At 43.4% G+C, this 288358-nt stretch overlaps 6 protein-coding genes across 11 annotated transcripts; 4 read left to right on the forward strand and 2 right to left on the reverse strand.

Moving 5' to 3' along the window:
• The first annotated feature begins 30619 nt into the window (after positions 1–30619).
• LOC108930919 (probable carboxypeptidase X1) lies at positions 30620–48911 on the forward strand. The gene is made up of 13 exons (XM_018746411.2): positions 30620–31097; positions 36346–36455; positions 36775–36914; positions 37363–37447; positions 38590–38740; positions 39270–39358; positions 39479–39602; positions 42717–42913; positions 43255–43434; positions 44965–45259; positions 46562–46701; positions 47538–47640; positions 47724–48911. Exons 1-13 carry the CDS (start codon positions 30752–30754, stop codon positions 48023–48025), a joined length of 2262 nt encoding a protein of 753 aa, XP_018601927.2. The 5' UTR covers positions 30620–30751; the 3' UTR covers positions 48026–48911.
• An 899-nt stretch (positions 48912–49810) lies between these two features.
• LOC108930887 (probable N-acetyltransferase CML1) lies at positions 49811–52483 on the forward strand. 2 transcript variants are annotated; one of them, XM_029252432.1, is made up of 2 exons: positions 49811–50095; positions 51152–52483. In XM_029252432.1, exon 2 carries the CDS (start codon positions 51164–51166, stop codon positions 51854–51856), a length of 693 nt encoding a protein of 230 aa, XP_029108265.1. In that variant the 5' UTR covers positions 49811–50095; positions 51152–51163; the 3' UTR covers positions 51857–52483. The 2 variants fall into 2 exon arrangements, with proteins under 2 accessions (XP_029108265.1, XP_018601884.2); XM_018746368.2 differs by having other exon boundaries at positions 49811–50031.
• Positions 52484–55381: 2898 nt separating this feature from the next.
• Positions 55382–83698, forward strand: LOC108930908 (dynactin subunit 1-like). Of its 3 annotated transcripts, XM_018746391.2 has the most exons (29): positions 55382–55458; positions 59798–60049; positions 60547–60625; positions 61968–61999; positions 63149–63166; positions 64030–64086; positions 65360–65533; positions 65989–66186; positions 66892–67096; positions 67520–67598; positions 68023–68182; positions 68843–68947; positions 69174–69365; positions 70142–70252; positions 70412–70564; positions 70774–70934; positions 72733–72901; positions 73812–73880; positions 74587–74799; positions 75747–75908; positions 76417–76548; positions 76953–77081; positions 77374–77516; positions 77905–78071; positions 78488–78609; positions 79524–79710; positions 80320–80393; positions 80676–80765; positions 81436–83698. In XM_018746391.2, exons 2-29 carry the CDS (start codon positions 59822–59824, stop codon positions 81571–81573), a joined length of 3747 nt encoding a protein of 1248 aa, XP_018601907.2. In that variant the 5' UTR covers positions 55382–55458; positions 59798–59821; the 3' UTR covers positions 81574–83698. The 3 variants fall into 3 exon arrangements, with proteins under 3 accessions (XP_018601907.2, XP_018601908.2, XP_018601909.2); XM_018746392.2 differs by lacking the exon at positions 63149–63166; XM_018746393.2 differs by lacking the exons at positions 63149–63166; positions 64030–64086.
• A 1591-nt stretch (positions 83699–85289) lies between these two features.
• fam113 (family with sequence similarity 113) lies at positions 85290–90758 on the reverse strand. Its single transcript, XM_029251905.1, has 5 exons — positions 89913–90758; positions 89335–89414; positions 88711–88943; positions 86569–86787; positions 85290–86482 (listed from the first exon to the last, which is right to left on the reverse strand). Exons 1-5 carry the CDS (start codon positions 89989–89991, stop codon positions 86221–86223), a joined length of 873 nt encoding a protein of 290 aa, XP_029107738.1. The 5' UTR covers positions 89992–90758; the 3' UTR covers positions 85290–86220.
• Positions 90759–92636: 1878 nt separating this feature from the next.
• Positions 92637–190130, reverse strand: adam19a (ADAM metallopeptidase domain 19a). Of its 3 annotated transcripts, none has more exons than XM_029252215.1 (24): positions 189827–190130; positions 173276–173355; positions 147943–148019; positions 129403–129481; positions 121964–122040; positions 115386–115569; positions 113134–113199; positions 111404–111475; positions 110537–110703; positions 109147–109231; positions 108350–108492; positions 107623–107800; positions 106141–106230; positions 104481–104676; positions 103890–103998; positions 102941–103145; positions 102462–102539; positions 100418–100526; positions 100098–100242; positions 99747–99846; positions 97991–98239; positions 97453–97631; positions 96483–96500; positions 92637–95750 (listed from the first exon to the last, which is right to left on the reverse strand). In XM_029252215.1, the coding sequence occupies exons 1-24, from the start codon at positions 189945–189947 to the stop codon at positions 95699–95701; spliced, it is 2859 nt and encodes a 952-aa protein (XP_029108048.1). In that variant the 5' UTR covers positions 189948–190130; the 3' UTR covers positions 92637–95698. The 3 variants fall into 3 exon arrangements, with proteins under 3 accessions (XP_029108048.1, XP_029108047.1, XP_029108049.1); XM_029252214.1 differs by having other exon boundaries at positions 147943–148022; XM_029252216.1 differs by lacking the exon at positions 96483–96500 and having other exon boundaries at positions 147943–148022.
• A 17535-nt stretch (positions 190131–207665) lies between these two features.
• LOC108930876 (tetratricopeptide repeat protein 31-like) lies at positions 207666–220507 on the forward strand. The gene is made up of 18 exons (XM_018746355.2): positions 207666–207878; positions 209845–209888; positions 210164–210209; positions 210556–210722; positions 211268–211351; positions 212161–212223; positions 212394–212609; positions 213663–213785; positions 214563–214617; positions 214877–214967; positions 215338–215479; positions 215682–215786; positions 216018–216108; positions 216739–216856; positions 216978–217052; positions 217806–217908; positions 218063–218163; positions 218574–220507. The coding sequence occupies exons 1-18, from the start codon at positions 207851–207853 to the stop codon at positions 218695–218697; spliced, it is 1776 nt and encodes a 591-aa protein (XP_018601871.1). The 5' UTR covers positions 207666–207850; the 3' UTR covers positions 218698–220507.
• Positions 220508–288358: the final 67851 nt, after the last annotated feature.

Genomic DNA, 288358 nt, shown 5'->3' on the forward strand with positions numbered 1-288358 from the left:
TGTCACCTTGCTTCGTCGGCGTAACTCCGCTTTGTACTCCGATTTGCGGAGGCCCGTAGGATGTGCCGGCGTTCACGGATCGACATCAGGGCAGAATTGGTGATGGCGGCTCGCGAGCGGGAAGGCAAAGAGGGAGCAGACAGCATTAAAAAATGATGCATGTCATGACTTGGGTCGTCCGGCTTCGCCCTGGAGGGGGAGACGGGTTTCGCGGCTTTGTTGGATAATGGCTCCTAATGGGAAGTGTTCTGTTGTGTCACAGCTCCTGCGCGGGCCCGTCCGTGTCGACGGGGAGCGACGGCCCACAGCCCCCGGGGTCCACGAACATCTCCAGATGTCCGGGACACAGAGAGAACGGTGTCCCATGGTTTATTTACCGAGCGGCCAAGCGACAAGCAGCTGGCACCATGGTTTGAGAAGCAGACTGCAGACACATACACTGAGAGTCGAGGCCTCGGGCTGGGAACTCGTGTTGGATTTACGTGAAAGAATTTGAAGTTTGGAACAACAAAGCTGCTCGGATCAGAATCCCTGGGTCTTTTTGTTGATGTCTTTTCAGTGTGAGATCTCCTTGTTGCCACTGCAGCAGGTCAGGTTAGGAATGTGCGTTAAACACAGGCCGCCAACCCAGTGCCCCCCCGTCCAGCTCTCAAAATTATGACTTCCTGGTCACAGATCCTGTGGCATTGCAGCCTGTGTATTGGTGTCCAGCTCTTCAGAGAAGGGAACCTCTCGCTCTGTGTTTCGGTGCATGTGTGTCTGTAGGTGTGTGTGTGTGTGTATCCAGGTGTCTCGTCACATGCCGCTCTCCAGTTTACCACAAGAAAGTTGCAGGATGCAGGACTGTTTGCGAGGACGTCCCAAATGCCCCCCTCCCCCCCACTCGCGTCGGCATTCCCCTGACAACGACCGGTCATTCTGCTCCGACGAGGGACCCATGTGTTAATTAAAGACCCATCTGCAAGGGGACGCCATCTTCACACATCAGGACACTGGGGATAGACTGCTCTCCGAAAGATACTCCCCCAAAGCTTGTCCAAACCAAAGACATATAATAAAATAACACCGAAGGAAAAAGTGCCATTCTGCAATCCGCTCTCTATCTGTGATAGAATCTGTCCACCAAAATAAATTAATCATATTTACAGTCGCAGTGAAGGATAAGCCCGTCAGAGATTACCATACGCAGTCCTTTCACCCATCATCACTTAGGTCTGAGAAAATCTATTCATAGGTTAGGTTATGTGAGCTTTTCGGATAAGGCTATAACAAATGAAAACACTGACCTTTTATTTTAATGTTTGTAGTAAAGGTGGTGCGGTGGTGCAGTGGCGCAGTGGGTTGGAGCGGGTCCTGCTCTCCAGTGGGTCTGGGGTTCAAGTCCCACTTGGGGTGCCTTGCAATGGACTGGTGTCCTGTCCTAGGTGTGTCCCCTCCCCCCAGCAGCCTTATGCCCTGAGTTGCTGGGTTAGGCTCTGTGACCCTGTATAGGACAAGCAGTTCAGAAAGTGTGTGTGTGTGTGATGTTCTTTCCACACAAACTTCTATTCAGTGCCAGTTGTTTACATTTATTCATTTCGCAGACATTTTCTCCAAAGAGACGTACATCTCACAAAAAAAATACAATTTGTGCATTACATTAGGAGAAAGAGAGACACAGTTGCAGAGGTGTGATTCTTAAGTATAGTTAGTTGTTTCATTCACCATAGGCACCAGTGTTCATCACACGAGTAGCTGAAAAAAAACTTTCAAAATATTGACAATTTCTGATCACCTTCCTATTATTGTTATTATTATTATTATTTTTATTTTTATTGTTATTTTAAATGCATATAAACATTTACTTACATTATGTTAAATAATGTTGATTAATTCATCACGTAAACGTCCAGTCTTCCTTGTCTTACTACTGACCACCAGCACCCGATCTCCCAGCCCTACATTTCGTTCTGATCAGATATTTTACTGACATCTATCAGTTGGCTGTGGAAAAACAGATTGGTTTCATTCCCCAACATACAAACATTTTTTAGAATGGATAAGCAGCAATTCCACCTGATGAACTGACACCTCTTCCAGGGTGTACCCTGGCTGGCACTCCATTTACATCTACTCGTTTAGCTAATGCTATTCTCCAAAGCAACTTAGAATGTTAAGTTGCTTACAATTATTTACCTGTTCAGGAGGGTGTGAAATTTTACTGGAGCATCTTAACTTAAGTACGTTGGTCAAGGGCAATACAGCTAGAGAGGGGATTCAAACCTACAACCTTGGTGTTCAAAGAAAGCAGCCCTAACCATTACGCTACCAGGCGTCCCCCGTCTGTTCTTCCAGGACAGACTCCATACCACTGTTAGCCTGTAATGGTGGGTAATGGAAGAATGGAAGATTAGTGGGGGAAAATGCTGTTAAAAATTAATACACTGGAAAATATTTGTACCCTTGAAAATTCCTCACTAGGGTATATTTAGTGGCAGATACAGTTATGGCGTGAGCGAGTGCAGCTTTGCACCCAGGTGAACACCGTCGATATGTTTCAAGCGTTGTGAGAGTCACATCTAATTTATGCGCAACTCAGAATTAATGAGCAAAACCTCAACGAAGGGGAAAACAGTGCTTCCCACAAGGGGTGTCTGGAGGGAGTGATCACACAATAATTCCCAGCATGCCCCTCCAGTCCTCGTAACTGACCGGTTTCCCTGGAAGGCGGACTCAATCTCTTTCCCGCCAATTTTCGACCCCTCTCCGTAAGCCTGGCCTCGAGGAACGCGTACGGCACTACGCTCAAGGGGAAGCCCTTGAATAGCCGGTCAGGTCTAATTACACGAAATACTACGTGTGTGATGCCAAGCTGAAGTCAAACATTGGTTCTTAGCGGTTTCATTTAAAGCCGTCGCATATTAGGGTGCTCACAGTAAATCATGTGGAATGAAGGGTATTAATTCATGCCGTGGCAGCTGCAGGGTGTGGAAATAATTTGAGGCATACATCATTTCATTCAGACGCCTCGGAAAATAGTCCACTTGTTTCAGGTAATTCGAGACCGCTCATTAAACGCAAAAGGTGGGTCGAGCGCTTTTCGTTCTTTTGTTTCGGCAACGTTCGGGGAGCCGCGGAGAGGAATCGTTCAGTTGATGGGGTTCATGGGAGCGCAGGAAGCTTGGAAAAGCTATGTTTTTTCATAGCGTTGAGCCAAGCTAAGACAAAGAGAAATGCACGAGGATGAATCCAGGCTCTGGAAAGCCCTCTATGTTGTTTTCTCCTTGGACATCTGTTTCTTATTGCCTTCCCCTATCTTCCGCCCTTTAACTGCGTGTTAATAGTCTTTCGGATGATACATGACCGAAAGAACAAATAAAGGGCTGGCAGTTGCTAAGGAGGCAGTCGTTCTATGGGTGTGAGGTCAGGGATTAAGCCATGTCAGAGCTATGAAACCCAGATGGAAACGCACGGACTTACTTTACATAAGAAACATCCGCAGAAATATTAACTGTGCGAAAGGTATCCCACACTGGCCTTACCTATTATAATGTTGCAACTCTTGAAAAGCCACTTTTATTATTTTTTTATGAATTTTCTGTAGTGTAAAGAGAACAATGGCACATATTGGCATTTCACTGTTGACACTTATCTAAACTACCATTAGATTCTGCGTACTGACATTGTACCGAAGGAATCCTTCACTTTGTACCTGACAGACAGAGAAAACCTGCTGTTCGGCTTGTCATGGATGGATTACTGCTTGAGCGGAAAAACGGCAAATTTAGGGAGAAAACATTGCAGCACTTGTTCTGCTAATTTAGATGTCTATCATCCTCGACAGGAAACATGTTTACTTCAGTATGTAGATTACTTTTAAATTAGCTTATTCCCACTTCGGGTCGGTAGTGGATTTCTACAGAGCAATGGCTGATTTGGAATAATTTGTTTTGCCATACAGGAGATGTATATGTTTTTGACATACTTCCATAAATTAAAAGGTTCGACACCGTGCTTGTTGTGGCTCAAATTAAAAACATTAAGCTTACGATTGCCTGGAAAAGAAAATGCTAAAAAGAAACAACGGAGAGCATAGAGACAGTTTTTTATGGTGTGTGCAAATTCTGAGACAGGTATACGATGAACATTTAATCCTCAGGTGTAAACTAGCTAATAACTTTATTTAATAGGGAACACTGCTATGTGCAATGTAAGGCAATACTGAAAAAAAACACATTTCTGCTGGGCTTATTATAAGGGAGAGTTGGGAGCACAATCACAATTAGAGAGGGTTTATTACAGATTCTCCATCTGCACAGGAAAGTCTCATCATCATCTGCATTAGTGCTTGATGGGAGCTCTGTGATTGGAGGACTGGATTTACAGGCAGGTGGAGGTTTCTCGATGAGATTCAGAGACACGCACCCTGGTGGTTTGAGGGCAGCACTGCGGAAAGGAGTAGATATTGAAGCGACCTTTCTGCAAAATCCGTGGAATTCGGCTCCTCCTATTGTTTTGTACCGCTGTCCCTCCTCTTCAAACAAGTGCACTTTTATAAACGGGCTACAGCTTAAAACTACTTTCTGCTTCCACCGTGACTGGGGGATGTTAGCTAAGGGGAGCGCAAGGCTGGGTTGAATGTTGGAGCAGGTTTCACAGTTACGTGTAGGGGGTATTGTCCAAACTCCTCCATTCACTCCCAATCTGTAGTGATGCCCCCCTAAAGTACAATCTCTCCATGGGCCCCCCAGCAAATAGACAATAGCTCCTGCAAACCAAACGGCTGATCTAAAGAGATGCACCTGTGCGGGGGTGGGGGATGAAAGGGGGATGATGAGACCTTCTGGCCGAATGCAGACCTTCGATATTTGCATACCCAGAGTTCCCTCTCTTTCTCGGCCTCTCGCTGTTTAATATTTCACAAGATACAACAGGGAATCGGGCTAATTACCTTTGAAACGACTCTGGTTCTGGCCTGACCTGCGCTTGTAGGAGGGTACATTTCTATGTATCGCCGCTATGCAAATGAGCCGGGCTCTCCGCGGCTCACCGGCGTTATTAAAAAATGATGACCTCCAGCTAATTATTAACGAGCGGGCCGGCTCCTGGGGGATGAGGCATTGTTCCTGCGGCAGTCTCTACATTAAAGATGGATGTCGAAGGCAGAGGACAGTGGCCCTCTCCTGTCCGCCAGACAATGCCCCATCCGCTGTCAGTCGCGTGTGATGGGGGGAGAGGAGAGTCCTGGGGGGAGCCCGACCATGAGGCCGGATGGCTCTCTGTTAATGAAAGGCACCGTGTGCGTGACTATCAAAGCCAAGTCACAGGTTCGACCGCAACTGTCGATAATTAATGATGCTGTCAGCAGCACAAGAAAAACAAGAAGCGGTCAGATCAGAACAAGAACCCCAGTATACATGACGTTATTTAATCTACTGGCTATTTCTAAGCAAATCTACAGACAAGTTATCACTGGCCAAGACTAGCCCTCAGCTTGTATTTTTTTATTTTTTTATCATACTTGAAAACAATGATGATAGTAATTTATTATTTTTAAGAGCTGTTTATACAGATAATCCTTGACTTATGACTCATGTGCCTTATGACGCCCCAGACTTCCGATGGCCATCCCATCAAGTTTATTAAATTATTTTAGACATTTGATCTTAATGTCTAACATCTCCGTGAGCTGTACGATAATACTGGCTATTCTCACTGCTGCAATGCACCATATTTCTTACCAACTCAGTTTTATTTACAAAAAATATTATTTTATTCACAGAATGTTTTGTTTCTGATTACATTCGAGTAACTTTTCTCATGACTAGCAAGCGAAAACATGATTATTCCGGTGGTGCAGAAAAGAAAAAGGGAAAGAAAACGGGTTTCAAAAAAGACAGTGAACATAATAGTACTGGATCCATATACAGTATAAATATAATATTATACTGTATTTATATTATAACTATTCTATAATAATTTTAACAAGAACAATTCATGAAATTATTTAAAAAATGTAACAAAGCCCTATTATGCAATGCAGCAGCTGTGCAGGGATTTGTGTTAATTGTTTAAGTATCCTTCTGGTTTATATAGTACAGTAAAAGGAGATTTGTGACTTAGGAGGTCATAGGAACGGAACCCGTCTTAAGTCAAGGTTTACCAATAACGCAAAAAACAAGTGTCCGCTGTAGAGTCAGCCTTCATCTCACCTGATCTGTAGGTTTTAATTTAAATTGTGAGGTTCAAAATCAGAATCAGTCCAGAGTAGCAGCGCAAGTCAAAAATGTGAGTGGTCAACCAGTACATCTAAGATGGGTTGGAGGTGGCGCTATGGTGCGGGAGGGAGTTTGGTACTGAAAGATACAACAGAGGGCATCCAGCCCCAAGGTCACAGAGGCCTTGAAATATTAGTAGAGGAGTCTCGTGCTGGAAAGCATGAAAACACATGCTGATTGGATTCCAAGCCAAGCCCCCGAAGGCTAGCGAACTCAACTCAAATGGGACAGAGAAACAACAAGCGAGAAGAAGAAAAAAACAATCAAAATAATTGAGCGGGAGACTTCAGGTCTGCATTTGCCATGGAACGCACCATGAAGATTATTTATATGCTCATTAATAATTAATGGGATATACTGGCATGAAATTCGAGCCCTTGGAAGGCACACGCAGTCCGGCCTCATTTACGACTGGGTTTGTTCGTTATTCTGGAGGCTGTGGAGATCCTGCAGCGGTCAGGGCTGGGGGCTCAGGCTTCTGGTAGATGAGGGGGTCCTGGGACAGAAGGAGGCCTGTAATGATGTCCCCAGCCTTCCCCTATTTGAAAAACCAAAATAGATTGGTCGGCACTGAATCTTAACATTAATCCAGCTCTAGCGTTGAAGACAGAGTTTTTGCTTTTGGTGCCAAGGACTCTGAAACAGAATCTAGAGTTTTTACAAGTTTGGATTGTTACAGTGTTTTAACAACATTTTACATGGCCAACATGTCTCTGATTATTAGGATTGCCCCTTTGTGCTTGATCTAACACAAACTATAGGTTTTATTTCCCAAAGAAATGATACCTTCTTCTTTACCTCGGAATCTCTAAAGCAGCCATTGCCTTAAACTGAAGGTATGTCAGATTAATATCGCTGTCAAGCGGCACTATATTAGGGTTTGTCATTGCAGCTAACAGTGGAGCTGCTGTTCATACGGAGAGTAGACTCAAAATATGGAAATAATACTGTGCTGAATGATTTTGGCGCATCTCATTGACAAGAAATAGAAGCAAACACTTTCTTTAGATGTTCAACATTTAAATAACATCAGAACTGCATTATAGCTGAGCTGCAAACACATGGAATGTTAATATCAAGCCCAAGGACTGATATAAGTACACAGAAAAACTCTGAGTCTCTTTCAGGACGGCACCGTTGTTCTGTTCTATTCATGACCTGGCCATGCTGCCACCAAGGATCTCATGGTGGGCTTTTAATTAGACCGCAGCCCTCTTTAGAATACAGGAGTCGGTAGGCTGATTGACAGGCTGGCCCGCAGTCAAGTCATGAGGTGGTGAAGGCAGTGGATCTCATCGGGGGTCGGCTACTCCAGGCTTCGAAAAGAAGCTTCTAGGACGTTCGGAGCCAACTGGTCCTCCAGTGGCTCCCCGCTGCACTGGAATTCCCGACGCTGGGGAAATTAATGTCTGAGTTTGGTAGGGGTGGGGGAGAGAAGGAGAAGGGAGGGCAAAGCGGTGCCAAGTCATCAGAGATTTTTTTTTTTTTTATTTTGTTTGCTTCGTGAAATCCTGCCGATTCCCAGCCCCACACTTTCGGCTCTCCGTCAAATCCCAGCAGTGTTTATGGATTCTCTAGATCTCATTACAGTCAATGAGGCAGCAAAGACTTTCAGATCAAAGGAGAGACTTTATCATTGGTGGAAGTGAAAATAAGATGGTGAGCCAAATCATGTGAGGTTGAGCTTCAAGGAAGCACAAACCAGGAGATGATATACGGCACTGGTACATAAAGTTTAATTTAAATGGCCGTATATAATTAAAGTAGTGCATCTGAATAAATCTTTAAGGCCTCTGTGTTAACATCCTCTATTATTCAGGAAAAGATGCAAAATTGCAGATTGGAGGGAACTTTGAGCCATAAAGTCATGGAGCAGAAAGACGAGGCAGACACCTATGCATGACTTTGAATAAATCGGCCAGACCTGGAGAAAATTCAGAGAACAATCAAAAATAACACGGAGCTTCGACAAGTAATTAAAATGAGTAGTTGTCTGCAGGCCAGTGTCTGGAATTACTGATGTTGCACCACTCATACTATACATCAAGTAATTTGTGTCGCATTATGCATTTAGTTGCTGTCATTTCTCACAAATTTGTGGAATTTTCCTCCATGCCTCTGAACAACAGGGGATGGGTGAAGGTTTTATTAAACAAGAGCAACATTTCTCATTGTCAAGTTTTTTTTTTTTTCCTTTGGAAAGTTTTGCGTTTCACTATTTTTGTATTGTCTAAAATTTTGAGGAGGACGAGTTGCTTCCGGAGTCATTCTCTACCAAAGCCACTGAAATGATTGTTGTTCTTATTTGTAGTCCACCCACTGATAATGAAAGTTCACTTAGTTATAGCCATATGCATTTTAAGTTTGTAGGTACTTAGGGCTTGTATGGGACCAATTCAACTGAAGAGTACTGAGTGAGAGTGAAGAACTGTTATAGCTGGTAGTGTAGCATGCAGACCTACTAGAGCTACTTTTGGATCCAAAGGTTATGGGTTTGATTCCCAATGCTGGCTGTCATACGCTTGAGCAAGGTAATTACCCTAAATTGCTCCAGTTAAAAAAATATATACCCAGCTGTATCAATGGCTAAATCATTATAAGTTTCTTTGGAGAAAAGCATCACCTAAATGAATAAAAGCAATGCAATCCACAAGTGTCCTACATCTCTGTGAAGAGTTGCGGAACATGTTGCATCATTTCCTGATAAAACTTTTTAACCCCATGCCTGGCAAAAATATATGGTTTCCAGCATCTGTGTTCAAAATTTGACTGGTACTGTAAAACAAAGACAGAGGTGGGTGGTATTAGAACCACTGCCAGTAGATGTCTCATCCTGGTAGAGCCATCCTGTGTCGGGACCTTTCTCCTGAGATAAGAATCAGAGCACAGGTCCAGTCATACTTGAATATTCCCTTTCTGGTCCAGACATCTCCAGGATGGAGCGCTCCACTGCTCCTTTGACCTCATTTGCAACATGTGGAGAAGTGGAACTCTGCTGGTCTTAACTTGGCCAGAGTTGTGTGGTGCCACGACATTCCAAGTTCACTCTGGTAACTGGGATTTTAAATGCTCTGCACCAGCAGCTCCCAGTTTGTGGGGTCTGTGGCCCACTTTCGAAACGAAAAACTTGCTTGCAGGCCCCAAGCTGTCCATTCGAGCGAGAACCTATGGAAATATGTTTATTGTACCTTTGTAGATTGTTAAACCCTATGCACTGTTATGTTAAAAAAAAAAACACGTTTGTTTTATTTTTTGATATCGTGCAACATTTCATACCAAACTATTTTTCACTGTGTGTCCTTGCTGCTGTCTGGGGTTCGAGTCCCGTTTGGGGTGCCTTGTGGTGGACTGGCGTCCCGTCCTGGGTGTGTCCTCTCCCCCTCCAGCCTTACATCCTGTGTTGCCGGGTTAGGTTTCGGTTGGCTGCGACCCCACTTGGGACAAGCAGTTTCAAACTCTGTGTGTGTGTGTGTGTGTGTGTGTGTGTGTGTCTGCTGACAGTTTCACTGATGCCATGCAATGCTTTCATGATCCCTTATGGTTGAGTGAACGCTGGGAATGAGAGTTCTGTATTTACAGTTGGTGTTTACAGTGCCAGTCTCACTAACGAAGCCATGGATGCACTACTGTTTTAGGGATGTTTGCTGCAATCAATTTTCTCATGATGCATTAGGAAACAGAATTTGTACAAGCTCTAAATAATCTCCGAAACGGGGTGGCTTAGCCGGACAGGTTGAGAATTGTTATTTTTTTAAGGCAGACAAAGTTAGCGGCCCTCTGTTTGAGGCGCTGCCCGTTCACCTCCGATGATGGATTCATGTTGAATGTAGATTTTTGTTGGCTAAAGGAGAGGAAGTAGGAAACCCAGGGCCAGACAGGTGACGTGGAAAAGAAATGCACAAACTCCGATAAAGGAGACAGCTTTGGCTCCCTCAGCTCCTGCAAATCCCTGGTATCTGTTGGACAAACCTGCTGGATGAGCTAGTCTCTCTTCTGAGCAAGCATGTGCCAAACTGTGTTTTATAACAATAATTGCATTGCTTTGGCTTTTATACTTTTATAGAGTGACATACAGCTTAACCCACGTGTACTGTTGACTGTTTAACTGAAGCAACTCGGTTCCCGTACCTTTCTGAGTGGTGCTACGGAAGGGCACAGACCAAAGCATGAACTGCGGAATGTAGTGTGTCTACAGTTAGTCATATATTCAAGACAAAGGTTGTGAACCCACTAATGGAAAATCTAGAGGTAGATTACCGAAGAGCACGTGTAAAATGCAAGTGTTTCCTATGCCTGTGGTCGGTGTTTGAAAGATGAATGTGTCTTTCTTGTAGTTCCCATTGTCAGATATTAATAAGCAAGCTCTGTTTCCAACCTGGTGATGTGAGCCAATCTGGCGCCTGTCTGGGGAACTTTGTAACTTCAAATTGAAGGTGTATTGCTCGTATTTGGAAAGTGTGATGCACTGGTGTTGCAACGGGACTGCCAGACAAAACAAGAGGCAAACCTTTAAATGAATGTGCAAGTCATTAATAACGGCTGACAACAGCCCTCAGCAAACGCGGTGGGGCTATTTCAGAGAAAAGTGGTGGGTGAGAAGGCCAGGAATGTGACACGGTCTGACAAATGGATCTTGAACAGTTGCATCCAATGGTAAAATGTTCAAAGGAGTCAATAATCATTTTGGTCTACGCATCGAATGTCAAGGCTGGGTTGATGCTGGGCAATGCAGCACTTAGGATGAGCATGCAGGATGAGGCATTGTTGTAGGCTTGTTGAGTTGAACTTAATGGGGATTTCAATGGTTATAGACAAATACGCCTTGATATTTACTGATAATGAGTGCTTTAGGAATTCCAAGCCTGCTCTGGCACTGCGAAAGTGGTTTCTCAACTGTATTAAGTTGAGCCAGAAGGGTCAAAAGTCACTGGATGGTCTCACAGGTATGTGCTGGTGCCGAAGCGCTATTGAACGGCTCACCAAATGATCTCCTGGGACCTTGTGGTGTTGAAAGCAGTTCTCCACTGACAGGCCAAACGTCAGTTAGTCTCATCAACTCCAGCAAACTTAGACAGTGCCAAGCCACAGTCTCTCCCGGAGGACAGCCGTGATTTGGGCGCTAAACGCAGCTTAAAAAAAAAAACTTCGGTTCACGGACCCGCCAACGTGTAAGATACAGCTCTCTAAGTCCTCCCCACCCGCATTGCTGCACCTTCCGCCTTCCTTTTGTTTTGCTCTGCTTTGTTCCACTTATTCACAGGGGTCCATGAAAAATCCAAAACCATGAAAAACACAACTTTGCGAAGAAGCTTATGCAACATTCTACCCACAACCCCCCTCTCCAGCCACCCCCCGCCAAACCCCGCTCTGCGTTCCTTCAGATCCCTCTGCTTTCTCAATCCCTCCATCCAACACCCCCCCAGCCTCCTCCACATCCAGCATCTGCTTCAAGAATGAATAAATTAAGGCCTCAGTGGTTGAAGTCCCCTGACTGACAGAGGCCTGTCTTAATTGTAGCTGAAAGCCGGCTTTCTCTTTGCTAATTAGCAGATTGCGCTGTTAAATGATTTAAAAAGTCAGGGCTTATTCGGGCCGTGCCGATCATCACTTATTCACGGGGAGTGCTGCACTTTGTGCGAACACAGCGCCCGAGGTAAATTAATTTACTCCAATTAGCAGGCCCTGTCGGCGCACATCACTGTCTCGCTTCGGAGCACGCCGTTAAAAAGTAATGGATTTGTTTAGTCCCCGGGTTCGGTTACATCCGAATGTGGCCGGCGCAGCAGCAGCGGAAGGTGCAAGGTGTTAGGTGCTATCCCTCATCCAGGGTGCCCTTGCAAGGGCTGTCGGGACTTCCCGCTGACCATTATTTGTCCCTGGTAAACGAGAATATGGGTAGAAAGCTCCTTCCAGAGAGTGCCCTGAGGCGAAAATTCTTGTTGAGAAGCTCTTGTTGTTCAGCAGCTACGAAGTTCACCTGTTTCAAGACTGAAGAAGATTGTGGAATGAAGAATTCTCAGTGTTGTTTCATCTTTTGTTTTACTATTTGACTTTCAAAAGTGAGTGGGCATCATCTTGACCACGAATAGCGTTATTTCTGCTCGTTGGCAAAGATGGATCCCAGTTGCACTGAAATCGTGACACAACAGCGCACAGCACAGAATTCACTGCAGCTGCAAAACATCTGTAGGATTTCTCCGGGATCCACGTTTGATCCAAATATTCATTTTTCTTTCACTCAGAGGGGGCAGTGCTTAGTCGAAAGCAGGCGCTTCACAGACAATAACAAATATATGTTGACTATATAAAACATGCAAATTTAGAGAATTCCACATATCATGACAAAGGTTAAGATTCTCCCCCTCCTTTCTCCTGTCAAGTGAAATTAAAAAGTTTTCAAAATCAAGTTCACCATTTTCGAAATCCCTTAGTAGTAGTGTTGATACTGATTTGGTGAATCCTTGAACAAAAAGCTCTGCTGCAGTTTGATGATGTCACAAGCAGCTGCCTCAAGGCTAAATGGATAGTACGAAACAAAGACAAGGGTTACAGGGAGCAGCCTTGTAGGTGCAGACAAGAGCTAAGCCTCCCGAGCATCAGACCAAGCTGAGCTGCAAGCACTTCGTTTAGTCGAAAATGGTCAGGAGGAAACCTCCCAGGACAATATGCCATAGTTGATCTGCCATGCGCAGACCGTTCAGAACACCTGGCAATCCCATCTGTGGGCCCAGCGGTGCGAGCAGTGTAGCCAATAGACTGCTGAGCAGTGCAGGAACAGGAGATGGTCTGCTGGGCAGTCCTTCAATGTGCTCCTACATCACAGTCTAAGTTCCGATTCAAAAATGCCAAATTTGACAATATTTCTTCTATGTAGATGTAACGTGCATTCAGCAGTCTCAGTCCACTTTTTTCATTGAAAAGGCAAGGCAACTGCAATGTAACATGTTACAGTATTGAGCAATTATTGCATCCCATGATCCCCATCGCTCTCCTATCTTGAATTTCTAGGCATTAATGTCTTTATCTACAAGAAGTATGGGGAGATTAGGCTATGACCACTAGAAAAGCTGACACTACTCCCATACATATGTACGGTATGAGGAACTTAACAGAAAACAATTTTACATGATCATGCATTGTCGGGGGGGGGCACGGAGGCGCAGCGGGTTTGGCCGGAGCCTGCTCTTTGATGGGTCTGGGGTTCAAGTCCTGTTTGGGGTGCCTTGTGACGGACTGGCGTTCCATCTGGGGTGTGTCCTCTGAGCCCTGCGTTGCTCCGGGGTTAGGCTCCAGTTCAACGCGACCCTTCTTGGGATGAGCAGTTTCAGACAGTGTGTGTGTGTGTGTGTGTGTGTGTGTGTGTGTGTGTGTGTGTGTGTGTGTGTGTGTGTGTGCATTGTTAGTAAACCTGAAAATAATGCAATTGTACATCAGTCTTGAGTGAATCATGGGGAGACTTTGTGCATCTTTGTGGCCTCTCAAGGAAGAATAGAATATGTAGCAGTAGTTTGATACTGAAACATTTCTGAGCTATACCATCTTCTACTTTTGCTACACAGAACACCCTATAAGGTGATTTGTGTTGTTATGCTTTAACCATCATATTTTCCACTTCAGCAAATTGCTGAAGACTTCAGCTCATAACCGTGGTGAAGTAAGGCTAAGAATGTCGGAAGAGCAGTCACTCTACAGACATGGTGAAGAGTTTTTGAAACAACCAAACCTGCAACAAACCATTCTCCACCTTTAGCACTTCTCTCAAAAAAGTATATAGTTGTGTTTCCCTAGTTCTGATTTCAGTCTACACAGTGTTTAACATGTTCTCCAAGGCTTACAGTATCTCAGAAAAAAGTACATTATGGTTTTAATCAAAACTGTGTCAATCGGTTCATGTCAATGTGTTACATATGCCAGCAAACAAAAAATGAAGCATGCTAAAACACAATGAGTTCATTATGACAAATGTTGATGGAAAAATATATATTTTTTAACTTGGATGTCCACATGAGGGATCATGTGTCTCCTCAGTGAAACTGGCAACAGCAATAAAATTCTGTAAAACCGATTATTCTCATTTATTGTCTTGTGTGGAGCTTTCTCCAACTAGTCAAAGTGACAGTCAACATATCACACTTTCTAATTTGTAATTCATCTCTGGACATTAACAGAAGAATTATGAGGAAACTGCAAGCAGATGCTTTGAATATAGCATACCGTGCAGGTGTAAATTCTTACAAATGCAAAATATATCATTTCTAATCTGATTTTTTTATACTGCTGGGATTTCCTAAAAACACCTGAAGCAGTTGACCTTCATACCCTTTAGGGAAATCTGCTTCTGGCAATTTAAAGTTAAAATTTGCACACTTTATTAAATAGAAATCCTTGGGGTGAATTGGCAAAGAACTCTCCTGCAAATGGCATCATGTAGAACTTCACCAATTTTCATTCAGGAACTGTGAGACAAAAGTCATGAGTTGCAGATGTAAAAGTTCTATGTGACATAAGGGTGTGTGGGAACCATATCTGAAACACATGACAGCAGATGGCAGGTTGCAACTCACAGACTATCTCCTGGACACCACCATCCCCTGGAGTTTATGGTTAGAAAAAGAGGAAATGCAGAAGTCTCCGCTGACCTGTGACTGGCCCTGGAAAAAGGCATGGAAACAAGAGACGCACCCAGCAGCTCTGTCCAGCTAAGTTCAAGCAAAGACAAAGACGTTGGACAGGTCTGTCAAATGCCTTCCGAATGATGTCAACCTGTTGCTCGAGTGAACAGGCAGAATGCCGTCCTGCAGATTGCTTGTTATTTATGATTCCTGTGCTATGAATCTTTTGGTGAGGCGGGGGGGAGGAGGGGAGAGTATGGTTTACGGGTCCCAAGGGCCTCCCCAACCGTGTGGCGTGTCCTCTGGAAGAAGCCTTTTGTTATGTGGGAACTGTTATTAATACAGGAAGAAGTAGCAGCACTGAGGCGCAGCACACAAGCCGAACAGCAACAGGATCGACTCGCACCTCCCAGCAGAAAAGATTGAGCCAGGGACATACAGTATGTGTGTAACTTAAATCTGATGGGTAGATAAATTCTTTCTGAGTCTTGACAGCATTTAAACCTCTGGGAATTGTTTATTATTCCTTCATCTAAAAAATGGGAAACTTTTCAGCTACTTAACTAGTCCAACAGTTCATCTCCCACCCTCAATCCCACACACATGTTTTATCTATAAGGTGCCAAGGTTGTGCTTCTTCTTATATCACTTTTAAAGCCATGTCCACTATCCTACGTTAAGCATCACCTTACCATCACTGCAAATCCACTAAAAGATTTCAATAATAACAACCTCTCATTAAAAACAATTTGACGGCATATGAAAGAAGCACCAGCTTCCCAGGTTGTCTGAAGGATACATGTTTTGCTGTGACAGATTAGGCAAGGGATGATCAGCAATGTTGTGGATGAAAAGTGACTTAATATTTATTCATTTCAGTCATGAAGGTGCAAAGTAAAAGTTATTTATTCATTATTTTTGTGCACATATTAATATGGATTATTTCAAGTATTTTGAATTCTGAAGAACTGATAATGTTCAGTTTGTGTTTTTATTGTCACATGCATTCACAGGATTGTGAATGTCCATGGGATTCTATATTCTTTAACTTGGAAAGGGTTTTTATTCAACCTGTATTTCACGCTTCGGGTTTTAAACCATGTCAGATTCTCACCTGAGAATTTTACGAAAGTCAACGTAACTCAGAACAAGCTTTTGGATCTTGCTTTTCTACAGCTTTAAAAGGATTTGTGGAAGTGTCATGCTAGTCACACATAGTTCATTCACCCAGCAATAATAAGACTGGAAACACAAATGTTCATGCAAACATTTATGTAATCTTCTTTGTCAAAGTAAACAAACACTCATGGTTCATGGGTCAGGCATCCCAGAGCATTAACCCAAATTCAACATTTCAGCATTGGACACAATACAGGAACAGGAGGGAAATTCCAGTTGCTGAGTTAAGGGCCAGAATTGCAGACTGGGCCTCATTCTTCTGTGGAAGTTCACTCCGGTCAAGGCAATGGGGCCTAACATGTCAGTCACAAAACTGATCAGGGGAAAGATAATGGCTCAAGTCATGATTTCATAAGTATCTCCAGCTGGATAAGGGCTCATATTACAGGCACCAGAGGATTGGCATCTCGACAATAGCTCTGTGAACTGTAGAATAATGGCTAAAGCAGCTTCAGGAGAGACTATGGTTAGTTATTATTTCATTGTTATTTAATCCATTATGATCTGGGGTTCATCTCTGCCAGTTTTCCAGGAACATTTTTCCTGAGCAGGAATTCCACCTCTAAATCCAGACACGATGCTTTGAGAGTCACTTGTTTTATTGCGAGACATTGCGGAGGAGTATGTTCTGCATCAAGCACCTATGTCCAATTACTTCTACACTGCAAACTCCACCTCCACCCTCCACTACCAAACCCCTCTCCGGTACACCCACATCTGGTTTCTTCACACACAGATATACAGAGATTAGCGTGAAGAGACCTTGAGGATATATAGCTCTGTTAGGCCATATTTGAATTTGTTTAAGTTTTAGTGAAGATCGCCTGCTTACAGTCCTCCGAGCACAACACATCCAACCTAGAGTCTCTAGGTCACTGGGGTCACTGTCTTTTATTACTGTTGCCCTAAAACAAAATGCAAAATTTGTTTGTTTCTTCATTTTAAACATAAGAGAAATATTTTGGTTGGAGGTTTAACACCGACACTGTCTTACAGTAACCAAACAGCAAAAACTTACACAAACTCAGCGCTGTGGCAGTGCCCTGGAAAAATCTGATGAACAAATTGATAAACTGATGAACAGACTAAGAAAAAGCATGACTCATGCTAAATATGTGTAGCTGAAATGTTTGTTTATTCAAACATTTATTCACCACTCAATCAAAAAGTGTCAAAAATGAAAGCTCTGGCACTTCAGACATGCCTGTTATCAGCATGTGACATTTAATTAATGCATATTTGTGCTTGATGCATACTCAGTTTACATAAATTATGTAACTCGAGCACCCCAGTGTCCCAAGAAGATCTGATTTTCACAGAAATCTAAAGCAAAGTTGAACTACCCTGGTCAATTTTTGGTGTAACACAGTAGTGCAGCAGATAGTGCTGGGGATTTGAATACAACTCAGGGTGTGTGAGGTTTGCATGTTCTCCCAGCATTCACTGGCATCCCATTCAGGGTAAACATTGCCTCACACCCTAAGCTTCTGGAATAGGCTTTGGACAACTGTCACCCTCCACGGGACAAGTTGTTGATGAAAATGAAAAGAAACCTTTTTTTAAAATTCAGAATTGGTGGAGCTCTCCTAGGTGCTGAAGATACCTTCTCTGAAAAGTCACCCTATTGGTTAGTCGGTTTCCATAGCGATGCTGATAACATGTACAAATTGCTGATCATTTAGAAGTGAGTACAGCACATTGAAACATATTTATTCACTTAGCTGACACTTTTCTCCAAAAACAGCTCAAAATGTTGAGCTACCTACAACTACTTACCCATTTTTACAACTGGAGCAATTTAGGGGCAGTTCCTTACTCAAAAGTACTACAGCAGGAGGTAGGACTTGAACCTGTGACCTGAGTTTGAGGGAACCGCTGAAACTACAATACTACCTACCACCACATGTAAACTCCCTCTACAGGCAGACTTCAGTACACTAGACTTTCAATGAACAGGAAAAAAAAAAAAAAACATAATCCAAAATCAACTCAAACCTTAAAAAACACGCACAGAGAATTAATTGAACAAACAATTTTCAAACATGGGCTGCCTTTAAAAAAAAAAACAAACCTTTTCAAAACAGCAAGCTTCAGAGATTAAGCCCTGTAAGACATGTTGCATTGTTTTGAAACCCAAGCTCATAGTGGGAGTTTAAGGAAGACTATTAAAGTAATTATATTGCAATGATAATGATAAGGAGGGCTGCATCAGTTTTGTTAACCTTTGTACCACCCCATGTAATTAGATTAGCGAGTGGAGTAATTCTGATGCATTTTCTGCTAACTTCAGGTCACCCATGGTATTTAATTCTATTTTTTAATAACAGTCCTTGATTTAATTCAATTACTCAGACTTACGTGCATGAAAACCCTTTTTTATTAGGGCATATCAAATCAGGTATATCAAAACAAATAGCTTTATAAGTAGGCAATGGTTCAACAATTTTCCACAAGGAGTTTTTAGAACTCATTATGTTACAGTTTCTTTTTTTTTTCCAAAATTACAAAATTAAACATTTCAGGTGGGGTGGTTAATTTTTATGTTATAATTTTTTGCAGGTTATAGACCCTGCACAAACAATCAAACAGGTTAGGTTAAAAGCTTCAAAAAAGATTGCAATTATGATTTTATAACAGTCTATTAAAATTAGGTCATGTCAAAAAGCATTAAAATCATAATGGCTTTTTTTTTTTTTTCATTTGCGCAGCAAGCACTTAGGGCAAATTACACTTCTTGCAATTCGAACCATGTATTTTGTAACCAATTTGCACAGCTAAGCTTTCCTGGGACAATTTCAGGAGAACCTGATTTTGCACTTAAGGGCACAACAGTGTGGTCAAATCTGAGACTGAAACTCATAACCATCCCATTCAATGTTACACACCGGCTTAAACACAGCTTCTGTAAAACGAACAGAGTAATTCCATATGAGACTTGAACCAACAACCACCTTGTCCAGCACTGAACACCTGCCTGCACACAGCTGCTGTAAGTACTTACAGTTCCACCTGGGATTGAAACCCATGTCCAGTTTATCCAGTATTGACCCCTGGCCTGAACACAGTTGCTATAAAACAAGCAAAGCTTGCACTGGGGGCATGTTCTGTGAGGTAATCTGACAATGCGTAGTATGACAGAGCCAATGTGTGGGCACCCAAGTGCCGGAGGTCACCATGGCCTCGGTCCCGGCCTCAGCGGCACAAGGAAATGGGGCACCCGGGGCAGAAGAGGGACGCTTTCATGTTAGATTAACAGCTTGTTAAAATGCAAGGAATCCCAGGACTCGGTTCCTCTCGTTGCCAACCACCCCCAGACCACCTCCCCCCTTGGGGGGCTTCGTACCGCATTTCACCTTCATTGGAAAGGAGTGGCTACAGCTGGTCGCGGGCCGTTTGGTGTCTCCCAGGGAAAAGGTTTGCAGGAGGATCAGGCCTGATGGTACCAACAGGGTCAGTGTGACACCCCGTTTGTCCGTGATGTCAAAGTGCAGAGCGGAAGGAAAAGCCATCAGCAACGCTACTAGAACCGCTGGCTTAACAAGTTTACCTTTTAATAGAAACCTTCTCACTTCCATCCTCAGGGTGCTTTTCATCCCAGCAGTATTAACGAAAATGCATTTACATAACGGAGTGGCAAGTCATTTCCAAAAGGTCATTTTATAATTCGGAACTTAGAGGGATGAAAGCAGGTTCTGCCGGATTTTGCGACTGATGGCTTTCAGATGCGGCTCGGAAAGCGTTCGGAATCCCACGGTTATTAAGAGAGATCGACAGCGTAGCGTACACAGGCCGTCACACGCGTTCACCGCGGGAACGTGGCCCACACCTCCGGGTCACATCCGCGGGTGTGGGAGCGCCCGGGCGGGAGAGGAAGAACACACCCTGAGAAAAGCAGCCGAGGTTAAGTAGAGGAAGTGACACGCGAGCACCCGAATTCCAGAGCCACCCCCGGGGTTGGCAGCAGCATGGTGTCCCTCTCTCTCTCTCTCTCTCTCTCTCTCTCTCTCTCTCTCTCTCTCTCTCTCTCTCTCTCTCTCTCTCTCTCTCTCTCTCTCTCTCTCTCTCTCTCTCTCCCTTGATCCCGATCTCACTTCTGCACGCCCGCCACCTCGCCGGCATTGCTGACCCGCAGCAGCTGGCTCCTAATATGAAGATTAATAAAACTAACATGGATGAGATTAAGAGAGCCACTCACCCACGCCGCGGCCAAGCCGACTCTGGGGAGAGACCCCACATCCTAATAGGTTCAGTATGTGTACACAGAGACATGCACTTAGTTACTCGGCACCTTTCAGTCCTGTAGCGTTCATGCTTGTGTGAAAGTGAGTGTGAGAGTGAGTGGGAGAGAGAGTGAGTGAAACACAGTGGCGGGAAAAGCAAATTTGCCTCTTCTTCATCTCTGTCGCAGGACTTCGGCGAGAACCACGTGAAACTCGACTTGTGTTTCTAGGAGCCGTTAGGAAAAAAAAAAAATGTGCAAAACACATGACGCTCCGCTGACAGACACAAAATGCGACGATGTCCAAAAAACGTTTCGCGTTCAGCTAGAGATCCGATGCGTGTCAGGGACATTTTTACGGCTTTACAATTTAGTTCCGTTCAAGCACAGAAGAGTTAAAAGTGCAGGGATTCATATCTGAATGAAAAATGACAGCTGGTTCAGAGAAACTGTTACGCTAAACAGACATTCTGCGTGTAACGTCGTGACGGTCACGTGACACTCCCATGATGATGCCAGCTGCTCTCCGCAACCCTTTTTCATTCCGCATTTCGATGAATTTTAACATATAAATGTGCCATATACAAGAAGAACAAAAACGATGAGCTATATAGCGGCGCCTGTAGACTGCATAGTAAAATCGGAAGGGATGAATCAGCTCCAAGGGACTTTATCCAACCCAAAAGGCATCACGTAGCATCAAAACAGATTTAACTCCGCCGCTTTTACGGTGCAGTCTGTGAACCAACCGGATTCTGCTGCTCTTTCTGTTCATTTAGCAAAGTGAGCGCCGGGTAGACGGCAGTTCTCACACGGTGCGCTTTGACCACAGACGGAGACACCTGAGATTAGAGGGGATTTGCACCTTGGAAGCCCCGCGCAGCCGATCTAGAACAGGGAGATCCCGAGTCTCATCAATATTCATACGCGAGAAAGCCTGGAACATGTTTTGGTTCTCCAGCTCCCCGCGGGTAGAAGGAATCCACACGTATTGACAGCGAATAGAACACGAACCAAACAGGAACCGGTCTCCCGGCTCATGAATATGCACGTACACCTGCCTGCACCGGGACGTCTTGGGTTCAGCGGGGGATATGCGGTCTCGTGTAGCGGAGAAGCAGACATCTCTGCAGGAAAACAAAGCCGACAAGAAGAGGAGGCCGCGGCGGCCTTTGAGCAAAATTCCACCTCTCGGGTCGAACAGGAAGCAGCGTTCAGCGGAGCGAGCTTTCCAGCTCCTCCCGGCCGTTACGGTTCGAGACGCCCTTGGCCTTGATCAATGCCGCCCGCGAGGGCGTAACCTATTTAGAATATTAAAATAATATGAATGTTGTTGAGCATTTCCATCGATCATGATAAAAAAACAAACGCGACTCATTACGGGAAATACACTTACGTTCCAGCAAGGGCAATTTTTCCTCCGAAGACGTGTGGGAGTTTTTAATAATGTGGTGTGAAGCACGGCCCACCCGGGGAATACTAAAGCTTTTCATCAATCTGCTCCCCTCTCTCATCCCACCCCCCCACCCCGTGGACGCCGATGGAGATGTACAAAGTCACGGCGCATCCTCTTTTAAACAGTCCTCTGCAGCATCGCAGGAGAAATACAATGTCGGCTGAAGTCGCGGAAATCCAGCAGGACCTCGGTGTCGGAAACACGACGACTCGACATGTGTCTTTTCCCCAGTTAGCATCTCAGAATAAAGCGAGACACTTTATTCATATTTTCTTCCTTATCATAAGAGGCCACGATCCGAAAAATAAGCATGTAACTTTTTTCAAGAAGCCACTCTTTCAGAAAACATCCCCTCGGACCTGATGGTGGGATTCCTCCGAATCGTGTCCTTTGGATGTTCATTTCATTTCAAACAACAATTTCGGAAACAGCAGAGACAACATAGATGAAAACAGGGCATGCTTTTTCAATGGCACACATGCATATTGTACTGGATAATTTGTGATAATTTCGTTTATTTAGACATGTGGCCAAAAAACAGCGTTATTGTTTGAGGCTACGCAGGGATGATGACATTTCAGTTCAAGGCAAATGTTTCCGTTTCAGTTCTGCATGTTTCCATGGGTTTCCTCTGGATGCTCTGGTTTCCTCCCACAGTCCAAAGACATGCTGTTCAGGTTTCCCCATAGTGTGTGAGTGACAGAGAGAGTGTATTCCACTGATGTATGGATGAGTGATCCAGTGTAAGTAGAGTATCTACCAGTGTAAGTCTCCTTGGTGAATAAGGTATGTGGGCTCATAACACTACATAGAGTTCATTGGAAGTCGCTTTGGAGAAAAGTGTCTGCTAAATAAATAAATGTAAATAAGTGTAAAGTGCACTTCTTGTGCCCTTCCTTTACTATGAAATGCAAAATAAGTTGTGTTCGGAAAGATGCTTCGCCACCGCGTGGCTTATTAAGTCGTTTTAAAGAAAAAGTAGCTGTGATTAGTAGTGAGCACTGAATGAAAATGCACGAACAAACAGAAGTGCTGCGAAATGCTTCACGCCCAAACAACCGAAATGGAGACGGAAAGAGTTTTATTCCGGGAGGAGAGGAGGACTTTTGTTTCCCACCGAAAGGACGTTTGCTCGACCCCGCAGCCTCTCCAAAACCATCACAGCATTCCTATCACAACACTGTGGAAAATTGTACTGGAAAGGGATGGATTATCAAGTCTTATAAAAAAATCACTTCCATCTGGACAACGGGGGTTGGAGGGTTGGGTTGCAAGTGGAGGAGGGGGGGTTTCTTCCCAAAAAAACATCTGGAGAAGCAATCTGGTGTAAATAAACAGGCAGCGACTCATTGCCCACCCAATAAATAACAAAGGCAGAGAAGAATCGCTTCAGTGTGCAGGTTTCTGTGGAGTCCTACCAGGCCCTGGATGAGACCTGCGATCAGCGAGCAGCCGCCTCTCTGGGAAAGTGCAGTGCTGTGATTTCACACCGGGGCTGCCATTGTGTGTGCGCGTGGGTGCGTGCGTGCGTATCAACAGCAGGGATACAGAAAGAAAGCTTTCCTGCCAGTGTGTTCACATTCTTTTTCACCATCAATTTTCTCATTACTGCACTTATTAAAGCGGAGATGCTTTCAAATAATTATTATTATTTACTCATTTAACTTACACTGTGGGGCACACAGGACACACACAAATACCGAATGAAGCATAACACACAAACATTACTTTGGCACCATTTATAGAGCATCTCTCTCACACACACACAGACCAAGAGCTACTCCTGCTTACCATACTGGTAACCATATCGCTCTAACATATACACCTAGGTACCGTTAAGAAACACCTAGTCGCCATAACTCCCATATTTAAAGCCCGGATCAACAGTGAAAAAGAAGTTGTGCTGATGTGAGAGACTGCAAAGGGATGCTGGGTTCTTTTTACTGTCTCAGACCAGGGCAGGTGCTTTGATCAAGGCTACTACAGCACGAGGTGGGATTCACAGCATGGTCCTAAGACTGCAAAGTGACACCTCTAATCACTGCAGCGCCTGCTGACCCTATCATTATGGGCATAATTCGGTTTCTCTCGCGTCAGCCCTCAACACAGTTCAGCCAGTCGTTCTGGTCTCTGCAGTGGCTTTCGACCTCCAGCGGGTCGGCGTGTGAACGTACGTATGCGAACATGTACTGTATGTGTGCGCAGCGCTCAGAGCTCTGGTGCGTGTTACCAGTGTCTTTTATGTTCGGTATGAATTTGCGCAAGTCATTTTGCTGTGCGTCTGCCTCTCTGGATGCGTACATGCACATGTGTGCCTGCGTATGTGCGTGAACGTGCGTGTGCATGGTGGCGTTTATGTCGGTGACATCACTGCTCCCCCCACAGTCCACACTTGGCTGCCTGTCCCTGTCTGTAGAGGATTAGGACTTTTTATGTTTGTCTCTGAGAGCAATCGACCCACCGGATATGCATGGATGGCGACATGTTTGAACAAATACGGGCAGACAAGCACAGCACTGTAAAACAAGGGTCTTTCACCGCATTTCCCATAGGGACCTTTGGGTTGCTTTCCATATCTGATTTATTTGCAGACGCATTTATTTATCTGTCTTTCGCTTTTTGGATAGTGGTCTGTGGCCGCTGCACGTGCAAACATGTGTCAGCCACGATCCTCTCGATGAGGGATGAACGAAGTTTACAGACAGACGTGAGGTTTTGCAAGCGATCTGCGCGGGATTTCTTTTTCAGTCAAAATCCATTGACCAACTGCTATTGATTATTTGAAGCATTATTGAAGTGTGGAAACCTCGTCACAAAAATTCCCCTTTGTTTTGTACTGGGAAACACACAGGTCTTATTTTTATTACTTAACTGTGTGAGCAAATCTTTTGCAGAATAACTTTTAAAAATTGTTTTAATAAGGGCGGACAAAGCTTAGATCTCACAAACTATTATATAGTTATTAATATTTTCTGGGTTTTTGTTTCAGGCTTGGGGGGGCGGGGGGTGGCACGGTGGCGCAACGGGTCCAGCTGGGTCCTGCTCTCTGGTGGGTCTGGGGTTTGAGTCCCACTTGGGGTGCCTTGCGACGGACTGGCGCCCCATCCTGGGCGTGTCCCCTCCCCCTCCAGCCTTACGCCCTGCGTATTGTCGGGTTAGGCTTCAGCTCGCTGCGACCCTACTTGGGACAAGCGATTTCGAACAGTGTGTGTATGTGTGTGTGTGTGTGTGTTTCAGGCTTTGATAACAGTGTTTTTGGGAGGTGGTCTAGAGATGTGTTTCACTGCTCACCTGGGGGGGATTTAGCAGGTGACAAAGGTTGAGCACAGGTGTGAGGGATGCCCCGTGGTAGTCTGTGTCCCCAACCCCACATCTGCAGCCCCAGGTTCCAGGTCTGGCCCCCCTGCTCACCCCCCCACACACTCCCCCCGGGGCCCCCAGGCCTTGCCACCGGCCTCCCTACCAGAGGTGGCACAGTGTGGCAGATGGTGCGGCCCCGAGAGAACTGGCCAGCGTGCCTCGGCAGCCCCTCAGTAGCGTGGGATGGTGCTGGGGGGGGCTACCGTGTGCTCCCCATGCCTCCAGTCCTCAGCTGTCAGGGAAGACAGCTAATGAGAGGCAGGGAGAAGGAGACAGGGGCCAGGGGGCGGCACACTCCATTAGCAATAATGATGGAGCCGTGGGTGGAAGTGAAGCCCAGGGAAGTGCTGAGGGGGTGGGAGGGGCACTCGAAAGGTGGCGATCCAGGGGGCACCATGTTGGGATGCGACATAAACTCGGCAAAGCAAGGGGATTCTGGGAAATGGAATCAGAAGGAACACGGAAAACAAGGTGTTGTAGAGACCAAAAGGCCCGAGTCTGGAGATTTGCCTCGCAGTCACAGTAGAGCCGAGGGGTCCAATGTAAGGACTGGTTCCTAAGCACTGGGTGTGTGTGTGTGTGTGTGTGGGAGGGGAGTTTGTGTCAAAACTTGCTGATCAGCATTCCCCAATGACCCTGATAGAAACTGGACTTGGAATTGGGACCCCTGATGGGAACAAAGAGGTCAAAGGCCCCTCCCTGAGGGATGGACCCTACAGGTGAACCCAGGTCAGCCTATCACCCCCCACCACCCCCAGCCTACACCTCAACCTGTTCCATCCAACCAACCCACACAGAGGAAGCCCAGAACCCTGCTGGGCGGGTGGGCGCAGGGGTTCGGTTTATGAATTGTGGATGAAACATGAGAGGGGCCAAGCGGAGGTCATCTGGAGATGGTGTGTGCCATCAATATTATATTAACCTTTTACTTGCACCGCGTGGGGGTGCTGCTGCTGGGAGCCGGACCCCAGAGTGAGGGTTCACCTTCCTCCAGGTCGTCGGTGCATCTTTGGTCCACTTTGGCATGGCGCCCTGGTTGTCTCACTGTTCCACTCAACACTCACTGAATTTTGGCTCCTGATGCAATGTGTGCGTTAAGGAAACTTCTAGAGCAAGTTGACACAAACACATTGACACTGATATTAAATATTAAACAGAGTGACAGGTTACCGGGAGGTTAAATTGACTGTAAGGGGCACAAATTCTGTATATGGGTCTCTTTTTTCATGTATGATACGTTCAAAGTAAATTCTAGAAGGATTTCTAATTCCACATATCAGTCAATTATATATGGTATTATAGGTACATCACACTGAATCAAAGACATATTCAAAATGAAACTGTAGCACTGGTAAAATACCTCATTAAATTTAGGCACAAAGGAGGTATAAACACTGGTCAGAGCCGGTGGTTTAAAGGTATCTGAAACGTGATGGCTTTTATGAGCCCTGTGCCCTGGGGGTGTTAGAAAGCAGGTTGTGGGCAACTCACTAGTGCACTTGGATTTACTGTATTCCGCTCCACAATCTGAGCCTCGGCAGTGTCATCAGCGCTAGCTAATAAAATACTGTCTTTTGAGCTACGCTACAACAGTTCTTTCTAATCTGAGCACACTTCCTATAAGGCATCCTGCCACGGAGGTCCAGTTATACCAGCATTCATTCACTGTGTGTTTTCATTCATCGGTAACGCCTGCTGTCACAGTTATTCACAAAATTACTGCGAATTATGTGTAGAGGTTAAAAAAAGAGAAAATTAATGAAAACTTTCTGTGCATGAATTCTATTTGAAATATTTCTGTGTTTATATATATGCATCTATACACACACACACACACACACACATATATATATATAATACGCATACACACGAAATATGTTTTATATATTGCAGAACATATGTTCTTTCATACCAGCTAATTTTACGGTGCAAATTAACCCAGAGTTGCATCACTAACTTTTCCACTTCGAAGTTTCCCACACAAAATTTTCCATGAATTTCCTGAACATTACTTAGAAATTTGTATTGCATTAAAAAGGAAAAGTTGCCTTCACGTTGGAAGGTTACAGCGACAGAAATGGGGTTTTTGCGCCCTCTCGTGGCCGCCGGCGCAATTGACGTCACATCAGCTCGAAACTTCCACGCGTTACATCAAATAATAAATTCAGACGATGAACTCAAAAATTAAATAATGTCGCGCTTTCTTAAATTTTACATTTTACGCGAATTTTACAGTAAGTTTACTTACTGTATTCCTCGGGTCAGTGTGACTTAAGAAATAAGAAATAAATCCAATAATAAAAGCTACACAGATTTCATGCTTGCCAAAATTTTAGGGGAAAAAGACTGGAGCTTCAGACCGACTTATTTAAATTCACATAATCATATAATATATTTCAGATAATTTGTCCAAAATATTACTTTTCAAATAGAAAAATATATAATTAATGCGAACACTGTTTTTGCACATGGGGTCACTACACACTACTGAATGCAGCAGAAAAACAGCCTTTTTCATGAGGTTGAGCACTGAAAAGTATCCCATCGTTACCCTTTTATTTACATCAAAGGAAAATAACACTGAATTACGTTATTCGCAGGGTAAAACAGATACAACTGTCGGTTTGGACGCTGAGCAAACAATAAAGGCAATAGAGATGAGGATGTAATACAACACAACAGTGATGTGCGGTGGAGGTTCAGCCACCCGATCCGGCGGAACCGTTATTTGATTTTTCCCCCAACGCAACGAAACCCCCCCGCTGACCGCCAGCGATTCACTTCGAATATGTTTTTAGAAGCATTAATAATACAGAGGGCATCAAAGAGAAACTTAACTTGCGGGTCACGGGGCGCAGTGGTTAAGGGGAATGGCGAAGGGGGCGGGGCCAGCGCGGGGTCACCCCACTGCATTCGGGCTCCCTGTCCACTTCTGCTTGGTTTAAACTACATTTCTGTCCCATGGGAATCAGAACATTCTCTGGGGGGGGGCTTTCTCCTTTTCTATACGTGCGGCACCGCGGTGCGCAGGTGCTCGGGGGGAGGGGGGGGGGTATGGGTTCTGCGAAGGCCGCACTTTTATCGCGCAGAAAGACTCCAATGAAACGCGTGCAGGAACTTATTTAATTTATTGCATTAATATTTATGATCTCTTTTAGTGTTAGTAAAGCACCTAAATTATTCAGTATACATATTTGAGGAAAAAAGGCATTAAACGCGAGGAAGTATTTCTGCGTGTGGTCAGTTGTGACGCGGGTGCTGCTGGAATACGAATGGAAAAAGGGCCTTTGTTTGTGTCATTATTTATAAGGTACGTGTGATTCAAATACTCCAGAATTCGGAATTCTTCTCTTGCATTGCACAAGTAAGTGTCCCATCGGTGAAGCTTTGACGTAGAAAAGATTTAAAATAACCAAAAAGCTGCTTTCGAATGTGTAAGTCTGCAAATTAAAATTATTGGGTTATTAATATACACTGTGACAATCTGAGTGATAATTAGAGCGCAAGTCTGATATTGCTCAAATTAAAACTATTTTCCTGAACACACTCCGCTGTCTGACGCGTTTTTTTTTCCTTTCTTTCTTTCTTTCTTTTTTTTTTTTAAATTTCTGCGTGTCGCACGCGACCCGGCGCTCGCGCGCTGCACGGCCGCCGAGCCTGCGCGAGGTGAGCGGCGCGCGCGGGGGTCCTGACGGGTCGCGAGGGCGGGAATGAGACGCGAGCCGAGCGACCGCGAGCAACGTCAGTCGCGGCCGAGGGTGATACGTCATCGTTTTTCGTCAAAATTCACAATATTAGTCACAAAATGACACAAACAGAATGCAGCTATATTTGTACTGTAGTTTAATATTTGCAAGATTCTTAGGGATGCAAATTTTACAGCATTTTGACGAACCTCTGCCAACTATTGTGACGCTAATAATTTAATTTCCCCGCATATTTCACTCATAGACTAATTCGTCACGTCCCTCATGTCGCACCAGAAGGGACAAATAGAAGCAAACAACCCGTGTGGACATTTTCCAGCGCTCATACCGGACCAAATAACGATGTTTTCTTCTACTGTTATTATTTTATGTCTTTGCGTGTCCTTTATTATGGTGTTTTTATGGCTTTATGGGCGGTGATTACAATTAGCCGTTGGATTTGTGGAGTTCAATCCCCCATGTGGGAGCCATGTAGAGGATTCACTGAACCTGGGGGACCGCCGCCATTCATCCAAAGTTCCCACAACAAGGACACGTTTTTTTCCCCTCTCTTTTTTCCCTTTATTTCCTTTCCCCCTCTCCTTCAGAAAGTGAAAAACCGAGGTTAGATAGCTCGCACCCCTATCCGACCCCCTCTTGCAGGATAGGCTCCGGACCAGCGCTTCCCTGATGTAGGACTAGCGGTCAGACGCAGAGTTACTGAATACTGCGCATGTGCGCAAAAGCAATAACGCTTTCAAGGACTTTATTCGCGAACACAGTAAATATCGTAACGGGGGGTACATCCTAAACCCCTGTTTGTTTTTAACTCGCCCTTAAGGCCTTATTTCACTGAAACATACAGTACGATCTGCCCGAGTATGTGTATATATGAGGCATGTTAAATCTAAGGCTATGTAGATAAAGACATTTAAACCAGGTAACACCAACACAGATCCATGGCTGGATTATTCTGCCTTGGTTTTGAAAGAAGAGAAAAGTTTGAAGGACTTGAGGAGAAGCAAAACTGCGTTCCCGAGGGCAACAACGGGCCGCCGCGGTTCTGACACCACGGCGATGGGCCCACGTGTTGTCCTCTGGCGCCATCTAGCGGAGGACATGAACGCAACATGTCAATTTAAAACATGGTAAATTACACGGGATTCGTCACGATACTGCGCTCAAGGTCGGGTTAGTACAAACTCATAAATCTGACCTTTATATTTTGCGAATTCATGTTAAACTTCCGCAATAACATTATTATACGTATTCAACACTGACCAAACGTTTTCAGTATTTAAATAGTTCTATGCAGTGTTGCATGTGATGGCAAAGCTTTCAGTCATAATTATAGATTCTTGCGTTATTATTATTATTTCCCCTTGCTTAACTGACGCGTTTATTCAAAAGCGATTTTCAGTTTCACCGATTTATATTAACTGGATTGCGTATACAAGATTTTGAGTTGAATCTGCACTAAATGTGTGATTATCTCGGCTTGTGTTTATTGCGATGGGTTATAGTGAGATATTTATTCTTTCGGATACAGAATCTGGCACATTTCTTCCGCTGTCAATGTATCCTATTTAAGAATCCAACAATCCGCTTCATGTAAGGTGGCGCAGCGGGCAGAGCATAGGTGCCGCACAGATGACTGAATGATGTGAAAGTGTGCTGTCCGCTGATGATCCAGTGTGTACCCTGCCTCGGCCACGCGGTTATTGCCGATGGATGGATGGATGTACACTTCCTGTAGTGGAACGTAACGTTTAAACACGAGTGCCACCTTCCCTTTCCTCTCTTGCCTTCTTCTTACCTCCTAGTTTAAGTATTACGGTAAAATATATGAACGGGCCGTTCGGCAAGATCCCAATTGCGCTTCTTCTCGCAACATTACGGGGGAGATTTAATGGGATTTATCAGGGCTTGGAAACTTTATTGTACCGGTTGACTTTAACGCAGAGGCTCAGAGGAGCGGAGAAATGGCACGGCTTGGTGCGTCCCTTCTTCTCCTTATTTTTATGTTCGTTGTAAGCGATGCTCTCCCCACCAGTGATACCGTGACGGTCAATAATTCAGTGAGCGCCAATCCAGGTAGAAGCATCGCTGAGACGACCTCCAACCCGACTCGCGCAAGTTCTCCCCAAAGCACCGCTGAGAGCGCCGGCCGTCCCGCAGCCACAGCGCAGCCGAACGCATCCGCCACCGCGAAGCCCCCAGGGACCGGGCCGTCTCTGGGCTTCCACACTGAAGACCTGGACGAGAGCATCGACAAAAGTGTGGAGAAGAAAGTCTGGAGCAAAGAGAACGAGGAGCCCGAGGAACAAGGTGAGGTTTGTGCACTCACCTGAGAGGTGTCAGATCTCCCCCTCCTCCAGGAACCTCCTGTAGCCTACGCTGTAATTAATTAATTGTCAAAGTCACGTGTCCTCTCTTCCGGACCATTGTTATGCAAATTAGGTCACTTGCGCTAAAGGTGAGCGGATGGGGAGTGATGTGTCTGGTGTGCTTCACACTGGTCGTGTCATGTAACTTATCACCGCTGCAGCTCGAGTATGCATGCATGCATGCATGCATGCAGTAAGGTGTGGATGTTTTACACTGGCTGCAAAATCATCTATTGCAGAGTGCAGTTTACCTTAGCAGCTGCTAAGGGGATGAACTCGCAACCTGAAGGTTTTGGGTTCAAGTCCCATTCCCCCATGTCTGCTGTGGTGCTCATGATAGAGGCACACACCCACTACCTATATAGTAAGAATAACCTGCTGTGTTACTTACTGTATTGGTAGTGGGTGTGTGCCTCTATCATGAGCACCACAGCAGACATGGGGAGTGGGACTTGAACCCAAGTCATGTGTGTGGAAGAGCATTCACAAGCCGTGCGCTCCGCTTGACACAAACCAACAAGTCTCCGCTGCCTCTGAGACCATTTGTATGGTTTGGCAGAATTGTTGTTTGAACACGGAAAATGCCGTGGGTTTCGTCCAGACCCCACTGTTTGCACAATCATGTTACTCTTGGCATTTCATGTTTTTGCACCCATCGCAGCTAGTAACTGTACTTAGGTTTATAGATACCGGTCCGTTCTGATCATATGAAATGATCCAGTTGTTTGCGTTCCATTGAACATCTTGGAGAGGCATCGAAGAAATAGTGCTGCTTACTGAGCACTTTTCCAAATTCTTGCCACTTAAAACCTATGCTGACATGCAACCCATGTGCATTCTGGGTGTAACAAGCTGCAATGTACACACTGACAATGCGGAATAAACTCAACTGTATGTGACGAATAGGAAATGAGTGTACTATTTTTAGTTTGGCATTTGTGCAATTATTTGTTCGTAAACCCTTTATTACAGAAGTTAATTGTAAGCATATTAATTCTAAGCCAGTGATGGTCTAAATAAAGTTAGAAAAATAGTTATGAGTGGAATAGATTGGATTTTCAATGCAATACAGCTTACTTATATTTTTAAACCTGGAGGGATATTCAGTAACAATTGAAATCCGTACATGGTCTTTACCACGCTGCGCATTTTTGGCAAAGCGATATTAACCTCTGAGTCAAAAAAGGAGCCACAATTATTTCTGCAGAATTTCCCCTTTCATGCGCAGCCAGCAGCCCAGCGTCATACACCACATCTGGTGCAGTTCCTTGATGCTGTTAGTTAGGCAGTCCCAGCTCTCCTGTTAAAACCTCCAGCTCTGCTACTTAAGAAAACCTTTCTTTTACAATCTTTTACTGCAAAAATCCTGAAAACAAGTTGGATAACATTCCTGATGTATTAGGGTAGAGGGGTGATGTCATCCTTCCCTTACTCAGCTTTTTCTGATGGAGCATTCCTTTAGATGTAGGTCCCCAACCTGACTCTACAGAGTCACTGCCATGTCAGCGATGTCACCTGACCTTTTACCCTATTTACACACTGTCAACCATAAGGTCATGACATCTCTTACTAGTGACCTTAACAGCAAACCAGCCAAATATGATCCTTTTCAGTTATTTTTCCACGAGTCTCTACTAAAACTTATTCCAGCAGCTGATCCAAGAATAATGCAACTAATTTGTGGCAACTGTGCCAAGTTACATGAGAAAAAAATGTGAACAGCACCATGACTGGAACCTTTCTATGAAATGCATCACAATCCAGTCATTCCAAGCTCTGATTTTTGTTACTCTCACCACCAATGGCTTTTGTCCTAATGGTCACTGGTAGCCAATATGGAACTAAACTACTACCTCTTGATTAAAGTAAACCTCTGTTTCACAAGGTGGTTTGCCTTCCATAGCCAGCTTAAGGTGGCGGTCTCCCAGGAGTGTCTTAAAGAAGGTAGGGAAGAAACCAACAAAGGTTTTGAAGAAACCTAGAGTCCAGCCCAAGAAGGTGAAGATCATTAGGAAAAGCAAGCAGGAGAACTCGGGGAAAGGCACCAGACCAGTGCAAAGAGTGACACAAGTGACACGTATGTATGGCGAGTGGCCATGACTTATACAGTATGAAAACTCAACTAGGGTCTAACCTCTTCGTTGGGTTTTGGTGGTTAAGTTAGTCATACTGTATATTTCATTTTAAAAAAGTAACTCTTGATTTCCGTTATTGTGTAAATGTGCGAGTGAATGAGTGTGTGTGTGTGTGTGTGTGTGTGTGTGTGTGTGTGTGTGTGTGTGTGTGTGTCTGTGGGCTCTACCTTGCCTTGCACCTTGTCTTTCAGCAATACTCTCTAGACCGCTGCGACCCTGCATCTGGCAAACAGTTGATAACGGATGGATGGATATATGATTCATGAGTTGTTTGTATTATTTTACTACTTTTACCTATTCCGTTCAAATAGCTGTACCTTGCTCACAGGTACTACAGCTATGCCCCTCAAAGGGCTTGAACAAACAACCTCCAGGTCATAAGTCAATTTTCATAAGTTACTTTACCCACTGTTGGTGTTGTGTTTTGTAGGCAGTTGTCTACTTTATGTATAACGAGAGCGCAAACCAACTCGGCACCCAGAGCGACATGCTGGGTTATTGCTATGCCGTTGAGGAAGGTTCTTCTAATGTGTTGATATCCACTAAGAATACCGTTGTAAAAATGCGTTGCAGAGTGCTGAAGATGCAAAACTGTAGCTATTGTGATTCACCCCAGACTGGGAGAGACTCATAAACATCCCAACACCAGGAAAGGTCCCTGCTGGGATTGGGGTAGGATGGTGAGCTAAATGGACACGTCCTGCCTGGCAGATAGTCTCCGCGCATTTCCCTCTTGCTCAACGTGAACTTTTCTGCTATGTCTCTGTTGTGGTTTGGCAGAACTTTTTTCATCTGGAGTCTCAGCTTACTTCGAGGCCTCTTGTAGTTAGGGAAGAAGGGGGTGGGATGGGGGAGGGAAGCACTGCTGGTCCTTGACCTGAGACCCCTCCTTGCTGAAGTGTTGCACTGGAATGGGGAGGGATTCCGTTCCAAGAAGTCTTGACTCTTCTTTTGGAAGCCAGAGGCCCTCGGTCCCGGGGGCTGGTGAACGGGGTAGGACAGTACAGCATGGGATGTGGGGGAAGGGGAGAGTGGAGCAGCCAGAGCAGAGAGTTTTGTATGTTTAAGATTGTGGAGCAGAAAAGCGAGCACACAGTGAGCCCATTCATCCAAATGGAAGAGGCCCCTGGCTCCGCAGCGAATCAGATGTCCACTGTTTGCTCTGGATCGATGTCTCGGGGTGATGGTTATACTTCCTGGTGGAGTTTCCACCTCCATGTGCAATAGCCGACTTAGAGCAACGCATCCTCTATGTAGCTGGGCTCAGCGGTTGGTTTGTGAAATAGCAGCATGACTTTTTCACTCTAAAGGCTTTTTCAGCACTCAATGTACTGTCGACAGTAAGTATTGTGTTTTCTGGCATGCTGTGGTGTAGAGCTGTGTGTGTCTTAGCTTCTCAGTGGGGACAGCTGGAAAGAGCTGAAAGTGCTTGTGTTCACTGTGGTCTAGATGATCTGTATGGCTTAAGGGAGCCAGAGACCTCACCCTTCTACCCCGACTCATACGCACCACGCCTGCCAGGGTGCCAGAACAAAGATGATTGAAGAACTAGTCCAACTTCAAAGCGGCTGGCAGACAGATGGCGTCCAATGACCAGAGCTTACAGGGAAGGAGATCTCCGCTGGAGGTCACTGAACTTGCAGTGGGCTTATCATAGCTCCAGAATGCCTTCCCTGTCATCACTGTGCAACTCAACATTTCACACCAACTACATTTTGTACTCATTTTCCATCAGGTGCTAATAAAACAGGACGTCACCATTCACTGTCAGAGCCAGTACTGAATTCTTAGGAGCCCATATACCCATCCAACAATGGACTACATATTTGCCTATTACATTATGGTTTCAGCTTGATCTCCTCAATCTACTGATGTAACTCTTCAAACTAATTTTTTTTTTTTGATGCTAAAGTAGCATTGCTGAGAACCAGACACTCTGAAACCAACTTGGTCTGTCATTGCTTTCTTTTGGGTTTAACTCTTCCAGCAGCCTGCATTGCTTATGTGGAATGTTTTATGTAAACACTCATGAGCGCTGCTTGATATTTCCCATGGATGCTCCATCACTGCTCTGATAACCACACTGTACTCATTAGTTTTTCATTAGGTCTGCAATCTGTAAAGACAAACACTCCCCTATTGTTAAAGTGGCCCAAGTCGGCTGGAAACGGTACAGCTTTTGGTGCATTGTGATCTGCACTGGCCTGGGGCTTACATATGATTTGTTTATAGATTAGCATGTTTTTGTTTTTTTTATTTTTTTTAATAAATATAGGGATTTCAAGGATTGAGCCTGAGGTGAGGTGAGGATTCGAGCAGCCAGAGGGGGAGGAAGAGAAAGACCGGGGGATTTGCTGGGAAGTGAGTGGACTGAGCTGAACCTCTCCAACAATCAGTTGCTATCAGCGGTTTTTGCCACGGACAGAGAACCTGTGTAAACTTGCTCACCACCAGCCATAGCATTTTCTGCTTGAACATGGAGAATCAAGCTTTTTCTCACAGCAGGAGTGGCTTCAGTCTCGCTTCCTCTGAATGATATTCCTTTGTTATAATCCATTGAGTGCATTAACTGCAGTCGTCGAATTCAGTATTTATTCGTGCTAAGAACATACGTGGGTGAGGCTGAGGATAATCCTTTCTAATGGTGCATCACAAGCAGATGGATGTGTATTATGCTACTTAGAAATGAATGTTCTTTCCTTGAAATAATTTTTTTTTCTGGAGCAATCACCACAGGTTTGTGCAAAATCCTATTTGCAGGTTCAGCATGCTCTACCCTCAAGTTGTTCACTGGAGTTACTTTTGCCCACCTCAACTTTTTGAGATGAGGACTTGATGTCTTGATGACACAAGGCATCAGGTTATTGTGTCTCTACCTCTCTATCGCTTTTTTCCCCTTACTTTTCTTTCACCAGTTTGACTTTGGCCCTGTTTTCTATTGGCTTATGTCCCAGACTGGTTTACGCATGGCATAAAATGATAGTCTCTCGTTCACTGAGATTCAGTCTAAGATCATTGCCAACCCTTCAGTCTTTCTCCTTTCTTTTATCCCAGAATGTCCGCCTCTTGGTCTCGAGTCCCTTCGAGTCCAGGACACACAGCTCCGTGCCTCCTCCTTCCAACGGCATGGACTTGGTCCCCATCGGGGGCGCCTCAATATCCAGGTGGGTTCAGTTTGAAATCACAGACAAATCTCTATCATGATATATTCAAGTTGAAACCACATCCAATGTCAAAAACACACTTCCAATACAAGTGTAAATCAATAAAGAATACACAATCTTAAAAAAAAAACAATGCCACCAGTACACAAAGAAACAGCTGGAAAAGAATGGAAATGAAAACAAAAAACAAACAAAAAAACTCCCGAAGCAAAGAAATGGGAGAAAAACAAATCCATTAGGGTCCAAGTAGTCCCCACCCCGCTTGGGGAGTTCAGTGAAAAATGCTGATTATTAGTATATACATTTTTTTACAATGTAGTCAGGCCTTGAAGATGGAGATATCTACGATGGAGCTTGGTGTGCCAAATATGAAGATCAGAATCAGTGGCTGGAAGTAGATGCCCGGCAGCCAACTCTCTTCACCGGGGTCATCCTGCAGGGGCGAAACTCTATTTGGAGGTTGGTTCTATAGTGCTTGTTTCTGTTGCTGTGCTGCTGGGGCCTCTGTCCCATTTGAGATGGTACAGCTTTATTTCCTAGGTCCATTTAAAGATTCCTCAGTTCCGTACATATCTGAGGATTGCCCAGTTGATTTTATGTCCAGGCTACCGTAGTTGTAACCCACACAGGAGGAGTAAAATGGTCACAAAAAGAGGTAATTAGATTACAGCTCTATGTTTGTGTCAATGTCCTTAAATTCCCAAAGTTATATTTATTGAAGAATTTCATTTTCCCAATTCATCTTAGTCTTTTCTGCTCCTGGGATTTGGATTAGCAACCATTTGAGTGGCTGCTCACTAGACCAGCTTCCTACCCACTATGCCATCTGCTTTCTTCATTCTCATCATTTTTTTCTGCAGAAAAATGCTGGTAGAAAGATGTTGAGTATAACACTTTGTCCCTGCAGCTGGGACTGGGTGACGACCTACAAGGTGCAGTTCAGTAACGACTCCATTGCGTGGAAGCCCAGCATGAATGGGACAAAAGAAGCAGTGAGTTGTTCCTGCATATCTGGTACAAGTGATCAGAATATTACAGTTTTATTGGTGTCACGGGTTTATTATCAGGTTTTTTTGTTCCCCAGCAAGAACATTAGTGACAAATTGGTGCAGTGCCTAACACTGGTATCTGACAGTGCCTGAGCTGTACGCTCATGTGTAAGTTTGAATCCTGCTTAGGGTGTGAAGTGTTTGTATGTTTTCCCCATGTTCTCAATCCAAAGATTTACATGGAAAAAAGTAAATGGTAAAACACTTACAAACCCTGTCCTACTATACTATGAAAACCATGGGAGTGGTCACCATGATTTGAATTTGACTTGACAACACTTGACAACAGTCTGTCTTAACAAGAACATTATTCTGCAACAACAAGGACATTTTAGATTTGATTCCAAAAGTTTAATCTGTGAAAATACTGCTCTTAAATGGAAAAAGGTATAAATTACTGCAGTTTGCTAAAAATTATAGTTATTATAAATTGAGTTATTATAGCGCGGGATACCAGACCTTCCCCCAATGTGCCGCAGTGAAGTGCAAAACAGTGGTACAAGCTGTGCTTGCGACCCTCAAGCAGTGTTTGACCCAGCATGAGTTATTAGCCTCTCAGATGCTGGAGTGGTAAATCAAAGGCTGGTCTGTGGCCCACCGTGTTCCACTGCCCTGGGTACACTGTGCCAAACCATAATGAAATCAAATGTGGCAAATGCTGCCTATCTTTGGACAGACCATCCCAGCCGGCAGCTGTGCCTCAAGCGTGAAGGTTCAAGGTCACCTTCCTGGGTGCGAACCCCCTCGCTCTACAAATGATTCTGTTTGTGGGCGTGCAGTGTAGTTGGGATTGTCCCCTATCCTTGGTGGACTGACATATCTACAGAAAATTAAAATATCTCCAGGCATTGAAAAGTTGGACACTGAAACAAGAGATGTGGTTAAATGAAATCGTGGATCGCACATGTTGTTTTACTTAATGAAAAAAGTACACATTACATCTAAGAGGAGAATGTCTTGGAGTTTTATTTGCTATGACCTTGGAGCAGAGAAATGTTTGACTTTGTTTCGTATCAACATTTCCAAGAAGTGTTTTGCACTGATGGAGACAAGTAGCTCCTGAACTCAGCTTTTGTTGTCCTCAGGTGTTTGAGGGCAATCAAGATGTAGAGACCCCTGTCCTTGCTGTGTTTCCTGAGCCCACTGTGGCTCGCTACATCCGCATCAACCCCCAAACCTGGTTCGAGAATGGGACCGTGTGCCTGAGGGCTGAGGTTTTGGGCTGTCCTCTTCCAGGTACATCAGTATTACACTGATACTGTGGCATTCTTACTTCTTGCATCTGCACTGTGACCCTTAAGTAAAACGGTTTTTGTAGTCCTGTAGCATTGGACAGCTATTACACTAGAGCCGTTTGATTCACTCAGCCTGACCATTACTCAAAAGCTGAGCCTCAGGGCTTCTAACATACATTTTCAGGGTCCTGTGGTGCTGTTTTTTCTGTTAAGAGTGCTATTCCTCTGAATCAACTCTGCCCATATGTTTCCTGCTAGGCATGTCCAACTTAAAATGAACACAGGAGCCCCCTAGATAGCTGTAAAATTAGCATGTTAGACTATATCTTACGCCTTTTTATAGACTCCTTCCACTTTTATAAAATTGTGCAAGGCAGGATTTTTCAGAGTAACATTTCACATATGTCTAATGTAAAAGCTATGCATTTTAAGAAAGTGTAGTAGCTAAAATTTAATGATACTGTTTCATCTCTTGTTCCATATGATTTGACTGTAGCAGTAAAAAATAATCCCCTTCTGACACCATCTAGATCCTAACAATATTTATACTTGGGGCACTGAACAAGAATCCACGGATAAACTTGATTTCAGGCATCACAACTACAAGGAGATGAGAAAGGTAGGATATTTGTACTAAAACGCTGCAGGCTCAGATATGACCATGTTGTCCCCAGTGTGGTCAATAATGAGCTATCCCCATAGGATTGCTGACAAATAGTAAGATGTCTTTTCCTTACAGCTCATGAAATCTGTGAACGAGGATTGCCCTGACATCACACGCATTTACAGCATTGGGAAGAGCTACATGGGCCTCAAGCTCTACGTCATGGAGATTTCAGACAACCCTGGCAAGCATGAACTGGGTGGGTGGCCAGCTACAGGGTACTGGTGTGAGGCGAGGGGAGGGAAGGTGGTAAGTTCTGTACCCTGCTGCTCTGTGCTGCTGGAGACAGATGTGCTATTGTCTTCCTTCAGTCCAAGTGTGAATGGACAGCTGTTTTCATTTTGTATCATTACTGTACTGGTCACTCTTACAAGTTACCGGGGTAGTGGTAAAAGACATTGTGGTGATTAAAGGACATGTTTCTGTAACCTAAAGATTGCTGAGCCCCAAGAGAGACCCTGATGCCTGTAGCTTAACTTCAGTTGCATCTGTAAAATATCCGACTCTATAAATGGGTCAAATTATTAGTCAGCTTACATAAATGCACAGTGTGAGGAAAACATAATAACCTCCAATTTTTCCAGAGCTGTCACTTTTACCGCTAACGTCCAATTTTTAGAGGACTAAAAATCACAAATGTTGCGTGCCTGCTTATATTTAGTTTGACCTTCAACTGGAAATCTAGAGCTGGATTGGCTCTCCTTCATATTTATGCTAAGAAGAAGTATATTCATTGGCCTCAGAGGCTGATTTTGGCCACTGATAGCACATCTGAGTGGCCATGCCAGCACTGGCAATGTCCGGGTCACTGTGGCCAGGACCCATAATAGGGCTTGGCCTCATTAGAGGAGAACTGTCTTGGCTTCACTGGCAGAATGGAACAAATCTGAACCATAGAGGTAGCACAGCTCCTTTTTTTAGCTAAGAAATTGTAGGTCATATTGTAAAGCAATAAGCTGTGTGACATATTTTTTTTTTTTTTTTTAAGGCTTTTTATCCAATGTCTTGATACGATATTGGTAAGTCAATCCCAGGTGATCATGCTGATGTCTGATTTTACATTTGCCATAAGGGTCTCATAGTAAAGTTTTTTCTGCTTCTTTAACTTCTGGCTTGTTATTTTAGTACCTATTTAACTCAACTATTTTAAACAAAAGGCAGGTAAACTATAAAACAGGACATGGTAGGCGGTGCTTCATGGCAGTTGCTGCACGTGTTCATTTCCAGGTCTGTCAGGACTTATCTGCTCTCTTATAGTGTTGTGCTTTCCACACAACTTTGATTCAGCAATCAGATCAGAAGACAAAGTGCTGTTGGTTATTGAAAGGTGACACAAGAATAACTAAGGAGTGAAGAAGGATTTTTATGCCAGGATCTAAGCAGTCCCAGATTGCCTGACATGAATGGGGTCGTGTGTCCGGATTTCACATGGAGCAAATGGAAAAACAAAACCATAACGGCTGCTTTGAACCTCTAGAAGACTCTTTGCTTTGGAACAGGCTTGTCTTGTATTCAGCTTGGCCTACGTTACAGAAACTGGACACCAGCCAAGTGGGAATACACTTCAGGCTACTATGGTTTTATGCCAAGCTGTCAAAACATATAGAAATTGCTTGTAAATATCATACTTCTATTTCCAGGGGCACTTTTGCACAGGGGCGCTATTTAAAGTGTTGCACATTGAAGTTATTGCAGTTTGTCAGATACTAAACATTCAAAACAAAGGTGAAAAATTGGGATGAGCTTCATTTCATTTTGGTTCTGCAAGTTAATTTCTCAGCTTTTCCTCCTCCAGTGAAAAAAACTCCCTGTGAGGACAGACTTGGCTGAGGAAAAACCAAACTTCAAAGTTTGTTCAAACTTCACAGCTTTACTGTATGGCAGAACCATATTTACATTTATTTATTTAGCAGACACTTTTCTCCAAAGCAACTTCCAATGAACTCTATGTAGTGTTACCAACCCACACACCTTATTCACCAAGGTGACTTACACTGCTAGATACACTACTTACACTGGGTCACTCACCATACATCAGTGGAACACACTCTCTTTGTCACTCACACACTATGGGTGAACCTGAACAGCATGTCTTTGGACTGTAGGAGGAAACCAGAGCACCCAGAAGAAACCCACACAGACACAGGGAGAACATGCAAACTCCACACAGACTAAGCGGGGATCAAACCCATGTCCTCTCTTACCACCCAGGTGCTATGAGACAACAGCGCTACTTGTTGTGCCACCTTGAAAAACTGACCTACAACGTTAAGGTTACAGTTATTGACCCATTTATACAGCAGGGTAATTTTACTGCAGGAATTCAGAGTAAGGACCTTCTTCAAGAGTACTGCTGCTGGACAAGAGGTGGGGATCGAACCTGCAACCTTTGGATCCAAAGGCAATAACTCTAATCACTTCATTACCAGCTGTCCACAGACCCATATGTCACAAATGTTAGTTATTTAGTTATAGAAAATTTCTGCCTACAGTTCTGCTCTTTCTATTTCAGGGTAATGAGTGAAATGTAGTCCTAAACTGTAATACTGTATTAAATATAAATTTAATTTCCCAAAATACACCAAAATGTTTTATAACATGACATCATGAATCATGCACTGATAATGGTATACTGACTAAAAAAATGTCTGCAATTAAATATGATATATATATATAGTTTTAAACAGCACTTCGGGGTTTTGAACAATGTGTTCTCCACCGTATTATCGAAGGTCCTGAAGTGCCGGACAGGATGTGTTGTTTTTCTCTCTAAACTTCATGTTCTTGTAAACTGCGCCATCTGTGAGCATCACAGACATTCCTTCAGAAGGTCTCCTCCTGGGATAATCACTCCTGAAACAAACACGAGAGGCTGTTCTTAAACGCAGATCAGAGAGACAGCTCATTGCCCTCCAGAGTCCCCAGCCGTTTCGTCATAAACCCACAAACTTAGTAAACCAAAGCAGCTTCTTGTTCCTATATTATTGTCTTTTTCTTACGTGACCTTTCTCATTACACAGGTACTTAGCCAAAGCTTTTTGTCCAATTCCTTCTGCAGTTTTAGCTGCTTTCTAATAGAGCACTATGGTCCCTTTTTAGGAGCTTTTAGGTTGCAAGGCTGTGTCTTTAACCACTGTAGCATTATTAGACTTTTGGATATGCTATTGGAGTGTTAGGGTGTGCATTAAATACAAAATTTCTGATGAAAGCTGCATTTTGGTTTCTTTAAAGTGTTAAACATAAATGGTTGAGTCTTTGTTTAGGCTGAAGCTTATGGTGTGTGTGTGTGTGTGTGTATGGTGCACCCCTGCAGGTGAGCCAGAGTTCCGCTATGTGGCCGGGATGCACGGGAACGAGGCTCTGGGTCGGGAGCTGGTCCTCAGCCTCATGCAGTTCTTGTGCCACGAGTACAAGCAGGGCAACCAGCGCATCGTCCGCCTGGTCAAGGAGACCCGCATCCACCTCCTGCCTTCCATGAATCCCGATGGCTATGAGATGGCCTACAAGAAGGTGGGGGTTGGGGTGCGGGGGAGTTTGTAAAAACAAGGGACGGCGGAGGAGTTTATTCAGCATGTTAGGGAGTCATGGGGGTAGGAAATTAGACAGGCCCAAGTTACAGGGGGAGGTTTTGGGACATCGGTTAAAGTGGGTAAATATCTAACCACAAGTTTCCAGAGGGAGCAGCAGTTGTGTTGTGTAACACTCCTCTTGTTGAACTATTTCATTTTACGCTTTTGGTTTTACCAGCCCAGTTAGGCTACACTCTCACTCTCACAGTGCCTCGGGTTGATGAAGATGCTGCCCGCAGGATGTGCGTCTCATTTCCAGCATCCCCCACCTCCCATTTCCAGGGTTCAGAGCTGGCCGGGTGGGCAATGGGTCGCTACAGTTACGAAGGGATCGACATGAACCACAACTTCGCCGACCTGAACTCGGTCATGTGGGACGCCCTCGAGTTGGAGACGGACAAATCGAAACTGATCAACCACTACATCCCCATTCCCGAGAAGTACACCTCCGAGGAGGCTTTTGTGAGTGCCGGTGTCCTGAAAGCAGCGTCGAGGGTTGAGCTGATCTGGGTTCATGTGTCAGCACTGTGCATACTTGGAGTCTGAATCAGCTTCAGAGGTTTCTTCTGAAATTTTGGGGAATGAGTTCCAAATGTGTGTCAGCATTCTGTAATTTCAGAATGAGGGAAAAAAACATTGACTCCCAATACACTCCACTTCAGCAGAAAGCCTGGAGCCTGTTACGCTAAGACCTCCTGTGACGCTGTTTTGCTATAGCGCTCTTTTACTTTAGCCATTTAAGTAATTTATCACAATACTGTGCCATATTTTTAACATTTTAAATATACATTTTAAACACATATATTTTTAATTTAATATTTGTTATCAGTAAAATGCTGTTTTCTGTGTATAGTAGTGCTCTATTTTATATTTTGTTGCCCATTCGCTGTTTTTGAACTCCAGAGATAGAGCAAGCTACAGGGATATAGGGAGCCATCACCTGTAGGGATGGACATTATTTTTCTAGAAAACATAAAAATAAAATTTAAATCTTAATAAATAAAACTTATAAAATGAATAAATAACCATGACTTACACCCCTGATTCTACTTACCTGCTTGGTTTAACCAATGAAACTTGGGCGTCACTTATTTTCACAACCTGCACTTCTTGCGTGTTTCTACTACACACATGATTTCCTCGAAGTCGACATGTAGAATCGGTCGTTACACACCTTTCATGTCACATAAGAAAGACTGCCTCATTAAATAATGATTTTGTGGTAAAACTAAGGGAAACTAGCAGTACACATACTTTCAAGCAGCACTGTACATGTCCTATATTAATGTATTTTCCCTCCCCATTTATAAAGAATTCATCTAGAGTAGGAATGGAGGTATTAGTGTAATTTCTCCACTCATACCAAAGTAGGGCCACTGCTGTGGCAGTGCTGCTTGCCCACCGTCGAAATACACGTCTGCACAACCGAAACATCGATTGCAAAACCAGCTCTTTGCCGTGTTTGTTTGAAAGGCGCTTGTGGTGATCTGATTAAATGTCCACTGGGGTTATTGTTTAGAAAACAGGACAGGATGTCCATGCTGCTGCAATGGTGGGGCGGTGGGTGTTCAGACAGAACCACAGCAGCAGTGTGTCCTCTCTCCAGCTGCACAGTGGGCCTCGAAGGGAGGAGCGGCTGCCTCTGCAGAAAGGAATGTGATCTGTTCCCCGCCTCCCCAGCACTTTTCCAACATGCTCTACTTATTTACTGGGAACAAATGGAGACGGGGGCACGGAACTGCCAGGCCCTGCGGTATTTTGGCCGAGCCGATGGGGAAACGTGGCATGTAGGGATCTGTGGTGGCTTTCAGCTATATAAGGGAAACGAAGCCTTGCAGAAAGGGTAACTGGAGCCAATCCAGGGAAATCCAGAACAGATGTATGGCATCTCCAGTGCAACTTGCAAATTAAAATTATGATCTTACTGTGCATTAGATATCTCATTTTTGTTGCTCTCATAGCCCAATTTGATTGCTTTTCTGCTCATTTAAGGTCGCTCCTGAGACACGGGCCGTGATCAGCTGGATGCAGAACATCCCGTTCGTGCTGAGCGCCAACCTGCACGGTGGCGAGCTAGTGGTCACCTACCCCTTCGACATGACGCGTGACTGGGCCCCCAGCGAGCACACCCCCACCCCAGATGACAGCTTCTTCCGCTGGCTGGCTACCGTCTACGCCAGCACCAACCAGGTCATGTCCAACCCGGACCGACGACCCTGTCACAATGAGGACTTCCTGCGACACAACAACATCATCAATGGCGCCGAGTGGCATACAGTACCTGGCAGTGAGTTTCAAATCAGGACCCCCTCCCTTACCACACATGGCTTCTTTTCACAACATTTAAACACTTCTAAACACATCCCCTAGTAGGGGATGTCAAACTCCAGCACTTGAAGTACATTAAAGGTATTCCCCAGCTTACAATGGCATTGCATTCTAATGACTTCACTGTGATTTGAAAATCCCCTTATATTATACGAACCATCAGGGTATAAACAATGAACATGTATGCATGCTACATTGTATAATTTTTCCAACTAATTTCACATTTTATCCTTGTTACAATATAGAAATATTGATTAATAAAAGTAATAATAATATAAGGTAAGTATTATAATTATGTTCATGCTGCAGCATTTTTTCTTTATTTTCTAAATATATTCTAAATCTAATTTTGACAATTTTTTTCTCTACAGCACTACCAGAACACTCACTTTTTTATAAGAACTATGATGCCTCATGGCATTGCAGCCAGCTGATGTTCTCACACAGCAGACTGAGCTGTCATCCTTAGATGTTACGGCTAAACGCACACGCACGCACGCACGGTGGCTGAGGGCGTTTGTCCCAAGCGGGGTCACGATGAGCTGGAGCCTAACCCGGTAACGCGGCACAAGGCTGGAGGGGCAGGGGACACACCCAGGACGGGACGCCAGTGCGTTGCAAGGCACCCAAAGCGGAACTTGAATCCCAGACCCACCAGAGCGCAGGACCCAGCCAAACCCACTGTGCCACCATGCCCCCCCATTATGGCTAAACATCAGGACTCAAAAACAATATAAGGTTAATGGGAGTCCCGTTGTAAGTTCAGGTGGACATAAGTCGTTCATGTAATTAATACACACAAATTAAGCAACTTTCTGTTCTACTCTACTGAAGTATTTATACTGTGAAACCGTGCATGGAAACTATGACAAAGTTAATTTGGGGAAGCTTTGGTAGGCTTTAGTTCTCATGGTTTTTTTTTTATAATTATTTTTCCTTCAAGGTTCTGTCTTTGGGGGGTGCGGTGGCGCAGTGGGTTGGACCTTGTCCTGCTTTCTGGTGGGTCTGGGGTTTGAGTGCCGCTTGGGGTGCCTTGTGACGGACTGGCGTCCCGTCCTGGGTGTGTCCCCTCCCCTTCCAGCCTTACGCCCTGTGTTGCCGGGTTAGGTTCCCCGCGACCCCGTATGGGACAAGCGGTTCAGATGATGATGGTGATGATGACATGGGTTCTGTCTTTTCTATTCACCAGGACACCTATCACCATGAGACATGTCAATATGAAACATAAGATGGCTTCACTGTCTCTGTTTCCTCTACACAGGCATGAATGACTTTAGCTACCTTCACACCAACTGCTTCGAGGTGACTGTGGAGCTCTCCTGCGACAAGTTCCCCCACGCCAGTGAGCTCCCCACCGAGTGGGAGAACAACAAAGAATCACTGCTGGTTTACATGGAGCAGGTCTACATCGCATCCTCCACCTTATCCAGTTTACCTGACGGCCTTTCTTGTGTCACTTCACCACTTAGAAATGTGTACGACTAGAATAAGTACAACTGTAAAGTAAACATTTTATTACATGGATTTTTTGCATATTCCATTCAGTTTTGTTAGATTAAACATACTTTTGGTGTTAGTTCGTACTATATGTCAGTTTTTAGAAAAATATTTCACATTCTTAAAATTAGCAAATTCTGGCAACGGCTTCCAAGCACAGAATATTCGTACCTTTTAGGATCTAATGCTTTCGAGAATGTTTTTGTATTTTCTAGAACATTCTGGTACCTTATTGAATCTTCCAATGGCTGCAAGATTCTGTGGCTAAAACTGACACTCTAGAAGAACTATTGGTATTTTTATAATCTGTAAACTTTCATCATAATCAATGCAAAAATCGACATAACTAAGAACTGTAAAAAATGTTGTTACACTGTGTTATGTATTACTTCAACCTTTAATGCAACAGAGCAGTGAAGACAAAAAATATATCCCATTGGTTTGCAGAAATCCCCCATAAAGAGGGTTTACATCCCAACCTGGCAAATCCGTCATAAACCAAAGTAGGGATCTTAAAGGAAACTCTTTGTAAAGTCAAAGTCTTGAAACCTGAATGGGTGTATCTCAGGGTAGGACCATAACTGTTACACTCTGTGACCCAGTTCATACAGTCAGCCTTAGAACTTAATGACCGTACGATGTAGGAAGAGATCTGATGACACTTGTTTATTAAGAGGATGATAAACTTATTTGTTTGCAAACAAGTTTAATTAACACCTTGTGGTTTGACCTTGTCACAGGTCCACAGAGGAATCAAGGGGGTGGTGAGGGACAAGGACACGGAGGCTGGAATTGCAGATGCTATCATCAAAGTAGACGGCATTGACCATCACATCAGATCAGGTGGGTTTCTCGGGTGTTTTCTAGTCAACAGGTCATGTATCATCAAGGGGGAAACTTGATTATCAAAATGTGTCCTCCTGCAGCCTTCGATGGCGACTACTGGCGGCTCCTGAATCCTGGTGACTACGAGGTGACAGCGAGTGCCGAGGGATACTTCTCCAACAGGCGCATGTGCCGAGTCGAGTATGATCACTACCCCACCATCTGCGACTTCCTCCTCACAAAAACACCCAAGCAGAGGTTGCGGGAGATCCTGGCCAAGGGGGGCAAGATACCCAAAGACCTGCAGTTGCGGCTGCGTGCTCTGCGAATGAAGAAGCTGCGCGCTACCACCAAGGCCATCAACAGGCGTCGTGCTCGGGAACGCAGAGCCAGGGCTCTCTGAGCGAATCCCTCTACCTTCTTAGGCCACATGTGTTACTCCTGCTCATTAGCAGCGATGTCAGATAGCTGAAGGCTGATGCTTTTTACTGTAGTGCCTTCAGGTTTTCTTTTTCTTTTTTTACACCTTGAGTAAGTAGTAGGACTAATATGAGGGAACTGAATGGGAAATATATCGTATTATTGAAATTATATGTTGTGGTAAAGAGATAACAAGGGGTGATGAAATAACAGATGAACTTCTAAAGAACTTTGACACACTTTATACAGAACGAGCCATAGCAGAACATCAGCTATCTATTGTGAGTTTCTGGACCTTGGTAAAATATCACCAGTCTACCCACAATGTGAGATGTTAAGTCAAAAATCAAAAAGTACCTTCAGTATTGTTCTAACTTTTTAAAATCATCTTTGCGGGTACTTTTCGGCTTCACCCTCATACAGCACATGCTGTTGTATTATTTAGGATGGTGTTGCAACCCGGAAATGAACGGTTAGATCATAACTCGACACCAAAATAATTTAAACAAATCAGTGCTACTTTAAGGCAAACACTTTATTTTGTTCACAATGCAACGGCACCAACTCGTTCACTTTGAAACAATCTTTTGTGAAGCACCAAGCAGGCCTCCTTTGTAGGCAGAATAAGCACCAGTTTTACAGAGAGGTACTCCTGGTGACTTTAGGTTTAAGATGTAAACCTAATCTGAGAAGATCTGAGATCTTACAGTCTGGAACTCGTAAGTGCAGGTACACGTCTTTACAATATCTTTTGTAAAAATATATATGTGCTTTAGATTTATATGAGCCTTGAATATACTTCTGTCCTCAGCAAGCTGGAAAAAATGCTGGCATTGTCTGGTCCTTGCAAGTCAAGAGACTTAAAAAAATAAATTTCAAATAAATCTTTGCTTTACAAAAAATTCTCTGGGTTCTCTTTACTTTCTGCTTATTGTCTCTATAACAACTGATTTTAAAAAAAACAAAATGCTCATTCCTGAAGGTGGCAAATAATAATGTTAATATTATGTAGATTTTTTTCCAGCCTTTTCCTGATTTTTTTAGGTTTGCTAAATGGCTTATTGCAGAAGCTATTGACTCCTCCAATATTCACCCGTTTCCCATTTTCTATCTTTTGTATTCTCTTATCGCCTAATCTTGATCTTGCCGTGGGAAATGATTGTGTATAGTGTAGTACCAGGCTGATCTTGTGTCAGAGCACACAAGGTCAGTGCTTTTGAAAGCACTTCTGCTTTGTACTCAACCTGGTCAATCAAAAAACAAAAGTATATAGTTTAAAGTATATAGTAACCTGCTTACTTAAGACATTAAGCAGGTTAGCAAGTAAGTATATTGATGTAAGTATAAATGATTTTTATAGTAATAATAATAATAATAATAATAATACTCTTGGAGTATGAAATTTATCCTATCTTAGCTATACTTTTTTGGACCCAGAGATTGAAGAAAAAAAAACACATACGTAGGTTTCCGTCATTGCACACTTTATATACGTATATAACCTCGTTTCTTGGATTTTTGCACTAATAGTAATTTTAGTAATTTCTGTAATTTTTGTAATTTGTGACCTTGCACTAATAGTAATTTTTGTAAATTTGTGATTTACGCCTTCTGTTCTCCTTGTGTTTTTCTTGTGTTTTTCTTTCCTCATGTCATTATAATTTATGTGATTGGCTGCTGAGAGGATTCACAGAGTAAGAATCTCATTGTACGGTGTAACAAACTGTTTACTGTACACGACAATAAACTCTTGAATCTTGAATCTTAACATAACCCTCTGCACCGTTTCTCCCATGGTTTGCGAAAATCCCCCATAAAGGGGGGTTTGTACCAACCTGGCAACCCTCTCTGTAATCTCAGACAGAGGGGAAACACGTGAGTCGCACTTCCGCCACAGACACACACAATAGAAGTACGCGGAAGCACGCAGGGGTACACGCCAAAGGTTGGGACCATAGATGGGAGAGTACGTGTCTGGAACACAATGGTGTAAGTCGCACTTTGAAGGCTGCTTCCTCTCCAGATCTCATTCAGAACATCGGGGATTGGACGGGTCGGTTCCTGTTTACTGCCTTAGCTCCACTATGTCTGCAGTGTGTCAGTGTAACACTGTTTCATTGTAGTGCTTCAGTGTGACAGTATGTGTCTGTGTAACAGTGTGTCAGTGTAACAATATGGCAGTGTGTCATTGTCACACACTGCTACCAGCTCACTGTCACATTCCAATAAAGCCCATCTTTTGTGTCTCTGGGGTGATTTGACTGATATTTTCGCCCATGTTCATATACCAGCACTTATATCCATGTTTTCATATTATTGGGTTCAGATACAATGAATGGTAACACCCCTGTGTGCTCTGTGCATAAGAGTGTGGTAACCTGATTGGAGTTTTAACCAGAAACAAAAATCAATCTCTCATAAATGGCAAATGCACATGAGATGACAACACTTCAGTCCCCCATCGATTTGTCTTTCTCTCTCAAAAGCAGAGTGTTAAATCCCAGCCCAGTTTACCAGTTCTTACCTGTTTGGTCCACAGATGGTCATTACGGCAGGTACAATAAGCTGAACGTGGTGCAAAAATAATTATGAACTAACAGTGTTTGCTATTATAGTTATGCAGGTAGTAGATTTTACTGTAAGGAAATTTCTTCATAATTAGTGAAATTCCCATTGTTGTCTTCTTAAAAATTTTTGGCGGGGGTGGGTAGGAATGTGGTTAAGATGATGGAACACTGAATTTCTGGGAGGGGATTTCAAACTGTACCCTTCATAGGGGTGTTATTCATTTCTGTATAAGTGCATTAAGGTGCAGGACTTTTGGATAAAAACTGACACTTAATTTGCAGAACATTAGTGATGAGGACATATAGTCTGACATCACCTCGTAACCTGCAGGTTACCAGATCGAATCCCCCTTCCTGATCAAGGATCTCACCCAAAATTGATACAGCAAGAATACCCTGCTGTATAAATGAGTAAATCAGTGTAAGAAACTTGTTGTAAAAAGTCAAACCAAATAAAGGTTAGGAACAGATTAATTTTTTAATAATGAAATTAACAATAAAAAAACTGCAGAGTAGAAGTACTGACATTGTCTCATTTGTAGGATGGTACCAATATGACCAGCTTTCACGTGCGGAGATACCGGCCCGAGGATGCCGAGGCGGTCAAGAAGGTGTTCACCACGAGCATGGGCGAGCACGTTCCCTCCACCTTCTTGCACATGCTCAAACAGCCCCTCACCCAGGCTGTCGCCTCATGCGTCATTGGCGGCCTGCTGCTCAGCTCCAGGTCACTGATCCTGCCGCTACTGGCCTCTGCCCTGCTCGTGGCGGGGAGCCGCCAGCTCGTGGGCTACATCTTCACACGCTACATCCAGATGTGCCTGAAGAAGGACTTGGGTCGTATCCAAGAAGCCTACATGGAGCCCGAGGATCGCTGCTTCTGGGTGGCGGAGAGCGGGGGCTGCGTGGTGGCAACCGTGGCCTGCCTGCCCTCCTCGGTCAGGGAGGAGTGCCTGGAGCTGAAGCGCATGGCCGTTCTCAGGAGCCACCGCGGCTTGGGCATTGCCAAGGCCCTGTGCCGGACCGTGGCCGACTTCGCCCGCCAGAGGGGCTACCGGGCCGTCATGTTATACACCTCGGTGGTCCAGAGTGAAGCTCAGAGGCTATACGAGGGAATGGGCTACGCGAGGGTGGGTGAGGCCCTCGTCCCAGAGATGTTGGCCAAGCTGCTGAATTTCACGCTTATCGAGTACAGGTACGAGCTCCCAGAGCAGAATGACAGACGAAGCAGCTGCTCTAGGAAATGACATTTGTATTATTTAGTTGTCATTATCAGTCGTTCTCTGCTATTGGCAGAAGGGGCCTCCAAAACCTTTTCTGTCTAGGCTGCACTCAAGCAGTGCATTTCATAAGAGAACACGCTGCCCTCCACTATCCTGGGACACACTGGCCTGTGCTCACCTGCATTTTACCCTATTATTAACGGGAGCAGCCTTGGTATGGGTTCATACTGCACCAAGTGCATTTATAGATTTTATTTTAAAGACATTTTTGAGCACAGCATATGTGTGTTTGTACGTCGTTGTCGACAAGGACCATCTAGTCAGACTGGGGTAGGGGCGGGGGTGCGATGTGCGTGCGCAGATGGCTGATTAGACCGATTTGCACATGAAATGTTCTCTGACACTGCGGACGTGTGATTGTGCCCTTTTGTTGGGAACAAGCGTCGCGAGATTTCCAACAGCATATGCACTGGTCTAGGAGAAGATGAACCAGATGAATAAACGCATAAATATCCAGGCCCATATAATTCTGCTCAATATAAAAAAGCAATGTAGTGTTTCATCAGCTAAGAATAACTGAGGTGCTGCATTTTTCCCACCACTTTCTTATGTAATCTCTTTCATTACCTATTAAATATGTATTTTTGTCACTGCTGTTAATTTTTTAAACATATTTAGCTACGCACACTGTCCGAAACCACTTATCCCAAGCGGGGTCGCGGCGAACTGGAGCCTAACCTGGCAGCACAGGGCGCAATGCTGGAGGGGGAGGGGACACAACCAGGATGGGACTCCAGTCCATCGCAAGGCACCCCAAGCAGGACTCGAACCTCAGACCAGCCAGAGAGCGGGACCCAGCCAAACCCGCTGCGCCGCCACACCCCCACATATTTATCTACTAAATTAAAATTACATTTGACCTCACCTCTAAAATCCAGAGCACAACTTTTGACTGCGCTCCATATGAAGTGTTCCTTGTTGCAGGGTGCATTTTTTTTGTCTCATCAAGATATACACAGAACTCGAAGATGCGGAACAACTCCGCAAATATCATTTGCTTCTGAAAAATAAGAAATGAAGAACAGATTGCTGAAACCATTGAACTTTTTTATTACCACACTCACTGTTTCCAAACAAACAAAACCTGGAAGCAATTTGACTGTGTTGTGCAATAGAGCAATATTTTTTGGTCTTGAGGGCATCTCATAAATCCAAATGGTTGAGTATCAGACTCACAAATGCTGGCAAGAGAATACAATAACATCTTAACTTGCACTAAAGGCTAGAAGTCATGGTTCAAAATAACCTTTTTTTCTGTCTTCTTCCCCACACTCAGAACAGGCACTGAATTCTGTATGATGTTTGATAAGGATCACATGTTAAGTTAACCTTTCCCATTGTCTACACAACGTGTATTCTAAGGCATTAAAGCTGGTAAAGTACAGTTCAGCCACTGTAATGTTCTAGAAAAGCTTTAAATTTCAGGGCATTCTAGAAACACAGGTGAAATTATAAATAAGCATTAAAGCCCCTTCATTCCCATAAAATCAAGTAATCCAAGTTATTTACATTGTGTGTAGTGCTGCTTGAAAGTATGTGAACCCTATGGGGATGGACATTAATATTAAAATAAACCTATAAAATTCAAATCTTAAATTTATAAATGGAATAAATGATTAATTTACACACCTGATTCTAATTACCTGCCTGATTTAACTAATGCAACTTGGGGTTCACTTATTTTTGCACTTGCACTACCATTTTTTCTAGAACACACATGATTTCCTTCCTTGATCATTACACACCTATTATATAATGTATTATTATATCAGATAATAATGACTGGTTCCCATTAAATAACTATTCTGTGGTAAAACTAGGAGGCACAAGGGGTTTGCATACTTTCAAGTACAGTGTATGCATTATAATACATATAATTGTATGAGCATATACTTGTGATCATTCCATATACTCTGAAATTTGCCCTGAATAAAAATTTCCAGCTATATAAATGGATAAATAATTGTAGGTAACTTAAAATTGTAAGCCACTGTTGAGAAAATGGTTAGCGAAATGAATACATCTAACTGTAATCACACACACAGGCTGAAGCCGCTTGTCACAAGCGGGGTCACGGTGAACTGGAGCCTATCCCGGGACAGGATGCCAGTCAATTGCAAGGCACCCCAAGCAGGACTCGAACCCCAGCAGTACCCAGCCAAACCAGCTGCGCCACTGCTTCCCCCCATTAACCATAATCACACACACACACACACACACACACACACACACACACACACACACACACATTTTCAGAACCGCTTGTCCCATACAGGGTCACGGGGAACCGGAGCCTACCCGGTAACACAGGGCGTAAGGCCGGAGGGGGAGGGGACACACCCAGGACGGGACGCCAGTCCGTCGCAAGGCACCCCAAGCGGGACTCGAACCCCAGACCCACCAGAGAGCAGGACTGTGGCTCAACCCACTGCGCCACCACACCCCCTAACCGTAATCATCTTAACTGAAAACTACATTCTGACTGTACAGGTATGATGCTGTTGTCATAGGTTACTGCAGACTATGAAATTAGCTGATGCTTTTCTCCAAAGTCACATACAATGTTAAGGTACTTACAATTATTTTCCCCTTTATACATCTGGGTAATTTACTAGAGCAATTCAGAGTGAGTACCTTGCGCAAAGGTAGTACAGGCAGAAGTGAGATTTGAACCCGTGAGTCCAAAGGCAGCAGCTCTAGCCACTAGGCTACTAGCTGTCCCTAGATTAATGTGAGTTGCAAGTAGTTGAGGTTCTGAAGGGCTGCGCCATGGACGAATATGAGGAATTCACCATGTTCTCGATAAACTGACACCATCCGAAGCACCTATGGCATTCCTAAAGATCTCATTCCAGCAGCGAAAGGTCCTGGGGGCTCCATGAGGGAGTTTGCCCTTATTACTTGGGAGGCATTCGGGAAATAGTTGTAGGGTACCCATGAAGGTTGCAGAAACATTTCTATTTATGTTTCATTATCATTTCACTATATACAGGTGTACAGAAGAATGACATGTGGTTTGCATAGGTTCATAATGGAACACAAAGTGACCCTGAGTCACACGCCCCATTTGCCTTTCCTGGGAGTAGGGGGGTGTTAATACGTATCTAAAAACAGGGATGGAGTTACACGTTAATATTGAAGTAAGTTATGTAAAAATAGTAAATAAGTTATTCCCAATACATATTATAATATTATCCTAATCTAATGCAAATAGTTTCAGCAAGTGTGTGTGTGTAATGCTATCCTAACTATAGTTAATGGTTAGCAATATAACCATTAACTATATGGCAATTAATATACCATGACAATGTGTGTTTTATATTATGCTCATATGAATGTGTGTAATTTTGAAATAATAAATAAGTAAAAGAAAACACTGATATACGACTTCTGTAACAGGACTTTTATGAAACATTTATTTTGTTCTTGCTTTGTGGGGGCCTTTTAATTTGAAATTGACACTGCCAAAAAACGGAAATAGAACTGCGAGCAACATCCGGGTTTCTCGAGACCGGTTTCCTACAGCAAACTGAGGAGAACTATTAACTTCTCCACCTGGCAGTTTGGTAAGTAGAAAATGTCCACTGAACATAATCTTATTTGAAATCCAAATACAGAGGGGCAGAAAGCACTACACAGAATATGTGAAATGCCCTTCAAAAGCCCGCGAAGCCTGAGAGGAGCGTTCATGTTGGCAGAGTTCTCGACCGCCGTGCGGAGGAGGCTAGGCCGCTCGATGCGATGATGATGGGTTCCAGACACCTTATCCACTCCGATTTCTGAAAAGTTTAAAACGAATATCTGAAGTATAGGAACTTCTTTTTTTTTGTGCCGCTCCAGCGTCTTTTAAAATACATTTCTTTATACACACATTGATTGAGTCGGAGTTGTGGAAATATGACGCTGCCGGGCGGCGTAAACGGTTGGAAGCTGGGAACGTACTGATCTGATGTTTTATTTCGTAAGTCTTAGACTTGATTAACCGATGTTAGAAATGTCAACCGATTAACTCCATCCCGTGGTGTACCAGACAGTCTAGCAGGTGGTGTAAGGCCAAAAATTCCTAGTTGCAAACAATCGCTGTGCCGCAATTAGAAGATTAGGGAAACTAGACTAGTGAACTGTAGTGCTAAAATCAAAAATGCATAAAAAGACAATACTGAGCGATATCTGTGATGCCACTCGCTGTAGAGATTTTGACCTAAAGTACAGCTGTTCCGTCTCTAGGGGGCGCTCTTTGCAATTTTATGGGTTTTTTTTAAAGTACAATACTGTATGATAAACTACGGTTCTGAGTTAAAGTTCTTAAAACTAATTGTTTGGCACATTATGAAAAACAGTTCATTATCTGTGATATTTTTAATGAAAAGTTTTTTGGAAGCTGAACAAAATTACTTCTCCCCCCCTCTTTTTCCCCAAAGCAACAACATAATTTACCTGTTTATATAGCTGTGAAGTTTTTTTTTTTTTTTTTTTTTTTTTTTTTTTTTTTTTTTTTTTACTGGGACAATTTCAGGGTAAGTAACCTTGCTCAAGGGTACTACAGCCAGAGGTGGAAATCAGACCTGCGACTTTTGAGTCCAACAGGCAGCATCTCTAACCACTACGCTAGCAGCTGCCTTCTGGATGGTGTACATATTATGAACATGAATTCAGAGCATTTGTGAGAATGTGATGCACAAAATCATTTTTATTTGAATCTGTTTTGAGCAGGAAGTCCATTTGAGGATGTATTTATATAGGAGAACAAAATCATACGTTTTACATTAAAGAATGTACATCATCTCACATACTTAGATTTATAGAAAATATGAAGGATAGGGTAAAGCTTTGTTAATCCCTACACTGTAGGGAAACTCACAGCAGCTCAACATGACACGTAACAAGGTGCAGTTATACCAACAGAAATGAGGAAGCAACATGAAAAAGATAAAATTAGCATTGGGGTTAAACTATAACAAATGTAAAAGAGATAAACCAGAGCAATGACTCAAAGTACTTAATGCACGTCCCTGCAACACCACTGACGTCGCTAACACGCACTTTACTAGCTTTACGGAGGTGGGTGGCTGTTGAAAGGACCCTCAAAAGTGCCTCTTTGTCACTGTAACTGAACAATCCGGTGACTCACGGAGATTGCCATGTGGAGGGGGGTGTGTGCGCTATTGTTCATAATGGACTCTGAATTCCTTCTCATCCTGATCATGATGGAGCCTGCTTTCTTCACAAGTTTGTTGGTGAGATGTTTGACCCCAGCAAACACTATTTTGCTACACATTAAAAAAGCTGAGATCACTAAGAACGAACTGCTTGATCTGTCCTTTCTTGTATATCTGTGCCCTCAGAATCAGAAAATCAGCAGCAGGTATATGAAAGCATTTGTGAAATATTATGTACTGTTTGTTTTAAGCCAGCCAGTGAGTGAGGCTTCTTTGGGTGTCACTGTGCATGTGGTTTAACACTGACTGAGCTGGAGCAGTGTTAATTCAGAGAAAGGAGTTGCATATATTTTCCTGCTTTTGTTTAACATGTTTTGCAGTGAAAGACCTAAAATGGGGAAAAATCTGTCTGTTTGGACTCAATGGCTAAATACCAACTGAGATTTTTGTAAACTGTTACATGAGTCAAAGTTGCAAATGTTTTTAGTCACTTTTTCCAAGAATCTTAAACAGAATCTGAAAGTCACCTTTCAGTGTCTGCAGTGTCCCCTTTCTGTTGGACAGCTCACCCCCTCTCCCAGTCCTTTCATTATTCATAAGTGTACAAACAATACTGGGGATATCTTACTGTGTTAAGTGCAAACGAAAGCTGAGAAGTACCTTTGTTAGCCTCCTGGAGCTTTGTGTCTGGAGGGGAGGGCACTAGGACCAAGTGCTGGTTCAGTCTTCACCGTACTCTGTCCGGAGCTTTTAGTTTTGCATCGTGCTTTGTTGCTTTTTTCCTACTCCTCTGTCCCCTTTGGTGGAAGCATGCCTCTGCCAGCCTCAGACTCCCCCCTCAAATTTCCCAGGAGCCTCTGAGGCCAGAGGGGGAGAAGAGGTCCAATCTAGGCAGCTCACAGGTGGCTTGTGATCATGTATGACTCTCGATGGGAGAAACTGCAGGCAGTGTAATTGAATTCTCCCCACCCACCCGTTTAATAGAATTGAGAAAAGGACTAGAACTGTTTCAAAGTGCAGAAGCTTGATAATAACAAGGGACACCATGTCAGTGGGTAGGAGGCCCTCGCTTACCCCTAGGGTGAGTACCCAAAATGATCTGCAGGGTTGTCAACTGCCTGGACTAAATTGGTTCTGGAAAAATGGTGAAATTGTAGCTGCTCCTATGTTGTTCAGAACTGACTGAGTGACTGATACTGTCTACATAAATGTAATCCCTGGATAAACTGTCTGGGTTTTTTCAGTTTACTTAAGTACTGTTGCAATTTTATGTAGACACTGAGGCAGGACTTAAAGACTAAAGTTAAAAACAGCAGTTTCACTTGCACTGAAATATTCAGTGTATAATACATGGATTGTAAATCATTTCATTTAAAATGGCTTTTTACATATTGATTTTTTTTAAAGTTTGTTGCTCTAATTTCTGTGCACCATATCCATGCAACAAAGGAACAAGGGATTAGTGTTAGACATGTCCTCACGGTAAGCTCTTAAATAATCTGCAGTTTGAACCTACTGCATTATATATCAACGTTTACAGTTTTGCTCAGTGTTGTATAAAATTGCATTGAATTAAAAACTAAAAGTTAAACAATAATAGTTGCCAGCTTTCCCTAACATTGCATTGCTGTACTAAGAAGTGAAAAGTTGGCTATGTGATTTGGTCTTTGCAACTTAACTTTCATTTTATGACTGAGAATTATTCTTTTATGTGTCAGAACCCTTCATGACCTTTGAGGTCCTGGTTAAGAACCTCAGTAATCCTCTCAATGGCTTACTGAGGATTGCTTTAGAGTGGATTTGTGAATGGGTATCAGTGCTGAATTGTTTTTGTTCTGATATTTTTGTTGTGCTGTTGATAGCCTAAAGAAGAAAAATGTCATTGTTGACGTTATGGGCTGATTTATGCTACAAGATGTAATTTGAATACATTGGTAAATGATTTGTGCAGGCTGTGGGTACCCACGGTGTTCAGTGTCTACAGGCGCCAATCCAACCTTAAAGCTCCAGTTGACTTCACATTCCACTGTGTCCACGACAAATGGCTCCTTTGTGAGCTTCATCACATGTTGCTCCCAAGCTGAAACCGAGATGCCATTAATTTCAGAAAGCTGCACAGGCATTCATGGGCTGTTGGGATGTTCAGGATGGGTTCTTCAGCATCCATTGTCCAGATAGACACACATGATCATCAGTGTCTTCTAACCATACTTCACTTTGAAATGTGATAAATCGGTCCACCAGTAAGAATTTAAAACCTTTTGATTTTAGGCAGATATGAATCTGATCACAGGCATCAACTTTGCTGGACAGGTGCTTTTGCTGTATATTTTGCTTTTACATATGCATAAATGGATTTTTTTAATACATTTTTTACATTTTAGTACTTTTTTTTTTTTTAAACTTATGTCGGACAGCTATACAAAGCATTTCGCTGCACATCGTACTATATATGGTTGTGTATGTGACAAATAAAATTTTAATTTGAATTTGAGGTGACCCTTTGATGTGCACCAGAGCTGTTTATTGGATGATCAGAAGCTGAAATTGGCACATTAACCTTTCATTATGCTTAAAAACAACTCTAAACCACTAGTGTTGATGGTAGTCACAGAAAAGTAGTGGTATGGTACATCTCCTGCAGTGTGAGTGTAGCGATTAGTCCCCCCCCCCACAGTTCAGTCCTGCACCTATAACTAGGAATTGATGATGCTGAGATACTGACTGTGTGCCTCTCCCTGAACAGCTCACCAGCAGCCTTGTTAGCAAGATGAGCTCAGATGGTGGGGGCAAGCCTGTCAAAGTGGGCTCCCTTGTGGAGGTCATTGGAAAGGGCCACCGCGGCACTGTGGCCTATGTCGGCGCCACGCTCTTTGCCACTGGCAAGTGGGTGGGTGTCATCCTGGACGAGCCCAAGGGCAAGAACGATGGCACGGTGCAGGGAAAGCGCTACTTCACCTGCGAAGAGAACCACGGCATCTTTGTGCGCCAGTCCCAGGTATCCCTGAGCCCCGCCGAATGGCCTTTCCATCCATAAACAAAATGTTCCCCATCCCCACTTGTCAGACAGTCCCAGATCATAGTGCTGCTCTGTATTTTGTGGTGAAAAGGTTCAGAAGAATTGACTCAAATTATTTGATATAAATTAGTAATTTCAAAATTTATGTTGGAGAAAACCTTCTTCCTTCAGATTGTACCTTATGGATGGTCTGAAGGCAATTAAAGTGTAAATTAGCTACTGACTCAAAAGCTTTCATTTTAATGAAGTTTCTGTGTGGATTTACATTTTTTCATTTAGTAGACACTTTCCTTCAAACCTGCATACAGCTTGGAGAAAAACAAAAGTGCATTTCTTTAACAGATTGACGGATATAGGTGCAGACAAGCTATTCTCAAAGTGCAGTCAGTTAGTCTAATACCACAATTTAACCAGTTCTTAGGTAAAGCATTAAAGGGAATAAACAGTTCACTTAAAATTGTCATTTCTTCACCCAGATCCAGGTTGTTGATGATGGCTCTGAAAGCACATCCCCAGACATTCCTGAATCTGCTGCCTCCAGGCTGCCTAAGCGAGGTAAAGTGGGAGGGCAGGAATAGATTCACCCTCAACATAACCCTGCCACATTAGTCCTTTATGCCACATTAGTGGATTGACAGAGGCTGTGATATATTGAATAGATTGAGTGCAAAACACTGCAGCTCATTAATCAGCTTTGTATTGGGATAGGTATTCTTGGGTAATAATAGCACTGTGTGACTGGATGTTTTTGGCTGTGTTTACAGCAGTTATCTGGAGTTTTTATGCTCTAATAAAGGTGTTAGTCTTGTTCAGTAGATCATTTTTACATGTCACAAAGCATAAGTTCAGATGAAGTAAATGCATCTTCTTATGAAGGTAATGATCCGATGAATATGCTACTTTCAGAACTTATTTCCACTGTGTCTCTGAAGTTTAATGCTTTGGAGGCCTAAAAGTAACAATCCTTGATTTGATCAATATAAGTATATTAAAATATGGAAATACTTTTGGAAGATTCTTTTAAAAAGCTATATTTGGTTAAATTGTGTAACATTTTACTGGTAGTAAACACCCTGGACGAGACACAAGTCCTATACAGGGCAATCGCACACAATCATTTACTCTCACATTTGCACGCTTAGGGCAATTTAGAGTCACCAGTTTGCCTGACACATCTTTATACTATGGGAGGAAACCCCCCACGAACATGAGAAGAAATGGGGAGCCAGGTTTGAGTCAAGGGCATCAAGGATAACAGTTGCTTCACCATAAAAATTTTCCTACCAAACAGCACATTGTATATCCTGTTTGATCCATCTGTGTTATGGATCTGTTTTAAACTCCTATTTCTGATAAATAAGCCTTTTGTTAACTTTGTATTTGATATCAGATAATGTGTCCTCTTTTTGTAAGAGAAAGCTTCCATTGTCAGAAATCTGCTGATGTTTTCCTCCAGGCTTGTGAATATCTTTATAATAAACTCTCTTTGACCAGGACATCCAAACAACACTCACTTTAACTCACCCTGACCATCATCTGATAACTTGGTTGCTGTCTCATGGTTAGCTAAAACACACACACACACACACACACACACACACACAGGCTGAAACTGCTTGTCCCAAGTGGGGTTGTGGTGAACAGAGCCTAACCTGGCACCACAGGGTCCAAGGCTGGAGGGGGAGGGGACACACCTAGGATGGGATGCCAGTACGTCGCAGGGCACCCCAGACCAGCCAGAGAGCAAGACCTGGCCAAACCCACTGCGTCACCACACCCCCCCCCCCCCCCCCCCTTTGCGAAAACGGTTGTTTCTTTTGATACTTCCGGCCCTTGTTTATTAAAACACCGCATGCTGTTTCACTTCTGATGCTTTTTGTCTTCACTTTTCTTCCAGAGATTCTGGAGACTCCAAAGTCAACAAAGCTGGTGAGTTATTGAACCGATAACTTCTGCAAGCAGTGTCCTCACTGACCCCACCCACCTAAATGGAGAAACATTAGTTCCTCAAGCCCAGCTGCAGCACTCACACACCTTTTAATCTTCTCAAAAAATTTCTGGCTGCTACACCTCTTGGACTGTGAATATTTCCCAGTTTTATACCAGGTGCTGAGCTTGGTTTTTGTGGTTTGACCCTTGTTTCCCAGTTGGCTTCCCTGTCCCCCACTCAGAGGTGGTTTTTATAGTTTTGCCATCGGATTCCCTGCCACAGCTATGCACTGGCTGTCTGTCCATCTAGATGATGATCTGTTTTTTTGAATAAACTCATTGCTGACAGAGGAGGTGGTTCAGGCAACAATGCAGTCACCATTTCTCCTTTTGAGTACACAGTGCAGTTCTTTAGAATCGGCCTGTATTGTCGCGCAGGCTGTGTGCATTAGATTCTAGATACTGTGAAAGTCAACACATTTATTTTTTCTTCATTTACATCATGATGACCAATGAGAGCACATGCAAGCTTCTTAAAACCAGTTTTATGTTTACGCAGCATCTATGTGCATGCGTATTATGTAAATGACAACATATATCTAATACAGAGACGTTGTGAAATATCGTGGCAATTCTTGGTCCGACTTTATAGGTTAATTCAGAAATATGGAATAGGCCAAATTCAATGATTAAGGAAAACAAACCATAGTTTAGTGATGGGTTGCAGAGCTCAAGCTGGTATTTAAGTTCGCTCTGTAGTGTCTCTACATACACAGAGCTAAAGCTAGCTGAAAAACTGGCACCTGTTGCTACCCTGGGCGGCACACAGCAGCCTCGGTTGACTGCGATCACACTCACTCACAGATACACGCACAGATAGTGAGCATTTGGAAGAAGTTTGAAAATGGTACAAGTTGCACTACAGAGTATGGGAGAGACTGTGAGGACCGATCCCAACTGGCAGTGGAGCCGAGACATGTAAGGGACTCTCAGCAAGTGGCGATGCTCCCAGCTCAGGCACCACCTTGCTGAACTTGCTCTGCTCTTGCTCTTTTTCCTGCTTACATCCAGAATTCACTAGTAACCAATTAATTTCTCTGTATGTATTACTTTGCATATGTTCTCTTCCCTTTAACATGATGAATGTAGACTCCGTCAACTAAGAAGGTAGTTACCTTTGGATTGTTTTCACAGAGCCTTGTGTTATTGTCACATTTATTCTTATTTTTGTTTGGTGGATGGTTTGCACCATTTGTTTTAAACTGTTCTTACCACGACTCACTGGGTGTGTGTCACTGAAGCATGCTGCTTGAAGTGACTGAGTGGAAAGGTCTTTGGTCTGGTGTAAAGTCACAACCATTTTTGGTACAGAGGCACAATATTTTTTCCCCACATTTTGTAGACTGGAGTATATTTCAGGTTTGCTGACAAGTCTCTATGTTCTGTAATTTGTTTGCCTGAATCTATGAGCAGTTACTTCCACGATAAAGCATTTTTACACTTGTGAGATGTTGTATTGAAATTCTTTTTTGCCTTTGATCTTCTGTTAGTTTAACCTACTTGTATTTTAATTCAAAATATGTGAAACATCTGAAAAAGATGCCTTTGTTTTTGAGAGGAAAAAACTTTTGTTGTCATTTGTTTTAATCCAGCACAGGCCAGCTCTTTTCTCTGTAAGCCTGTGTTTTGATGAAACACTTAGTTTTCAGTGCAAAATCCATACTAACCAAGAACTGTTGCCAGTTCTAAAAACCATGCAATATACACAATTTCCAAGTGATTTCCATGCAGTAAGTGTGAGAGTACAGATTTTTGACCCCTTGAGCTCTTTGATTGTATTTAACATCACCTCTTAGGAAAGGGTACACCTATGTATTGCAGTATGTTGGAAAAGGAATATGGGAAAATGGAGAAAAGAGCAGGTTTACATGTTCTTGAGCAGGAACAGGGTTTTGGATGTAATGGACAATGGTCCCAAGCCGCTTCCTTTCCCTGTGCTTTAATCTCTGTCTGCCCTTGATTTCCCTAAGCAATTCTCTTTGAAAACCCCCTTCCCTCTCCACCAGACTACCACTCGTCCCACAAAGGTGAGCTTGCACCCATGTCCGTGGCTTTCGCTGTCTGCAGGGAGGGTCTCCAGGATACTCAGTTTATCCCGCCATTAAAAGATTTAATTTTCACATTTTAAGTACATTTATAAGTAATTTTTCTTTTTAAACCTATTTGTGTAGTGTATCATAATACAGTCTGTGGTTGGTCACAGGATTATATAAAGAAAATGTTTTTTTTTTTTAATACAAACACATTCATACTGGCAAATTGACATTAATTTGACATTTTCATCTGTATTATAGAATACACAAAACAAATTATGCAACTCATGACTAAGCACAACTTGTAGTATCATTGTACCCACAGTAATTAATTTTTACTTTACTCTGACTTTAAACTGAAATGTACCTAATTTTAATTAATATTCTTAACCAGGGGTAATTACAAGTATAGTGACCTGAGGTAGAATGTGTAGAAATGAATATAGCTGAAGAACAAATTCCTCAGTTCTGTTATTCTGAGTACTGTAGGTTTACAGTAGGTAATACTGTTCCAGGATTTTACTTCTGGATGTGATATGTTAGGTTTGGCACTTGAGACTGAAACAGTCTATGACAGTCAGAGTAACCTGTGTACAAGTGTGTCAAGCTGTAGTGTCATGGGAGTAAACTGCAGTGATGTAGAGGAAACCGTAGAGCTGGTGTGTCTAACACACACTCTGCCATACATGATAGCGGAACGTTCCTGGTCGCCTCACTACTTCCTGCTCCCTCCTGTCCCTGCTCCCGGTATGTCTCCAAGGCTCCCGATTCCAGATCAGGGGTCACGAGTCCATTTCTTGAGAGCCTTTCAGTTAGTGGGCACTTTGCCACAAAATCACCAACGGAGATTTGTTCCTGTACAAATCGGGGCACTGGGGAAACTCTGATGCCAGGGCTGGCCTCGTCTGCCCCTGGTCCAGGTGATGGAGTGTCACTGTGACTGCTTCAGTTGCAGGGGGGGGGGTTTGAGGGGCACAATGGTTGTAGGTGTGTGTGGAGTTTTGTCACTGAGGTGTCGTCATTGTCAAAGTAACACTGAACAGATTTTGGGGACAATAGTGGTTAAAAAATATACCTTTCAGCACCTTTGAGTTTTTGGTGTATTGTTATTTCAAAGAGTTTGACATTTAACCCCAAAGTGTTGATTCAAAGGTGAAAAGGTAAGTTCAGATTTAAAATGAAAGATTGGTTTGCTTGACATTTTGGGAAACGGTGTTGTCTGTATAATGTTTTGGAGTGTTCTCTTACTGACGTTTCTCCTGTGTAGACACCCCGGGTCCTTCCAGCCCCTGCTTCCAATTCATCAGGCTCTGCCTCACTTATGGAAATGAGCACAAGCAGTAGCAGCCCTTCCCAGACCCTGCTTGCAGCACCTGTCATCCCCTCGCCCAGTAGTGCAGTTGCACCTTCTGGAGCCCTGCCCCAAGCCACACCCAGCAAGGTCAGCCCCACCTCTCCCTCAGCCAGAACAAGGATTAGCATCAGACCAGATTTCAAACACCTACATTTGTAGATGCTTCATTTATTACCTGAAGGTAAGATCTCTGTTTGGGGGAGTTTTCTAGAGTGTGTGACATTAAAGCAAGAAAACAGGCTTTTTTTTGGGTCTTCTCTAGAAAACATAACATGGACTATCGCTGTTTGGTTCTGTTTGGAATCCTATTAGATGTTCTGGACTGTGTTCCAAGTCCCTCCCTCCTTGTCACTTTACACATTTACAGGCTTCCACACCAGCATTTAACTCTCCCAGTGCTGATCTGAGGTCAGCAGTTTAATGAGGAATCTGGAGCACGCCGGCTGTATCTCGTATGGGAGATGTTCAGGGTACCTGCACTCATTGGTGTGGACACGGAGAAGGGGCTTGCTAACTGTGGTCCATCCTCAATCTACCCCCAGGAGGAGGACACCCTGCGGAGCCAGGTGAAGGACCTGGAGGAGAAGCTGGAGACGCTGCGCATGAAGCGGGCTGAGGACAAGGCCAAGCTGAAAGAGCTGGAGAAACACAAGATCCAGCTGGAGCAGCTGCAAGAATGGAAAAGCAAGATGCAAGAACAGCAGGCCGAGCTGCAGAAGCAGCTGAAGGAGGCCAAGAAGGTACCGCTCTGTTCTTTTAGATGTGTCATCTAGCTATCCAGAGCACTGAACCAGGAGCAGATTAACAGCACTAATCTTACCCCGTTCCCTTTAGACTAAAGGCTGAAACTGTTCCTGGATCATTGCTTGAGTGTAGGTAGTAGCCAGATTAACTGAAACATGAATCCATTATTGGATCTTAAACACATCAGATTTTTACTTGATAGCCCTGAACTGCTGTATAATCGGTACAAGGTGATTTAAGGTACTGTAGTAATTCTTACAGTTCAACCTGACTGAAGATGAAATTCATTCAGTGTCTTGCAGCCAAAGAATGCAGAGTGAAAACAGGGAAACTATGGTACTCCCTCCACACTCTTCACAACTGAAGCGAAAGAATCGGTTACAGTGTAATTTTACGGGGAATAAACTCCAGATTCCTGGTATATTTAAAGGGGATTAAATATCACAAATATCATGCAATGAATATTACTTAAACTTTTTATCTATTAACATTTTCAGTAAAAACCAAAAATGTGTGGGTGATTAAATTATTTCCCTCTCTATTCTTGTCCACAGAAAGTGTGGTCTTTTTGTGTACATAGTTTTAAAGCAGTCATTTGCTTTCTCCAAAACTTGGTATCCCATACAGTTGTCACTAAATTAACCAGTTTAGTGTGGGTAACCCAACATGAACCATTTGCACCTCTCCCCCATCTCCTGTAGGAGGCAAAGGAGGCTTTGGAGGCCAGGGATCGCTACATGGAGGAGATGGCTGACACCGCGGACGCCATTGAGATGGCCACGCTGGACAAGGAGATGGCAGAGGAGCGAGCAGAGTCTTTGCAGCAGGAGGTGGAGTCGCTCAAGGAGAAGGTGGAAGAGCTCACCATGGATCTGGAGATCCTCAAGCATGAGATTGAGGAGAAGGGTAAGCAAATGGTCCCCAGTTACTGATCTTAGATTCTTCTGTGGCAGCTGTACACATTTAATGGCAGGTAAAACTGGTGGAAAGCCAGATGCAGGAAAATTGATTTTTGAGAAGTGGCTTCCAAGCAAATTGGCGAAATGTCAAAATAATTATGTGGACATCTCACTTTTATGTATGATATTTAAAGCCCCGGAATCGCACACAAAAGTAATTTGTTCTTGGTTGTTAATCTGACAAGGTGGCACATTTTAGTAAAAGGTGCAAATGCTATATTGTTCTACAAACTGTGTTGAAGTGAAAAGAGAAACCAGGTTTTCTGACAGGATCTACCACACAGCAGTGGGATACACTGAGAAGTGTGTTGCAGTGTATTTCCCCCCAATGCTGTACTCTTTTGTAACCACCATGGTTGGTCCACCCCAGGCTCTGACGGCGCCGCCTCTAGCTATCATGTGAAGCAACTGGAGGAGCAGAATAGCCGACTTAAGGAGGCCCTGGTCCGGTGAGTCTTCCCACCCATTACCCTCACAGATATTTACCCCTGCACAACAGCTTACTGTCATGGTAAACTTGTGTGTGTGTGTGTGTGTGTGTGTGTGTGTATATATATATATATATATATATATATATATATATATATATATATATATATATATATATATACTGTGTAAATAAAATTATTTTTTCTATGAATCATGAGTCTTAAAGACTAATAGATGTGCAAAAACCATTTTCTACAAGTAGGGAGATTAAACCTTGCTAAATATGTTGCTACTTGTCACAGAAATTGTATTTTAACTCTGTTAAAATGTCAGCTTTTGACTCTTGCTGTGAAAGACCCTTGGCCTCCATGAACTGGACGTTCATGGCTGAGAATGTGGTCTTCCAGCTGTAGTGAGCCTCACTGACATTCAGCCTGCCGGCAGGATGCGAGACCTCTCAAGCTCAGAGAAGCAGGAGCATGTGAAGCTGCAGAAGCAGATGGAGAAGAAGAACGCAGAGCTGGAGTCTCTGCGCCAGCAGAAGGACAAGCTGATGGAGGAGATGAGACAGGCTGAGCAGACCATCGATGAGCTCAAAGAACAGGTCAGGTGGCTGAGTCTGCAAACTGCCCGGAAAAATTTGTTTGGTTATTTTCTGAAGTTTGACTCTAAAATCTCTTGCTATAATTGGCCATGAACTGAAGAACTGGATTTTTATAGGATTTATGATTCTTTCATGTCTGTGCAGTTGAGTTAATGTTTCCAAGGTCCACAGATTTACTGTTAATCTGTTTAAGGCTTAAGCAGGATGTGTGGTGGTGAACTGGATGAGCCAGAGATTCACTGGAGGCCTCTGAGGGAATTTTATAGATAGATAGATAGATATATATACTTTATTAATCCCACAAGGGAAATTATGTTACAGCAGCAGAATACAGGTCTTAAAATATTTGCAATATTAAAAAAAAAAAAAAAAAAGTAGAATGTAAATTCCCTTCTGTATCCATCCACCAGTGTTAATGGGGGCAGTTGGACAGCCACATCTTTCATTTAAAAAAATAAAATAAATAAATAAATAACAATGAGCAGATGACCAAACTACAGTGTCTGGGTACTGAAGTAAATGTGCTTACAACTGGCTTTTAACATATGTCTAGGGTGGTGAGGACTTTGTTTCTGACAAAGCTAATCGTCAGGGCTATGACCACTGTGTGGCTCTTGGCTTCTGGGGTTTTTGGTGTTCACCTTTGATCTCATGTCCTAGGTGGATGCTGCACTGGGGGCAGAGGAGATGGTGGAGACTCTGACAGAGAGGAATCTGGACCTGGAGGAGAAAGTTCGGGAGCTGCGGGAAACAGTTAGCGACCTGGTGAGGGGTTCATCCACCCCAGGAATGCTACCGTCTATTCTTCATGCAGAAAAGTACCCCCTAGGTGCTAAATAACAGTGAAAGCTCAGCAGTCAGTGCAAAAATGAGTCAGAAGTATCCAGAACCCTTTTGGTTGAGGGTAGAGGCGGAAGTGTGAGTGACTATGAGTTGCAGCCCAGTCATGGTTAAACAGCACCATGGGCTGTGTGACTTCCTTCACACACAGGAGGCAATCAACGAGATGAACGACGAGCTGCAGGAGAATGCACGTGAGACAGAACTGGAACTGCGGGAGCAGCTGGATCTGAGTGCAGCCCGTGTGCGGGAGGCTGAGAAGAAGGTGGAGGCGGCCCAGGAGACTGTGGCAGACTACCAGCAGACGATCCAGAAGTACCGTGAGCTGACTGCACATCTCCAGGTGAGTTGTGAATCTGTATGTCACAAAAGGTAAAGCACGGAGGTTCTCAGTTCTGGCTCCGTTGTGGTGGAATGACCTTCCCCTCTCACTCAGAACTGCGGAAACTCTGTCTACCTTCAAGAAGGGTCTGAAAACTCACTTTTTCCAGACTCATTTCGCCCAAGATCTCTCCAGCTCATGTATGGTGTAAATGTTCATGCACTGTAACTTTGAGCACCCCCAGATAAGCCTTTATACAGCTGCTACTCCAGCATTGTATTTGTGTTTGTATGTTACTGTAAAAATAAATTTGGAAGGAGGTTATCAGGATTCATCTATCCTGCATTTTATGCACCTACTTGAGCAATGAACATTGGTGCGTCAAGTGGAAGGTAACAAACTAGGTTTACTTAAGTCACATGTCTGCAGCCATGTCTGTTAATGTAATGCACAAGTAATATTTTTGCTGAGATGTACGTCGCTTTGGAGATAAGCATCTGCTAAATGAATAAATGTAAATAAATGTGTGGTCTGAAGAGCCTAGCATCCATGGGTTCTGTACAGTATGTTTATTATCTAGAGTGTTTTAGATCTGTCTCAATTCTTTTTCAACAGTAGTTTTTATTCTATAGAACTCTTTTAATAGACTTAAAGCCATATTTTTATTTGTTCTTCAGCATAAAAGGCTCAAACTATTTCTTCAAGGTTGTGTCATCTGAGGCTCCTATGCTGTGGTAAATGTGAATCTAAACATCATCTTAGGTTGAAAGGAAATGTACTCCTTCTGTCGAATGTAGGAGGTGAACAGGGAGCTGACCAACCAACAGGAGGCCACGGCAGAGCAGCAGCCCACAGCAGAGCTGTTTGACTTCAAGATCAAGTTTGCTGAAACCAAAGCCTATGCTAAGGTACGACCACACCCAGAAAAGGATCTGGCATTGTATAAACTGTGGTCTATTTCACCTTCCAGGCTTCAGCAAAACTTGTGAAAAGGACCAGTGTCAAGACAGCCTTCCATGTGCTACATTTGACCTTGAGCAGTCCTGTCTCTGTGTTGGTACATGCAGGCCATCGACATGGAGCTCAGGAAGATGGAGGTGGCTCAGGCCACCAGGCAGGTGTCCCTGCTGACCTCCTTCATGCCAGACTCTTTCCTGCGGCATGGAGGAGATCATGACTGCATCCTGGTGCTGCTGCTCATCCCCAGGCTAATCTGCAAGGTGGGGCTTCGGTGCGGATCTGTGCTGTTGTCCTTTTCTCAAAATTCATTCATGTGAATCCATGTTGATATTGCTGTTGGAGCCTTTAGTTTAACTTTTTGAATACTTATAGTTCACATTGTTATACATTGTGCAAGAATGTACTGTACTGTGTTATGTTTGCAATAAGGTCCAAGCCACGAAGAGCGTGTTCCTTGTTTTGTTTGTAGGCAGAGCTGATCAGCAGGCAGACACAGGAGAAGTTTTCATTGCACGAGGGCAGTGTGGCACATGCCAGTTTGCGGGGCAGTGCCGGGGAGCAGCAGAGCTTCGCCGCTGGCCTTGTCTACTCCCTTAGCCTGCTGCAGGCCACCCTGCACAAATATGAACAGTACGTTCACGCCGCTTGCACCCCACCTTTGTCACATTAATGCCTGCCACCAGATGGCGATCTCAACCCAGACTGGGAAAGTAGCCACTCAGGCCTTTCTCAGACAACCACTGGCGATTTTGCAAGCACACCACTCTCATTGTGAGCTTCTCCAGATGTTATTACATTGCCATGAAAGTCTGAAATCCCTCCAGATCTTCAAAGTGATACCTCTGTTTTTGATTTCATCTCGGGATTAATATTAATGGAGTTGTCGGTGCATATCATTTACGGTGATATCAAAGTGAATTGGATTTTTTTCCTCCATATAGATAGAGGTCAAACTGTGTCAGCATCTTTCCAAGTGGAATTTCTGACAGCACTAGTCTTTTTTTTTTTTTGCTTACAAAGCATTTGGTGGAGCAGAGCACATTTCCACTGATCCTGTTCTTGAAAAGGAAGTGCCACTTGACCTCTGTTTGTCTGTACATTTTACATTTGATGTTTAAGATTTCAAAACACGATCCAAGGATTCTTAAATTATTCAAAAAATGTGGGATTCGTCAAGCAGATTAAAGTTCAACATATTTACACAAAAACCATCCCTGCCCTTGTGTAGTTTTTACATACATTGCTTCCTTAAAAGTATGTGATGCCTATAGGGATGGACATTATTCTTGTATAAAATTATTAGAATTAACAGATAAAATGAATCAATGATTAACTTGCACATTCTATTTTAATTACCTACTTGGTTTAACCAATGCAACTTGCGGTTTATTTTTTGCACCTGCACTACTTCTGTTTTTCTGCTACACAGGATTCCTTCTAAAGCAGCATGGAATGGGTCATTACACACCTAAATAACCATTTTATGGTAAAACTAAAGGGCACAAGGGCTTCACAGGCTTGCAAGCAGCAGCAGTGTGTGAATGTGTAGCCAGACAAGTGTTCTGTGTAAAAACTTGCCCTCTTTTGATCAGTAAACTGTAGTTTTGTCTTCAGAAGGCCATCTGCGTGCATAGTTTTGATCCCAGTTCTTTTTGTAATTACCAAGTCAATTTGACATTTTGGATTTCTGGCAAGACAATGTAATTTGCATCTCTATGTTCACCAGATCTAACAAAATATGTGTTGATTTCTGTGACTTTGTACATGTTTGTGGGAGTAGATGTTTAACAGGTTTAACTATTAATTGGCCATTTAGGCCACGTAATGAAGCAATATATAGATGGGGGAGTTGTAGAATTTATAAACAGCCATGGCTCTTCTGACTCTGCTGCTGCTGAGCAAGGTTGATTGCTCCAGCATACAAACGTTGGTGCGTTGACCCAAAACCGCGCTGAGAGCATGATGATTGAGTGCTTGAGATTTTCTACCGGTGAATATAGGAGAGTGAGGGATGTACTCATTGAGCAGAGTGCTAGAGAGGCCTCAAATTTAGATTGAACTCAAGAGTACCTTTTATTGAACTTCTCCTGGCCTCTAAAGAGAGTTTCACAAAGAATCGAAGCTCTGAATACTCTAGGTTGTGCAGAATTTTAAATGAGGTATCGTATTTAATTAGCTTTTCACCAAGCACCACATTATTTAGCTGGGTTGAAGTGAAGTTTTCATATCATTCTGAAGTTTTTAGATCTGAGGAAATCTTTTAAGAAAGCAGGAAATCATCACAAGGAGGAGGCGGAACTGGGCTGCAAGACTATTATTATGGATGGAACATAAAAGAAGACCAAATATGACTCATGCAACTACCATCATTCCATGTTCAGTGGTTTAGTGTGCTGTTAGTGTTCAGCCTGTGTGTTTTGTGGCGCAGTGCTCTGGACCAGTGCAGTGTGGATGTGTATAAGAAGATGGGCACCCTGTACCCAGAGATGAATGTGCACGAACGCTCACTAGACCACCTCATTGATCTGCTGCACAAAGACCAGTTGGATGAAACAGTGAACATGGAACCTCTCACCAAAGCCATCAAGTACTACCAGGTACAGAGCAATGCCTAGAAACTGCCAAGTTATTTTTCCACAACCTTCTTATTAATCTCTGTTGGTCTTTGTGGAATTTGAGGAAAGGTGTAGATAAAAAGAAAGCTTATCAAGGCAGCGCAACATCATGTTCAGTTTGCTTTTCTCCAATTTTGTTCCTTTCTACCCTTGAGGTGGGGGGGGGGGGACATCCGGGTGTTTGAATGCCTGTCAGCCATGTTGTGGATTTTGTCAGCTGAATTCACTACAAAGTCAGAGCTTCATGCTTGGATGGGAAAAGCATTAAGTTCCTGGTTCCCCTTGAATCACCCAGAGCCCTCAGATGCGCACGTAAAACTCATTACTTTAAAATCTAGTTTACAGACACGGAAAATTCAGCAGCATGCATTCAGCAAGAGGCCGGTTTTCAGCAAGACGTGACTTATTGAGTGTTTGAACAGCTCTTGTATCGCAGTCTGCACCATTCCGATTTGCAAGTCATTTATTACACTTTGCACCAGGAAGGTGGTTGTTGTCACTTGCTTTTGTATTCACTTGACTAAGCAAGCACATTTGTGGAATACTTGGGGAAAATGAAAAACTGCAGGCAAGCACACACTGGTTTGAGTATTGCTATTTTAAAAGTCAGGGCTAAATGAAACATCCAGGTTGGTGATTCTGAAAACCAACCTGTGTTGACTTTGGTTGACTAAGCATGTTTTTTTGTAAATGTACTGATGACATGGGGTCTTGAGAGGTGAAGTAGTGTTTAACTGAGCTCTGCTTTAATCCCTCTAAACCATCAGGCCCATCGGGGTTTCCTGTAGAATGTGCGCTGCTTTTTTCAGTTGATTAATCATGCTTAGTTGATCGGGTCTGGCCATTTAAAGCACGAGTATCATCTGTATTGTCTCATCCCTTTCCTTCAAAGCAACTGTACAGCATCCACCTGGCTGAGCAGGCAGATGACTGTACTATGCAGCTGGCTGACCACATTAAGGTAAGCAAAGAGAGCAAAGTTTCTGTAACTGCAATCTTCAGTACAATGTTCCCAGTCCTGTTTATTGTGCCCTCTTGCAGAGTGACCCTCTTATCCAGCTAATTTAATATGTTGCCTGTGCCACGACTCAGCATTATCCAATAGGAAATTGGTCTACTGGAACAATACTGAGATATCCTGACAAGCCAACTAATGATCATATTGTCAAATTCCCTTGTCACTCAGATACTTCTATTTATTTAGCAGAAGCTTTTCTCCAAAGTGACTTCCAGTGAACTCTGTGTAGTGTTATCAGCCCACACACCTTATTCACCAAGGTGACTTTCACTGCTAGATACGCTACTTACAATGGGTCACTCCTCCATACATCAGTGGAACACACACTCTGTCACTTACACACTATGGGTGAACCTGAACAGCATGTCTTTGGACTGTGGGAGGAAACCAGAGCACCTGGAGGAAACCCACACAGACACGGAGAGAACATGCAGACTCCGCACAGACTAAGCAGGGATGAAACCCACATCCTCTCGCACCACCCAGGCGCTGTGAGACAGCAGTGCTACTTGCTGTGCCACCGTGCTACCCTATACTTATGTCTTGTGATTTAGCCATGATTGAAAACTCTGTTTTATTAACCTTTATTTTCTGATTTATGTGTGACGTTTTGGTACAGACCTCTGTAACCCCTGTTTACATTCTGCAGTTTACCCAGAGTGCCCTGGACTGCACAGCAATGGAGGTGGGTCGCCTGCGAGCTTTCCTTGAACCCGGGCAGGAGGCCAGTAATCTGGTCATCCTGTTTAAGGATGTGGAGACCTTCTGCAGTGATACCCGTCAGTTCTGCAAGAAGATCCGTCGCAGAATGCCCAATGCTGATGTCCCTGGAATCCCAGCAGCTCTGAGTTTCAACCAGCAGGTATGCTGCACCCACTTTGAGCTGGAAAACTTGGAGCAGTTAAGTTTTTTGTAAATTTCCACATGTGCACCTTTCATGTTCTTTAGTTCATTCATGTAGTTACCACTATAACTAGGTTTTTTGAAGAAATCACCATGAACCCATGGAACTACAGTCTTCAGTTTTTGTGGCGTAAAAGATCAAATGCTTATACGTTTTACATACATATTCATTATGTGCGTTTAAAAACCTCTTAGTCCTGTGGGTCTGGCAACACTAAGGAGATTGAAACCTCTAAAAAATTTACAGCAGTCACACAATGAGTATCTGTTTTGGAGGCCATTCTGCACACAGCTTAACAGAATGGCACTTTTAAATACTCAATTCTGCCAACAAAAACATGTATTTTCAAATGCTTTTTGATCGTTCCCCTCCTGCCCTGTTAAATTCCTGCCCAGCGCCTCTTGGCTGAGCTGCCGCAAAGCACAGGTGGGCCTGGCATACGAGCTCAACCCTGGGGGTCCACACTGGGGTAGAGGTTGGGTCACAGACGGCTGGAAAGCTGGGCCAAGTTGGACTACACCCGAGATTATAGGTCACAGATCCCTGGAGGAGAATCGGGGGAAACTTTAGAAGAGAAGTGGAGTCCCCTTGGCAAAGTGATGCGTTAAACCTGACTGACCTTGTGCAAGAGCCCAGCACATGTCAACAGAACCGCTGCACAGCCAGCACCAGATTGACTCCTAAAATATACTTTTAAAAACTGGTAATTTTGTTGTAATTACCATTAGATGCTCCACTGGTTATAGTAAAAATATGATTTGTAATTCTTTCCCCAATGATGTTGACTGTAACAAGGGGACAGTGCTATGTGCCAGTGACAATGTCACAAAGCTGCGATGGGCGTGTCTGCATTGCAAGGGGGCAGGACTGTGCCAGTTTTAGTGATTCGCTGCCATCTGTTTCAGGTGTCGGACTCCCTGATTGACTGCCGGAAGCACTTGATACACGTGGTGGCTGTGCTGCAGGAGGTGGCGGCTGCAGGGACCCAGATGGCGGCGTCCCTGGGTGAGCACGAGGGCCTGTCTGCCCTCAAGCTGGAGGACGTGGCCTTCGCTGCGGGAGAGCAGGTATGTGACCGCACAGCTGTCTCCTTTTAGGCTACAAACACATTCCCTGGATGTGTCAAACACTGATGCTGTCATGACTGCATTGTTACCGCAACCTTTCACAGTACAACACCTTAAGCATTGCTAAAGAGTCCAGGGATGAGTGTGTGAAGTTAAATCACCAAGGGGTTTAACCCTGGAGCCAGGATTCATGCAGCCTTCGGAGCAGTAGGATGCCATCTGTGCTTTTCATGTACCTGAATGAGATTTAAAAATCGCCCTTTCTGTCCTTCCTATTTAAAAAGCCATTTATAAATCCAGACCAATAATAATCAAGGATGTGGAATCCTTCACCTTGCTGGCATTATAACCTGGCCCAAATTTCTAAAGCAGTCAGCAAAAATCGAAGGCCAAATCAAATGTGTTTGAGCAAAATTAATCCCCAGGAATCTCCGGCTCTGGATCAGTGTGTTTATGGTGTGGATCATGATGGTTTAAAACACACACGCCATCTGCCTTGTTCTTCCAGGTGTATGGCTCCCAGGGCACTCACCCCTACGAGTGCCTGCGCCAGTCCTGCAGTGCCATCATTGCCACCATGAACAAGATGGCCACTGCCATGCAGGAAGGAGAGTACGACGCAGCCAAACCGCAGAAACGGGTGAGAGAAGCACTTCAGTCTGCATACGCCTTCATGTGCCAGTTGGTGGAAATATCTGGTGCCGGCAGCATAGACATAGTGTAGAGAGGGAAGCCATTTTTGTTCAGTCCAAAGGTTTGAGGATATACTTTTTTGCCCTCAGGTGTCTTTATTTTTATTTAATACCAGACTTCTGTTGGATAAACCTGAGTCTTTGCAGTAAGCTTGAGCAACACAGACACACACCTCTTGGCTGAGGAGAGAAAGATGAACATTGAATCAAGTTGCCTTAGGGTGTTTACATTATTCATAAGTGGCTGAAAACCTCCCACCCTCTGCTTCCAGATTTAAGGTATGTACGATAATTTAACTATGCTTCTCCAGTGCTCAAACCTATGCTATCACTCTCAAACTGTCCACTCCAGAATACTCCACCAGTGGAGCTAAGGGCGGCTGCACTGAGGGCAGAGATCACAGACACGGAAGGGCTGGGGGTCAAGCTTGAGGACAGGGAAATGGTCATCAAAGAGCTCAAGAAGTCACTAAAGATCAAGGTAAGTCAATGGAAGCACAGGTGGAGCAGATCACCTGCTGTGACCATTATCCAGAGTATGGTTTAATTTTGTAATATTTACTTGTTAGTTGTCATCTGACGTTGCATGATCTAAAAACGTCTAGATTAAATGCAGTGTGCTTCTGGAGCTTAGCACTAGTTCACTCATGTATCCAAAATGTTTTAAGCTTTAAAACATGTTTTTTAATTAATTTTGATACCTGATTATTAAGTCTCTCAGATAAATGGTCATCTGTGTGTTTGTGTGTCCGTCCGCCCACGGGGTCTTTCAGGGCGAGGAGCTAAGCGAGGCACATGTTCGGCTGAGCCTGCTTGAGAAAAAGCTGGACTGCTCGTCCAAAGATGCAGATGAACGTGTGGAGAAGATCCAGACCAAACTGGACGAGACCCAGACTCTGCTCAAGAAGAAAGAGAAGTAAGGAGGCAGGGGGTGTAGAGTGAGGATAATGAAGGAACTCAAAGGGAGGAGAAGGCATCTTTGGCATGGAGGTTAACATTAATTTGACACTTTGTGTGCATTGCCAAATTTGGGTCCTTCATTCAGTAGTGTTAATTTGATGTCTGGATGTAGTGGAAAGCTAGTGGAACTCCAATTAAGACAAAAAATTGGATATTGTTGGCGTGGGTTTGGTATTCAGCGAGCAATTTGGTTTGAATTTGTGCTTTGTGGCCATTGGAACGAGATTAAAGTCGACCCTTTCACTACTAGCGCGTACTTTCCTGCCAGATAACAACCTTTTGTTCTGTCTCCATGTGGAGTCTTGAGGCAAACAAAGTTCACCACCAGTCCTTCCCTCCTGCAGGGAGTTTGAGGAGACCATGGATGCCCTGCAGGCCGACATTGACCAGCTGGAGGCGGAGAAGGCTGAGCTGAAGCAGCGCCTCAACAGCCAGTCCAAGTCAACTGTGGAAGGGCTGAGGGCAGGTCCAGCCTCTGGCATTGCCTCCATAGTCACAAGTGTGACAGGAGGTGAGTTTCCTCATCCTTGGTTCCCTTGTGCAAGTGTGAAGAAACACAACATCTTGGATTATATGTATTCTGTCTCAGCAAAAAAGAGAATGGAGAACTTTAACTCAAAATAATGTCTTATTTCTCCAGTGTTAACCAGGAGCAAGAGGCTATGAACGTAAAAAGCATTTCCAAATTGTAGTTTCTTCAATTTGAAGCTAGCATGTGTTAAGGCATCAGTGTGCTAACTGCCCTGCTGAGTGGTTGATAGGATCTCAGCTTTGTAAATGCCACTCATTGACTCCGAGGTCCTGACTAAGCGTGACTCATTGTTTGTGACCACTAGCCAGACAGTAGACGTCTTCCCTTGGTCTTGCTGGGGAGCCTGGAATTCAGCATCGTTGCACTCTAACCATACACTGCTGTGCCCCCTCCAGTGCCCAGTCTAGGCACACTTCCAGGTCAGGTCCAGGTGGTGGACTCTCCTCTCCTCATGCAGCAGATCCAGGCTCAGCGTCTCAGCATCAAGCACCTGAAGAATGAGAACAACCGTCTGAAGGTGAGGAGTGTTGCTGAATCAACCATTCATCCTCCTGCCCTCCTCCAGGTGGTGTTCTGTGACTAAGTTTTCCGTCCCGGTTTCCCATCCATCTCTTGAGAAACAGGAAAAGGGCCATAATGTTTTGTATAACTGTCTTTTATGGGCTTTGTTTTTAAAAGAATTTAAAAGCAACCCCATTGAGCTGCTTCCTGTTTTCAGTGTACATGATTTACAGACTTCTGGGAAATGTGCTGGCCTCAGTAAATGCCACCTAACGGATATGCATGGCAGCTCTCCTGGACTGGAAATCATCACCCTGAGCAGATGTTTGCACAGCTCTGACAAATTAGCCAGACCTGGGAGAGTGTCAGACTGAATTTTGTTGGCAACAAAACCCTGAAGCCCAGCTGGAAGCTGGAAACCAGTATCTGGCTGAAGGAGTGCGGTGTGGGGTGGGGGGGGGTCCCTGTCATCGCCACCCAGACCTTTCATTTGGTCACACCCTGTGAGATCTGCAAGTGCCCTGGATCTGCAGCTTCATCTAACAGCCGAGTAATTACTCCCAACTGCCAGAAGAGGCCTCCAGCAAGCGCTGTCGCCACGGGAACACACAAATTGGTTTAGGTCAGCAGAATCCAGGATTAACGCTCACTTAATTTACTGCACTCTGGGGGCCCCAGTTGTGAGCCTTAGCTACCTGACTGTGCCTGGGCTTCTATTATGTCCGTCACCAGGGTTCTGTAGTTCTTTCCAGTACTTGAGCATCTACACAAGCACAACAATGGGAGGTTGTCTTGAGAGCTGAAATAGTTGTGCTACTGTGTCCGTAGTTGAGAACAGGTAAGGTGTGCTCAGGAGTGGAGAAATGGCTGTTTTTGGTTGTGGTGCCAAAAAAAAAAAAGAAATCAAAACTCTGCATTTTGCTCCCTCAGGCTGAGAAGATGAATGCCCAGCTGGCTTCTCTGCCTCCACTCCATGTCTCGAAGCTGCCCTCACCAGAGAGCTCTCAGCCTGCTGTGGCCTCCAGCGCCCTCTACCGCAAGACCGACCAGCTCATGGAGACCCTGCTCAAAATGAGCGCAGGCATCAAGGTGGTGGATGTCACTGGGAAGACCCCAGGTCAGCTCAGCCTTTGGCTTTGGGGGGGGCAGGGGAACCCCTTTTTGGTTTGACTGAAACCACTGCCTAGGTAATCTGCCACCAACTGAACAAGGCAGTGGAATCAGCTTACTTATCCCGTGGTGTTCCTGTTATGGCCATTTTTTTTCTACATGCCCATTGAAGTTTTCTTTCCTGTAATTGTCAAACTAATCCATGCTTTTGTGGTGCATAATACATGCTGTCATGTGAATGTGCTACTCCCTAATTATAGAGATGGTTATACCTACAAAAACTCTTAAACAGTATAACTAAAAGCAACACTAGTCAAACATGTTACTTCTGGACAGCGTGATAATAAAATTTATGTACTTTAGCTTTAACATCCAAATGGTAAAAATACAAGTTTAGCTATTCCATGTCTAACAATAATTGCCCCTTACTCAATATAAGGAACAGCAGAATTATAAATTTCTCTTGCCTGCACTTTGAGCCAAATTCCTATTTTCACATCAGTCACTCAGTGGAAAGTAGTATAGCACGTAATGGTCTTGCAATGCTTTGTGTGCCGGAGGTGGGGGATGTAATAGACAGGCCGGGTGGGAGTGATCTCATCTCTGTCTGTTACAGTGAGCCCCAGCGCACAGCTCCTGGAGCAGACTGCACGCCTACGGTCTCTGAGCGAGGCGCTGGACCGGCTGAAGGTGAGTATGCTGACATCTCTGACTGTCCCAGATGTGGGAGGGGAGAACATGGGAGCCATACAGCCCACTGGCACCAGCCTCAGCAGCCATTCCAGACAGACATCCTGCTTCTCAGTCCTGTAGCAGATGCAACTGCTCACCTGGGGAAATGGCCTAGAGCAGCCAAGCAGGGACTTTTTTTTTTTTTTTTTTTTTTTTTTTTTTTTTTTTTTAAATAGATTGCCATCAGTTCATCTAAAACCACAGCTGTATGTTTACTAACTATCGTTTACTCTTTCCCAGGATGAAGTGGCTGACCACGTAGTGAAACGGCAACCAGGTGCTTGCACTCCCTCTGATTTTGCCACATTCCCCTCAGTGCCCTTCATCAAGGTGAGCCTAGCCACTGTGATTCCTGCTTTGCCCATTATTTCAGTGCTATTGCAGCCAATTACCAGTTCACACTGTAGCCCCATTTGGCTGCTTGTGGGGTCCATAAATATAACATTTTGCCTAAATGATGTGTAATTCAGCCCAGATGTGAAATACTTGGCCTACATTTTGTCAAGCCAAAACTAGACATGAAATCCTGGGAGCATGAGGGGAAGAGAGATCCAGGACATACTTCCCCACCCAACATTCTTAAAGGATACTTTGAATCTGGGATGGATTAGTCAAACTTTGCTCTCTGTAGCATTGCAGCTCAAGAAAAAAAGCTGTATTTCTGGTCCTTGCAGATAGTTTGTTGGCCCTGCTAATGTGATCACGCACATAGACGCGTACCTGTTTTATAGGGTGTTTTTCAAAATCATAGCGACACTGATCATATCTGCTTGAGAAGACATGCACCTTTTTAAGGGGGAGGTTAAGCTCCGGTGTGGAAGTTAAATAATTGCATATCTTCCAGCATGGACTCTGGACCATTGTACTTCTGTATTGGACAAGTGGTTATTGAGACTATTTGAGCTCTAGTCTAAGTGGTGTCTTAAAGATTGGTCAGCAGGCTGTTACCCTCCTCCCCTCCCACCACCCAGTGTCTAACATGGATCCTTTTTTTCTACAGGCCACTGAGGAAAAGAAGGGGGACACAGTGTTAGTGGGAAAGGTGATGTTTCCCTGCAGCCGTGGAGAAGAGCAGGTGCATCGCCTTGTTTTGTCCCACCAACATCTACACAGAGTGCACCACCTCCTGATGACCTAGGCCCTTAACTTTTCCACAGCACTTGGACATCTGAACTAAGTACCTTTCTGAAGGAAAAGCACAATTTGATTTGACTATCTTGTTTGGTTAGTGAGTTGTTTGTTTTTCCCTCTAGTTTCACTTAAATTATGGGATGATGTAGGTTGTTTTGTAATATGGGGAAAGAGGTACCTGGAAAGTCCACACTGTGCATGGGGTGAGCCTGTTCCTACAAGAGAATAATCAGTGACCAGAGCTTTTCTTCTGTATGCATCAAATCATTTGCATGGAGAACTAGGGTGTACATGAGCAGGGGCTGTAGTACGAGGTAGAAACAGCTTGCAGCCACCCTTACGAGCAGGAATGATGGCCTTAGCTGTGGCTTATCCAACCTGTGCACTAGAACACTGATGTAACATTTGTAAAGGCTAGTCTTCATCCTGAAAGTGCAGTTGATTGGCAGGAGTAGCGTTTAAATTGACAATCAACCCCTCCCCCTTGACTTTTGTACTTTCACACAGTCTTCAATAACTTTCAAAATTGGTATGTAAGAAATCTTTAGCTGAGAATTTCTAAAGTGTTCTTTTGCTTTTGTTACCTCTGGAACCAGCTTTAGCAATAATCCATTTAACTGACATGCTACAAAAAGTTCCAACTATGTTTTTAAATGTATACTGCAGGTTGTGGGGGTCTGACATGGCATAGAAAAATGTGTGTGTGGGAAGATAACAACTATACACTACAATGTACAATGTTGTTTATGAAGGCCACTAAGGTAGGACATGGCAAACTAGGAAGGGTTTAACTCATGTTAAATTACTTTTCTAAAACTAAATCTTGCTGTTTAAAAACTACCACCAGTGGTGGCATGCTGTTGAAGCTGCAGCCTGAAAAGTGATCTTGTCAAGTGTCCTTCACATGGATGGAGGAGCCCTTCAGTCAGTTACAAAAAAAACTTGTGCATTCTTAGAAATTGCTTGGCCACTGAATGGTCATTTTCACCCAGTGCAGCACTAAAGTCCACCTACCTGTTGTAAAAGCTTTTGTTGATTTTAGTTTTAGCATTCTGCCAAAGATGATCTTCCTCCTACTGTTGCAGACCAAGAGACGTGTGTTGCACGTCCCCTTTACCTTCATGCAGTGAAGGAACACTTTAGTACTGTAGCTGTTTGATTAATAAAGCTTTCTTACAATTTACACCCACTGTTTGAAGTTTTAAAAAACTTTCTAAAACATTGACTCCCCCCCCTTGCCCAAGGCCTCATACTTCATTGCAACTTAGAGCTGTTCAGAGCTTATGCTTGGATGTAAAGCCAAGGTGAACACAAATATAGCACATTAGCCTTTTAATTCCTATTGGGAATTGAGTGTTCATATTTGAACTCAGATCCTTCATGAAGATCTTCTGCACCCCCTGGCTCTTCAGAAGGAAATCCCACCGCTAAAGACAACTAAACCCCTGTAGTTCATGTGCTATAGTGCAGTAGTTCTCTAAATAGTACTGTTTCCAGATTTCAGTCTAAAGTTCTGCAGAAACCAAGGCTGCACTTTCTCTTGTGATGAAACCATTGAGACCAAGGTCTTAGCAACTCTTCTTACACATTACACATCTGAGGACACCCTACATGAACACCACTACCATCTGTCTACAGAATGGGATTGGAACAGATCACTGTACATGTGACTGCTCTCTGTATTAATAGGTCTAATGGCTATGAAGCGGGAGAGGGGGCTGCTGGCAGGCAACCCTTTGCAGAGCATCCATTAGTGATCTGACATGCATAAACAGGTACAACAGGCCACTGAGATCCAATCTCTGTTTTAACGAGACCTAGGGTCAGTGAGAGTATAATTACTTATGCCACTCATTAATCTACACTTTAAAAAAAAAAAAAAAACCAGACTCCAAACTGACTATATACTGCCACAGAAAAGTCTAGAGCTGCTTCTTGCTACACACTCACTAGCCATTGAAGGGAGCATCTGTGTGACACATTTGCGGGAGGTCTTAATGGGAGCACCACTCCCCCTACACACCAATCAGTGCAGCTACTTAGAATTCCACATGCAGCAGGTTCCTAGAAATGAATCCCAGACATCTGAAGCACACCAAGGGCAGTTTAATTTACTTCAGTCTGAACATAAACACCAGATCTACAGTTTAAAATCAGTTAAAACAATGGATTTAGAAACACCACCTAAAAGGTGAGCAACAGTTATTCTAGTGTCAAATAGATTATACTCTAGGGTACACACCAGATCTACAAAGCTGGTAATTACTGTATAACCAAATATTGACTAGTCCTAAAGGATGACTTTGAAGGGATTTCCTGCATTTCATTAAGATCATGTTAATTAATTATCAGGGGATTATAGGTAAACTGCACCTTTCTACCTGATGTTTGCCCAGCAACATTATTCAGCAAAAAGGACTTGCTTGTGGGCACTAGATTTCTTTGAATGCTTCTGGTTTGGGGTTTCCCATCTTGGAAAGTCCTTGCAACTTCCATGCTGCCACCTAGGGATACAAACACCACATAGGGCAGTTTGACCTTACAACGATTGGCACCGTTACACTTTGGCACATAAAATGAACTTGGAATCTAGTTTGTGTGATGACAGACACCTTAAGAGCCATAAATACTTTCAGGCAAGCATTCATCAGATCCTTGATTCAACCCAGTGACCCAGTAATGGTGAGGCAATTCCTTTGGCACGGACACCAGGACAGATTCAGAACCTTGTTCTGTTCCAACAACTGCTGTGCTCCATTTATCACCAAGTGCCCTTGTGTCACCCATGTCCAAAGGATCATGCTCTATATGAAGCGCATACAGGACAGGATCCCAGTTGACAGAAATTAGACATGCAGCTAATCTGGCTTCAGATCCAGAAGAAGCCTTCCTTGTAATACCCCTAATTTGGCTTAATTCAGACTGATGCAGAGAAAGCGTCAAGGGGTAAAACGTCCTTACGTTAAAACAGCAGCAAACATGTCTAAGCAGTAAGTAGCTATTCTGTGAATTCAGATTTTCATACAGCTTAAATACATAATGACGTCAAAGAACTGTGCAAATGTGCTCAAATTGTTTGGAAGAGATCATGAAAACAATATTGTTCTCCATTGTTCTGAGCAATGCAGACCTCCCCTAGGATGTGATTACCTGCAATGGTGGAACACTCCCAACAAGCTGCCTCGAAGTTTGAACATGCTTGATGCGTGCATTGCTGGGTGCGCATGTAGTATGGGATGTTTATTTGCAAGTAGGGCCTGGGAGCTTCATACAAGGGCTGGGGGTGCAGTGGACCAGGCCAATGCCATGGTGGATGCACAACAGCTGGAGAAGGGAATGGAAATCATTTTCTCTGGTGCCCTTGGCCTACTTGAGCTAATCCAGAACCATTTTAAATACTTAAATTTGACCTTTCAGAGGTGAAGAAATGTTCAATGCAAGCATGCAGATGAAAGCCCAAGTTACTCTTGACAACACATGTATAGATAAGTGAAAAAATATTTTACATTCTCAATAACAGGCTTTAGATTTTTCACTATATGATAGCAGGCAGCTCTACTTCCATGCTGAACACCAACATCTGGATACATCTAGAGGCACTTGAGTTATTTTGATGCCAATACACTTCAGTTGAGATTAATGGCTTTATTTGCACTAGAAAATCTGAAATGCCAATTTCCATTTAATCAAATTCCTGTCAAAGACCCTTTTCACCAACAAAAGTTTTCCACTGATAACTTGAGTCCTAAATGCCTATATCAATTAACCTACTCTTGGGAAATGCAACTTTACTCAAGAGTAATGGACTCTACAAGTGAGTAGGAGGAGTCTAGGACTGTCATCTTCATGTGCTGCTTTCTTGGGTCCCATTAAGCCTACAGTAGAGCTGGTGGGGAACTTTGAGGTAGTACAGAGCAGTACCTGCTGGAAAGTTGTTTACCTGAGCAAATCCTATTAAGTTAGCTTGTGTAACTAGTATGAGCAAGGGCGCTGTTCGACACTTTACCTCCAGATTGATAGGGACTCATTGCTGGAGGTTGACTGAAATTCAGTGGCACTGGGTGTAAATGTTGGGGTATGCACTGGGGCATCATTCTCAACCTGTAATCTGGTGAGGGAGAAAGTGTCTCTGATCACAAATGTCAATCAAAATGGTCAAGTACTACGAAGCCCACACTAGCAGAGCTATGTTCAGCACTCATTCCAAACAAAAGCTCCACAGCATGCATACAAGTAGCTACACAAAGGTGGTAGGTAAGCTTAACCAAATGCTGGCAATGGTCACACCATAGCTTCAAGTCTGGGATACTAACTAGCTCTCATGCAAGTTTAAAAGCCAGCAGAAATATCAGTTTCCTACAGCAAATCTCCAGATATTCTGACAACATTAACATACCTACAGGTGGTAGGGCATTCGCAGTGAGTTCAGGTGCTTGGGCAGCTTGCTGCATGTGTTCACTGAGGTCTGCTAGAGGGCAACATTGTCAAAATGTAGGGTCAGAGGGAATATTCATCTGAATCTCAACTAGGACTAATTTCCTTCATTAAAATATAAACACCAACATCCTAATCTCTTCTACAAGAATTTGCATTGTCTCCCTTCTACCACTGATACTAGCAGCAATCACCCTACAGTCCTGCAATGCTCACAGAACTAGCGGTGTGGCAGGTACTGTTCCACATCCCACACATGGGCAGCATGTTCAAGAAGCAGGCAGGTGATGCGCTGATATGCGACAGCGATTGTTGGGGGCCCATCCTTCATAGACTGCACAGCCTGGCGGATGTGGAAGTGCATGTCCACCATGATCGTGCTGTGGCTGTTTGCTACCATGCCGCTGTAGCACACATACTGCCAAAGTCTACTGCAGCCCCAGTTACTAAATTCAAAGTCAGAACAATTACTTAGTTTTGCATTTTATACTGTTCAGTGCAGTCATGACTACCTGCACCACATACTGCAAAGAAGCTCATCATAGCTGGAAAATGTTTTCATTTTAACTAATGGGCCACTGCAGAAAAGAACTTCTTTGAATGAGAAGGCATGGAACAGGTCTGGCCTTCACCTACCTGAGGCTGGAAGTAGCCACCAACAATATTCCCACTTACAGGCATGCTCATGTTCCACATCACTATGCATTCTGGAGGGAGGATCTCCTTCAACTTTGCCATCGTCTTGTGGATATTTTCTCCATACTTTGGAACCCAGGACTGACTGAACCTGCAGTAAAGCCAATTCAAGCTATGGTCTAAGCTGGATCTTGGACAACTACAGGTCAAAACCACAACAGTGCTGACTGACAAGTACTTGAACTACATCCTAGAATGTGGGTTTTCACTGGTTTCTCCAAGTCTTGTTTGAAATCCAACAGATTGGATTTCACACCAAACTTAACGCTTTCCAATACGTTAAAACCCTCTGGCATAGAGTTCCACAGCATTCCTCCTTCACTGCATGAAATGGATTCCATGCTTGTCACCCTGATGTGTTCAGCCTTTGCATTGATGGGGAGAAAATTCAATTAAAAATGTAAGTGGTAGAGAAAGTTTTGCAAGGCTAGCAAGTTCAGCTCTCAGCACAATTGCACTCATTTTAGAAGTGAGTCAAGTCGCTTCTGGAAGCAGTCATGAGGCGAGACCATACAAAGACAGGAACTTGGAAAAGTCCCAGTTCTGACTGGCTGACTGCACACAGAGCTCAATCCTGGATCAATAGGACTCATTAACCTTGATCAATAAGCAACAATTCCATCTACAGTTCACAAAACACTGAAGAACCCATAAATACTAATCTGCTAAACAATTGGTGGCTGGATCACCAGTGCTTCTGTGATTACAGAAAGAGAGCAGAAAATGTGCTGAAAATATAACCAATCATTCTTAGATATCCTTCCATTCAACCATTCCTACAAAAACAAATCGACCAATATCAGTATTGAGCAGTAGACAGCAGGTGGGCCATAAGAAAAAATTAAGGCAAACCAGAAGGTACCATGGATACCTTCATTCAAACCAGACCGAAATTAACATTTACAACAGCTGGTGGTGAGCCATGCTCTACAGTTATTCAATGGCAGCTTTTAATATCTATAATAGGTTATATAGCCACTTGTTACGAAGTGTTCGTGATGCAATTAAACTTTGGTTTTACGCAGGCTGGTTACTTCTGACTGACAGACACCAACTATATGTCACTGTTCCTCAAGTTCTCTAGAAATCATGATCAGTAATTGATCAGCTGTTAATGAATGTATCATTGAATGGTACAGATGGTCCTCGATTTACAATGGGGTTACGTTCCGCAAAACCCATCGCAAGTCGAAAATGCGTTTAATATACACCTCTGCGTGACAGACTGGGAGATGCGGGTTGCTGCCGCTACCTTGAGTATCGCCCCACATATCACTTGCCTGGGGAGGACCAAAATTGGAAGTACGGTTTGTACTGAATATCTAGCACCACCTCACCATTGTAAATCAGGGGCCACCTGTATAGTGATCAGTCAACCCTGTCTGGTCTTGAGTGTCTGGCATGATGCTACTTCTTTTTTGCATGGCACAAAAATGGAAGATTCAATTATTGCTCAAGCTGATATTTTAATGTGCAAAATTTTTGCTGATTCCTGCCAAATATAAGAGCAAAACCAGTCTTCCACTCAAAAACTGATGCACCTCCAGTAGCACACAATTTACCTCAGTCAACCATTTTATGGAATTCCTTATCGTTAATCAGTGCAGTTCTTAGAATTATTTTTGTCATTCACGTCAACGGCTGTGAGGTTTTCTATTAGTCATGGAAGGTTACAGTGCCAGTCAAAAGTTTGAGTACACCTGGGCACCATCTGAATGGGACAAACTGGACAGAGGAGTGAAAGCAAAGCAACGCTGATGTGTCCTACATATCTGGAAACTACCGCAGCAAAGCTGGGAAGACATGGCTCCTCATCTCAAACTTAACCAAATGCATTGTGGTTAAAAATTAGTTTGCAGCAAGTGTACTCAGTTTGGACCTCCTCAAAACATTTCAATCAGCTAGCAGCTTGAGTATATTTATTCAAACATTATTGCATGTAGCATTTTCTTTATTCCAGTGTGAGTCATGTCATTGATATGTGCTGATAGTTTCAGGTATGTGCACAAATTACCTGGACAGGTCCCACACACAGGAGTTGAGAATGATTATGTCCGGCTTCACTCCACTGTCAATGGCCGCTAGGACATTGTCTGTGTAATTAGAGATGATTTCCGTGGTATAGTACAAACGGATCAGGTTATGGCTCCCGCAGTACTGCCGCACCTCCCGGTAGTCCTCACTGTTGGTTGTCTCGCATAGAAGGCTACCCTCCAGCAGGGTGTCGCTCTCGAAGCTCATCTCTCCCTGTGTGGTCAATGGAGAGGGACTGGAAATGAGCGCAGCGGTGCAGGAACGGTTGGGGGTTGCAGTGGCACTTGAGAGGTACAGAGCAGTTGAACATCTCACTACTCTTGTCTGAAGATGCACCATGGCAAGATCAAAAGCAGTCAAACAGCACCAAGATAAATCTCTGGCATCTTGGGGTCCCTTTGACTAGAGTGCACAGAAGTCCACCAGCTACACATAATGCCCAAACGTTAGTCTCCACGCAGCATATTATTAGGGCTCCAAAGCCAGCTGTATAATGGATTGCCCTGAAGAGCATCGAAAAGCGAACATTGCCCTTCAGGACAAACATGGATGATATGCCATTTGAATATCAAACCATGAGGACCAGCTGAGAGATCCCTTTAACCTTGAGCTTGAGTTGAGCCATGGTCAGGTACGCACCCTTCTCTAGGAGCAGCACGAGATCCTTGTAGACAAACCGTTGTACGGCAGGTCAGTGACAAGAATTACATTGGAATGGCTGCTTTTCTACTACAAAAAATAAAAAATTGCTGCTTACCAATACAACTGAAGCTAAACCTTCAAACATTTCAATTTGTTTAAATTTCCTTCCCAATATCCTGTCAATGTAGTTAAAGTACATTCTTTGGTGCAAACATTCTTAATTTCCCTTTTCATTATAATATCAGTGTCTACTAAAAACAGATTTTTTGCCTCAGAAATCTCAGTTTTTGTGAGCTGAGCTCATACAAACTGCTAAATTTTTCCTTTTTAAAATGAATTAAGCTTATTTATTAAATTAATGAAATAAATTAGCCCATTATGTGGGCCTAACTGCAATATTTATCGTGAGAATTCCTAATAGAATAATTTAAGGATTAATTCCAAGTAAAGTAGGCAGCCCATCAGTCATTATGTACTCCTCCAGGCTTACAGTTTACATTGATACTGATTCTCTGTCTTGTACACAGGGATCATATTCATTGGAATCCCCTTTAATAAAGACAAACTTGTTGCGGAGAAGCCTATCGGCTTGGCTTTGGGTGATACAATCCCTAGTCATCAATTTGACCGGGAGGCCTAAATCAGGTAAAGAAGTGCAAGGTAAAACAATCCAGACATTAACATAAATACAAATTATTGCTAAATGTAATTATTGAACCATCAGTAAAGTTCAGTATGTGTAACAATGATCACCCTATATTTTTCTTAATTTTTGACATTTTCTCCCTCATTACTTGTAGTCATTCTTTCAGCCAAATAATGTATTTATTGTACAGTTAACATTTTATAATACATCCTTATTACTTCAGGTGCAGATTTTGAAGTAACAGGGCTTTTGGACCAATTACAGAAAAAATGACCTTAAATAAAACCAGATAAGCTGCAGTCTCCACCACGTTTAGAAGAAACAAACACTTTTTTGAGAAGAAACAACCACCTTTTAATTGCTCCTTATGATTTTATTGCTCTGTGGGTGAACCCAACACACCTGTGGCTCTTGAGTTAGGAAACAATTGCATGTGCTCTAAATACTACCTCAGTTACAAACTTGCTGGTTCATACTTTCTGTCTTTTTAGTTCTGCATCAATTTTCTGCTGCAAGTAGGCTGCAGGCACTATGCTGTGAAAATTAGCTGTAACATGACAATTTGTGGTCATACTTATTTTCTTTTACTTATTTCCATGACAATGCCTAGCACCTGGGACACTGCTTATGCAAAGCTGGAAAAAAGTTAATTAAAGAGGTAATTATGCCTCCTTTATTGCTGAATCTACTTCTCGGCTGTAGCGGCACCATGTAAAAACTTTTAATTTGTTTTCTCCTGCACTGGCATCTTTATTTGTTAAAAGTCTTTATTCCGAGAGAAAATTATACAAATAAACTTCCAAAATTTCCTTTTTGGAAAAAGCATGCTTTGTGAGCACATGGACTATCTGCTTTAGCTCTGTTGTTTATTTAAAGACAGTTAAGAAAGCACTTGAGATAGCTGCAGATAAGCTCACCATTAATGAGACAATTAAGAAAAGCCCAGTTCATCACTCGTTTAGCTTACGCCTTTTAAATATGGATCAGGCCAAGCCACCGTGGTAATTAACAGGCTCCTGAATTCACTTATAATTCTCCACAATTAAAATAACAATCAGTTCATTGAATGCAGAAGAATAATAAAAACTTCATGCAATTTCCTTGATTATATTTATTTATTTCTTTATTTATGTTGTACCCAGCTGGGCTTTAAAATTAAAGGGAAAAAAAAAGGCTGCCAGTTCCATCACAGGAAGTGCTCTGCTGTAGTACCCTTGAGTGAGCTACTTATCCTGAATTACTCCAGTACAGTATCCTGCAGTGGAAATGCTTGGCATTTTAAGCCTTTTTGAATATAAAAAAAAAATCAGCAGAGCATCATAACAATGACAACAATGATATCAAAAGGGGACTTCAGTTTTCCTGATGTGGAAATGACAATACGGGTAGATTTTAGCAATGCTGAGTGAAGAATCCTTGTTAATATGTTTAACAAAATATCGGTGCTTCAGCTGCTCCATCCCTGTTTGAGTAGGCCTTTGATTTGTTACTAAGTCCTACCCCATGTCCAATAACTAAAGACAAACAAACAAAAAAACCCACTCCTAATGGTACAAATCCATCACGGTGCAAATAGTGGGCGTCCTGCTTTTCATTACTGTTTCTACTGTGGCCTCACTGTAAAGTTCAACTTCTAAAGTGAGAAGGAAATCATTATCACTAAATATTGACATTTCCCATTCGAGGTTTTGATGTGTTGGGACAGGGAAAGAAAAAGCTGCAAGAGAGTCAAACTACATGTACATGAGTAAATCACAGGCATAATAGAGGATGGCACCCACTCCAGTGCTAAAATAAGAAGCATTTAACTGATGCTTTTCTCCAAAGCAACTTAGAATGTTAACCAACCAATGTCAATAACAGCTCGTCCCAAGTGGGGTTGCAGCAAGCTGCAGCCTATCCCGGAAACACAGGGTGCAAGGCTGAAGGGGCAGGGGAAACACCCTGGATAGGACGCCAGTCCATTGCAGGGCACCCCAAGTGGGACACCCAGTGGGCATCGGCCAAACCTGCTGCACCGTCACACCCCCTCCCCCCTTAGAATATTAAGCTACCTACAGTTATTCACCTGTCTATAGAGCCAGGTAATTTTTACTGGAGCAATTTAGGACAAGTACCTTGCTCAAGGGTACTACAGCTGGACGTGAGATTTCGACCCTGCAACCTCAAAGTCCAAAAGTGGCAGCAGCAATCACTACACTGTAAATACATTTTCTACATATATACAGTTACTTGTGTAATGTAAACCACTGTCAATTATGAAAAAAAGTTTTCAGGAAGTCTTCCCAAACTTTTGACTGGTACTGCCTGTGGACCTGAGGTATTTCCACACGCTGATTTATTACTAAACATCAACTTACAATATGAAATTTGTACCCTAACCAACTTTCTGTGGCTTACCCATTTATACAGCAGGGTCATTTTTACTGAATCAGTTCAGAGTAAGTACTTTGTTCAGCGATACTACAGAAGGAACAGGATTCGAACCCCAGAGTTTCAGGCCACAAGGCATCAGCAGCAGTCGGCATGCTACCAGCTGCTCTTAAGTGTTAGTAAGAATGGAATTAATGGAAATTGAGCGAAGCTGTCACACCACATAGTGACAAGACTCTTCCCACCAAAGTGTCCTACCAACTGTCGCCTTGACCTCAGTGGCATCGTGTGTTTAGATGACCCGATGAATCTCGCGTAATCGGAACGGCACACTACAGACACTCAAAGAATGGAGATGCACAAGGGGAGTTTAAAGCAGTGTTCTTTATACAACAGTCAAGTTGGCAGTGCTTCCATACATTTTCCAAAAATGAATACAAACATCACAAAAGGACTATTAAATGCTTCTTCCCAAAGCAGAGCCCGACACGTGATTCCACAGTCACCACCCCCTATCAGTCAAGTATAAAGGAAGGTGTGTGCGAGCACTTGATGGTGAACAGGAGGGTGACCTGTTATTGCTCTGTTAACGTGTTTCATACAGTCCTGTTGGCTGTAACGCAGAGCCGAGTCACACCCGTATCCAAGGCGACAGATCAAGTCCGTGGTCGGGTTCCATGTCGACGATTCCCCTCAAGTGTACCCCAAAAACGTGTGCCGTGTCTTCCGATGCGCTCCAGGTCCAGCACCAAGGTTTCGGTCACACATGATGGAATAAAACGTAAAAAAAAGAAGTAACAACTAAGAATGAAACGGATTCAAATAGCTGGGAAGGATGTTGAGTCGCTCTGTCTGCGTCTCTATCTCGAGACTGCGACGGCACGTTGTGAAAACGTCATTATTCCGCCGCCCAGGAACACGGTGAGCTGCAAATTAACGCGTACGCGGTATCTCTCGAAACCAAGTGCGTCTCATTTCAGCTGCGTTGCCCAGTCAGCATGAAATTCTGCCTCTGGCTGTTTTTGGCGCTCTGGTAATGGGCTAGAAAGTGTCTCGATTGATAAATCTCCCCCATAAGCCCATTCCTCTTGGGCGATAGTGCTACCATTCGAGGCCTTGATGCTCTAAACATATTACCCCCCCAAGATAAGTGCGCTGGGTGCAGATTCCTCATTCGCAACAGGCGAAAATCCATTACAGGGCCGAACGCGAGTTTGCTGGACTGACGTCACCTGATGTTTATGCATCAGCAGACAGGAGCTCTATAATTCTGTCAGGTTGTGTCCCAGACTGCTGTCTGGACCAGCTGGTGTTCCCCAAGGACGCCTTAACGATTGCCTAACAAATTATATGGACTTAGCTCAGGTAAACTCTTCTGCGAAACAGAACAAGGTGCACTTTGTTGTTTTTGTCACTTACAAAAAAATAAAAAAAAAAAAACAAATGTACCGATTTAATGGTTCCTTTTCTTGTAGATGCGGGAAGGAACAGCGCGAAGGATGCGTCGCTATGGTTCTCAGGGTCATTTAATTCCCTTTGATGCCCAACTGAAGTCATTACTACATTTTACTCTGTCATCACTGAGCCCTATGGAAGAAACAATCATTGAATGTGCCTGAAACTTTCTTCTCAAGGTTATTTGAACATAAAGTCTTTCTTCCTCATATCTATCACACTCGTACCCATGTCCGCAGTGTTCTGGGAAACAATTTGCCAGGTGATTTGTGTACGACATGTCAGGCAGAGGGGGTAAGAGCTTGTGATACTCTAAGGCCCCAAACAGCAAGCCTTCTGCCGTCTCGGATGAGAGAAGAGGAAAATCCGAACCGTGCATTTATGACTTTAAGATGATAGCGCTGCAGTGTTTGAGCTCTAAGCAGAAGGGTTCAAAGCAGTGCAGAATAATGTCTTGACAATACTGAGAACTAAACGTGTGACTGTTGACCAGGCCTGTGGAGCCATTTTGAAGGAATCCAATTAATTCAGGCTCAGCAACTGAGAGGAGACACCATTGTGTTCTTCCAGATCACCACAACCAGTACATCCTTTATGTCCCCTGATCTCAATGGTCAATATGAAAACATCATGATTTTCCCACTGATTACATTGGTGTCTCACCCAAGGTGTACTCTGCCTCACGTCCTCTGTTTCCAGGACAGGCTCTGGACCACTGTGACCCTGCACTGGACAACTGGTTATTGATAACAGATGGATTGATGGAGGTTCTTATGCCATCAGTCTAGCTGTAGTTAGTATAATTTTGTTGGAAATTGGTTTGAGGTACAGACAGACATTGTGCACTTGGGTTGGAACTGGTCCCAAAACAGGATCCCTAGGTAAATTCGAAAAAAGTAAGGTTGAGCTCAGGCTGAACATGGAATGGACTTGGATTTATGGGGGGATCATAAAGGATTTGAAGCAAGCTTGTTAGAATGAAAAAAAAATATCAGTAGAAGACCTTATCTCGTAACCATTGCGCCACCTTGGAAGCCACTGCAGTGCTTATTGTTGCCAACACTCAAAGAGGAGCGCATCTGCACTGAGGTAGAGATACTCGAACAATGCAGGAAGGCCTAATCGATGTTTATTTCAAAAGGAGATCCGAAATGTATTTGTCCCAGAACGTAGTGTTGTCACACTGCACCAGCTCCATTAAACCGATGTAAAAACCACTACACAGACGTAGCCTGATTATAACGTGGCATTTTTCTAATCTGCTTCCTGGAACTGAAAACAAACTGTAGTGAGACAGTTTAAAAAAGAAATCCCAGATTTTTAATCTTTGTAAACTGTTTTTCTTTCCTATATGGACATGATTGGGACAGGTTCTTCACGGAAAAACATAAATAAAGAACTGAAGATTCAGTGAACTACAAACCTTAAAAAAACACTGATCTACAGAAACATTATGAGGAAATGAAACCAAACAACTAGTCAACTCTTTGGCACTTTACATATACAGTATAAAAACAAACAAAACAAAGCTTTGAGAAAAAGGAAAAAAAAGGAAAAACAATGAAGTAAATAAGTGGAGAAGTTGGATTTCCACGAGACCTTCACCCAGCTACATCCCAAAGGCCTGGTCGGAAGTCTCAGTCTGCATGTCCTCCTTGCAGAACCGCGTCGTCTTGAGAGCTGGGCTCAGATGTCTCCGAGAGGAACATGTGACACCCAGGAGGGGTGGGACTACAACTCGCACGGCATCTGTAGGCCCACCCCCTCCCCCCAGGTGCTTAGCCCTTCGGTAGGGGCTCCATAGTGCAAATAAGCTGTCTGCAGTCCCTTTGATCGGCCTCTCCTCTGCAGGTCATTTTTGGAAAGGAGACGAGGCTGTATTGGGCTTCACCCCGGGGGCGGGCCTGGAGAAATTGGGAAGGCAGGGCACGCTTACGACTTACAACAATGACCTTGTGCTTGTCTAGGATTTCAGGAATGCATCGATTTCCCCCACTTAACCAAAAACACTGCAGGCGGGAGCAGTTTCTAAAGCATTAATGCAGTAGAAGGTGGAGGATCACACCTCCTTCACGCTGACCACCCAGGACCAGAAGTACCAGTGCTGTAAACATCACCAAGTCTCTAGAACTGAGGACGGCAAGGAGACATTTTGCTGCTTTGACTTTGAAACAAAACGCTGGAGATGGGCCCCCCCATGGAACGCGGCTACGGGTCGACAGATTGATTTCTGGTGAGCTGCAAAGTCAAAGATTTGTCCACCGCAGCACGGGGTTTAACCGTAGCTTCGCGATGCAGATTTATACCTGCGAGGTGGAGTTATCGGCTGGCGATTAAGGCGGCCTGGGGTGGAGAGCACTGCACACGTGAAAGCTTTGCACGCTGAGTCATAAAACAGAGTACTTGGACGCACAGGAATGCATCTAGATCGGCCGTTTTTTTTTTTTATTACCGGGATGATGGCTAAGTTTGGAAAGGCTGAGTTTGTTCCTCGGCAGTCTCCGGAGTAATTACCAAGTGACGTTTACAAGGCAGATTAATGGTTTAGTGAGCAATGAGTTAACGGGTTATCACGATGGGATCATTTGCCGCTCAACACTGAACAAAAAAAAATGGCTGGAAAATGATGGACTTACTTATGAGGTGGAATGGGTCTGGAAAAAAAGAAAAAAGAAAAAAAAATACACAGAAAACATGAATAACGCAACAGGCGGCAATTAGTAGACCTGTGTCTAAAATTCACTCAGAATAAATTCATAGCATAATGTGTGAAGGTATACTGAAATTTTCACACCTTTTAGGAACAATCCAAATGATTTATAAGGACTCGGCATTATTTTGACAGCAAATCGTGAACTTGACTCAGTTTAACACAATCCAGACAGAGATAATGGTGACGACCATGACAAAACACAAAACACTGGTTCTATGAAAAAATATCAGCATTTTTCTGACACTTTTCTTCAAAGTAACTTGCAGTGCTAAACAACCTATGCAGGTCTATACAGCTGGGCAATTTTACAGGAGCAATTTAGGGTAAGTACATTGCTTTTAGTACCTAGGATCCAAATGCAGCAGCTCTAACCGCTACGCTACCAGCCGCCCCTGTAAAGGAACAATCTACCCACAATGCTGTTCTCCTTTTGTTAGGCAATGCTGAGTGAACACTGTCCATCATCTTACTGGAGCGGTTAGGTAATCTTTTTATAATTACTGTTGCGCAGGAAAATTGCTTGCATTTTACATATGAACAGTTCCTAATGACTTTTAGTATTAAGACCTGTAATTAACATAGTTAAAATACCACTGATGCTGCTATTAGCTGAAAGCCATACTTGCTACATCCTTGTAATACTGGCATAGAGGTCACGAAAGGTATGAATAAGTCAGTGAGAATTAATGCTGCAGTACATTTCAATATTAAACCCAAGATAAAGACCCTGATCCTTACAATGATGCATTAGTAAAGCACACATTCCAGATGTTTCTCTGGAGTATTTCGGATTTATAGTGCGGATGGAGCTCTATAATTAGTTCCTTTAAAGACTCTCAGCGCCTGAACGTTAAGTCTGATGATTTAATGCGAGAAAACAGGTGGTGACTCACTTGAGGGCTTTGAACGGAGAGACGGCCGACACCTTCCCCACCGGCTTGGGCCCAACAACAGGGGGCATCATCACCAAAAATTCACCAGTGGGCTTCGGGGGTGCCGTGCGGGTGGGGTTCAGAGGTAGCGGCCTCTGCGGTGGCGAAGGCGAGAGCCTGGGTCGCAGCTCCGAGACCAGCTGCGAGGAAGAGGAAGTACGCGTCAGTGCGGCGGTGCAAACGGGCCTCCTGTCACCGAGCGCTTCCTGCTTTTCGTGAGACAGAAATCAAAGCTGACCTCTCACACGTGGACAGTGAGCGCCAGAGTAACCATCTGCTGGGCTCTCGAGCCTCGAGATGTCCAATGTGAAGTCAAAACAGTGCTGTGCTTAGCGAAATTCTCTATCGCCCTTAATTAAATATTCTTCAGCACTGAGCAAAAAATGCAATTCGGTGAACAACCTTTCATATAAAGTCAGAATATTTATTTTTTTTCTAAAAGTGAACGAGTTTCACGTGCACGCACACAAAGATGTGTATACGCATGTGAAATGCTTACCAGTGGGCTTCGAGATGGGACGAGGGGGAGGGGTTTCTTGGGCGGAGTGAGCTTCTGGGGGACCTCCGGGGACCTGGGCGGAGCGGCCGGGGGTTTTGCCAATGGGATGGGGGGACGAGGAGCTGCAGGGTCCCGCCGGGTGCCAGGGGACGGTGCAGGTCGCAGAGGTCGCACTACGTTGATGGACTGATTGCCGTTGGGAACGGGAGGAGGCCTGAGCGGCAGGACCTCTTTGCTGGTGTAAGGAAGCTGCAGGGACCACAGAGACACATGGAGCATCAGGACCCTGGGCATTGTGGGAATGTAATGGAAAGCCACACAACCAATGGATATGACAAAACATGCACTTTGAATGTAAAAAAAAATACATATTAAAAATTGAATTAATTGTTAAACATGTTTTAAACTTTTAATACTAAAAATATTTAAAGTAAGACTAAGGTAAAACTTTATTGTCCAAGTACAAGGGTACATACTGTATAAGGAATATGCAATTTTTGATTTTGACATGCTTATACACACAACAATAAATGAACGCGATACAATAAAAACAGACTATATATTCTTTTTGACTGTGATAATTCCATATATAACAAATACATGTTTTTTCAACTGATGAACAGTGTACTGTTCATTAAAATAGCATTTTATGATGTATTAAAAATACATGATAATTTTCATATCAGATTAAATATTCCGTTTAGTCCCTTAAAAGTGGTTTGCTTCAATGATTTCTATTAAAATGCATTTATTTATTTTTTAAGTTAAAATTCTGTAGCCCAAACAACAGCCTTTCGCAGCTCAGTGGATAACACAGCACTGGCATTTTAACTCTGCTCTTAAAATAACGCAGGCCGCCTTTACCATTTTAAGCCACCGTCGTCATACTGCTGCCTGTGCAGCTAATGTTTTATTAAAAGAAAACATCCTGAATGCACTTCAGAGGAAGAACTGGGAAGCTTGCCCGAATGTGTTCTATATTCCTCAAGTATTCATAAAGCCAGATGACCAAACACATCCAGCAAGCCGGTTCTCATATTGCTGCTGCTCCCACAGCCTGACTCTCGTATCTTTAAGAGTAACTACAGCGCCCTTTGCAAATAAAAGTTATTTATGTCTGAGTGCAAATGTAAGCGAATAAAAAAAAAAAAACAAGACGACATCGTTGTTGTGTAGTTTTAACTGTAATCTGCTTTCCACGCTGCCTGTCGCAGCTTTGTTTATAATGCTCCGTCCCTTATCTCCCCGCGCACATTCCGCACAGCTGATTTTAAATTACCTACAATCGGACCCGACTCGACTTCCCCGCACTGCTTCTTGTCCAGACGGAACACAAAAAGAATTAATGAGAAAAAGATGCGACAAAACCGGGAGGATAAACAAAAGAATGGAGCTCAGCTGTCATGTGGCACAAACCTCCAAGAAAAAGCACCCAAAACTGTTGGATGTCTTGGAAAAGCCACGTTCTCCTGTGTTGTACAGCACTAGTAGTGCTGTCAGAACAACTGAAATGCACGAAATTCATATCACGCGACTGGGATCCATACTTAAAAAGTGTGTGGATATTAATATAATTGTGATCTACAAAACCAGTCAAAAGTTTGAGGACACCGGAGAAACCTGGGCAATACCCATTTGGGACAAACTGAACAGAAGAGTCCTACGTCTCCGGGAGTTTGAGCGAAAGAGCCGGGAAGACATGGCAGAGACTAGCTACAGAAACTAGGGACCATGGCAACCTGGGGTTGACGCTCACCTTCTTGCTGTTGTTGCTCTTGCCAGATGAGCCCACGACTTTGAGATGAAATGCCGGGTTCAAATGGCCATTTCGAACCTTCTGGTCAGGAACCTCCTTCCTGTGGGATCAAGCAGCAGATAAGTAGCAGAAGTCAAACATACACCGTTCAACAAGGGTCCACTCAAAGTAGATTTCTAAGGGAGCTAGCTGTTCAGTTCTGCCCAAAATTTATTTGCTGGTCCCAGCTGTGGCAGGTGTCAGTGTCCGTGGCCCGCAGACAGTTCTTAATCCTGCAAGCCACTAATGTGTGACCACTGGTTCGCAACAGTGACTTTCCGGCAGAATCTCGAGAAATGTGGGGCCACTCACCGGCTCCCCTTGAGACTGTGCTCCCTCTGCGATAACCACTTGTGGTAGGGGGACGTCTTGACCTTGCAGCAGTAAAAGACGAGGAGGGTGGCAGGCAGCAGCACCAGGAAGGCAAAGAGCAGCCCCACAACCAAGCCGAGCTGACCTGAGAAAAGCAGATTGCAGCGCTCAGCTGGAGGACTGAAAAGAGTGTGAACAACATAGGTTGCGGACTCCGCAGCAGAGGACCTGGCAACCCAGCAGAGGATGATGGGAGGAGACATGTAATGCGAGGCCTAATGCGAAGAAGCCAGAAGGTCAGTGGTGATGCGTGCACTCACTGTCATACTGGACAGGCCCACTGTCCACGCTGCCCCCCAGTCCTGGCTTCTCGCAGAACGGAGGAGCCCAGCCACGCTCGCAGTGACAATTCCTGTTGCTGTTGCACACCTGGAACATACAGCAGGGAACACCACATGAAAATGCGCAAAAACAGGTAAACTTGAACATTCACGCCACACTCTTATTCAGCGGTTTGATTCAATTAGCGTTGGTAATTATATTTTGCATTATACACAACCTTTGGGCACAGCGAATCCACATCGGCCATAATGCACTGCAACAACTGGAACATGTGTACACGACATAATTAATCAATTAATAATAACTCGGCTCATACGGGGGCGCTTATTCCAAACATAGCGCAGCGACAAACAGAGCCAATGGGTGAAAACCCTACGTTTGTCGGTGACAGAACTCCTTTGCGGCTTTTGTGCCCTTTCATCTTCGCCGTTTGGTTCCATGTAATCCAAGGGATCCTTGCAATCGCGGCAGCGTCGGCTGCACCAAACCTCAGACTCGCCGCAGAAATGGCGCTCGCTTTGCTAACTTCCCAGGCCACGCGATTAAAAAGGAGTCAAACAAATATGCAAATGAAATGTAAAAGGAGCAGCAAAGACAAAAGTGACGACGACGACAGCAACAACAACAACAACAACAAAAACAACAAAGAAAGAGACTTCGACTAAGCCTGCCTGAAAGGCTCGCACACTCTAGGCCCTTTGAATGCTAGCTAACGAAGGAAGCAAACACATGAAGACGTTCAAACCGATTAAGGCAACGGATTAAGGGACATGGTGCAAATGTCTGTGTGGGTGCAGGGGGCTCAGAAGCGTTTTGGAAAAGCTTATGGCATATCAAAAGGCATGGCTGGGCTAATGGGGAGTGCTCGCGGTTTTAATATGCGTAGCTAGTCACAGGGAACGGAGCGACCTGGAGGGGCGCTTTTAGGGGATTTATGAGTGTGAAATTACGTCTGTCTAAACCGAGGCAGGAGAACCCGGCGGCCTGCGTTCAGAAAAGAAACTTCACACAACCCTTCACGCAATGTGCCTTCATGGGATACACCATCTCAAACCTCCAGCTGGGACAAAGTGACTCCAATCTCCATGGGAAAAAAGTGCTGTGATGAAATTAAACACATCGGTGTGATCTGGCCCCAGTCCACCCCTTTATCTCTGACTTGAAGGCTGTGGTCGGCGGGTGCAATTAATGGTTCGGTGTGATTGAGTTTGACGAGATCGTGTTCAAAGATCAATGGCTCTCGGGGCCTGGTATTACAGAGAGTCTGCATGCTTGTGATAGGATGGTATGACTAGATTCCGGAGCTTTGGTTCAAATTGAATTTCCACAGAGCTGGTTTGTGAACTGAGGCTGATACCCATTTCATCATCAAAATGATGTAGATTTCCTTTCATACAATAAATTAGGAAAGGCACAAAAAGAGCCTGTTCATAAAATGGACAGAACCAGTCAAAAGTTAGAGTACACTTCATAAAGGATAATGTTTTACATCCAGATCATTTGTCTGATAGTTTTTGCACAGCTCTGAGGTGTTTTTCAGTATCTTGCTGAAAAATAAAGACTTCCCAACTAGACGTAACTCTGATAGAATGATGGGCATCAAAAGTATGATAGGATATTCATGTTGGTTGAGACTGCCATGGACTTGGTAAAGTTCATCAACTCTATGGCAGCAAAGCAGTTCCAACATCATGACACTGTCACCTCCATGCTGGACAATGGAAACAGCATAGGCACAACCCATGAGTTTATCCTTCCTGTCTCTTACAAATACTCACCAGTTGAACCTCAACATTTCACATTTTCACAATCCGTGACTTCCAGTTTTTGGGTTTTTGGCCCAGGCAAGTTTGTATTCAAACAGGAGCACTAAAACTTTTGGTAATGCAGTACTTCCAATATTTAGTTGTTTTTTTATGTAAGTACTTGCCAAAAGGTAAGAAGACAAGTTAACTAGGAATCATTCTGCAAAAGAAATAAGAAGTAAGTTACTCAGCAGCCCCTTCTTTCAGTGTTACTCACCCCATGGCCATGACAGCGAGCGATGCAGGCCTCCAGCTCGGTGAAGGACGCATTCTGGCAGCGACGGTCCCGGCACACCTGGCCGACGTCAAACAAATGATAATGCATTGCAATTTCGTTTGGACGGAACCTACTAGCATCGCCCGTTCCCTTCAGCTGCACTGTGCATTTGCTGGCACTCCGCGAACACTAGCTAATTAACCAGAACCCTCACTGCATATTAAACAAGCAACAAGAGATGATGAAATACGAGAACACTGGGGTCTGATTTTGTGTGCTGGTTGTCTCAGAGACTTTGTTAGCAGGCAAATTCAAGAACTAATCGAGGAGATAGTGGTGTCAGTAGGAATTTGGTGGCTTCCGGGATAACAATCAATTCTGTGTCAGCACTACAACCTTATCAGTGAGTAAACACATCCCGGAACATGGTATATGCTTCACTATGCAAGGTCGGCACTGCGGCTGATGGGGCTACATACCTTCCCGTCGCCACACTTGGTCCCAGTCATGACAAGCCCCGGGTCAGGAAGATCCCCCTGGCCGTCCTGAGTGGTATAGACATAGGTGCCTCGGCACTTGACCTCCATGCCGTCGGTGCGGATGGTTGTGTCAATGGACACAGCATTAGTGCCCTTTGGCTTCTTGGCAGCGCTGTGGCACTGGATCTTCCCACACTTAGCATCGCTGGTCAGGAGAAGAGAAACAAGAGCTTTCACTACCATTTCATCAGCCTGGACTGGAGGCGAAAGGCAAAGATATACTTCGGGTTATAGAACATATGGGAATGAAAACATGCATCCTAAAATGTTGAATCAGACAGCCCTCTTGTCTTCATTCTATCCTGCCAGAAAGTGGAGAAGTAGTGAAGACCACTCTGCTACAACAATCTAAAATATAAGTACCAAGAGGAAACTTATTTGGCTAATACAGCGATCCTAAACATTTCCATTAAAATACCCAAGCATATTAAAGGTTAAGTTGTGTTTTTCAGATAACATTATTGTATATTATCTGATAACATTGCTAATAAAAATGTACATTTCTTCTGTCATCAACCTACAGCATCATGGATCACTGGAAGAATGACACCTAGAAAGGAACCCAGTCTCTTTCATTCTGTCCTCAGAAGTACACCAAACAAAATAACGTAATTAGGGTTTTAAAATAAAAGCTTCTTTGGTATTATTGTTAGATATTTCAGATCAATGCTATAGTCTGCAAAGCTGGCAGCGAAAAGTTGATGTTTTCAGGCTCAAGAAAATCTTCGGCTTTCTTCTCCAACCTTGGAGCACTACCATGGCAACATACCCACACGTGCACCTGACAGGAACGTGGCCTTCAGGTGAATCATTCGGGGAAGAGCCCTCGCTCTTGGTTGCGATCAGACAGGTGTGGGATGGAAATCCCCGGATGACTCTTCCGACTCACCTCTTGTCACACTTCATGTAGTTCCCCTGCCCATCCTTGCCACAGTTCCCAAAGGCGTTTCCTGCCGCATTCACGTCTTCGAAGCAGGCGTCATGAGCCGGTCGCGCCCCTGGGCCACAGAATTACAACACATTTGAACACATCAGATTTCTCAAAGAACTTGGTATGGTGTGGACCTACATAGAACACACCACTGCATATAGCTTCCCTTGGACCACGTGTGAAAGATGCATGTAGAGAATAGTGCACAGGCACAACTGTGACAAGAAGGTTCACAGCCTCAGGAGCCCATAGGAAAATAAATACAATATGAAATAAAAGAACGATCGGTAACCCAGTTCAAACAATTATACCCAATTCACTCATGTGACTGTTAGGAGCAAAGAAGAAACTAAAGCTCGAGACGGTTTGACTAATTTATTTATTTCCTGTGTGCATGTCGGTGTGTACGGTGCGCACACACGTCTGTGTAAATGAGTGCTCATTTTCGTGTCCTCTGCTTAGAGCGAGAACGTTCACGTGTGTGTCATAAGCGCGCTTCTGAGTGAGTCTATGTGTTGATTTATGAAGAGGAGTGCAAGCAGAGCCTACCGTAACCCCACAGCTGCAGGCACTGCTGCTCGTGAGTCAGGCACATGCCGTTGTAGCAGTAGGCACGGCCGTATTGGCAGGGCGAGCCGTCCAGCAGGTATACATTGGAGGGGCAGTAGGGAGATGCCCCCGTGCAGTACTCGGGCAAGTCACATGCCCCCGCCGGACCCCTGCACATGGTGCCCGCCTGCTTTAGCTGCAGAGAAACCACCAAAGAACAATGGCTCATTTGGGCAATATATAGAAACTCACTATAATAATACATAATAACGATCTGCAATAGTAATAAAAAAGTTGATTGCATTATTATTAATTCATATTTTAGCTGATGCCTTTCTCCAAAAGCACTTTACAGAGCCAGATATATTGAAGTATTTGAAATTATGTACCCATTCATACCGAAAAGTAATAAAACACGCACCATGGCCAGTTTATAGTCACAAATCCACTTTAAACATCTTCAGATTGTGGGAGGAAACACACGCAAACACCTGGAGAACTTCACCCAGACTGAGTGAGATTGGAAGCAACAGCCGAGAAGCTGTGAGGCACCAGTACTACCCGCTGTGCCACAGTGCTGTCCCAAACAGCGAAAACACAGGTGTCATTTGCAGATCACTGTGACGCTGAAAGAGCGAACATTAGTCTCACTTGAAAAAAAAAAAAAAACATACACTGACTCTGCTTTTAAATACTTTTAAATAGGCAACGACAGCTTGGTGAGATGGCAGTGAGACCTGGGATGTGACCAGATGGAGGAGAAAACAAACGTTCCTGAAAGGAAAAAGAACTGGTGTCCCTGCAGGCTTAACACTAAGCACTTTGCGGAGTCTGCGTTGACTTTGACAAACTACATACATACAAAGGAGTCAAAGAGGGAGCAGGTGTGGAGCTGCAACCATTTCACTAACACGGTCCATCTTTTATCCAACGACTACGAGTCTGTGGGTCTGAAATTGCATCGGAGGGTTTTTTCTTTTTATCCCACGAGTCTAGTAACAATACAAGACAGGATATGTTTGTTTAACTGTACCGCCGCAATTTGATTTCACAAATTCAGTTTTTATCCTTCTTGTTTGCTTCATGTTCATATAAAAAAAATTCACATAGGAAGATCTGATCTGACTGTCTGTCTATAAACGGTCTAACATAATTTGTTCTTTCCCGTTGAAGCAGACCATTTGAGGGTAATATGATGACTGGCGGAGAGTGGATTCTGCTAAGTATACCATGGGGAGCTCCCGGCGTCGGGATGGCTCCAGGGGCCGTTTGAACCTTTGGAAACTGATCTGGGGTCAATGGCAGAACCATGGACTGCAGTGCATGGAGACACCAGCTGATGGTACCCCACTGATTATATTAAAAAAGGAGGATGTATTCCAATTCCAGCAACTGCAGGCCTCTGCAGGCAGTAATTGTTATTAGTATTAATGTGCACAGTAATATTGTCACTTAAAGGGGCTTCAGAGAGCATAGTGTGGGTGGGGGTTAAGATTAGGTAATCCATTTCTACTTCCTTTGTCCTGCTGGCTCTCCAGTTTCATGCGGAGCTTCCATAAGCTACATTTATACACAAAGTGATGGCACTGTGGAAACGGAGCAAACCACGGTGCAGTGACCTGTGTAGAAAACGGACAGCTCGGGGGGTGCGTATCTATACCTTGCAGTCTTCGCAGCAGACCCCATGGGCACACTGGGCATCCTCCTTAAGTGTGCAGTTACTGGCGTGGCAGCAGGTGTTGGTGCACTCCTGTGAACAAACACACACACGCCACCGAAACCCTCGTGAGCCCGGTGCAGCCATCACCCGGCCGTTCACCCCCGCATTCCTGCCACACTGAGGCTCCATTAACAGCCCCTCCACCTCGATGTAAGGACTATTAGGGGCTACGGACGAACTGTGTGTCAGAGACCGGAGAAGGCCAACAATGGATTCTGTCGTAGGGTCTGAAATGACACGCGCCGTTACCATGGTGCTCTCCAGAAGCGCAAACGCTTTAACCTGATGTGGGAGTTTGAAGAGGAGAACCTGCAATTAAACCTTGTGGAGAGAATGTACAGCAACGGGGAACATAACAAGGCCAATAAACAGCCAGCCAAATTCGCCTCTTATTACAGGAGCTGATTTGCACTCCGCTTTTTTGTTGCATGTAGGGCGCCTAGGCGAGCCACTAACGCAGGTTCCCAATTTTATCAGCCTGTTGCCTACGAACAACCGTGAAGGACAAAGGAGAAGTAAGCAAAATGGAATGTGCTCACAGCTTTTTCTCACAGCTTCCAATGAAAGTTTGCTTAATGGATCCTTTAATGTGGAATAAGAAACATCGGCATCAAACAGGCATTAGGAGAGGTAGGAACCAAAACAGTAAATGGAAATGCAGGGGAAACTCATATACGCCTCAAAAGTATACTTACATTTTTGAAAATGTGCTAGAGATATTGCAGGATATACCACAATATGTTTTATTGATGGAATTATCATTTCCTCATGGTATGTTTCACTCAAGCAGCTTCAATGTGAGATCTATACTCTAACCCAGTTATATATATGAGATATATACTCCAACCACTATCTACCAATTTACAATTGGATGGATGGAAGCACCACTGAATGAAGGTTGACTAATGGCGACCACTCACCTGTTTTCCATGACAAGGGAGGAACGGAAGCGGTTCACCAGTTTATACATTATAGTAATTTTAATGCAGTAATTTAGGGTAAGTACCTTACTCAGAAGCCGGATTCAAATCTTAAACCTTCAGATTTCAAAGAAACAGCTCTAACCTGTACTCTACCTGCTATAACGACTTTGTAGCTCTTCAGATACAAGGGTAAGTCAGCAAATATCTGCAATAGATATATAAGAAAGCTAAAACATTATTGTAGATACCTTCTTGCTTACGCTCATATATTTATACATGCTACACTTAATTTTTGGGACAGATTGGTTGGGTTTACAACAGTTTACAGATATTCGAAAGTGTATTTAACGTTCCAAAAGTCCATGAGAATACATAAATTATGGGCATGGGCATCACCAGCCATTGAGTAGCCAGCAAATACATGGTTAGGTGGGACAACAGGTGGAACTGTGGTGAAATGACCTAGAAGATGCAGCTCTCCGAACCAGGAGGGACTGACCTCAGGCTCCCCGCAGTCACACTCCTCGCCCTCCTCCACAAAGCCGTTCCCGCAGCGTCGGCCCCCCACTAGGTCCTTCATGTTGGGCATGTTGAAAAGGCACATACCACCGCCCTTCTGGAAGTAGCTGTCCAGGTCCCTCTTGCTGCAGCGGCTGAAGACGCGTGGAAATGGGTGCCTGCAGGGGGCAACATGCATAGGCTCTCAGAGAACTGGGGCACCCCCAGGGACTGGCTTATTATTCCTTGGCCTCCACTGGTCTGGGACCATGTAGGTGGAGGGGATCAAGTAAGGCAGGAAGATTTCCAGGCGTTTTTCATCACATTATCTGGAACACTAAGTCATGACATTGTACATGCACTAAATAATCTGTATTCAGAGGATTGAACAAATGCTGACACTGTTTTCCCTCGAGGACTTAAAGTGTAATGCGTCTTAAAAAAGAGTGATACCCTGCCTGTGAGTACAGGTTCACTGTGTAAAGCAGCCAACGTACACTAACAGGCATTATCAATGGTAAAGAAATACACCCGAGGCAACCATTTTGGCTCTAAGACCATGGGGATCAGCACCCTTTCATCGGCATTAGCCATTTTCGCTCTGAGAACCTGGCAACCTCTGCCGGCATTGGCGAGTTGGCTCTAAGAGCAGGGCATCCAGGACCTTTCCCTCAACATTAGGCATGTTGGCTCTGAAATGCTGCTACCCAACTGCAGCCTGCTCTTACCCAGTAGCGGCGGCCATCACACAGCCACCCTGCTCGGGTGTTGCCTCCACACAGCAGCCCTCGTTGTCGTGACTCATGCCAAAGTTGTGCCCGATTTCGTGGGCCATGGTGGCTGCCGCCCCGATAGGCAGCTCTGAATGGTCCTGGAGGAGATCAGAAGAAAGATGTTCATCCACTCTGTACCCATTAAAGCAGCAGGCACTTCCAAACATCTGAGTCTACAGGATAAAACCACCCAATGTTTAAAAATACTCTTAATATGGTATCTATACAGAACTAATCGTACGCCAGTGATGAGGTGGGAATGTGAGGAAATGCTCACACTGTCCCGCTTTAGGGGTTTTCCTTCTATTTTTAAACTGATATTTATATTTATATATAATATTCCTCCTGCCTGTTGAGTCAACATGATGCACTACATGTAAGATCCCTTTTTCATCACAGAGTGTCACCATGGACAGGTTGGGAAACGTGAGTAATCATCCAATAAACGGCTAAAATAACATTACTGATACTTCATCAAGGATCATGTCAGCTATGTCCATTTGACATTAACCTTTTCCCATCATGCCATCTCTGCCTCCGGCTCCATTTACTTGAGTGACAGGCTGGGGATAGCTTGTTAGACTCTTGGCAGAGCTCCCCCGTTGTGGACCAGTAGGTAATAGAGGCCATTAGAAGCTAATCAAGTGAGGCCAAGGTACTGGGTATCGATCTGCACGACTGCCCCGCTCCCCCCCTCCCCCCACTCCCCCCACCCAACCGGCACACTTGCACGCAAACCAGGATATACGCACCACGTTGATACCTCCGGAGTTCTCGTGGCTGCACATGCCCTCCAGCGGTGCCATCCCAATAGTGGTGCCCTTGAAAATAACTCCCCTGCAAGCAGAGGAAAAGGAATGGGCTGCTGTCCCTAGAGTGCTGTGGCAGGGTGTGTGTATGGGTGGGGGGGGGCGAGCGACTCTACAACCAAGACTCATGAGCTTATTTCAGGTGGATATGCGGTTATAGCTTAGCTGGGGCAGCAGGGAATGTAGACATTTGACTAATTGCCTTGCAATCCCAAGACACCGGTTTGATTCCTCATTCCTGCTGTAGACTCTTGAGTGAAGTACCTACCCAGCTGCATAAATAGGTAAATCACTGTAAGTATCTCACTGTACAATCCTAACACAGTAAGTTGCCTTGCAGGAAGGCATTACCTTCACCCTTGGGTTGTATTTGGAACAGCTTTCTATTTCTGGTGTTCCTGGGCACCCACAGAATTGGGCAGCCCATAATAATTATAAAGCAATTAAGAAACATATGTGATCACAATGTTGTGATACACCTTTTACCCAACTTCACTCCTGGTCATTATCATAAATTCTGTGCTTCCTTTTAGAATTAATAGCCTATAAACCTCATTTACCTGAAATGATACCACTTGCGTGTGTGTGTGAGAGAGAGAAGTGGTGCATGTGGCATTTGATATTCTTTGCTCTTTATTATAGACTGACCCATTCATTTCCTGCGGTCAGCCAGAATTGACCACACGCACCACAGATGTACAAAATGTGAATAAAACGTGTAAAATGTGGTGAAACTGGTGATCATTCATTTTATGTGTTCAGGTACATAGTGTGGAGGATGGCATGAAGCCTTATGGCCATCAGATGAAAGAAAACATATTTATGATAGATGAAAGTTGGAAATGGGTCAAATTTGACCGGAACACAACCCGAGGGTTAATGGTTAACAATAACAGTGTTTATGACACGGCTCATTGAAAGATCTAAAAAGTCAGGAAATGGAACGCAGTTCTGTCCCAGTGCAGATCACCCCTTCATCTACGACTGCACTTCGTTTCTGCAACTTGTTTTCGAGCAGCCCCCCACGTTGCGCATGCCGAGTCAATAATTCTGGGAAATGATTTACATAAGAGACCGCACAGTAGAACTTGTTGATTAATGATGATGTAAATACTGCTGTCTTGATGGATTCACGAAATCAGCCGCCGAGGAAATCAACATTTTTTTTCAGACTGCTCTTAATGATTTTGAAGCACTGAGTGGGAGCGTGTAAAAAATTATCTGACACGTGGAATTGGCTCGCAGAGATCAACAAGCTACAGCATGCTCGTGGAACTGCTGCTCACCCTTATGGAGGCGTGACTCAACCATACGTCAGGCCGACGTGACTCACGTGAGCAGCTGGGCATTGTCGTGCTTTCTGCGGGATTTGAGCTTCTGCCTCCACTGCAGGAAGGACCACAGAGTGGCATTGGGCTCCTCGTTCACAATGCACTGGTCCCGGTCGGTCCAAACCTCCAAGCCGATGAGTGGCACTCGGATGTTCAGAGCCCTGTAGAACTGAGCCGACGATATGACTCATAAGGACAGCAGAAGTACATGAGGGTCACGTTGCCATGACCACTCCTTCCTTTTCACTTTGGTACTTACATTAAAGTGATTTATTTACTAATGCCGGTCAAAACCCACAAAAAGACCAAAAGACAAGTGGATCTTCCATAAGCGTGCAACCAGTGTCCAGTGGACATGCATGTGGCTATGAATAATGCCGCAATGGAAGTTTTACATTAGGAGACAGAACGTAGCATAGGGGTGACAGCTGTCACCTTGTAATCAAAGGACTTGGGTTTGAGTCCATACTCCTCTTGCATCTCTCTTGAGTAAGGTACTTACCTTGCATTCCTACAGTAAAAATTACCCAGCTGTACAACTGAGTAGATCATTGTAAGCAGCTCAGTGCAGAAACCCAACATTGTAAATTGCCTTGAAGGAAGCGTCAGCAAAATGGCTTTAGAAATAATAAAGGGGGTGTGTTTATGGACTGAAAGCAATCAAACAGGCCTGTATAGACATTTTTTTCATTTCAGACAATGGCAAAAATATGGAAAGATTAAGCTGTGGAACAAGATAAAGTTATTTGTGGCAATATAGAGCCACGGGCCACTTTCACAAAGAGAAATGGGTGCAATTACACCATTACAAAGGCGGTTCTGTTTGCTCTCAGGAGGAGCAGCAATGGTGGGACGAGAGGCCGCTTTACCTTATCGACGTAGTTGGCGATCTCCATGATGCGCTGCTTCGTCTTGCCCAGGTCTCTGTTCTGACGTCTGTACTAAATTAAAAGAGGGCCACACGGGAATCTCAGCACCATGAAGGAAACAAGAGACTGTCACTCTCAATCAGGCGCCCACAATCCAAAGACAATAGAAGATGATTTATGCGAAAATTGTTTTCTCTTAAAATCTGCAAAGCAGACGCACACTCATTGTTTCGTCTTCTGTGCCTCCTAAAGACGTATCCCTCTTCACTTAAGTAATTCACAGTAAAGCGTTTTTTTTCTGTAGATCTGGACACTTTTAAAAACTTGCTGACCACCTAGTGAGATAAAATGACCTCTGCCAGCTCCTCATTGTTGTTTCTTCATAAACAAAGGCAGAGAATGGAGAGCTGCAGTCTTTGGTTGCCAACTTTATCACAGATTTCATTTTGTTTTGGTTGAAAAACGAAATAGCATTTGGGACACTGTGGGAAAACTGCACGAGACAAACCTTGAAAGGTCTTTATTGTATTAAACGACCGATTTACTGCTCCAGGGGATACGTATTTAGGTTTTATTGTGTCCAGAAATTCACATTACGTGTGAATATTTAAAATTGTCACACGGAATTTGTAGTTAAGATTCCGATAGATCAGCCGAATCATAAATAATGCCTTCTAAACGGGATTTTGCACTGAACCGTTGATTTTAAATATTCTGTCTTGGTATTTAAAATCTTTGAGTTTCTCCCAACACAACACCGTGAACTCCGGGGAAGCTGGTAGTGTAGCGATTAGCACTGCTGCCTTTGGACCCAAAGGTTGTAAGTCTGAGCCCTACCTCCAGCTGTAGTACCCTTGAGCAAGGTACTTACCCTAAATTGCTCCAGTAAAAATTACCCAGCTGTATAAATGGGTAAATAATTGAAAAGTACCTTAACACTGTAAGTTGCTTTGGAGAAAGGCATCAGCTAAATTAATAAATGTAAACTTGTAAGGAAACAATCACAGCTGTTCTGTGTCAAAATGCATCATTTATCTGACTAGAATTGAGATCTAACAAATAACTAAATTGTCAGTTTGTTTTCATAAGGAAAGGTTTGAATGAGAAAGGAAATTTATGAAATCCACAAACAATATATTACTTCTAAAAAACAAGACAGAATTACTCAAAGGGAACCAAGCGACCTCTTTCACAGAAGAGTTAGTATCGCTGGTGTGAATCAATGTGTATTAGTCAAACAGAAAGGAGACACTAGTGCTTTGAAAAAGGTAATAATTCTTGATATATAAAATAATTGTCTGTGGTTCAATGGAACATGACAAGCATCGGTTCTCTGATGATCAATGTGAATCTCTCAACGGAAGACTACTCTTTTCATCCTGCCGCAGCGGTCAGATGCAATCTAGCAATGTGGAAACTATGAGAGCGACAGACCCCGTGGTCTGTTTCCTCCGCTGCCATTCAGCAGGCAGAGGGCTCTTGGCCAGCGGTCTCAACGGCGAAACATCATGGATCGGGAGCAGGGGGCACGTGGGGAGTCGGTGTGGGCGAAACGTTCAGCTCCGTGCCGGCACATGAGGATGGATGAGGACCTTGGATTATCACCTAAAGCGCTTGAAATCCCAGGGTAGGCCCTTTGAGAATATTACCTTGGCGCATTTAACCAAGACCGATATTAAAAGTTAGCATGGTTGGCCCCTTCCAATATTAGCACATTAGTGATGGCTTACCAGTGCACTGTCAGCCACGATGTAGAGCTCCATGTACTTGGTGGTGCCCCATGTGTTGCGTCTCACCTGCAATGAAGTACAGAGACACAGCGGGGGTCACCTGTCTGGTTGGTTTAATGGAACGACGCTGATAGGTCTCCCCGTGGCTGTAATGACATGGTGTCTTTACCGTGGTAATCTGATCTTCCGTGACACCGTTCTGGCTGACCTGGCAACTGAGTGGGATTTGAGAGCAAAAACTGTGTGGCTAACACACTTAAAATGCCATTACATAATGAAGTCCACCCCAGCTCACCACTGACACGATCATTCCCATCTCTCTCTCTCACACACTCATACACAGACACATCAGAGTCATACACATTTTGTATTAATCTACTACCTTCCCTACTGTCACTATAATTTGCCAGTATCTGTGCTGCTCTTTATAACCTTTTGTTGAATTAAATGCATTTCCTGCTATGAAGATCCATCACATTTTTTTCATGTTTTCACTTTTCATGCAATAGTTTCTGCCTTGTTATCTGGAATTAACCTCCATACTGGTTTATGCTGTGGCCTTATGAAGGGTAACACTAATAAATAAACTAACAGTGAATGATGTCACTCACAGTTTTGGAAACAAATGCTGCATATTTTCCCATAATCCTCCAGTCTATTTATAGGGGCATGCAGGAATGGCCTTAACAATTGTGGAGCCCAGTTTGGGCTACTTTATAGGGACCTTCAGGATTTAAGTTCATTTCATGTTAGCCGCCAAGAAGATGTGCTGTTACATTGTATTAAAAAAAACAAATCACTATTTATGTGTACCTTCTATTTTGACATAAAATGCTTTAGAACAAAACAATCTATAAAGAAATCATTCTTTTGTTGTGTTTGGCAAACTTGATATTTTGTTCAACTTTTTTGCTTCATTTTATTTTATGATAATAGTGTGAGGTTGTTGAGTCTATCTTGGAGCATGTCTGACCTTAAATAAGATTTCATCAACTTTAATTTGGAAAAGCTCTTTCCCCTCAACCTCTCTGCCTCCCTCTGTCCTCCAACAACCTATTCTGTTGGGTGTTCCTTGTTTTTCAAAGCTGGAAGTATAAACCCTAGTGCGGGGGCCCTTGTGGGCATGGGGCCCTATTGAGCCTAATAGGTTAATTTGGCCAGAGGGTGGCTCTGGGGCCAGGAAATTGTTTCTGAGATTCTCAGTTCTGGCTCCCCCACTGTGATTGAATGAGCTTCCTCTACCACTCAGAACTGCTGAATCCCTTTCTTTTGGGAGGTGTGGTCTAAAGAGGGAGAAGCAGCGGGGGTTAAAAAGATTAACCATCTTTGTATCATGGCACTTTTATCAGTGAGTACAAGTACATCTTCAAGGGTGCACTGAAGCAAAATGGCAACCCCACAGACTGGACTCCACTTTATGCCCCGGACTGTGATGGATCCATCAGGGAACAGTTCACACAGTAAAGCGCAAAGCGACTTCACTGGGTGCTTCTGTATGCTCAACGGTTAATGCATTCTAAAAAAGGTTATGGCCATAATGCAATTTTTTCGTGCAATCTGAAAGCAGACAAGAGGCCCATTTCCGCTTGCTGAATGCGCTTGTTGAATAGAGGAATGATCATAACAGCAAAATCTGCACTCTCCAAGGTCTTATCCTTCAGTTCAAATTCAAACATTATTTTTTTTTGCCAGACAATGAGATATCCTTCAATAATTCTCACAGGGTAATAAAAATGTTTTATAAATATGGTTTTCCTAGACTTCAAAAGCGAGGCTTTCTAAATAGACTGCAGTCTTCGGAGACAGCAGTTTTGCCTCGTTTACAGCTGATCCATTTAAAACGGTTTAATTGAAATATTAATGTTCGAAAAAGAATTCACTTTACAAAAGATTCAAGAAAGTACATTCCTGTAATATTACTGTACACCGTTAGAGTTGATGCTGTTCATAATTGTACATCTTTCTAAAAGGTTTCATTAAGAGACACATTTGCATTCGGTGTTTATGCTAATTTATGTATCAGCGTTTGGATGCTGACTTCATTTAGTTACAAGAATTCAAACATATTTTCTGTAAAAGCCAGCAACGGAAGTTTTGATATTTAGTGGGAAGGAAGAGCTGAAGAATTAAAAATATGAAAGAACGTGGATGTATGAGTCTGCATTTCTGGCCCAAGGTCCACGGTGCAAAACCGTCTGAAGGTCTGGATCACATTCCTGTGCCGAAAGCGAACGTGATGCCTTTTCCCTCACCCTTTGATGCAAAGGTTTAATGAGACTGGAGAAGAGGCCCGGATATCCAGTCTGATGCCCGTGTCCGCAGGTACCCCCTTTGATGGCCAGGTGCTCTGTGTGGTAGATCGTATGATGCAGAGAGTCCAGCCCTTGGTTTGGCTCAATGTAGTAGCTGTCGTTCGTGTTCAACACAATGAGGCCCCTACAACGCAAAAGAGGGTGATAACAATGAAACAAAGCACTTCCAAATCTTTTACAGGCAGAGATTACATTATTCAGCGAAGTAGCCTTTTATCATATGTTCCTTCAGCCTCTTAATAACTTCCCTTAATTGTACTTTCTTATCTTTCCCTTCAGAATTCTTCGGAAGCCTTCTTGTAGCCTGGTAATAATTAAAGTTGAGAATACATTTTGATGTCCAGCTAGAAGAACTTGAAGGACCCTTGATCTGAAGGACAGGGCTCTATCGCAAAAGCAAAATGATAAAAAGAGGGGAACAAGATGCCACATTGCCCCCTGGTGGATCGGAGGTCTACGTGAGGGCCAACCTGCCCAGCCAGCATGGCACAATGTACAGGCCACGGAAATGCTGCTGCAAGGGGAGCCAGACTCCAGTCCCCACAGTGGATTGCTGGGAAGGATCCAGCCTGCTGCCCAGACTCCCTCCAGGCTTCTGCTTCTTGCTAACTGGTGGCCAGCGCTTATTCCTCTCCTTAACTTTGCCGTAATTGGACGAGCAAACTCTGGAATCACATGTGCCATATGCTCCCTCGCCAAACACAAAATGTGCACATATTACCCACAGAGGCACCCGTGCTCATATAAAACCAACTGCTATTCAGGGCTTCGGTTGCAACGCGAGACTCGCTCTTCTCCACATTTTTCCTCTCAGTGTGGAGCAACAGCGGTCTAAGAAAATATTTAGCTTTAATACTTCTGCTCTGTTTAGTTTACGTCAGATGTGGCAAACACAGCAAGTCTGAATTCTAATTCCAGCATTTTCCAGGCTGTCAAAGGCTTTTACTCTTGGATTTACGCTGATTCATTTATCACACTAGCAGGGCTGTCAGGGATGCAATAGCAAGGTAAAATATACCCTAGGAACAAAAGGTAAACAAAAGGATAATAACAAAATAAGGAGGAAGACTGTTAAATCACAGCAAAGCCTTTTCATAATACTGAAATGTGTTTATGTAATTGCACCACAAGGGCCAACAAAGGGGAAATTCAGCATGACGGGCAACAAGTTCACAGCATCAAAAATGGACAAAGCACTTTTGTTTTCCTAAATAACACAAGGAAGAGCTTTCACAAGATCCCTCATTCCATGAAGCCATTAAAATTGGACCTGCCACATAAGCCGCCATTTCCAGCACAGGAGATTTTGGTTTTGTGCCTTTATTAAAAAAAAAAAAAAAGATGTGATGAATGCAATGAAAAAGAAGAAGTCGTGTGCTATGCTGAAGACCATGTGATGGTATGAAGACAGAAGTATTGGTTGGCTTCTGCTGAAAAATAACCTAAAGAGAGCTCTGTAGAAGCAAAAGTCAAACAACTGTTTAGTTTTCTCACCTACATTCACAAACGCTTTGTGTGCGGCGTCCTAACAAAAGGCGCCCGAAGTTCTCAGCAGAGCATCCTTTTTGTTTCTGCCAAGGAGCAATTACTCGAATGACAAAGAATTGAACCCTTTACAAAACACAAGCAGGAAGGTTCGTTTTAGGGCGCTGATTGAAACTGTGACTCGAAACCATCCATTAACCGAGCTCACGCACGACTGAACATATTTCACTGTTCTTCCACCACACAAACCATTGCAAGCCAACAAAGGCTCTTGCTGCATCTCTGTAACAACCCCATTTCTAGGAAGAGTGCAGCTGGTCCTGCTGTAAAGAGCACAAAACCAACTGCGATTCTGGAGAAGGAGATAAGAGCCAATTCAAGACGGAACGAATTCGGCTGTCTTTGAAGAGCGAGGCCGGCGCAGGGTGATCGTCTGAGCCCGGCTCGGCTCATCGAGCCTGGAGCCTGCGGCTTGGTGCTTGGCTGGCAAGGAGTCACGGGAGTCGCTTCGCATGTGACTCGTGGAGCTGATTACTGTCGGTCTTCTCGCTGCTCTGAGCGTTCCCACAAAGTACTGCGCGCTGCTCTTGCTCAGACCCAAGCGGCCGATCCATTACTGCAAACTTCCAGCTCCATTTCAGACAAGCCCCAGCCCTCACACACAAGTCAACTTCCAAAAATCAGCCCCCCTCAAATGTCACCAACGGCAGCTTTTCACATCTGCATTTATTAATTTAGTGTGTGAGTGAGAGAGTGTGTTCCACTGATGTGTGGATGAGTGACCCATTGTAAGTAATGTATCCTGCAGTGTAAGTCACTGCAGCGAATAAGGTGTGTGGGCCGGTAACACTGCACAGAGTTCATTGGAAGTCGCTTTGGAGAAAAGTGTCCGCTAAATAAATGTAAATGTATTAATTTAGCTGAGACTTTCCTTCAAATGGCTTACAATGGTAATTTACAATGATTTACCCATTTATAAAGCAGGGTGATTTTCACTGGTTTCCACTTTTAGAAGGTAATTACCTTGATCAGGAGTATTACAGCAGGACGGGGTATTCCAGCGTAAATCCTTCGAGACCAAAAATGGTGGCTTTGACCTCTTTGCTACTTGTATTGCACAATTACTGTACCGCACAATTACTGTACCATAAGTCCTACCTCCCTTACATAGTGATATGAGACAAAATCATCGAGGCACATTTTCACATAAGTGTTCCCAGCTGTCATGATAAAACTCCGTCAGAAGATTTTCTGCTCCCTTCCCCTGTCCCTCTCAACATATTATCCATACTCCTTATTCTACAAATGCTCCAACCCATCATCCAGATGCATGTCATTATTTATTCACTTAACTGATGTTTTCTCCAAAGGGGCTTAGGTTTGTACACTAAGCTACTTAGAATTCTTTACCCTTTCATACAACTGGGGGATTTTTTTATTGAAGCAATTGTAGGTAAGTACCTTGCTCAAGAGTACTCCAGCAGGGATTCAAACCACATTCATACAATTATGAGGCAACAGGTATAACCATTATGCTATCTACCATCCCCTATCCCCTTTCACCCACTTTCTCCTGCCCATGGTTCAAATACCCTTCTCCATCTGCCATATTGTCCTCTCAGAGGAAAAATCTGCCTCCCCATCTGAGTCCATTTGTGTCCACATTTTCATGTAAGAAGGCATCTATCTTTTTTGATAGCAAGGTCTTTTCACTGAGTGAATTCCAAGTGAACGGACAGGTGTTGGGGACAGCTGGTAGCATAGTGGTTAAAGCTGCTGCCTTTGGATCTCCAGGTTGTAGGTTTGCCTCCAGCTGTAGTACTCTTGAGTAAGGAACCTACCCTAAATTGCTCCAGTAAGAATTACCCAGTGTTATAAGTGGGTAAATAATTGTAAGCTTGTAGTAATTGTTACCTTAATATTGTAAGTTGCTTCAGAGAAAAGCATCAGGTAAATGTAAGCAAAGAGTGGAATATGCAGCAGGAAGTGCTGATGGGTTCCAACACTCTGTTCATGACATCTCAGTGCCATACGGTGTGAAAGGGTGCTGAGGGGCTAAGCTTGTTGAGGAGCCATTCTCTATGGCTCTGTGCAGTAATAACTCAACAGCAGTCTGCTAATGCCGGCAAAGCCGTTAGGTGTTTACTTTCATAAGAACAGGACAGGATTTGCACCTTTTCAATTACTATGTTTACCAAAATGAGTGTAATAAAGGCCTAGCAGAAAAACTTCTATAGGGATCGAGTTAATACAGGTAGTTGGAGTTTTTTGGATTCTGAGCCAAGGCAAGAACAGTACAGTTCAGGAAATAAGGCATACTAAACATCAGCTCTAATCACAGTTGGATACTAACACCTGAATGGCTTACATAAGGCTCATGTACACAGCTGCACTCAGGTGCCTGTGATGTAGACTTCATTTTTTACAATAAACCCACTCAGGGTTGAGCAATCAGAAGATTGTGAATTCTTTAATCGTGTTAGATATGGCATAGGTTGTGGAAAATTAAAGACAATTAAATGGTCTGGAGTGTGAATACGGCTGTCTGCTGTCTGCCAGCAAAATGAAAGGTGACCGTGTCAAGTTCTACTTGGGAAAACGATCATGACACGGGTGGGTAAAACCAGTATGCTTTTGAGCTGGCTTACTTTTTGTTATTTTAATTTATTTTTTAAGGGATTGAGTGATCAATATAGATTCCATCATTTTATCAAAAACATAAGGGCTGTGATTTAGTAGATGAAAATCCTGCTTGTTTTCAAAATATACGTACGGCATCCTTAGCCACATGAGACTGCCAACATCTGGGACACTGCTGACAGATGAGTGTCAAACTTTGGTCAGGGAGGAGTATCAATAAACAGGCTACTAGGCATGTCGTCAGGGCAGTGCTAAAAGGGTTCGTTCTAAATTATTTATCGCATCTTTCCTGAGAATAACTTTGCTTGCTTCTTCACCATGCAATGATATTTAAATAAAAATAAGAACTTTACCCTGTAATGGAAAAGTACAGCAGAAATTCATAAAGTGTGTTTTTTTTTCTCTTTTTTCTGAGAGTGGTTGGTATGTAAGAGTTGTAGTGATTAAAGGTGCACACAAAGAAAATCTTTAAAAAAAGGGTAACGGCAAACTTATTAAATTGAAGGCCCCTGAGACAAATCATAAAATTTTTATTTGTCGAGATTTTTGCTGAGTTGGCTGTTTGGTTGAGTTTTTAATAAAGACAGATTGAGTTCGTAATGTTTGAGCGAGCGCGAGTAATGAGAAATGTCTACATTTTCATCCATAAATTTCAAATTTCAATAAAGCACCCTGACAGCTTCTTGAAGATATCTTCGCTGGAGGGAGGTCGCATTGAACCTCACAGTGCTTTATATGCAAGAACGTTTCAGTTATATGCACGTTCTAGATTTCTTAAGTATAAAAGCGAAGCCTTTTGAACAAACAACCACTTTACAGAGTCTACAGACTGCAGGAGATTACTCTTTAGGAAAAATGCGATAAAGAAGAAAAATCTGGATGGCATCACTCTGGATGTTTTCATGATCATGGGAACTTGGGTATTCTACACACCATAATGGAGGTAACAGTAACCCGCCTAGAAGGACTACAGAGACTTTTACTTCCACCTAAACACTTGTTTATTAAAAATTTTGCCAGTTTTTTGTCTCTTTCCTTAGGGCAATGGCTTGGTTAGAATTTAAGACTGGCACACAGTTTGCGTTTGTGGATTAAACTGTTAAATCACCCTTCTGTTCACTACCTAAATAGTGTTCTCTGTGGATTTTTGTTCTAACAGACGTAGCCATGAGATGCTGTGCAAGTGAAAAAAAATGCACTATGCACTATACACTGAACTATAATTTGTACTGCGTCAATTATTTAGTCACTTCCCTTTATGTTCTAGGTTAAATCCAACGTAGTAGATCGAACGTGTTCAGCTAAGGAACATGGAGTCATTCGTGTGGTTTGACACGACATAACTGATGATAAAATAAGGACCTGCTGATGTTCCATTCATCTGCTTTCTTACTGGTTTGAAAACAAATGACTGCAGTTGTCTCCAGAGAAGTCATGTAGAGGGAGGTGATTTCATTCCTGAGGGGAGGAGGCGATGTAGCCCTCACTCTGCATGGCACCCAGGCCTCGAATTCCACATCTGCTTTCACGGTCAGATGTTCGCCCTCCCCCTTACTGCTTTCCATGTGAGTCACTGCAGCTGGAGTATCAGTGCTTCAAGGGGTTTACACCACACCACCTTACTCATAGTCAATTGATAAGGTGCGTTTCATCAAAAATCCAGATCAATGAGAGCATTACCAAAGTGCAAGCAACCATATGAGCCCTTCTTTGGTTCCCCTTCAGCATTCACATTCAGATTATGCGTAGATAGTCAGCATCCATAAATATTAGAAGGTAACACGGATTTTGTTAGATGGCTGTCTTTGAGACCATCTTCCATTTTCAGACCATCTTCCATTTTCTTACATAGTCTTACCAGTCTAAAGTGCTGTACATATGAGAACATGTGCTGTGTAATGGTTTCCCCAGAGGTACTAAAAAGGGACTGCCTGTGGGCACATCATGCTGTAGTAGTTCATTCAGCCATGTCCATGTGAACCCTAGTACACCCCGTCAGAGTCACACCTTCAACAAACCAGAATCTGGATCAAGCTTCAACAAACAAGATTCTCGAACTTTCAGCGGGCATACTGGATTCTGAAACACTAAATCAATACCCTTCATTCCGGAATAGGTTCCAACCGACTGTTTGTGGAACAGACACCAAAGAGCCACATTCTGAAACAGGATTTCACAAACCAGATTCAAGAAGAGGTTTCAGAAAACCTGATTCCAGAACAGGCTTCAGTGGACCTGATTCCGGAACAGGCACCATTGAACCGGAATCGGCTCAGACAAGCCAGATTCTGGATTTTTGATGAAACACACCTTATTGTAGAACATTGAACAAACATACTTGATTCTGAATAAAGCACCAGTGAACCAGATTCCAGAACTTTGATTCAACATACCTGATTCCAGAACAGGTGCTTAGCGCTACCCAGGAGTCTGAGTGCCCAAAGACATGCCCATGGTAGTAGCAGTGCTCCTGGATGGAGAGAAAAGAGGGAAGCGGCGAGGGGGGGGGAGAGAGGTGAAGTCAGTGCAGACTTTTACATTATGCATGACACTGGAATCACTTTTCATTTGCGCTGCGGCATTTACAGAGACAGATGTCTCCTCTGAATGCAGCACACTGTACATTAGTCACAATAGCGGGGAAAGTTGATCCATTGTGTAAATAAATTGATGTATTTGAATTCTCCTGTTGATGCAGGACTGTCATATTACTCGGCTTTGATACCATTACAGTAATGAATAACTGCTGCATCCTGAAGCTCGAACCCGTGCCTGGTCTCCAGTGTTAGTTTCACATCAAGGGCATTCCTCTGCATGCCAGTGAGTGGAGTTTTCCTCCTTTATCCGGAAAAGGCAAGTGACCCATTCAGATGTTTGGGTTTGTTTTTACGCATTACACACACACACACACACACACACTTTAGGGAAGGGCTTTCAGGAGGACTAATATATGGACTTCCCAACAGTCCTGCAGCTCTTTTTCATTATGTTACCTTTTAAAAAAAATTTAATGCAGACTGGCACAGAAAATCAAATCTAAAACATATCTATGATTCAAACTAAATGAAAGGTGCATGATTTTCATTTCTTTTCACGTACAGGCGATTCAGTTGGGAATATAAACCCCAGGACAACTGATACGAGCATCTCACAGAATCATAGCTACAGCTGTCAAAAAACTCTACAATACACTGTAATACTTCAGTAATATACAAAACATTGGTTCAGAATCAGGTTACAAATGACTTTGCTGGCAACTGAATTTCAAAATGTAACCATGTGAGTCTGTAGTGAGTTATACTGAAGTAAGCAAACAAATCCCTGGGCTAAATACACCTTTTACTCTGGCCTAGGCTTCATCCAACATATGCTACCTATATTGGCAGTAATTCCATGATTCTTGACATCCCTTCAGGGGGTGCATTTTTATTTCACTTAGGCTTTATAGCCTTCCCAGTGGATAGGGGTGCCTACTAAAAGAACACATGAATAATGTGAACAGCCAGAAGGTTATTCAAACGCAAGGATGGGACAACTGGTGTAACCCTGGGAAAGGTACTTCAGCTAAATGGCGCCAGTAAATAACCACCTGTATAAATGGATAAAAACGTGAGGCTCTTTGTTCATAGGCATCTGTTGAACAAAGACGTACTGCAGCTATAATAGTCGAAATGCAAACTGCTCTTTCAATGATTGCAAAGGCACTGCGTGAGAATGATGGATAAAGTCTGAACACATGTCAGGAAAGAGTGAAATTTTCTAGACTTTGTAACGGAAGTCCATCGTTGCACATGAACACATCCTGTCCCAAGTTTCCTGTTTTACCACACAAAGTATCGCCACTGAGGCTTGACATGTTGTGCTCGCACCACCACCCAAGGCCAAGATGCTCTTGCAGCTGATTAGTATTCCAGAGATTTCTCCACTTTTAATCCCAATCACCCTACAGAACCCAGAGGGTGTGTGGGGATGAAACAGTCGTGGCCATGCAAAATTCGTCCATCTTACTGGCTTTACTGACAGGAAACTGGGTAAGCAATACTGCATGAGGGGACACTGAACAAGACCAACGTGGAAGTGTACCTTTCGCAAAAGAAAAAGGGAAATAAGCACAAGTCCAGTCTCATAACTGTAGTGTTTTCTGCCCTTTGGGTCTGTTTGCCAGAGTCCATGTGCTTTCAGTTTAATCAAGAGTATTGTAGAACTGCTAGACACTATTCATACTGAAATATTTGCCAAAAGGAGTGAGGAAGGCCATAGAATAATGCTGTGCTGTAGTGTAAATGCCAACATCCAGTCATTAGGTTACAATAACAGCTGAAGACCAAGCTGGACCGTGGGCCTACAGCAGCCTGCTTTTGTTTCAGATTGTTGATGCTTGTTCAGTCTCCAGGGTGTAGTTCTCCTCCTTATCTTCCAGCTGACCTCTTATCAGGAGTCCCTCTACAGCCATTTCTATAGGTGAGATGGACCGGGTTGACCGCTTCTTCTGGCCGTCCTCCAGCATCTCCTCCCTGTGCCCATGTCTGGGGAGTTATTGCCCACCCTCGGTGTCCTGTACGCACTTTGCTCGCCGCTCAAGTGACATTTCCCGACTGCTTAGGGGGCTCTGTATGGCCACCAGACCATGAAATTAGCTCATTTGGTCGAGCAGCAGTAACACGGAATGTGAAGAGAAACAATATTGGAGCCGACCACTCAAGCTCTGGGGACAAGCCTTAAAAACCGCAGTCCAACCGAGGGGTTCTCAACGCGCGTGCGGCCATGGGCTTTCCCATTTTCTCTCCCCTTCCTTACTCTCACCTCATCCCAGGGAGAGGGCCACAGCTGATTCCAATCCAGCAGTAGCTGTCCCCACCATGATATACCGTGCTTGTAAAACTAGCACAAAACATTCTTGCAGTGCTTGTGGGGAGGTTGAGCTGCGGTCTTCCAGTGGCTCCGAGCTGTCCCACCTAAAAATATCTGAGCAACAGTCCAGGCACAATATGCATTTATAGGGGTTCATGCATGTTTCTTTGTTTGCTGGAAAGTTTGCGCATAGGGTTAGGTACTCAGTCTGTTGCAAACTGGTAAAACTACAATAAGGGGAGGTCCAAAAGTGTGAAATCTTGTTGACAGTTGCACATTGTGTGCTACACAAATAGGAAGAGTTCAATTCAGCAGTGTCAAAATCGTGCCCTGAAAGTCTGCCATGTCTGATGGTTTACCCCTTTCACCTCGTAGCTGTTTTTACCCTCGACAAAAGCAGCAATTACACTAAACTGTTTACCCTGCTGGACCCTGCTGGCATTTCATGAAAATTATTTTGCTGTCTGTTATCTCTGGTTCTGTTCATTTTACATAGGGGTCTACATGGGTGTCCAATTAGTCAGTTACCAACCATGCTGGAGGGTAATTGCCTGGAACAGAACCTGCAATGTCTTTTACCATTAAAGAACCCTGGATTAGTTTAAGGGTCGAGGCGTGGTATTCATTTTCTGTGGCAGTCTGCATCACATTTTTGTCCTGTAGCTGCAGTTCAGCACATGTCGCATGTGGTGGAACTGAATGTTTGACTGAATTTCTCATTTCGCTTTGTCACATTACAAAATATTGTAATATTTCTATTTTCTGCATTTTTTTCTTGTTTTGTATTATCACCATCTGTTAATCCAGTTGTTATAATTTTCCAGTCACAGAACTGAAATGCAAAACTATCCATCCATCCATCCATCCATCCATCCATCCATCCATCCATCATCCATCATCCATCATCCATCATCCATCCATCCATCAGTGCAGGGTCACAGTGGTCTGAAACATACAAGTGTGTATACAACGAATGTACGTAACATGTTAAAACTTACTTTCAAATTTTGATGAATATCAAACTATATTTTGATTTATATCAGTGAAGCATAAAGTAGAAGAGAAATGTGGTCATGTGACTGAAAGTGAAAGCTGTCCTACTTCCTCTTGCTCTCACGTACTATGTCTCCTCATGAACCAACGTATACATTGTGAAGTTCAACCTTCCCCCATTGGAAGGTTCTGATTTGCATGCATTCATATGTGGAATTGTTTGCATGTAAGAGTATGTGTAAGAACCAGCACATTGTCTTCTGGCGCAGCCCGCAGACGACCTTAGTCTCAGAGTCTGTTCATTTACTTTAAACGTGAATGTGCTCATTGGATGCTGACATTATGCAAATAACTGCTTTATAGTTCACCACAATACAGAATTATTTCTTTGCCCTGCTCACATTCTTGGCTGTTATTTCAAAATGCACAGTTGAACACTTCAATAATCCTTTCTCCTATTCACACTTTGCTTGCAGCAGCAAACCAAAACGTACGGAAGAAGGAAAATGCAGTGCAACAAATAAAAGGGGCGCCATGTGGGGAACTGGTTATAGGACTGAAATCGTGATAATTCTAAAGCAGGGCCCAGCTCACGAACAAGGTACTCAAGCTGAACATCTTCTACCATTCCTCTGCGGTTCAAAATCTATTGCTATGGTGTTAGACGTGTCCATGTTTCATATTTCACTGTGTCTCACAGCTCATAACTAGTGTGAATCATAGGAGATTTCCAGGGAGAGCTCTTCTTACCACTAGGGTGTTCCTCATAGTTCTGTTCTTTTCCCGTTTTTTTTATTTCCCCCCAAATCTGTACAGTTCAGTAAGGCATGATGTAATAAAGCATGCTTTTCCTAACTGAAATCAGGTAAACTGGCATGTCTGACATATTATTCCATGCACATCAGCTACACAAGAGCAGAGGGTCAAGTTAAAGCAGGTTTTACGTATCCTGTGTGTTTTACAATAAAAAGATTTTAAGGCAGAAAAAAAAAAATCTCTTTCAACAAGAGTCATGGACCTGATGTCATTCAGGTTCTGTTCATGTTATGTCTCTTGGAGTCTTGTACCTATGACTGTGAACGCTATATTGAGAGTAGGGGAGTAGGAGAGTGAATGGGTGTTAAACACCTACCACATGGGAATCACAGTGAAATGTTGTAAACATTGCACATAAAGAGATTTATTCAGGACCAGACTTACATTTAAGTATTCTGGCAGATGCTTATCTTCAATACACACGTTTTTCGGTTAATTCTGCGTTATTCCGGTTCACACCAGTTTGATCTCATTAGCTGAAACTGCTCCCCACAGTCGTTCAGTTCAACAGCTAAACGAGAGTTTAAACCCTCAGTGGCACCTACTCTACTATTCTCCAGTTTTTTTCATGAACCACTTATAACTTTCTAAATTCATTAATAATTAAAATTGGAAAATAAATTAAATCTCCCCTTTAATATATCTCAAAAAAATTCACACATTGAGAGCCTGTCAACCCTTGCCTAATAACTGCCCAGCAGTAATTTAATCCAGAGAGTCCTCCATAGCTATAATAATACAGGAAATTAAAACTTATCATTCGATTACATTATTGAATCCAGTAGCTAGGGCCAGAGAAAGCACCTCCCGTTCGGACTGAGCAAAGCCGCAGACAACAGTGATATTGATGAGGCTCATGGGCCTTGTTACTATGCCTGGACCATGCTCCACACTAAGCCTACTTTGGCACAAATTAGTCCTATGTCAAGATGCTAGGTGACATGTTTAAGATGAATCTAAAACAGGTACTTTATTTAAAATGAGTGTTTTCTGAAGAAGCCATGCTGCTACTTTCACAGTTTGCTTACACCAAGAGTGTATAGATAGCTGAGTAACCATCAAGGTGGAATGCGTAGCCAGCTATCTATACACATTAGGTATTCCCTAATTACAAAGATGACCAAAGAGGTGAATGTCATGTCCAGCTGGTTATACCCTGAAAAAAGAGCTGCCCAGTGAAGGGTATGTGCTCTCCAGCTAATTATACCAACTGACTAAACTCTATTCTGGGAGCTGACCAATAAAGAGGAAGGTGTGTTTAGCAGGTATACCAACTGCATGTGGCATATCAAGAGAGCTGACCTTTTACGATGAATGGTGTGCGCAGCTGGCTGTCCTGACTGGATAAGACCGACAGATGAAATGACCATTAAGATGGATAGTGTGACCATCATGACATAGCAGGTTGGTCCTAATAAGTGAGCTATCCAATAAGGTGGCTTGCCTATTCTGTTGCCTATACTGATTGGCTGTGTCCTAATAACTACTCACCAGTAAGGTTTCTTGCTTGTTCTGCTGCCTGTATTAATTACTATTATTAATTAATTACTCACCAGTAAGGTGGCTTGCCTGTTCTGCTGCACATAGCGATTGGCTGTGCCCAAAGAAGAGCACCCAATAAGGTGACTTGCCCCTTCAATTGACTATGCCCTATTTAAAAACTACCGAATTAGGTGGCTTGCCTGTTCAACCAATTGGCTATGTCCTTTAGAGGATGCTGACCAAAACGGTCAAAGCTGTGTTTAGCATTCTAGTGGAAACACGGGGCCCTAATGAGGACCGGTGGATTACGCACATCGTCTGACACGTCAGCAAGAGCACCGCCGAGCGACTGCATAACTCATGCAGCAATGCTTGTGGGCGACTTGTAATTTTTCATGCTATTCCTAGCGTTGCGATAAAATATTTATAAAGGATGTACTCAGTCATGAATAATACAGTTCAACAAGCATCTGCATTTTACAACGTGGATCAATCATGGAGGGAAAATGCTTCTTGCAAATTGCAAAATGCATGGAGTGACTTAGTAGGTGTTTTTTGGTCAAGTGAATGATGCCTTTTTTGGAGGAAGAAAGTCAGACAACCCGAACATCTCTCGCCCATCAAGATTGAGCAAGAACTGGGGTTCAGGGAATTGCTGACAAAAGTAGGGAACAACAAAGAGCATTTCAGATTTCTTCAGAAAATGTATGAAGGTTAACTTGTATGATCTTGTCTCCACTCTCTCCACTGTCAAACAAATATTTCCGGCTTGCAAAATTATCCTTTTTTAATTGTGCAAATTGTAGACGCAGCGGTAATTCCTGACAACATTCAGATCAGGATCAGGACCAGGACTCACCCCGCCTATCATCTGCTGACGACTTTGAGAGTCCTTAACAAATGTGCACCATCCTAATCACAGAAAATGCAGACGCCATGGAAACCTGTCGTCTGAGCAACTGACAAACTTAATTTGCCGAATTCCGACTTCTTACAGACGGGGGAACAATTAAATATTCATCAAGAGCTCAACAGGGCAGAAAAAAAATCGATTTGCATAACAGAAATCTGGAGGTTGTCCTTTGTGGTTGTTTAGGATGTCATGCTTCAGTTTCAATACCTTTGCTCTGGTAATTTCTGGCTTCCGTAGCATTTTTAATGTGCACTAAATTGCACGGGATGACAGATGCATCATTCAATAATAGGGCCCGGAAATAAAATTAACATTAAAATAAATATCACACATCTGTAACAAGCAACTCCCGTAAGGGTGAGGAGCATTTATGTTACATCTAAAAAATGCGCGACCAAAGGAAGTCCCGTAAACGGTGAAATGACGATCAGATGGCCGCTGAAACATTCCTGCATTTCCGGAAACTTCTGATCCTGTCCGTCACACGGTGTTGTTAAATTTATGTGTACAAAAGTGTCTGCTCATCTGCTATTTCGTGCGCAAAGCCAACAAAGGACGCGGTCATGCAGCGTGGCATGTGAGGGCGTTTTTCTTGTGGAGACACGCATCATGTGATAGAGAAGTTTGGAAAGCTGGGAATCAGCCACGGTTGGGCAAAATAAAGAGCGTTTCAGTCCAGCGGAACAGAGCGTCGAGAAACTGAGAAGGAGAGAGGGTGGAGAAGTGCATTATGGGAACAGGCCCCAAGTTCTCAGGTTCCTAATGCAAGAGGCTCACCGTATAATTGGGTCGGAGGGTCACGGGCAAGCCCTCCTCAGTGTAGTGCGTCTCTGTGAATTCCTGGCCCAGCAGCATACTGTGGGATGAGGAGCAGAACAGGATAGGACACATGTCAGTTATAGTGACCACGTCCATATTATCTTAGACACACACTGAAGATACACCTGGACAGCAGGTAGTGTAGGGGTCAGAGCTGTTGCTTCACCATCACATGGCTTGAGTTCAAATTCCTGCTGTAAGACTCTTCGTCAAGGTACTTACCTTAAATTGAAACAGTAAAAATTACCCAGCTGTACAGATGGGAAAATCACTGCAAATAACATTGTAAATAACTGTAACTTAATAACCGAAGCTGCATAGTGTGCAAACATTGCATTACAAGTTGCTTTGGGGAAAACAGCCAGATAAATGAACAAATAAAAAAAACAAGCAAATAAAATATAGTAATAATACAGTAAAAGAAGTAGCAAACATCGCGGTTCTTTTGTCTCTAGTCCAAGTCCGTTGAAAACGAACAACAGTGGCGCTGGTCTGTTATTTTTGTCTGTCTGACCGGGAGAAAAAATGACTTGAAAATGCCATGAATGCTTATCCTAAAAGGTCTGTCACGGCACACTCAGCTCTGCTACGACGCTCCTTGTCTGATCTGCTCAAACCGAAGCCACTCCCGAGCTTCTCTTTCAAATACGTTTCAAACGACGGCCGAACGTACGAAGCCTCATCGAACAGTAATCTCTCAGCTGAGCTTTTTTTAAACAGCGTGGACAAACAACGCATATTCGGTAGGTGTTTAAGTTCTTGTATTGGTGGTATGGCAGTGCAGTGGGGGAAGGGCCCCTGCGATTTTCTTGGTCTGCAGAACAGCAACGATGAGCCACTGATGATGAGCCACTGATGAGACACTGCAGGAGGGACAGATATGGTGTCACATGTCACACAACATGGGCAGGAGAGGTTGCTGGGTATGGATGGCCCTCTGGGCTGAGATCACCCCACTTCCCTCTCTCTCCCGCAACCTTGACAGGCAGCCCTGGGATCCGCAGTGACGTGGCAGATGGCGGCGTAGACCCAGAAGGCAAAGGACTTGAAGGGAATGAGTCCTGAACTTAATGACATCGTTGCAATTTGCATGCATACCCTCAGGCTGAAATCTCCCCAGAAAACTTGCACCCAGGATGCCAGCACGTAATCATAAATACACGGCCCTCCTTGGACATCTACCCCGACAGCTGGAGTCGGAGAGCAGTGGCATTTGGAAGGGGATTGGCGCAGGCGACCGAGCATCTCCTTCCCAGCAGGCTGTGTGGCCGGTCTGGGATGAGGACGCAAAGCCTCCCGTGTGCTGCGTCATCCCTCTTCCTCCGGTTCTAACATGTGCCACCAGGGGCCCAGTGATGCGGGACACGGTGACGCGGGACACAGTGATGTGGGACACAGTCTCGCAGCTCCTTTCCAAAGACAAACCGCACTGTCGGAGAGCACAAAGTGTGAAACGAAGTGCTTTGTAAACACCGCGACTTTGATAGACACGGAAAACAAGTGACGAACGGAAGGAAGAAAGAAAGGCCTTTGATTCATATCTCCTATTTGATTTCCGGATATCAGCCGTCAGTCATGCTTATTGGTGAGAGGGGGGCTTTACTCTGACATTTACGTTCATCTCTTTTCGCCATGTGGAGAGAACGCCAGCGCACAAAAGCGCGTCTCTCCTACAATGGCGCGGAGGGGGGGCAACCTGCTGTCGCTATCGGGAAAGGAGCGACAGAGGCGCAGACAGGGTGTGGGGCAGCTGGGGAAGGGGGAGGTGATGTCAGGGCACGGCTCACCGCCCAGATCTTCGAAGCTCGAAACCCTACGTCCCCACAGCTGTGGGCCTTGTGTCTACAGCAGTCCCTGGGCAAGCAGCTAATGAAGCGTTCGGCACACAAACTCACGGGGAGGACGCGTCCGCTCAGCCAAGGAGACTCATGACATTCATAAAAAGCACTTGGACCTGAGACCCAGTGCGTGACGGTGAACAGAAATATTTATCACCATTATAGACAAAATGTTAGTGCTGCTCTTGAACTTACCTACAAAGTATGGACCGAGAATCCGTCTATTTTTCATTGGAGCAACCCAGAGCGAATTCAACCAAGGGCAGGAATTCGAACCCAAGTCCTTGGATTAAAAGGCAATGGTTTTCTCCTAGCAGCTGAAAGACCTGGGTCTGAATCCTTACTGAAGCTCTAAGTAACCTTGAGCAAAGTATTCGCCCTGACATGCTTGAACAGAAGTTACCCAGGTGTATAAAAGCCCCGGTTTTGCCATATACAAGTTTCCTTGGTCCAAAGTGTCAGATAAATTATTATCATTATTATTCCTAGAACAGCATCCAGACCACCACAACCCTGACTTGAACAAGCAGTCACTAAAAAACACTGAATAATGATGACGATGATCATGATGATGATGATTATTATTATTATTATTATTATTATTATTATTATTATTATTGTTGTTGTTGTTGTTGTTGTTGTTATTGTTGCTGCTGTTGTTGCCAATTGGATTAATAATAAAGTGATAATAGTAACAAATAACCGAGCTGCTTAGTGTACACACCTAACACTGTAAGCTGCATTGGAGAACAGTGTCAGAAAAATGACTAAATCTTATACACTGAGATATATGTGTTGTGAATTTTAGTATATATATATTATATATATATATATATATAATATATATATATATATATAGGGGGGTGCGGTGGTGCAGTGGGTTGGACCTCGGTCCTGCTGTCCGGTGGGTCTGGGGTTCGAGTCCCGCTTGGGGTGCCTTGCGACGGACTGGCGTCCCGTCCTGGGTGTGTCTCCTCCCCCTCTGGCCTTACACCCTGTGTTGCCGGGTAGGCTCCGGTTCCCCGTGACCCCGTATGGGACAAGCGGTTCTGAAAATGTATGTGTATGTATATATATATATATATACTTTATATAAACATTTATATTTTACATTTAAAAGGGGGTGCAGTGGCACAGTGGGTTAGAGCGGATCCTCCTCTCTGGTGGGTCTGGGGTTCAAGTCCCGCTTGGGGTGCCTTGTGGCGGACTGGCATTCCATCCTGGGTGTGCCCCCTCCGGCCTTACGCCCTGAGTTGCTGGGTTAGGCTCCGGTTCCCCGCGACACGCGGTTCAGAAAATGTGTGTGTATTTTATATATGTACATATTATAAATATATACTGCACAAAAGAACAAAAAGCAATATGACATATATTAGAAATATACACGCATAAATATATGTTTTATATTGCTTTTTGTTCTTTTGTAGCAGGGTTGCGGTTCAGTAGATTTACGCATACAGTGGGATGCTACTCCAAATACACTGGATGCGACCCTACCCGCGTCCCTTCCTCTCTGCTGAGGTCCTTGACGGTAATAACAGATCACATGTGAACGTTAAATCCAGATTTAAACAATTAATCCTGTTTAAAACTTCAGATAGAGCTTTCATTGCCTCATTAATTTTTTTTTTAACCAACGATTTCTTGGGAGTCAGGCGTTCCCAGATGTGTCTGGGAGCTCCGTTTACGCTGCTCCTGAAGGGCTTTTGCACAGATGGACGGGTCTAATAACAAGTAATGTGAGGGATGAAAGAACCACAGCGAACGATTAGCCTCATAAAGGCTGAAAAGGGACGAATTAGCCGATACGGTTCTTTACTGGGGTAAAGGTGGCACATCCTTCATCCTGGGAGGGACCCCACAGCCGCAGCCTCACCTTGGCCTGACAGCACATGGGGAACCTGCTGGAAGACGAGGACATTTGGACGGTGTTAGGTTATGAATGCTAATGTCCCCTCTAATCACAGGGCTGTGCGCACACACACACACACACACTCCCCCCCCCCTTCACGATGTCTAACTTGCGGGGACCGCGCCGGGGAAGTGGAAGTCGGTGCGCCTCCCTTCGGGCTGCTTATCTCGAACCCGCGCTCGAGATGGGAAACCGAGTTGAAGAGCACATGAATAAGTACAAACAAATTAGACTATTTACCTGGGAGGCTTTATTTACTGTGTGTGTGCTTTTGGCTGTGAGTGCGTACGTGTTCAGTCTGATGTCTCTGTGTCTGTAATTAGCTTCATTAAAAGGGCTCGGGCGAGCTGATCTGTATCAAACCCCGAACGGTTTCACGCGCAAAACGCGGCCGGCGAGTTTCCTCTTCCGGAAAAAATACGGTAAGTGCCCCCGTTGCGGCCGATGCCGAGGACCGCGTCCATTTCTGGATATTTCTCATACAAAACACAACAGAATTTTGATACATAAATAATGTGGAAAGTCATTTGAGAACAAGAAAAATTAGTTTTGTGAGAAAGCATGAAAACGCAGGGCAGAAAAAAAAACCCCAACAAAAACACGCATCCAGCGAACAATAGTCCTCTTCCATAAGATTGTAACCGCATATTAATCTTTGTGAATTCCACGAGATAAAGGCAGAAAAAAGAACTCGGCTCTGTGCTACTTTGATCAAAAATAAAAGAGCGGCGTATTTCCTGCAGAGACACGGCCGCCTCTTTCCCCTTTTAACCGGCGGTCCAGAAGGCCTAGGGCCAGCATATCGGCGGGGGGGGGGGACGACATCATATAGAAATGCAACTATAGCAGGGGTCAGAGGTCGCCAAGGATCCGGCGCACACCTGTGAAGGGTCCACGGATCAGGTGGGGGAAGAAAGGGTCGCACGGTCAGAGAAGACGGAGAGATGAGGCCGGGCCGGTACGAGGCCTGCCGTCCCATGGGGGACGAGGGGTGAGTCACCAGCCCTGCGTCATGAGGAAAGAGATGGCGACTGGAAAAGGAACATACTGTTTAATAAAACAAGCCAGCCTTTGTGGGTAAAACAGGCAGCTGCTCACTGGTCGAATTGATCTTTAATGCTATTCATACTCAGCTAACGGGGTTTTCGGGTTGCAGAGCTACATTTGGAGCGAACAACGCAGCGGCCTGTGCTAATGCTAAGGCTTACCGGATGACAAACCGTAAAATTAGTTTCATCCCACAAACTTCATGCATTTCTCACCCATTTGCTCACTGCTTTCCTAGCGAAACGCACAATTTATCAGCGTATATGAAGCCCAAACTGCATTTACTGCGTACGGCAGCACTGTACTGGTACAACACTTAATGGTATATACGGGAGTATTCAACCTGGGATTCAATACCACAATCGCCAGCGTATTACTCTAACTATATCGAGCTCATTACTTGGAAAAATAACTTTAGTATTGATATCCCAGGGAGACATGGGCAACGGAGTGATTTTTCTATAATAGCGTGGCGCTGAACAAATGCGCTTGTTATCGTTACGATATAAAGAAAAATTGCAGGCCATTCTGTTGATCGTGTCTATTTTTCAGAGCGCCGAATTGTTAGTCGTGGACTAAAACGCTGTTAAAAGTTCTGTTTTTTTAATTGGCCCTGTTGCCTTTGACAGAACATGGTTTACAGAGGTGCCACGAGCAGAGCTGCACTCTTCTCCACCGACGGCCCCTACACAAATATCGGGCTCGTCTGTGCGGAGGTGTGCTCGTCGAAACACAAACAAGCTCGCACCTGTTGACTGGACAACAAAGTCACTCATTTCAAAGCTGACAACACATGGGTGTGCATTTTTCACTAATGCCACCTTCCCATTTTGTGTTCCATAACTTCAGTAAATATTTTAAAACGTTCATTTTCAGTAACTGCTTGTCCCGATCAGGGCTGCGGTGGTTCGGAGCCTAACCCCGAATGAGCTAGTATAAGGCTGGGGGGTACACCACTCCATTCCAGGGTAGCCACACATGGGACACACTCACTCAGGCACACACTATGGGCAATTTTAGCAACACCACTTCACCTGAACTAGATGTGTTTGGCAGGTGGGAGGAAACCAGAGCACCTGCAGGAAACTCACAGAGAAACCGGAAGAAGATGCAAACTCCACACACACACACAGAGCCAGACTCGAACCTACACCTAAAGAACTCAGGTGCTATGAAGCAGCAGAACTACCTGCTGCTCCACCGAGTCACCTGTAGAAATAGTCTGATATTCATATATTCAAGCTGCAACGCACACAAAAATTTCTGTACGCATTGTGCATGATACCGTTTCCATTTTAGGATGTAATTTAAAAGAGAGCAAGTAAATGCAGGGTTTAAGAAAAAAAGACCTGCATTCCTTAATTGTCCATGAAATGGGTATTTATTATGGGGTTGCTGTGTGACACAGTATATGGTTTCTGAGCTGTCGATTATGAACACAATATCCAACACTGGGGCAGAACAGCAGCGTAAGTGGACCGTGTCTACAAAGTACAGTGGTATTAGAAACACACCGGGGCTCCGGGAACCGTGATCTCAAGCACTTCTGAATGAACTGACAGCATCTCAGGTTTTTGTAAAATGGAAACGGCAGCGAATACGGGACGCCCGGAGGAGGGGAGGGGATTTTAACACCACTTGCTGCCCAGAGATCTGAAAATCAACTTAGAGACCCGTGAAGGAGAGTGTAATTTCAGGCTTTCAGCGGTGAAGGGTGAAGAAATTCTGCTTTTGTAGTGTCTGAAGTGCCACGATGGAGCACAATAACGAGCGATTATATTAGATATCCAGATCTTCAGCGGAACGCATGAGACGATTAGCCGCCGAGCCCACGCGCTTCAAAACGGTACGAAGGACATCGCTTCTAGCTCCTAATACCAAGACTCTGTTGGAGATGCAATATATCCAGGTGTATAATTTTTTGAGCAAAACCTATTATTTCCAACCCATCATTTCTAAGGACAGAAAAAACAAGGTAGAGAAGCAACAGCTCTGTAATCAACAACGGCAGGAAATGATGTGTTCTCATTCGGAGAAGTGCAACGATAAACAAGCCCATGGGATGGGAATGGGGTCGGTGGGAAGTGGGGGGCAGCCAGGGTCACATCTTATGGAAAGTCGCCGCTGCGACGTGGAGGCTGAGCGCTACGGCTCGTTACGTATCCACGGTCACCTTAAAATGCTTCGCTGAGCGCCGAGTTGTCGGAAGTGAGCCGCTCGCTGGGTCTATTGGCTCAGCGACCCGCTGTGAGCTTGTGCCACTTTTTCCTTTCCTGCCTCCTGGAGCAACAAACTTAAAGAAAGGAGCTGATTTCCTGTTCATTTAACCAGCATTATGTTCTTTTTCTCGTGACATTTTCAGGCGGCGTTGAAGCTTAGCGGAAGATAAGGGAGTGTCAGTCTTTGGGTTTTTTGAAGAAAATTTTCCCAGTACTATACATGCTTCGAAACTTTGGAGGTGCTCCTGTGTCGCACCATCTCGATACGCAGGCTCTCGAGATGCAATAGAACGCTGGGTTGAGTTTCTTTACTTTGGATCGCGTTTCAAAAGCGGGATTTGAATTCCGCCCAAATATCCTGGCCTAATTATCTGTTGTCATTGCATATTTTCTGATCGATTGGAATTAACCAGACGAAGGTAAGTGAACAGTACGAGACACGCGCGCACATGGCGCACGCGCGCACACACACACACACACACACACACGCACAAACTCCCGGGAACGGAAATCATAATCCTGATTGTATTCTGCACTTCTATTGTTAAAACAAACATGCATTTCCAGTATTTATCCACCAAAATAACCAAAGGCAAACCAGCTGTCAGCCTTCCCAGGTTTTTACCCAATCCCAGGCTCTGCTCTTCCTGGTCAGGGTAAACAATAACCTGGGTGCCAAACGAATGACCTCCCTCCCACCCTAGTATCCAAGTCGACCACCTTATTTGAACCCGCATCCACTCGTCTACTCCCAATCTCTCCAAAGCCGGCGCCGTGACCCGAAAACCAAGGCTTGCGACAAACCAGGACGAAAGCAGAGAGGAAAGCAAACAGCGTGGTGACCAAAACAAAGATCCCCAACCCACCGAAGCGGCGACCCACATGTCGCATAAACAGGCCGAGGGGAATTCCTCACACCTGCACCGCATCGAGACAGATGGGAGGGAACGCCGCTTGGCTTCCACACGAACGCGGATGAGAATCACTTCCTGCCGGAGAATACAATAAGGACCAATTGGCCTTTGGTGACATGTTATGAGAAAACATCCGCCAAGCTCAGACTGCGGCCATGTAAATCGGCTCAGAAATAAGCAGGAAGGTAACACACGCAGCACGCGACTGGCTAAATTCGGCTGTCAAACAACAACACCAGGATCTCGCCAGAGGAAAGCAACACTTGCAAGGAACCATCAGACCGGTTGTCTTGCTGCTCCCGCCACATGCAAATATCTCTCTGGTGGATTATTAGGGTGGTAAAATCCACAAACTTATTCTGCACTAGTACTATAAGAAGAAATTAAAGCACCACGGTTAATATTTAACAGGCTGATGGAGCTCCTTATAGTAAGGAAGGGATCCTCGCATGCTGAAACAGTGATATATAAACCAATGTCTGTGACCCTTTATTGGTGGAAGGTCATCGGGTGCGAGTATGCAGCTGAAATGAGAAACGATGCAGGTTCGGGTCCTTCTCGCGTTAGTGCGAAGAAAAACTGAGCCCACTGGGAACACGCAGTATATCGAAGGCTAATTGGTAGGCAGCTCCACGAACTACTATATAATCATTACTCCTCCCCAATAAGATTCTTGAGAACTTACTGACTCGGGAGCAAAATGAAGCAAAGACAAGGCGGAATGAATAAATAATGCTTTGTGAAATATTTATCCTCGCATAACGCTGCTTCCCGACCCACAATACAGGACAATGACTGATTTGATTTGCTGCTACGACGGCTTCGCCGGCGATCCACTGAGAGCTCATTATTGCGAAGACCCGAGACGAGTGCGGCCAACGTCGGACGCGTGTGCGGGGAGCGAGCGTCTGCGAGCGATCAGTGTCGGACGACTCGTCCGCCGGCTCCCACATGGAGTCCATGACATCTGCATTACTCTGCAGACACACAGGCCTGCTGTTGCGTTCCTCCACCACAGACTCTTTATCATGACTCAAGGACGTCTGGCAGACTGAAGCTCATCGATCTGTTTATCGGGAGGAAAAAGAAAAAAAAAAAAAAAAATCGCACCAAACAAAATACCATGGTGACTGAGATGCTGCAACACTATTATCCGTTTTCAACAGTCAATATGAGGGCTATTAAGTTATATTGCTTGACATTAATTGATTATCTGCTGAGATCTAGGCAAGGTGCACAAGTGCATCCCATGCCATCCAGGAATGATCGTGAGAATGTCCCAAAACCAAATTAATACCGTTTTCATAAATTTACTCATATGTATAATATACTGTATTATACATACGGAAAAATAAAAATGACAAGAAGCAAACTATATATTACCATTTTAAAATGTAAAACAACTAACAGTAATTATGCCACTTCATACATTTGCGAGCAAAAACAACCACGGATATTTAATGAAAAGTGGTCCATTAAAAGCAGATCGGTGCTTTACATATATTAGAGATGTGATGAATATACCTGCCTTAGAGTGAAACTGCTGTCATTGGTGCTTTAATAGTTGTCATTTTCAGGTGGGCGAAAACTGTTTTTAAATCTGCACAAGTACTTGATTACCCACCGCTAGTTAAAGTGTGTGCGCAGCTCAGAGTTTGACCGTGAACTGGGAAGTGGAGGAATTCTGATAGATCAGAGACAGTTTGGTCTTTGGACACACCTACTGAGGGCAATACAGGTAGCTGTGTTAAGAGTCCAGGTTCACATCAAGGGTAACCCGATATGGACTCCAACATGGACCCCAACATGGACCCAGCGCATATGTGTGTGCAGCCCTCACGGCTGAATAGGAGCAGTATGTTCCACCCAAGACAAGTCCATTTTGTCTTCCAGCTGGACATGGTCACCCGAAGAGTTTGCGTACAGACGGAGGATTGTCACTGGCACTAACCACCATAAAATCTAGGTTCAGCAGCAGTCCCATACAGACCAATCCCTAATAATGGCTTCTTCATAAGGAACAAATAAAAGTCCAGTTTTACAGCCTAATTCTGAATTTAAAACCCTCCCGCAGCAAAGGTTCTCACCAGATTCAGCCCAATTAACACCCAGCTGATACCCTCAGACTGAGCACTGGAATATGCTGGACAGTTTCATCCCATTCTGCTCATTACTGACTTTAAAGTTATTCTTCACACGTTCCTCTACTATACTTACATCTTTTCAGCATTAAAAATCCTACAGCACACTTGTAGAGCACAAGGCCGGATGAAGTGAGACATATGCTTATGCACTTTAGGAATAATTAACTACAAATTTTTTCTAAAGCATCTCATGCCTTTATACTGTTAGGTGGATTAAAATTAAGAAAGCATATTTAGAAAGATACTTGGAAAAGAAATTTTGAAAAAGAGAAAAGATATGAATACATTCATATACATGTTAGATATTAATAGCTATTAACTTTGAAAAAGAGAAGAGACATGAATATGTTCATATACATGTATAAGTTAGAGCTTAGTGAAATGCATGGCATGAAATTGCATACAGAACTCATTAAAGGGTGACCTTAACCCTGACAGGGTTGAGCATCCAATGACCTTTGACACCTCAGTGCTGCTTGACCCAGCAGGTTGAGTAGTTTGATGCCCTCTGATCCGATGCCCCGAGGAGGGCAGGATCTCTAGCTCTATCAATTATTGACCGAGTTGCCGCCCATATCCTAAGAATACATTGGCACTCAGAATTATACGTACACCCAGAGCTCAAATAAAGAGGTTAGTGTGTTTCATAAAATCATGCCATTATGTAAATTTTCTGTTGTGAAGTATAGCTTAAGAACTATTACTGCTTTTGGACAAAATAATGAGTTCATGGACATAAAAATTATAGTGGTGATTTTTTTTGTTGTACAGGACCCCAGTATGAAGATGACTGTATACATTCATATAAGGAAGGATGCTTATTGAGATATGTCACGTTAGTGTGTCTTAGCTGTACTGGAATTCAAACTTGATGTCCTCAACTAAAAAGTACAGTACTCTAATTACCCTACCATCATCTGCAGAGGATGTCCTAAACTTGCCAAGAAAGAACAAACTTCTGCTTTCGTGAGAGTGGAACAGCTGTCTCTTTATTCTGGTCTTCCTTCCTGTGCCAGGTATCCCAGTTTCGAAGCCCTTAGAAGTTATCGAGATCGAGGCTCTGTATCTCACTGTTTTCTCCCTTTGAGGACATGGCCCCTGGGTCGACCATTGCCCCTCCAGCAGGAGTCCATTGATCGACTATTGTGGGATCCCCCGAGCTAAACAGATTTATGGAGTCGAGGAGGTTCAAGGCATGGAAACGGAATGACACAGATTGACATGGTCTTACATCACGAAGAGACTTCGGTATTTTGTATTCCTTAAAGGGTTTTTTTTTTTTTTATTTTCTTTCCATCATATACCCCCATCACCCTGAACTGCTTCCATCCCCCACCCCAACCACATCCTCTCCTGGCCCAGGTCCAGTCCGGCCTCATTTCCTCAGTGGACTCCCTGCCAGCTGGCCCTGAGCAGGAGAACAGCAGGGAACATGTTTAAAAAACCCTACTGCACACATACAACCCCCTCTTCACTTCACAGCCCAGTTCCTTTAGTGGGTTCTCGAGTTTGCCGGAATTCAGCTCCACTGACCTAGTTTCCTCAGGCCAGACCGAGCAGCGAGGGTGCTCCGCCATTCCCGAGGACCGGCCAGGGTTAACACAAACAGATCAGCTGCCAAAAGGCATCCCATATGTCGCCCGAGTCCCCTGAGCCGCTGTCATGCTCCCCCATTAATAGCGTCAGTGTTTTAACTCACAGGAATGTCTGGTCTGGGGTTGAACTTGACCAAATTTTACTGCTCCATTTGTGCAAACTATGTGCCCTTGACAAACCGAACTCTGTGAAGGACCAGCATTCTCTGGGCTACTGACAAATACTTCTGCTTAAGCAACCGGTTTGCCGTCCTTGAACGGAATTAATTGAACTCATCAGCCTTGCAGCCGACTTCAGCGTCACTGAACACTGGTCTTCTACTCTCAAGGTTAGTTGAAGAACCAACTTGATATATGCTTGTAAACCACTATCAGGACAAAAAAAAAAATGCAAATAAAGACGAGTTAAGCTCATTGTGTCTTTGCTGGGCAGTGTAAGGGCAAACTGACCTCATACACTGTAAGGACACACACCAGTGTTGGCTGTTTAAGAAGAGCAAGCTACATGACTTATAAATGGGCGATGAAGCAAATTTGATAGGAAACCGACCTATCCAGTTGGGCTCTCTTAGGCTGACCCTACGCTTCCCTGCATTGTGTCTGTGAATAAACAGAAGAGGGAATGGGGCGAAGTAGAAAAACACTAGTACTACGCAGTTATCCTGCTCTTCCTGAGCTTCATTTCCACTGGCTGTCTTAGGTGTGTTTCACCCTCAGCTTCGAGTTCCTTTAGAAAGCCCCCCAAGTGATACTATTAACTATTACAGTATTTATCTCACACCTTTCTCCAAAGCAATTTACCATGTCAGGTTTCGCACACAAAGCTTCTTACAATTTGCTCTTTCATATAGTACCACAATTTTCAATTCAATTATACTGAAGTGAACAGCGTTACTGGGGAGTGTCATGTTTGAGCGGGAAAATGGGTTTATTGTAAATAGCTGAGAACTGTGGGTAAAATGTGAATTAAGTGTTCAACCGCTGTGGGGGCTCACAGGGAATATAAGGGGGTGACTGTCTGCTGGGCAGTGTGAGGAAGGAAAGGAAAGCTGGGAAGGCTGGTTTGAGGTGCAGGTCCTTGAGGAAAAGGGGTCCTCGAATTGAGAGCATTACTTCCTTGTATTCATATCTATACCTCTTGCTGTGTGCTGGTGTTGCAATAAGCCTTCATAATGAAAACTGTCTGTGTGGACTTCTTTGCCCCATCTGAACCCAGAGCGCATCAATTCATATTTAGTGCCATATTCAACGTACTACAGCAAGGGCACACATTCAAACCCGAGTTCTTCAATAGCAAGGCGATGGCCCTACACATCAGACTACCTGCTGCCTCACTAATATATTCTTAAGATGAAAGCTGACAACTGCCTTTTCACGCGGAGGTCTCGTGAAACGCACATAAACGGCCCTTGTCCTTTGATGGTTAAATAGCTTTTCACAGTAGCTCATGTGTACTTATCATATCAATAGCTCACTTGACCTATTTATACTGTAACATATTTCTACCAGACCAATTTAGGGTAAGAACATTCCTCAGTGGTACTATAGCAGCAACGGGGAGTGGGCAATGAACCTACACGCCTCAGGTTCATGTGTTTAACTACTGTGCTGAACCAAGGTGATCACCAATCCACAAATTCAAACTCAACCTATCTTGCCACTACATGCATGTTTTTACTACATTTATCTGACACTTTTCTCCAAAGAGACTGACAATGCTAAACTACCTTTGCCTATTTATTTATGGGCAATTTTACTGAAGCAATTTTAGGGTAAGTACCTTGCTAAAGGGTACTTGAGATGGAGATCATATTCAAACCTGTGAGTCCTAAGGTTGCTGCTCTGTCCACTCTGCTACCAGCTGTCCTACTGAATTGCATGCCCCGAATTCAAAAATGAAATCGAGAATGTTACATCATCTACTGATTCGTCTACAATAAAAATTAAAATTTTCTATTTAAAAAAAAATACATTTTACAAAAGGGGGTGCGGTGGCGCAGTGGGTTGGACCACAGTCCTGCTCTCCGGTGGGTCTGGGGTTCAAGTCCCGCTTGGGGTGCCTTGCGACGGACTGGCGTCCCGTCCTGGGTGTGTCCCCTCCCCCTCCAGCCTTACGCCCTGTGTTGCCGGGTAGGCTCCGGTTCCCCGTGACCCCATATGGGACAAGCGGTTCTGAAAGTGTGTGTGTGTGTGTGTGTGTGTGTGTGTGTGTGTGTGTGTGTGTGTGTGTGTGTGTGTGTGTGTGTGTACATTTTACAAAGTCACAAAATGCTCTTATATGAATTCAAAGCTGCAGAAGATAAACATGTTAAAAATGCATTGATATGTAAAATATATTTTAACCATGCTGTTGCATGCATGCAAGGCGCCAAGTCAAACCTGACCCATAGTGACCACTCGCATGGTTTCAAGGCAAGTCAAGGGAGGAACAGCGGTGGGTTGAACCATGCTGTTACAGGTATGGAAATGGTTTGAATTTCTTACACTTTTAAAAACCCTTTTTAGAAGCCTTCAGTTTAAAACTCGATCCTGAGCTTCTTTGTGGAGATTCCAGCAGAAATCTGCTAGTGTGTTAGGCGGCCTTCTCTTGTATGTCTTTTCTCCATGGCAGAGATACCCTCATGGTATATGTCTAGATGTTCATCATTCACAGCACTCAAATAAGGGGTAAAATCCAAACCAGAATGTAAAAAATGTATCTTAAGTGAGATATTGCTTCCCGAGGCTTTACAGGTTTAAATGGCATGTCCAAGAAATTCACAATAATTTTCAACCCTGACAACAACAAGAGGGACTAAATTTGCTTATAACAGGAAAAAAAACTTCAGATGACAGATTTCTTTCAATAAGCACATCCAGTTCTATAAGAATTGGATATTTTGCGTAATGGTAAAATTCCGTGTTGTACAATGTAATCACCACAGAACGAACCAACAGTTGCGGTATCTTGGTGGAGAAGGAACTACTAAGAGCACTGGAGCACGCTTGCAGTGACAAACGGAGCTATACCAACACAAGGGCTTCACTTCAAGCAAACACTGCAGTCTGCTTTCCATTTTTGTGGTTGACCCCTCAGCTCCTCAACAGAGCGGGATCTCCAAGGTCCCCTCCCTCCTTCCACAGATGCGTGCTGCCAGATGCGGTGCGACCGGGACGAAAGCTTCGCTGCCTACTTTGCAGTTCCGAGAAGGCGTTGACAAAAGTGACAGTGACAGCAAGAACTCCCTCATCTGTGAAGCACATCATCTGTCAGCGCTCCAGAATCCCGGAAATTGCTTGACTTCACAAAGGTTGCGTTCCAGATTCACCGTGCAGATGATTCTCAAGCTTCACGCTTGAAATCTAAAGCGCTCACGACAGACTGCCAGCTCATCATTAAAAAAAAAAAAGAAATAAAAACAATGCCGAATTTATTCAAAAAGCAGCCCAAAAAAACTACACTAAATAAAGTGAGAGAATAAACTGCATATAGCAGTCTGCCTGAGCTACAACCCAAGTGATCTCCAAATATCACAGCTAATCCACTGTCAACACACCTGATTTCACACAAAATCAACAATTCCTAATATTCCCTTCCAGTATAATATTGTTGGTTCCTCCCTTTGTCATCGGGTTAATTATGACAACAGAAATACCACCAAAAGTGCCAAAGTGGCATCTAACACTATGGATAACAAAGCAACCCAGTGAACTGAAGGTTGCTGGTTCAAAGTCCTACCCTGTCACAGCTGTGGTACCCATGGCCACTTAGCATGAATGGCTGAAAAAAGAATACCCTGCTGTACAAATGGGTAAAGATGTGTAAGATGAAGAGTATTTGCTAATAATACTCTGCATATCCTTTACTTTTGTAGAACTTCACTATCTTAAGATATTAAAGCCATCGTATGTATAGATATTACTGTTTATTTATTCATCTAACATTTATTTCCTTAGCAACTTACAGTGTAAGGTTTGTCCATTAGCAGCTTACACTGATTTACCCATTTATACCGCAGGGTGATTCTTACTATGTCAACTGAGGGGCATGTGTGGGTGGAACAGCGAGTAGTGCTGCTGTGTCATAGCGCCTGGGTGGTGCGAGAGGATGTGGGCTTGATCCCTGCTCAGTCTGTGTGGAGCTTGCATGTTCTCTACGTGTCTTCGTGGGTTTCCTTGGGGTGCTCTGGTTTCCTCCCACACTCCAAAGACATGCTGTTCAGCTTCCCCCATAGTGTGTGAGTATCACAGAGAGAGTGTGTTTCACTGATGTATGGATGAGTGACCCAGTGTAAGTAGTGTATCTAGCAGTGTAAGTCACCTTGGTGAATAAGGTGTGTGGGCTCATAAATAACACTACATAGAGTTCACTGGAAGTCGCTTTGGAGAAAAGTGTTCGCTAAATAAATAACTGTAAATGTAAATATCTTGAGCAAGGCAGCTACAGCAGGCGTGGAGATTTGAACCCAGGCCTTGTGACTGCAAGGTGATGGTTCCAACAGCTACACCACCTGCTCTGCAAAAGCGCTCCTTCTGCATCACCCAGAATGACTTGCAGAACAGTTTCAGTCACTCACTCCTCACTAGTGAGTTGCAAGCCTTCTTTGCATTTCTTTTTCACAATTCTCCCGCTAAACGCATTGTTTTTGTGCCAGTTCCTCGTCCGGCTCAGTTCATCCAAAAGAGCTTTCAATCGGGGCAGATCGTCCGGCGAAGTGGAGCCCCTCACTGGCACAACCTGGCAGGGAGAAAACCCAATTGTTTGCCCTGACCTTCAAAACTGGCACTATCAATATCGGCCGCTTTATTTAATGGACAATGAGGTGCCCTTTTGCCGTAATGTCAAAGTCAACACCGCAGCTCGCCTTATCGAGGAGTCGGGCGTTCGAGTCTACCGCTGCTCTGCATTGCAACCTCCCAGCATGCAACTGTGGCAGTACCAAAACAGGCATTTCACAGAATTCTGCTTAACAAGAAGTGTTCTTGTAGCTATGAATAAACTGCCTCCCCCTCCACCCCCTGTCCCTATGCACGCACACACACACACACACACACACACACACACACACACACACACACAGACAAACTGGGCAGGACTAATGTTATAACTCAGTGAGGTATAGTTTGGCCCATTTATACAGCTGCATATTTTGCATGAATAATTCAGGTTAAACACCTTCTCAAGGGTCCTAGACTGAATCCCTTCCTGACATTTGAAATGGAAAAACTTCATTCAAAAGTGCCTTTATTTACTTATTCATTTACCTGACACTTCAAAGCAACTTACAATGATTTACTCATTCATTCAGTAATTTGGATAATTTTTGCCATACAATTCAGAGTGTAGAATTTTAACATATATATATATGTATAGGGGGTGCGGTGGCGCAGTGGGTTGGACCACAGTCCTGCTCTCTGGCGGGTCTGGGGTTCAAGTCCCGCTTGGGGTGCCTTGCGACGGACTGGCGTCCCGTCCTGGGTGTGTCCCCTCCCCCTCCGGCCTTACGCCCTGTGTTACCGGGTAGGCTCCGGTTCCCCGTGACCCTGTATGGGACAAGCGGTTCTGAAAATGTGTGTGTGTGTGTATATATGTATAGGGGATGTGGTGGCGCAGTGGGTTGGACCGCAGTCCTGCTCTTTGGTGGGTCTGGGGTTCGAGTCCCGCTTGGGGTGCCTTGCGACGGACTGGCGTCCTGTCCTGGGTGTATCCCCTCCCCCTCCGGCCTTACGCCCTGTGTTGCCGGGTAGGCTCCGGTTCCCCGTGACCCCGTGAGGGGCAAGCGGTTCTGAAAATGTGTGTGTGTGTGTGTGTGTATATATGTATAACATGAGGCAATATACCAAACTGCAGACACAAGCTAATATATTTTATATATACACAAGGTACTATGCAAAAGTCTTAGGCACTATGTTTCACAAAAATATTTGTTTTAGATGATTATTTAATGTCTTCTGCATTAGTGTCAACGGGAAAGAGCATATTTTAGATTTCCAAGAATTCCTTTTGCAAAAAGTTACAGTATTGGTTAAAGAAAGAAAATACATACACCCACTGTCTGAAACCACTTGTCCCAAGTTGGAGCTTAACACAGCAACACAGGGCACAAGGGGACACACCCTGGACGGGACGCCAGTCCACTGCAAGGCACCCCAAGCAGGACTCGAACCCCAGACCCGCCAGTGAGCAGGACCCAGCCAAACCCACCGCGCCAAGCAGTTGTTGATGATGGATGATTACTGAGCTTTGTAGGAAGTTCATTAATTAAGAACATTATTTTTGGAAGCATTCTCACTTTACAGCTTTTTTCCCCATGTGCCTAAAACTTGTGCACAGTACTGTATATATATATATATCTATATATATATATATATATATATATATAGAGATAGAGAGGGGCGCGGTGGCGCAGTGGGTTGGACCGCAGTCCTGCTCTCCGGTGGGTCTGGGGTTCAAGTCCCGCTTGGGGTGCCTTGCGACGGACTGGCGTCCCGTCCTGGGTGTGTCCCCTCCCTCTCTCCAGCCTTACGCCCTGTGTTGCCGGGTAGGCTCCGGTTCCCCGTGACCCCGTATGGGACAAGCGGTTCTGAAAATGTGTGTGTGTGTGTATATAGAGATAGATAGATATATATATATATAGAAAGGTGAATGTGGTGGGCTTGACAGTATCAGGATACTCAGAGCTTTTTCAGTACTAGGGGGCAAAGGCTTCTGGCCAGCAGGGCCCATGCAGTGGGGGGTATCCAGGTGACTGTGAGCCAGAAAGGAGCCTTATCTTCCCCACACTTGGTGCCCTGGGTGACGGGGCAAGTGTGTGTCTGTGTGAGCAAGGAATGCGGGTTGGCGACTTACTGATTCCGCTCCAGCTGCAGCAGTAGGTCCCTCCCGTCAGCTGTGAGCACAACTTCTCCCCTCTCCGGGAAAGCGCCCTGCTGGGGGGAGAGGCAGCAGTCAGGCATCTCACTGTGACCAAAGTCTTACATGCAGACACACGCTGCTGAACCATACATCTCCATACTAGGTCACACACACACACACACACACACACCAGTACCTTAATGCTTCTATACTATTCCTAGAGAAACCATCACTTCCATAGTTTCATTATTATTATTATTATTCTTATTATTATTATTATTATCATAGACATTGTGGCATCTCTCTCTAACTCAACCTTTTCTAAGCCATCGATGGTTTTGAGAATCTGATAAAACTAAAGATCCCTCCTAGAAAAATTTCCGTCAGCAAATTCCAAGAAAATATTGCACTGAATTTATTCAACTGCCACTTGATTATCTTCACGGAGAATTATGTCATACAAAGTAGTATTTTTATGTTATTTTTATCTTTTATTTTTTTTGGACATTTTCAAAGCAAGCCTGCACTTTGTAGACCCCAGGTTAAGAGCCCCTGGTTATTTACGAAAAGCTGCAATAAATCATCACTGCAGGGTCTTGCACATGGAATTATGTCTGGAGAAGTGATATTCACAGGATATTGACAATCAAATCAAGCTTGTTTGCAAACGTGTGATTATTGCCCTTATCATCCTTACAGGCAGCGGCGCACTTTATCTGCAGATACACGACACACGAGCCCCACTGAGCGGAGTTCTCAGAGAGATTCGGAGGAATTGCAGAGCTTGCTCACCAAAACATCCCCTGAAGATGACAGATAGCCGGGTCGCAGAAGCTCTGCCACCTCCCATTGAGAATTAATGTCTTTGTATGCGAGATAAGTTCTTTAATCAATGGAACACAGTTGGATCTTAACCGGTTCGTAAATTTAAAAAAATAAATAAATAAATAAAACGCACTATTCACCATGACAAATTACCCAGACCCACAAATACTTCAGCCTACATGCAACGCGGACAAATAACTTAGGAGGACGGGGGAGGGAGTCTTCCGGGGAATGCGAATGAAGAGAAAATAAGTGTTTGGCGGAGACCTTGGTCACGGCTGCAAAGAAGCGTCTCCATGAATACAGGACGCTCTCTTTAAGTGCAATACCTGAAAAGGCATAAAGCGCAATTTAAAGAAGTCTTCACATCACTAATCTGTACATCTCTACCTGGAACTGCATGTGCATGTAGAATCATCACATGTGCATCATTAAATTGCATTTTATGATATATTCCTTCAGCTAGATTGAAAGCATCCAGCGTTACTTACTGTGCCACCATACACCTTGACCAAGGGTACGACAGCTGGACTGCGAATCTGAAACTGCACCCTTTCAGTCCAAGGCGGTGACTAAAAACATTAAGATGCCTGTTTTATAGATGGGAAACAGATTTTTACTGACTTGCTGGAACTTGACTCTCACTCGTGCTCTGGCCAGATTCTGTGGGTTTAAAGCCAGACATGTTTGTCCAAGAAACCAGAATCTCCCATCTCCAGTAGAGGCTCTATGAAGACCAAGGTTTTGGAACCAAGCATCCAAGTGCCCAGGACTTTAAGAGGTTCTTCTGTACTGAAGGGTCTCAGTTCAGTGTTTTAGCATTTGTTTGGCCCTCTGAAATCAGCAGAAGACAGCAGAAGGTCAACTGACTGAAGGCTGAGCACAGAGAAGAGGTCACCAAACACCAGTGGAGGTGCACATACCAACTAAGTTGCTCCCATTTCCCCTTTCACTTTGTGGCACTGGTACTGCTTTCAGAGGATCTGCTGTGGAGAATGTGGGTTGCTGAGCTCTACTGAGCTGATTTCACAGCCTCCTCCTTGGAAGGTGCTGAATAAAACAACATCAACTCCCTGATCTTGGCAGGCAGTTGTATTTCGTTATTATGCTTTGTTCCTATTGGTAGCGTACTAGAGCACTAGTAGGGTAAAGAACGAGCCAATGCGGAAGCTATCTGATCTGGCCTGGAGAAAGGCTGATGTCCATCAAGTGATCCTACCAGTTCCTCCAAAGCCAATGGAGCCCAAATTCTAACCATTCATGAAAGGAAGGGACCACCGCACAGTATGAGTGGGAAGCACAAGCAAATGATTTTTCAGTAATAAAAGCCACAGACTGTTTGTCATTTATAACAGAGACATTCTGTTCATCCAGTCTGATGATCATGAAGACTTCCTGTTGAATGACTCAACTTTTCCTTGTCTGACATCACCAAAACTGGCAAATTACCAAAACTTTTCTCTTACTTCTAGATTTGCGAAAATCCTAGCAACAATCCTCAAGAAATAGCTCCTAATAGAAAAAAAAAAAACGTAAAACAACACTCCAGCACCGTTAACCCCGTCCGTGACACTTAAATGGCTTCCTGAAGATTTTTAAACATAATTGGGGCCTTATTGAAAAACTCGAACTAGACCCAGGTAACCTGTGCAATCAAAAACCAATTTTCTTAAGTAACATTTTTATAGGGTTCTTCAGAACACAAATGCTGGATGCCTGATATTATTTTTCAACACAAATAGCATTTAATAAATCCCATGACCCTGAAACAACCTTTGCTGCAGAATGTTCTAGGATCCTTCAGCAAACAAGTGTCAGTCAGTCAGTAGACATGAGTGATGCCTTTTATACTTTTCTCTATTATTTTTAACCATTACCTGTCTGATGCCTTTGTCCCAAGCACCTTGTTAAGTTTGCACTCATTTACAATGACTTGCCCATTCACACAGCTATGTGTTTTTACTGTATCAGCTCAGGGTAAGTACCTTGATCAAGGGTACTAGAATAGGAGTGAGATTTATAACCCATCACTTTTGAAGGTAAGGAAAAAGCTCTAAAGTCTCTGCTAGCTACTGGCTATTGTGATATGAACAATTCAGCCAAATGAGATAATAGCCCAGACTAAGGTAACATACCTTGGTATTTGGTTTGAGATCTATCCAGATCCCTTTCACATTCCACCACTTAGGAATCAAACAAACATGGGTGGCATGGTAGCACAGAGAGTAGTGCTGCTGTCTCACAACATCTGGGTGGTGTGAGAGGATGTGGGTTTGATCCCCACTCAGTCTGTGTGGAGTTTGCATGTTCTCCCTGTGTCTATGTGGGTTTCCTCCCACAGTGCAAAGACATGCTATAGAGGTTCACCCATAATGTGTGAGTGACAGAAAGAGTGTGTTCCATTGATGTATGGATGAGTGACCCACTGTAAGTAATGTATCTAGCAGTGTAAGTCACCTTGGTGAATAAGGTGTGTGGGCTGGTAACACTACATAGAGTTCATTTGAAGTCACTTTAGAGAAAAGTGTCTGCTAAATACTTGTAAACAAGTAGCCACAGTGGGCCTTTTCACTGTTGTACTGGTGACATCTCTACAATGCTACACACCCTCTAAGGGAGCTGGTTGGAGCTGCTGCTTTTTGAGCCAAAGGATGCAGATTTGACTCCCACCTTCAGGTGTGGTACCCTTAAGCATGGTACTTATTTTCAGTTGTGCCAGTAGAACTGCCCAGCTCTATAAATGAATAAATAATTGCAGATAGCTTAATATTATAAATAAATAATGAATAATAAATGCCAGAAAAGAAAGTGAATAAATGTAGATGTCGCTGTTAATCAAGCTGAAACTGCCTAATACAATAAGCAGACCTATGAAAGCCACCTTCCTCTGCTGGAACATATCCTGTGTTCAGCTATTTCATGACTGCTGTATTTTTACTTCTTGTAAATAACTAAACTGAGCCCCCTCTGTCATCTTAAGGAAGAAATGAACACTTATCTCTGCTTCTCCAACCTACCTTGGAGCTTTACTGTAAGGTCTTGGTTGTGGCTGCAACATTTACCACAAGGGCAAAGCATCGGCAAAACCCAACAATGACCACACTGTTCCTCTTTTGGCATCATAGCATCTGTTCTCTTTCTGACCCTTCTGGATGGTAGTCAGACTCTGACTCTATAAACCCACCGGTAGCACCTGATGTTGGTTCCGTTTGCCTTCGCAGTTCACATAATTATGTTGCTGAAGTTGTGGGTCTGTCAGGGTCGCAAGTGTGAGAACTCCATTTCCTTCTTGTAGAATATCTGAAATGTTAAAGCAATGCCCCACAACTATGTTTCCCTCAGGGGAGGTGATGGAAGCACTGGGATTGGGGGGGTCACTGATGATGACGCAGCTCAGGTCTCTAATTTATTTTGACTGAGGCTACCAGTTGGCTGACATCCTGTCTCCTACCATGGCCTTTGACAACAAAAACCAGACAGTACCAGGATCAAAATTCTTCTCTGGGCAGTTTTATCCATATTTGATTTATTTAGCTGTCTTTTTCATTTTGTTGTATAGCTTGAGCTCTAGTGTGGCTCTTTCATGTTCCATGCTGGTACTTTTTTCCATCATGTTGGTATGTCAGACTTCTTTTTTGTTCTGTTTTATTCTCTTCTTCTTTGTAAGGATTTTTTCATCTTTCTATTTCAAATGAAAAATAAATCTGGAAACATTTCATTATAAACACTATAATCTACACTGAGCAAAAACTTGACAGAAGTGAGTGAAGTTGATGGAGAGTCAATGGTTTCAGTTGTTTTGGGGGGGTGATTTTGAGCTTCAGGGTTTAGCAATGGAATAATAAAGATCTTGCTGTACAAAACGTGTAAAATATATTACGATTGTCTGAGATGGGATGTGTTGTTCTGGGACAAAGCGAAACTGCAGTTAGTCAGAAATGTGAGATAAATGTTAGAAGCCAATTTATGTTTGGTTTCTTTTTTTTTTTTTGCGAGCTGTTGCATAGGACTCGACAGAGAGAGTTTTTGGTGGAAACGATTTGCTCTCAGACACCTTGTCTTATAACCCACCGCCAGTAAGCAACACCCTCCTCACAAAACACACTCGCGTGCATACACACAATCCCCAACCATCAGCTTTGAGTATCAACAGAATCTTGTTACAAACAGTTTTCTCAACGGGGTCCTTATTTTCAACTGTCTGTGTAAGGCTGGTTTCATTGCCAAGACCATCAACTAGATCTCCTGGATGGCAGGGATATACTGAAAGATCACTAGACAGACACTCCACCCTCCCCTTCCCGCTTTCCTCCAAGCACTTCACAGTGTGTAAGAGGCAGCCTGGGTGCAAACAGTCCCCTGATGGGTTCTGGATGTCTGCCTCCAGGTAAGAATGGGAAAGGTATATCAGATAACAATGGGAATTATTTCTGCTACCGTTGGTGCGGCTATGGTTCATCACCTCAATAAAATACAACCAACAAACCTGCTCCTGCTTGGACTTAATTCTGATGGAAATCAAATGCTTATGGTGAAGCTGGAATACATTCATACACTGTAAGAGTACATTAGTTCACTTAAGGTCACACCGACTGAGAAATTGCTGAGCTACGCTCAGTCAAAACCAAGCATTATGGGTTTGTAATGAGGGCCCGTTTTGTAATCAGGTGTTTAGCATCGCTGTTGGGGACTTGCTTCATTTTCGGCAGCAGAATATACGCGTCACCTCCAGCTCCTCTGCGGCGCCAGTATGGTACAATTCAAATAGTTGATAGGACGAAATTTTAAGCAACTGGCACGATAGCTGCGTTCTTTTGGAAATCACAACAGCGAGCCGGACACTGATCCTTCAAGCCTGTCTACGTTAAATAAGGCCGTGATTCATATTTATGAAAAGACAAATGGTTTTGTCAGGGGGCTGAAAGAGGGAGCGACACGAGCCTGAAAACCGAGTCGAGCTGCAGCCGCATTTTTCATTAATGTATTTATATTGTTTGGTGGTGGGTGAGTAGGCCTGTCAAACACGCCACAGTAACACACGGGCACCGGCGACAGCCCAATGTGAAAAAAACGGCATGCGCTCTTGATTATTAAGGGCGCTAATGACCGTCCGCGGAGCGTGCCCAAAGCTCCCCACCCCGACCTCAATTTCGGGAGAGATCAAAGTTTGTGCCGTTGGCGCAGTCATCTCGGCAGTGGGGCTGAGTCTGAAGAACTTGGGCCAAACCCGGCACCGGAACGTGCTGGGGACAGGCTCATGCCCCTTCCATGAAGATGCCTCCCTAAAGAAGATTACCCTCTTGCCTCCAGGCACATCAGCATGTATATAGATTAGTGGACCGCATACAATTTACTTTTAATAGATGAAAAGACCCATTTAGCACACACATCAAATATGCATACAGGCGACTCTCTTTCTCTGGTTCGGAGGGTCGTCTCTGGCTGAATTATTCGTATTCTCACGAGGCGGTGAGACACAGCTCTCTGAAATAGTTCAAGGGGACGTGGCTTGCTCGGTGTTATCTCCTGCCATCGATCACCACAGCAACCATGCGGGAGTCCGTTCGCACCATGTGTGAATGCCAGCCCTCGGCGGGTGGGTGCAAATGAGCCGCCGGGGGTCCCAACGACCGCTTTCCTCCCCGGTACGCAAACTCCTACTGAGTGACAGCATGGAGGCTTTGTGATTAATCTCTGTCGACTGGACGTCAGGCTGATTAAAATCAAACGAGTGGTCTTAAAGGGGCAAAGACACCTCAAGGTGGACCGTGAAGTAATGAGAAACACAGAGGCAGATTACTGAAAGACATCTAGCTCAGGTGACATTGGCTTCAAGATGCTCACCTGTCCAAAGCTCTACCCAGCGACCAATGGGCCCAGCTGTCACAAGGAGGATGAAAAAGTGTCCATTAACTGCACATTTTGATACACTTTCTTTGAGCACTTCAATCTGCATGTGGTGTAGGAGTTGGAGCCTTTGGCTTGCAACTGAAACTGTGCCATTTGCAATGATCACTGAGGATGAAGAAGAGGATACTCTAGTGAAAGGTGTCTTTTTAGACAGCACAAGCAGCATACTGCTTACAGCCATAACTTTCCAGTTGAAAGTCTTGGATTCAAATCCCGACTTCTGCCGTAGTTCCCTGAGTAAGGTACTATGGCTTTGTGACCAGTAAAAACTACCCTGCTGCATAAATGGGCAGAAAATTCTAAGCATCATAGCGTACAAAACTAACGTTGTGAGTTGCTCTTTAGAAAAGTGTCAGCTAAATTAACTGATAAGAACAAAATCACAAGTAGGTTTTCAGATGATATTCATAAAGAATGCAACAATCGCACTCATTACAGTCTGCAAACCCGGTTCCTTTATGAGTTTGATCACGAGAACTACAAATCGCATTAAAAATTACCGGGACAAATTTTAAGTGAAACCAGTGCTTGGGGGGATCATATGCTCACTGATGATCCAACACAAATAAAATCATTAGTAATGTTCCGCTGTGGAGGCTGCAGACAACAAGGGCAGAAATCAGACGGTGCAAAGAGTCACAGCGGCATAACTCAATTTCCTCTGACTCCTGTATAACAGAAAGGCAATGTTTTAGCTGCAGGACATTTTCCCAGGGAGAAGGAATATAATGTGACCAGTATAAATCATATGCCACACAGGCTGTTATCATTTCATGTAAAGAAGGGCAGAGATGCATATAACTGAGTTTTGATGTCAGGCCATTCATTCATTCATTCATTCATTCATTCATTCATTCATAATCAATAACCGCTTGTCCAATGTAGGGCTGCGATGGTCCATCATATTTGTAATTTTCACTGTGCAGTGACCTGGTTCTGTCCATAAAAAGTAATATATAAAAATTGTTATATGCAAAGTTGTGCTGAAAGTGTGCGATACAAGAAGAACAAAAGGTGATGCCACCTGGATGGATGCAAAGCATGACTGAGATAACATGGCCAATAAGAAAAAAGCTCCTTCCATCAGTCCACTATGACTAATGACTTATCTAAAGAGGGTCACAATGATCAATCGGAGGACGAAGGGGCCAAAGGCAAGGACACCTTGGATGGAACTGCAAATTAGACACCCTCCTTTACTGAGTATGTCCTAAAGGAAAATTATGTAAGGAAAAAATCTTAGATGCAGTTCTTCTAAATGTGCTCTAAAAAAAAAATGAAAAAAGTAATTCTGCAATAGTAAGAAAGAAACCTGTTACTATACACTTTGATTTATGTCACCAAACGCGCGTAGGATGTCTGAGGAGAAAGCAAGAAAGTATAAAAAAGAGAAAATATTTGCTAAGAGATTCAAAACATATAATGCCACGTAATGCGATTATACATGCGCTTGTTACGGTCACTTGTATTTTGCCACATGCATTTGCATATTCATAGCTATTATAATAAGGCCATTTATAGATACCAGAAATATGCCTTTTGAGTTGCACCAGCAGCCTGTGTGCCATGTGCGATTTCCTTCTGGTGGTGTTGACTTTTGATGTGTTTTTAATCTAGCCAAGAGCAACCCTTTATGAAGATTTAGCAATAGCAGACTAGCGCACACAGCAGGGGTTGTTCAGTGCGTATGACTAACACTTTTTCAGCGTGGCTCAATGGCTTTTCGTGTGCACGAGTGGGCTCCCGAACTTGGGCCAAATAATAATATTTCGACTGAGCACAGCCCAACAAACCCCAATCAAAATCCTGGGTGGAATTCTTCTAGATCCACTGCTACCAGCCAGGGTATAAACACTGAACAACATTTTAAATGCAGATCTTATTTAAAATTATTGTTTAACTGAATGAATAAATAAAACTGTTAAAGCAGCAGATGAATGAATAAGCAAAACTAATAGGGTTTATTTTTTTCTGTAAAATCTGCTAATTCATACGCAGCATCTCTGTGAAATTGTAATAAGTTCTTTCACCATCAGTGTATACCGTACCCAAAAAGACACAGACACACCCGCGCTGCACTGCTGATTGGTTTGTATGGAGATGCGCCGTCTGTAGAAATCCAATCAAAGCTAAAATGTAACACATGATTGAATGATGGGGTGTTCTTCCCAGCCAGGGAAAGACCGAGATGTGAAACTCCAACTCATTTCAGTCACTTGCAGTAAATTGCCCACATTAAATAGCACAACGTTTTGTGTGAATAATAAGACGGTTGGTGAATACACGATGTGTAAAGTCCCTAGTTTCATTTATTTGTAGCTAGGAAACCAGTAACAGGGCCATGTCCAATGATACTTGTTCCAAACGGAACCCAATGAGCAGGTTTCATTAAAAAAAGGCCAATGACTAAATAAATAAATAAAACAATAATAATAACAATAACAACAACACACACGAAGGCAGCATTTCACTGCTACCCCTTTTTGCTCCCACTTTGTCCAGATACAACAAGGAACATCTGGAGCCTGTGGAACCAAACAGGCAGAGGTCAAGGGTACGAAATGGAACCAGCAGGAGGCCCCTCCTCCCAGTCCACAGCACTAAATAGAACTTTGCTCCATGTGGCCTGGCCTTCGTGGCATACCTTTGTCCATAAAAAGCTCAGCTCAGTGGTTCAGGAAGAAGAAGAAAATTATAACTGCCATTACGTGTGTGCATCTCGGTTTTTCAGTTTGCAGCGAAGCATTTCAAAACGGATACAAATGGAGAGGATCTCCACGCTCCCAAGAGAAATTTAATTCTTACATTTATTTAATTAAGGTTTACTGAAGGAATGATGGAACAAGCTATTAAAGCAAACTGGAGACGGCAGAAAAAACACTACGCGCATGTTCCCAATTAAATTAAATTAATTAAACATTATCTGGAATACCTTCAGAACACCATAAATGGACAGCATTGTCGGAGAAACAGTACTTAATCCTTGCTCTTAGGATACCCATGTACCTTATAAATGTGCACTATTTGGATTAAATCATTTTTTTTCAGCACTTGTAGGGCTGAGCTACAGACATTATATGAATAATATTATTATTACAGCTAAGAAACTTTATTATATATATAAAGATGGAAGACATTCAACAATACCATCATAAGTCATTTTAGCTGTTGGTTATGATCAGTCGACCCCTTACACACTTCCTAACATACAAAACAAAATTCATGCCAGGAGTAATTAAGGGAAAATCACAATTACTTTTAGCAGTATATTTCTTAAGAATGATTGAGATTATTTTCTGTATGACTGGCTGCCATGAATTCTGAAAACAGGAACAAAAACTAAGCCGCTAGGAGCCTTGCTTTTGTTTTCAGAAAGCCCCTTCATGATGCTGTAGTTGTGCAAGAAGAAACGTCCCCTGTTGGGAGCACAGCTGGTCATGTTATGTGCTCTTTTGGTGGGACTACAGCTGGTCATCTGTCTTTATCCACTTGAAACTCAACACCCAGTGTCTCTGGTGGCACCACAGCCCATAGCCCACTGGTCTCAGTAAACCATTTGGCCTTCATACCAGATAACTTACACCAGTCAAAGACAAGTCATACCGCAAAAAACAGCCCTATGTCCTGAAAAGGATGTGATACTTCACAAAAAACAAAAACTTCCATGTGGTTAAGCTGTAATGTATCACATTTCCTTCAAATTCTACATCACTCTTCCTCTGAGAGCAGAAAGAATTATGCACAGTTTACATTCATGAGAAAAGGACCTCGGAATGCCACCAACATATGACAGAAAAACCCAGTGAAGGTACCCATATAATACAACAGAAGGTATCAATTAGAATAGTTTAAAAGAGTTACAATGATTTTCTTCCTGGTAAAGCTGTAAGGGGAAAAAAACACCCAGCCTCACAGGCCAGCTTTATGATGCAGTCCCTTCTTTATTATAGCGATGGGGCCCGATGAAAGTCCGCAGCTAAGCGCTTGGCTTGGGAATGCCGAACAGTGGTAAAAACAAGATGATGCCTACACGGCTTACAATAGAGTCACGACTGTTGCACTCTTGGCTCAACGGTTCTGTCTGGCTGAATTACTCGCCGCTGGAATGCGTAAGCGTTCTGGCAATGTGACGAGTTGCCCCGACGGGACTCGAAAGGCAGACACAATGAATGACACAAATGACCGCTAGCGAACCCTCCAGAACACTCTGGCTTGTTGGATTGTCATGCACTGTCCTCTTCTCCAGCCCTCTCCCCTGAGAAGCGCCACAGGGTACACTGAGACCTATTCATCATCCGCTCAGAGTAAAGAGGAAGAGTTACAAACTGACTGTTTACCTCCTCTGCAGGGCACTCCCTAACTCAACCTAATGTCCTGCAGATTTCACACTGCTGCCTGGTGTTCATCAAGTAACACAGTTGGGAACCATGCATTTTTGACTCACTGCTAAGCCATTAGTGTTTTCTATTTTCTGCCATAATTATACAAAGTCATAATATGATTAATTGGAACGTTTCTTTCTTTCTCTGGAAAATGCAAAAAGCGGCAGGGTTCTGTTTCATAACTATCCTTTTGTGTTTATTTTAATAATGTCAATACATTAACCGCAGACCTTCTCCCTTACCGCCACGCCAGCTGAGATCACCGGGCAGTGGTCGGATGATGAAAGCTGAGCCAAAGAAACAACAGAAAACTTGACTGTGAAACGGAAAGCATCAACACAGAAAGGAGGAGGGAAAGGAAGAGAGAGAGGCAGAGCAAGAGAGATGGAGAGAGAAAGACAGAGGCTAATTTATAGTATTCTTGCCAGTCTTTGAGCCTCTCTTTTTGTTTTCTAGGCCTTTCCCATAACCTTATTTTCTCCCTCCTGTAGCTCCAGAGCTTTCCCCCAGCGTGTACCTTATACTTCATAAAAACAAGATTCCTCCGCCGAGAACTCCTCTTGGAAATAGCCCGACAGGGAAAAAAAGAAAAACAATCGCTCATTCATATCGCCCAGTGAAACCTCCTTTCATTTGCTGGTCGTCTAATGAAAAACACATTTGGCCCAACGGCTCTGCCATGAGCCACTATATGATTCTTTTTCTGCCATGTTGTACGAAAAGCAAGGATTCACATATTTTCTTATATTAGTCCATACCGTGAAAAGCAAAATGTAAAAACCCTGTGTTGCAGCAAATGCAAGAGTGTAAATTAAAAGAGATAGTTCAGCATCTCCCCCTCAAACCGCAAAGTCTTGAAATGATTCACACGTTAATGTATTTTAAATGAAAAAGCAAATAAATTTTTTAAAAAAATCTATCTATCCACACATATAACTATATTATTTTCTTGTGTGGATGAAGCCAGCACAATGGATTCCTTTTGGAGAGTTACTGATCTCTCACAATCTGCAAGATGTTTATTCCTGAGATTCATAGGGAATTTCTTATTCGTGTACACAGCGGACATTTGCAGTCTTCAGATGTTCCAATGCTGCTCATAGCTGGGCCATAAAGAGCCAGTTCTCCTCGACAGGGACTTGCCGAGGATGTTCTGAATGGGGACGACCGGTACCTTCTTGTCAACCCATGATCCAGATGGGATGCTTCTGCACATGTTGCACAATCCCAGCCTCCCAGCACTGGTGCAGCTTGACAAATGGAGCCATGATTTGTGAATTCTGGGCCTGAATGGTACCTAAGGTCCAGGACGGATTGCAGCCATAGTACCTTTCAACTAGAAAGACTTTCCATCTTGTTAAAATCGTAAATAAATAATCATATCACGCTGTAACACAACCAGGTTAATACAGTATGTGGCAAATAAAATGAAATGGCATTTGTGATGTTTCCAATGCGTGAATCCCTCTCGCATGTTTCAATATGCTCAGGCATATATCACATGCTCAAAGCAATTAGGTCTCAGGGGTCACTACTGCACTGACCTGGTGGATCCCTCTCCCAAAATTCTGCCAGCTTGGAGACTTCGAGGAGATGCACTGCACTACATGGGTTGTTTACAACCCCGGTTCATGAATAATGAAAACTCGAATCCTGTCATTTTTGTAATCAGTATGTATGCTTCTCTTGCTCTCCATTCGGCTATAGAGTGTACTGATAATGAGGTTGCTTTTCTCCTGCCTAGGTGTCAGTTGTCTTTAAAGACGGCCCACGCGCCGGGCAGCTCTCAGCCAGCCCTTCGTGCTCTGTGACCATAGCAGGGAGATGCCCTAGTCGTCACACCCCATCGACTGGAGCAGCAAAAACTGCCAAACTGTGGGATCGCTGACCAGTCTGGAGACAGGCAATGATTATCACATCCCCTCCCCAATGTTTTGTCAACAGAACCCCAATTGTAGTACAATGCATGTTTTGAGATTAATCTTAATGAGAATCCTTGTCCACTATAATCACCCACCCAGGTATCCAACCATCCATACATTCATGAATTATAAATAACCATAGGGTCACAGTGCTGTGGAGTGTATCCCAGAAGCCAGTCCATCAGAGATCAGTTGAATGACTTTTGATATACAATATGCAAAGTATTGGTTATGAATATATGCTTTTGTTGTGAATTTTGTGCTACAAGCCATCTAGTTTGGTAACTTCAAAGATGGACTTTAAATCACAACCAGGTTCAAATAGCGAGGTAAGGACCAGGTGGTATAGATTACAAGCATTAAGGAACACAATGGTCAGTAGAATAATCTAAGCTCCAGGAGTTGGTTGGGTGTTGTGCCTTTGATCTAAATAGGCTGTTGCACGTATCTGTGTATCCAGCAAGGCTAAAGCTATTCAGAAAGTCCAAACAATCTGTCTATCACCAGGGCAAAGTCTGGTGGCCTGGGGTATAGTATATGGTGTAACTCAGAAAACTTTCAAGATTTTATTACCGGAGTAAACATTTTGAATTGGAAAACTAAGTAAAAGAATGCAAACATTACGCTTATCTAAACTTTATAGTCACTGTGACACAGGGAGCCCTAATGGCACATGACACAGCAGGTTAAAATCACACTTCAATTCGAAACAAAGATTGCAAGCATCCAACATCTGTATAAATCAGGGCTGTGTTCCCCTGCCAAGGTTGATATCCTTTTTTCACAAAAACAAATTTGAGCCATTCGCCCAAAAATGAGTCAATAAATTATAGGGAAAAATATGTGCAGAGATTTACTTGGTACCCACTGTGCTACTCCCTTGCAGAGGTTCCTGAAGAGGAAGCAAGCTAAATATTTGGAGAAGTTTTTAAACATAACTTGGAATTGGTTTTACATTCATTCTGACTCACCTAATGCCACTCAATCACTCTTTCAAACTGTCCGTGCAATTTTATTACACAAACAAATATTGACCAAAAGTCATCAGTAGCTGTTTTTGTTAGTGGGTTCAAACTGAAGTGCAGTTGGATTCTAAGGTCTGCTGGACACATTCATGTTTAATTATTTTAATTGCTTTAATGGAGAAAATAGTCCTAATTTTAACTTGGCTTTGTTTTCACCTGGAATCTTAATGGGGCAATTCTGAGTAATTGCAGTGCTCAACTGGTCAACAGAAATGTAACTTTAAATATTCAGAATTCAAAAAATATACCACCTCTAATTATAAGGGCTATAACTTCTCCTACACACTCCTGTGAACCTGTTAACTTTTGGCAGTTAGCATTTCCCTCATTGCCCACATTTATCTGACGCAGGCAGTATAGTAGTTGGCATTGATGCCTTGCAACTGAAAGACCTGGGTTCAAATCCCACCTCCTGTCGTATTACTCTTGGTCAAGGAAGTGGGATTGTATTAACTTTGACTTGATATGGTAGAAACTACTCAGCTGTAATGGGTAAATAATTAGTATGTAGATTAGTGCACAAACTGTATGCTGGGAGGCACCTCAGACAAAGGGGTCAGCAAAATAAATGTTAATAAAAAAGATTCAGAAAATAAAATGTAACCCTATGACCTTGCAACCACCGGAGCGTATAGAGTTCAGGCCCAGTCCACTCCATTGTGGATTATTGTCATGAAGGAAAAGTGTGTTAGAAAGTTGTAGACACGACCATGATAACCCTTCTGTCTTTTCTTCTCAGCACTGGCTATGGACTGCGATCTGAACCCGAGCGTCCAGAACAGCTTTGGGAGCTAGTGGCCAGGGAAGGACAGCATAGGCAAGTAATTGTTCCACCCCTCAGAGGTACTTTCTGTTGACTTTGTCGTTGTATTTGCTTGTTTCTTTTCTCTGCTGTTGTTTTTGGTTATTTCCTGTCAGGAGAACACGTGAAGGGGAACGGACAAAAACTTAATTTATATCGAGTTAATTCACTCGGAGATGGTCGTAAGGCTTTAATAAGTCTGTCCGTCGCCCACATCCTATTTTCCTCGCTCGTCATACCGTGTCACAAGCACTTATTCAAAAGCAATTAGTTTTGTGAAGCTCTGATTTGTAAACGCCTCAACACTATTGACTGTTTTTCTGTTGTGACTTAGCTATTCGGTGGCACGTGCTCACGGGTTCACGTGTCCTCCACCGTCGAGATTCTGCATGTCCGGTCTAAATCAGAGCACAGTGTGAGATGGGTAGGTGAAAATGATGCCCAGTGGGAATCAATGGAAAGAGCAAACTGCAGGCCCTGTTGAGGTGATTATCTACCAGATCTACTGGATTCCTTTGGAATAGAAAAAGCACAGAGCCTTCAGCTGTCTGAAGCCCCGCAGCTTGAGGACACAGAAAACCAAGCAGCCATGGGAACGCATACAGAGCAATCAAATGTTCAAGGCAATCAGATGTACTGGCCCACAATGTTGTGACACTGTGCACAGCTCTCACTGCTAACATTCATTTCCTTGAGGCTTTCTATTGAAAGTCACTGAAAAGGTGCCAAAACGGCATTCATACAGCATCAGAAAAATCAAAATGTTGAAAATAACTTGGATTGTTACTGTGTCGCTGTCACCAATTAAAATATGTCCTGTGATGAAAATGGAGGTCTAAAGACACGGAGAGGTTCAATTGAATTCTGCAGAATAAACTAAATTGGATCTGCAAAAATATGTCAGGTATGGGAAACAACAAAAGAGGCTTCAGTTGTGTTTGGGTGGGTCTTTTTTTTTCCCCTTCTTTACAAACATGTCCACTTATTTTTAATTTCATATGTGAGTGTCGCCATTCCTGCTGAAAAGCTGGGGAAGCCAAAACACGCTGCCCGCATCCACAAATACCTCCTACTCCCACAAAAAAACGGACTTGGTGCCTAACAATAGCATCAAGTAGCAGAAGAGCTTCCGTTTCCAACACCATCTAGCCAGCACCCACTGGGTTCCCGGAACAGTATACAAAAGCAGAACAATGCTCTCAGCAGGCCTTTCGTCAGAGGAGCTGAACTGGGCTGGCGGGTTTCACTGTAGCTCAAAAGAGACTGCAGTAGGTGGACGCTTACAGAACTGAGACACCAGCTCTTGTCTCCAGACCTTCACACTACTAGGAATAGCAACGGCGGCTTGAAATAAACTGACAACCATGTGTCCGCAAGCATCTGCGCAACTGTGTTGGTGTCAAATTCCACACAGCCCTGGAACACCTTTCCGGCGAGTCACCGTCTCCTCTCGACTACCTGTCACTTCCAATTAACGACATGTTACACACTTGCCTCCTTGCTTCACCTGTTGAGGTAACTCCAAAGAATACCTATAATGCACTGTGGAGGATCCTTTATTGTCAATTTGTGTTTGCCTGGCAACAATTTTCAGGGCACTGCACACATGAAGGGGGAAAAATAAACGAAAATAGCCGTCATGTTTGTTCAAGAAAACAGGTTTTCCTATTTTTCATATGCCTGCTGATATTCAGGCAAAAAGCACATCCTCCTTTATTCCTCTTCAACTTGTATAATTGCTAAAGGTGAACTCCTTTACTGAACTCGACAAAGTATTTGGTTACAGAAAAAGATAAGAGGACGTTTGGTTTACTGCTGGTTAAGAGTTAATTGAGGACCTCCAGAAATTCAATAATCCTTTTTTCCCCATTGGAATTAATGACGTTAGTACTCTTTCATTGAATTGACAGGTACCCATTTATAATTCCATTTCATATACCTCCCGATGGGCTTGGATGTCAAAGGACCAGCTAATAACTTGTCAAGTGTCAGAAAGTCAGCAATGCCGCTGACACTGCTCATATCACCTAGACAACCCACATTTTTTTTTTTTTTCCGTCCAGAAATGGCTTCCAAAGAGCAATCATGTGACCCAGAGGAGTTTCTGAAGGTTAGATAGGTGTTGGGCCACAAAATGACACCACGTTGTCTGAGACCAGCTCGGCATAAATCATTTCGTGTTGTGTCCTTTTGGAGTGCATTCTGCAGCATAACTTTGGAAGAGCCAGGTTCTCCTCTCTCAAAGCATTATGTCAGAAGATATGAACTCCAGCGTTGTCCTCGGGGTCACAGGCACACAGCCACAGGAAACAGACCCCATTAAACTAACAACAAAGACATTGTACGTGTCCATGCTGATTGCTGACATGAGAACTGTGTGACTGCTGCAAGCCCCTTAGCGGCAGAGTGTCTTAAAATGATGAATCTGGGAAATATTAAGCATGACCAAATTTAGCAGTTCTCACATAGCTTCATTTTGGTTACGTCACCTTTTGGAACAAGGAGACAGACCACTGGGTGGGAGAACCAAATAGGTCTGTAAAGAATGTTGAAGCTCACGGACGTTGGAAGAAATGCGGTAATAAGTTTTAAAACATTAATTTGCTCTTAGCAAATCGAAGAAGAGTTCACTTCTTTGTTGCAACTTTTTACAAACTCCCAAGTTTCTTCATGAGAACAGAGAAAAAAAAATGTACCATCTCACATCCCATGCTTCTGCCATAGGCTCCGAACCACCACGGCCATGCCCTGGAAAAGCAGTTAATAATAAATTAATGAATTATTAATGCAGACACAGGTAATTTAAGATTTCAAAGTGCAGCCTCCTCACTGTAACCATGTCATAGTGTGTGAATTCACCCCTGTATTAATTAAGCCTCTTATATTTCTTGACACTGACATACTTTCCTATCTGAAATTACTTCCTTACCACCCCTCCGCCCCACCTCCAAAAACCTACTACGTGTAAATGTCAAGAAAGCCTTTATCATCATTCACTTAAATTAAGACCTGCAACTTCCAAATAGGTCTATTTTTTCCAGTTTATTTTTCACCCTTGAGCATGCCTGTGGCATGTGGGCAGCAACGCACCCAGCACACATGCACACCAACATTAACAGACAAAAATGCACTGTTTTACATGATCTATATATAGTCCCAAATCTACTGCACATTGCAATTATACTACGATCTGGTTCCATCCCAGTAACTAACACCCACAATGTAACAGGGCAGTGAAACTGGGTCCACATGCATAAGGATTCTAGATCCTTCTCCCGGGTTCTGTCTTTGAGATTCAGTTCAGTGTCTCCACCAACCGCAACCCACTTTCTGTCAAAAGAGTCTGGCTGTCGTCCATGAAGCCTGTGGCACTTTCCTGAAGCCTGCGACCAGTTTACCCCTAAGCAGCCTGTGTCTCCTGGAGCGTGTCCACCGCTCCCTTTGCTCACGGGTCCGAGCTGCCAGAGTAGGCGGTGAAGCAAAACTCTGGCACCGCACGTGCTGGAATGAGAGCACGGGAGGAGCCAGCCATCTTCAGCTGGTTCTCCTCTCCAACCTGAGTTCTCCACATAGCTGAGTTTGACCCCTTCTCTTCGTGCATGGATCTTTTGGGGTCCATCACTAGCACGGAAGCCCAGTAAGAAGCTGCTCATTGTGCCTTTTCATATCTTCTGTTCTGCAGACATGGAGCGAAAACCAGGGATTTCAATGGCCGACTGATGATAAAGGAGAGATGGTGAGAATCCTGGATCACCCATTTCTGGATTAAATGGCAAACCTGCAGCCTGTTGGCATGATTGTTTACAAAGAAACAATGGAAATGCCAATCAACTATGAGTCATATGCTAAACCGCTTTGTGGAGTTAGATCTGGTTTTCCAACTCTCCGGAAAAAACCGTCAAGGAATTAATACGCATTCCATTAAAAAGTGATATAATTCGTCACATGGCCAGAAGGAAGAGGAACTGGAATGGATTGAGGTTGCCAGACATTCAGTAATTTTTTACTGCAGGTGGTAAAAAACTCCCTAACATCCCTCACATCTATAAAGGGCTCCCATTCTCCTGATGCCGTTTCCCTACGTCCCATCAATCCTGCAAGACAAAGCCAAGGTTTAATAACTAGGATATAAATCCAAAAGCAACAGTCACAGAGGATATCTGAGAAGAACATTTCTTGGAAGGCATGTGTACTTCTCAAATCCCTCCTCTCTATATCTGACTTTCATCCCTATCTGTGGGAATTCTCTCTCTCCAAAAAAAAAAAAAAAGTTGTTAGAAAGCAGACAAAGATCTGACATTTTTGGCAAAGCAGAAGCATCTCTGCGGCAGCCAGAACAACATGACGAGCATCTGGAGAAGTCAACGAGAGGTGATGATTCCCGGCTCAGGGACACGTCCAATAAATCTGACCCACTTCATGGAGACAACGCTCAGGAGGAGCTGCGACAGGTTGAAGAGCCTCATGGTTTATCGCCTGGAGCGTTCCATCAATCGCTGTGTAGCATCACTTGATGTTTATATTTCGGGCCTTTTGTCTGGGATGAAAAACAACAATCTGGTGGTGTTAGAGGACAGGGGACCTGTTCTTGCTGCTAGTGATCTAAAAAATGCTCCTGCTCTTTCTTCATGGAAATTTGCTCGTTATTACTATTTTGCTGTTTGTTGTCACTTAAGTGGGCAGCAGGTGGCAAAGTGCTTAATTTAATTTCAATACCTTGCAGTCAAAAGGACTTGGGTTTGAATCCCCCCGATTGCTGTAGCACCCTTGATCAAGGTAGATTTGCTCCAGTGAAAATGACCATTTAGCTGTGGAAACAGGTAAATAACTATCCCATGATACAAACCTAATGTTGTAAATCACCTTGGAGAAAAGCATCAGATAAATTACAAATAAGTGACATTTTTTCCCTCATTAATGAAATTCTAATGGAACCCTCCAGAAGTGTACGATAACAGCGCCCCTCGAGACTTTTACGAAACAGCAACTTTAAGGATACTAGTCCAAGTCCTAAACCATTAGGCGACCAACTGCACTTTGTCTAGTAATGATGCCATCTTGCCTGACACTTGCCTTTCACAATTTCTGTCATAACTAAAGGGAAGTGCATTTCTCCAACGGTTCTAGAGGGAAAAAAATGACTGGAAAAGAATTATGTCACGCAGGACCATCCATCAATCAAGTTCCTATCTACAGCAGATGAAACTATAGAGAAGACTAAGTGCTCTGCATTTTTACTCTGAAATTCAAAATCAGGCAGCGGAGAAGGGTGAGGCGGTCTCCGGAGACCGGGAACGAACAACTTCCTGAGGTGCCTTTCAATTAGCATCCGTCTTGATCCCAGACGTCTTCTCCTGATATTGTCTTTACACAACTATCATGAGAAGAAGTGGAAGTAGAAGCAGAATAGAAATGACAGCCCCTCGATCATTTGCACAGCGCCTGGTAGCGGGAGGAGAAACTTCTTAATTTTCACAGCTCTGTGATGTGAAGCAAAAGGTCTTTAAATGTGGTGAAACTTAGCTCCAACCGTGTGTGTGTGTGTGTGTGTGTGTGTGTGTGTGTGTGTGTGTGGAGAGAACCGTGCATACACGGCCGTGTGTCGGAGCGAGAAGGAACTTGTCAGAGCACAAATTTGAAAGGGAGTCATTTATGTTGTGAATATCTTAAAATATCACACGTCCTGGCCTTGACACCCGTGACAGCTGCTTCTTCTCATGCATCTGTCATAATATCTCCACATTCCAAAATCGACTAGGTAACGCGAAAGAGTACAAATGAGACCGAGGAGTTCACGGCTTGTAGTTAACTCGGTCAAAAGCAAACATGGCTCATGTACAACAGCAAATCCCCGACCGATTCATCCACTTCTTTTACCGCCAAAGGAAGTCGGTTTAAGTTCTCCTCGGAGGTAAGGCAGAACGCCTTTTGTTCCGGCTATACCCACACATTTCTTTTGACAGCACAAAGTGACTTACACCTGCAATGTAATGGCATTTAAAAGATGAAAATTTCTAACCACACACTCTCCAAGGACCTTGAGGAATATGTTCTCCATTTGAGACAAAGCTCTTAGTATAAATTTTTTCTATAATAAAAGAGATTTTTTTTTTTTTTTTTTAAAGAAGAAAGGTTCCACACAATGGCTACCGATAACTTACAATACAGCACATTTATTTTGGCCCATAGAAAGGGATGAAAAGAAATAGACTTCTCTGAGCAGATATTTGAGTAATGGATACAATTCTGTTTGCACCGGTTACATTTCCAAAAAACTTTTTTTCCAGTCTGCATTCTTACAGACATTACACAATCCTTCTAGCATGAGGAAATATTCAGACCATGCTAAAGCTCATTTGCCATCTCCCAGTGCACATTCACTTTGTTTTTTGGAAATTCAGTTCGAAAGACCTTGTTTACCACAGTTGCCCTAGGTAAGAGCATCTGTCAAATGAACAAATAATGACAGCAGCTTTCTTTGGTGTTTATATAGTTACAAACTGCCATTCTTCAGGTACAGACAGTTGTGTTATTCAAATGTTAATGTCTCAGACTGGTTTATAGGGTCTGATGTGGCAGTTAGGAAGCAATCAGGGACAGGTGAGAGGGAAATTGGTACAGTTAGGAGCTATTCATACCCATCTCTACACGGCTGCTGGTTGTTTAAAGAAATGATACTGGTTCGGGTTGGTTGACTGAGCTTTGATTCCTGTCAGCAACTGGCCTGACAACCCCAACACCGCCTCCACCGCCTACAGCCTCTGGCGAGGTGGCCCGAATTCCCCTCAGCTGTCGTACGAGTCAGCAGGGAAACCAAATGTTCCTTAAAATAACACATCTGTTAAGACAAGTTCCCCAGTGTGCTAGTTTGTCACCCAGTGACTTCCTGCTTTTTTTCCCCCCAAATCCACATCCATAGTAAAACACTTCGCAGCTAACGCGTAATGTTCAGGATGGTCCGTTTAAGTTGCTGTAGTGGTGTTCATTGAATACATGAAAAATCATGGCACTCAGCTGTAAGCACCTTTTTCTCCCTTTAAAACTCATTTGAACTCCGTCATGGACAGTCCCAAACCCGGCTGAGAAAGGAGGAGGGTTGGGCATGGGCTAGCTACCCCACACCATAAAAACCTTGCCAGGCACAGAAACGCCAACAGGGAAACTTCATGACATCTCAGCTATAAGGGATACCCGGACAACCCTTGTTGGCAGCCTATGCCCCAGGAGGGGTGGAAAGCATAAGAATAAGAAGAAGACTCATTTGCAAGAGCACAAACCAAACCTTGTAAAATATTCCTTGACTTTGCCACATAACCAACATTTCAAAACAGAGCCTTGACACTGCAACAGTTTTGGCTCCATTGTTCGAGGTGACCCTCATGACACCTCCACCCTAGGAACAATGTGCTATGCCTTCTTGACTGTCTGGTTGAAGGACAGCTCTGATGATCCACAATCAATTGTGTAAATTGTGACTCCTTGCTAACCTTATCTCGGAATACTGCAATGTGAAACCCAGACTGTCCTGGCATTTGTGGCATTTACCCTGACCCTGCTATATCTATCAGTTCTCACACGGGTTGACAATTGTGTCCTTTTAAAGGGTATCAAATCTCACGCTACAAAGGCGCTTGAGCCCCATTGAGAAGTGAGACATTGCACCATCTGCCTGACCTCACTGAAGGACAAAAGACGCATCTTCCAAAGTTCGGTTTTCTGGTTGACAGTAAATAGCATAAACCAGCTTTGTGCCTTATGGAAGATACGGAAGTAATCAGCTTGATGCACTTGAAGATATACAATGGGTGTGTAATATATTTTCCATCAGGGACAGTGTTAGGAATGAACACATTAGACTGATAATACTATGACTAACGTGGTAAGAATATTAGATGCATATAGTGCTAGAGGACACAATCTTCCAGTACAGAAAATAAATCAAGAACTTCAGAAGAAAGGTCACCAACAGTATAAACTTCAGGCACAGTGTAAAGACGTAGCGCACACCAAGCAAAATGGTCTCAAGCAAAAGAGGGAAATAACAGCAGGCGTAGATTAGTTTTGTCCTTTGCGTCTTTCTTGCTTTGCTCTTTTTGATTGGCACATAGATTTCGTTCGCTGCCAAACCTCATTCTTAGAATGCCTCGGATGACTGGAAGCTAAAGTCCCAGGTGCCATTTGGCATCAGGACATCGATAGCTAATCCACGGTGAAAACAAACAGCCGTGGGGAGAGGGTAGGCCAGAACCCTTCATATCCGAAACACAGCCTAATGGTTCCCAACAGCAATCTCAAACACTAATACATTTAAGGGGTCCCTCGCATCCTTCTTGTCGATGGAACCTGATAGCTGCAATTTTTCCCTGTATTACAAGGAGAATACAAGTTTGTTAGAGGACAGAAAAGTGTTCTATCAGCCCACGAGACAAATGGCAACAACAAGCCTGAACAATACCAAAACAAAAAAGTCCAGACGGCCAAGGGCTGCTGTGATTTTGTCAATATGATCTTTATTTGATGTAGCTACTGTGTCTTTCCCTCCAACAGTTCACAGATGCCTGCAGAGCAGCAAAAACACTCTGGATGCTTGCCACTTAATTTTAAAGATTCATTTCAAAGTCTATTTTACTCACCTTGTGAACCAAAATCTAAAAATTTTACCACGGTGGGCACAAGCTATTTGATCTGCTACCATCAGAAAAAAATCTCCAAGGGCATGACCCCGTCATCAGGAACAGTCCTCACTCCCCCACGTCAAAAGCCGACATCCCGAAAACGGCAGCGAACATCTGCTAGCTCTCGCACTCTGCTACCACAGACTCCTCAGTATGCAAATGGCCGCGTGGGGATGAATGAGCTGTGAATGCTTATGTTGCCTTCGCCACCACCATCCAACCCCCCCCCACTCCCCCATGGGAGCGCTCCGTCTGCGGCTGCTGTAGATTCCCAACGCGTGAGCGGACTCGGAATTCCGGAATGATCACAGTCAATTAGGTGCCGTCAACTGCGACGACTAGTGCTCCCGCAGCTCGTGGCACCACAGCAGCCTTATCCAGGCAAAAGTGGGATGGGTGCTGAGCTCAGCCTGCGTTAGCTTCCTTGGGGACACCCCTGACCTGCATTGACAATATTTTGCCACCAAAGATCTTCAAACCGGCAATCTCGTCTGTGGGATAGCCGGAGCTCATGGTCCCATTGCCTGGAGAGTTAGCTAGAAGTGAGCACTTTATATGGGGACTTCCTGCCATTCTAACATGTCTTTCCTCATCAGCCAGGAAACCCCCTTGTGACAAGTCTTATTTTCATTCCCAGCATCCAGATTCATGCACACACAGCAAATCCGCATTCCCATCCATTCCCAGTTGGCTGTGCTCCGTTTTGTTTTTGGGAAGAGAACGTTTTTCTCCTGCCAGTACTGAGAACATGAGGGGATTAATCGGAGGCCAAGTGTAAAGCTCAACGGCTTGGATGTGCTCTTAAACAGCAACGTTGGGAACAGATGCACGGTGTGATGCTTGGAGCCGCCTGAATGCCTATCGCGAGACTGTGGGAGGGAGGACAGCCTGTTTACACTTGTTTTAAGTGGATCAAAGAACAATCCTTGCGCTTAGGTCACTCAGGCCTGATCATTGGAGCATAACTGATCAGTTATAAGGAATGACAAGGAGCACTCTGAACTCCGGGACTCACTGGGAGTGAAGCAAAAAGTTGTGTTTTGCTTAGACCTTCGCTGATTGCCTGAGGCTTACCAATTACACACTGCTGATTGATTCCCTCAAACCTGACTATCTATGTAGGGGGTACACCCAAAGGCAACAGAACCAGTGCCATGAAATACAGGGGCACCCGGAAGAGTTGAGCACATCATTGATCTGCTGTTGCAATGCTCGTACGCCTCTTTCTAGGCTGGCTGCCACCATTCAGAAGTACCTATTAGGACACTGCACTGTGCTGTTTATAGTAAGGATGCCCTAGAGGTCAGCAATCACTTGTGGATTATAAGCCCCTATGTAATGGAGTGAGACTGTGTCAGTCCATGTTGAACAGTTCAGCTGTCTTCTGCAACATATTTCTTGTGAATCTATCAGGGCCATGGTCCTCTGGCCAGGGCTCACCATTCCCAGACTCTGAAAGGCAACATCCATCTTGGGTTTTCATGACCCGTCAAAGTTAGCCAGCCATCACAATCTAGTGTTTGTCCTGGTAGTGTAATGGGAGAAGAGCTGATAGGAGTTTATCCAACACATAAAGCTCCCAGAAACGCTGGTGTTGACCCCAAGCAGTCTCAACTGACAGTTCCGACATACAGACAAGTACACAAATGCAAACACTGGCACATTCAGTAACAAAACAACTTAAAACTTACTTTTACAAATTATTTTGTTCCACTGTGATGTGGGTGTAAGAAGGAGAAGATGGTAAAAGACATCAGGGAAAGAGAGGACCTAAAGAGAGGCTCACCTGTGGTGGAGCCACAGCCTCCCGTCTAGCCCGGCCTCTAGAAATCCAGCGTGGCACTACGGTTTGTCCTCGGAGCTCCCCTGTGAAGACACAAACATTGTGGTTAGCGCACTGGAAAGTGCCAGGTCCAGTAAGGCAGTAATGTCAACTGGCGCACCCTGCTTGCGTTGCTGTAGCAAGAACCTGCACCCATGCCATAAATAGACCAATGATTATTGGCAGATTTACACAGTATATCTAGCACTCCAGGTCACATTGGACAAAGACCACAGGTAAACAATAATTAACAGCTATTCATCGCTGTGATACGGGTTCAGAAAACAACCAGGCATAAGATGGTACAGGGTTGACATATAAAGTGTTTTTACTAACAAACAATGCAAAAATATAATGAACCAAGTGCCTTTGGGCAGAAAACCCGAACACCACTCTGAACTCCAAACTACGATTCCTGTCCTCCAACTGCCAATTTAAATACTGTGACCGCACCTGATGTTCTTCGATCAGGTGTGGCCAATCATTCCGGAAGTGGGCGTGGCTATGCTCCTGTATGCCATAGTTGCCTTGGAGAGATGTATCTGCTAAATGAATAAAGGTTTTGAACTGCAACTTCACATCCTATCATTTATTTTCCCTCACAAGCTACAGAGATAAATTTACTTTGCTGTATTAGACCCTGACCACACCAAAGACATGACAGTTTAAGGAGGTGGAGTAACTGGGGGAAAACAAGCCAACAGAGTTCTACACCAAACAGAGCATGATGGAAACCACATGGAGAAAATTATACTATATAAGGAAACACTTTTGACTTTCCACATATTTGTCCAAATGAGAAGGTCTGCGGTAATGCCGAAACCTGGGTGTGCGGTTACATCAGCATAAAGGCACTGTTTTTCCTTTTTTTGTAATTACCACTGTTGTTGACAAATTGCCCGTCTGCTCAAAGTAGACAGAAATAAATTGCTGAGAATAGATGAAACTGGAATTGGAAATGTATCCACCTATATTTGCCAAATGGAAATGAAAGAAAACACTAAAAATAAAATGTCAGTCCATTATAGATTTTTGCATGTAGATAATGTTCTGCTATTAGTAAACTGATGTAATTAACAAACGCAGAACACTTTAACACTGGCATTGCATTTGCCAGTTTTATTTTTTTTTAGTTTATTGACTTGTATATCACATAAATAGGCAATTCATTCTCTTCAGTACACTCTCAATTGTTATTCATGACGTTAGAATCACTTGGAAAGCAAAAATGAGCTGCGAAAGGCCCAGCCTAAAAGAGCTTTGCTCAAGATAGCCTGTGTGAAAGAGAGCAGATTTTACAGAACCCTTTTCACTCATTTTAGTCATTTTTAATTAGAGCAGTGGCTAGAAAGTAGGACTTGTGACAAAAAGCCCTCAGTGTGACTTTGGCATGTTAAGCTGTTAGGCTCAGAAGGCAGACAAAAAAATGTATATTTTCTTTCTTTGATGCTATAGCTGCAGTACGGACAGCAGGTGGCATAGTCACAGAATTTCTAAATGCACTCTGAAGACCCAGGTTTGAATCTCACCTCATGTACTGTAGTACTCTTAGCCAATGTACTTATCCTTAATACACTAAAAATGTAAACAGATAAATAACTGTAAGGCTGTTAGATGCTTTGGCGAAAAGTACAAGATAAATGAATAAATTACTGTGGTTGTTGAGTGTATTTCGCTGATTTAGTATCTCCAGGAGCAGCTGAACTTCCTTCTCACTCACGAGCTCCTCCACATCAGTTGTAATCCACACCAGTGCTGGAAACTTGAAAGGAGGGATCAGGGTGGAGATGTTTGGACATGCACCATGGTCTCCTTACTGTCTTGCAGTTTTTCCCCGTCTGATATGCACCATCCCTGAGGTAAGGAGGTAATCGGTCCCAGGGAGCTCAACATCAGAGCATCACTTGGCTCCCTAATCCGGTCAGGCCAATGCAAGGCACGACCGTACACTCCCAAATCCAGTGCACACAGTTATCACTGTGGGCCAGGACACCATACCCCCCTCGACAACCCCATCACCCCCAAATCCCCCATTCACTGGAACCACAGCTGTTCTCTCCCAGGTCCTCTGTGCACCGATGAAAGTCTACGGCTGCCCCTGCACCAGTCTGCCAGTTATCTTTATAAGGAATGAAAGCACAAAACTGCCATGTTTCCCCTTTAGGCAAATTAACCAGAAGTATAAATGTTAAAACTGAATCAAAGGAGCGTGCTGCTCTATCCCACTCGGGATCCAGGGTGACCTTACTGCTTTCCCAGTGGGCAAACCAGCAGTGTTTCTCCTGTGTTTGGCAGATCCCACAAACATAGGCTGCATACCAAACATAGGCGCCACCCCCACCCCAACCCGTCCGCAATGCGGCCCAGTACCAACCATTTAAATGGCTCACAATGCTAATTGCTAACTGCCTTGTTGCTGACTGAGGCTTGCACAGAAAAGAATGGAATAAAGGGCATAATTAATATGTCACATTTTGCAATAGTAGACGCTGAAAGGACAAGTTAATGTGGCACTGGGTGACTGCGACAATTGCATGCGCTTCCAGCTCACTGTGCATGATTGCGCTGTCATGAGAGGGAAGCCAAGGCTCCGAGACCAGGCAGATTCAGGGCTAAGAGAGGTGTCGTGCTTCATACAATAAAAAGTACACAAATGGCCAAATGTACAGCATGAAACATTGACATCAAAATCTGTGCAAGCCTCTGCTTCAAAATTTGTAAAGCACTTCATAGTGTTTTTAAAGCATTTTTCAACTTGACTATAAAATGATAATTTTCATAGAGAGGGCTTTGTTAATCATATGCTTTCTTTAAATTAAATGCAAGAAATTTTTACTTCAGTAAAACATCAGCAGAATCGGGAAGTTGGAACCTCTCTGGGAAACCTAGTGGAAAGCCAGCGGTCAATGAGCTAGCCTTATGTGCCACAATGTGCCACAATTTCAACTCTTTGATGACCACTCATGGTTCTCACAGGAAGAGAGGGTACGGAAGTGGTTCATCATCGTCTTCTTTCATGCATGTCTTTGGAATGTGAGAAGAAACCCGTGGAAGGATATGCAAACTGAGCCAGATTCAAAGCCATGTCCAACTGCACAGCTCCGGAGCGGCAAGGCACCAGCACTAGCTCCTGATCCACCATGCCACTTGCTCTTAGCTAAGCGACGAAAATTCAAAGCAACCAGGCACACTGGAGAGCCACATTTCCATACTGATACAGGAAATGAGCCTTAAGATGTGGTGTCAGCTGAGGGCAGCCTTTTACCATGCTAATGAATGAAGATACAAGGGTGAAATGATAATTGGGTTGTGTCTCCATTTTCATTGGCGTTCTGTTACAAGGTAAAGGTCCCAGTAAAATACTTGTAACCCACAGTCAGCACACAAGCTCTATAAACCCCATTTGCCACGAATTCACCCTAAATACGTACTCACGTTCATAGGAACAAAAGCGTTGACACTTCGCCTGCATTGCAAATTCACTCACGCTAAACCAACTTCAGAAGAGTTCTTCTTAAACACTCTTGCTCTCAGACAAACTCTCTGGACTGATTTAACCAATTATTCCGTGTGGGGCTGAATCAATAAATTGTCGGCCAATGTGAGTCGACGCTTTTTTCATTAATCAACTGAGGTGCCTTTTTTTTCTGTTCAGTGCCGTAACGTTGACCGAAGACAAGATTGAATCTAATTTGGAATCACTTTTTGCTGATTGCAAACATGCAGTTGCTATTATGAGTTTCTTTACATTTCTGGGAACAGAGACGTTCCTGCGGCAAGTCATAATGGACTTGCAGGTCTGACACGCAGGTGAGTCACCGCTCTGATGTACTTTGTCAGCCTTTTAAAAGGTCTCCGCCACAGCCATCTGTTTCTGCTGCAACATTTAATGGCAGAGATTTTATTGATCAGAGCAGGGAAAATGCATTAGGGGCCACCTTAACCCATGTATTATTAACCTCTTATCCATGTTCATAAGGACGGTAAATGCGTGGTAGTGGCATGTTCTCAGAAAAACTGGACAAAAATTTAAGGCTCCATCTCATATTAATAAATGCAAAACACTGAGGCTCAAGATAAGCCTGCACGACTAAAAAGGGAAGTTCTCTGCCGATCGTTATTTTTCTTTATTGTGTACCGGACAGCAGGCAGAAGTACTTGAACTGTTTGTTTTCTTTGCTGAGAGCGCTGATTTATGTGTTTGGTATGACCATAGCCGAGTGCCTCCTAAATGAGAGACTCCTAACACAAAAGCAAGTCGGAGAGTCGATCTTCCAGCGTCTTGCCCACAAGAGCATTAACCTGCACCTAATGGGTTTAACAGAGGTATTAGGAGAGTCCGCAGGCCCTTAATCATGGACTCCAAATGGGCCCCGGCCTGTGCTCGGGGTCAACCTTTAATGATGAAGGCTGTGACACCCTGGAAGGAAAAATAAGCGCTCCCAGTCCGCACATCACCTGGCCTGTTGTGACGGCGACATGGAAAAACCTTCAAAGGTCCACTGAAATGGGCTTAGGGAATTTGTGGGGTTCCTTTCTCTCTGAGAAGTGTTGTGCCACAACTCAAGCCCACTCCTGGCAAGAGCTCATTGGACACGGCGGCTTATCGGCTAGGCCAACACAGACCCAAAGGCCTTGGAGCACTGTCGAGTGGGACTCGCTTCTTGAACGCCACCATCTCTGCTTTTCTCCCTCTACAGCTGAGAAGGTCCATTCTTCTGCGGTTCATTTTCACGTTGGCAGGAACCCTACGGTGGGTCGCCGAAATCGCGCGATCTTTACAAACAGAACTCCCAGTTGGGCTTGTTTCATTAAGCACACTCCGCTTACTCTACCGAGCCCTAGTGCAATGTGTGAAGTAGCTGGTTTATGTTATTTGTTCTTGCACTTAGTGTTCAAATATACAGTAGATGTTATCTACAGGGCCACGGGACTCATTATAACATCATGCCCACGCAGCAAAATCCACATTCCATCTTCCATTATTCATTAATTGATCTGGAAAGTTGGTGCAGTTTCTAAGCTCCTTCTTCGCCTTTGCTATTGTTTCTTTTCCTTTCTGTCTGTTGAGCCATAGAACATCCCTAACACCCAAAGCCGGCTAATGGAACGAAACCGGGCCGCATCTGCCACGCGAAGAAGGACTGATGCGACTCAAGGTGACCGTCATGGCTGGTCGTGTCAGGTCGAGTGAACCAATAATGGCAGATTGCTGATGCCACAGCACAGCTCGAAGCAAAGCCTCATCTCCGCTTGAGCTCGGAGGAGTAATATCGCTCGCCAGAGCGTCACACCTTTTCCCGGAAATCTTCGTCAAGCAATGGTGGCCCTTCTCTCAGCCTGTGAGTGTGACCTCTGACTAACCTTCCACCTCTGAAGACGAGACGGAGCTGAGAGAAATAAGAAATAAAAAAATTTGGAACAATGGTTTTGTGCGTTAAATTTACTGGGAATTTCAACAAATTACATTTATTTATTTTTCTGAGGAAAAACTTTTCCCTGAAGCAGTGGACAACTCAGAGTAAACAAAACTGCATTTCACCAACAGACGGAGAAACAACAAATCACTGTACATGCAGCTGAAAGGGAGGTCAATATATTTTCAGATCAGGAGACAACTGAGGCTCAAAGAGATGCTTTGAGACTACTGTCAAAAGTAGGGTCAGCAGCATAGTGTAGTGGTTAGAGCTGCTGCCCCTGTATCACAGATTATAAACCCACCTCCTGCTGTAATACCCTTGAACAAGATACCTACCCTGAATTGCTCCAGTAAATGTTACCCTGTAGAATAAATGGGTAAATAATTGTAAGTTTCTCTGGGAAAAGCATGACCTATATGAATGAATAAATGTAAATGTTGATAGGAATTCAGCAGTTCTGAGTGACAGGTATTAAGCATGGAGATAAACTGCCAAGGGTAGCATGGAGAGTAAAGACACTGACCTGTAATCAAAAGGATGCTAATTAAGTTCAAAAAAGGTTGCTGCTCTAGCTCTGATCTCTAACACACAAAAAACCTTGCCGTAGAGGAGATAAATAAGAAATGAGACAATAATAATGATATTTCAGCCATGTGGGATAACATTCTAGGGCATCTTAACGTTTAAGTTAAACCTCTTGTAGCAAAAGTTTGCATCAGCGGAAAACTTCCACTATCGATGATTTTGTCAAAAAAAAAAATACATTGCAACCGCAGCTCGACAGCACTTCTTCATCAGCGACTGCAGCTCCGTGATTGCAATTCCCCACGGGACAAAAGCAGAATGAAAAAAACTCAAACCAGCATCAACTGCTCTTCCAGGAAGGCTGAGCATCGCAACGCCTTCACTTTAATCTTTCGATATGGCAGCTCACTTGTGAATCTGAAGGAAAGTCGGGTTTGACTGACAGGAATGATAAAACCAGGATCCACGTGTAGACAGTTGACACGGTCCACGGCTGACTGCTCTTGTTATAATGCGAGATGAGAGAAACACAAACGAAAAACAAATAAATCTTCCATGGCTCCTAACCCCCTGACGCTTCCCTGATGAAAATGACAGAGCAAAATAACAAAATAATAAACAAAGCGAAAAGATGCTTGACCAAAGCTGATCAGCAGGATTTGTTCGCAGTCGTAGGAGTTTCACCTAGCATCCAAAACAAGGACCTATTTCATGAATACCTGGTTGTCAGTGAGCGCGGCCAGAGCCCAGCTGTACGGACAAGCTCAGGTTGTAACCCATAACAAGTATGCAATGCTAAAATCCTCTTCTGATCCCTAATTTAGTCAGAGAGCTTACGGTTCCCAACCAACCAACGGCAACAACTGCTTGTCCCAAACAGGGTCGCGGCGAGCTGGAACCTTAACCCAGTAATAGAGGGCACAAGGCCGCAGGGGGAGGGGACACACCTAGACCTGGATGCTAGTGCATCGCAAGGCACCCCCAGCAGGATTCGAACCCCAGACCCGCCACACAGCGGGCACCAGCCAAACCTGCCACGCCGCCACACTCTCTTCCTATGATTTCCACTGAAGTCTATTTTTTTCCAAGTTATTTTTTCATAAAATTCCTTATTCATTTTTTTACCACCAAGGTATAGTCACAGTGGTCAGGAGCCTATTGGGGAAGCATAGGGTGTGAGGCAGGGTTCAGTTTGGGCAGGACATCAGTCCATCTGAACAAATTATGTTTCTCAGAGTCACACACACACACATTTTCTGAACCGCTTATCCTATATGGGGTCGCAGGGAACTGGAGCCCAACCCGGCAACAGAGGGTATAAGGCCAGAGGGGGAAGGAACACGCCCAGGACGGGACGCCAGTCCGTCGCAAGGCACCCCAAGCAGGACTTGAACCCCAGACCCACCGGAGAGCAGGACCGGGTCCAACCCACTGCGCCACCGCACCCCCCGTTCCCAGAGTTACTCATTACTGATTTAAACAGATGTCATTCGTGTTTTTTTTTTTTCATTTTTTGGTTATTAATGATGACTGAATGACAAATCAGTCCCCAAATACCTACCATTGCTATCGTGTCACTAGACGAAAGCACAAAGCCCACCTATCTCTTTTCTGTAGGAGTTCAGGTATTCAGATACGGCTTCGGGCTTTGAGACGGGGGGAACCTTGGACCGGAGCAATAAATGAAGATATGCTTATGGAAGGAGATAACCAGGCTCCCACCTTTCCGGCTTTTGTCCATTAAAAATTCACCACGACAGCGAACCTGCTGCTTCATCAAATCCATCCCCGTCCGCTTTCCTGTGACACGGCTCAAGATGGGAAAATGAAAAAGGAAATAAAATATTAAAAAATAAATAAATAAATCACTGGGAACTTTCTTTTTCCCCATATGGGTGTGCTTTCATGGGGCCGTAAATCTTATCTTGCTCCCACATATGGCCTGCCGTGGGGCGGGGGAGGGGAGAGGTTCACCGCGCGGCCCCTCACGGCCCGAGGGTGTGTGACGCTAAGGACGTGAGCGGCAAACAAGTGGCTCCGTTACGGCCCAGTACCAGGTGGGAACCGTGGCAACAGGAAAAGAGGGGCCACGTGTCACCTGGAACTTCCACCGCTGTGCGTTTTCCTGAGTTTCATGGAAACGGGGAGAAGGTGCTTAGGTAGGTCAGAACTCAGGGTGTGGGACAGACAGCTGTGTGCTGAGAGATAACCACAGCAAATCCACAGCGCTCCTTTTGAACGACGCCTGTATTCCAGCGTAAGGGACGCTGGAGCGCAACCGAAAGCGCTGAAAATGAGAGTGCCATCGAGCTGTTAATATACACACCGTCTCATGAAACGTATATAAATCCAGAACTGGCCGAACTTTTTTTATTCATGTTTTGTAAACCATCTAGAGGGGGGTGCGGCCGGTTTGGCTGGGACCTGCTCTCTGGCGGGTCTGGGGTTCGAGTCCTGCTCGGGGTGCCTTGTGCGTCCCGTCCTGCGCGTCCCCCCTCTCCCCCTCTCCCCCTCCAGCCTTATGCCCTGCGTTGCCGGGTTAGGCTCCAGTTTGCCGCGACCCCACCCGGGACAAGCGGCTTCAGTGTGCGTGTAAACTATCAACATCCCACATCCAGGCTACTTGTCTCAGCTACAACTGAACTTCATTCCTTTTATGGTTTTACGACAATGACACCAGGGTTTCCGGTTTAAGTTCCAAATACTGCAGTGTGATGAAGGAGATCAAGAAAATGTTCATAACCATCTCGAAGAAGCTTCGAATGTTGTGAGAAAAGGGCCAGCGCTGCTAACCATGCTGCTGGCGAGATTCCCTTATTTCATCTTTATCGATCAGCTTATTCCAGTGGCTCCCGACTCAGTCGTTGCATCATTGTTTACTCTCCGAGGTTCGTTTCTCACCCGCACATGCTGGGAACACACTCTGTGTAAACCCTTAGCGAACATAAATAATTTGCTATTAATAAGACATGATAGCGAGTTGAAATGTCAGACTTCAAGTCCCACCGCCGCAGGAGGAGAAAAAAAAATACTGTTTAAATGTTCTTAAACATGTTGAACTGAAACATACAGCTGAAGCTCTCCAAGACATCCTAATTAACGTGAAACAATCATTTTTTTATGTCAGTCTGAGTGGCAATGAATGTATAAACTGTAAAAATGGCTAAATCACTGTAAGTGGCGCAACACTTAAGTTGCCTTTGAAAAAAGCAGATAAATAGAAAAATGTAAATGGATAGAGCCATTCAGACCCAATTGCTCATGATGATTTATTAATTTTAGCTGAAACTTCCCTTCAAATGTACAGCGTTAGGTTTTTGCGCTTTATGTATTTTTTACCTATATATATAGCCACACAATTTGTAGTGGAGTAATTCAGGGTAAGTGCCGTGTTCAAGGGTAATATAGCAGGAAGTGCAATCCGAACCGGGACCTTTGGTTACGAGGACAAGGCTCTAACTTCTGTGCCACCTGTTGAAGCCATAACGGTCCCAGTACTCCCAAAGTCACTGCGTAAAAGGAGCGAGAAGCTGTACCGTGTCCAGACTGACTTGGTTGGGCAGCACCAGCAGCGTCTGTGCCACGAGATCTGAGACAAATCAAATAATCTCACCAAAGGTTTTCCATTAATCTGCGAGCCAGACGGCCCGACACAACGTGTCTAGGGAGCGACAGCTTCATCCAAGCTTGAGCTTTCCATGGAACCGCGGTATAGCTCACAGGAGAAAAAGGAGGTCGAGGGCAGGCGCTTGGACTGCACCACCGAACGAGTTGACGAGAACTCGTCCCAGATGAATCCCATACTCCAGATTTCTGGAAAATTCACAAAAATTCCACTAATTGTTACCAAGGAGCATTTTCCATCTCGGCGCCATCATCAAACAAAATGAAAGAACGAAACACGGTGGCAATGATGCGCAAGCAGAGCACGGCGCTCTCTCAGGTCAGGTAGAAGCTCGTAATGAGAAGGTTGCGCACACAACCTTATCGGGTATTCCGTGTTCCTTCCTACAAGTAATAAGCAGTGTGAATTGCAGCTCCGGCGCCATGCGAAGCCTCTCAGAAGAGCAATTGATGCTGTCACCGCTGACGCCCCAAATTACTACCTCTTGTCACATTCTCCGCAGTCGGATGTATGCGATTCCCCCTGCTATGTTATGCACACGTGAGCACTTCCTGAAATGGACAGACTCTGCGAGGCTTTCGAACTTTCAGCACAGACCTTGCGGTGGTGCCTGTGTCTGCTGCACTACGTTCTTCACCAAAATATTAGTTCAGGTACCCGAGGTATTACACTTTTAATGTGCTTGGAGGAATGCTTACTGTATTTTTCATCAGGGCTTGGCGTCCAATGGAGGGCTCGAACCTGCAGCCGAGCGAGGTTTTTGAGCCCCCCGATTGGGACGCTTCTGGAAAAAAAGAGAGATGGAGACGGGTTTGCGGAAGAGCGTGACGATTTGTGGGCATTTGTATATACTGTATGTGATTGACAGCTGGGCTTTGGCCTCACACTTCCCTCCTAAATTTTCTTTTTTCATTAAACTGTAATTATTCATTTTCCAGATGCTCTTCTCACAAGCAAAGTACCGTGTTTGTTTTGTACACCAAGCTACTGACACTTTTTTATCCATTTATACAGCAGGGTAATTTTTACTGTATCAACGGAGGGTAAGTACCTTGACCATGGATACTACTGCAGAAGGTGGGATTTGAACCAGAGCCCTTCACCTGAAAAACAACGAATCTACCACTACACCACCCGCAGTGTCTACGAAGACCTTCTTCACTGGGATGTCCTCTTTTTCATCCTAACTGGTGCCAAAAAATTGATTCTGGCTCGTATATGGAGCGAATTCTTTAAATCCTTTGCAGCTGATCGGCTGTCTGCGCCCCCCGTTGCGCTCCGTCACACGTCGACCGCGGAAACAGCAGCCGGAACCCAGAGACAACCGAGTGACCTTCCAGCCATCTGCAGAACCCACCTCCCCAGTGAGAGGCCTTGGTGACAGTCACCACCACAGTCAGATCCCTGCAGTGACAGTGTGAGTCAGCACCCTGCCCCCCATTAGCGCCCGCGATACCCCCTCCCCAGGACACCCCCGCCGATGCCACTGCCAACACGGGGAACCGGCACGCTCCCATTCCTCACACCTTCACGCCTCGCAAATGCTCAGAGAAAGTCTCTTTCCCTTTATCGGGAGGGGGTGTAGGCGCCTGCAACAAAGCGGGGCGGCAGGCGTCGCGTCGGGTTTCCATCGAGCGCCTCCGGTTCGCGGCTCTTAGGAAGGAGACGGTTTACTCCGTGTCTGATGCAAAGGGTGGGGGAGTCGTGGCAGAGAAACACCTGATCCAGGCCGCCGTTCAAAGGCCCCCAGAAGGAGGCGTCGGCGAGCGGCTCCGGTGATTTCACCGCCGAAGGGGCGCGAGTGACTCCGGCACCGACAGCAACTCTCTCATCCCACCCCAAGTTCACCAGGATGATGTTGACGTAGGTGTTCCACTAGAGTCCTCTTTCCCCGACACCGCACTCATATTTAAATTCACCGCTTCCATCTCGCCGGCAACGCTGCAGCGCTGGGATCTGCACGTGTTCCACGCTTTCAGTATTTTCTGTTTTATCTCTTATTTTTCCCCATGTTGTTTACCACTCCGGATACCGTTATTTTGCATACTAGTTTTTGGCGGGGGGGTGCGGTAGCGCAGCGGGTTTGGCTGGGTCCCGCTCTCGGGTGGGTCTGGGGTTTGAGTCCTGCTTGGAGTGCCCTGTGATGGCCTGGCATCCCGTCCTGGGTGTGTCCCCGCCCTACGCCCTATGTTTTTGGGTTAGGCTCTGGCTTGCCGCGACCCTTCTCGGGACAAGCGGTTTCAGCGTATGCACGTGCGTGTAGTTTTCGGTGGTCTCAGCAGTCATTGTGGGGAACAGGGTCAAACAAATGCATAAATGTGAATTGAAATCTCATTTTTTTAAATTTTTTGGAGAATCCTGGCCCACAAATGACCCTTTCGGAAGAAAGAGTGTGGAATTGATGTTTCCAATTACGCACAGTTCCCCTTCTGCCCCTTAGCCACATGAAGTCAATTAGCCTTAAGTTTCTGTGAGGACAGAGACCCCCGACAAGGCGGCCCAAGCGCAGGTGGGAGCGGACTCCTCGGTCAAAACATGTATCAGATTATCCCCAGAAACATCTGGATCAGATCCAGCGCTGGTCCAATGGTGCGGCGGTCCAGAGAGCAACGGCCGAAGAGCCCGGTGACCATATGCGTAACCGGACTCCATCGGAGCCCTCTCACCTTGCGCCATGACGAGCTCGTTTTGATGGAAGTATTATCCAGTTAGCATACGATTCCACGCATTTGCAAGTCAAAGGATGGAAAAAAATAAGCGGGCGAAAGCGCGGTATTTATGTAATGATCAAAGGGAGCTTTCTCTGTAAGTGCCCTTTCCACAGGCGGAAAGAAGAAAATGAAGGACAGTTGGTTTGCTAATACAGAATTGATTTTTTATTAGAGGGAAACTGTGGTATTTGCAAAAAAATCTTTACTTTCAATACACTGGCTAAATTTGCACATATTTCAGAATAACAGTCTCGTATGAAAGGCAGACCTCTATGAATTTATTTTTGTGATGCGATATATCTCACACACAACTGGGTATTTTATCAAAACTATTCAGATTAAGCACGCTCATATATATCAGCTCACTCACTATTCCTCTAGCGAAGTAAAGCATCCACAGGTTACACTCCGAGCTCATCCAAAATACCTTCAAATATGGATTTACACTGAACAGATGTTACAGTTTCTGGGAATGTGCAAAATGTCACAAAATATACATGTACAGCTGTATCCCTCCATTATCAATAACCACTTGTCCAATGCAAGGCCACAGTGGGCCAGAGCTTATCCAGGAACCACAGGGTAGAATACACCCTTGACGGGACAAAAGCGCAATCGCACACATTCATTAACTCACTCTCTTTGAAGGCAAACTCTAGTCACTTATCCGTGTGAAACAAGTCTTTGGACTATGGGAGGAAACCAGAGCACCTGGAGGAAGCCCACAGAAAAACGAGGAGAATATGCAGAGCCCACACACACTGCATTGGATTCGAACCCCCGCCCGAACCCATAGCTCCTGGGCAACTGGCAGGGCCAGTGCGGCACCCTGCAAAATATAAATACATATTTACCTCCTTGACTGGTGTCTTTCAGCAGTTTGCGTTGCGCAGAGACAACACTTCGTAAGGCACTAGTTTTTCTTTCATTGCCAAGCTTTTACCCAAAGTAATTTACAGCTTTACCTGCTGGGTTTGTTCGCGGAGCAGTGGAGTCTAATCAGCAGCAGTCAGACTGAGGTACGCAACACACGCGAGACAAACCGGTGTCAGTCAGGTGTCAACCGGCTGCGAGCGATTTCGGAGCAAGGCCTCTGTTGTGATCGACACACATTAACAGCACAGCTGGGCTTTCACACACTCTGCCTTTTACCGGACCAGCAACGGACGAAACATCTGGGTTCCGCTGCTGGCTGCAGCATCGTAAAACACATAATGGGATTATACCAGTGGACGACCTAAAAGTCCGCAGAAGTCTCTTGCGAGCTGGAGCCTTAGAGCGTGCAGCATCTGCACCAGGCACGGGAACGGACAAGGACCGCACAACCAATCTGGGCCAAAACGGACCCGGGAAAGACGAACTGCCTTATAGATCCTACGGTGGCACGGTAACAGACCTGCTTTTCCCACATCAGATGGAGAGTGACGGGGTGCCCCGATGACCACGGATGCGTTTCAGGCGGTGTTTCAACACGGAGCCGCGAACACATCGGAACACATCAGGGAGGGTGGAGACGGAATGGATGGAGCGCACGTCACCTTTCGACACGGAGTTCAGCTCACTCTCCCGCTGAACTGCAGCCAGACTCTCGAGAGTCCTTCAGAAGCCTTCCGGCTCAAGAGGCTTCCTTCTGAATCGCAGAGCTTATGAAGAGCAATGAGTGGGTTATTTCCAAAACGGGGCTTCTAAATCACCGGGATAGAAATTGATATTTCATATCTCAGAGCCACAAACTGGAAACAGCCTAGAAGTTTGGGCCGATACTTTTTTTGAGCAATAGGGCAGGACTTTTAATATTTTAAGTCTATCTATCTATCTATCTATCTATCTATCTATCTATCTATCTATCTGTCTGTCTGTCTGTCTGTCTGTCTTATATTTATTGCAGCCACATGTATAAATTTATATGAGCAACTTGCTGCACTAAAATATACAGAAACTTGTTTGCAATGTACTCTTAATTGTGCAAAATGTAAAAAAGTTAAAAAAAATTATCGCCATCTAAAGGGTCTTTCTGCTGGTCTACCTGACATGTTCAGAATTAATCCGGTGTTAAGATATTCTCTGCGCATGCATCGTGAACTTTTCCGCTTTCTTAATCTTCTGCCCTAATGTAACTCAAACACAAAATGTCAACAGAATAACAACAGCGTGGCCATGACATTAATTTGGTATTTGGTCGTCTCTAATTTGAGTTGGTAGGGGGCGGTAGGGAGTGCATACGAGGGGCAGCATGCCTACATGAAACGGGTGAGTGGCCAAGGCTGACAGGTCTCTGTGCTCTAAACAGAGCGGAAGCTGATGGGGATTTGGCAAGGCGTGATGCGGAGCTCGAACCATGCCAAGTAACTTTGTGAATAAGTTCAAAGCTTTAAAATAAACATTATGGACTTTGTGAAGTCATTTCCATAACACGCTTACATTCATTTGTTTAACTTCTTCCTCATTCCGCAATTACTCATCTCCCCATCGCTCGGTTCCTCACATTTCCCACCGATATCCCCTCCGTAGCCTAATTAAGAATTCTAAATCAGATCATTAAGTAAATTGCCCCAATTATGTTCAGGCCTGGGAAACAATTATCCAATAAAAAAGATTCCAGTTTAATTTTGGAATAATAGATAGATGGGTACACTTACCTAGTATTTAATATTACACAACTGGGTATGTGTGCCAACAATATATAACCAAGGAATTCAACTTGTTCAGAGTAGATCAAGCCAATTTTTTTCCTCTCAAAATCAATTTACAGAAACATTCTGTGCAAAGGAAAATAAAGGGAACCAGGAGTGCGCTTACATAAAAACGTAAACCGATCGCAACGCATTTAAACTGAATGCACCGTGAAGTAAATGCACAAAAATACCCGTTTCATATTAAATATCTGTACTATGCATTGCTCATGTCAGGAATTAGTGTCTACAAAACCTGAATAAGTGAAGATGTAAAATTAAAAATAAAATAATAAAACAAACGATTCTTGGGACTCGAGCATGAGCTCAGCAGAGAGAAATCACCTCCACCCCCCCAGGTCACTGGGCAGCAAGGAGGAGGGCATTCCACCCACTGGCTGGACAAGGGCAAGGTCAGGATGAACTGCCTCACTATGGTACAGGAGCTCCCAAATGAGGAGCATGTTAACATGGTTCCCCAGGACCAAGGTGAAATAGTGTGTGTGTGTCCATGCATTTTTATTTATTTGTTTAATTTTTTTGTTTGTTTGTTTGCATATGGAAGAAAGTACAGTTCTATCTCGCCCCTGATCTTGCAGACACAGGACATGTAGAAAGATGAAACACTTCTCTGGTTTTCTTCACTCTTTCCATACTAGAAGTTCTGTGCTCCAGAAGAGAGATCATTTTTGCTGTTTGAGTGAATTTAACAGCATCTATTCTGCGCTATTTGACCCAATAAACCACATATGTCATGGATATTTAAAAAAAAGTCTCTTGAGTTCTTCACTTATATTTCAGAAATGCTAAGTATAAATTCTGAATATAAATGTAAATATAAAGTTTATTGCTCCCTCGTCCGCGAACTCGGAGCGGTAAAGGTAGAATAAAGAAAAAAATTAATGAAAAGGGACGCGCGGATAGAAGTTGGATGATTAAAAACGCCTCTCCGTGCATTTTTGTATATTTTCCACATCGTGCAGCCCTGTTTCGAAGATAAAGTGAAGTGAAGACAGCGCGTTAATATGGTAACAGTGGCCCACTGACTGACTGAGTGGGTTTTTGCGCTGATTTCTCCAACATTTCTCACGTTCTCCAGGGTGACAGCGACACTGCGACAATGAAACTTTGAGCACCTGGCCAGCGAGACGGGTGTCCAGGGGTCCAGGGTCCAGGGCTGCAGGACAGGACAGCACAGGACGGCACAGCAGCAGGACAAGACAGCACAGGGGGCGTCTTTAATAACCTCCAGCAGAGCCCACGGCACTTCTCGAATGAAGCCGTCCTTTTATGGAAATAAAATCTGTGCGCTTCCAAACTAAGCAATCTTTTTCTGGACACATTGCGAGACAAAGAAAGCGCCGCAAGTGCTGGAAAGAGGAGTCGCGCTGAAAAAGTGCATCTTGTAACTGATACAGTGACAGTCAGCGATGAAGAAGAAGAAGAAGAAGAAGAACAACAACAACAACAGTTGGGAACACTTGGTTGGCGATGATGACACGCAACTGGTAGATCATCGGCAACTTTGAAAGTGCACCAATGGATCATGCTCGGCGCTTTACCTTCCCCGACGCGTCCGCCCGCGCTGCCCGCAGGGAGGCACAGGAGCAGCACGGTGACGAGCATGGTGCCCGCGCATGGTGTCGAGCTGTGCGCCTTTTTCTGCCTGTGTTTGCTGTACATCCCTGTTCTTCTGAGTACCGTTATTCCGTCTCCCCGTCTCTCCTCTCCACTCTCCGCCTCTACGGAGCGGAGCTCCCCGAAAACCCGGCGTGGATCTGGATCGGAACCCAAAGAGCGCGCCGGGCGGGATGCCTCCCGAGATTGAGTCGCACCCTTAACCCTCCTCCTTGCGTGCGCAGACACAGCCCGAGAGCCGCGATCTTCCAGCGAAATCCTCCGCGCACGTGCTCTGACTCACCGGTGCCTCCTCTGTGCACTCGGCTCATAGCGCCAGCAGGTGGCGTAATGGTTAAAGGCGAGCCGTCGCCTTTCGATCAGAGGAATCGGATTCCAGCCTCGCCTCCTGCCGTAGCATTGATTGAATGATACTATCCCTGTAACTGATGTAGTAACAACACCCAGCTGTGTGAGGGATCGATCATGGGAAACAGTGTACGTAACAGGAGAAAAGCGTCAGCTAAACAACAACAACAACAACAACAACAATAATAATAAAAATAATAATAAGGAGAAGAAGAAGAATGCAACCAACCTAATTAAGACCCGTTTCCTTGCCATCATTGTAATGCTAATTAAACTTTTTCTTATTATTTTTTTTATTTTATTTTTTTTGAGCAGGTTAGTGAAACAGGAGCACGGGTGATAAAGGCACATTAATCTCCCCCAACACGTTGATGTGACCCTTCCTTGCGCGAGCGCAGTATTTTGAATCCAACTTGAGATTTTCTTTTTTTTTTTTTTTTTTTTACGGTTTACACAATACGCGATGGGAAGCTGCATCATTCCTCGAGCCGATATAAATAGGCCGCTTATGAGGAAAAGGTATTCATCTTTGCTAATGTGAAGATAAAGCAGGCCCGGACTTTAATTAAACGGGCGCGCGACGAGGTAACAATACAAAAGCGGAATTAATTTGTCTTAGCGCGTGAGCCCGCACGCGCCGTCCGCTATTAATGTGTCGCGATCCAAAGAACCTGAAGCCGAAGCTGCGTTCCCTCACCGAGAAACCCGTGGGCCCGAAACACGCACCAAAGCGCTTTCCTTTGTTTGTTTGTTTTTTTTTTTTGGAGGAGAAAGACAAGCTGACTTTAGCAATAATTTAATGCAACCTTTTGTCTCGCCATTTCTCCCCCAGCTGCGCTCCCCCTCTCTCGTGTGTGTTTGGCCACAAAGGGTAAAACAGGGTATGACTCATGCCAGTCTCAGCTGGGCATGAGATCTTCTTAGCTGCTCCGTTTGCTTATTCACCACAGACATTCATTCACTCACTACACACTAAGGGCAGTTAAGACTGACCATTACAACTGAAACACAGTTGTTTGGACTGTGGGAGGAAACCAGAGCACATGGAGAAAATCCATGTGAACGTGAGGCGAACATGCAAACTCCGCACAGACTGAGGGGCAAATAACAGCCGAAACCCACAGCTTATGTGCTGCACCACGCGCTCAGTTTTGTGATATTATGTTACATCCCTTTTTTCTTTATTTTTTTCATAACTTCACACAGGCCATAAGACTTTGTATTTGACATAATAAGCTATGTTCAAATGTGATGTATCTGATGAATCCTATCACGGCAAAGACTAAAGGATAAAGTCCATACTGTCATAATTACTTTTTAATACTTTGATAGTCCTTATTAATTATGCTTACAACAACCGAAATGAGTGATGGTATTTTTAACAATGACCGTTAGGTCAACAGTCACATAGTGCTTTTTTTATGGGACAAACAAATTCATCACCCTTTACAACTACTGTTACTTTGCACACCCGCAAGCATTAAGTGACAGAGGAACATGCAGACAAATTTATGTGTTATTATATGTTGCCATAAATACTGAAAGGTTGATGAATCACCCGTAATGAGCTCATGAGTGGTACATGGTGGTAATTGCACTGAAACAAGGTTCCAGACCTTCGGACAAGCGCAGGACTGTCCTTGTCCTTTGGCAAACACGATTGGTGGTGTTTACACCTCTCTGGGCCGACGTTCAAAGCAGATGATGAGACAGGGCTGACGGACATCGCCGGCGCTGTGGTGCGAGCGTCTGCTTATCGCAGCCTCGAAAAGCCCTCCTCAAGGTAACGCTTTTAAGTCGGCCGCACTGATGACAGAAGGCCACCGAGCCGCCATCTAAAAGGAGATGTACCACGGTAATAACACTCAGACACAGAACAAACCTTTCTTACTCATAGCCTGATGGGCACACTTTCTTACTGTGGAATGTGATCAGAACATTCAAGCATCGCTGTGGTTAATTTCATTATCATATCTTACAAGAATAGTGTGCACACACTTCATTTCTATTATTACAACTCTACAATATACCATACTAATAAAAGTACACTATAATACTATAAATATACTTATTAATTACCCTGTGATGAACTAATGTTCCATTCTGGGTTTACCCTGCCCTGCACCCAATGCTTCCTGCATAGGCTCCGGACCATTATGAACATGCTAGAAATAAGTGTTATTAGTAATGGATGGATATTTATCTACTACAGTGTTTAATACTGTGCATCAGTTATTTGCTTTTAAATTTTGCATCTACCTATCACTGTTATTATTAGTATCTAAATTTTGAAGTGTACAGTTAATAACATTGGACTGACTGCGGTGCTACCTGCTGGCCCAGGTGTGACGGAACAGACTCTTCGGTCTCTGCCTTTTCTGGGTGCCAGTTTCCCCAAATGCAATCCAAATTAATTATTCACATCCTATTTACACTACCTTGTCCATTTTCATTATGGATAGACTATTTATAAATAATAGAGAGGGAAATATAGACTTTGCCAAAGATACTTGGACCGGGTTCAAATAGGTGGCGACAGAGCGCGTGGAGCCGGATCGTATTATTTCCCACTGAGGGGCATGGCGGGCTGTCACAGTTCTACACCGCACGTACAAACAGGATGGGAGTGTATGCGGAATGATAATTTCTTCAAGGGAAACACCGCCTCATCTGCAGGATGCCGGACACACTACTCAAAAGGGCCCTAAAATCTCTCTCTGCTTTCCCGGATTTATTTGCACGGAGATGCGGGCAGCAGATGGCAAACTCGTGCTGAGGGCCAACGCAGCGCCATGGGTTTTGTGGAACAAGCATGGAATTTGGAGCACATGGAGGCTGGGTCAAACTTTTTTTTTTTGTCTCAGGTGCTCTCATACGTCCTTGCCACTCACGTGTACATGCACTGGGACACACACACACACACACACACACGTAGGCACAGCTTGAATCTGACTGAACACGCAAGACACAGCTGAGATCGTGGGGGTTTTGATCCCTGTGGCTGGAAAATGTGTCACTTCTATGACTGCAGGCACCGGGCCTGTCGCACTAGTCGGAGGTTAGAACACACACACACACACACACACACACACACACACACACACACTTTCAGAACCGCTTGTCCCATACAGGGTCGCGGGGAACCAGAGCCTACCCAGTAACACAGGGCGTAAGGCCAGATGGGGAGGGGACACACCTAGGACGGGACGCCAGTCCATCACAAGGCACACCAAGCGGGACTCAAACCCTAGACCCACTAGAGAGCAGGACCATGGTCCAACCCACTGTGCCACCGCACCCCCGAGGTTAGAACACTTTGTTTTAATTTATTGTATTTATTGCTGCACTTTTAGAGTGGGGACATATTTGAAGGGCAAATATTAATAATATCTGCTCCAACATTTATATACAGCGATAAGTCACAGCAACATTGTCTCTCAGACTCAAAATGATAAAATAATAAATAGAGCAGTAAACTGGAAAAAAAGAAAACAATACAGCATCCGTGATTTGTAGAATTGTCAGTGTGCGGCCTAAAAAAATAATTCTCCAGTGTTATGACACAACTCTGCATCAAGTGCGATAAAAATGTTCATGATTCAGTGCATATGAAAAGCTGTTATGGATGAATATGGATATGGAAATTGTACTGTTACCATGTTGCAAGCAAATTGACGCAAATATCCATCCAAATTAGAATATGGGCATAATGATTGTGGAAAACGCAATAAAATGCAGCTGCAAATTCTGAGCAGAAGGAAGGAAATAAACAGTACTTTTTCCAGAACGTCCTTCGATTTGATATCGCGTATCAATGGTGCCTCTTTGAATAATACGCCTGATTATCAGCAGTGGCCTAAACAGAAAATGGGAAGATCAGATGAACCGAGGGAAAGGTCTTCAGAATGATGTGTAAATAAAAATTAATTGTTTGCGAAATGGGGACAGACCAAAGTAGGAGAGGTAGCCATTAATTAGGAGCTCAAGTCACAGGGCGGTTAAGGATCTGGAGACTGAAAACTTAATTTCCTTTTCTACCTTTTAGCATGATACTAAACTCAAACTGTATATAGCTCTGTGTACAACGCGTATGGTTAAAGCTGCAAAGAAATGTCATCTTCTGGGTACACTAAGAAAATTAAACAAGCAAATGACCCTCCTGTCTGAGCTCAGATTTAATGGACATATGATATAAAATCATGGAATCACTGTAGATCTTTCCATATTAGGGACCAGTCTATTATAGTTATTATGGTTCAGCCTTTCTTTGAACCATGGATATTGCTTTATCTAAATGGGCTTTGAGGCTCTAAACAGACATGAAATTTTAAAAGCATTGTTTTCTGATGAAGAATGACTGTGCATAAAGGGATGTCATTAAATGCTTCTCTTGGAGCACTTCTGGCGTACGGGAGATTTCCCAAGACACCACCATGACAAACTTGGGGAGCGTTGGCCGTCGACTGCTGCGCGCTCTGACTGCGTTACATAGGAATGCTGTTACAGTTCCCAGGGAAAGCACGGACTGTCTAGAGCTCCACTGAGAGTTTCAAGCAGACACAAAACAAAAACACTTTGCTAGGAAATTAAAAAAAACACCCCCAAAATTCAAGCCTTTCGCTTGTATCACATGATCTCATCTTAGATCTTAACTTTCAGCCGACGTGTCTTTTTTCATACATTCCTGTGCTTTATCAGCTGATGAATAAAATGTTTGCGTTGAGCTTCCACAATTCCTCTAGCCCACCCTCCTCCAGAAGGATAACATAAAACATATTTTTCGTCTACTAGACCATCAACGGATCTGCTCCCTGATGCCTGCATGACTTGATCGCTCATTATGCCTCAAACAGACTGCAACACTCCTCCATCTCTGACTGCTCGGTGGTCCCACGCGCAAGAGCTCCAAAACCAGAAGCCTCCTTCCATTGTAGCGGAATGATCTCCCCCTGTACTTCGGAACTGCTGAATCCTTCTCACCATTCAAGAAGAGTCACATCTCCTTCATACATATCAGTACATATCAAAACTTATCTCTTTCAGACTCAGTTCTCTCTGGATCTCCTGTCTTCTCCATAATCTTTCACTGTGTCATCCATTAAAATGAAGAAAAGAAAAAAGTTCTCCCTATCAGTTTGACTTGGGTGTTGTATACTGGTTAAATGGTGATATTGGACAGACAGCACAAGAATCGCATATCTGAATCTGTATGTCTCTGTCTGTTGGTGAAATGAAGTTGTTTTTTCTGAGTTGTGCGTCACTTTGGAGAAAACATCTTCTGGAAGTTTATATATATGTAAACATGGCATTTCACAATTTACCCCCAAAATTTTATCTTCTGGCTTTCGTGTTTTTTTTCCTCATCAGGCTCTGTAGAAAAGCAGCTTCTAAGTGTCGAGGTCTGGGGCTCCAAAGCACATCCATTCCGCACGTTTTGCAGGAACGGTGACAGCAAACTCACTCACGGCTGTAACATCAACAAACCGGTGACATCAGAGAATGCCGGCGGACTTTTCCCAGGTGTGCGTGGCTCACGTCGGCCATGACGGGGGCGAATTCTTTCACGGTCCTGCCGGGTGCTCAGAAAGACAGAGCAGAACAAGATTCAGGACTCTATAAAAGAGTAGCAGAGGGTGAAATGAAACAGCTAAATCTCCGCGAGAGACCGCAGGGGAGTGCTCTATCAGTCAGAACAATGTTTCCCTAAACCAGTTTGTCTGACACAAGATAAGTGGCAACCTGAGAGGCCAGGGTCCTCCAGCTGTCTTAGTGGAGATACGCGGAGCATCGCTCCGGCAGCACCCCCGCAGACCTGGGGGCAGAGGAGTGCTGTGCAGTGGAAAGGACCGGAACATGCTGGACACACGCGCTTTGGCGCAATGTTCTGAAAAGGTAACAATTTTTTCCACTAGTTGGGCTTTTTCCACTAGTTGAATGGGGAGGATAATTCCTTGGGGCGAGCAGACCAGCACAAGACAGCTGATGTGGGGTTGTCCATAGGAATTGGCTGGATGACTGCTGAGATGCAAAGCTGGGACTGATGATCACGATAACTGATCAGACGATGTTTGACGTGACGTTTGATTGGCATGATCATAATACCCCCATCACGGCATCCGGATAAAGACTATTATGCTTGGATGACCAATCACACACACACACACACACACACACACACACACATTTTCAGAACCGCTTGTCCCATACGGGGTCACGGGAAACCGGAGCCCACCCGGTAACACAGGGCGTAAGGCCGGAGGGGGAGGGGACACACCCAGGACGGGACGCCAGTCCATCACAAGGCACCCCAAGCAGGACTTGAACCACAGACCCACTGAAGAGCAGGACTGTGGTCCAACCCACTGCGCCACCGCGCCCCCTGATGACCAATCAGTTGGTTCCATATTTTTCCCAGCATGGAAAATGATTCCAGTATGGATTGTACTTATAAAATAATTATGGTTATTTATTCTGCATTAAATCTTGTCCATAGCACAGTACCAGGAAGGAACCGTAATGTGCAGGAACTAATGTGCTGCAAAAACAAGAAATAGTCATCCGTCAAGGAAGTCCAACACGGCAGCATCCTAATTGGTAACGCATTACTGTCAGTGACCAGTTGAATTATTGGAGTTGGAAATTAATTACCATAGTATTATCACGCATTACCATACATTTAAATATATTACCATTTTGGTTGGTATGGTAAGTTGCAGTGCTGGAGGGGCCTTCCGGAACAAAAAGACCTTAGAGCTGCTAATAGCAGTAAAGTCAATAGCTCTCGTGTCAACGTAAAGGCTAAGTGAATTATTTTGGAAACGGCAAACATGGTGTTTACTGCTGTTTGTGGAAAGGACCGTCTCTCACGGTAACAACCCCTGACTTTGCCCGTCGGGTCAACACCGCAAGCCACCTTAAACACATTTACATTTATTTAGCAGATGCTTTTCTCCAAAGTGACTTCCAATGAACTCTATGTAGTGTTATCAGCCCTCACACATTATTGACCAAAGTGACTTGCACTGCTAGATACGTTACTTACGATGTGTCACTCACCCTTACATCAGTGGAACACACTCTCTCTGTCACTCACACACTGTGTGTGAACCTGAACAACATGTCTTTGGACAGAGGGAGGAAACCAGAGCACCCAGAGGAAACCCACGCAGATACGGGGAGAACATACAAACTCCACAAAGACTGAGCAGGGATTGAACCCAAATCCTCTCGCGTCACCCAGATACCGCGAGGCAGCAACGCTACTCGCTGTGCAATCCAGTTGAGGGTTTGGCTGTGGGAAGCTGGCAGGGGCCACTGCTAATAACTCGGAGCTCTGCTTTTAATTTCTGCCTCTTTATTGGTCAATAAGGGCCAAAGATGAGAGAACAGCTTCAGTAAAACACTCAACTGGGTGGTAAATGTGTGTGAGACTTTAAGGCCTGTATTACCAACCTAACATTTGTATGTATTGTTCAGCAAGATAAATAAAAGAATAACAATTTGAAAATTAAAGGAAAATGACAGAACAGAGAAAAAACAGACCCATACGGCAGAGGTGGCAGATGGGTTAGCACCGTCTTGCTTGTAATGCCTTGAGCTCTGAAGGTTGCTGGTGTGAATCCCGCTCTTCTTGTAGTGCCCTTGAACAAGGTAAGTGCCTCAGTATAAATTACCCTGCTACATAAATGCATAAATAACTGTTAACGTCTTAACATTTGTAAGTCACTTTGGAAAAAAGCGCCGGCCTAAATGAATAGCAATAAAAGCAAAGCGTAAAAAAGGCTTTTAAAAAGGTTTTATTGTCTTCATTTGTTTTTTATTCCGTCAAGAAAAAAAAAAAAAAAAAAAAGATTTTACTCTGGTGCAAAAGCTCTGCAAATGAGGCCCATTAAATCCAAGGGGTTGTCAGTTCATGGTCCAGCAGCTAATCTGTGGCTGTATCCTTCAGCCAAGCGCTCGATCCAAAGTGCATCTGTTAAGGTTTAGCCCTGAAAAAAGGTGTTAGCTCGTAAGCTAAAGACATCAGCCTGGATAAAGTCGGCCGCCAAGCAAATAAATAATGTGTACAGAACCACCGGGCCAAATGAAATCACTTCTAACTACCTGTAATTGATGGTGCTTTTTAAGTGTACAATGTTCTCGAGCACTTTGGTGAAGGAGGACTTGCGCACTTGAAGGCGGCAGTCTGTCTCCCCTCACCGCCATCCCCTCTCTCTGTGGGTGGACGCGAAGGACCAGCACGGCACGGGGACACAAAGTGACCACGGGGGGGGTTCATTGTTATGCAGCCTGTCTGTACCGAGACGACTTTATTTCCCAGCAGAAAAGCGCCTCCATCATCCCGAGTGCCGATGTCCACGTTTGCTCATTTATCACCTTAATTCGGGCATTTGAAAAGTAGCCATTAAGGAGAAATCCGTTTCGATTACCGCACTTTTACGTGCCTGTTCCTCTTTCCAGTCGATGTGTCCCTGCAATCAGACACAATTACAGATTCTTTGAAATGTTTAAAAATCTCTAGCATTAGCTAGTATTTCCGATATTGCTATATTTAGCGGTATTGCGAAACTTCACTCTTAAGGATTAATTAGATTATTTGTGTCGGAGTTGCAGGAATATAGAAACTTGCGCTTGCTGTGGTTTTCACTTCATTTTACTAGGAGTGGAAAAATGATTTCTAATACCATGCCATCTGAGTCAACTTAACTGGGAACAAGTTCTTTTTTTTTCACATTTGGAATTCGGTTAACAAGTTTGAGGAGGAAATGAGGCAACATGTCTTCGCAGCTGTTCTGCGTTAATTCCCACACATGTAGGACACTTGTGTGTTGTTATGCTTCCACCTTTCTGTCCAGTTTGTCCCATGCAGGTGTTGCCCAGGTTTTCCAGGTGGACTCACACTATATACAGTGCTACGTAAAAATCCCATATGGTGCTGTGTGAAGAGTGTAGTGGGATGAGTGGTGCAGCCCAGTAAGCAGAGACCTGTAACATCTGTATTCCAGGGGTTGCAGATTTGCATCAAATTTACACGACCTGGAGCATGACACACCCAAAGCCGGAAAAAACTAAACACACGAAAAGTCTTCCGTCAATGTCAAGAGACGTCCCGCGCTCTAGCCTGCTTGCTGATGGAGGCGCCGTGTTGCAGACAGCACGCAATTTCCTTAGTTCCCACCTAAAATTACACACACACACACACACACACAGAGCATCGAGATCCTCCATCCATCCAAAGGAACAGGGCTGTCTTCTCCTGCCTCTATGTAAATGTTTCTACACCAACACGGGAAATGGGAAACACTCCCCAACGTCAACAAGGGCAAACATACACAAGGCGTCCGCGCATGCACCTCACCATTTGTTTTAACTGTTGTATTGGTATTCCTCGTTCGTCTCGGCTCGGCATCATCCCAGGAAGGACTTGATTTAAGAGCCGCTATCTAAGTTTCCCTCAGGCTTATTATCTCCATAAATATCCGCACTCGACTTGAGTGCGTAGCACTTCTCTCCGCGATAACATTTTCCGAAGAGAAAGAGCACACTTGAGTTGTTAATCCACGCAAGTCGTGTGGTAGGTGCAGGTTGTGCAATATCCCACATCTCATAAGTGTAGATAAACTTCCCAGTTGGGGCTGGAAGTTCTCAGCAATGTCACTGCTTGGTCACACTCTTCAGAGAAGATATATCTACAGGTATATCGTGTGCGTGCATGTGCGTGTGTGCAAACCACATACCAAATGTACGTTGTGTCTATATATGGTGTATTTAAATATATATACATATATAACCTTCATTATGAACATATATATGTACATTCAAGTTATGCTGTATATGTATATATAAATTCTGTATATTTTTTCAGAACAATGGGTCTTATAATAAATGTGTAAAACTTTTGCAAACCCAGGGCCTTTGAAGTTACACTGGGAGTAAAGAAGACTTCAAAGGAGGGATTTTCATACTCCGGTCGGTCCTATAAATGCTCGACAGAATTGATTTGGAGGTCACAGTTAGCTGGGCTACTCTGAGCTCTCCAGTAGTCCTGTCACCATGTGTGACCCTCAGACTAGAAGGTGAGCATTACGCAGTGCTCGATAACCGCGGCGCCACCCAGTGGGTAGAGCAGCCGTGCCGCCTGTGCGTGACACGTCATCGTCGAGGTGGTAGACCTTCTACACCTGTGTGCTGAAATAGTGCTTGTGTTGTTGGATGTCAGTCCACGAACGATCACGTTTTTTTCTGTGATTCGGACACCAGCGAACACACTGAAACACACTCTGTATTTGAAAGCCCTTGTGTTTATTGGTAAGTGTGTCATATTTATTCAGCATAGAGCATTTTCAGAAAAAGACAGCATGGGGGCACAGTAAGTTGTAGTGGTGCCTTGCAGTTGCTGGGCTGTGAGTTGGGATGTGGGTTCGAATCTGGCTCAGTATGTGTGGAGTTTGTATGTTGTTCATATGGGCTTCGTCCCACAGTCCAAAGATGCGGTGAAGTGGCGGCACTAAATTGCTTGTTGTGTGTGTGGTGGACTGGCATCCTGCCTTGCACTCTGGACCACTGCTACCCTTCACTGGACAAGCAATTATTGAAAATGAATTAATACATTTTTTTAAAAAGATGTACAGGTGGTGTTTTGGCACAGAAAACCCGGTGTGGGAAATTACGGTAAAAATTATTCAATAACTCCCAAAACAGTGAAGGCTCAGTCTCAGGCTCCATGTATTTCCCTGTTAATTCCATTTCTACAAGATGTAGTGAACTACATAATTCATTTGTCTGTTGCTTTTGTAAGTTGAATTGCAATTTTGGATAAAATTATTGCAACGTATCCTTTCCAAAGATTTGTGATTATGAAAAGTACTGAAGAACACCCCCTCTGTTTCCACAGCTGATAATGTTGGTTTCCAAAGTGCCTCCTTAATGTTACAGTCCATCATAAAAATGTTCCCACAGTGTTATAACAAGGTTATAATAACATTTTAGATTGTACATCACAATGTCGGCTTTATTGCAAGTAATAAGACAAAATGAAGAATAAGAAAAAATATATATTCCTTATAATCAGTTAGAAATGACTAATGGCACAGCCCAGAACCACTGATAAAAACTATGATATACATGGGCAATATAATAATTATAAGTTTTAACACTTATGTGACAAATGTATATTTACAGACGAACACTCCGAGTTCATCGTGTACCATGACTACCATAAAACCAGCATCAAAAGTGGAATTATCTGCATCGGTGGGTGACAAATAAAAACATATTTTCCCTTACTTTGTTGACTTTAAAGATAATAGGAAGGCCATCTTTCTGTGCAGTCCTCAAAAATATTCATTAATGTTCAATGTTTTGATTTTTTCTATTTTTTCCTGAAGTGTAAATTTGCAGATTATTGGATTTTTTTTCTACAAAATTATATTTACACTAATCTGTGTAATTAGTATGTTAAAAGCATGTCCTTGGAAAATAAGTGTAATTATAAAGAATAATAGAGGCACTAATATGTTATTTTCTCCATCTCTCAGTAGGAATAATTATACCATATATTCATTATCCTCTGACATTCTCCTGACATTCAGCTGTAATTCTGCTTCTTATTTCATATCCTGTATTACAAATTCAAATTTTTCTAAAGATTGGCTCGGCTCTGACATAAGCGGTTATTCACTGAAAATATCTTATTAGATACATCATAATTCCACTTGGTTTCAACCCTTGGCTTCAAGCAGAGGCATCAAACTCCATGCATTCGCTTGTTGACTTTGGACCCAACACTATGGTGTGTAGCTAATTACCTAACTGACCAGGTAATTAGCTACACACATTGACACACACATGGGTTCATAATGTCTCCTGCAAGGAAAAATGCTTTAATTGCCCCCTTGATGGCCTGTATTATGGTGTTAATGAAGCCGAGAGCTGTAAGGGAGCAACAATAAGTAGCCTAAGTGTTTGATCAAAGCACCAAGGGAAAGTGTGACACTTCAGTCGTAAGACACACCCCTGTGTCACTGCGGCAGATTATTGCTCAGAAGGCACACACTCCTGTAAGATAGAGCCCCACCCATAATCAGCAGGGGTGTCTTTTCTGGGGCAGTTGGTGGTGCTTAGAGTGTAGTGGTTACAACTGCTGCCTTTGGAACCAAAAGCCACAGGTTTGAATTTCACCTCCAGCTGCAGTACCCTCTAGCAAGATACTTGCAGAATTGCTCCAGTAAATTTACCCACCTGTATGAATGGGTAAATAGTTGAAAATCATTAAACGTTGTAAGTTTATTTGGAGAAAAGCATCAGCTAAATTAATAAATGTAATGTAAACACACACCACTGGGAAGCGTAGCCCCACTCAATGAGCAAGTGATTAGTCAGAAGACACATTCCTGTATAGTATAGCCCTGTCCGCTGAATCATTTTCTGGTCAGAAAACACACCCGTGTACGGTATAGCCTCACCCAGTGATCCATTTTTGGGTCAGAAGACACACCCCTATATAGTATAGCCCTGCCCAATGATCAATTTTCTGGTCAGAAGACACATCCCTGCATGGTATAGCTCCTCCTAATGACACATTTTCTGGTCAGAAGACACATCCCTGTATAGTATAGCCCCGCCCAATGATCAATTTTCTCATCAGAAGACACACCCTTGTATAGTATACACACACACACGCACACGCACATTTTCAGAACTGCTTGTCCCATACGGGGTCACAGGGAACCGGAGCCTACCCGGTAACACAGGGCGTAAGGCCGGAGGGGGAGGGGACACACCCAGGACGGGACACCAGTCTGTTGCAAGGCACCCCAAGCGGGACTCGAACCCCAGACCCACCGGAGAGCAGGACTGTGGTCCAACCCACTGCGCCACCACATCCCCTCTGTATAGTATAGCCTCGCACAAATGATCAATTTTCTGGTCAGAAGACACAACCCTGTATTGTATAGCTCTGCCCAATGAACCATTTTTTGGTCAGAAGACACACCCCTACATGGTATAGTGCCGCCTAATGACACATTTTCTGGTCAGAAGACACACCCCTGTATAGTATAGCCTCGCACAAATGATCAATTTTCTGGTCAGAAGACACAACCCTGTATTGTATAGCTCTGCCCAATGAACCATTTTCTGGTAAGAAGACACACCCTATATTGTATAGCTCTGCCCAATGATCCATTTCATGGTCAGAAGACATACCCCTGTATAGTATAGCCCTGCCCAATGATCGATTTTCTCATCTGAAGACACACCCCTGTATAGTATAGCCTCGCACAAATGATCAATTTTCTGGTCAGAAGACACACCCCTACATGGTATAGCTCTGCCCAATCATCCATTTTAGAGTCAGAAGACACACCCTTGTATAGTATAGCTCCGCCCAATGATCCATTTTATGGTGAGAAGACACACCCTTGTATAGTATAACACCGCCTCATGAGCAGCTGTGCGGTCAAAAGACACTCAACACAGTATAACTGCTTTGAGAAGGAAACAGAGACAGTGATTTACTCCCGTTCTGTCTTTTTTTGGCACCGCAACAAATCAGTATCATAATTTAACAGGACAAAAAAAATTTATGCGGAGTGGAGTAAAAAAATGTAAACATACCAATGTGTGCACTACTACACTATATGATTGAAAAGCCTGGAAAATCCAATAGCTCCCTTTTGTTAAATTGGTCCAGACACATAAATAAGAGATAATTTTCATGAGAATAATTTAGAGACTGATACATTCAGTAGGTCCATTGTTCAGAAAACACTGTTCGGAACCAATTCAGCCTGATGTGCAGAACATTAGTGTGATGATAGAGGACAGTGTCCATGTGCACGGCGCCTCCCACTGGTCTCATCCATCGAAGGGCTGCTGAAGTCATCGTAGCACAGGTCGGAAGGGTCTGGCACAACTGGTCTGGCACAAAATGAATTTTTAATGGAAAATCTTAACGGATAATAAAAAAAGCTAAATTGTGATTCATTTATTATATATTTATTGATGTAAATACAGAAGTATGTCCAGAAAAAATTAAACTGAAAGTCCAGATGAAATATTTGCAGTCACACAGAAAGGATGCACTAAGTGTGAAGCTGTTAAGCGAGAATATGGTAATATGGTTTAACTACAGTACTAAAGTAGGGTCCAAGTGCCCCCTTATGGACCACGTCTGTGTTGCATGGATGGTATAGTTTAAAGACGAGAAACTATTTTATTCATAATAATTACAGTTTTCTCCAGATTAATTATAATGGAATTTGTTTGTCTTGCGAACATTTACACATAAACATATTGTAAATATTGCAAAAACTTATACTCACGCACTCTGACATAGTAAAATGTAAAAATTATAATGACAGCAGACACAGAAGGAACTTGTTAATCCATTTTCGCTCAGATGCTTACCAACTTGCGTACTGTATTATAAACATATTCTATTGTGTAATTTATCTGAAGAAATGCTTGTATAACTCTAGAATAACGGTGTGTGTAAACTGCATTTCATTTTACTGAACATCTTGTCATTTTGTTAAAATGTATTTGTTTTGAAAATCACAGAGTTGTTGGTTCAAATCCCAGTCCTGCTGTACTATTGAGCAAAGTATTCACTCTGAAATCATACAGTAATAAAACCTTGCTGTATGTCAGTGTAAATCATTGTAAAATAGATTTATCAAACATTGTCGGTCAAGTGGGGGGTGCGGTGGCGCAGTGGGTTGGACCACGGTCCTGCTCTGGGGTCTGGGGTTTGAGTCCCGCTTGGGGTGCCTTGCAACGGACTGGCATCCCGTCCTGGGTGTGTTCTCCCCCCCTCCGGCCTTACGCCCTGTGTTGCCGGGTAGGCTCCGGTTCCCCGTGACCCCGTATGGGGCAAGCGGTTCTGAAATTTAGAGGGGGCGCGGTGGCGCAGTGGGTTGGACCACGGTCCTGCTCTCCGGTGGGTGCCTTGTGATGGACTGGCGTCCTGTCCTGGGTGTGTCCCCTCCCCTTCTGGCCTTACGCCCTGTGTTACCGGGTAGGCTTTGGTTCCCCGCAACCCTATATGGGACAAGCGGTTCTGAAAATGTGTGTGTGTGTCGGTCAAATCAGTTTAGAACACCTAAAGGGGGATTTTTAATACAATGGACACAGCAATTATGTCTCTGGAGCACATCGGTTTAATATCTGTTAATGATGTATTCCAGGGTGCGTTTAGTCTCTGGAAGTCCAATAACCATATCTCAGTGATGTCACACTCTGCAAGAAAGTGCCACTATTCCCCAGTCACTTATCTGGGATTAGACAGGGCCTGCTCATAATTAAATTAATTTGCCAGGATCACGGTGAACAGCACAGGGTATACCAAAGGCATCGTTAAAATAATAATAATAATAATAATAATAATAATAATAATAATAATAATAATCATCATCATCACAGTCTAAAATTATTTACACTGTGCAAAAGACACGTGTGTGTATAGGTATAATACATAATACACACACACACATGATAAAACTGCAAAAATAGTTCGTATTTTATAACCTTCTAGTAGAAGGTTCTACACAAGTTCTACACAAGATGGTTTGTATATAAATCCATTTTTATATATGTATACGTGCAGATAAACTCTATAAAGTACACATCTCGTATGCATTGATGTTACATAACCGACTACAATCGGTTTCGTTTCTACTCCTTTCGTTTGATCTCACCGCAAGTTCGCGTAGAGCTGCAGCCCTTCGCAGCGGACCTGCTTCGCGCATGCGCAATGTGAATCCGCAAATACTGTCTTCTGTTTTATCCTTAAAACAACTTCTACAAGCAATGCAATTAGAAAGGCAAAAAAAGAAAACAATAATACAAAACAGGAAAACGAGGACAAAACAATTACAGTTTGATTACAATTTAAATTAAAATACTAAAGAACTTCTAAAAAGTGTAAGTGTTGTCTTGAGCGTACCGTTTAGTGTCATATGGAGTGCCAGAAAGAAAGTCTGTTTCTTATTTGTGAATTTGGTGATATGGATTTGAAATTTGGTTAAAAATGAACCGACTAGATGGCTGAAAGTGTAGTTCTCCTTGCAGCGATCGAAGAAGCCAAACAGCACATTTCCCCAAGAGTGGTTTGTCATAATGGAATATTTACATTTATGAATTCTTGCACAATTTGCCAAAGTATTAGAGCACATGAGCACTGTCAGAAGAAGTGCACAACACTTTCAGAGGGTTCTTCAGAAAATATACAAGTTGCAAAACAAAAGAGAACTAAGAATTTTGAAAATGTAAACATAGGGTATAACATTCCAGATTCCTGGGAATACTGAACTATAGATTTGGTTCCCAAGATGTAAAGATAGAGGAACATATGTTAACCTAAGGATCATAGGTAAAACTTTGCCTTTCAAAATTCACTAATACATATACGACAGGACCCAAGGTGCGGGCTGTGCAAAGACGCCCCTGAAACAGTCCGGCACATAGTATCAGGGTGTAAAATGCAGGCTGGGACAATGCACATTGAGAGGGATAACCAAGTGGCTGGGATAGTGTACAGGAACATCTGTGCAGAATACGGACTGGAAGTCCCCAAGTCCAAATGGGAGACATCACCAAAGGTGGTTGAAAACAGCAGAGATAAGGTCCTGTGGGACTTCAAGTTGCAAACCGACAAACCAACCGGACATAGTGGCGGTTGACAAGGAGGAGAAGAGGGCAATTGTGATAGATGTAGCAATCCCAAGTGACAGCAATATCAGAAAGAAGGAGCATGAGAAGATCGAGAAGTTCCATGGGCTAAAGGAAGAATTGAAACGGATGTGGAAGGTGAAGTCCACAGTGGTCCCAGTGGTAACAATTATAAAAATGAAAATCATGTATAGAACAAAAACACACACACACACACACTGTCTGAAACAGCTTGTCCCAAGCGAGGTTGCGGTGAGCCGGAGCCTAACCCGGCAACATAGGGCGCAGGACTGGAGGGGGAGGAGACACACCCAGGACGGGATGCCAGTCCACTGCAAGGCACCCTAGCATGACTCCAACCCCAGCGAGACCCGGCCAAGCCTGCGGCGCCACCGCACCCCCTAGAACAAAAAAAACCCCTACATAATCGGGAATACAAATAGGAAAAAACAGACACAATAAAAACTTATTCATCACAATGTGACAAGATGTCAAAATAAAACATAAAAACATAATCCATAGATTGTACTTTTGCTGAGATGTACGTCACTTTGGACAAAAGCGCCTGCAAAATGAAGAAATGTAAATGTAAATATAAATGTAAAACACAACTCTCGAAGACTTTTCCAGTGATTTTGTAAATGTCGCGCGGCTGCATTTGTTTCACGCATGCGGAGTTGAACAACTCGTTCCGGAAGCACCTCTTGAAGTGTGTGGCCATTTCTATCTTTTACACAATGTGAGTGTTGTACACATGCGTAGTTGGAGGACTGGAAGCGGAAGTAGCAGTGGTAGACGCTATGTCGCAGTAATGTGCGTTGGTTTATATATTAAATCTAATGATTGTGTTACGGAGTTAGCGCTCCTTTGTTACTTTTAAATTGTATTTTAAAGAGTACACATATAAATATATAGTATTTTGTTTTAAGATGGCGGACAGAAGAAATAATGAATTTGGTAAGAATCATGCTCTTATCTTTGTGACGAACGTATTCTGTTTTGTTAAAATAATTATATCCCATTAAGTTGTATTCTTTAAAACTTTTTATGAAGTTAACGAATCGAAAGTATTTCAAAAGTTTTGTTTTCGTTCAAAGATAGTTCATGTATTGTAAAGTTAAAGCGGACAGCTTGGTGGGCTTCTGTCTTTTCTCGTAAGCCTTGTCAATAGGTTATGAACATATTGTTAAATGGAGAGACAATAATATTATAATTAATAGCAGAAAAGTTACGTAATAAAAGGTGGAAGACGTATACGAAAATCCAATATCACAGTGCGATGACGTCACGTATGGGCGTGGTTTGTCGTTTATCACGTGCGTGGCTCCCCGGAAGTTGGCTTACCTAACCTTTTTAACTTGAGGTTCAGGTCTGTGTATCTGTTTCTCACATTTCGTTTCAATTCAAATTCGATAAATGTTTTTTCCCCCCTCACCCCCGACAAATTTTTTCTGTTTGCAGAAAAAACCACAATGTATCAGGTCCCTCTTACCTTAGCGTGTGCAGGTTGGGCTGAGTTAACCGTCTAAGTCACCCAGGCACACATGAGAAACAATTGACAGGGTGAAAAGGCTTATGGGCCTTTTTGATGGTCTTGATGATGATAATGGAAATGCTATTGAGTCAACCCTGACTCATAGCGACCGTTCAGGTGGTTTGTAAGGCAGGGACGGAATGGAAGTGGTTTTCTAGTGACTTGATCTGTGCGTGGTTGGGGGGATGCAAATACAAACATCCAAACTCTGCACACCCTGAGCAGGACATGAATGCCACACCCTCCAAGCAACTTGTGGGGGGCACCATCTTTTACTTCTTGTTCCACCGTGTCCCCTTTATGAGGCTCTTGGAGGAGTACTAATTGGCACAATATGGTTCTGGTGGTGAATCAGATGAGTCATTCTGACAACAGTTTCAACATGTCTTTTCCAGTGAAGGACCAACATTCTCAGAACCCAGCCCACACACAGTTTCATACAGTCAAGCAGTACAGTTAGCTAGTAACATCTTTACTTACTGCAAAGTGACTTGGTGTTAATCTGCCTACAATTATTTATGCATTTGTGCAGCTGGGTAATTTAACTGCAGCAGTTTAGGGTAGGCACCTTGCCCTTGGGTACTAGCTGGAGATGAGATCCATTTTTATATTGTTGGACCAAGTTCTAGGAGAAGCTGTGCTTGTTAAAGTGTGTAAACAGCTTTGTGTTTTACTTGTGCTTATAACATTTGATCAGAAGCAATTTGTTTTAAATGGTAGTTGTGCTTTTGATAGTGTGTTTTCTCTGGGACAGCAGTTCATGTAGTCAAAGATTATTGGCTGGTATTTGACATCCGCCTTTGGGTGTATGCAAAAATGTCAGCGTCATACACGTAGCAGCTAACTGAATATTTGTTCAGCTGCCTTTTAATCGTGTATGTGCAGGAAGTATTCATCACAGAAACACCCAGATTTTTATGCAAAGTATAACAATATTTTGGCATATGCGGTTATTTTCGTATCTCTCTTTATCTTTATATACGTGTGTGTCAGTGTATATGTATATACATTTACATTTATTAATTTAGCTGATGCTTTTCTCCAAAATGACTTAAGGTTATGTCAGGGTATTTATAATGATTTACTTATTTATACAGCTGGGGAATTTTACTGGAGCAATTTAGGGTAAGTACCTTGTTCAGGGGTACTACAGTCAGAGTTGGGAGTTGAACCTGTAACCATTTGGCAGTAGCTCTGGCCACTGTGCTACCAGCTGTTTATATACATAAGCATATATACACTAGCTTATGAAACTTAAGGAAACAAGTTTCACTTTTGTTTTCCTGGTGCTTCTGTTTGTAGACAAGGTGAGTCACTGCTGGTGAAGCTTTCAGACGTTACATACAGATTTTCTGAGTGTGACACAAATGGCCTCGTCTTCTCTCCCAGGTGTACATGATCCTTTAGATGTGTACCACATGCGACATCTCTTTGTAAGTATTTCATTGTAATTACTTTTGGAAATTTATTTATTTAGGCATTGGAAGAGTAGCTTGTCTTTCCTTCTGATTTATTTTGAAACTTGAAGCATCACTTTCCACTCTCTTTTGCTTTCTGTTGAAACAAATAGTTTTTGGGCCACTGTGACAGTGGAATGTTACCTTTTCAAACTGGGTTTTTGATTGACCTCTGAAATTTGTCACCAGTTTACTACATTTGGTAAAAGAAGCTTTTAATTTTTTCCTGCTTCTGCTCTTTTCCTCCACAGGAATCAATGTATTTACCAGTGGATCCTCTCCAGAATGCTTTATTTGGTAAGAATGGCTTATTTCTACCCTTAACTGGATGACTAATATTGACTTTGTCCTTAAGGGTGCTTTTTCTGCATAGCAGGGTATCTTGGTCCTTTCCTAATGCACAAAACCTCTAATAAATGTAAGTCAAACATTGACATATTGACATATTCAGGTGCAGGATTACATGTTGTTGAAAGTCCACCAAAACTCCATATGTCAGTCGAAATGTTGCTGGTGATACTTGTGAAACAAAACTTTGACGTCTGCACTGCTATCTCGAGTTTTAGTTTTATTAGTTTTTTTTTCCTTCAGTGTTGTCCCAAAAATGTTTTAAGTTAACGAAACTGATTGCTCCTTTTTTCAGGTCTGGATTTTTCACATTCATATTATGATGATAGTAATTATACAGATGATGACAGTGATGAAGATGACCATAGTAGTAGAAAACCATATTGTGGATTCTCCAGAAACTTCTTAGAGCCAAAGCAGTTGCCGTTTCCTGGGGTGTCTGGTAGACCACGACTGAAGGAGGTGAGAGTCTGCCCTGTAACATTGCCGTTCTTGAGGTAATGCTTTCATCCCCTGGTTTTGTTATTCAGATAATACTCCATATGTTTGAAAGCAGCACCAGTCTTGAATTTCCACCTTCTTTAAATACATACTTGGAAAGCAAGTAGTGTAGCTGTCGTGAAAGACCCAAGTTTGAATCCTCCTGTAGTACCCTTGATCATAGTACTTAGCTTTAAGTGAAGGTTCTTAGCCTTCAGAGTAAAACTTTTCTGTATAAATGGGTAAATAATTCTTGGAGCATAACGCTGTAGGTCAGTTTGGTACGTAACATCAGCTAATTGAATTAATTATAATAAAAATCCATACTTAGGTTTAGTGAGTTATGTTGAATGGAAGTGTGTGCATGTGTTCATGCAGTATGCCTTGACAGCTATGTTCCCCTAATAACCTGCCTGAGCAATATTCTGAAGATGAATCATATGTAACCAGGTTCATGTTTGTATTGCTTTTGGTGATGCAGTATGAGAAGGCAATGCAGGAAAGCAGCTAAATTTGCTCTTTTTCAGGAAGCTGACAGAAATGCCAAAGAGTTAATAGAACAAGAGGAGAAGCTTAAAGAAAAGGCTGAAAAGAAACGACTTAAGAAACTAGTGAGTAGAATATGGTAATTGCTTCTGTACTGTGATTAATTGAAAATGACAATTTGTTACCCTTTAAGATGTCTTCTAATGGCACATTTGCACACTGGGTAATCACTAGGATGGAAATACAAGTGGATGATTTAAGTTTTTTTTTTTTTTTTTTTAAATAGTACTGATTTCTCCTGCACTGAGTTTCAATAGTCGTTCCTTCTGATAAACTCTCCATAAGGTAAATTCTCATAACTCAAAGGTGCAGTTGCCATTAGTTTCAATGGTAAAAGTTTTTGTGTTCCCGACCCCCTCAAAGTGACACCTGCTTATACAAAGATGTCACCAAATCCCATTAAAATAGGCGTAGTTACTTCAGTAGTTAACATTAGTTGTAACGCAACCTAAGAGCACCTAGGTTGTACCATTCAGTATGAGTTCAGTTTGCATGTTCACCTTGCGTGGATTCCTTCTAAAGGTGTGTGTCAGGTGAACTGGTCACTCTGAATTGCTGGAAGCGTGCTCATGTGTATGCCTGTGTGATATTACTCTGCTGCATTGGAGGTTGATTGATGTAGGTTGTTTACTATATTGTATCTAGCATTGTAAGTCATGTAGGATAAAGATTTTAGCTTAATGCTACATAATAATCAGTGTAAGGTCCTTTAGAGCAAAGCTGCTAAATTAATTTAAATGCATATGTGTTGCCGTGCTTAGTGTTCGGGAAATGTCTCAGAAGTCCAAATAGGGGTGTTAAATGTTCTTGTAGTTCGAATGGGCGTTTATTCAAATGACTTTTTTTTTTTTTTTTTCCCCCCCGTCCCGTACAGAGACAGAAAGAAAGAAAACGCCTGGAAAAGATGAAGAATAAATATGACGTTACAGATATGCCAGTAAGCGTGTCCTTTGTTGCAGTCACACTCTCATATTTGACATTTGTGATTTGAAAGCTTTGGAAAAACATGAAGGTGCCATATGGCAATGTAACATCAAATTATAATAAAATGTTTTATTTATGCTTCTTTGCAAAGGAACAATTTGATGATTTCACTCATTCCTTTAGGAATGCTCAGAACCAGAACTAACTAAATCTACAAAACCCAATACATCTTCAAGTAAAGTAAATGTTAAAGCTGGCCAATCGAATGAAGAGGGCTGCAGGGAGCCTCCTGATAGCAGGTCTCCCCCCCCAAAGAGCAACGGTGCCTCTCATCAGGATAAGGATGTCTCTGAACCTGAGGAGGAGAGCGAGGAGGAAAGCATAGTTAGTGAACCAGAGGTAAGGGCCCTCTCAGTGCACTTCCTGATTGAGTCCCATTGATGATTAGTTAATTTTGTTTTTATATATACATGTATGTGTATGTATGCATGTAAACCACTTTCTCAGTTAAGTCAAGCAAAGTGCTGATTAGTACAGCAGATATAATTGGTATTGGCAACAATGAAAAGAAAGCAAAGAGCAAAGACATTTACGTTTATTAATTTAGCTGACACTTTTCTCCAAAGCAGTGTACAGTGTTGAGCTGCTGACAACTATTTACCCATACATACAGCTGAGCAATTTTACTGTCTCAATTCATGGTGTGGTACCTTGCTCAAAGATACTAGAGCTGGAGGTGGGATTCAAACCTGCAAACTTCGGGTCCAAAGGTAGCAGCACTAACCACTACACTTTCACCTACTCAGAAGGTAGTTTGCTAATGTACTGATGTGAAATAAATCATACATAAATCACCTGAATAAAGGGGGGAAAAAAACTCCAAGTTGAAGGTATTGGGTCCTCAGGACCAGGATGCCCAGAGAGTTCTCATCAGCAACCTATGCCCCAGGCGGGGCCAAATGAGGTGGTGGTGGTGATGATGATGATGGTGATCATCATCATCATCAAGGTGTTAGGAAAAAAATAAACCTCTGGGAGTCCCCAGTATCAGTGGCCTCTCCCTCCTCCTGGGTGTTCTAGTGTGTTACAGTGGGCCTGTGCAGAGTGCTTCTATTGCTAGAAGGCATGTGTTGGAGGTGTTTTGAAATTTTAAAATTTTCTTGTTGAAGACCTGCAATAGCGGGTAAGGTGACCTGTTATCCAGACAACTATTTCAGTGTAGCAGAGAGTGACCGGGGGGAAAAAAAAAATGTTGCTGTTAAAAATTGATAGGAGTCGTGTAAACTATTTTCTGAATCGACACGATGCAAGAACTTTTTGTTGTGATTCTTTTACTCACTGGTACAAACAATGTCAGCATCCACATCTCATACATGGAATTGATGCTCTAGAGCCTTTTTAGCTGAAGCTCTTATAGAAGTTAACCTGCTAACTCTGACCTTTCTCTAACAGGAGCTGGACATGGCCAGCTGCTTTGTATCTAAAGCTGCTGCTATTGCCAAGCGTAAGCAAGAGACAAAACCCAAACCTGTGAAGAAGAAAAATCCTGCAAAGCAGCAGAATAGTCTGCAGCAGGTGAGGAAAAAAATTAATAGAAAGTGGATTGGTATTGAGAAACTGGATTGGTTCATTTTGATTCATAAGGCCACCTACCACAGACAAGGTCAGCTGGTAATGTTTTTTTTTTTTTTTTTTTTTTTCTCTCCAAATAATTCTTTATTGCCACACAACTACATTTTGTGTTCAGTACATACCCACAGTTTGCTTCTGTATATGTATCTTCCTGATATCCTGCTATTGATTTTTGTCCACTGTAGAGGACATATGTTTTTAAGTGTATCTTCCATACTGTGCATAGCACAGTGTTCAGTCCTAAGGCACCTTATTATGTGACTTTAAGTGATGCCACAGGTTTGGGGGTGGTGCTTGGACTTCTTCCTACAAATCCTAGAAATATATACGCCTTTTTTTGCTGTGTCTCACGTGGATACATGCATACTAGGATTTGTACCTGTTATGTGCCAGGCAGTAAAAACACGAGTAAACCAGTGTTCTGAATAGAACACTCTGTCTTTAAAAGCCTCAGTCCAGGTTGCCTTGTCGTCGTCTTTCTTCTTTAATCCTCTTCGCACCAGTTGGAGCATAGTTCCTTCGCTGCACGTCTCCATCAGGTTGCCTTTTGTCTCACTCGTAACATCTTCACGCTGAAGTCAAATAATTATTTCGATATTAGTCTGTGTCTTAATGATGATGAATCCTAGAAGGCCCAGTCGTTCAGGGTGATGACTTTCATGAACAGAGGTCTGACAGCAGTGGACTGTGAACTGAACACCTTAACTAATCTTTCCACAGAACGGTGCAGAGTCCAGCACGGGGGATGTAGTTACCAAGAGCATAGAGCTGGCTGGTGAGTATCTGCAGCAATTAGAATGACAGATGTTAACTTTATCCAACACCAGACATATTACTTTATTGGTCATCTTGTTTGCCAAGATTTTCCCCCCAAGCCTTAGAATTATAAATACTGTTAGAAAAAGGTTATTAATGTAAGGTAATTCCTGGATAATTCCTCTAAACGTGGCATAATCCTTAGGTATTACATGGGTGGGTGATTTTGAACTGACAAAATTTTTTTTTTTTTTTTTTTTTTTTTTTTCCTTTCTCAGTTATTGGAAATAAACTGGCTAGCATTGGAGAGTATTCTACAGCTGTTATGTATTTCACGGATGCAATCAAGTATAACCCTAAAGAACATCGGTAAGGTTGTAGAAAAGGTTAAAAGAATTATTTGTTTTAGTGTTTCTCTCCCAGCTTTTATACTTTAAGGTAAAAAATTAATCTGGGCAAATTTTGTGAATTTCTATAGTGTAGTGGAGCTGCGATAAGATGGTTAGACATGGGATGACTGAAGATAAGACACAGAATAATGAATCATTTATACTGGGGCAGAGGTTAAACTTCCTCCAGAATGCCTGGTGAAGATCAGGTCTGGTTGGTTTTATTGTAAGAGTCGCATCGTTGCCCGATGACCGTTTCTTTGTTTAGATGTCTACATTGGCCTCCGGCATCCTCCTTGAGTTCTGTTCTGATACCTCTGCCTCTTCTTACCTTCTCATCTGCATCCCAGCCTGTTTGGCAATCGCTCCTTCTGCTATGAGAAGATGCAAGAGTATGAGAAGTCCCTGGCTGATGCTGAGCTTTCTCTTACCATGTGTCCCAACTGGATCAAAGGCCTGTACCGGAAGGGCAAGGCCCTGGCTGGACTCAAGGTATTCTCTCTGCTCATGGCCACGGCAAGCCTAGAATGCATCGCTGGTATTGTAGCATCACCTATTTTTTTTTAAAAAAAAAAAAAAAGGTCTTTATTTAATTCTCCATTCAAATGGTTGGCAGCTGTCAATGTGAATGGGGGGTTTTTAGAGGTGGGTGGGTGTGCTGCCTCACCTCACTTGTCTGCTTTGTCACTTGCAGCGGTACAGTGAGGCTGCGATGGCTTTCAAGGAAGTGCTGCATCTTGACACCAGCTCTAATGATGCTGCCCAAGAACTGATGACCGTTCAGATTATGCAGCTCATGGTACAGTAAGGTTATTTTTCTCTATTCTGTACACAGGTGTTTTGCTAAAGGTATGAGAACAAAGGTGGTCTGTGACAACATATTGTTAGGTTTGCTCTACATCCCTTGTAGCTGGTATCGTGAGCCGATGCGATGCTTTTTGTTTCCATGGATACGGGGTTGGAAGCAACAGATGTTTATTGCTCTGTACCGCCCTTATCAGACAGTTGAGAGCCTCATGTTGTCTTGCAGGAGATGGGCTTCTCTCGAGAGCAGAGCACAAATGCCTTAATAATCCATGGCAATGTGGAGAAAGCTCTAGAGGTGCTTTCCAGCATCCAGGGTAGGTGTTCAAATTCTCATTTTAGCATTTTTCTTTTCTTTTTTTTTTTTTTTGATACAAGCCTTCAGGCTGCTGTGTGGCCTTTTCTTTGTCTGGTTCATTTATGCCAAGCAGTACAAGCAGGCTGGTGAAAGTGAAGGGCAGTTCCTTTGTATCCATAATTTTAAAGAAGTTCCTCCCATGTGTGGGATGGTAGTACAGTGTGTAGCACTGGTGCCTCATAGCTCCTGGGTTGTGGTTCGAATCCAGCTCAGTGTGAAGAATCTGCATGTCCTCCACATGACTCTGGTTTCTTCCTGCAGTCCAAAAATGTATTTTGTGTAAATTTGTAACTATAAGTTGCCTCTTGTGTGTGAGTGCATGGGTGTGTGCAATTTGCCCTGTGTTGGACTGATGTTCCCTGCAGGCTGTGCCTTGGCCCCCACCCTACCGTATGTTTCAAGGCTCTGGACCACCACAGTCCTGCACTGAATGAGCAGTTGGATGGATAGACAATAAACCATGTGATAAAATCAGTCATTTATTTTTATTTGAGAACAAAATGAATGAAGTAGTCAGTCTGCAGTAAATCTCTCTACAATGATGTCTGAGAACAAAGCTGCTCACTGGGCAACTGTTTGCTCTTGACAGATACGACTTTTGTGAACACCTCCAAGCCTGTTGAAGAGGAGTGGGTGGTCCTGGGGAAGAAGGCGCCCAAAGCCAGCAGTGTGGTGAAGAGCACCCCATCCAAAGCTCCGAAGCAAGTGTGAGTTCCTTTCAGGTGGTCCATCAGAGATTGGTAAACAAGGGCAGCTCTAGTCAATAGTGTTGTTGTGTTATTGTGACACTAACTGTTGGAAATGTCTCCCTTTGTGTTCACCTCACAGTGAGCTTTTCCCCATCTGGGTTGGGAACCTTATCCCCTCGATCTCAGAGAAAATGATCCAAGACGTTTTCAGTTTGTAAGTAACCACAGTGTCACATGTCTAAACAGCGTTGTTGATTTAAAATATGAAACATGGTCTAGGTTTTCTGTTTGTCCAGATGGAGTTGCTCCATGATTGCAGTGGATGTTTCTCTGATCTCACTGTGTTGTCAGCTTTACAAAACAATTCAGAACATCCTAATGATGATATCAAAAAAGACTCATCCCTTCTGCTTAAATTTTTTGAAGCGTCCTGTCCTGAAGTCATGAAAGCTTGAACAGCACCAGACACTCTAAAATTGCATTATTAGAATGGGAAAACAGCTGATTTTCAATTTGTTGTTTATATGTTAATGTTTGAAGTGACCTGAAAGGGCTACAGCTTTCTTCGTTTTCCAACACACATACATTTACATACATATGTGTATATATAAATATAGTGTAGCGTGCTACGCTCTGGGTTCAGATGGTGCAAAGACAGGGATGCACGAACACAAGGAAATAATTCTCTCGATCTGAGGACCTCTCTTCCTGAAGGACCTACACCTCAAGCCAGCCTTTCCAGCCTGTTTAGCTTTTTCAAGCTTTCTTTAATTTCTCACACTGTCCAACAGGCACTCACCCCCTTATAATCCCTGTTAGTGGTTGGACAACTATTTTACATTTCCCTCCAGTATTCCCACTTTTTTTACAACTTATTTACAGCTTATTTACAATGAACCTCATTTCTCGCTTGAACGTTACACTCCTTGGGTTGTTACAATATATATTTCTTTTTTCCCCCTTGTAGTGCCGGCGAGATCCACAGCATTAAGCTGCTCTCTTCCAGACGCTGTGCTTTCGTCAACTACACAAAGAAGCAGTACTGTGAGAAGGCTATAAAGGAGCTCCATGTGAGTGTATTGGAGTTGTGCTCCCAGAAACCTGCAGGACGAGTGCATCCCAGAAACAAATGTTTTTTAAAGAAATATGAATTACTTAAAAAAGCAGGAGTTAGGGAGATTATGCAGATGTAATTTGCGTATTGTTTTGCCATCTGCTCCACAGGCTACGCAATTACAAGGCACCAAGCTGTCAGTGCGCTACCCCGACAGGATTTATACACACCTGGGCACGTCAAGGGCAGCTGTGACGGCCGCAGATTCCGGGTAAGAGACAGCCATTGGCGAAGGCCGCCACCAACACCAGAATGTTTTGGGGGACCGTAAGGAACTGACAGGGGTGTGCAGATGTGTGTCCTGTTTAGCTTAGCAGCTCGAGGGTGAGTGGGAGTACAGTCTTGCTGTACTGCAGGTGCACTAATTTGAATGAAAGTGAAGATACAGGCTGGTTCGAGAGCACTGTGGCTGCCAGGTGCATAACTGTGAGATTCTAAACCACATAGAGTTTTACTAAGTCACATTTCCTGTTTGACAGTTTTTTTCTTTCAACTGACAGAACAGCCCGAAAGATAATATCGGACTACTGAAACCAACCAATGTCTATAACCGTGAGTGAGTGTGCTGGAGTAAAGATCAACTGCTGTTCATGCTGACGTTGACACGTTTGTCTGTCGCAGACAAAAATCGGGCGAGTGTTTTTACTGGAGGAACGGCGCCTGCAGCAAGGAGGAGAGGTGCATATACAAACACATCCCAGAGCACAAGGGCATCGACAGGGTCAAAGACAAGGCCTCATCCTGACCCACATGAGCACCACGAAGCATGAGAAGTCTCTCTGGGGAAAGCCTGTCTGATGCAGCCATGAGGAACTGAACCAGGAAAATGTGTGTTGGTGATTATATTAGTCTTAATAGATGGGGGTAACGTCCAGGCACGGCTGTACTCTGTAATCGAAACTTGTACCCGTTTTCATATGGATTTGTCATATGTTCTAAAAGATCTGACACATAATGACCCCTGCATTGTTTTATTTAGTTGCCATATCAAATGCCTAATCTAAACTGTCTTATGTAGCTTGTCACTTCACTTTTTTGTTATAATTCAATGAATTAGTTTAGGTGCATCACTTTGCTCAAAGGTACAACATCAGAGTGACCCTTGGATTTAGACTAGTAACCTTACAGTCATGATTCCTGGCTTTTCCCTGCAGTGTTTTTTTTTTTTTTTTTTTTTTGGAAGCCTCCCAAAGTCTCCCTCAGTGCCACAGTTTGATGGGCACAAGGGGAGTGGCATTGCCAGAGAGTGACTACTGTGCCCAGCTGAATGATGGCATAGCAAAGTACCACCCATTGGTGTCCCTTGTACATCGAAATGCAGACAAGTGTAGATGAAACAACTGGAAGGGATCTGAACCACTGACAGCACATAATCTTTGGCCCTAAGCTTGGGGCACCTGACCTGTATTAATACTAAAAATTCATTCTCTTAAGTGTTTAACTTTGAAACTTGAATTTCTGCTTCCGTCTGAGGTTTATGAAGTTTGAGTATAGTTTTCATACACAGTATGAAACTCTTCTTCAGCTGGTATCAAATTGAAAGTTTTCTGGAAATTGTTTTACGGAGCTTTACTTGGAGCTGTTCCTTAATGTTTAAAATGTTAATCTTTACTGTGACAACTGTTTACGAAGTACACACAACCATATATGTCCTTACTATTATTATTTTGGTGATTCCAACCTGATCTGTAGGGAAACAATTATGCTGTGAAGGTACTCTGTTAACAAGTGGAGCCCTTACTATTGGAGGATGTTGATCTTCTACTAATGTACCACTTTTAACATGTTATTTTTTACTTATTATGCCTAATATGAAGATTTTTTTTTTTCTTTTTTTTTTTTTGGCTTGCAGCTTGGAAAGCGCTTTTTACTGTGTAAGAAGTTCATCGGTGGGATCAGAATGGTCTCTGCTGTAGCTGTGCCATACTGGGCGCATTCCAAAGTCAGCACTGGATGTTTGAAATTCATCTTCCTCATTTTTCCTTCCTCTTCACGCTTAGGCATTTTGTCTCTGTGATCATATCATAAATCATTCTATAAAACTACTTCTTTTTAATGTCAGTGATAAACAGTTAAATATTTCACTTTCAATATTCAATTCACTGCTCAGTATTTTAAAACTGTGCCACAAATGTGTTTAATTTTATTCTGAGTTACGTGGATAGTGACCTGAAAGAATGGTTTTAATTTTCTAAATGAGAAGTAGAACATTGGTCATCTGCTTCATAATTGTGGACATGATAATCACTCAGCAGGAAGCTTTTGGGGTCTGTGCTGTTATATTTGCTACATCTTTCTATTCAATTCTTAATCTAAACTTGAACTAAAGTCTATGAATGATGCTGCTTGTCATTTCAATAGATTCGACTGGTTTTTTTTTAAATTCTGATATCGTGAACTTGTGATACTTGTAGAGATGGGAAAAATTTACTTGTTAGGAACTGAGGCCAATGAATCTTTCACAGTATGTGCCCATAGACAGTGGTGAAAATATAACTGATGGTGATGAGTTTACATTGGCTCTTTCACATGACAGGAAATCATCCTGTCACTGTTCTGAGTGGATTTTTTTTTTTTTTAAATTTCATTTTTTCACAATTTTGTTCAATAAATGACTTTGCATTTTAATTTTTGTGATTTTTTTTTTTTCCCCTTACACATTTAAGTGATATATAGTTTTTTTTTTTCTTTTCATATTTAAACAGTTTTATGTTTAAAAAAAAAAAAAAAAAAGCCAGGGATCTCCATACATTGAGGTCACCCACCCTGTTATTATTAACTGCTTATCTGTGTCAGGGTCCCAGTGGTCTGAAGCCTATCCTGGAGGTATAAGGTGCATAGCAAGGTACACTTGGACTGGGATACCTGCCCATCTCGCCCACACACACTCCTTCATTTACACATAAACACAGGGTAACTGGGTCACCTCTTCACCTGAAACAGTTTGGACACATGGAGAACATACAAAGTCCACATAGATGGAGCTGAATTCAAACTCGCACCCCAGGAGCTGTAAGGCACCAGTGTTACCTGCTCTTCCTCCCCCACCCAACACACTGGACATCAGTATGGCAGTTTTGACCATGAGTGCATTCGGAGGCCGCACCAGGGGGCAGTGTTGCTCCTATTTTCAGTTTGCCACATGCATTAGGGCTTCTCCATGAGCAATACTTATTTACTCCCATTACCATTGTACTTTGAGACACCAAAAGCTGAATGACCTCATTTTATGGAACTAACGCACACTGGTAGCGATCTCCATAAGTCATGTGGAAAATCTGAGCCCACAACCTGTGTTCTGTAAATGCCAACTGTTTGCTCGTGTTGCCTTTCCATCTACCAGGATATCTAAGTATCTGATGCTCAACGGTCCGCCTTCCCCCTCCGCTCCGAATTTGCGTCCGGGGCGTCATTGTGTTACACCGCACTGCAGTTTATTCATAAAACACATTGTTCGAGATGTCAGCAGGAGCGAAAAAGGAAGGCCCACTGGTGGGAAGTGACCTCACGGTGCAACGAAGTGGTCTGAGCACCCGTGGCAGGTCAGTGGTGTGAAATGTGTTTTTACCTCCTTCTTATGGTTTCCAGGGCCTCTGCACAAAGTCTGCGATGAGGCTGTGAGTGTGTATGTGTGCGTGTTTGGGGGAGCGTATGACATCCTTCAAAGTGTTTCCAGGTTAAGACTGTGGTGGGGGGGGGGTGAGAGGCTTATGTCACCATACCCCCCTCCCTCCGATCACCGCCCCCAAACACCCCCACCACAGCACAGCAGGGGGAAATGCTGCATCAAGGGTTACGGGTGATTGCACAAGACCCGTAACTATGGAAACGCAGCTAGCGGTATCAAGCATTCCTGGTAATGGATTGAATGGATGTAGGCCAACGCAGGGAAACACACCCATCATCAGGCACCTGGTGCACACACACACACACACACACACAGAGAACACGACGGGCTCGCATTAGATCATGCTGGAATCCTAAATTGCTTTGTTCTCAAACTGATGAAGTCAATGTTGATTTTATATACGTATAAGTAAAACAATATGTGAAAGTATTGACATTTTAAAGTCGTTCCGTGTGTGTGTGTGTGTGTGTGTGCTGGAGAGTCGATGTTTTTGTTTATTTCCTGGCTGAAAGGCAATGCGGTAAATAACCCCTTTGCGGCCACGACCGGTAGGTATAGATGGAGCCTAGCTCCCACCACATCTCTCAAATATGGCACGGAAGTTTAAAGCCGTGACCCCCGGCCACCCAGGCGGCATCAATAGAAATGCGGAGCACATTTTGTCGGGCGCAGGGCACTTTGTTGAGAATTCCGGTCACAGCGCGCAAACCCTGCAGCGGCCGTCCCGCGTGACCCGGCATCTGTCTCCCAAACTCATCCGAAAAGCCCACATTGTCGTATCATTTTTCCAGAAGCGCGCTGCTGCCGAAGTGACCTCTGCACTATTAATGCAGTTTCCATTAAGAAGGGCCAGAAAGAAGGGAAGCGGATCAACGGTGTTCAGTGGCTGGAGACGACTCGGAGGCCAGGGCTCACGCTGTCGTTAACACGGCCGTTAAAGAGAGATCGGCCGAGGAAGCGAAGGAGTTCGTAAGACGTTACTTCGAGGCCGGGGTGAGATGAAAGACTCCGAGACGTCACTTTTTTTTTTTTTGTCCCAAATGGAAAGGAGCTTATATTTCGGGCTCTTTTTTGGTGCTCCGCACTAACGGCAGCCATCAGAAGTTCTTAACATTCCCCGGAGCTAGTCATTACAGAAAGAGATGGAGAAAAGGGTGGGAAAAAAAAGTCTCCCTAGGCTGTAATTCTCAATGTCCAAAAATGGAGATGGGCTCAATTTGGGGTCTGCGCTGTTTTCGGAGATGCCAGAAACCGTTGGTTGATGCTTGTAAAAAAAAAAAAAAAAAAAAAAAGGGATAAAACAAAATCACAGAGACCAACAAAAAATGAGTGTAAAAAACAAGATTTTCGTGGTGTGCAAGAATAGCGTGTTGAAAGTATAACTGCTGGAATGTGAGTGGCAATGTGCTGCCATTTGGGTTCAGATCCCATTTCTGCTGTAGTACCCTTGATCAATGTAATTATGCTCAGGTGACACAGTAGAATTTCCCAGCTGTTTAAATGAGTAAATCACTGTAATTATCCCAACACTGTAAGGTTTTTTAGAGACAATAATCAGCGAAATGCAGAAATGATGGTAATTTTGTTAGTCACTGAATGATGTCTTTCTATACCTCAAAATTCACCTCAAAGTCCAGTTCAGCTTTCCCAGTAAGACGACTTAAATCTGAATTTTGGCCTCCTAGTGCTGTAGTACCGCTGATTGAGTGGTGGTTAATGGGCAGGACCTTGTACCCTGAAATTTACTCACTCATCTCGCAGGAAGATCTCCGCTGCACACCCCCTATTGATCTGGTTACCATCCATTTAAATGGTTTTTGACAAAATTGATAGCTGTGCAGTAAAGGATAAATGACAGCAGGTGGCGTATTGATTAGAGCCGTTGCCTTGCACTCGATGGAGCTGGGTTCAAATCCCACTTCCTGCTGTAGTACCCTTGATCAAGGTACATACTCTGAACCGATACAGTAAAAATTACCCAGCAGTGTAAATGGGTACAGCGCTTCACACAGCTTAGTATACTAACCCGATGTTGTAAACCGCACCGGAAGCAGACAAATTAACATACAGACAATCCCCGGATTACGAACGAGTCCTGTTCCTCAATCTGTCTTTTAAATCGGATTTGTACGTAAGTCGGAATAGTTAGGTCTGGTGGGTATCTAACGTCAGTTTGTCAGATGTTTGTCTTAGTATATCATGTACCTTTCTATGCATAAAATCTTCTGGATACATTAAAACATCTTTAATATGACAGCAATAATAATAATAACAATAAATGTTACTACAGTATTTATAATAGAAAGAGAGAGAGGAGGAGGAGAGAGAAAGTGTGTGTGTGTGTGTGTAGGTATTAAAAACATAAAAAAAAACTTTAATGCTCACTTTTCCAATGTTCGTTGACTAACCCGGTAACAGCCTGTAATAGATACATTAATGTACAGATAACAGACCGAGGCCCAGAGAGACCCAGATTCCTGACCATATTGCAAACGTCAATACGACCGTTCTCCCAGCAGGCATACAGAACGCACTGAGAACAGGCGCATCTGTGAAGAGCCCTGCAGATACCGTTCCGGAGACCGAGGTGCTCCGATTTTTAACCAGGGATGCCCTCTGCTTGACCGCGGATGAGCGCCGCTGCTCCTTCTCAGATTGCTTTGCTCTGCGGCCCAGATACGGAGAACGTCAATTACCGCTGCTTTCCGATTTTGAGATTCTGAAGCATTTGAAGCCCCAGCACCAGGCTCTGCTTATTGATTTGGTCTCCAAACTTGGCTCGTTTCCCATTTTGGCGGAGGCGGTGGGGTTCGGGGGGTCTTGAGCCTGGTTATCAGGTGGCTTCTTGGGAATGAAAATGGTCTCACCGCATCCCTTTGTGTCTAGCGGTTCAATCCAATGCGTCGTTACTGTGCCTTTTGCAAATGCGACCGTTATTTTTGGCATAAAGCATTTTTGCGTTATTTATGTAATTGATTTGTTTTCCTGGTGCATTCGATCACGCAGATGGTTTGTTTATTCCGCACAAATGTGAGATAACTAGAGGGATAAAAAACGAGCCGCTCTCAGGCCGGTCCGCCATCTGCGCGCTCTGTTCCTGCATCTTCATCACAGCATGTCGCTTGGTTTTCATTCAGTTTTTATTTCATTCTAATTTCATTGTCAAACGAATTATGCCAGGAATTGCAGCAAAGCACGAACGCATCTGCGGAAACCTTTGCCGGACTGTAATGAAATTGGCCGCGCCGCCAGCGTTCGGCACGAAGAAACCCGGAGAGCCGGTGCCGCTGGATTCGACGCACCTCAGAAGTGGCGGTTCGCATTAGCGTGCGCTAAACGAGAGTGGCAGGCCCGGGATTGGAACCGGCCAAGCCGTCAGGGGAGGCGTTGGGACCTGCGAGCGACCCATCCATCACCGTTGCCTTCGTCTCCTCGGCCCCTCCCGCCACAGGGATGCGCTGCTCAATATTCGTAGGCTCCACCGTCAGCGGGAAGTGTGTTTCCCCGCAGTTATTCACAGCCAGCTCCCTTCCCCTGCACACTCGCATTAGGCTGAACTCCAGGTGTTCTCCTCATAAAATATGGCCTATGAGAGTATATCGGCACCGCAGTCTTACTTCGGCTCATGAAGGTGAGTCGTTCCTGGAAAACCCTTCGTAAGGTCAATTCTCATAAGTCAAAGGCATAATTACTGTCAGTCTCGATGGTAAAAATTCCTAGCTGTTCTTTAGCCCCAAAATTGACACCCATTAATACGAAAATATTGCCAAATCCCATTAAATTGGACACAATACTTCAATAGTTAACATAAGTAATAGCACAAAATAACAAGGCGGTTTTCCTTCATTACTTACTGTATAGTGAAGCGAGCCTATTGCGTTGTTTACGCTTACGAAACACTTGTAGACAAAACAAACATGTATTATATTCAATGTTTACCTATTGATTCAACTTTTAATAGAAAAAACACACACATACTTAAGCACAATAGAAATCAATGAAAACAATGCAATTAAACTCGCGCTCAGCGAACAAGCCGACACGGTTTGGACAGTCCATGACTGCAGAGATTAGAAAACACAAAACCAGCAAACAAGGACTAATGGAGGTTGAGAACGTAATGCATCACCAGCCCAATGAACACTCTGAAGAATTATCGATCTCGTGCTGCTCAGCTGTCCGGAGCTGCTCAAAATCCAAAATTCAGTCCTCGTAACTGCAAAGAAAAGTTCTGGATGGCAAAATAGGCCTGTTGCATAGAACTCGTCAAGACGTTGCATTCTCGTAACCCAAACAGTTGCATCATGGTGTATGGCTGTATGACTGTAAAACCTTCTGTGAAGGAGGGGGAACGAATTTCACAGCAATTTAACCCAGGTACTGCGGCCAAGGTACCGTACGCCCCAAGGCTTGAGCCCTCTGCAGCAGTCAGGATGCTCCACCGGTGATGCGATTGCTCTGCTACACAGGTGAGTGCCAGGAGACAACCAAACAGTTCGGCACCAGCATGGTGGCCAAGGCATGCCCAGACAGTGGGGTTCTGGCATTTGAGACACATCGACACTCCATGGACCCGAGTAATGGTCAAGAGTCGCCAGAATGTTGGCAAAAGACCACAGACTGAGACTTGATGCCAATGGACCTCTGCATCGCTGGGGACGGTGGTGGGTATGGGGGTTCGAGATCTCCTACATACGTGAGCAAAAGGAAAATTTGTACCCCTGAGGATTTAGTTTCCGAGGACCGGTCCTGCTCCTACCTATGTCCTGCACCGCTGCTCTCTCTCTGACATGGGCTTATCCTTCCAGTGAATGTAGAATCCCATGTGATCTCCGTCATCCGCTCTCCTCTGGCTTCCCATCAAGGGTAAGAAACACTCATATAAGGGATCAGGCTGGAAAAAAAAAATCCATACAGCAAATGTCACAGCCAGATAGGGTCTGCGGGAGTAGGCGGAGGGCTGCTCTCGGGATTAACGAGTTGCCCTTACTTACATGTGCTGAGAAATTAAATTATGTCTTAAAATAACTCAGAAAAGGAACAAGCTAATGCATCACAGCCTTTTATTTTTTTAACCAGCACAACGTCTAATTACACGCACTTACCCAGCTGGATGTTTTACTGGAACACTTCAGAGTAAGAATGTTTTTTATTAGCTGAAGACATTGAGATGGGGCTTGAACCAACAACCTATTTGCACAGGCCCTTCACCACCACACTATTTTTGAGAGCAGAAGATAGAATAAATACAGCGACAGGATCGAGGCTGTTATAACTTATTAATATGTTTTTGAATTTCTGGTGCAGGGCGAAATGCTCCAAGATCATTATTATTAGTAATATGTTGTTTTTATGAGAATTGACATCTGTGGAATTTTTCCATTTTCGCTGCAAATGTAATCACATTGGGTCCACAAACAAATTACCTGCTTTATGGATCTTCTGATAAAATGTAACCCTAAGACAGAGCTACTTATATATAGAAGCATATTAGTTTGATAGTGTATTACATTTGTATTTATTACTTTAGTAGACAGTCACCTCCAAACTGACATCCATGTGGTGGTCAACATATATGAATATGTGTGTATACATATGCTGTGTATAGTGTATATATACTATCTATCTGTGTGCGTGTATATATATGAGAAAGACAGTAGATGTATACCCACATATACATATACATATTAATCTCTCAGTATTTATCTCTTTCTATATATATTTATAGACACAGATACAGTCCACCAAACAGTCCACTATAGTCCCATTCACTGTGTTCATTTCCTCCTTCATTGACATCATGAAGAGAACACAATACCTGCACCAGCTTGTCAATACTGAAAGCCCTGAAGCCTTGGTCCATGACAAAGCGCAAAGGATGAAAGATCCAAGTTGCAGCACATCTCCTCTCTAAGCATTTCTTTTCTTCCCGCAGAATGAATCTCCAGTGGTCAGAAGGGGATGCGGAGACAGACCACACCAGAGCGCTGAGAGTGCGTTCTTAAGGAGGCCGAGGTGAACCTCCACCCGAGCGAGCGGGGTACGCAACAAATGGTAAATAAATTGGTATGCATTCTTTATTTAAAGCAAATAACTTTAAGGGAAAAATGTTTTGATGAAGATATGGAGCATGCTGATTATTCTTATATTTTTCACTAGAATACCTCTTTTATTGCTCCTGCCCACACAAAGAGCTCCCGCTACAAATACTCTATAGCTGACTCAAGAACCTAACTCTTCTTAAAGTTCACCTGAGTGATAATTGTTGTGACTTTTGAATTTTTTATCACCTTTCTATACACTTACATTTATTTAGCAGACGCTTTTCTCCAAAGTGACTTCCAGCAACCTCTATATAGTGTTATCAGCCCACACACCTTATTCACTGTGGTGACTTACACTGCTAGATACACTACTTACAGTGGGTCACTCATCCATACATCAGTGGAACACACTCTCTCTTTGTCACTCACACACTATGGGTGAACCTGAACAGCATGTCTTTGGACTGTGGGAGGAAACCAGAGCACCCAAAAGAAACCCACACAGACAACATGCAAACTCCACACAGACTGAGCAGGGATTGAACCCATGTCCTCTCACACCACTCAGGCACTGCAAGTGCTACTATACAGCGGCACCTTGATAAATATCATGACTTTTTACCCTCATCTGGCATGTATTTACATTAATGCATATCTCCAGAAAAGCTTGTACTATTGAGTTGTGTCATTATTTACCTATTTATGCAGCTCAGTTGCGATCATAGAGGGTTGGAAGTTTGCTCAAGGGTTTAGCAGTGAAGAGTGGGATTTGAACCTCTAACTTCTGGGTTCAAGGGCAGCAGACCCAACTACTCCTCTTTTTGCTCCACTGTCATGTGTGTTTCCTTGTATCTGTGCATATTTGCATGTTCTCAGTATACTCATTCTGTTAAAGATGCCAACAACAAACGATAAATAAAACATCGAATCAAAAATTTAATCATATCCGACATGCCAGAACATCTAAGAAGTTTGCATTCCTTAGAAGTGCCTTTTGAAGGAGAAGCTTTTTCATGTCTAAATCTCTCATGTTCCTTTCAACATGGCGATGTTTTCATATTGTCGCATGTGAAAATTTCCTCGTGTTTTCTGACAAGTTCATTCCATGTCCCACTGTTCCACTTAACTCTGTAAATGTACTGTGCCATTTCATGGTAAACACACGGTACGATCTGTTTATACTTTCCTACCCCCCATTTCAAGTGAAGCTAACTTCGGGAGAAATTTCAAAGGTATTCTCCGGAAAATTCTTGGTTCTTCGGAGCCTCAATAATAAGACACAATAAAGCTTAAAAATAGTTTATTACAGTTCTGCAGATTCTCACCCGCTGTTATCCATCGCTTCTCTGTTTTCATACTCCTCAAAACTCACTTATCTACTTGTACAAAAAACAAGACCATTCAAGGTCTCCTTCCAGTCAGTGGAATTTACCATAAGAGAGGTACTTTATTCTAGAAATGTCCACCTCACACACCTAAGATATAATGGAGTAAATCAGTGGAAAACACAAATAAACAGCAGATGGTGAATAACATACCTTTATTTGACACTTTTCACCAAAGCAACTTACAATTATTTTACTCATTTAGGTAATTTTTACTGGAGCAGTATAGTGTAAGTACCTTGTTCAAGGGTGCTACAGCCAGGGGTAGGGCTCAAACCTGCAACCTTTGGGTCCAAAGGCAGCAGCATCAACCACTTTGCTACCAACTGTCCTGCTGTATGCTAAAGAATAATTAAAAGTGAATGATAATAATATAATAAAAGCGCAAGCAATGACGATTACGAAAAGTAAGCACGCTCCAACAGTGGCTACAAAATATCCTTGGCTTCCACGTGCAGCTTCCAATTTAGTTGTGCAATTGTGTAATGAAGTTAATTTGTTTCTGTTTATCGCCTGTCCGTTTGTTAAAAGAGGCTTTCTCGAAGGGTGCCCAGCCAACTTTTATGATGCCGGAGCGACTAATTTCCAGATTTTACGCGCAAGAATGCGGGCGAAGGGAGCGAATGAAAAGGGAGCTCATGTGCCTGACATATAGATCATCTTCCTTTGTAGCGCCTGTGAAAGGGCCCTCAGACACATTGTGAGGGTAATGAGAGGCAGGAAGCGGCGGGGAGAGTCTGCTTTGTGCGTCGGCAGGGAGCGCATTGTGCAGAAGTGAACGCTCCCGAATGGAGATGTGTCATTTCCACATATAAAGCTTGGCATCTCGGCTGGACCGTGCCGGGGAGAGGTGGGGATGGGGGGGTTGGATGCTGTTTGCGAGCCTTTCACGGACACGAACAAGGCAGACAGTGTGAGACCTTATTTATAGCTGCAACAAACTGAATGACGTGGGAACACCGAAAAAACAGAGTCGGAGCGGTTGACGCGCCGCTGTACGCTGACATACAGCTGTGCTCCTTCGCCGAGCGTCGGGATGACAGGGTCTCGGGTTCGTCTCTCTCTTCATATGGAGAAAAATGAATGGCACCTGGACCTTGACTCGCAGATTCACACACAAAGCTGACAAGTGTGTGAGGTTCCGTGGGAAAAGCCTTGTGTACTTAGTACGGTATCTGTACAAACACATATCTAGGTAGACCAGAGGAAGGTGGCCTTGTGAATGTTCCAGAACCTGGAGATACGTTGTCTATTGATTACCGTTAATGAGTATTTACTGTTAGGTGGAATGACTCTTTCGCACTGAATATTTTTTATTTAGCTTAGATTATTGTTTTTTGCATTTCAGTTTTAGCCGAAGCGACAGACATTGGGTGAGTGGCACAGTGGGTTTAGTGAGTCCTGCTTGGGGTGCCTTGTGGACTGGTGTTCTGTCCAGTGTGTGTCCCCTCCCCCTGTACCCTGTGTTGCTGGGGGAGGCTCTGGTTTGCTGTGACACTGCTTTGGATATGTGGTTGTGCACATTGTGTGCGTGTGACATACACTTGGTTTGTATATTCAATAACTTACAATGATTTACTCATCTACACTCCTAGGTAATGGTTACTATATGGCTTCAGGACTAGAAGGAGGTGGGAATCGGTCCTCATTCTTTCAAAAGCAGAGCAGTTGGTCTAACCGATACGCCACCTGTTTGCCCAAACCTCAAAAGATGATGAAAAATCCGGTAGACTGTGTCCATGCGCACACACTGTATGCTGCTTTAATATGATGGAACTGCAGCAACTCTTCCGTTTTTACTGCGTCGTCATTTAAAAAGAATTCGTGAATCTGTCATGTGCTTTGTGAACTTGCAGAAAGACTATAACGTCTGGGGAAAGGTCTGTGGTTGACCATCTGATGTTAACATATATGTCAAGGTTAGAATATTAATACTATTAATATTAATAATTAACTAATAGCAAAGTATAGGGGGTATGGTGGTGCAGTGGGTTAGACCAGGTCCCACTTTGCAGTGGGTCTGGGGTTCAAGTCCCGCTTGGGGTACCTTGTGATAGACTGGTGGCCTGTCCTGGGTGTGTCCCCTCCCGCTCTAGCCTTATGCCATGTGTTGCTGGGTTAGCCTCCGGCTCCCTACGACCCTGTATGGGTCAAGCGGTTCAGATAGTGTGGGTGTAGAAGTGAGGATAGAATATTAATACTTTAGCCATTTATCCAGCTAGGCAATTTTTACTACATCAGTTAATGGTAAATAGAAATAGCTTAGTAAAGAAGTAACTTAATATTCCAACCTTGCTTTGGAAGAAGTAAAGAAGACCCATGGGTGAGCGCTTGCGTGTAGAAGATGATCCTGGGTACAATCAACATATCATCACATGCGTTCATCACCTGTCAAGACCTAGATTTAATATGAAAGTGGAATAAAATGTCCATGCGACAGGTTAAATATCAGTGATGAAGCCTTTGAGCCAAAGTAGACTCATTCTTGTGGGTGTCATGCCTTCTGTTGAGTATGAACATAACCTGCCTTTTGGTTTTACTTTGTTTCAATTAATAGAAATGTGCAGACAGCATTAATGAGCTACGGGGACAAATCCGAGATTTTTGGCCACGAAGGCAAGGCGTTTCACACAGCACCGTTCATGAATTCGCCGCTGACACCGCCAGCAAGGAAATGAAATGACATTTCAGCGTGCAATTAAAAAACATCGAAAATGAGTCCTTTACGTCGGCCTCGGTCTGGATGAAATGACATCTGTTTCCGACGATAATCTGCCTGCTCATCTCAGAACAATTTACAGTGTAGAGGTGATTCATTTGTCGCTTATTCATGTGCAAAGTCCGCCTCCGAGCTTCACGGGAGCCGCACTGTGACCGAGCCGCCGCCACACGGCAGCTACCGAGCAGAGGAAACAGCTCTCTTTCATACTGCGCTGAAGTGGGCCTTGACTTGGAGGTCAGATTGAGTGAACCAGAATGAACCGCATCGCGATTTCCCCTTGGCAACCCGTGGATTTTTTCATAATTTTGCTGAGACCACAGAAATTCTTTTTCATTGCCAGATAGAACCCCATTACTGGCTTATGCACCAAAATGGTGTGGTAACACAGAAGAATTTAGTCAGTCTACATGCCCGGCACAGACCAGTTTCTGGTGAAAACCACCTTTTGCCAATGCATTTTATTATTAGTTATTTTCAGTTTTAAATTGACCTTTTTATTCGAGAATGCTCAGGAGGGGTGGGCAGCCACTGGCACTTGGACCCCCAGAGGATTTTCTCTCTCTTGACTTTCAGTTGGGAGTTTTTTGTTCACTTCTTCCATGGCCAGTAGGCTTAGTTATAGCTTTAACAACTGCACGGATACTGTATTGCTTTATTGTATAGTCAAATATAGTATTTGTTTCTTTGTCTTATGCCTTTGTTCAGTGCTCTGTGTCACTGTGTAAGAAAGGTGCTCTATGAAAAAAAAATTGAACAGAATTTTACTGGAGAGCCATGTGGTAAGATCAGGTAAGCTGCAGCTGACCCTCAGTCCACCGCTGTACCCTCGTCTTTATGCAAAAGCTCCATAATGGAGTGTTTATGGTCTTCGGTAGATGACTGGACGTCGGCTCCTCTCTGCTCCCGGCTCTTCCGGTTCTGTTGCGGTCACTGAGCCGTGGGCTCCGTGCGCGGCAGATTTACAGGAGCCCGACCTGTAATTATCTCCAGCTCGCCTGTGCCCTGACGTGTAGATTAATGCAGCCCATTCATGTTAAGGAGGGTGATTTTCCACTCCGAAGCAGATCAAAGCTGCCCTCCGGAGACTCAACCTGCCATGAAACGACCCCTCAAGTGGATATTTACTGTTCTAGCCCCCATGGAGCGCCCTGACCCTCAGCACTTGTTGAAGACTCTTTGTGGTGTGTGTGTGTGTGTGTGTGTCCAGCTATCTGAACCAGTTAAAAACTCTCAATCCAACTGCCTGGAATTTAAGTTTCTATTCGCATTTTACATAAATTATATAATAATATAGTGAATCATGAGGATGAATAATAAGTAATTTTGCAAGCAAATACAATTTACACCATAGTATTCACAAAACAAGCTATGAAATCCCTCTTTTCGTAACCAAAGTCACTTTTTCTGCAAAGCTGCAGTCAATAAAAGATAAATTCCTTCAGCTGGTTGCACTTGGGGTTTAGAACATCTTCAGACAAATCTGTAGTAAATGACAAATAGTCGTTAATTCATCCATTGTCAGTAGCCGTATGTGTTATTGTGGTTACAGCCGCCACCTTTTATTTAAAGCACCTGTGTTCAAGTCCCAGCTCCTGCTGTAATATACTTCATGCAAGGTTTTTTCCGTGAATTTTTATCGTTAAAAAAGACTGCTGTGAAAACGGGCGTTGTAACCTACTTAGAATGCAAACCTAATAAATAAAACATGACTGGAAAAAAGATGTCTAAGCTAAGTAAGGGTTAATTGAAAACAGTAACAACGTGAATGGACTTGGCTATGTCATTATCTGATTTTTAAAGAAATATATGTATATTTTTTACTGGAAGCTGATAAACGAAACCTGGTATTCGAGGGCACGGCTAGAATAGGGATAATGAACCGTACGCTACCATTAAGAGCACAATTAATCGTTACCTGGGTTGACTTAGATCTATGCGCTCTCTGACCGTCTTCTTGACCCAGAATTGAACACCATCAGGAACCATTATGTTCTCGATGTCTCCAAGCCCAGAGGGTCAGAGGAGAGTAAAACCAACAATTATTTGCACTGTTCGGCACCTCGATGTGATGGGCACCACTTGAGATGGCAATGGTTGCTTTCGCTGTCAGCTGGATGGCCTTGTTAGAGCAGAGCTCTGCTTACATGTATTGCTGTGCGAGTGTGTGCTTGTGTGTGTTATTCCACTCATAAATCAGTGCTATTTATGTAGCCTGTTTAACAGTCCAGATTGTCTCACGACTGTCCCCGGAGTAAAGCCAGGCAACATCTCACCATTTTTTGACAAGAAAATCAAAAAATAACTCAACATTATTGCACAGATGCCCTACAGCTGGGAGACATTTATTCTAATATGTCTTGTGGTATTCTTGTAAAGCGGTCAGTATGCTAGTAGAATGTCTCCTAATGCAAGAAAAATGAAAAAATCACGCATTGATGTACAGTCCAAAGACAAAAGTCAGGGCAGTGCAGGATGTAAAGCTCAGGAGTCTTTGTTTCCTTCAGTGGAGGAGTGCAGAGAGACCCACACACATTGTTGTTATTGTTGTTGTTAAGTGATGAGGAGTCCACACTGACAGCAGGTGGCCGCATATACATGGCACATCTAGAATGTTCTATCCTCCACTCCTGTCCTTACTGTTGAAATAGATGTGCCTGTTGTCACGGGAATTGAGTCCATCCATCTGGTTGCTGGTCATCTTCTTTCGCTCCAGCTTTGACAATCATTGCCCCCCTTTTCTCCAAAGAACCCATTCTTCTCTCAGTGGATTCTATCTCTTAGTTGACCTTCTCCCTGATTCGATGGGAGGAGGGGTCTGGAGGGGGCTCTTGTCCAGTTTAATAAGGAATAAGGGCTTTGCATGTCACCACAACTGTATAAGCACGCATAAAACCCGTTAAATCAAGAACAGATATAAATGTACGGTATATGTATAATGGGGGTGCGGTGGCGCAGTGGGTTGGACCACAGTCCTGCTCTCCGGGGGGTCTGAGGTTCGAGTCCCGCTTGGGGTGCCTTGTGACGGACTGGTGTCCCGTCCTGGGTGTGTCCCCTCCCCCTCCGGCCTTCCGCCCTGTGTTACCGGGTAGGCTCCGGTTCCCCGTGACCCCGTATGGGACAAGCGGTTATGAAAATGTGTGTGTGTGTGTGTGTGTGTATATGTATAATGTACATATACTGTATGTATACTATCAAATATACATATACCTTTAGGAAGTGTAGATTTATAAATGATATATGAAAATATATAGTACAGAGAATTATGTAGGATATAGAGTAAATCAATGTCTATATATTGTATATTGAGAGATACTATGTGTCTCTCTATATAGTATTTAAATGTATAGTGTATATACAGATATAAACTATATATGTGTAAATATATTATATAAATGTCTAGTGTATGTCTAGTGCATAGTGTACATACAGGGGGGTGCAGGGGCGCAGTGGGTTTGGCTGAGTCCTGCTCTCCGGTGGGTCTGGGGTTCGAGTCCTGTCCTGGGTGTGTCCCTTATGCCCTGTGTTGCCGGGTTACGCTCTGGCTCCCCATGACCCCATATGGGATAAGCGGTGCAGATGATAGTATATGTAGAGACATATACTATGTATCTGTCTATATATTATATAAATGTATAGCGTACGTACAGATATATACTATCTGTGTATATATTTTATAAATGTATAGTCTATATACAGACATGTACTATATATCTGTACACAGTCAACACACACATATAGTGTCGTAAAGTATGTCTACAATCAGGTCTCTGTTGCCAGTGCCGATATTCTGAAAATCAAAATGTTTTCACTCCTGAAACTGAGACACAAACGAGACTTTCTGATTTCATGGCCCTGAAGTTCCTGCGTGGTCCTGCAGGGGACACTGGTGCGTCAGAGTACAGCCTGGAGCCACTTGGAAAATCTGTTACGAAACAACCTTTCTGTCTGAAACGCAATTGTTTAACGGACAATGGAGCACACATGCAGCACAAACACACATATATATATATATATATATATTTATATAGGTTTATATTTCCCCCCAAAATTTTAAGAGCTCCTTGTGAAAACTGTAGCAGGCATACAAGGGGCTGTTGTGTAACTGCCGGAAACCTCAGTGTTCCTGGGGAAGAATGAGTCGCTAACAGTGTGGAAAAGTAAATCATCTATTTTGTGCTTTTCATGCAGGGATCCTTCAATGAACTGAGCCACTAGTTGCCCTGAATCTTAAACATACTGGGGCCCGTTTATTCGTCTCTCTGCTTGAGAGGCGAACGGGGGGCGAAACCATGGGCTGCATGAGCAGTCGGGGATGTGGAGGTTCGCACCTCCCGTGGCGCTTTGAACCTGGCAGGAATTCAGATCACGACTTGTCATTGTCCATCTTAACCTCCAGGTAATACGTTTGCTTCTGACAGCTGTGATGACACGATGACTATCGCGTTCGTACTCAACAGCCGCCCTCCTTATTTAAGTGCACGACAGCCACCTGCACACCCCCTCCCACGGCGAGCCAAGATGAAGGTCATCTCAGAGGGACAGTGGGCATGCGGCCTTTTGGATTGGGGTATTGAGGAGGCTCCATTTGCACTCGGCCGGATGCGATGGGTTCAATAAGACCCCCACCCCACCCCCCCGGAGGCTGCAGTGGGCGTCTCGCTACCCTCCAATAAATCTTAGCGAGACACGAGTGACACCTGGCTCTCGGCCAGAAGCGGCGCACACCACTTTACAATTTCCGTTTCAGCATGTTTTATAGGAAAGATACGAGGGAGCGGGAGCGTGGACAGCGAACCACGACCGACTGCTGCCACCGAGATCTTAAAGAAGAAAGAAAAACATACAGAGACAAATTCACAATAGTGCAGGGTAGTCTGTGTACGCAGTGGCTACAAAACAGTGTAATAAAGCGTCTCTGACGACAAGACCAGGATGTAACAGGAATGTTAGAGTCCACATAGAAACTGAGAAACTGTATTATTTTTTATCTTTAAACAAGAAAAAAGAAAAAAAAAATATATATAGACCCTGTATGGGACAAGCGGTTCAGAAAATGTGTGTGTGTGTGTATATATAGTCACTACATATACTGTATGTATTATACTGTATATAGTGACTAAAACCTATTGTTCTGCAATCAAATAAATGGATTTGCAGGAGCTGAAAAAAAATAGGTAGATACATTTACAGTTAATTTTTTAGCTTATACCGTTGTCTGTGGGGGCTTAAATTGTTAGATTTGTATTATCAAGCTGTTTACAGTGATTTACCAGTTTATAAATCTGGGTATATTTACATTTACATTTACTTTTGCTCATTTACGCTTCTTTCCAGCGTGGCGCACATCTCCGAGAACAATAGAAAAGTGCATTACACCAACAGAAAGGTATTTTACAGTGTCAGTTCAGGTTGGCTACTTTGTTCAGCCTGGCTCCTTTAAGGTAAAAACTGTAACAACAATGATACCGTCTCTGTGTTTATGACTATGTACTATATTTTATGTGTATACAAATATAATTTTTACACCTGTATATAAAACATGTAGAAATATTGATGTGTTTTGTTCATGTGTTTGGCAACCGTACTGGTGTGAATGGCAACAGATGCAACCCCCCCAAGGTCAACTGACCTGGAAGGTAACACAAAGACAGACCCCCAACAACACGGCGCTGCTAAACAAATGCGATTGCGCCAATGGGTTTTTGCTTTGACAGGCGCTGGCTGATTGCCTTTGCTGTTGTCAGGGCAGCGGAGATCGAATTACATTATTTTATAAGGGGATCAATTGTTTCAGTGCATGACAGGTTATCACAATTAAATGGGACTATTGATTGGCACATAAACTCTGCAATAGATGCAGATGGACCAGCTACATCTATATTACTTCTTCCCCTTTGAGGGAAACCGATACCCTGTGCTGTGGAAAAATATTGCCTAATGGATTGTATTTTTTATTACTTGTTTATGTGTTTGTCCATAAAATCAACAAGTAAGTAGAAATGCTCCAACTGCAATTAACCCTTTCCAGGAGTTGGGTTACAGTGCTACAGATTTTTCATTTATTTGTGCAAGCAGAGAAAAACACTAACTAACTAACGAACGAAAACCCCTTCTTCTATTAAGAAGAGTTTATGAGACCACAAGCTTGTGCAAAGCAATTTGTATATATTACAGCTCTCTTTTTACTAATTTCCAGTTGAGCTGATGGCTTTCTTAAGCTTTCAGCACTTTTTATGCAGCTGAATGTTTTGCCAGAGAAACTGGGGAAATGCATCTTGCTCAAAGACAGTTGAGCAGGACTTGAACCCTTAACTTTCAGGTTCCAAGTCCGCGTTTCATAACCATTATAGTATCACCTGATTCCTTTCCTCCTGGCCATTCAACCCTGTGCCCTGATGCACTTGCTGTCACCTTTATGGAACAGTCACCATCCAGTGAACTTGCTAATCCCTATTCTCCATCTAGGTGGCTTCTCAACCGTTCCTCTAGCGGCCTTTTCGAACTCGCAGAAAGGTCAGCGTTTGAACAGTGATCACAAAGGGGCATCCCACAGAGACCAAGACGCCACCCAAGGAGTTCCAAGTCAGAGGCCGAGGCTCTATGTCAATTTCATTAATAGAAACCAAGCTGTTTCTGCATCTAGTGCGACAAAGCAGAATCAATACCGCGTTTGAGCTGTTTACTAGGCTGACACTGGTTTCGTTATATTTAGTGTATTGGTTTTACATTGTTGGGTATCTTTTATACACAAAATTCAATTCAGCTGTCAATACTGTAGCATTTTGTGTCAGAAGAGGCTGCGACTACATGGCAATTTATGACATGATCTTGCATGGGCTGAGTGCAGCTCTGCAGCGGGGGCGGGGGGGATCGATGGTATCTAAAAACAGAGTGGGCATCTGCAGCTTTTCTGCATGAAAAATTGGGTTGTCTCAAAGATCGTGATCATTAAATGTAATTTGTTTCTTCATGATTGATTTGTACAAACGGGGAACTGGTGGGTCCATTTCGGACACAGAAGTTTCATGTTATGTGGCTGAGTGGTTAGTGCCGGTGCCTTGTAGCTCTGAGGCTCTGGGTGGAAATCTAGCTCTGTATGGTTTACTTTGTACGTTTTTCACACGTTTGCCTCTGCACCCACAATCCAAGGATGATGGTTTAGATGAGCCGATGTCTCTAAACTACCCCGGGTGCGTACCCTGTGATGCATGGGAATCCCGTCCAGCATGTACAGCGCCTTGCACCTGGGACTGGCTCTGAAGTGTCACGATCCTGTGGCAAGGTGGTTTGCCTTCTTGTTGCGTTCTGGTAAAATCTGACCATTTTACAAGTTTTATCTATCATGAATATGTTTTCTTTCATCTGATTGGTGTAAGGCTTCATGACACCTCCACACCAGGTATCTGAACACATAAAATTAATAATCACCAATTTCACTGAATTGTGTTTTATTCACATTTTGTACATCTGTGGTGTATCTCACCAGCTCTGGCCAAACGTAAGAAATTAATAACTGAGACTAAACAAGAGCTAAAAGTATCAGATGCCAGATTCAAGAGTTGACACACACAGACATTGTTTCATTTCAGGTAAATGAGGTCTTAGACCATGAATTCCAAAAAGAAGTGTAGAAATTATGATAATGACCAGAAATGAAGCTGGATAAAAGGTATAATCTATATACTTGACTGTGGTGATCATCTGTGTTCTATGGTAGCTTTAAAACGACTTATAAGGGGCTGTCAAATTTCGATATAAGCACCAAAAATAGAAAGCTGTCTCAAACCCAACACAAGGGTTGAGGAGTTTGTGGTCTTAACCTGCGAGCCCATGGCAAGGATATTTACATTAGAAGGAAAAAAATACAATGAGTACAAATATCCCTTGGATCATCTAAAAGCCACTGAACCTGAATTGTTTCAGTTTAACTCTATAGGGAAATAAATGTTAAATAAACATACACACACACACACACACACACACTCTGTCTGAACCGCTTGTCCCATATGGGGTCGCGGGGAACCGGAGCCTAACCCAGCAACTCAGGGCGCAAGGCTGGAGGGGGAGGGGACGCACCCAGGACGGGATGCCAGTCCGTTGCAAGGCACCCAAAGCGGGACTCAAACCCCAGACCCACCGGAGAGCAGGACCCGGTCCAACCCACAGCGCCCCCGCGCTCCCCCAAACATACACTCAACTGGAATTTATATATTTTTCACCCTCCAAGCTGTTGTCGGTAAATGCATCTGAACAGATTTGTAATGCACTTTTTTGCAATATGATTTGAAAACGCTGTCATTATTGTAACGGGGAGATTTGTTTTGCCTACAGCACTCATGTTGGAAATAGTTTCGGCCTTCAGTCTGAGTCTGTGTTCGGGCAATGCTCTCAATAGCAGCAGCGGATCTTCTCACTTATTAGACTGTATGGCTAAAATTCCTTGTTAAGGAGCAGATTGTTCTTACAGTGAACTTCACTGAGGTGTCTACAGTGGCTTTTTTGCCTTTTCAAAAACATCCTGTCAAATATTTGATAAGAACTGAAAGATTTTTTCTTTCTTAGCCGCAACTAAAATGCGTGGCACAATTTATTTATTTATTTTACACAAAAACAACGAATGAGGTGCAGATTTATTCGTATTGCAGCTCACCCATTAACCTATAATGAAAATTAAAAATCGATGGCCTGGAAGTGTGACAGCAAATCTAGGAAACTGCACTAAGAACATGCACTGTCGAATCAGCTGCCCTCAACATCTCACTGGACAGTTCTTTGAAATAAAAACAAGGGATTTCATTATAGCTTCCTCTCCTTCACATCCCGTACTTGAGGCTGAATATTGCCAAGAAAAGATGTGACCTTAAAAGGCATATTTTCTCAGTGGGATTGGATTAGGCTTGGACAGAGAGCAATGGTTGTTCTCTATTTTTAGTGAGATGTAAGAAACGACTGGCAGGCTGATCTGTGGTCCTATTGTGAAGTTTTTGGCGATGACCTTGCTAATTTATCCTAAATGCTACCATTGGTAGGTCCACAATGTGCCATTCCACTCATTACTGGGATTTTAAGACCTCGTTAGCTATGAATGCCGCACCATCCTATTTAGTGCTGTCAGTCAGACATGTTTGAATAAAAAGCCCTGAGAGAGGCGAGTTCAAGATTTTACTGTTAGACCTTTCAATGGCACAGTTTTGGAAGCGTACTTAACGTTTCCACATGCACTGATTGTTTGACATTATAGAAGCACTATACCCTGGATGATAAACAATGACTGGTGGGTATGTGTGTCCAGCTGCAGATCCATTCCTGTGAGACTGGGTTGTTATTTAGCCAACAAATCACTGCTAATTCAGCACTTGGGACTAATATGCTGTCTGTCAGTGATACAGGAATAACCATTTTTACTGTTGGAAATAAAAAGAAATTCTAAAGCTTTATCAGGCTTCATAGTCTGAAAAAATACAGTAGGCTTGTTTTAGACTAGACTTGCCTGGGCCCAGAAAACATAGAAACTCTATGTTTGTGGACTGGAAGTTGGTTTTATGGACCCAATGAAATATAAAAAATTTGGGTCCAGTCACTGAGTATTTATAAGACACACAGATGGTGAGCACATGAGTTGCGCCTGAGTTTTCCTTGTTCAGCATGGAGGTGGCAGCATCATGGTGTGGGGATACTTTGCCGCTCACACAATTTATGATCTTTGCCAAGTCCATGGCAATCTTCCAGTTGAGCGGTAATTCATTCTTCAGTCAGACATCATTTTTAAAATCATCTCAACGTGGTACAAAAACATTTTGGAAAAGAGGGAACGTAATTTATAAGTCAAAATAATGACCTGTGTGTAAAATAGGATCAATTACTTTTTAAAAAAATTGTAACTGCGAGTCACTGGCACCCCATCCAGGGTGTACCCCTCCTAGCTTAGTATCCATTTATTCCAGGATATGCTCTGGACTGTTACGACCCCGACGAGGACAAGTGGTTAATGGAAATGAGTAGGCCAGCAAGTAGTTTCCAGCAAGTGTACTCAGACTTTTGAATGGTACTGTATTTTCCCAGCCCTGCATGCCATCTAGGGTGTGTTCTAATTGGATCTGTACCCTGTGCTTCTAGGACCAGCTCTGGACTGCCATGGCGTTGACTTGGACAAGTGGTTCGCAAAAGTGAGAAAGTGATTGATTGCACATTTTCTGAAGTCAAAAATGGAAGAGCACAGTAAACAAATTCTTTCAGTGACAACCATGTCTGATATATATGAATGAAGTTCAGTGGTGGGATCTCGGTTTGGTGAAACAGGGATCCTGTAGGCTCACAGCATGTAGGTCTTTGTTCGAGACAACATGCCTATCTGCTCTGCAACCTTCATCGCTTCCATGGTGCAACAAAAGCCAACCACTCCTGCTGATGTGCGGCGCCCCCCTACTGTCTTATGTTTTCATGTATGCGGCACCTGCCAGCCTCCTCATTGTTCCCTTTGTGCCGGGAAGCCTCCACGTTCGGTCCCCAGCCTTGATAAAACAACACGCTGCTCTCGGGGCTCGCGGATGCACTGCGCTGTCGAGGGAGTGGAAGAAAAACAAACACTTAAAGCATCAAACGTAACCTGTCCAAGGTAATACTAATCAAAGAAACGTGTGGTTTCTGATCCCATGTGTAGCTTGGAGAACAGTGTCTTCTCTGTTTCTGTCCATAGGGAAGAGAAATATAGTAGGCTATACAGTATATAGTTTATTGAAACACTGCGGAATGCATGTAAAGTAATCTCTTACAGCAAGTTTTATCTTGCAATACATTTTCACAAATATACAGATCAACATATTTTACCTGGTTTGGCCTACTTTTTATTCTGACAGTGCAGAAAGTTGCATGAATTTGAATATCAGTGGTTTGAGTCCCAGGAGAGGCCCAGATGATAAACTTCTAACCTGCAGTGGAGTAGTATTATGAATAAGCAGAAGTAAATGTATGCTGTTGTAGTCTATATGGAGGATGCAAGTGATGAATTCCCTTTTGGTAGGAAATAGTAACCTGTATAATAAGCTGTATAATAACTCATATGGACTTTGGACAGCTTTTTGGATAGTGGACTTCTTGGGCACTAGTGCTTGATCACACTTTTTGAACAACTACAGTTTCTTTGTATACGCAGATGTATTAATAATGCTTCTCTGTTGCAGTGACCCAGTGTTGCTATTGTTGCAGATCAATAAAAGAAAAGGAATACATGTTGATGGGAAAAACAGCCTCAGAAATAATATTGCAATATACCATCTGTCTTTTTTTTCCTGCATGAGTGGGTTTCAGCATCAGAGCCTTGTGCCTTTCTTTGGTTTCCTGCCTCGGTGTAGCGTGAACAGACTGCTAATTGCTGACCAGTCATTGAGTCTTCTGCACATGTGACAGTGAGATCAGCTCACTGAAAATGTTCACCATGGACAAGGAGGACTACACTAAAAGTTTGCAGCGAGGTATTTCTTGCTGTTAGTCTCAGGTAGTAGGAAATCTGGTTTAAAGAAGTGTAATGAAATAAGAGCCCTGACACATTACTTCTACCGGGTTCCTCTTTGCAATGTCCCTGCTGACTTTCAGCTTGAAAATCAATAGATCAAAAGACTTTTTAATTTTGAAGAGGTGGCCCAAACAGAGGCCATTTACATTTATTCATGAGAGAGGAGAAGCTATAAGCAATTCTCTTTTTTTTTCTACTAGGCAACTTAGAGTACTAAACTTCTTCCAATTATGTACCCTTTTATACACACGCATGTTGTCTGAAGCCGCTTGTCCCGAGCGGGGTTGCAGTGAGCCGGAGCCTAACCCGGCAGCACAGGGTGCAAGGCTGGAGGGCGACGGGACACACTCAGGACGGGACGCTAATCCATCACAGGGCACCCCAAGCAGGGCTCGAACCCCAGACCCACCAGAGAGCAGGCCCTGGCCAAACCCACTGTGCCCCCGCACCCCCTCACTCTTTCACATAACTGGGAAATTTTCCCAGCCACAATTCAGGATAAATTCTGTAGTCTGGCATTAAAGCTAGAGGAAAGATTTGAACCTGGCTCCTTTGAGAGCAAGGTCAGCAGTTCTAACCTCAGCACCAATTTCAGGCTACTGTATAATCTACTATTATATTATGTATTATTATCCTTTTGTATTATATCATTATAAATAAATGCTCAGTCACAGTTCTTTTATACCAAGATGTTACCTTTGTTCAGATGTTTACAGTTGTGGTGAACAGTTATTATTACTGCACCACTACAGATATTAAAGGCTAAAATTCATGATCAGGCGATGCTCCAGCCATAGAATGTTCCTTCAGGGCAGAAAGCTAACTTGTAAATTTTGTAGGTTATCGAATAGATCGCGAGTTTTTTTGCACGCCCACGTTAACGTGCGGAAATTTTTCAAAGACGCAAAAACGAAAAGCTCAGAGAGCCCCGCTGGAACTGCAAATGCAAACATGTTTAACAACACGACCACGTGTCTTTTGAAGAGAAGATAACCTCACCTAACATCTGGGTCTGGACTGGGCAGCGGTGCCCACAGTGGGAGATCTCGAGTGGGTGTTTGTTGATTCCACGTGCCCCTAATAATGGCAATGCCAAACTGACATCTGCCATGAGTAATCCCTCAGTTAAACCCTTCTTCACCCTGGAGCGCGGCCTCCCACGTGCGGTCCCGTCTGCCTCCAGGTACACACCAAAGTGCTCCCTCAGCTGTGTGCCCTGGCCACCCTGCTCCCTTTGAAGAGATCTGTTAAGTGCAACCCGCTCATCGGTGGAAACAAGGTGCCAGAGCTTTTCCCGCCTCTTACAACGTCGCTTCTTTCTGTTACGTTTTCCATCAATTACTGAGCACAGTAACTTTCCCTAACACAGAATTATTATTATTATTATTATTATTATTATTATTATTATTATTTGTGCTAACACTGAAAAGGCAGAAATGGGGTCTTCTCTGAGCCCCAAGGGGAAACCACGCAAGAATGGAAGGAGATAAAAAAACCTCATCGAGTTCAGTGAGATATGGCATCTGCCAATTTAAATTAATTAGCATTCCATAATTGCCAATCAGGTATGCGGAATCCCTCATGAAGTGGCGAGATGCTGGGTTACGGATGTACAAATCAGGGTAGTCAATTAAGTGCGACTCTCATAATCACCACGTCTAATCCATTACTTTGCGATGGCGTGGACTGAAGAGTCCAGTAATTGACTGTCTTTGACCCTGAGGGCTCAACTGAACTTCATCTATGTGCCTCCCTTGCTTTATAACCAGTCTAAAACCACCTCTCCATGTGCAGAGCTCCCTGAATCAGACAGCGAACAGCGATTCGGCAGGAAAGACTCATCATGGAGATGGACAATACAGGCGGCCATGGAGGGGAGGTTATCAGCCATAGTGAAAGAAAAATAAAGGTGGCTTCTGCGCGGTTTAGGAAGCTGGACCTCTAGGGGCTCAGCGCTTCGGCAGTTTTATCGTTACTTTTAAATGATCAGAATGATGGAACTCCAGTAGAGGTGGTTTCCAGCCAAAAGAGCGAACAGCGATGTGCAATAAAGAGTAGTGGTCCATATGAGGGTCATGGAGCAGAACAATTCCCCACACCCCAGTCTTGTTATTTTAGGGTAATGTGATACGAGTGACATCCCATTCTTTTCAGCGAAAGTGATGCAAGTATTTAAATATGGTCTTGATAACCAAATCCTGTTCTTTTAGGTTGAACTGATGCAGATACTTAAATACCAATCTGATTTCCTCATGTCTTCCTTTTATTAAGTAAATATTTCATTCTATTTTTTTTTTTAAATATGAAACAAAATTAACAATGTTCTTTCTACAAAAGATTGTTTCTGAAAGAACTTGATTTTCGCTAATTTGTTTCCATTTCTTTCATATCACTGCCGTGCCTTTGCTCCATCAGCATGACTTTGTTATATGTTACACTATACTAGGCTATTCAATTAAATATTATATCTCAGGTTGTCTCGTACTGTCTTAGCTGCTAAGGTTTTTATTTATGCTTTTGTTTCTGGATTCAACTTGCTTTAATGAATAAAAAAAGAAGTAAGGGGGGAAAAACTTCACCATTACTTTAATTAAAAAAAAAAAAAAAAATCAAGCAAGTTTCCAGTTTTACATTAGAATAACATAAAATAGCGTTTGGAAGCCTTTAGAAAACACAGAATAGAAAAACCATAAAATATTCACATAAATGACAATTGCAATAGTGATGACAGTGTCAGCAGTGTTCTCTTGGCCAGTTCTCCTGCTAGGGATGACTCCCAAGAACGCTGGTTGGTATGGAACCGAAGTGGTAAGACCACCCTCCTCCATCACACGCTTTACTATAAAGTTCAGAGAATAACACAACATACAGTTTTGCCCGTCTTTTCTAGAAGGGCAGGCTGAGAGAGAGAGCACCCGTAATTGCTTTCAGGCTTCATTACCCATTTTAATTAGCATAAACACATCTTAATTTTCCTATGCTGATGCCCATCAGATTCATATTTACCATAATTACTCATTTCATATGTTCCAGTGGAGCAGTGTCCATGTACTGAAACACGGTGGAGAAAAGAACATTCCAGAAAATTTCAGCCCTGGGATACATGGCTAATTTTGCAGGTGTGTGCCAATATGGCTGTCTAATATATACTTGTTTGTGGAATCTAAGTGGTATCCCCTCAGTGGGGGTTATAATAATATCTGTAAATGTCTATGTAATTTCTTACAATTACATTTATCCTCCAAATCTGCAGATAACAATATTAAAGCCAAAGAAATTTGCATTGCCATGTTAGAAGTTCAATTAGGGCCTTAATATCAAACATTTAACCACCAAAGTAATTTGTGCAATGGCGTATGATAATGGAATTATTAAAAATGCAACACAATTAAGCCTAATGTGTTTCAATATTTTTGTCTGAGCACAGAATAAGCACACAGTTTTGTTTTTCATTTATGCGTGAAACATAATGGTTCTTAATGCTTACGCCCAGGAATCGGTAAACATGTTGCGCAAGACACTCTTTTTTTAAATCCATTGCACATTTTTTGCAAGTTAATTCTATGTAATTAATTTGGCTGTTAGGTTTGATCCAGAGAATGCAGAATGGATTGCAGTTTTGTTTGTTTGCATAATGTAAGGCTCTTCCTGTACTCTCTTAAAAGCATCGTCTATAAAAACCTTCTCGACCTTAAGAGCGCTGTGAGTGAAACCTACGGGCTTCCCATCGCCTGGATGCAGCATCGTCACTGAATTGCTTCAAGGGTTCCAATTCTTTTTTCATTGAAATCATTTTCTTAGATGGCAGCTTTTTCCCGAGGGACTTCGACTTAACGCCCACATCCCGAGACTGCCTGACGCTACAGTTGATGTGTTTCTGAGGTAATCCAGATTAAGTCACATTCTCAAGAGTCCCCCTTCATTTCCCAGGGTTCCTCTGAATTTAAAGACTTGCCATATGCAAGAGAAGCTTGAATGCATTGACCTTGGCAGTGGCATTTTGGGTAGAGTGTGCACAAAAGCACACGCTAATATTATTCCTGATAGGACCTGGCTGAATTGTTTGGTTTTTTGTGATTTTCAACATTGTGGTAATTAGAGTTAAGCTTTTGCGACACACAAGTCATGCAGAAATTCATCAAAACTCATCCAGCTAAGTGACAAAAACTCGGAGGGAGTTTAACTCTGAGGTTAAGTGAATTACAGTGCTGGGCTCATCATAACCTCAGCCTTACCATCTCAGGACACTCTGGTTTGAGGAGAAACTTCTGGAAATATTGCATTCCAGATCTGGTCTGTGGTCCTCTTTTGAAACACGTTGTACAATATGTGAATGCCAGTGTATCGTGATAGCTTGTGTCAGTCTCTATGTTCACGTGAAAAGCATTGCGTGTCATTTTTCCTTTCATTTACTTATTTATTCATTTTTTTTCCTATATCTATATGCCTGTGCTCTCAATGTGCAGTCATATATCATTGTCATTGATGGATAGAGCTGGTATGATGTGAAAGAAAGTCCAATTGTATCATATCGTTGACTCTTCATTTGGGCTGGAACTGTTTTCATAAGGCTGCAAGAGTGACTTTCGGGAAATAAACCAGGAATGAGAAAAAGTGAATTTATGTGTGTAAATGTGAATATGTTTAATAAACAGTGAGCATCTAAAAGCCCAAACTCCTGCAGCAGTTACCAGGACCTGCCACCCGCAAACCTTTTCATCTCCTTTGTGTGTGAGATTTACAGGGCCCAGGATCCCACAGGGTACATAACATGAACTCTTTCTGAACCCTGGCAGAGAGCAGGGGCTTGGAGGTGGCGCGTTAAATACATAATAAACAGCACCGCTGCTGTGACATTTCCATGCACCCCTTGGTTCCTGAGCGCCAGGCCATAAAGCAGAGAGAAGACTGGGTGGATGGGAGTGAGGCATTAGCATGTTTCGGTATGACTCAAAACAGCACACACATGCATAAAAATAAATATATACCCCCAGTTAAGTTATTAAAGTGAGATAAAAGCATTGGAAGCAGAAGCAAAAAAGCTGATAACTTCTCCCTCTCTGCTGTGAGGGTAAGTCATACTGTCGCGCCTCTTCTCGCACCCTGGTCACCCTGGAAAACCATTGCACTCCCTGTAAAGAACCAAAGGAGGCACAGTGTTAAAAGGAGCAGGAAAGGAAGCCTCAGCGACAGATCTGTTTTTATCTCCATTAAATGACCGGGACTGAGGTGCGAAGATTAGATGAAAACCCTGTGGCTGGAGGCTGGACCCAGTGCTGTTATACCTCCCGGCCATCAGAGAAAATAGGCACTCACATCTACGGAACCAAAAAAAGACCCGTCCCCTTCCTCCATCATGTGTCAGCTGGGCCTCCAGCTGTCAAAGCACACGCACACGGAAACCGCTTGTCCCAAGCAGGATCGTGGCGAGCCGGAGCCTAACCCAGCAATACAGGGCACAGGGCTGGAGGGGGAGGGGACACACCCAGGATGGGATGCCAGTCTATTGCAGGGCACCCCAAGCGGGACTCGAAACCCAGGCCCACTCGAGAGCAGGGCCTGGTCAAACCAGCTGCACCACCAGGCCCCCCTCAGTGTCAACACATACACCAGTAAAATCAGGATCATCTGACACACTCTTCGATAACTTTTTTCAGCATCAGGTGGCAAAACAGTCAGGGTTGTTTCCATGCAATACGAAATTCTCCAGCTATTGCTGTGCTATACCATGCTGTATAAATGGATAAGTTATTGCAAACTTGATTATCTAACATTGTAAGTCCCTTTGGACAAAGGTGTACAGAAAATAAAGTTTTTAAGTTTATTACATTAGCATTGGCACTTATTCGTTTAGTGGACGTTTTTCCCCTAAATGATGTACAAACAAAATTCAAAAAGTGCATTTTCTCAGCAGACAGAGATACATAGACACAGCCACACGATTCTCAAAGTACAGTTTGACTGAATGTCACCGAAGTCACCACCCAGGTAGCTGCGTGTAGAGTATCAATTTTTAAAACAGGTAAAATTGACAATAACATTACATGAGTAGCAGCATATCGAATTAAGAGGAAATACCAAGGTCATTGTGAGAAAGGGTGTCATGCAAATTAATGGAGTAGACAGGAGATCCAGCGATAGTTAAGTATGAAAGCGAAGTGTTTTAAAACCCTTCTTGAACGTTCAGAGGGTTTTAGCAGTTCTGAGTGACAGAGGGAGATAATTCTACTGCACTGGAGCTAGAACCGAGAACCTTTAGGCTTTTGATTTTCAAGCTCTTGTGCATGGGAGGGATTAATAAATAATTTGATGTTGTTACAGCATTCCATGGAGCACAGAAAGAAGAATAACAGCTGTGTAAAGAGAGGCTGAAAAATTGTAAAGTTTTGCTGGAACAGAAGTGTAGGCAATGTGTTTTTCAGGGTTTACAGAGTCCTTGCGGAGACATCTTCAAAACATCTACTCAAGATATAGTAAACATACCCAGGTTTTACCTTCTTAACCAAGTTCAATAACTAAAAGATTTGAATAGACGTCTATAGGTTACAGCATAGTTTGTGAACATATGTTTGCTGGTATTTTTTACCACTCAGAAAATGAAAAGTTAATTCTCACCCTGTCACCTTCTAGGGGTTTACACCATGAGGGGTTTGAGGCTATTTTCTAGGAGCTGTTCAATGGCAGGTTTTCATTATCACTAAGACAGGCGAGAGGAGAGCAGTGCTCCCTTGGCTTTACAGCTCGCTCCCGTGCTGCTGGACCTGACCGCTTCTCCATAGTGCATGACCATCAGCTCGGGGGGACCATCAGGCTGCCTGATTCTCTGTCTTTAGGAAAAGTTGCATAAATGCATTTGACAGACACTTTTCTCCAAAGTGATGCACATCTCTGCATTCACAAAGTGCATCAGCAGATGAAGAGCTTCAGATACAGTCATGCAATTATCAAAGCACATCTTGTTTGTCCAACGTCTCAGCTTTTCCACGATACATGAGAAGCTGCATATAGGAGTGATGGGTAATAAATATGTAATTGTGACAGATGACACATCATAGTGAAAGTTTAAGGAGCGCACAGGAGATCGTGAAAGAAGGGGGACTGAAACAGATGTGTTTCGAGACCCTTGAATGTTGAGAGGGATTTATGAGCTCTGAGAGACAGAGGGAACTCACTCCACCATGTTGGAGCCAAAACCAAGAACCTACAGACTTCAGATTTTAGACCCCATCTGAGCTGGACAAGTAGGGAGATAAAGGCGGAGGAAAGAAGTGGTCTTACTGGGGTGTAGGGATGATCAGATCAATAACAACCATACTGGTGAGTTGAATGTCAATTTTGCAGGGTATTAAAGGGATCACGTCACCTTCTGCTGATCATTTTGATGTTTAGTTTGATTATTTGTACAAATGAACGGAAGTCAGTAATGAAATAAATGAAAATGCATGTGAATGCCTGGGTGATCCCACTACTGACACCATTCACTCTTCAGGATGCTCCCATCTGATCTGATCGCCGTCTTGTTTTGACCATACTTCACCCCATCAGCACACTCAAAGCCCTGGACTTGAATTCTCCATTTCTCCTGTTCTTCAGGCCCTCATTTACATTAGGAACAGATGTGTGAGCGCATCCAGTAAAACGTTACCCACACACACACACACACGCACGCACACACACACACATACACACACACACATGGAAGCGGAGCTGTGTAGATTAATAGCGGTGGAGAGACACACACGGCGCTCTGTTTCTGTTCTGTTTTGTCTTAATCAAAACGTGTGAATGAAATGAAACGGCGACAATCCAAAAAGCCGCTGCTTTTTTCCTGTTCAGGGCTTAATTGTCACAGTGAGATATTGCCTTTCTTTGTTTTCAGGATGAAACCACCGCAATGAATAAAAAAAAAAAAGAACTGCAGCAGGCCATTAACAGATTGATCACCTACTTTTACCATGCTCATTAGAATGCAGCTCATTTGCATAGGGAAGATAAATGAACGCAGCACCAGCGCCTTGACCCACTGCCATGTTAGTCTGCTGTTCCTGCTTAAAGGGACAGCGTGATGATCCCTACATGTTCAAGATATAGTAGCTTTGTGGAGAGACACAGGGACAGGTGGCAGACCACCTCGGCCCTCGGGGGACACTCTTAACCACCCACCACCCCATTTTCCCCCAGCCAGTGTTAACCAGGCCTGCAAACACCACACTGAGTCAATCCAATTCAATAAAAATTTCAGTATTCATTAAACAAACCTCCCTGACACAATCACTACAGCTGTATATATGCAATTTAAGTAAAATAAAACAGTTTTTATTCTAGAAAACCATGTATTAAAGGACATGTTCGTCTGTGTTTGTGCTCCGAAAGACTGAATCTCAGGTTCAGTTCAGTTTTACTGGTCTAAAAGGTGACTAAAGTTCTCCGCTGCGGGTGTATTTGTGGCGTGCCACCGGGAGAGATGCCAAAAGCACCGGTAGCCTCGGACATTTCCATGAGTGCTTAGTAATAAAAGCGCACAGCCTTGTTTATTGCTGGTATTTTAATGATATATTGTTCCTGTAATGTGGCTGCGGTGCTGTAACTCATACGTTGTATATTTTATTGTTTATATGAGTGTGCCTAACTGACACCCAACACCCTCGTTGGCAGGTCGGGTAGCTGCAGGGGGTTGGAGGATTGAGTAGAGGTATGGGATTGGGTTACATATGAGTCTTCGGCTCGACGTGGGGCCTACAAAGAGAAAGTGGTTCCTGTACCAATGATCCAAGCAGCCAATCCATCATGAGGCAGAGGTGCTGGTGAGAACCCCCACGGCTTGAGGGAGACGGGCGACCGAAACGGGGCGGATATTCAGCTCAATTCGCTCTCCATGTCACCCACCCTCCCCCTTAGGTCTCCACATCAGAGCGTGAGCCATCATTCCTTTCAGGTGTCTACGGGCGAGAACAATCAGACATTGTGAGGCGAGTCTCCGATAAGGCCGTCCCAAAGAACGGGGGAAAAAACCTAAATAATCAAATCTCAATAATAGGATCACAGAGGACAATGTGAAAGCGATATTTGTCTTTTCACTTTGTAGCAGTGTGAGTGCGGCCAGTCAAATCCTCGCAGGGAGGAAATTAATATTCGTACAAGGCAGTAATTGTCTTCATTTGCGTCAGGCTTTCTTCGTTTTCCGCATTATAGGGATGGATTGCAGTGAATTCGCTCCTTCAATAAATTCTCATCCCTCTGCTGATGAATATCTGTGCTGGCTGTAGATAAGAAGCCGAACACATTTCACGTGTGACAAAGAAGGTGTTGTTTGAAGGACGCCCGGGTTTCCTCAAATAAAGAACCAGTGAGGGAGGATCGGCGACACCAGGCACCGACATCCAAAGCCATCTGCGTCTACGAACAGTGCTCCCCCGATTCAGCCGCACTTTATGTGGCAGAAAATGGTAGCAAATATTATAGCCAAAAGTCAAGGTGCTGTTCACAGAGTCGGCGGGATCCTGGTTGTTGCCTTGCGATATCTGGACATGGGTTTCAAACCCTGCTCCTGCTGTAGGTCCCACAATCAAAGTGCTTACACAGAATTAATAGAGTAAAAATCACCTGGCTGTATAAATGGGCACATCATTGCAAATAGCTTGGTGTAAGTCACCTTAGAGAATAGTGTCAACTAATTGAAAAAACAATCAACATTATTTCGATAATGGGATGACCCTGCGAGTGTTTCGTGCCATTGCTCTACACGTTGCCATTTTCAAATTATTTGGCATCTCAATAATGAGGCACAAACAACCATAAAAATGGTTTATTACAGAGTCTCCCCACATGTGAAACCATCACAGATGACTGCCTCTGCACACATCTTCGCTGTCTTCAATAATCCCCTGACCCCCTTATCGGGAACACGGACCATCCAGGGGTCTTTTACAGTCAATCTCAGCAAACGGAATTTACTGGTAACAGAGGTGTTTTCTTCTAGAAATTTCTACAGCACAGACACATACACACAGGAATGCCACATATGTATCATATAATGGGATTAAAAAAAAAAAAAAACAGAAATGAGTACCATACAGAAGAATAAATTCAAGAATACACACACACACACACATCTTCAGAGCCGCTTGTCCCATACGGGGTCACGGGGAACCGGAGCCAACCCGGCAACACAGGGCGTAAGGCCGGAGGGGGAGGGGACACACCCAGGACGGGACGCCAGTCCGTCGCAAGGTACCCCAAGCGGGACTCGAACCCCAGACCTACCGGACAGCAGGACTGTGGTCCAACCCACTGCGCCACCGCACCCCCTAAATTCAAGAATAATTAACAGTAAATTATAATGACATAATAAATAGTTTATAACAGTGAAATTGTGAAAAAGTACACTCCCCCTCTCAGAGCTCTGGGAATGCAGAGAAGGTCCCCCAACAGGCGTGGCAGGTAAAGAGTGGTGCTAATAAGGTGCTCACTAATGGAGTGGTGAAGATGGCTTACAGTAAATGAACGGATGACCAGCACGATAGCAGCCTTCCTCCACCGTTTCCCCTGGCGACCAGGAGTCATATGTTAAGTTTTGACATCTCCTGGTTTCCTGTGCCCTCGCTGTGACACGTCGGTGTGCGGAAGCCTGCTGGATGACGGAGAACCGGTCCGGTCTGCTACGGAACGAGTTCGGCGTGACTCGCAATCGGCCGGCGACAGCGGATCGCTCGTGGCGGCTGAGATTTTTTACACATCCCTCTCCCCTCCGTCAAACGACGACGGTGTGAATAAGTCGGGGCGCGCCGCTACGGCTCGAAGGAGGCCCGCTTCAGCCGCCCACACGGCTTCCCGGGACAGGAAAGTCCCACACCATATCAATGTCACATTTAATCAAGTGCAGTCGCCTCGTGCAAATTCCATTCTGCCGCAGTGTATTAGATTCCACTTAAAATATTTGATTACCTGCGAGTGGAGCATACAGCTTGCTCCGTGCTTCCAGGCCTGTCAGATGGCACTGGGTTCATATAGTAAAAAATTACCCCCTTTTACAGCAGTCTGGAGTCAGCGGGGATCCACCAATCAGCTGGCTCCAAGCTGACACACCTGACCATGGGACGCTTAAGCTGAATGCTCTTGGGTTTGAGCAATCAGCTGGCTGTAAACAACAGAATGGCTGGTAAAAGTAAGGAGGGGAAGCAGCGGGTTGTTGATTCGAAGCAGTTGCGGTCTGCTGAGAGGCCCTTTACCTTTTGAAGGGTGGCTGTCTAAAAGGGTGCACCATTCGCTGTTGACTCGTTGTCATTAATAGGGGGATGCGATAATCTGAAAATCTATCTTTGCATTTCCCTGTCTGGTCACTCCATGCTGGATCTGCTGTCACCCATCAGCAGAAAAACACTGTTTAATGTCAAAGTGAAAACTCATCTTCGCAAATCAACCTTGAATTAATTTAAAAGAATTAAACACAAATAAAAGGGCTGAGTGAATAAGTATTCACCACTACACACCGAAAGCAGCTTCAGTGCAACCAATTGTTTTCAGAGTTGATTTAGGATGAATGAAAATCATCTGCATGCAATTAAGCTGATTTGTGTGAAATACACTTGTGTGTGGCAAATTAAAAAATGGTGAACAAGGTTATCAGCATATTTATTTCAAGACTATTAAGGTATCATACTTTTATTTTCCTAGAGTATGACATTATTATTCGAAGATTATCTTTTTCTATTGCTTTCAAATAATCTGCTGCTCTGTAGTCTGGTGGATCTTTTCTAGCTGGAGTAATCATAAAAGGTTATGAATTAGAGTGCAAACTGAAGCTGTTAAATATTTTGGTTAAATAAGCTGTGTACCTCCAACTAAGGTTTGTATTTCTCCCCAAAATCCACTTTGCGGTTAGCACTGGAGCTCCTATCTGCACCTCCCCCAGTTAGCTGATGCTTTTGTCCAAGATGACTTATAATGTTCTATTATGAAGGGATGCACTCCCGCTGTCTCTCAGGACTGCTGAATCCCCATCAACCTTCATGAAGGGTCTCAAAAAAAATCTCTTTCAGTCATGCTTCTCTCTTGATTTCCTCTCGGCTCTATAAACTTACATTATATTATCTGCCATAACTGCCTTGGTATTTCCTATCAATTCTATGTGCAGCTAGGTTTCTGATATGCTGTGTCTGCTGTAACCACTGCGCTACCTGGTGCTCCAGATCATGTCTCTCTCAAGGGATCCAGAGAGTTTGCAGCTGCATGGCACCTTGGGATTGCTGGCAGGAACCACGTGCGTTCCTTCTTTTCAATAGAGCGTTACCACCACCCTCATTCTTGATCCCTGACCCCCACCAGGAGCCCCCAGTGCCCTGCCTTGCCGTTCCCGCAGACTAATTGCCCACCCACTGGTGAACACCTTTATGAGCAAGACAAGATCGACTGACAGCTCTGCATTTTGGGCTCAACATGGGGTTGGTGGGGGACTCCTATTTTCTGAGCTTGTTTGGGAGCCAATAGCTGTGTACTTTCCAACAACTCTCCTTCTCCAGGTGATAACGGGTGCCACGGTGGAAGTCAGGGCACATAAGATTACACACCCCGTGGAATGGAGTCATCGCTTCAATCTCCCAATAGTGTTATTCGTAGTAATGTACAGTTTTATTAGTGGTGTATAAGGTAACACTGGGGCCTTACTGCTTCTGAGATGCCTGTTCAGATGTCGATTCAAATCCAGCTCAGGGTGCTAGGAGCTGGATCTCTGTGTTCGCAACCCAAAGATAATGTGCAGTAGAAGCCAATGGTAAAACACGTCCTTACCACGAAAAACCACGTAATTAGACACTATGCGTTGAGTGTAGCTCAGCAGCACTAACTCCCCTTGAGACTTTGAAAACGGTACAACTGTTAGCTTAGGGAGCAGCTCACTTAATGACACTTCTGGGGTTTGTAAACATCTGGAAATTCCAGTTAAAATGCTGGAAAAGGAGGCCTTTGGTATCTTCCAGGGGAAACTAACAGGTCTGGGCATTTACAGACCTACATTTTCATCCAGACACACACACACACGTGTCTTTTCAAAAATCATGCAATAAATCCTATGCCAATTTCTCAGCCATTTTGCAGTGTGAAATTGTAGAAAATTGACAACTGAGCTCACGGGACGGCCCCCGCGGGGGGTTTGACAGGTGCGGGAGGGTGAGAACCAGCCTTACAGCAAGTGAGAGGCCCACTAGCAGGAGGAACCTGGACAGTCCAGGAGGCCAATGGAACAATTTTCCTCTGTTTTCCCAGATAGAGCCCCTCGATGGTGGATTTATCGGGTCGGACCGCGCCGGCCAGGATTAACGGAGATGAGATCTCTGCCCAGACATGGGGGGCCGTGGGGCCTTCGCAGTGAGCCCAGCTTCTGCACATCAAATGCGCCTTCCTTCACCGCTCCGTCGCACTCTGAACCCCCCTGCAGCTCCCCAGCCCGTTAGATGGCAGCTTTTCTCAGAGATTGAAACACACTCCTGCTTAGCAGTTCATCTCAGGAAGCGCCAGAAAAAGGAAGCTCGGAGCTGCGGCGCTCCGCTCCTCTGATGTGCAGAGCTCACGGTCCACCAAGATCCACGCTCCCATAGCAACGAAGCAGGTCAGGCTGGCCTTTAAAGGAGATCTGGCTATTGTACGAACAGCTCAGAATACCATCCATAGGCACCGGCTCTGTTACAAATTCCGGCATGTGAGACATCCTGGGGAAATAGAAAAAATTCTACTCTCTGCAGAAGGAGGACATTAAAAACAAAATAACGTGTATCAGCTTTTGCAATAAGCCCTGTATTTACCTAGATTAAAAAACAGCACATTCAGAAACACGCCATTCCATAAATGGATATTATTCGAGGTTATTTCTTCCAAGAGGATTTGTCATGCTGATTAGAGTCAGGTAGTGCTTTTGAAATGCACCTGCATAACTATACTTACCTGCATGCGCGTGTCTAAGGCTCGAACCAGTAATTTGCTGGAGCTGTGATTTGATTGCGTACGAAACGGGTGCGATCGAGCGCTTAGTATAATAACGCTTCCTGAAGTAAACAAATATTGCACTCAGCTTCGAGCTGGAAATTTACCCATATTTGTTCTGAAAAATACACAATCTCCAAACCTCCTTTTCCAAACCACTATTTGCGCTTCTGCGCTGTTGCCTCCTGCAATAATAACATTCTAGTGATCAAGGCAATTCAGCTGCCCTCTGGGATCAGCCCCGGTGGCACATCTTCCTCGGTTGCCGTGGAGGTAACCGCGTGCCGCTATTTGCATATTGCATCACATCGTGGGCGAGAAGTTAAAGGCAGGACGATTCAAGGTCAACGCATTTGCATGGCTCGGTATAAATTGAGCTTTTAATTGGGTTTCCTGTGCACATCTCAACTGTGTTCCGTTCCGTTCCAAAGCAAAGCCACCGCTTGTTGCTTAAGAGCCCTAATTGCCATTGAAAACGAAGCTTTCTGTGAACGTTACTGCAGTTTAATGAGCTCACGCATGGACTGTAACAGCCCCGTCCCCCCGACCCGTTTCGTCAAACTGATGCAATTATTGCCGGGGTACAATCGGGCCAGGCGCTGTCCTGAGACGTTCCTCTGAATATGGACAGAAGGGTGGGGACACAGAATAAAACCAATACTGTTATTTACAATTAGAACAAGAAGGTGAGTCTAAATTGCTGTTTGTCGAGATAAGGGTGTCAGCTTCAATTCCACGGGGGCAAGTTTAGCGCATTTCTATTTAGACATTTACCCTTAATGAGCTCATTAGCTATATAAATATCATGAAGAACACACATCGGAAAATCACATATATTAGACTTAGATTAATCCATTGAAAGTCAATTAATTTGTTATGATGATGATGATGATGATGATGATGATGATGATGACGGTAATAATAATGGGAAATTTCAGTGCCTGCACAGTCTGTACCAGCTTTCCACTATTCAGCAGATTCAAAGATGCTAATTTTAATTTTTGTTCCAATTAAAGTTCAAAACTTGTGAATTATATGGTCATTCTGGTTTGTTAGGCACATCAACATAACTCACAGCAGTGATTATTTTGAGCTCCTCTGAAGACCGTAAATGTAAAAACTGTCATAGAAATTGTCGTACGTTAGGAATGATTATCCAAGTGTTATTAAAGCTGCTTTAGAATTCATGAAGTTAATGGTCGTCCGTGTCGTTTATGCAAAAAGAGGAGATTCATCCCATGATTGACAGTTCCTCCTCCAACTAATGTTCTTCTACAGTTCTTTCCAGCATCTGAGATGTAAAACAGAGCAGTACTGTACTGCACAGATTTATCTATGAAACAGTGTTACTTAAATATTAGGAGGTGCAAATAAGGCTACTGGAGGGAAATTGCATAATAAATTATTGCTTTTTATGCATTAAAATCCATGAATATGTAATTACACTTTATGGCAATGATCTACCCAGCCTCCCTTGGGTCTTCATCTTCCTGTCCTGACTTTTAAAGCCTTAACAATGGCTTACAAAAGCTGCATCTAAGCACTTTTTGAAACATCATCTGTCCAGGCTTAGGGGAAAATATCCATCCTAGCAAAAGCAAAAGGGAGACAGTGGTCCTCAACTTTGTAAAGCTGACTTATTTAAACAAGTGCAGAAATATGAGCAGCCAGGAAAGATGGGACACTTATAAAGTGAATTTAGACAGACACACACACACACACACACACACACACACACACACACATACACACACAAACACACGCACGCACAATATATGCAATATATGTGTATGTTCATGTCTATATGTATGTAAACCCAGAAAAAAAAAATTGTTATACATTCTTTAGTTTTGATAAAGCAGTCCTTAAATGTATAATGTAATATTATAATATATTGTGTATGTGTGAGGGGGTGCGGTGGTGCAGTGGGTTGGACCAGGTCCTGCTCTCTGGTGGGTCTGGGGTTCAAGTCACGCTTGGGGTGCCTTGCAGCGGACTGGCATCCCGTCCTGGGTGTGTCCCCTCCCCCTCCAGCCTTACGCCCTGTGTTGCCGGGTAGGCTCCGGTTCCCCACGACCCCGTTTGGGACAAGCGGTTCTGAAAATGTGTGTGTGTGTGTGTGTGTGTGTGTGTGTGTGTGTGTGTGTGTGTGTGTGTGTGTGTGTGTGTGTGTGTATACGTGTATACACATACATGCATACATACATGCACACACTCCCACTATAGATATTAGGTGACAGCTGGTACCTCTGGGCACAAATGTCACAGGTTCAAATCCCATCAGCTACAGTACCCTTGAGCAAGGCACTTACCCTAAATTGCTCTAGTAAAACTACCCAGAAATAATTATCTGTAAAGTTTACTTACATAAATGGGTAAATAACTAGTTAGATTTACATTGTATGTCCCTTTGGAGAAAAGTGTCAGTTAAAATACGTTTTTTAATTACTATAACATTACTTATATAAGAAATGCATGGCATAAATAACAAATAATTTATGTATTTTGTCCATCACTTTTTTAGCTGATGCCTTTGTTCAGGACACCACTAATTATTTGCCCATTTACACAGTAATTTCTTACTGTAACCATCAACAGTAAATACCATCCTGAAAGGTACAACAGTCAAAGGGAACTCAAACCCAAATCCTACAAAAGCAAATTGACAGCTCCAACCACTACACTACCCTATGGCTCTAACTTCAAAGATCAGGATTTGATTTCTTTCAAGTGGGTTTCTCAAGTTTCCAGTGTTCTGACAGTCTTCTGAGAACTCTGTTACTGTTAGCAGCAGTCCACAGCATCCCTAGTCAAGCGAGGCGGATGTGGATTTAAAGCTCTGTGGAGCAGGACCGATTCTGCTCGTGAGTCTTTGCTAGATGGCCCCTCACCTGGGCAGATCCTGGCTGGTCCCCCGCAGCATCACCTGCCCTTTTCAACAGCCGTGATAAAAACAGCGCTTCCCTTGGGATTCCACCGCTCCGACCGAGCAAAATCGGGGAGAACAAAAACAAATCGCCCTGATGCTGAGGGAAGGTGATGATGGAGGCCCCCAAGGTAATGGATTAAACTGGGGGAAAATCAAAAAATGCTTCTCCCAAAGGAAATACTAATGCTGATCCACTTTGAACCAGCCTCCGCTTCGCAGATAGAAGGAAACAACCTTCCCTGCGAAGGTTAGCGACAGGAATTAAACTTCTGGAGCATTACATGTGTTGGTGCTCCACTGGCTCGGCTTTGGGAAGAATTACGGAAACAGCGAAAATGGTGCAACAGCCATGGCTGAAAAACCGCCGCTTTAATTACAATCGGCGGCTCACCCGCACAGGCCCGCGCCACTCCTCATCATCATCACCGATGTTGCATCTCAGCAAAACAATCTCTTATGAATAATATCTGAGCACTCAAGGGTTATGCATAATTCACACGAATGTCTAGGAGCCGAGGAATCGTTCCATTGATGAGTTATTGGCGCACATATACGCATTTCCTCGTAAACAAAGGGCGCTGCGAGAAGATGGGTTTCATCGAAGTATGCTGCAACATCTCGGATTCGTTCAAAATTCTGCAGGCTGCCAGTTATAACCCTGAACAGAAGATCAATTGCCTTAACAGATACACCCCCTACAAATCAATGCTCTTTTGATTTACATTTTATAGGCCCTGGCTTCAAGTGTGCATTCGTAATTGTTTGGAGCGGATAAACCGGTGGTATCAAACCACAGGAGGCTGGAGCTTTAGAAGACCAGAAGACCTAAGATCTCACCCTCCTCCAGGCCTCCTCCTTCAGCAGGTGTGGACCCCCATGGGGGTGGTACACCGCTTTCCAGTCCATCCTGGAAATGCACAGATTTGATCTACCACCTGGTCTCCCTCTCACCAGTGTTGATCAAACTGTAGAGGGAGAACAGAACTTCCCATCATGTGGTCACCCAATGTTAATGGAGTAACAGTGAGAAGCTGGGAACACTTTGTCCTGGCATAGCACTCAATGACACCTCCAGAAGATCATTGTTTCTACTGTATGAGCCTCGGTGAACCAGGTTGACCCGATAAGCTGGAGGTTGGCTCTAACAAACCATGCTGGGAAGGCCACCTCTGAAGTACATGTCGCTCTTTGGGCTACACACACGGCTGTCAAATGGGACCTTGACGTGACCGGTGTGACCAGGTGCAAAACAGTACAAAGTGTACTTTTATTAAAAGAGTTTTTTTGTTAAAGACATAAAACACATATGAAACAACGCATGAAAACAGAAACAAGAACTTGGCAGTATCTGTATCCACACAAGTCTGAGCTCCACAATGTGATGAGCTTCTGTCCTCCAATAGTTCAATTAAACACTATGGCCACGACTCACTCTTACCGATTAATCAGCTGTGGCCAACAATCCCGCAGGTAGGAGGTGTGTATTGTGCAAGATCGCAGCCACACCCACCTCTGGGCTTTTAATGACTGGAGCCATTGCATTTCAAAAGAACAACCTCGGTTTGAGTCCCTAGAGTAAGCGACTCAGACTGAATGGATGAATACTGTAGCAATACCATGCTGTATAAATGGATAGAATAGATCATTGCAGTAAAGACATTTATTCATTTTGCTGACGCTTTTCTCCAAAGCAACTTATAATGTTAAGGTCACCATTATTTACCCATTTCAGGGCAAGTACCTTGCTCAAAGGTACTACAGCCCAAGGTGATGCTCAAACCTGTAACTGTTGGGTTCAAAGGGAGTTGTTCTAACCGCTACGCTACCAGCTGTCCTGTAAAACAGCTTACTAATCCTAACATTTTCAGTTGCCATGGAGAAAAGGGTCAGTTATATGGAGAAATTGTAAAATTGGCTCCATTGTGTCACCGGGCAGAATATTAGATGAGTTAATGTTGCACTCCTTGTGTCCTTTGACTCAGCAGGTGAGCAGATGATAAAAAATAGCTTTGGCTGACACGTCGGTTAAGGCTGTGGGCGATTTGATCCCGGCCTGCTTTATCCCGTAGCACCACGTTCCCTGTTATTATTCGTTCGGCAGCAAGGTGAATTCTGACCTTCACGTTAGTTCCGCACGAGGGCCCGATCGAATTGGCACGGCGTGGAAAACTACGCACGTGTGTAAGGCCCCAGGGAAGATGTTTCTCCCCCGACAGCACATGTTTACAGCCCCCAGGGCACGAAGGCTCCTGAAAACGCAAGGACTGCAGAAGTGGGATTTTACACGACTATCAGCCAGAAACATTTTGCAGAAACATGAAGGGTGACGAAAAGGAAAACGTAAACATGCCAAGCGGCAGAGTGAAAACGTAAAGTCCTTTGACTGGCAGCGCGGCTCATAACTGTTTCGTTAAATGATTGGGAGGCGAAGCGGTGAGGCCGACATGGTGCCGTCGCACGCTCAGTTCACACACCAGGTATGTCAGCGCGACCCACTTGGTGTGTGCGTTTCTTTTCGCATTTCCTTCACTGCGAGGTTTTGGCTTTGCTTATTTTAGTTTTTTCCACCTGAAAAAGGGGCACTGGTTATTGAGTCCTGTATGCAACACACACACACACATACTTTCTGAACCACTTGTCCCATACAGGGTCACCTGGCAACACAGGGCGTAAGGCCAGAGGGGGAGGGGACACACCCAGGACGGGACACCAGTCCGTTGCAAGGCATCCCAAGTGGGACTCGAACCCCAGACCCACTGCGCCACCGCACCCCCTTCTATGTGCAATATATACAGTTTTAATATGCAAAAAAGTACCTGTGATGGGATGCGGCACAAAGGATCGTCGTCCCTCTGCTCCAATGATGTTATCAGTCCATTATTGGATAATCGTCTGAATGGACATTTTTCTTGTTTTCTTTTTCTTCTTCAGCCTGTTAGATGAAATGTGGACACCGTCCAACACCAGAAATAGCTTTTTCATTAAGTGCTCTGGTATGGAGGGTAATTTGAATGAGATAATTATGTCAGTGATTTACTTGGCTCCTGGCTCTCTGAGTTGATGCCGATATCTACTGCTCACCTTTGCATGACCAGCTGGCATGGAGGCAAAGGGGGTCCAGTTCTAAGAATGTGTGTTTGCCTTCAGGTTGTTAGGTGGTCAAATCTCAGACACAAAACTGGGAGGACTGATTCAAATGGACCAGCACAGCTCCATGAGCTGTCAAAAGTTGATCTTTTTTAAGACCACTTTTGAAATACAGGTCTGTTCCACTGTGTTAAAGTAGAGCAACGGTTTATATACAAAGTACTTATATGCTGTCCTCTCTGAAGAAGTTCCGCTTCTGTAAATTTATTTATTTAAAGTTATTTATTATGTTTTATATTTATTTATTAAAGTTATTTATTTATAACACCGGGCCACAGCACATTTTCCGAGTTCATCTGAAAGCGACACAAAGACAAAAACTGCAGTATCCAGAGAGGAGTCCAGAATTCACATAAATTAAAATGAATATTACTTATTAATTTTTTAGCCAAAGAAAATTAATCTTTTGTTTCATGCATGTATTGTCTACATATATTTTTAACAGATGGAACGCCGTGTGTAACGTGACCTGGCTGTGACAGCCGCTGAAAACAAGCATACCGTATACACATTGGTCTGTGTAAGTGGCAGTGATTTTGAAAAAGAAATAAGAAAGGGTGTCAACGTGATGTGTTTTGTGCAGGTCGTCACGTGTTCCATTGATTCTGCCCTCAGGGTTTGCCTGCGTTTTTCTAGAAATTGATGCTCGTCTTGAGACGCAGGGGCTGCAACGGAGATGGGAAGATGTTCTCACATGGCCCCAGCAAGCAGTCACTGGGAAGACTCCCTGCCAGAACCTGCCAGGAACATCTGTGTGTGATCCTGAGTGTATCTGTGTCTGTGCCTGTGTGTGGGAGGGGGGGAGTGGCACAAGGGCACGTGGGTGACAGAAACAGCAAGGCGATGCACTTGCAGGAATTGAGGAGTCTCACTTCTGAGGGGCTGTCAGGAAAATTAGTGCTCGCCGAGCCCGGTTGCCATGGAGCTTGAGCAACATCAGAGTAAGACATGCAAAACCGACACAGAGAACTCCACAGCCACTCGTGGGTGCCTTAATTATGCGGTTGCCAAGGAAACCCCTGTTTATTCTTTGTTTATCAATTTTTTTGCTCTTGTAAGAGCAACAGTGCTATTGTTACGTCGCACACTCTGTTTTGAGCCGCTGTCGCTCGGCACCACATAGGCCATGCCATGCGTTTATCACTGCGGGGAATGAAAACAAGGTAAAGGGTAACTGCACCCACCGCTTTAAAAAGGCAATCATTTGAACGAAGCGCAGTTCAGGGCAACATACATATCTCCCCACTGTCTGCGTTTTACGTATTCGCTGTAAGGTCACATTGTGAAATGCTGAAATATTTACTGTGATGTGATGTGTGACGGGTGAATAACAGGACAGTATGATAATGAGCTTCTTTAGTGAGACGAGATATAACTGTTGTACAGTTACAGATGTCACCACATGCTGACTGGACATTTAAAACTTGCATATCTTGAGCTGAACTTATGAGAGGTGAAATTATTAAAAATAAATGGGTAAAAAAATAACAGTTAAGAAATTCAGTGTACAAATCTAAGTTTGTAAGTGGCATGAGACCCACTTTTCATGGGCTGCTACAGTAAAACCTACCCAACTCTAGAAATGTGTCAATGTGAGAAGTCTGTTTACAATACAAACCTCATATTGCAAGTTATATTGGATAAAGTTGTCACCTAAATACTTATCGCTTTTGTCATTTTTATCAGCTGCTTCTTCAGTGCAGGGTTCTGGTGGTCCAGAGCCTATCCTGGTAGCATAGAGTGTGAAATAGGGTACAACCTTCCCAGGATACAATTGCTTTCTCTCTCTCTCTCTCTCTCTCTCTCTCTCTCTCTCTCTCACACACACACACACACACACACACACACACACACACACACACACACACACAGACACACAGACTATGGTGAATTTAGAGAAATGAAAAATACAGTAAAAGTACTATTTCAAAAAAAACATTTTCCTCAACTTTTCTATCTAATGGAAAATACCCAAAACTGGAATAAATTCAGAATTTGATCATTAATGTTTTTATTATTCTACTGAAAAACAAAATGACAATTAATGCAGTGAAACTTCCACGTTCATCTAATTCAATATTATATGCTAAATCTGCATGGGGTCAGTCTCACAGATAAGGACAAATACTTCATGACAGGTTTGTCCTACGGTATGATTTAATAATTGCTATATCTCAGCTCATATAAATAATTCTGAGCCAGTCCTAGATGGATCTTAGTAAAAAACTTGAATGAATTTAGCATGACAAATTTTATAATATATGGCATTGCAAATGAGGGCAATTACATGAGCAATAATAATCTGGTTAAGATGGCATAAATGTATGGGCCTGCATTTATTCTGCCTGGGTTGCTTAGGGTCCTGTCATCTCAGCCCACATGGATCAATCATTGATCAGCCCTGCAGTTGACATTCCTACCAAGTCCATTCAAGTTTCTCCACTGGCGGCTGCTGTATCTTGACATCGTCTACTGTCCTTCTTGGTGTTCCCAGTCTACCAACATACATTCAGACACTGTGCAGCTAACTGAGTTAAAGTGTTAATTAAATAAGTGATGAATTATGATTGGAAAAACAAGAAGGTGGTGTATGTGTATATTTACATTTTCAGCTGACACTTTATTGTGCAGTGATTTACAATATTAAGCTGCTTACCCCAGTTTTTTTACACTAGTTTTTTTGTATTCAGATGGGTGATTTTTACTTTTTCACTTCAGGCTAAATACTTTAGTTAAGGTAGATACAGGAGGATCTGTGTCCTTTGCATCCAAGGCGGCAGCGCTAACCACCGTTCCACCTGCTCCCTCATGTGTGTAGTAATACATACTGTGTGGTCTAGTACAGGTAAGTGGAGTTTAACTCTTTTCCTGAAAAAACAGCCAAAAACCTGTGTTTGTGTCCAAATACGTAATATAAGAAACCAAAAGCTCTATGAGAATGTCCCTTTACCTTCCTCCCCTCCCACTTGCATGTGTTTTACTTGTTCAAGGAATACAAGAGCTTTGCATTGGTTCTTGATGGCAGTCAGGTTCTCAGAGTGCTTCTGGGAAATTCATGCAGCTTCTATGACTTAGTCAAAAACATCTCTGCACTTCACCAAGACTAAAGGAATCACAGCATTTCAGTGATTTATTTATGATTTTTTTTTTTTTTTGTTTAGCTGACATGCTTCTCCTAAGTGAGTTACACTGATTCCTACATCTGTACAGCCAAGCAATTTTTATTACATCCCTTCAGGGGAAATACCTTTATCAAGGGTACTACAGCAGGACATGGGATTTAAACATGGCTCCTTTGAGTGCCAAGGCAGCAGCCCTGACCTCTATGCTATGTAGCACCTCTAGATTAACTTTTAATGAATGTGGACTTCTCAATGAACTCTGCTATTTCAGATTCATTACATAAATGCAGTTGCTTCAACTGGAGTATATCATTGCTGATTATCTTACCCTGATGAATTTTGGAGTTTATTGTAGGGTGGTGAGGTATTCCACTATGCAGATTATTACTTGGACTTGGATCAGTTTTTAAATGGCTCCAGTAAATCAGTCAAACTTGTGATCATACACAGCGATTATGTGTTAATGGACTCATAATGTTGACTCACACTGAATCAAATTTAAATTACAGGAAGATCATGCAACCTCAGTCCTGACATCATATTTTTTGGCAGCACAGGAGAGAGGACAATTAAACGTGATAACAATACACACAATATAATTAAGCAGTTAATGTCAATTAAATAAACCAAAAACTAAAAAACACATGGACACAAAATGCAAAACAAACTTTGATCAAGCATCACTTCCTTCCAAGTATGATTATGGATCCCAACTTTGTTTGAGGTCATTAACATGACTGATTCCAATAGGGGAACGATTCACATAGTTTAATTTATTCAACACTGTATGATGAATTTCCTCAGATAACAATGCATAATTAATTTCAGTTTAATGAGCATAGCTGAAAACAATGGCATTTAAATAAGAATGGATCTTTTCCAATGCGCAGTGGAAATTAATTTCCTATTTTGCAATATTTAATTAGCTTTGTCCTTTGTGAAAATTTGTTTATTCTGCTCGACAGATTTAATACCGAATAAAGAAATGAATAGTCCAGTCAGGCATTGTTTTACTTACACTTTTTGCAAAAGACACGATAATTCATAAACTGCTTTTTAAAGCACTTTCATATAGACGGTTACAAAACACTGTAATCACACTGTAAGAAAATTGGATTGGTAATATGAAGTTTATCACTTCATTGTGTAAAATATGCTTCAAAGCATTTTTAAAACACAGAAATGTAACTTCTGAGATGCTTTGTATTACTGTTTATCTTTGTTTCATATCTTTGTGTTAACATTTTATATTTATGGTACAAATGTGTCAAATTTATGTAAAGCTGTATACTGTACACAAGTCATTGCAAAGATTACAGCTGACAACTTCTTTTAAGCCTTTGCTACCTAACCTTCACATGATTTTATTATATAATGAAATATATACACACACACTGTCTGAAACTGCTTATCCCATACGGGGTCGCGGCAAGCCAGAGCTTAACCTGGCAACACAGTGCCCAAGGCTGGAGGGGGAGGGGACACACCCAGGATGGGACGCCAGCCCGCCGCATGACACCCCAAGCAAGACTCGAATCCCAGGCCCACCAGTGAGCAGTCCCCGGTCAAACCCACTGTGCCACCGTGCCCCTGTATACACTATATTAATGTAAAATTATATTATATGTGGGGGGCGCGGTGATGCAGTGGGTTGGACCAGGTCCTGCTCTCCAGTGGGTCTGAGGTTCGAGTCCCGCTTGGGGTGCCTTGCGACGGACTGGCGTCCCGTCCTGGGTGTGTTCCCTCCCCCTCCGGCCTTACGCCCTGTGTTGCCGGGTTAGGCTCCGGTTCTCCGCGACCCCATATGGGACGAGCGGTTCTGAAAATGTGTGTGTATATTATATGTAATTAAAATGAATAATATTCCATTATTATGTGTAAAACTATAGTAAAATGTTCGCTGAAAGCTCAGTCCTCATTCTCAGCATAACCCTGAATACTGGGAGCAGGATCCTCTTTGCAGTTTTTTCTACATCATATGTCAGTTGCGGTGCCTGGGAGGTGTGTTTGGACACAGTTTCAAATGCAGCTCAAGGTGTGTTGAGTCTCCATATTTTCCCTGTTTTCTCATGGTCTTTTTCTCCATCCTTCCTCTTCAGTACAAAGACCTGTGGGAAAGAAGGCAATAACGAACCTCTTTTGTACCTTCCTTTGTTGTGAAAACCACGGAAATGAATGCTATGAGTTCAATTCAACTAGACAGCACTTACCCTACCTACATTAAAATTAAAACTTATTTTAAATTGAAAATAGAAATATTAACTCATATTCAGTGTCTGTTAATAACCTTTTCTTCTCATAAAAATGTAAAATATTTGTCATTTTATTAACCATGCACACTGAAACACCAGACATAACGTGTAAACATTGTGGAAACCCACTGAATTAAGGTATTGCTGCGAATGAACACAAAATGCAATTAAAATAGATTAAGTTAAATTTTTCTTTGAAAATGTTTCACTCAACCCTTCGAGACACAAAAAGCCAGTATATGTTCAATAAACTAAAATATATGTTCAGTATTATCTAACCTGGGTGTGCTGAAAACAGTCATTTTCTTTTTTGCCATTTCTGTTTTCTCTGGGTGGGGGGGCTTCAGACACTGGGTGTCTGCACGGCCTTGTATTAAAAGCTGCTTTTTACTCCCTCAGCGAGGTCACATTTATATTTATGCAGAATTCTCATTCTTAAAATATTACCTTAAAGCCCCCTAAGCTTCGGAGAATATTATTATACACAGTACATATCCAGTGAATATATTATAAATCATTCTTTTCTTAGAACAGTCATTACGGAATGCTTATAGGATCAGACATGAAATGTATGTGAGTACATTTCAGTCACACCTTAATGGGAACCAAAATTCTTATGTCCTTTTCATCTGGAACTTATTCCTTCTATCTCCAGTTCCTTTTCAGATTCACAATAATGGATCCATTGGGCAGTGGTGGGTGAAGGGGAGCGGAAGGGGGGTGGTCCATTCAGGGGTTTTAAGAAAGTTGGAGAACAAAATATAGTGAGTGAAAAGTAGAGCTCCCACAATGTACTCCAGCCATGACATTCAATGAGATTCATCTTGTCTGAGCTGTGAGTGTTACTGCTACACATTATTGAGTTTTACAGCAGCTTGATAGTGTCTCCTGGGGTCTAAACCTGCAACCTTCTGGTACCTCTGACAGATCACTGGTTTGGATTCATTGCCACATCTCCAGGTTTGGTGGTTTGCTGGCCAAGTTGGAGGAGATCTGAGGCACCAGAAGTTGAAACACAAACATAAACCTCTCTTCCTAAAATAGGTAAAGAACAATTAAACTGAAAATTGCTGTAGAATAAAAGCAAAAACACAGCGACACATCATCAAAGTAGCCTTCCTTCTTGCTCTTTACGGTTTCTTCAAGGACACACCTGCCCTCTAGTTCCCATTCACGTGTTGCACAACTCTCCCGCAATGAGGTTCACTTATCGGAAGCAGGTTCACATCGAAGTCACGCTGACCTGTGGCGTGTCGCAACTCTTCAGAAATGCTGCCATCTTTCCCAGTTTCCTCTTCAATGGCTGTGCAGCCGTAAGTTACGATACCTGGGAGGAGGCAGGAATCTGGAACAAGCAGCTGAGACAATAAATTATCATTACAGCTTTTATTGTCCTACTGGTATGCTGGAGGAATGGCAAGTAGCAGCACCTGGAGCGTTCCAGCAAATGAGCAATTGTGCCAGGGGTGCCGAGTTCCAGCTTCGTTTCCCACAAATACCCCCTGCCCCCACCAGCACCTCTCCACACCTGCCCATGCTTGCCTGGGATACAAACCTGGTATAGGATGCACAGTTCACTGCCGCAGCCTAACCTCGAGGGGAGGACACTGGGAGGACCCAGTTCAATAGAGGAGACTTAATGCCGAGAAGACAATTATTGATTGCTGGCAAAAGACAAGGCTGCCTGTTGTTTTTCCTGTGCACCACCTGTAGTTTGGTGGGGAGTGTGAGGAGGGCCGGAGTCCACTGCCCACCCTCCCCCCAACCCCAGATGCCTCTCCACCAATGCCGTGCCTTTAAATATTCATCGTATGCATATCTCAGCCCGAAGGGCAGCGCTGCAAATTAGAGCGGTTCATCCGCTGATTGCCCAAATGCCACACGAGCCGAGGGATTGAAATGATGTTCCATTTTATTATTAATGAGCTGGAGAGAGCGGCCTGACATTTACAGGTGTGCCTGCGGATGTTAGCGAGCCGTGCGCGCTCCTCAGCAACAGGGGCCGCACCGCGTGCAGCGCTCGGCTGACCCAGATAAGTTCGAGAAAGAAAGGCGCACGGCGAGAGCGATTTATCCTTAACCGTGTCACTCGGCACCTCATTCAGGCCTGTATGAAAACATAACCAGATGAAAGTTTAGTTCCCTTTTAAAGCCAGGTGGGGTGCTAACTGGAGAGTTAATATTAGATGATGAATGGCAGATCACGCGTTGCACTTGCTTTGCCAAGCAGTCATTTCGGCTCAAGGGTATTTTTTTCCGCGTGCTGCTTCCTGGGACAGAAGCGGGGCGGATGAAAGCAGAGGTGTTGGATTTCAGCAGGGCCGCCGACGCTCACCCATCCTGAGGTCAGCTCTCAGCTGGGAGGAATGTTCACGCACTAATTTGCTTGGCCTTGTCAAAATGCACCGGACGAAACATGAATTATTGACATCTTTTATTCCGACTGGAAATGACAGGGCAAGCGTGTAAGAACAGAAATCAAACACCTAAAGTTAACTTGGCCAGACGACTTGAAATTAAAAAAAAACTTTTTTAACCCTTATTTTTATAGTTTTAGAACATTAAAATAAAAATGAAGCCATCAGTTTAGTTACCATTGCTCATAATGTTTCACAGAAGCATGTCCATCACAATACCTAAATGAATGACTTGACTGATTGATGCCTTTCATTTAATAATTATTACTACTAGCGGCCAAATGAGGACCTTCTACGGTTTGACAAGTATGATTGCACTTTTCTGTCAAGCATAATGTGGCTGTATTATCCGTACTATAGTCATAATTAAGTATATTATGTATGACTTGGGGATAATATTTAAAATATATGTGCCTGACGCTGATGCTTTTAGTGTCTGACATATTGGAACTAAAGTCAAAAATTGAATGGTTGATAAAAATTTTAATTTCATGACTGTCATAAAACTTTCCAAATTGGGGCATCCAGGTGTTCACATTTTTTGTTAGCAAAAAAGGTTAGAGAGACATGGAGAGTTACGATTGGGAGAGTAGAAATTGGGTCGATCACTTGGTAAACCATTATACTTTGAGGTTAAAAGTCAAACCTTCAGGAAAGGTAGGAAACATCAGCCTGCACAGGGAGAGGTACCAACAATCTATCTTACATGTTCTTATTTATCTGATGCCTTACTCCAGAGCAGCTTAAACTTGTCTCCATGATCTTTCTACTCACACAGCTGGGTAATTTATACTGTTTCAAGTTAGTATAAGTACCTTAGTTAAGGATATTACAGCAGGTTGTGGGATTCAAACCTGTGTCCTTTGAGTAGAAGGTAACAAGTCTAACCCCTAAACCACTTGCTCTTACGGGTTATGGAGATGTGAAGCTTACATGAGTTCACTGAAGCTCTGACACCAGCATGAGAATCTCAGTAAAGTGTGGGCTGAGTGGTGAATGAGGTGGAAATTCACATAACAAGGTGAGAAGTCAGTCTGAGGTTCACAGAATGGGAGGGGCCTGAGTAAGGAAGAATTATGTACAGTACATATGGTGGAATTACTGTCATGGCCACTCCATCTCATCTCATGAACACCTAGCAGAAGGGGGGTGAGCACATAACGTACCTTCTTGAGTTGGTTGAAAACATGTTCTCTTGCTTGGTGAAGACTGTCTGAGCACCCATGGCAACAATGATATAAAAACACATTTTGATTTTAAAAAAAGCTTCTGAATTTAAGTAGAAGTGAAGGACCTTTTTAATATTTGTTTTGGAGAATTTCATTAATTTAGTCTGAAAAAGCTTAGAGAGAAGCAAGTGCAGCATTGAAATGAATATTTAAAGCACATTTCCCAGAATAGGTCTGCCATTGATGGGAGAGCTCCTCCGCTTCATGGCACGGATGCTATCTGGTACTCACAGAGGGCCGGCAGTCGGTTCGATACACATTCAATTATTTCTTGCTGTTTAACGGGAGGTCAAAGGTTATGGTACATTTCAACCAACTTCTCCTGTTTTATCAGCACAAACTGCTGGAAAAAGCTGTTTTGCAAAAAAAGAGAGATGGACAAGGTTACAGGGAAAATAAAAGCTGGTATCTTTTTCTTTAAATCAGCTTTCCTTGTTTCGATAACTCAGAACGAATAACCCTTAGATTACAAGTTTCCCCTTCATATTTTATACTTTATAGCTGCACAAGTCTTGAGGGAGTAACAAAGATTAGTTTAGTAATCTTTCTAATAATTTTTTAATGGACGCAAGGACCACAGTATTATTAATTTTATATGCTTTTTGCAGGGGGGTGCGGTGGCGCAGTGGGTTGGACCGGGTCCTGCTCTCCGGTGGGTCTGGGGTTCAAGTCCCGCTTGGGGTGCCTTGCGACGGACTGGCGTCCCGTCCTGGGTGTGTCCCCTCCCCCTCCGGCCTTACACCCTGTGTTACCGGATAGGCTCCGGTTCCCCGTGACCCCGTATAGGACAAGCGGTTCTGAAAGTGTGTGTGTGTGTGTGTGCTTTTTGCATGTTTCTTTAATATATCCTTTATATACAGTATTTTTGTCTAAGATGATGGTCGCCAAACCCTATCACTAACTCTAACCCTTACGCTGAACAGAAGAAAAAGATGCTGTGTGAAAAGTACTGTGAGAGGCAATATTTCTTATTTCTTAGCATCATTTCACCTTTCAGGCCTTTGCACTTGTTTAGCCCCTTTCTGCACAAGCAGAAGGAGATGGGGTCACAAGTGTAACACTGTCGAGGCTACATATGTGGGGAAAAAGTCTGATTCCACACTGACTGATTTTTTCCTAATTCTGTGCTTTGGCTGTTTGCAGACAAGCTCCTCATAATTAATGTGACACGGAGCGATGGGTGTGTGGTGGCATGGAACAGTGCAATATGGAGGGAAAAAGGCTGCGGAAGTTCAGCATATTCTTACGATGCAACCTTTACGAGAAGGCAAGGTGAGGTCCATTTGAGATCCAATTTGTACCACTGAGAAATAATTTTGCGGGCAATATGCTGTTTCTAAAGGCCTGTTCTGCTAGCCATTGCTGAGCACAGTAAACCTCAACGGGCAACTCATCTATATGCAAATCTGATCTGCTCAATTCATGCATTTATATTGTTGTAGTACCTTGGGAATTTACAGTAATGTTCCTCTCTGCTTTGCTTATTGCGCTGTTACACAATCTATGTTATAAACGCTACGGTCATTACACAATCCTGTACAATCCCATAGTCGTAAAAAAAAAGTGGGTTGCATCAATGTAGAGTTTTGTAGTAACTCACAAGTTCTGTCAAATATTTTCGTAATTAGTCAGGGAATAGAAGGATTTTTGTCAAAAGTATGCACTGACTGAACTGGAAAGAATGGTCTATTTACCAAGTACTGTTTACAAAGACTTAATCAGCTGAGAAAAAAAAAAATGAGAAAGAAGAGGAATTTCACCAAGCGGTGAAATAAAACTCTTCCATATCGGCACCTAGGAGGATTTGTTTAATTCATACTGAGGGACCGCTCCCCCATCAAGCTGGTGCCCTCTCCTTCCCTAAAGCTGATACATACTATAGTGCCTCTGCGCTATATCCGTATTCCCCTGTGTCAACGCTCGGCTGTTTAAATACATATTTAATTTTGCTGTAATGGCAATTGGCGGCTACATGGGCGGTTGCTTGGGAGGTGGAAACGGCGGCGCTGCCTATTCAGAGCTGGATGCAGGGAAGGCTTATTAATTATGAACGGTGAAGTGCCCTAGCTGAGAAGGGGGTCACAAACAAGAATTTAGCTGGAGTTTATATAATGTGTGTTGAGATGTCAGCTATGGTTTGTCTACATGGGCCTGGATTTGGACGACCGTATTGGAGGACCCGTTTAGGGGGATGGGGCACAGCAGGAAATTTTTTAATTAGACACATGTTTAAAACGTAAAACAAAAAGTGCAACCAACACATAAGATCACAAAAAAAAAGCTTTGAGCGACATCTTCGTCCACACCAGTATGAGCTGCTGTATATACTACAGTATTTACTGCATTTGACTATGTGATGGACTTTACCCTCATCACTTATTCAGGTGTGGCAAAATCAAATGGCCATGCTTCTGTACTCCATGGAATCGGCTCTCTCAGTCCATGCCGGCGAGCTGGTTGCTTTGCAATCTATCCATATTCATCAGTGGTCACTTCAAAAGGGAGATGATATGAATCCGAAGAAGAAATATCCTAGGACTGGATGCAGCTTGAGATATAACCTCAGGTTTGGTTAACTGTATGTGAGAGGATATGGGTTTGATCCTGGCTCAGTCTGTGTGGAGTCTGTATGTTCTCCCCGTGTCTGTGTGGGTTTCCTCTGGGTGCTCCAGTTTTCTCCCATGGTCCAAAGACATGCTGTTCAGGTTCCCCCGTAGTGTATGAGTGACAGACGGAGTGTGTTCCACTGATGTTTGGATGAGTGACCCAGTGTAAGTAGTGTATCTAGCAGTGTAAGTCACCACAGTGAATAAGGTGTGTGGGCTAGTAACACTACATAGAGTTCATTGGAAGTTGCTTTGGAGAAAAGCGTCTGCAAAATAAATAAATGATGAATGTTAATGTGTGACGTGAACTAAATATCTGGTCTCATCAGGTTGGAAACTTCAATAACAGGTGACTGCAGCAAACTTCTTTGAAAAATGCAGCAACTGAAATGCAAATGGAGATGAGTGAAAAAAAAAAAAAAAGAGGCATCTTTAAAATGTTTAAATAGAGGTTATTCTTTATTTCCATAATCTTCAGAATATATTCTGCAATTTGAAAAGTGCATTCAAATTTTTTTAGGGATTTTTCGTTGAGTGAATCCAAACACCAACTAATGTCACTGCAGCTTTCTTCCCATCAGTGTTAAGGTTTCAAAAAATCTTTCTTTTTGCAGTGGGAACATGGCTTAGCTTGAAATAGAAATTGATGCATTTTTTCCAAGTATAAGTCATAAAGTTGAGTATTGTTTATGGCAGCACAAAGACATGGGTCAAATGAATTCTTAAACTACACAGATCAAACTCATTTAGATGACATTAATGCACAGTATTTTATTCCACATGACATATCATAGTTTTCTATTTGCCCAAATGAATTATTAGCACTAGATAGCTTGAGCTAAACCAATTTTTCAACTAATTTATAAATATTTTTTAATAGGACTGGCACAAAAGAGAGTTCTTAACTTGTACTCTTCAGAAATATGTGTCCAGTTTATATGCTACTGGATGCCAAGGAAAACATCGCTCCTTCTTTATTTAACCACCATCTGGGCTCAAGCAGAAAGAAAGACTTTATTTCAGTTCTCTTATTTATAACTGCAAATCCCAGTGCACAATGGAGGAGATATATTTAAAAGGAATAAGCACCTGAACAGGATTACTGACACAGGGGACCAGGAAGGCAGGTTTTGTTTCATAAATCAGGTTACATTCCTATGCAGACAGATGGCAAAACTGAAGTATAAAGAAAGATCGGAGAGCACACTGGAGCTCAGTACAAACAAATACTTTGTTTTAACTTGTACAGCACAGATGCGTTTCGGCAAGATGCCTTCCTCAGCGTGCAAATACATTTTGTAAGGAGTGGCATAAAAACAATGTATAAGTTATGTGACAGATTATAACATCATTATTCTTGGACCAACAGCTAAGAGCAATACTTAAACAGCAAGCATAACACAAGGGTATTCCAAGTAATATGGAGGCTATAAGTACAAAAATAACAGTGACCAAAATAATAGAACATGTTTAAAGTAACTGACGTATATCAAGACACATAATGTTCGTCGGAAAGAACAGACAAATCATTCAACAGAGCCTGTAACAGCAACTTAATAACGGTTAATCGGAAGGGCATCATGAGAAGCGCCGTATAATTAGTGCCAAAACTGCAGGATGCCACAAGACAAAAAAGACATAACTGTTGTGATATTTTAGACAACATGTATGAGACTAAGTTTTCAATGTTGTAGGCACAACATAGAGTACCTAATTGAATCTCTAAGAATTCAATAGGGAGTAATAGAAGTAGAAAATGAGAGAAAGTCGTTGCAAAGGTGGGGCATGCTGGGAAAATTTAAAAAAAAAAATAAGGAAAGAAGGGGGGGATGTTATTTGAACATTCTGTTTTGATTGGATTTTTGTCTGCTCTTTCCTTTTCACTCAAATAATGCTATTTTTTTACATAGTCATTTCTGGAGGTAGGCTTAGATCTTTTGTAGCTTCCGAGGAGTCAGGATTATCAAACATTGAAAGTAATAATTCTCCACTCTACCCACCTGTAGATAAGCATTTTAATAAACTGAAATGAAACTGAAACTGGGATTTTAAGTCACAATTTAATAGCCATCACCAAATATGTTGACTGTGTCAAGCTGCCAGTCAATGAACTTTCCAGAAGCGTAGATGGATATTATCAATAAGGCAATATATCTGATACAGTGGCAGCCATTTAAACAATTGTTCTAACAGCCATGTGAGATTGTAAAGATATTTTCATTTTTATTTAGAATACACCTTTGCCCAAGGTGACCTACACTGTCAGATAAGCAGTTTTTTAATTATTTGACCATTCATACAGCTGGGTAATTTTTACTGTTGGCACTGAAGGTAAGCAGCTTGATCAAATCCCACAGCAGGAGTGGGATTCAAAGGTTCAACTCAGATAGGCAAGATATATATAATTCCACAAGAAACTGTATCTTGGTGCATCGTCTGTCCTTTTGTTCAGATTGCCATCAGTGATCTCTCACAACTAGTATGGTTTTATGCTGTGTTCCCAGTTTGATAAAATTATGTTTTATAATCAATAGTCATTGTGATAAACAATTTTACGGACGACAGGTGCATCATGCACAACCCAATGATAATGTAACGACCCGCGTTACTGTTTTTAGCGGGAAATGTGTTTTATTGTTATTGGTTAGCGTTTGGTGATGCACGGGGAATAAAAGGGGGTATTTGCATCTGCCTGGGGTGAAGGACGAGAGAGCCTAGGGTGCTAAGGAGGCTGGCTGTAGGCGTAGGTCCTGAAGGAAATGGGGTCCTTGGACCGAGAGCATTGTTTCCCTGGTGCTGGTGTTCAAATAAATCGTTCGTCATGAACACTGGCTCTGTGTCCTTTTTTGCCCCATCCAAACCTATGGCGCTGCGTGCCACAATAACAAATTCTCTCTTACATTTAGAAGGTTACAAAGCTAAATATCAAGCTAAATATATGTAGTTGATTTCCTTTTATTCATGTCTCAGAAAAAAATATTCACCTTCATGAATCAAGAGCCTGATGTTCAGTGACAAATGATCAGACACAACTGTACTGCTAATTTCCATAATGAACATAGGAAGGTCCAGGAGGGGGGGGGGTGCAGGGGGCGGGATTCTGCCGTATTCCCAACATGTAACCAGACCCATCCAGCTGCTTGGTAGCGGGGAAATTTTAATTGCAGCTGAAAAAAGGTCAAGGACGGCCTGTGTGCGCTGGCTGTCGCTGTTGGGTCTTGGATATTAGATTTACTGAGGCAGAGTCCATGGGGATCAGGGCCCATCAAAGGCTTCATTTGCTTTGAGGAATTACCTGTGTTGTTCTGCCGTCTGAAAGGACGATAAGAAGCGATTTGTTGTACACCGAGGATCACCCGGGTCTGGAATGTTAACTAGAGCTGAGCCGAAGGCCGCGATGTTACAAAAGTGCCTGTCGGAACCGAGGCGAGGCCTCAAATCCCAGAAGCCCTAGCTGCAGCTCTCTGGATTAGCAGTTAGAGGCACTTAGCTTATTACTGCCAGTTGTTAGTTCAAAACCCAAGTGAAGCAGTGTTGCTTCAACCCTGGGTGTGTTATCTCACTTGAATGATTCAACCAGCCCCCAGGTGTGTGATTCTGATGCAGACTCATGGAGATTAAATTAAACAATGCTGTTGAATAAGGCATATAAGAAATAATGCAATTGATTAATTATCAATAACTGTTTGCAATGGCCCAGAGCCTAACTTAGAAGCATAGATTGAAAGCCAGGGTACACCCTAGATGGGACACTAGGCCTACGGGACAATGACATCTACAAATACGCACACACTAACTCATTCACGCATAGACACGCACACTAAGGGAAATTTCTGGACTCCTTGAAACATATGTACTTGAACTGTGGGAAGAAACTGGAGCATCTGGAGTAATCTTCCATGAAGCTGGGAAGAACATGGAAACTCCACACAGACTAAGCTGTATTTGATACTCATGTTTGAACTTACATCCCAGGAGCTGCAACGGCATGCTGCCTGGAATGTCAAGGATTATTTGTAGAAGGGTTCCAAACACCAGCACAATTAGAACTTAGCATTTTTTATGTGTTATTTGGTTATACATAGAAATCTGGATGTCCCCAGTTCAGAGGGAATGGAAGGAAGTCATAAAATGAGGAAACCGGAGATCTGCATCTACTGGTCCAATAAGTATGGAAGGCATATATAAAGATTAATGGATGGAGGATGCAAATTAATACACCTGGCCATCATGTATGGTAATCAGGGGTCACTGAGGGGTCTGGCTAATCAGGGAGACTTTTTCTGCCAGAAGAGGTGGAGAAACAGCAGGTTGTGTTCTGGGTAAGTGGGTGGTGGAGGGAAGAGGAAGAGGGTCTCCTTGTGCAATCCTGACCCTCTTTTCCAACGGCCTCCATCTTTCTCTGGGAGCAATTAAAACAATGGGCCCACAGTCTTCTCAGACAAGAACCATTGGTGGGCCGGAAACTTCAAAGGCTGACCTCAAGGGCGACCGCAGGGCCAGATTCAAACACCCCGGATGACAAAAAGCAGCCTGTTTCCCCACTTGCAAAGAAAGGCGGAGGGAAAGCTGGGAGCCTTATCAGACTTTGGAAAAATGCAAAACTGTGCTCAGCATTAAAAGGCTCCATTCAGTGTCCTATTGGACATCTAGGTACAAAGCTGAAATCCCAAGACCATCATGTAAAGAAAGACATAAAAGCAAGAACTTGTGCGCTCCCACCCCTCCCCCCTTTATTTCCCACTTTCAATGAAATTCTAAAATCCACTTCTAGTTATTTGTTTCTCACTGCTCTCTGGCCCCCCACCATCTCAGGATTCTTCAGAGGAGCAGATCCAGAAGGGACTGTGCTACCACGATGACAGGAGGGTTGTGCACTGCTGTCGAGGCTCCCACACATCCACGACATCGAAGCCTGGATTCTTTGTTTCACAAGCACTGAGCCCCAGTGGAGACCCTTATGTCCCACTGTGACCTGCAATAAGGACAAGGTGCGAGTTTCCAGCAAATGATGGAGGCACTCTGGAAACCCATTAAAACAATGAGTGTAAAGGGGAAATAAAGCCTTATGAGCTTTGAAAATATTTTGGTGCTTCCAACAGCCAGGATTTTTATGTCTTTCTCACATAATCCACATACATTTAAAAAGAAGTTTATTTTGTTATGCCTTTGTTAAAAAAGGTAGCCTGTTCAGATCTGCTTTTAAACTGTAGCTGTGCTCCTAGCTGTGCTCCTAAACATCACGTTATATGCCAGTTTGTGGAGTAAAATTACCAGTGCTAATAGGAGAAATGGGTCTGGGGCAAAGCACATAAAAAAACAGTAATCAACCATCCAACCAATCAATTTCAAGAACTGCTTGTCCCGAGCGGGGTTGCGGCAAGCCGGAACTTATCCCAGAGACATTGGGTGCAAGGCTGAAGGGGTAAGGGACACACCCTGGACAGGACGCCAGTCCATCGCAGGGCAAACAGTAATCAGCACCTGCAAAAACTTGTAGCAAACCCAAAATTAAATTATAAGGTACTAAACCTACCAAAAAACATCATCTTTCGATAATAAATGATAAAGCTGATAAATATAGACAACTTTATGGCAACTTCTGTTTTTGCTTTATAACCTTTCTTCTCTAATCTGCACTTGGAGACTAGACCTCTTTACAGTCTTATTGCTTTGGCTGACCTTGTTTAACTGTAATACAGTCAATTGAACTGGATGCAAAATACAAAAAAGTATGGGGCAAATTAACATATTTGCAATGGTTTTACATTGTCCCCCAGTCACAAACAAAAAAAGTTTATATTATGTAAATTGTCTACCTCTATTTATTCATTGTGCTGTATTCAAGTTGCATAAAAGCAGAATTTATAAACGATCTGAATGTACAGTCCAAGATGGTTGTCAAATTTCCTTACAGTTAATTTACTAAAAAATAATAATTCTATGACAATCAGTTGGTGTACCCTATAACCTCAGTTTCCTTCATTACAAAAGTCTGTAAACAGCTTTTAGACACTCAAACATTCCATGGTTATTTGCTTTCCAGCACCAGAGGTACGTTTACTATGGATGCTGACAACATGGGGTATGAACAGCACAGATGTTCAAATGTTTTGGAGTGGTGTAGCAGTGTGATGAATGCAAATCAAAACTGGTGCACAAGAAGTAATTTAAACAGAAACTTTCCATAAAAAAATGAAAGTGAAAACAGGGAAACACAGATAACTGGAACACTTGAGTGTAATGACATTAATGAGAAACTCAAATGATTTCATCCCATAATGCAATGATGCAGTAAATATACTATGTCTTGGGGTGATGCTAATGTGTTTATAAGAAACTGTGCTGGATTCAGTTGACCAGCTCTTCAGGATATTACAAATGGGATGTTAAAAATAGGATAATAAATGGAAAAGGACAGGTGGAAATTAGGGCTAAGGTACTGAGAACGGCTGCAACAAGTAGGAAAAGGTTTTAGCTGGTCCAAACTGGTCTAAATCGGTTTGAACCAGTCAAAACAAGCCTGGACATGTCAGAGAAGAACTGGACTAGTTGGAACTGGTCAGAATGGGCTTAAACATGTCAGAACAGATCTAAACACAGCACTGAATATGTCAATGAGCTTTGACAATTCTTAATAAAAGTAGCTTATCTTAGTCTACGAAACTATGCAACATTTATGCGAACCCCCTAAAACAACTTATTAAATTCAAAGCTATTAAATTCAGACTTAAAGGACACTGGCAAACAGCATGAAAGACACTTTAAAATGTATGTTTTATAGGTAGGGAGCTATTCTAAACAAACAGGTCAAAACCAGAGAAAACTAATACAAAGGGACCTCTGTACCACACCATCGGGACTTTTGCCGGTGGTCATATCTGCTCCTGCTGTGGAGATGTGCTTCTGATGAGATCTCATTCAAAAATGTCATCCCCTGCTTCCACATGCTCTTTGTCCTCCTGAGGTGATGGAAAGCGAGACTTTAAAGATCAGGATATCTCCATGTCCATCTGTACTGGTGCTTACAGTGAACGCTAAACCTTCACACCACAAGACCCCTACCTTTTGGTGGGGAGCCTATATGAGCCTTCCCTGTTGGCAGCTTGACTTCATTATGGTAGGAAGCAGGAGAAGGTCCTTCTTTTGGGAGGCCCAGTCCATCTTTTGCAATGTGGACAATGATTACAGTGTCATGGGTGAGTGTTATAACCAGATTGCTGAAAGACCCAGGCCTCCAAGTGAGAAAGATCTCAAGATGCTGCCACCCAAATACCCAGTGTCTACAGTGACTCTATATGTTTCCTAAGAGTTTAGATTTCTTACATTGGATCAAACTCTTATCATCTCTACCCAAATGGCTGGTATGTAGTATTTTGGCTCTTCATATGGCATTAGCTTGCCGTATCAGTCCATGTCAACACTGTGTTTGATAACAACTGGCCAATCAGGTTCTTCTCATTTTATGGCAAGGCACATGGATATCATTTCTAAACTGAAGGATTTGCTTCATCCCTAATGATGGGCTATATCTGTACTGCAAGCGTGTTTGAAAAAAAAAGCAAAAGATTATTTTGATGATTAATTCCTCCTTGTGAAAGGGCTTTTATAGCAGATTAGGCCTGAATTTGTGTGGGTTCATTTATTCAGAAGATAATCAACATTTTGTTATATTTGTCTCAGACACGTCTGAGAAGACTGAATAGATGGGGGCTAAGAGGTAGCTTCAATATTAGAGCCATGTTAATCACACCAGGTCCCATACATTTTCTTGCCAAGGCAAATATTAAAGCAGATACCATTATGCCTGCTAATGTGTAGCGCCTATTGTAATTAAAGTCAGTTTATCAGTGTTACCGACTTTCCACATCTGTAAATCTGTCTGCAGAGATTCATTGTACTCAAAAAGGATTGTACCCTGCTATCAATCACTTTCATTAAATATGAATTTACATTTACATGTATGCATTTAAATAAACAGTTTCTGTTTGGTGAGTTCACAATAAAGACTAAAAATAGCTGTCAATTTTAAGTTTTTTACACCATCCACCAAAAAAGTAAGCTATTATCATGATTTTACAGTGTGAAATAAAAATAAAAAAAAACAGTGGGAGATTATTTCCACATTTTTGAAAGCAAAATCAATATTATGTGTCAGTTCAATGTATTTATGCCATAAGCCATACCTTTTTGATAGTAAATTGGAGACTAATCACCATAACAAGGAAAGTTAACTAAATCATCATAATAAGCTGTTAATCACTTTTTTTTGTATGCTGCAATACAGCCAATTAAGACATCAGTAATAAATATACTTTTACTAATATTCAGTCTATCGGCTTAGCTGATTTTAATACAGCCTTTATTAATTAGTATAATGTAATATAAAACAGACGTGTATAGTTTTATTTCTTCATTATACTCAGCTACTCGAAGCCATTAGTTGAATATTTCAGCTTTTGTGGCTAATGCACAATATTATCGGGGTGGATATTCTTTTTCTAACGGCTAATTAATCATTAGCTAAACCTAAAGAAATGGAAGAGGCACATTTCAAACAGAATGATTTGGTTTGTGAGTGCTTTGTTAACTGAGAATTACTGGAACATTTAGCTCACGTGGTCAATGGGGAATCTGCTTTTGAGATGTAATTATGCACAAATGCACGTATGGTGCACAGGCTTCGTACACTAAAATACATTCCCTTGCTTCAGTGAGATAAAACCCCAGAGTTTAATATTAAAAAGGTTCTTTAGGCTGCTAAAAATCATGCATCACGTCTTAAAACTTTAATCTGAGAAATCTCTGCCAATCTGACTACTGGCCGGACTTCCAGCACCTTCAAAAATATGTGTGGGAATTTTAATGTCTTTCTCTGGAGAAGATTGTTTAAGGTTAAAACGAGAAACGTATTAATTATTGAAAGACCTGAATTAAATTTTTACTCTTTAGCCTTGTACTTTATTTCAGCAGAAGCCTGAGTTAGATAATACCTGAATTACAGGAATCAGATTTTCCCTCCATCTATAACCTTATATTATGGAAATGTATTCAACTTTCCATGAAACTATTGATCACAGGCAGGATAACCACATGCAACACCGACGCCCGAACCCATTTAGTTCAACACTAACTATGCTATGGTGCTGTAAGTTCTGAAAATATGACGAGGTTCTCACGATTTATGCATCACTCAGAATGCTGACAACCTGAAGGATGTGGATGGATGTAAGACGGCTGAATGCATTGGCAATGACACATCCAGGATAAATCCGAGTGTTTTTATTCTGGCGTACAAGAAAGTCTTGAACTTTACCACTCATTGTCCAGATACTGGGAACCTCATTAGCAACAGATTCTCAATAAAAATCTAACCTGATTAAACAAGCACAGCTTTACAACCCAGGCTCCTGCAAAATACTCGTAGCACCATTCCCCTACATACCGGCGTATCATTGAATAGGGTACTCACGTCACAGTGAAATATTAGCTTTCCGGGGGCTAATTTGCCTACCGCAGATGCATATTCAAATGAGACCCCCGCCATCTATCCTGGGCATCTGCCAGCATCATCATTCCCAACATTAGCTATTAAATGTGACCTCTGCCTTACACGTTTCATTTGGAGGCCTAACAACACATTTGTCACTCAATGTTGCACGCCTGCATGGACCTCTCCACTGCTCACCTATTCTGTTGCTCCGAATGGCGACATTTAGCAACTATTTGTTTAATTGGCATTGCATGATTAAAGCGCGAGTGCAAGTACCTGATAAGACCCCCGAGGCCTGTTTCGCCTTTAAAATTCCGCGTCTCGCTGAAACGCCACATATTTTCCCCATAAACCACGGGAGTTGGGGGGTCGATTTGTTCTTTTCCAGCCATTTCTGCAGGAAAGCAAATATCCCTGTCACCCAAGATTCATGGGAGAATTGAGGAATTGCTTTTGCAATAACGCCAGGATGGGTATCCAATCCATCAGTGGAGAACGGGTTGATGCAAACACCATTTCATTTTGCAGCTTCAATGTTTGCATCTGAGGGAATTGTCCTTTGGAACCCACTCAGCAGGTCATGAGTCTCTGCACAAATGTGGCTACCTACTCTGTTGCTGTATGAAAGTGCTGTTTAGCTCTCATAAACAATCAAACAAACAAATAATATTGACTCATATGTCAAAATGTATTAAAAATTCACAGATTTTTTCTTTTACTTTGGTAAATTACCAACAGAAAAAATCTAGAAAAATCTAGACTCAGGCATATTTTTGTTAATTGTAACTAAGTCAGTGTAATGAACAGATGAAATATAGAAATTCAATAAACACTTCCATAAATGAGAAAATATGAAAGGCCACGTTTAACTGCGATTCATAATGAAGCTCTGACCAAAATCGCGATGCGATAAAATATCTTATGTATCGATATTGGACCATGACTCCATTTCTCCTCCCGCCATTACTTCTCCTTCAAGCCTATTTCTCTCTGCCACTGCCGGTTACGAATTCCCAACCATCTGCTGAACTACGACCTTTGTGATCAAATAACATAAAGTACTGAGATTCATTCTTCACCAACGGTCCCAAAAAGCTCCAGTGTTTTATGATAAAAATAAATGACTGCAGATCAGCTGATATCGAATGTTCAGAAACTTTCAGTGTCATTCAAGTTCATTTTTAGCTGCATATAATTATAATTTGGCACTTATCCAAGAACATAGCACTAACAAATAGCTACAATCCCAAACTATAATTCATAATCTAGGAAAATGTTAAAAATGCCAAAAAGGGAAATAATTATACCAATTAAACAATTTAGGGTGAAGTTTAGAGCAAAATATTGCACGTGTGGCCCCTTAAGGTTTGTGATGTATTTGTCCTTATGTGTAAGGGCAACCGATTACTAACTCTGAACATCTGGAGTAGCGCTTAATTACAGATAGTCCCTTTGAGCATTTGGTAATATTGTATTAATTGCTAACGGAAACATATAATTCTCAGGCCATATCTGATCTGTGAGTTTGCACATTCTTCCACTTAGTAAAGGCTTTTGTGACAACACTGTGTAGGAGAGGCATTCAAGTCCTTTCTTTAGAGTTCAGTAATGTTTCTTTTTTCTACTTTGGTTTTTTGATATCAAAACACGCCCAGCCATACAAATGTATGTTTTCAGTTCAATACTTACAGGAGTCACAAATGGCTCAGTAATAAATGGATATTTGTGTCGGTGAGGTAATTCTTTCTGCTAAAGATCAGTCGAATGCCTGACTAGATCTGGGAAAATGTGCGTACAAATTACATAAAACTACGATAACAAAAAAAAAAAAATTCTAAAAATGAATCCCCCTTGCTTGCTGGCAAGAACCAACAGAGTTTGAGAAACTGCAGTCGGATTTGGATTTAATGAGACAGAGGAAAGCACTCACGCTGCCTGGAGGCCTGGCGATGAGCGAGCAAGAGAGAAAAACACATTTCTGTTTCAACAATCTACAAAGGGATGCATAAAGAACTGCTAAATAATACATCAGTATGCCTTTCTCTATGCTAATGATAGTAATTTGAAACAAGAACATTATTTGAATTTCAAATACGTGTTTAGCCTTCGTGACACACGGTTTATTAAATGAGCACAGCATGCTATGTTTTACTCATTTCCCTGTATAATTGTATCAAATGTGATCTAATATGGTAAACACCCTATTTTGATGTTGCTGTGTTTTTTTCTCTGTAACGATCACAGTGTTTTAGAACATCTTACGTCTAAATGTGCGATGCAACCCATTAGCCACATTTCTGCGGTGCAGACATTTTTGAAATTCAAAATGGGAAAGAAAAATATATCAATATTGATATTTATGGAGTCCCATTTTGGTTTAGGCACAGATCATAAAGTGTCTGTTTCTGGAAGCGTTCTGTATATGGAGGTTTTAGTCTGACCTCTTTAGTTCCATCATTTTGGTACATGGACACAGTAAGGAACTGTTTGCAAAAGTGCTGATGTAGACCATGGTCAGGAACTACATAACTATGGCTTTTGACCATATCAGAATGGATCAGGTATAAATTGCAAATTTCTAGCATAAAGAGTTAAGAAATATAACAGTAAAGCTTAAAAATACTCTAGTAATACTCTAGATACCCCTCAATTTATGAACATGTTAAGCTCTATAGATAAAGCTACAATAAAATGCAAAAGCAAGCCTTTGTATTGCAATTTCTCAATGAATATTTGAGGTACTTAAAAGTATGACTGAAAATAAAAAATATGTGTGTACAGGTGGTTCCCAATTTACAATGGGGTTATGTAGTGCGAAACCCATCGTAAGTCAAAAATATCACAAGTCGAAAATGCATTTAATAGACCTAATATACACCTCTGCTTGACAGACTGGGAAATGCGGATCGCTGCCGCTGCCCAGCATTGCGAGAGAGCGTTGCTCCGTATATCACTTGCCCAGGAAAAAAATCAAAATTCGAAGTGCGGTTTCTATTGAATGTCTATTGCCAACTCACCATCGTAGAGTTGAAAAAAACTTAAGTGAAATCATCGTAAATCATATATATATATAACAGCTATTAAATAATAACACTGGATAATTAATCTCTTAAACATGTTCAATATTTGTTGTTTAATATCACCGACACTCAAAAACACCCGACATGATCCGTAAACACTGTGGAAGTGAGTTGAGCTCGCAGAGCAAAATACAACTGGAAATGAATTTATCAACCAGAAAATCTATTCAGGAATTCATAACTTGACCATTCCCGAGTCAAGAAGCCAGAGTACGTAACTGGAGAGAATACTTACTTGATGGGTTGCAGCCAGGACACAAAAATAACTGAAATTAATGTGGGTCCTTCATCTTCTTAGACAGTTGTGGGGTTCCCTCTGTAAATATCTCATTTATCACTGCAGGTTAGAATGGAAATAATAAACCCACATGCATCACAGCAAATACATAAGGATGCAAATATCTAATGGACGTGTTTGTTTTCCTTTCAGGATGTGGTATGAAATAACACCTCGCAGAGACTGTTAATGGTCTACAGTGTCCCAAGGAACAGGAACTTGCTGGAATGAACATTATGCAACGTTTCTTCTCTCCTTTTTTTCAGCGACACTTATAGATCATGCTCTCAACCAGTCTGTTTGCTTGTTCTATCCTTCAGACCGGAGACAAACCCACTTTTCCTCCTAATATCCTGTCTAAACCTTCTGCACGTACATACATATATATATATATATATATATATATATATATATATATATATATATATATATCAGTATGAAGTGTCCATCACATTATTTATTTTGTTTTCCCTACGTATACAAATGACCCCCCCCCCCCCCCCCCCAGCGATAGTATCATGTGAATAGAAACATACAATTTTATATTTCTTATACCTATATGTCTAAAAAGATATTTTATTAAGAATTG

Source organism: Scleropages formosus, chromosome 5, assembly GCF_900964775.1.
Source record: "Scleropages formosus chromosome 5, fSclFor1.1, whole genome shotgun sequence".
NCBI classification, from domain to species: Eukaryota; Metazoa; Chordata; class Actinopteri; order Osteoglossiformes; family Osteoglossidae; genus Scleropages; species Scleropages formosus.

What these genes read in the sequence shown, in the direction of transcription:
- LOC108930919 (XM_018746411.2), top strand. Translation starts at nt 30,752, where the DNA reads ATGGCACGGCTTGGTGCGTCCCTTCTTCTCCTTATTTTTATGTTCGTT. An exon ending in ACTACAAGGAGATGAGAAAG is followed by an intron (nt 39,359 to 39,478) that starts GTAGGATATTTG and finishes TTTTCCTTACAG; the next exon opens with CTCATGAAATCTGTGAACGA. An exon ending in TGCTGGTTTACATGGAGCAG is followed by an intron (nt 46,702 to 47,537) that starts GTCTACATCGCA and finishes ACCTTGTCACAG; the next exon opens with GTCCACAGAGGAATCAAGGG.
- LOC108930887 (XM_029252432.1), top strand. Translation starts at nt 51,164, where the DNA reads ATGACCAGCTTTCACGTGCGGAGATACCGGCCCGAGGATGCCGAGGCG.
- LOC108930908 (XM_018746391.2), top strand. Translation starts at nt 59,822, where the DNA reads ATGAGCTCAGATGGTGGGGGCAAGCCTGTCAAAGTGGGCTCCCTTGTG. An exon ending in GGGAAACAGTTAGCGACCTG is followed by an intron (nt 68,948 to 69,173) that starts GTGAGGGGTTCA and finishes CTTCACACACAG; the next exon opens with GAGGCAATCAACGAGATGAA. An exon ending in CCTCAGTGCCCTTCATCAAG is followed by an intron (nt 80,766 to 81,435) that starts GTGAGCCTAGCC and finishes TTTTTTCTACAG; the next exon opens with GCCACTGAGGAAAAGAAGGG.
- fam113 (XM_029251905.1), bottom strand. Translation starts at nt 89,991, where the DNA reads ATGACTAGGGATTGTATCACCCAAAGCCAAGCCGATAGGCTTCTCCGC. An exon ending in CTTTATTAAAGGGGATTCCA is followed by an intron (nt 89,415 to 89,912) that starts ATGAATATGATC and finishes ACTGACCTGCCG; the next exon opens with TACAACGGTTTGTCTACAAG. An exon ending in TGTGTGTGGGACCTGTCCAG is followed by an intron (nt 86,788 to 88,710) that starts GTAATTTGTGCA and finishes GCTTTACTGCAG; the next exon opens with GTTCAGTCAGTCCTGGGTTC.
- adam19a (XM_029252214.1), bottom strand. Translation starts at nt 189,947, where the DNA reads ATGTACAGCAAACACAGGCAGAAAAAGGCGCACAGCTCGACACCATGC. An exon ending in GGGCGGACGCGTCGGGGAAG is followed by an intron (nt 173,356 to 189,826) that starts GTAAAGCGCCGA and finishes GTGTCTTCACAG; the next exon opens with GGGAGCTCCGAGGACAAACC. An exon ending in TTAAACCTTTGCATCAAAGG is followed by an intron (nt 113,200 to 115,385) that starts GTGAGGGAAAAG and finishes ACTTCATTGCAG; the next exon opens with GTGAGACGCAACACATGGGG.
- LOC108930876 (XM_018746355.2), top strand. Translation starts at nt 207,851, where the DNA reads ATGGCGGACAGAAGAAATAATGAATTTG. An exon ending in AGCAGAATAGTCTGCAGCAG is followed by an intron (nt 213,786 to 214,562) that starts GTGAGGAAAAAA and finishes ATCTTTCCACAG; the next exon opens with AACGGTGCAGAGTCCAGCAC. An exon ending in TTCAGATTATGCAGCTCATG is followed by an intron (nt 215,787 to 216,017) that starts GTACAGTAAGGT and finishes GTTGTCTTGCAG; the next exon opens with GAGATGGGCTTCTCTCGAGA.